Source organism: Plecotus auritus, assembly GCF_963455305.1.
Source record: "Plecotus auritus genome assembly, chromosome: 13".
NCBI classification, from domain to species: domain Eukaryota; kingdom Metazoa; phylum Chordata; class Mammalia; order Chiroptera; family Vespertilionidae; genus Plecotus; species Plecotus auritus.
In genome coordinates this window covers 6052208-6333398 of record NC_137779.1, presented here as the reverse complement: position 1 = coordinate 6333398, position 281191 = coordinate 6052208, and the positions used below count along the sequence as shown (strand labels likewise).

Sequence of the window (281191 nt, the reverse complement as noted above, 5' to 3'; positions counted from 1 at the left end):
CTGGTACTAACAAAACCCTGCTCGCACATTCTTGCAAACACTAAGGTCAGACTTGAGCACCTGGTGACCCAAGAATGGGAAAAAGCAATTGCTTTCTTATAAAAAATGGGGTTTAAAATTGCTTAGGGACTTCTAAGGTTTTTCTTCCCCAAAATACATAGCTCTAGAGTTTGTAAAAACTGGCCAGGAAATGTTCTTACACTTTTCCCTGCAATTTTAGGCGTGATATGTCAGTCACATCTTTTTTCCATCTCCTTCCCTCCTCATCCTACCAACAGCATGTGTGTGGTCCTAGCCCCATTTTCTTTACTAGGAGTTAGGGCTTCAGTCCCCTGCAGGCCTGAATGTATGCAATCTTAGTGATTCTTTGATTATTATGTATTAGATTATAATTATTAGATGTAATGATTAGATTGTTGCTTTTTTCATTTTAAAAAATTACGAGATAACTTCAAGCAGGCAGAAAACCGCAAAGAATAATATAAATTCAGCTTTGTAAAATCTAAACATTTTTCATAGTCAGATTTCTTAAGGAGATAAGGCATTACTGATACCTTTGAGGCTCTCATCTCATTTCTCTCCACTTTTCCAGACTTATAATCCTCCCTGTTCATGCTTTTATACTTATATTACCCCCCCACATATATATGTTTGTGTGTGTGTGTATATATATATATATATATGTGTGTGTGTGTGTGTGTGTGTGTGTGTATGTGAACACAGATATATCGCCATTAAATATACATGTATACCCAGTAACAATGTACAACAATTAAATTTTCCAATGTTTCAAACATTTAGTAAATGGCAGCATCATGTATACATTTTGCAACTTGTCCTTTTGGCATGTTTTTTGGGGGGGATTGACCTATGTTAATAAATGTAGTTTCAGTTTATTTATTTTAACTGTTTAGCATTTCACTGTGCAAATGTAGTACAATATAGTTACCCATTCTTTTGTTGGGAAACGCTATGCTTTTTTTTGCTTTTTAAATTGAATTTATTGGGATGACATTGGTTAATAAAATTACACAGGTTTCTATAATTTTCATTATTACGAACTTTTTTGTAATGATTATTCTTGTACCTCTTCTTCTGGTGCGCATATAATTGATTTACTCTGGGGATAAACCTAGGAGTGGAATTGCTGGGTCCAAGAATAAACTCATGTTCAACTTCATGAGCTATTGCCATATTCTTCTCCAAAATATAGTTGTACAGATTCACATTCTTAACCAGCAGTGTGTGTGAGAGCCAGTGTGTGCTTCTTCATGTCTTCACCAATGCTTGGTTATTGTCAGATTTTTAAAATTTATTGAATCCCATGGATGTGAAATGGAATTTTTATTGTTTTCATTTCCATTTCATGAATTCCTAGTGAAGCTGAGCATCTTTTGTTTTTATGCTTGTTGTGAATTGCCTGTTTATATCCTTCACCGGTTTTCTTATTGGCATGTAAGAATTTTTTACACATTTTTGATACTATAATACTTTTAGTTTGTTTATGGAGTCTTTTAGTAAACAGAAGTGTGTACTTTTCTATATTTTTTTTATTGATTTCAGAGAGGAAGGGAGAGGGAGCGAGAGATAGAAACATCAATGATGAGAATCATTGATTGGCTTCCTCCTGCACGCCCCCTACTGGGGATCGAGCCTGCAACCTGGGCATGTGTCCTTGACCGGAATCGAACCCAGGACCCTTCAGTCCACAGGCTGACGCTCTGTCCACTGAGCCAAACCAGCTAGGGCCAGACGTGTGTACTTTTAATGAAGGCAAATGTATTCATCATTTCCTTTATGTTTTGTTTTGTGTTTTGCTCAATCCTGTCCTCCATGTCATAAAGATATTTTCCCATATTCATTACAAAAATTTAAGAGTTGTATTTTACATTTAGATCTTTAACCTTCCTGGAATGTATTTTTTAGTATTGTATGACATAGGGATCCAGTTATGTTTTCTATGTGAATTACTGCCTCAGCACTGTTTGTTCTCCCATGGATTTCTAACGCTGTATGGATTTCTTAATGGAAAAAAAATCATAACGTTTACTCTTGACTGAGAGCCAAGATAACTTAAAATGAAAACTTTAGAAGATATAGAAAACTGTATTACTTTGCTAGGACTGACATAACAAAGTATCACAAACTGAGTGGCTTAAACAACAGGAAGTTCTCGTCTCAGTTCTGGAGGCTAGAGGTCCAAAATCAAAGGGTTGGTTTCTGAGGGCCATGAGGACGGATCTGTTCCAGGCCTCTCTCCTTGGCTGTTGATGTCTGTCTTCTCACTGTGTCTCTTTCCTCTTTGTATATTTTCTCTGTTATCAAATTTCCTCTCCTTGTAAGAACACAGTCATATTGCATCAGGGCCCAGCCTACTGGCCTCTTTTTAATCTGATTACCTCTGTAAAGACTCTGTATCTCCTGATGAGTCACATTCGGAGGTAGTGGGGTTTGAACGTCAACAAATGAATTTCAGCCCATAATAAGAACCACTTTTAGGTGTGTGTTTTTCAGCAGGTCCAGCTCTTGGATCTTAGTAAGTGCTGTCTATGAGAGGTGTTCATAGTGGTGCCACTGTCCTTGATTCCTTACACTCAATATAATGTATTTACATACCAAAGACACATGTGCCTACAACCAGTTGACTAAGGGTTGCCATGACCAATGGGGAGAGGTTTATAACCCTTAATTTTATTCTTTGAAAAAGTCCTAGATCTACCTCTCTCATCACTCTCCCTTAATGACTAACTGGCATTCTGTTATTTTGAGTAAAAGAGTAAAACCTTTATTATTTTTTTAGATCTTCTTTAATTGAACATTCAGCAAATATTTATTGAGCAAGGCATTGGGGATACAGTGGGTAACACAAGGCCTTTGTTGTGTGAAACCAGTAGGGAGGAAGAGCTATATAAATAACTAAACAACTAAACAAATCCACGAGAAGGGTGACGTGATGGCAAATGACCCGAGAGGAGAGCGACTTTAGGAAGGGTCAGTAGAGAAGCTCTGCCGAGGAAATAAATTTGAGGTGAGACCTGTGGGGTCCTGGAAAAGCGGAGAACAGGGTTCTTTGGTGGGTACTGTTAAATTGTAAACTCTGAGAACAGGGACCACGTCCAGCTTGTTCGTTGTTATAAACAGGTATCTAGCAGAGTGGGCATTCAATAGATGATTGTTGGTTGGCCTGACAGGAGTGGCTCAGTTGGTTGGGCATCGTCCTGTGCACAGAAACGTTACTGGTTCGATTCCCGGCCAAGGCACATGCTGGGGTTGCGGTTGGATCCCCAGTCAGGGAGCATACTGAAGGCAACCCGTCAATTGATGTTTCCTCTCTCTCCCTCCCTCTCTCTAGGCATGTCCTCAGGTGAGGATTAAAACAAAGAAGGATTGTTGGTGGTTATTTTTGTTAAGTGACTAAGGTGCAGGACATTAAAGAATTATTTGGAACTACCCTAACTTTCTGAAGGACACACTGTCCCTCCATGCACTCTGTAGAAGAGCACTCTTTGCTCTTTCAAACTCACTCGCATGCTGTATGGGTGCTGTTCGAAACGGTGGTCGGGGGGACTGTGGACGTCGGTGCTGTGACAGGCAAGCTGTAGGTAGGTAATGGGAATGCAGTTGCCTAGCGAGCTGATGTTGTCTTCATGGATGCTCCTGGAATGGATAAACACCGTTTTCCATGAATTGAGAAGAGTGACTGCAGAATTGGCAGAGCTTTTGTGTCTTGACTTAAAGCCTGCACGTACCTGCATTGTGCTGCATTTGTCCAGGGCCTGTCCGTTAATCAGTTACTGAGTGTGCTGATGGAGATGGAATGAACATTTTAGCCCCCCCTCCCCCAGGTGATCTTGCCTCATGGGAGGGTTGGCTATTATTTGGGTTTGGGTGTCATTATGGCTCCCCCCACCCCCTTACAGGGAGCATACACAAAGAAGAACTCCCTGTCTCCAACTGTCTGTCATCTTGGCTATTCTTAGAACCCCAAATGGTCTGTAGTGTGCACATGTATGTAGGCAGTCAGACATTCCCCTTGGGAAAGCTCATAATGACTGCTTTTGGACAGCCTCCCTGAGGATGTGTAGTTGCTCCATGTGTAGCCCTGGATGTAAAACTTGTATGCATTCACCTTAAAATCATTATTTTCCCCCTTATTGTTTCAGTGCTGTGCTATATTCTTTTTTATTTTAATATATCTTATTGATTTTTTACAGAGAGGAAGGGAGAGGGATAGAGAGTTAGAAACATCGATGAGAGAGAAACATCGATCAGCTGCCTCCTGCACACCTCCCACTGGGGATGTGCCCACAACCAAGGCACGTGCCCTTGACCGGAATCGAACCTGGGACCTCTCAGTTCGCAGGCCGACGCTCTATCCACTGAGCCAAACCGGTTTCAGCTGTGCTATATTCTTTTAGCTTTTCCCCCAGTGCCCTCCCTGTTAGTCGTTTTCCCCTTCATTGCAGCTCTACGTGTGTCTCTAACAAACCTTTCCCCGAATCCTCACATCCAGAAGTGTGGTCATGTGTCCAGTCACTATGACTTTGGATAATTATTATTTAATTATGCCAAAGAGAGAAGCTGTAGTTGGGGCAATATTTTTAAAAAGGCCATTTCAAAGGCTGTGTGAAGCCCCAAAAAGGGTTACAGAATCACCGATGGAGAAGGGGATACAAAGAATTCAGCAGGAAGTTAGGCTTAGGTCCAAGGCCAGGGGAAATCAAAGCTTGCATTTTAAACTAGAAGGACTTAAGCCAAGAGGTGCCTGGAGGACTAGTCTGGAGGTTGGTGATGAAGAGGCTGAAATAAAGGAACAAAGATTCCCTTGTAGTTCAGGTGAAGCCTAGCAGTTTGAAATCTGTCTGTGAAAGCTTGGCACCCAGTGGTGTGTTCTTTTGTGAAACTTGGTTTATCTGGCTGGGATAGGGGTGGCTTCTTAAGGGAAGAACTTTATTGAATGTCCCTTACTACATATTCAGGAATTCTAATTTTGCCTCTGCTTTTAGGTTTCTACTCATAGATTTTTAAATTTACATACACACACACAGTGCTTTTTCTGATGGCAGAACGAACTCATTCATGATCATTAAAAAAGGAAATTCAGACGGTACAGAAATGTTTGATGTAAACAGAGAAAATCCCCCATGATCCTCTGTCAGAGTAAAACTAAAGACGGGCCCTAACTGGTTTGGCTCAGTGCATAGAACGTCGGCCTGCGGACTCAAGGGTCCTGGGGTCGATTCCAGTCAAGGGCATTTACCTTGGTTGTGGGCACATCCCCAGTAGTGTGTGTGCAGGAGGCAGCTGACTGATGTTTCTCTCTCATCAATGTTTCTAACTCTCCCTCTTCCTTCCTCTCTGTAAAAAATCAATAAAATATATTTAAAAAACAACAACAACAAAAAAGAAAACTAAAGACGGCACACCAAGGTTACGGGTTCTATCCCCCGTGAGGGCACACACAAGAATCAACCAATGAATGCATAAATACGTGGAACAAAAATCTCTCTCTCCCTTCCTCTTTCTCTAAATCAATTTTAAAAAGTAATTCTGGTATACGAGGTGAAAATTTGAGTTAAATTTCCCATCCAAGCTCTCGCGGTACCTGAGGCTCTGCACTGGTGCCTTTGGTTAGGTGATGAGTGCCTGCCCCCTGCCTCAGGGCTGACTGCTGTCCTCTGTAGTTCCCCTTCTCCTTCTCACCCCCCCCCCAAACTCTCAGCTCCTAGAAGAGTTGTCGGCGTGAAGTGTGTAGAAGGAAGTTGATGCAAACAGGTGTTTTTGTTCCCGGCCTGTTTGGAGCTGTATTCCTTGGTTTCGCCTCTAATGTCTTATCCACACACAAAGAATAGAATGTGCATACTAGCTGGAGCTAATCTTCCCTGAAAAGACGAATTTTCCTCTGAAGTGTCAGCTGACCTTGTTCTTTACACAGCTCCTGTGGGATTAGCAGCTCTGCACCTGGTACGCTTCTGGAAGCCCCTTTTCCCCGGTTTCTTTCTCGGGGTTGCCGGCTTTAAACCCGCGGCCGTCAGTGTCCCAGTCTCTGCCTCTGGTGGGTGACAGCCATTTTTGTTTCTAGGACACTTTACAGTGAATAGCAGCTGCTCATCAAAAGTAGTTTTGGTCGCTGAATTAATTGGGTTTTGGGTTTGTTTGTTTTTCCTTTTAGGGTGGCACTGTTACTTGTTTTCTTCTGAAAGTCTGCTTCATTTGCAGGCATTGTGTTGTAGGAAAAAGACATGGCGGTTATTCGTCAGCCTATCCTTGAAAGAAGTGGGGAAAACTAGGTTATTTCCCAAACAACAATAATTTAAATTTCCCAAGGATGTTCCTATGTGAGACGACCTCTCACCTCGTTACCACTCTGTGAGGAAGTCGTGGTGATTGCTCTTTATTTGACAGAGAAGGAAACTGAAGATCAGAAATTGAGAAAGGTTGCCCAGCGGCCTTGCAGGGTTACCGGTTAACCGCTGGTTTGGAGACTGGTTTTTGTACGTTTCCAAGGGTGGGGCGTCATCAGAAACAAAAACCTCCTCACGTGTATCTCCATCCTTGGGCATATTTTTTAGGTGATCGTGGGCTGGGTGTTGTCTGGGGCCCCTAAACTTCAGAGTCACAGTGAATCCAGAGGTTGGGGATCCCCATTTAGCAGTTTCTGTTTGTTGTCTCAAGGGTGTCGAGGGGTCCCTGGAGCTGAAACAGAAGAGGGGCTTTGCCTGTGGGAGCTCTGCTCTGTGGAGACAGCACGGCCAGCTTTTTCCAGATTGGTGTTATTGCTAATTAGTAGGTTAAACACATCGGGGGGTCATTGCTTATTCTTTCTGCAGATGGGTGTTTTTATTGGCAGATTTGTGTCTTGATTATTAGAGCCTGTTCTTAATTATTTACCCAGAGAGGACCATGCCTGATTCAAGAACCTTCAGGTTGGTGTGTTAGTGACAACTGTACCTAGTTCTGATTAGCTTTTTCTTTTTTTTCTTTTTTTGTTGTTAATCCTCACTGGAGGATATTTTTCCACCGATTTTTAGGGAGTGTGGAAGGGAGGGGGAGAGAGAGTGAGAGAGAGAAACATTGATGTGAGAGAGGCATCAATTGGTTGTCTCCCGCACACATCCCAACCAGGGCTGGGGAACCGAGGTATGTGCCCTTGACTGGAATCAAACTTGGATCCTTCCGTCCACTGGCCAGTGCTCTATCCACTGAGCCAAACCTGCCAGGGCCTGATTATCTGTTTCAAAAGAAGAGAGCCTACGGTTCCAGCATATTAAATCTAAATTCGAGAGGCAACCCACGATTCATCAAAGCCAAAGATTTGGATGCATGACTATGGAAGTAGATCTTACTAATGCTGCTAGCTTTGACTTAATATGATGGCAGCCAGATTTTTATTTTTATTTTTTTACATCGAAATCTGGGTTCCTTCAGTCCCTGGAGACAGCTTAGTGCCTTGTGTTGGAGTAGTGAAAACAGTCTAACGAGCTGCCCCTGTCTGATGTGAGGTGCGGCCTCCAAATTTTGTACTTGCCAAATGGGTTGTGGGTGATAGAAAGGTTGGAATTTACTGGCTGGGGAAAAAAAAATTGGCAGCAAGCTCTGCATGCGTTTGTTACCCAGGCAGGTTAAACCCATAGTTCTGGTTTCTACATCTTGTTGCCTTGGAAAAGAAAATATCTGTATTCAGTGAGTAAACATAATCAGCAGGAAAGCAGGTCATGTTTTGCCTCTGAGCGCATCTTCATTGGAGTCCAGGAGATACTCCATCGCTGTCTTGTAATTTTCAGGCCTGAAAAAGAACGTCTAGTCCGTTGGGCGCAGAGGTTTATAAAATGTTTGCTTTTCAGAGATTCTTCAAATTTGATTGTGTTTTCTTTTAAATTACAACACGTTGAAGAACCATTACCAAAATAGAGAACATGCACTCTCGTGGGAGGGATGCCACATTTCACAGCTGAAAGGCTGTTGGGGCCTCAGCATGTGCCTGCCGCCTTCTAGGGACATGGACCTACAGCCTCTCGCCTCCCTGTGAACCAAGGGGTATTACGCTGCTGGAAGCTGAGCTGTGTAAAAGTTGATGGTATTTGTAACGACGTCACTGGGTGAATACAGTTTGTTCCAGTACTTTAAAATCAGAAGTAAATCCACAAAGACATCAATACTGAGTAAACCTGCCACTCTTACCCTTATCCTCCAACTTCAGTGGTTTTGAAAAGGCTCATTGTTCCTATTGTGTTTATAAGTTTTATACGTTGAAATTTATGAAATATTTAATAAAATATTACCTTTACCTGTATCTATGTATTGAAGCTCCTCATAAAAAGGGTTGTGCTGTCAAAAAACAACAACAATCCATAATGTGGAAACTGTTGGTTTAGATCAGTGGTTCTCGAACTATGTTCTGAGGAGCTCTAGGGCTCCCGGGGTGCCTCAGGACTGTTAGAGGGAAGAGCTGAAAGGGACAGAAAGCTGGGGGGTTTCTAGCCCTTCCCCATTTCCATTTTCCCCTGAGCATTCCTATGTTTTGTATATTGCCGTTCTGCTTAATATTTTATTTGGAAAAAAATGGGTTTTCAGCTGTATATTAAAAATGATTTGTAAATCACTAATCTACACTAATAAAAGAGAAACATGCAAATTGACCGTCACTTCACGATGCCCACCAGCCAATCAGGAGTGAGTATGCAAATTAACCCAACAAAGATGGCGGCGGCCGAGCCCCCCAGCCGCTCTGGGCCTCTGGGCAGCACGCATGCAGGTGCAGAGCGGCTGGGCGGGGCAGGATGCCTGCTATGAGGGGGAGTGCGGGGGCGTGGGGTGGAGGGAGGTACAGGAGCAGCACTCGGGCCGTGAAGATGGAAGGCGGCAGCCAGAGTGAAGGCCTGGGTCACGGATGCCGGAGGAAAACCGGTGCCGGCAGCCAGGGGAAGGAAGGCCTATTGCACAAACCTTCATGCAACAGGCCTCTAGTCCAGCCTTGGGCAAACTACGGCCCGCGGGCCGATCCGGCTGTTCTATTGGGTTCTCTTGCTCTCCCCTCCGCTCCTTTACTTTGAATTTATATTAGTTCACACAAACACTCCATCCATGCTTTTGTTCCGGCCCTCCGGTCCAGTTTAAGAACCCATTGTGGCCCTCGAGTCAAAAAGTTTGCCCACCCCTGCTCTAGTCTATTAATAAGTAGTGAAGGAAGCGGAGACCCAGAGAAGTTAAGTGACTTGCCATGCCTGCAGTCCCAGTCCCTTGCTACTTCCAGTGGGGCTCTCAGTGAGAAGCAAAGCCGTCTCTTTGGGAGTAAATAATAGAACACTGGTTAAGGGGAAAAACCAAGGAGTAGTGTGCACTATTTGTAGAGGGGTAACCTAGTTACATATTATTACAGTATTTATTAATACTGCAGTTTCTGTAGCAGTTAAATCCCCAAATCTTAGTAGCTTAACAGAGGAGTTAAAAATTGGTATTCTTGATTAGCGGGTGGCCCTCAGTTCAGGAAATGATTCCGTGATCCATCCATCTCCATCTGTGACTCTGCCACCTCCCACAGGTGGCTTCCAGGGTCGTGGCAGGAGGGAACAAGCCTGGCAGGGTCCGTGGGTCATGCTGGACGTGCTGCCCATAGCTTCCACCCACTCACTGCTCAGAGCTTGGTTACAGGGCTTCACTCCAATACAAGAGAGACTAGAGGCGTGGGCCAGTTCTGTGCTCAGAGAGAAGGGGTTGGTGACACAGCCATACCAGTGTCAAAAGAAAGAGTCCTGGACTTGCCTTTCCTGGGAATTTTCTGAAGGACTTGGAGTGGCTGATTGTTAACTTTCCACCAGTTCTAAGTACCATGGCAGACAGTTGTAACAGTATCACCTTTCGTTATACATACACACCATTCTGTCCCGAGTAGAGAAGCGGTTGGCTTTTTTGAACGCAGGTATACCTCTGTTAATCACAGATTTGGGTAAATTTCTCTAAAGCTGTAACTTGATCCAGAATCCCTCAAATTTTCAAAAAGGAGGATATGTTTTTAGATTGCCTTGCGGTAAGATATATCCATTCCTGGTTACATTAGGTAGGACAAAACTGTTATATCAGACTAGAGGCCTGGTGCACGAAATTCATGCACTCGGTGGGAGGGGGGTCCCTCAGTTCGGCCTGCGCCCTATTGTAGTCTGGGAGCCCTCGGGGGATGTCCAACTGCTGCAGAGGCGGGAAAGGCTCCCACCATGGCCACTGCGCTCGCCAACCATGAGCCCGGCTTCTGGCTGAGCATAGCTCCCCCTGTGGGAGCACACTGACCACCAGGGGGCAGCTCCTGCATTGAGCGTCTGCTCCCTGGTGGTCAGTGCGCATCATAGCGACAGGTCGTTCTGCTGTTGGGTTGATTTGCATATTAGCCTTTTATTACATAGGGTAAACCCTCTGGTTATTTCTCATTCCCATAAAGTTACGTTCTAATGGAAAGAATTGGCCTGGGAGCACTGAAGGCCTTGCTGCCACCCTGTCACTCACTTCCGTGCACTGTCACTCAGCGGACCGTTAATAAGTCCTCACTCTGGGTCTCAGTTTGTGTCAGTAAAACAAGGGGATTGAACCATCTAGGATCCATGGCTCTCACTCTCTGAATGTTCACATGAATATATGTGATGGCTGCGAAGAAGAAAATCTCATGCTGTGTGGTACCTGGTGAGCCTGGTAGCTTTGTAATGTTGCCTTCTTTATGTGCAGAACATATTGTAGCTGGGACCAGGGCAGCTTCTCTTCTCCTCTCACCAGAATCCAGTGCCTCTATATAATGGGAAATAGGGAAGACTGAGATGATCGGTGCTACCACATCCGTTTTCCACCTCCGTGGTGACACAGAAGGGACTTTCCCTGAACCTGAGCGATGAGGTGGGCAGTGAGGAGGCGTTGACCGGCTTTTCCTTTTAAGGTTATGCAGCACCGTGCTCAGGCTTATGAGGCTGCCATTCCCAACCCTCCACAGGTCATCGGCTTTTCCGCACTGCCCTAGCGTTATTCGTTGCATTCAGTGTTGCATGACTGTCCTTTGCAGAACTGGAAGAATTCCCCCTACATGCACCTCTCGTCAGCAGTCGCTAGGTTACAGCGTTTTACATTGTCCCAGTCTGGTGATGTTGCTATGGATACCAGTTATTCCTCCTCCTGTGACACTGTTCTGGTCAGGCTCAGTGCAGACAAGACGTAACTGTGAGGTCAGCTGTTTAGAATATGGCTTTCCCTCTACCTTAATGATAAGATCTAAGTAATAGCTATCAATTCCATGTTTTCTAATAAAGAAATTAAGGAAACGAGGCATTGCTGAATCCTGGATGCACCTCTCCTTCACTTGGACCCGTATCCCATTATTATTCTACGGAAGTAAAACTAACAGATTTGAACTTGGAATAAGAGACGCTCCACACAGAACAGCATCATGCCTCCTCCAGGGAGGGCTCTCCATGGGAGATAACCATTATTTTTTGACAGTGCCCTCAAAGGTTAGGGACATTTAGGGATGTTCTTTGTCAAAATTTGTCAAACTCGATTGATCTAAGTGATAAAGCCTGTTGTCGAAATTTTATTGCCAATTAATATCACACGTGGTTATGTTTGTCTTCCTGCGAGGTTTTAGACAATATGAAGGCAGGGACTGTGTCTCTAACTGGTTTTCGCCCCCATCTGTGCCTAGAATAGCAACACACACACAAACACACACAAACACACACACAGCAGGGATCCAGAAAAGGTGTGTTGATTTGTTTCGGAGACTGAAAGAATAGGCCATTACTAACTGGACTTTAGATTTCTAGCACGTTTTAAGATGGAGCGAGAACCCCTTCATAATACAGTCATTGAAGAGTGCGCTTAACCCATGTTATTAAGCTGTTACCTCGCCTGACTCTTTGATCTCACAGTTGAAGAAACAACAGAGGCCCTAAGAGGATGTGACTCACGTACGGTCACTGAGCAAGGAAAGCTGTGGTTTCTACAAACGTGTTATAAAAAGTCTGTAAGAAACAAACAAACAGTTTAAGATCTTTGCAGTAGAAATAATTCTGTGTGCTTAAACCATCGTGTTTGATTTTATGCAGTCTGTTTACTTAGAAATGGGGCAGGCAGACATATACGATTCACTTTAATAGGAGCTCTAAGAAGACCATACCAACTTTTATTTCCAGTCAGCTCAAAGCCTTGCAGTCCACTTAATATTGGACTTATCCTTCAAAATCCAGATTGAAATTGAACATAGCATAGGATCCAGGGCAGCCTTTCAAAATTAACATCCTGTTTAAAAATGGGCCAAATTTGGCCCTAGCTGGTCTGGCTCAGTGGATAGAGCGTCGGCCTGCGGACCAAAGGGTCCTGGGTTCGATTCCAGTCAAGGGCATGTACCTTGGTTACAGGCTCCTCCCCCGCCTGGGCCCTGGTCGGGGCTCATGCAGGAGGCAACCAGCCAATGTGTTTCTGTCACGTCGATGTTTCTCTGTCTTACCCTCTCTCTCTCACTCTCCCTAAAAATCAATGGAAAAATACCCTCTGATGAAGATTAACCAACAACAAAACAAAACAAAAAACCAGGCCGAATTTGAATTAAAAAGTCATCCCTTGCATGTGAGGCACTCCCCTAAAGAGGAAGGAATTTATTTACAGATAGAATCCTTTTGTTTGGGAGCCACAAAGGGAATGAGAAAGTGTCTTCTGAAACACAGACTGCCAAGGGCCAAAGGCGTCCCTTATGGACGCTGTCGGCAGGAAAGACCAGACAAATCCCACGAGAGTCCGGGAGTGATAAGGCTCAAGCCTCGAAGGATGACGCGTCCTTCCTGGGAAGCTCCCCTCCTCTGTGGACCAGAGAATCCGAGAGTCTGCCCCTCCTTTCTCCTCACGGCCACCTCCAGGGCCCTAGTTGAAGCTCTCTGAACTCAGGCAGTAACCCCCACTCATCTCTCTCTCCCTCAGGCTCTGCCCCTCCACTGCTCCCATTGTCAGATTACCTTCCTTCAAGGGAGCTCTGAACAGCTCGCTGCCTTCGGGGGGCTCCCGTTAGCCGACCATTGAGACTCCTTGGCCCGGCATTCAAACCCGGTACCACCTGGACCTAGCACACATTCCAGCCTTGTCGCCCCTACCTCTCCGTTTGTGTGACCTGTGCGTCAGACACGTTAGCATGTTTCCTGCTTTCCCGGCTCACGTAGTCCCCTCTCCTTGCCACCTGCTGGAATTTTCCCCGGTCCCACGGCCAGGCTCAGTTGCCACTTCCTTGATGAGGCCTTTGCTGTTCTTTCCCCTCCATTTTTCCTCTCTCCTTCAACTGACCACAAAGAGCACTTTGATACCTTTCTTTTGTCCAAAGAATAGAGGAAAAGTTTTAGAACAACATTCACAAGTAAGCATGTCAGACCTCAGTTCTGTGGTTCAAGTGTATAGCAAATTTGACTTTACTAAAAGGTTTGACCTTGAGAATCAATATTTTACTTCCTTCAACGTACACTCCATTTTTAGGGAATATTTATCTTTTATTAACTTTTAATATTTTTGAGATATAATTGACATATAACATCAGAAGTTTTAGGTATAAAACAATGATTCGGTATTTGTATATGGTGAAGTGATCATCAAATGCACACTCATTTTTGCTAAATTTCTTCACCATTGCTTATATCGGTGGTTCCCAGTCTCGGTATGAGAACCCTCACCCTTTAAAAATGTAATCCAATTACCTTATACAATATTTTTAGCACCCTTATTGGGGTATAATTTTCACTTTATAAAGTGCACCCATTTTAAGTACAGTTTTAAACAAATACAGATACTTGTGCAACCATCACCGTAATCTAGTTTTAAAACATGTTCATAGTGCTCCCCAGCCTCCCACAAAGCTCACCGTAGTCTAGTTTTAAAACATGTTCATAGTGCTCCCAGCCCCCCAAAAAGTTCACCGTAATCTAGTTTTAAAACATGTTCATAGCGCTCCCAGCCCCCCAAAAAGTTCACCGTAATCTAGTTTTAAAACATGTTCATAGTGCTCCCCAGCCCCCCAAAAAGCTCACTGTAATCTAGTTTTAAAACATGTTCATAGTGCTCCCAGCCCCCCAAAAAGCTCACTGTAATTTAGTTTTAAAACATGTTCATAGTGCTCCCCAGCCCCCCAAAAAGTTCACTGTAATCTAGTTTTAAAACATGTTCATAGCGCTCCCAGCCCCCCAAAAAGCTCACCGTAATCTAGTTTTAAAACATGTTCATAGTGCTCCCAGCCCCCCAAAAAGCTCACCGTAGTCTAGTTTTAAAACATGTTCATAGCGCTCCCAGCCCCCCAAAAAGCTCACCGTAATCTAGTTTTAAAACATGTTCATAGCGCTCCCAGCCCCCCAAAAAGCTCACCGTAATCTAGTTTTAAAACATGTTCATAGCGCTCCCAGCCCCCCAAAAAGCTCACCGTAATCTAGTTTTAAAACATGTTCATAGTGCTCCCAGCCCCCCAAAAAGTTCCCTTTTGCACTCAGTCCTCACTCTTCCCCCTCCCGCAGCCCCAGGAAAACACAGTCGGCTTTCCCTCTGTATTGGTTACCTTCGCTGGGTATTTCACGTGCGTAGGTGGAGTCACACAGCACAGTTTTCGTTTCTCTTCCCCTCAGCGGTGTTGGTGAGCTCCGCTCATGCTGTAGAACATGTCAGTAGTTCCTTCTGACTGCCGAATGGTGTTTTGTTGTTGGATACATGCATTTTTTTCTCCACTCACCGCTAATGGACGTTTGGATTGTGTCTGGTCTTGCCTGCTCGGGGCAGTGCTGCTGCGAACAGGAGGCTGGTCTGTGGACCTTTCCTTCTGGGACGTGTTTCATTTGAGCGGGTACCGGGGGGCAGACTTGCTGTTCGCTATCTCTCTGTGTCTCTTCTTAAGAAACTGCCAAACTGGTTTTCAGAGAAGCTGCCACCATTTTACATTCCCACCAACCAATGTATGAGGCACCAGTCTCTCCACAAAAGGGCCACCTGCTTGATATTAAAGAAAGGACTGTAGATGGTAGATGCTCACATGGTAACAGATGTCACTTTAGTATCTGCAGATTAATAAAAAGTGTACAAGTGACACCCGATCAGGGGCTCGGTAATCCTTTTAGAAGGATTTCCACAGGCACAGCTCGGGGAGATTGCAGGCCCGCTTCCAGAACACCACAATAAAGTGGGTTGTAATCTCTTTGCTGGTGGAGGGTCTTGCCTTCAATTTGTAAGAAAGGAAAAAAGAGATCTGTAAAGAGCAATAAAACGAGGTATGTCTGCATTCTGTAATCACAGCAGCACTTGGTGACACGTGGTCACTGCACAGGAAATGCTCTGGATGCACTCTCGAGAAGTCCAGCGTCCCCAAGGGTCTGTAGTTGCGACCTGCTTGTTCAGAAATAAATGTAAACTATCTTACGTCTTTTTGTGTGTCATCTGCCTACCTTGTAAAGAGGTAGAGACCTACCTCATAAAGTTCTTTGAAAGACATGTCAAGCATTTGGCCCGTAATAGGTGCTCAATTAGTGTCAACTGCTAGTCCTAGGGACCCGGAGGCTTAATAGAAGGAGCAGAGGCTTGGAGCCGCCCAGGTGAGGATTCTCGCTCATCTGAACCAGGTAAATTACTAGCGGTCTCTCCTCTACCCAAACTGCCTTGGAATGGAGACTGCGTGGATTCTTGTAAACACCTGTTTTCATACTTAATTCTTGCTAACTTCAAATTTCTGTTTGCCTCACCCATTTTCTCCAGTTTCACCTTTGTTGGATAGGAGCCTTCTTCTCCCCCTCACCCCTAGTTTATCCAAGTCACTTCAAAAATGTTCTTCTGCCAAAACCGGTTTGGCTCAGTGGATAGAGCGTCGGCCTGCGGACTGAAGGGTCCCAGGTTCAATTCCGGTCAGGGGCACGTGGCTTGGTTGCGGGCACATCCCCAGTGGGAGGTGTGCAGGAGGCAGCTGATTGATGTTTCTCTCTCATCGATGTTTCTAACTCCCTATCCCTCTTCCTTCCTCTCTGTAAAAAATCAATAAAATATATTTAAAAAAAAAACACAAAAAAACGTTCTTCTGTGTTCTCAACAGGTAACTCCTCCCTGTTGCCCATTGGGATCCACCCGGGCAGCTTTTGCGCTGAATACAAATGCCTCGGGCCCACCCCCAGAGATTCTGATTTAAGTGCTTTTGGGACGTGACCGGGGGTTGAGATTTTTAAAAGCAGGTGATTATAACGTGGGCCCAAGGATGAGCATTACTATTCCAGTGTGAGCCCCGGATTGGGGGCAGCTGTTCTCGCCTAAGGTGGTAGCAGCGGCCAACGTTACAAGTACAGGCAGACCTCGTTCAATTGCGCCTCATGGATGTTGCGTTTTTTCCCAAACGAAAGGCACAAACCACCACCCACAAAAGGGTTACAACTCGCTTTTCTGCAGGGGTCTGAACCCGAACCCGCGGGATCGAGGCATGCCTGTATCTCGATTCCTTTGTCAGTAAAGGGATGGAGCGAAATGGAGCCTCTGGGACAGCCTGTTAGAATGACACCAAGCCCCTGGGGGAGCCCTCAGGTAAGACTTTCTCCCACCTAAGTATCAGTCAGCGTCTGAAACGAGGGTGTGTGGAATGGACGCCGAAACCTCGCTGGAGGCAGGGCCCGTTTCATCCCTCCTCGCTCCTCGTAGGAGGCAGTGTGCATCGGGAAATGGATTCAGGTTTGGGCACTGGATGAACCGGATTGATTTCGGCCTTGTTGATTACTAGCTGTGTTGGTTGAGCTTCGGAGAGTTTGCAGTTGCACATGGTCGCCTCATCAGGAAGAAAAGTGGGGATTATTAAAAACAAAAACAGAATCACACGCCTTTGCAGGTTTGTTTGGATTTTAGACTACCTATAAAGCCCTCAGCATGTGTCCTGGCTTGGCAACTAGCAGCTTTGTCAGTATCACTGGCCATGCTGTGTCTCACTAATTGGACGTGAAAGCCAGGGACTACGAAGTCGGAGGTTGTAGTAGATTCATTTGTGTCTCTGGTGCCCTGTGCTCAGGTTATGAAATTTGATGTATAGAAGATAGAAAACTTGGTTTCTTTTTTAAAACATCTGACTGGTTGATCTCGGTAAATAATTAATAGAGATGTGGCAAGTAAATGTTGCTGCACATTTTAATGTCAGTATCCCTTCATTTTTGTTTAATGATATTCATGGTCAAAGTCATGCAATGTCATACAAGCCAGGAACAAAAATAGTAGTACACAGTATTCAGCAAGAAATGCTTCAGTAGTTTCAACAAGTTTGATATAAGCAAGAGAATAGGTATGAGGGACAGCTCATCTCAGGCGAGGAATGAGAGAGAGGTCAGAACAGGGTAGGATGGATACAAAATCAGAACATTGAAATTTAATTCCTTTTTTTTCCCCCCAGCTCTGTCCGTATAGGGCCAAGAAGCAGTGAAATACTAGTAGTCATGAGCACCACTAGTGCCCAGATTTTACTTTCTAAATATCGTTCCCCCTAAGAGGAACCGGGCTCCTTGGATAAATGAATAATTCCAAGTCCAGAGTAGGACACCCACTTGTGCTACAAGCAAGAAAGCTTCCAAAATCTAGTGGAATAATTATACTTCAATTGAACACAGGCTAGTGGAGTTGTGTCAAAAGGACACAGAAGCGAATTTGAAGGGACTCCGACTGGCTAACGTTGGGACAATCGGAGCATTAGGGAGAATAATGGCTGCAATTGATTTATATTCACGAACATGTAAAGATCCATGAGTGTGTATTGACAGAAGAGAGAAAGCCCAACCCCCAATTGTCAGCATTAACAATTACTCTAATATCAACGCCTTCCTCTAAATATTGGTAAAATAAAAAATATTGAGCATTTTTCCAGGAGCAACTGTGTTGTTGTTTTTTAAGGTCTAGGTCAGTGGTCGGCAAACTCCTTAGTCAACAGAGCCAAATATCAACAGTACAACGATTGAAATTTCTTTTGAGAGCCAAAATTTTTAAACTTCTTCTAACGCCACTTCTTCAAAATAGACTCGCCCAGGCCGTGGTATTTTGTGGAAGAACCACACTCAAGGGACCAAAGAGCTGCATGTGGCTCGCGAGCCGCGGTTTGCCGACCACTGGACTCTAGGTGATAGGGAAATGCTGTTCTTTACAGGAGAATAGTTTTAAGGAAGAAAGAAAAGGGGCAAAAACAGCAGAAGGTAAATGTAAAGCACCTGTAACAGGGAGCTGTGCTAACCGAGCCTGTGGGAGGAAGACTGGTCACTGCGGCTCCCAGCACGTGTCCGAGTGGGGCGCGAAGGAGGTTCTGCGTTGTCACGAGGCTTTAGCTTGCTAGTCAGCTTTTTTTTTTTTTTGCTTTTTTGCTTTCTTTTCTCGCTGTCTCTGTGGGTGTGATTATTGGTATGAGATCTCTGTGCGACGGCTTGACAGAGATTTGGAATTTGTTTTCCCCCCGTCGAGCTGCGTTGGAGTTGGTATTAAACTGCTGGAGCCCTGGCCGGTGGTGTGCTCAGTGGTTAGAGCATCGGCCTGCGCACTGAAGGGTCTTGGGTTCGAATCCTGGTCAAGGTTACATGCCTGGGTTGTGGGTTCGATCCCCAGTAGCAGGTGTGCGGGAGGCAGCCGATCGATGTGTCTCATCCAGGTTTCTCTCTCGCTCTCCCTTCCTCTCTATCTCAAAATCAGTAAAAACATACTTTTTTTAAATCAATGGAAAAAATATCTTCAGGTGAGGATTAACAAAAAATAAAAACTGGTGGAAATTCCGTGAGGAAACTGGGATTATATAAGGAATATGAATTACTGGCTGTTTCGGTGCTTGAGATGAGAAGAGAATGAGAATGATGGCATCATCTCAGATCCCCTTGTAGTGACGCTGGATCTCATCCTCCGCCCCTCGCGGTACCTCTTCACCTCGGAGTTGCCTGGGAATAACACTTCCGTGCGTTATGGTTTGATCTGTTGTCATACGTTATCTAATCTGAGACTCAGCTGTATTGTTGTTACGGATGAGGAAACAGACCCAGAGAGGCTGCGATTTGCCCAGTGCTGATCAGCTAGGTCCTTCACAAACCGTCATATTGTTGTCACTTTCTATCATGGGTGTTTTTCTCAGGCTTCTTTCAGAGCTTAAAAAATGCAATTTGCACTAGCCAGGTATTGTTGAAAATATGGCTTTTCTTGTGGAAAAATATATGTTCCAGAATTTTCTTTTTTTTAAATCCTCACCCAAGGACCTATTTTTTTTTTTTTTAAATGGGTTTGGAGAGCAGAGGAAGGGGTGGGGGGGGGAGGGGAGAGAGGAACATTGATTGGTTGCCTCCCATACACACCTGGACCAGAAATCGAACCCACAACCTAGGCATGTGCCCTGACCAGGAATGGGACCCGAAATCTTTTGGTGTACGGGACACGATCCAACCAACTGAACCCCGGCCTGGGCTAGACCCCAGAATTTTCTCTCATACGTAGTGTAGTAAGTGTCCAAAATAGATTTGGTCCCCATAGGACCAGTTTAGCTATTTCAATCCAAGACAGAGGCTAACATTACTCAACGCCGTTATTCCTAACTAACACATCTGTTTACTCTCAGCTTGCAATTGTAGTTCAAGGTAAGCGAACGCAGGAAGATTCGGAATCTGACGCGCTGAAATGCTGGTGGTCAGGTACCCACGTGGTGTTTTGAGACAGCGTGTTAATGAGGCGGTGGTGGGTGTTCATCGCACTCCTCCTCACCTTACCCCCAAAGCTGTCGATGACTCGGGCTCATTGAGGACGTTGGCTGTTTTGGGGGGCTGGCTGTGAGGTGGCTTGTCTCACTCAGAACGTCTCATCCTGGGGTCATGACTGGCAGTGCAGTCCGGGCCTGGAACTGGAATGTAGCTCTGGTTTCCTGGGCTTCAGGCCTTATTAGGAAAGCCAGTTTGGTCGTCCCTCCAAGTCTCATTTTACTGGAGTTTTAACTAATAAGAAAACATCTCTAGTTCTATTTTGCTCTCTGTCTTTCAAACTTTTCTGTTTCACTGGCTTTACCAAACATTTCAAAGGCCCATTTGTCAGTCACCTATCCGAGAACTGATCCCCCTCAAAAAAGATGAGTATTGAAAATTTAAAAATGTGTTACTGCCCTGGCCGGTGTGGCTCAGTTGGTTGGGCATGTCCCGTACACCGGCTGGTCAGGTTGTAGGCTCAGTCCCCAGTAAGGGGCATGCAGAAGGCAGCTGTTGGGTGTTCCACTCTCACATCGATATTTCTCTTTCTCTCCCTCTCCCTATCTTTCTCTAAAAATCAATTTTTAAAAATCTTAAAAAGAAAGAAAACATAGTACTTTGTGAAAAGGGCAGCAATGATATAGTAGTAGCTACAAAGCTAGCTATTCAGGCAGTCTACAGATTCCACAGTTATCGGTAATTGAGTAGTCAGGTGGGAAAGCAGCAGCTGATTTAAGAAAATATAGATCTCAGGAGGTGGTTGTGATCCAAGAAGCCAGTGAGGAGGCTCTAGCAGAGTGTGCTGAGCACAGGTAGGCCATGATTCGGGGGTGTGGGGCCTTAGAACCATGGCTGTTAGTGCTGTGGTCAGAGGCCCAACGTGGACCTGCTCTAAGTCATGAAGGGCTGGGCATGTTAATTAAGATCACAGCAAGTGCCCAGCCAGTGTAGCTCAGTGGGTGAGCGTTGACCTATGAACCAGGAGGTCATGGTTCTATTCCCGGTCAGGGCACATGCCCGGGTTGCGGACTTGATCCCCAATGGGGGGCATACAGGAGGCAGCCAATCAATGATTCTCTCTCGTCACTGATGTTTCTATCTCTCTCTCTCTCACCCTTCCTCTCTGAAATCAATAATTATGTGTGTGTGTGTGTGTGTGTGTGTGTATATGTATATATATATATATATGTGTATATATATATATAAATAAAATAGATCATGACAGGGAGGACTGTGGAGCCCCAAAGGCAGTATTCCGCCTGTGCCCTGAACTGCAGAGCTATAATTTCACCTGAAGGTTAGCACCATTTTCCCCTCAGTAGGTAGGACAGAGCTCCCTCAGCCTCATTCTATAGAACACCGTCTCTGACATTGCCATTGCTATGACTAAGTGTTCTTTTTTATTTTTAACTTGGTTGCCATCAGTGGAACCCTGAAGTGAAATGTAGATCTATTTAGAATTTTCCCGAGTGTTGACAGTAGCTTTCCCTCAAACCATCAATGCCAAGGGTTGTATATCAGAATAAAAAAGACTCCATGGTCAAGGACGTCCAGGAAACATTTGATAGTATATCTCTCTTGGAGAGCTGCAGTGTATATTCATATACTAAAGTTTTTGTAAGTCTTCTAGTAAAGAAGCCTACTTGATCCAACGTTTCCCAAACTTTTTAACTCCAGAATTTTGTTTTTTGTTTCCAACACCTACTCACTTTCTTTTGAACCAGTATTTATTTCTTAACTTGGGAAATGAAACATACCCTTGGCAATAATAACTATATGCCAGGTGGATTGAGCTTGAAACAAGTAGAGAAGATTTAGATTTTCAGCAATGTAGCCCCAGGATTTAGAGAAAATTTCAAAACCTCCTAAGGGAGTAGCTCGGGGGCTGGTCGTGACGAGATGGGTGCATTTTGGAAAGTGGGACAGGCTTGCATCACTTGGACCTATCGGGATGAGGAGAGTACCGCACATTCGTATTAAGCTTTCAGATTTACAAAACTGACATTTCCACCATCAGGACCCTGTGAGGTAAAAAAGGCAGATGCTGTCTTCATTTAACAAAAGAGAAACCGCAGGTTAAATGACTTTTCCCAAAGTCACATGACCTGGCTAATTATGTGGTAAAATGAGTCTATCTAGAACTCTGGGCTTAATCTGCAAGTCCAGGGTGTATGACCACAACACCGGAGTAGTTGCTCCCATTGATGCGAATGAGTGCTTTTTTTTATAGACATGTACACTCTTACTCGCTTTCTTCCTTTCCCCGGGTAAGGTCCTCTAGTTGCATTTCTACCCCTGAATTCTTTTCAGCCTTTGCTACTTCCCACAGCAGCAGAGTGATGAGCAGTCTAGATGTCACAAATACCTTCTCTGGGCATCTTACCTCACAGAGGATCACAAACTTTAAAATTTCTCATATAGAACGTGATTCCACATATGAGTTTAGAGCCCACTGTGTGTAGCCTTTTTTGGTTTTGTTTTCATAAATTCAGCAGACATTTACTGAGAACTGACCACCAGCTACAGGCAAGGCATCACGTTATTCTTCAGTCCATTTTATCTTCTGATGCATTTCAAAGTAAGATGGAGACATCAGTACACTTTACTCCTTAATACTTCAGGATGCATGTCATTCACCGGAGTTCAGCATTTGTTCACAGTTCCTTTTGTGTTTGTGGGTGCCAGGCACGTGATAGGTGCTCAACAAATGTCTACGGATGTGTGGAGGGCTCCATCAGATCAAAGCACAAGAGAAAGAAGAAGAGTTTGCACATGCATGGAAGGAATAGAACCCTATGTAGTCTGAAAGGGTCACGTCTGCTGTCTCGGTAATCTCAAAATAAAATTCCTTCCACATCTTCCCTTCGCCCCTTCACATGCATCCGGGGCCCCACATGTACCTGTGTTAGAACATTCCATTCTCAGAGGCCAGGGAGAGGAACTCTTTTAGGAAAATGAGGCCAGAATAGGTCAGAGCCCCATGAGCAATGACGGGAATAAGAAGCATCTGATAAAGATTAAACGGGAGGATTGTTTGTCTGTTTAGCCTGTTTCATGGCCTGATCAAGCGATCCTTCATACAGGCCTGTCACTTTCAGGCTGACTGATGGGCTAAAACAGTGGTCGGCAAACTGCGGCTCGCAAGCCACATGCGGCTCTTTGGCCCCTTGAGTGTGGCTCTTCCACAAAATACCACGGCCTGGGCGAGTCTATTTTGAAGAAGTGGCGTTAGAAGAAGTTTAAGTTTAAAAAATTTGGCTCTCAAAAGAAATTTCAATCGTGCTGTTGATATTTGGCTCTGTTGACTAATGAGTTTGCCGACCACTGCCCTGGGCTAAAAGAACCAACAGTTAGTTTCTGCTTGTCCAGATTCCACCCACTGTTCCGGGACTTGCTGGCAGTTCATCTCCTCCTCAAGGCTTCCCTCACCATTCCAGCCCAGTGGTTGCTTCACCTAGTTGGCATTTATTATTCACTGCCTTGGGAATTTTGTTTTGCTTGACTTATTTTTTTAACTAACCTTTCTTTTTTAAACCAAAAACATATCATCTGCTGCATGTACTGTTTCGTAACCTGCTTTTTAAGTTAATGATCTCCACTTTTCTACTCCAATAATTTTTCCTCTAAGTCCTCATTCAGATTTCCCTAACTGACCTTGAGAAATGTCCTTAACTCTTGGTTTGCACATCAGAATCTAATCGAAGACCATGCCTTACTGTATTGCATTACGTCTTACCCTTGTTATTTATTTTAGTACAGTTCCCCCATTTGCGTTGACATGTCTTTAAAAACTGGGCCAGTTGTTCTGTAGAAAGTTTCAGCCTCTGAATTGATCTGGTTGCTTTCTCACAGTAATATTTAGCTCATTCTTCTATGCTGTGGCATTTCCTATTAACAGGAGGTTATATATTACAGCGTGGTAGGCGCAAATCGAACATTCTTGGCTAAACGACATGCATTTATGATGCATAACATCAGATGGTACATGGCTGGTTGTCCCCCAGACTATGGAGATGATGTGAGGTCCTCTGTTGTTCAGTTGTGTTTCTCCCCTTCCGACAAGAGAAGTAACTGTGGGGTATTCAGGCATTGACTTTTGAAAGATTCTTTTTCAACGCCACCAAATACTGGAACACTATTTCTCTTCCTTCGAAGTCATTGAGCATTTTGATGGAAATAGCATATCACCAACTAATTTTCCCATGTAGATTTCCAACATGGTTTTGTGGTCTCTATAATTTACTGCTCTGAATTCTGAACGGTGAACCAGTTGGAAGACTAATAGAAATTACACTTTATCTCTAAGATTGAAATTCGGAAGACTTCAAATACAAGGGATGGGCCCTGCCATCTGTGAAAGTGACAGAGAACTATCTTTTAATGAGTACAGGTTCGGGAACATGCAAAGTACAACCAATGTGATTCAGGAAGGCAGGACTGGACTTACTTTTCACTATAATTATAATACTGAAATTACATACCATGGAGGTTAAGAGCTGCCATCTGGTATGGGTCTCCCTCCCTGGATTGGGGATGTGGGGCTCCAACAGGAGCATTGGGTCCTGGGCATTTCATACCTGGATGGAGGGGGCATGACATGTGACTTCATGACCCCGTTTGGGACATACAATCATCCAAGAATCTTCCTAACTAGAATTTGGCTTCACATGCCAATTTCTTTCAAGAGGTGCAAGGAACCCATAATATTTATATTTATTTATCACCATTGCTGGTGGTCAGGAGTTGGGCATGAATTAACTGAGCCCTCTGCTCAGGGTCTCACAAGCCCCTCCACAGCACAACCACCTTCTTCTCCCCGGAGGAACTACTCTTCCAACTTTTATGGTAATCAGTCTTTTCCTTTATAGTGAGTTTCACTTGCTAAGTGTGTATCCATAAAGAATACCTTATTTTTCCTATTTGGGAATTTTGCGTTAATAGAATCATATAGTGAGAATTATTTTGTGTCTGATTTCTTTCACTTAACAATTTGATTTTTATAGTTCATCTATGTTGCTACAAGTAGCTTCAGTAATTTTCATTTGCTTTGGCATATAATCCACTAGAGGCCCGGTGCATGAAATTTGTGCATGGGTAGGGTCCCTCGGCGTGGCCGCCGATCGGGGCCTTCTGGCTGCCAGCCGGGGCCTTTCTTAATTCTTCACTGCTCCCTGTTGGTCAGCGCATGTCATAGTGAGCGATCGGTCTCCTGGTCAAACTCCCGCAGGGACAATTTGCATATTAGGCGTTTATATATAGATTATATGAATATATCATACACCTGTTTTATTGGTGATGGTTGTTTATGGGATTTAGTTTTTTTAAAAAATATATTTTATTGATATTTTACAGAGAGGAAGGGAGAGGGATAGAGAGCTAGAAACATCGATGAGAGAGAAACATCGATCAGCTGCCTCCTGCACACCTCCCACTGGGGATGTGCCTGCAACCAAGGTACATGCCCTTGACCGGAATCGAACCTGGGACTCTTCAGTCAGCAGGCCGACGCTCTATCCACTGAGCCAAACCGGTTTCGGCTATAGGATTTAGTTATTAACAAATAGTGCTGTTATAAATGATCTTGGATGTATATTCTGGTGAACACAGCACACATCTCTGAGGGATATACACCTAGGAAATTGCTAGTACATAAATCTTTGACAGCTTCTTTTATTATTCCTGAAGCTGGATTCCTGGCAGTAAAATTAATGGCTCAGAAGATGTAACCATGGAAGTCGACTTCAGAACTGCTATGATTTTGCTCCCTAATCGTCAGTAAGCTAGCCTTTCTTCTAGTTTTATTCTTTCTGCTATGGTGCAAACCAGCCACACTTTGTTCAGCCTGTAGAAGCGGGGTATAGAATCAGTAAGCAATGTCCTTGCACTGGGAGCATTAGACTTGGTGTTCCCCCAGGTTCATCTGGAAATGTACCCCTTTCGTGCTGCCTGTAGCCTGTTCCTGTGGGTTTACACAGCACATGTGTCTGATTGGCTGGAAAGCTTTGAACTGTTGAGGAATGGCATTGCATAGAAATACCAATTCACCATGATCAGATGTGTAAATAAATACGTCAGTGCAATACGTTGTCTTTTAGGATTCACTTTTCCAGAACTTAACATCTGTCGTCTGAATGTTTGAATGTGTGTGCTTTTGCGTTGTTGCTTTTACTTTAACAAATGCAACCCCTAGCTGGTTCTTTACATGCTCATGTCCGTCCTTGAATGTGGGGCTACATCTTACTCATTGCCTAACACACCGCCTTGTCTATGGTAGGTGTTCAGTAAGTTACGTTGCAGTGGGTCACCACATTATTTGGAATTGCTGCCTTTGTTGTATTCTTGGTCTTCCTTAGTGTGTTTGGTTTACTAGTGAGTGGTCATTTTGATTTATCTAGAGCACCTTCTCCGCCACCTGGGAGCTGAGGTGACAGGTTATTTGGGTTCTCTTTGGCTTGGAATAATTATTCTGCCATTTAATTGAGCCTGTCTGAGTGTGCTCCAAATTTTCATTTCTATCTTTTCAAGTTTCCTTGCTCCCGAAAATTTTCCGGCTTATAAGACTGCAGTTAATTAATAATTTCCATCAAGACATCCAGATAGGCATGGGAGTTGACTGACAGGAAGGAAGCAAGTTTAAATAGAAAGGTGCATAGAGTGAGGTAGTACTTCATACCTGAAAGCCTTCACAGACAGTAATCAATTTTCCAACACCTTGAAGAAGAAGGAAATGGGTTTTATTATGTATTTACTATCTGAGAAAGTGAGATATGCTTTTAATCTCTTTTCTTTAATACATTTTTATTGCTTTCAGAGAGGAAGAGAGAAACAGAGACATCAATGATGAGAGAGAATCATGGATGGGCTGCCTCCTGCATGCCCCCTACTGGGGACCAAGCCCACAACCCAGTCATGTGCCTTTGACCAAGAATCCAACCAGGACCTCCTGTTTCATGGGTCGACGCTCAACCACTGAGCCACGCTGGCTGGGCTTTATCTGAGAAACTGATGTTCACTTGGGAACAGCTTACTTTTTGTGGCCTGGTTTACATAATACATTTTTTTTTTATCAGACTCATCCTTTGACCTCTCATTTTTCTCAGGAGAAAACTGAGTCAACTTCAAAACTTACTGGTTTCATGTTCACACAACCAGTCCACTAGGCAGTTTCTGGAAGTAGTAAGCTACTCTTGCTCCCTTACCATCCTCGGAGAAATAAGAAAATAGAACAGACACCAACTCACAACACTGATAAAGTCTGAGTGCCCCCGAGCATGGTCTAGCAGTGGGTAGAGTTAATTTGTCCCATATTTTTTATTTTTTACATTTTTATTTATTGATTTTGGAGGTGGGGGAGAGAATGAGAGAGAGAGAGGGGGGGGGGGTTGATTGGTTGTTCCATTTACTAGGATTCGTGCATTCATTGGTATTTGCCCTGACCGGGGGTGGAACCCATGACCTTGGTGTATCGGGACAAAGCTCCAGCCACCTGAGCTACCTGGCTACGGCTGCCCGTGTATTTTAAAGGCCTGAGGAAACGGGGCAGACTGCCCACATGAAGTGCTCACGTTCACCCAGTGAACCAGGAAGGTGAACAGGTGGTCTGTGTCCCATACTTCTTCCTTACACCAGTTTTAAGCCTTTTTTTCCTATCAAGACACATGCTCAGAATGCTTCTGTGATGTTCATTTTGCAGAGGGGACTAGCCATAACTACACCTTTTGTCTCCCACTCAAGAAAACATAATGAGTGAACCTTTTGAATTTGCTGCTATTTATACTTTTAACGAAAGTATTTACTACATTCCTCTATTAGTAATAACAAATTACTTGCAGCATATATCACAACTGATCATGACTAACACCCATATGTTCATAGTTACAGCTTTATATAAAAGTTCTAATTTTTTCAAAATAGTACATGACATTGTTAGATGTCTTTCAGTACTTTCGAATTCTTAAAAATAAAAATCACACATATGTAACACCTTAATCAATAAAGAAATTTTAAAAAAATAAAAATCAGCAGTCTCTGCCTTCTCATCCACTCACATCCTCTATCGTTCTTATTTTTTTCATTGTTGATTTTCGTTAAGTCATTTTTTGTCAACTCACTGCCTGTGGTGAGCCAAACCCTTTCTGGGTCCTGGAGAAGTTGCATGAGAAGTTGGGCCACCCTTTCCTTTAAAGAACCTACAGGTCAGCACCAGTGATAAGGCTTGTTTTTGGGGAAATAAATTGTCCTCCTGGAGAAGTCAACCTCTCCCACGTTCACTTTCCTCACTTACGTAGCGGGTTAATAGTATCTGCCCGGTAGGTATTATTATGAAGACTCGGTGAAGTAACCTGTCTGACAGCACTTAGCGCTGTGCCTGGCGGAGGGGGGCACTCAGGAACTGTCCATCCACTCAGTTTGCATTTAGGGAGCCATGCAAGACACTAATCAGAAGAGACTTAAGTTATGATACGGAGGCCATTTTTTAAAAAGGTGAATTGAGAGACAGACTCAAGACCTGCGAGCTAGAGTTTATTAGGAAAGGCTTCATGCAGAATGGAGGTTCAGAGAGGCTCAGAACTTAATGGTGGAGCTGTAGGTGTAGGGATAAGGAATGGATAGACTCTGCTTCGGAGGAAGAATTTGGACTCCCCTACCCTCCTCCACTTACAGAGAGTCTCACCAGCTTTTTATCCCCATATGATAGCTGTGTGGCTTCCCCAGGGACTCCACAGAAAATAGTTCTGCACCCCGTGGCAAAGCCCTCCGTTGTAATTGTGGTCAGCATTACTACTATTTGCAAGGCAACCATCAGATGATACATCATCTTAGTGAGGCAAAATCCAAGAAGTATTTTCGTCCCCAAATCCCCAAATTTGCTGATAGACTGGCCCACAGGGAGATGACCAGACTACTTCAACTCTGCTTTCCCATGTTTCTGTGTGTAAACATGTAATAGGAGATGATTTTTAAGAAAAAATTTTGCCATGGATTTTTTTCTATAAGGAAATAGCATCATGCTTGAATTCTCTTGGAATTGTTTTTGCAAAATGGACATAACAGATAAGGTAAATCTGAAGGGGGGCATTTAAATCTAATTTATGTAGTTTTGTGATTCCTAGTTAGTAATTAGGGGGCAGTGGTGGTAATTGGCATGATTCATCTTCTGTCAGTTTTGTTCAAATGCAAGAAAAGATTTAAAAATAAAATTATTCTTCTTGCCCTGACCGGGTTGGCTCAGTGGATAGAGTGTCGACCTGCAGACTCAAGGGTCCCAGGTTCGATTCCGGTCAAGGGCATGTACCTTGGTTGCGGGCACATCCCCAGTAGGGGGTGTGCAGGAGGCAGCTGATTGATGTTTCTCTCTCATTGATGTTTCTAACTCTCTCTCCCTCTCCCTTCCTCTCTGTAAAAAATCAATAAAATATTTAAAAAAATAAATAAAATTCTTGTGCTCGCTTCCACAGCACATACACTAAAATGGGAACGATATAGAAAAGATTAGCGTGGCCCCTGTGCAAGGATGACACACAAATTGGTGAAGCGTCCCATACTTTTAAAGAATACATTTATAATAATAATAATAATAATAAAGTCTTAATATTTAAAAATAAAAATTCCAGGTAAAAAGTGAACTCATGCCAAAACCGGTTTGGTTCAGTGGATAGAGCGTCGGCCTGCGGACTGAAGGGTCCCAGGTTCGATTCCGGTCAAGGGCATGTACCTTGGTTGCGGGCACATCCCCAGTGGGGAGTGTGCAGGAGGCAGCTGATCGATGTTTCTCTCTCATCGATATTTCTAGCTCTCTATCCCTCTCCCTTCCTCTCTGTAAAATATCAATAAAATATATTAAAAAAAAAAAAAGTGAACTCATTCTGGCCCTGGCCGGGGTGGCTCGGCTGGTTGGGCATCTTCCCGTGCACCAAAAGGCTGCCAGTTTGAGTCCCGGTCCGGGCACACACCCAAGTTGCGGGCTTGACCCAGGAACGTTCAGGAGGCAGCCAATCAGTGTGTCCCTCTCACATCAATGTTTTCCTCTCTCTCCCTCCCCTTCTCTCTCTGAAAAATCAGTTAAGAAATTAAGTTTAAAAAGTGAACTCATTCTGTACTATGGGAATTTTGTAGAATTTGTGTAGTTCCCTGTGACATTTAGGAGTATGTTATAAACAACTGTAAGTGAAAAATAAGCGAATTGATGTTTTTCCTTGGATTCCACAAGTTTGCCCGCAGTGTGCCTGGCACATTTCTGAGTCCTGGGATTATGGCGGCAAAGGCAGCGAAGGCCCTGCCCTTTGGAACTGACATCAAGGGCCGAGAGGCAGTAATTCCGACAACAAACACGTGTATATCAGGTGTGATAAGTGCTATAGAGAAAAGCTAAACGGAGGAAGGGAATGGAGATTGCCAGGTAAGGGCAGGTGAACACAGGAGGCCTCTCTGATGAGATGCCATTGAGCAGAGGCCTGAGTGAGGGAGAGAACAGACCTTGTGACTGTCCACGGGAAGAGAGCAGGCAGAGGGATGGCGGAGTGAGCTCCTGTGTGAGAATGTGCTCCGCAGTCAGCACGGAGGCCCGTAGAGGCGAACAGAGGATGCAGTGGATAAAAGAGGAGGCAGTGCCTGGCCGTGGGGCTCAGTGGTTGAGCGTTGACCTATGAACCAGGAGGTCAGGGTTCGATTTCCAGTCAGGACACATGCCGGGGTTGCAGGCTCGATCTTCAGTGGGCGGCGTGCAGGAGGCAGCCGATCAATGATTCTCTCTCATCATTGGTGTTTCTATCCCTCATCCTTCCTCTCTCTCTAAAATCAATAAAAACATATTATTTTTTAAAAGAGGAGATAGAGAGGTGGTTGGGGCAGGAGAAGGAATCTTGTAGTCTTTTAAGGCATAATAATGACTTTATTATGTGTTTTCTGAATAATACATAAAGTTTCTAGAGGATTTTGAGTAGTGACATGATGTGACTTTTTATTTTTTAAATACATTTTTATTGATTTCAGAGAGGAAGGGGGAGAGAGAGAGAAACATCAATGATGAGAGAGAATCATGGATCGGCTGCCTCCTGCACGCTCCCACTGGGGATTGAGCCCACAACCCAGGCATGTGCCCTGACGAGAATCGAACAGTGACTCCCGGTTCATAGGTTGATGCTCAACCACTGAGCTACGTCCACTGGGCGTGACAGAGGTGTTTCGGCTTGCTCTGCGCGATGGAGAGTAGGCTGCAGGACACGGCTGGGAGCAGGGAGACCAGCTCCAGTGGTTCTCAACCTTTCTAATGCCGCGACCCTTTAATACGGTTCCTCATGTTGAGGTGACCCCCCCAACCATAAAGTTATTTTCGTTGCTACTTCATAACTGTAATTTTGCTACTGTTATGAATCGTAATGTAAATATCTGTGTTTTCCGATGGCTTTGGCGACCCTGCTAGCGACCCACAGGTTGAGAACCGCTAGCAGCCTAAAACGATCGGAAAACAGATATTTACAATACAATTCATAACAGTAGCAAAATTACAGTTATGAAGTAGCAACGAAAATAATTTTATGGTTGGGGGGGTCACCTCAACATGAGGAACCGTATTAAAGGGTCGCGGCATTAGAAAGGTTGAGAACCACTGAGCTAGGCGATCCTGCAGTCCGTAGTCTGGGTGGGAGAGTGGAGGCAGGGAGAAGTGGTAGGATGGTGGCTGTTTATTTTACTCAGTAAATACTCATATACCAGGTGTACCAGTTAATAATGCGGATTTTTTTCAATAGATGGAGTGACACATATGTTGAGATATATGCAATTTGATATGTATGCTATTTTGTTGTATTGACAGCCAGCTTCAAAACTTCATATGTCAAATTTTCTGAAGGTGTTAACATCATAGATATTTGTACACTTAAAAATGTCGAATTCTGTGCCCCAAAAAAAAGAGCATTTGCGGGAAGTTTTAATTCATTATTTTGAAGAAAAGTGCTGCTGAAAGTTATCGTATACTTCATGAAGCTTATGGTGAATATGCTCCATCTCAAGACACTTGTGAACGCTGGTTTAAACGCTTTAAAAGTGATGATTTCGATGTGAAAGACAAAGAATGTCCAGGTCAACCGAAAAAGTTTGAAAACCAGCAATTACAAGCATTATTGGATGAAGATGCGTGTCAAACTGAAAAACAACTTGCAGAAAGATGAAATGTTACTCAGCAAACCATTTCTGATCGTTTACAAGCAGTGGGAAAGATTTTAAAGGAAGGAAAATGGGTGCCACATCAACTGAACGAAAGACAAATGGAAAACCGAAAAGTCATGAGTAAAATGTTGCTTCAATGGCATGAAAGAAAGTCTTTTTTGCATCAAATTGTGACTGGCGATGAAAAGTGGATTTATTTTGAGAATCCCAAATGCACAAAATCATGGGTTGATCCAGGTCAACCATCAACATTGACTGCAAGGCCGAATCGCTTCGGAAAGAAGACAATGCTCTGCGTTTGGTGGGATCAGGAAGGTGTGGTGTATTATAAGCTTCTAAAACCCGGTGAAACCATTAATACTGATTGCTACCGACAACAAATAATTTGAACCATGCTTTGATCGTGAAATGACCAGAATGTGCCAGAAGACACGGCAAATACATTTTGCTTCATGATGACGCACCATCACACACTTCAAAACCAGTTAAAGACACGTTAAAAGATCTTGCCTGTGAAGTATTAACCCACCCCCGGTATTCACCAGACCTTGCTCCTTCAGATTACCACTTGTCTCAATCGATGGCACACGCACTTTCTGAGTAGCACTTCAAAACGTACAAAGAAGTGGAAAATTGGGTCTCTGAATGGTTTGCCTCAAAACAAGAAAAGTTCTATTGGGACGGTATCCACAGATTACCTGAAAGATGGGGAAATGAGTAGCTAGCGATGGACATTACTTTGAATAAAGCACTTTTGATGTTTTTCTTGAAATGATCGTGTTTTCTTTGATTACAAAATCCGCATTATTAACCGGTACACCTGGTGGTGCTCATTATATGCCCAGGCACTGTTTAAACTGCTTCAAAATATCAGCTCCTTCGTGCTCAGATCAGTCCTCTGAGGTCATTCAAAGGACAGCCCCAGGATTTGTAGATGGATCGGATGTGGGTTAAAGGGAAGAAAGGAAGTCCAGGATAATTCCCGTGTTTGGGCCTGGAATGTCTTGGGATGGAGTTGCCGTCTCCTGAGAAAGGGAAGACTCGGCACGCTGGGGTGGAGGCCTTTCAGTCAGGAGCTGGGTGTCTCTGCACGTTGAGGTGGAAGGGAACGTTAGCTGTCCAAGTGGACGTGGTGAGTAGGCAGGTGGATGGAGCTGGAGAAGAGGTCAGGGCTGGCGATAAATGACAGAAGAGGTCTCAAAGCATTCCGGAAGAAGTGCCGACTGGAGGTCTGGTTTTTGCTGCGAAACCCAAGCAGCTGTGGTGACGGCCTTTTTCTCGGGCATGGCCATGTGTGCCGGCATTTTCATGGGCCTTGGGTTCAGATGTGCATTGTGAATACAAGCGCCATCGTTGGATAATCTGAGTGGCCTCAACTGTGCGACTTAATCTCTTCTGGCTTCTGCTGCTTCATCTACAGAGTCAGTTAACAGGACATGCCCCATGCATAGCATTACGGTAAAGTGAGGTAAGGTGTGTTACCTGGAGCAGCACGTAGACATAGCAAGTGCTTGATACACATTCATCATCTTCCTTTTCTTCAGGTTTAGTCCGTTGCATTCAACCCTAACAGAACACGAGAAATCTAAATTTGAAGCTTACTCCCACATACACTGTTTTGAGAGAGTGCCTGTTTAATAACAAGCTCCAAAAAAGGCTTTCAGATCTATCAACTATAAAAAAAAAATAACCTTTTCAAAGGCAGGAGTTTAGTGAGCTTTACAGAAGGCTCAGGGAAGGAACAGGGGTGGGTTCTAAGTAGTAAAGGTTCCACCTGAGAAGCAGAGTGAAGGTACAGGTAAAAGCAGCAAGCGGCAAATCCGAGGACCCGTCACAGGTACTTCACATCAAAGCCTGAGCCCCGGTGACCTCGTGGAGGGAATGGTGCCTTTCCTGGGGACGGGCTATTTACATCAAAGGGAATTATCTCATTAATTCCCCGGTGATCCTGCTGGTACTTTACCGAAGGGACACTCTCGGGGTTTAGCTTAATCCCACTTCTGTTTTCTACAGTCATAGCTCGACTGTCTCAGAAAGTACTCATATAAGGTTTTCAGATTTTACCTCAGACAGTAAACATTTGAGCACCTACTATGTGCCATGTACTTTTTTAGGGAAACAGAGATAAATAGGAGGTACAATTCCTGTCGTTAAGTCCTTCACCGTGTAAGAGAGAGGACATGCAAATAAACAAAACAGTGCGTGGTAAACTAACAAAATAGAGTGTTTAATACTCAAGAGCATAACAGAACTGCAAATGTAATTTTATCCTGGCAGATTATAAAAGCAATATAGTGGTCACCCATGGAAAAACTGGTCTGTTAAGGTTAAGAATTTATCAGGTGAAAATTTCCAGGGGGAGACATTCCAATAAACAAAATCCTGGAGACAGGTTCAGGGAAAAAGAAAAAGGCATAATTGGATTAATCGTTTGTTTTTACAGTGGTGGGAAGAAAGTGACCACCACTTTGGAAGCAATTTTCCCTTAATCCCTCCGAACAAGAACATTTGAACTTCTTAACCTTTCTTTCGAGGTCTAGACGAGTGCCCTGGTGAGCCATATGACCAAAACAAACAACAAAAAAAGTACTGGAATTTTCTTTCTTAATGAGGATTAGACATGGCAGGTTTTTTTTTTTTGAGGGGCTCCATTTGTCTCCCAGCGAAGAATTCCTAAGTGTTAGCCCCAGCCCATTCCCATCACTGCTCTAAATTAAAATGGACAAAGTAGAATGTCGTTCAGATTTCTCCCTTCGCCTCGCCCTCCCTGTTGATGATGAAAAGGTTATCCGTTTCTTTGCCAAGCACCTTCCCGTAGCCTCCCTTAGAAAGCATAAACATTGCGCCTTCTGGGAGTCCTACCACACGCAGTGTTCTCAACCCTGAGCGAGAGGGAGGCCGTTCGGAGAGAGACGTGTTCTTGGGGACGGTGCAGGCCTGGGGTAACTGGACAGGAGTTCTCTCCTGCCTGCGTTTGCAGGTCCACTTCCCTCTTTGCCCCTCAGGGCTGCCCTGTTCTTACCTGCCAGCATCCTGGCTGAAGGCATGTGCCTGCATTCCCTGCAGCTCTGCCGAAGGGCTGGCGTTCTGCAGCCCTTCGGCCTCCATCAGTCCCTTTGCCAAGTTTTCTTAGACTCTTCAAGCTCTGTCCTCGTTTATATGTAATCTTTTAGACATTCCTGTGCCGGTGACTTGAATGTCGGATTTTTTGTTTTTAATTGATTGGTTGCTCCTTATTTCTTGCTCTGACCTGGGACTCCTACCCAGAATCTTGGCATATTGGGACGACACTCTAAATTTTAGAGTCTAAACTTAAATCACATAATAGTGCTGGAAATTACAAAAGTAGCAACAGCTAGCACATCTAGTACTTAGTGGCACCAGACACTGTTCGAAGCTCTTTGCACGTGTTAATTTATTCCATCCTCACAACGACCTTTTGAGGTAGCTACCACTTTATCCTCCTTTTACAGGTGAGGAAGCCTGCCTGAGGTCACACAGGGAAGTAACCGTAGAGAAGAAAGACTATGTTTTTTCTGAGCTTGAGTTTGGAACAGTTTTCGCACAGGAGCTGAGTCTTAAGTATTTGTCTCTGTCCTTAGTTTCAAGCATAGAGAGCAAGTGTTCCGTCCACGTTGAAATCAGTGCACAGGGCCAGGCCATCAAGTTAACACAGAGGATTGTGTGTCATTTTGGTTAAAAAAAAAAAAAAAAGACGGTGAATCCAAAGCTCTGGTTCTGAATACAGTATATTGGGAATATCTGGGGCCTGTCTTATTGTAGGAGCCCTCGTAGAACATATAAAAATTTAAAAATATATTCTCACCCTAGCTGGTTTGGCTCAGTGGATAGAGTGTCGGCCTGCGGACTACAGAGTCCTGGGTTCAATTCCGGTCAAGGGCACATGCCCGGGTTTCAGGCTCAATCCCCAGTAGGGGGTGTGCAAGAGGCAGCCAATCAATGATTCTCTCTCATCATTGATGTTTCTCTCTCTCTCTTTCTCTCTCCCTCCCCTCCCCTCTTTCTCTCCCCCCCCCCCTCTCTCCCTGGCTTCCTTTCTGAAATCAATAAAAATATATTTAAAAAAAATAAAAATATATTCTCTCCGAATTCTTCTGAAGTTTTTATTTTTATTAAGTAGCAACAGGCCCTGGACATTGAATAATGGCCCTATTTTAGAAACAAAAGCAGCTTAACAATTAACATCTGTCCCTTTTTCCTTTCTCAGTTAAGGCTTGTGGTGCCCAAGTTGCTGGTCTTTGATGCTGAGGGATTACATTGGTGAAGGCGACTGAAAGGAAGATAATGAAACTGTTACTGTGCTCTTATGTTAAAGTTAGTCCAGTAAAACAGCATGAGCCCTGGCCCCCATCTAGTGGGTGTACACTTTCTCTGTCAAAGAGCAGCTTTTACAAACACCTGGCGTGACCAGGGCCACCAGGAATGTGTTGCTTTTATCAGGCACCCTCACCTGAGGAATAAGCACTGTTAGTGGCATCGGGTGCGTTTTTGGCATCCCTGAAAGTTGTCCAGTATGTGACTGTCTGTTTCTGTCTTTGTTTTTAAATGGTAATGAGCCTGGCTGGTAGCCCAGTGGTTAGAGGGTTGGTCTGCGCACCAAAAGGTTGCCGGTTTGATTCCCAGTCAAGGGCACATACCTGGGTTGCAGGTTCGATCCCCAGCCCCAGTTGGGGCATATACAGGAGGCAACCAATCAATGTCTCTCTCTCACATAGATGTTTCTCTTTCTCTCTCTCTCTCTCTCTCTCTCTCTCTCTCTCTCTCTCTCCCCCTCTCTCCCTCTCTCTCTGCCCCCCCCCCACTCTCTCTAAAAATCAATGAAAAAAGTATCCTCAGGTGAGGATTAACAACAACAACAAAGAAAATGGTAATGAACCCTGGCCAGGTAGCTAGCTCAGTTGGTTAGAGAGTTGCCCGATCCACAAAGGTTGCAGGTTAAATTCCCAGGCGGGCACATAAAAGAGTCAACCAATGAATGCCTAAAGAAGTGGAACAACAAATTGGTGTTTCTCTCTCTCTCAAAAAATCATTATCATTGTAGGCTCGTGAGTGTTTATCTTACTCTGTGCGCTGTGATCTAGGACTATTATTATTTGTTTCATTGATCAAAGGGTCCCAGTCTTCAGCGTTGGGAGCTCAAGGTAACTCCTGTGGGGACCATCGTTTCTGGAGCACCTTCTTTCTTTCTGGCATGACAAGATGTTCCTGCTCATTTTGTATTTTTCTTGCTTCATGAAGCTCTGGCACCAGCCATTTCTCCAAGGAGCCGTCTGTGGCTCGTTTATTCGAGATCGGTATTTAGAAACCAAGATCTGAGCACCAGATGTGCTTATTGCTGCTAGGGTGTCATTGCTGTAATTATGTCTCAATCTACCCATTCGTCTATATACAGGGCAGGGCAAAAGGAGGTCTGCAGTTGTTTGTATTTAAAATAATGCAATAATTAATAAATAATAATACAAGAATACATTGTGTTTCACATACAACTGTAAACCTGCTTTGCCCACCCCTGTATAGGAACAGTATGATCATAACTAATTGTACACACACATAGAAAGACTGGTGGGAGATCAACAAAACGCTAACAATATTTTAAAAGCATTCTGCAGTGGGGTTCTGTTTACATTTAAATTGAAAAATAGATTTAATTATTTTGAAAATAGTGTTCTAAATTAGCAAAGTTTCCAACTTCGGTACATTACAAATGATTTTAAATAGTCCCCCTCTGAAATGAGAATAAATTCAAGGTAGTGGCTCTAAAGTCACTTTCATTTTAATAAGCATCTTTGAGAGGGAGCAAGGGGGGCTGGGAAAGGGGTGCTCTGTGTGGAGGCTGAAAGTACGAGTGTAGAAGCTCAAGGTCTGGGTGGGAATCCCAGCTCAGCACTTACCAGCACAAGTATGACCTTGGGAAAATGACTCGCCCTTGACGTCCTCCTCTGCAAATAGAGAAAGTCAGACCACCTCCTTCTTCCCGTCATTGTGAAGATTAAACGAATTAACGAGCGTGAAATGCTCACACCAGGGTGGAGCACGTAATAGATGCTTGATGTGTGAAGCGTTGCTATGGTGTTGTCTCATCCTGATTGTCACTCTCACTGCCACGCCTGAGGTAGTTCAGGCAGATGCCCATTATTCATCATGCCCTGGCAAAAAAGAAAAAAAGAGGTTGATAATTTTTTTCTTTCCTTTTTTTTTTTTTTTTTTTTTCCAAATACAAGCAAAAGTTTATTTAGAAAGTTCCAGAGGTAGAAGTAAGTCAGCTGGGCTGCATGGGCTCAGGAAACAAGTTACTGAGGCAAAAGAAGGGCTCTTTTTTTTTTTTTTAAATATATTTTATTGATTTTTTACAGAGAGGAAGGGAGAGGGAGAGGGAGAGAGAGAAACATCGATGAGAGAGAAACATCGATCAGCTGCCTCCTGCACACCTCCTCCTGGGGATGTGCCCGCAACCAAGGTACATGCCCTTGACCGGAATCGAACCCGGGACCCTTCAGTCTGTAGGCCGACGCTCTATCCACTGAGCCAAACCGGTCAGGGCAAGAAGGGCTCTTGGAGCTTAGGAGAAAGACAGGCAAAGAAAACATATCTGAGGGAAGGAGGTGGGGAATGGCAGGTTTGCAAGCATGTCAAACTCGAGGCCTGCTGACCTTGAGTTTGACATGCTTGCTCTAAAGAGAGTGCTGGGGAAAGATGGGGGTGGGGAAAGGCGCAGGTGTGGTCTAGAGAGAGAGCACTGGTCATTTTTCTTTTTTAAAATATGTTTTTGTTGATTTCAGATAGAGGGAGAGGGAGAGATAGAAACAGCAGTGATGAGAGAGAATCATCAATTGGCTGCCTCCTGCACCCCCCCCTACTGGGGATCTAGCTCGCAACCCAGGCATGTGCCCTGACTAGGAATCGAACATTGACCTGGTTCATAGGATGATGCTCAACCACTGAGCCACACCAGCCTGGCTGAGAGTTTTTCTTAAAGCTCAGTAAGTCAGGCAAAGTATTAAAACAGTATATCTTTCCTACTATGATTTCTAAGTTAATTGGTTCAAGTTTTCCCCTTTTGACAAGCAAGTTAAATGGATGCTCACATGTAACTAAGGCAATTTCCTTTCCTCCTCTTAACAAGAAAGTATATAGTTAACAGTACTGCTTTGGCCAGTTTAAACAAATTTAATCTAAATGTTCCATTTGGGGGAAATGTTCGGATGTTATTAATCACGTCATGAAGGAGAGTAATCATGGAACAGCTCTGCTCAGTGGGGAGAGCATAACCTGTCCAAGATGGTCCACTGACCACATTGAGCATTTGGGGAAAAGGAACACAACATCTGTGGGGTTTTTTTATTGTTTAAAGTATTACATGTCCCTCTTTTTCCCCAATTAACCCCGCCCCCGCCACTCCGACCCCTAAGGACAAGCCCGCACCGCCCCGCCCCCGTGTCTGTGCCCATTGGCCATGCTCATGCGTGCAGACAGGTCCTTTGGTTGATCCCTAACCACCCCCCACCCCGCCGCCTTCTCCCCGAGGTTGGACTGTCTGCTCAATGCCACCTTGTCTCTGGGTCCATCTTTGTCCATCAGTTTATGGTGATCATTGTATCCCACGTATGAGTGAGATCACGTGATATTTATCTTTCTCCGACTGGCTTATTTCGCTTAGCATAATGCTCTTCAGTTCCTACCATGCTGTTGCAAATGGTAAAAATTCCTTCTTTTTTATAGCCACATAATATTCCATTGTGTAGATGTACCACAGTTTTTTAATCCACTCCTCTGCTGATGGGCACTTAGGCTAATTGTGCTGCTATGAACATAGGGGTGCATTATCCTTTCTGATGGATGTTTCTGGTTTCTTGTGAAATAGTCCTAGAAGTGGGATTACTGGGTCAAATGGGAGTTCCACTTTTAACTTTCTGAGGAAACTCCATACTGTTCTCCACAGTGGTTGCACCAGTCTGCGTTCCCACCAGCAGTGCACGAGTGTTCCTTTTTCTCCGCATCCTCGCCAACACTTGTTGTTAGTTGGTTTGTTGATGGTAGCCATTCTGACAGGTGTGAGGTGGTACCTCATTGTTGTTTTGAATTGCATCTCTCGGATGATTAGTGACTTTTGAGCATGTTTTCATATGTCTCTCAGCCTTCTGTGTGTCCTCTTTCGAAAAGTGTCTACTGAGGTCGTTTGCCGTTTGCCCAGTTTTTGATTGGGTTGTTTATCTTCCTTTTGTTAAGTTGTATGAGTTCCCTGTAAATTTTGGAAAGTAAACCCTTATCTGAAATAGCATTGGCAAATATGTTCTCCCAGGCAGTGGGCTTTCTTGTTGTTTTGTTGATGGTTTCTTTTGCTGTGCAAAAGCTTTTTATTTTGATGTAGTCCCATTTGTTTATTTTCTCCTTAGTTTCCATTGCCCTAGGAGCTGTATCTGTAAAGATATTGCTACAACTCACATCTGATATTTTGCTGCCTACACAACGTCTGTTTTGTTTTATCATTTTGAAGATTAATTAATGATAACAACCCCAGCACTCACATTATAAAAGTTCACTTCAGATAGCGCAAGGACTATTTAAGTGTTAAACTCTTCAGCATTCTTGAACAGAATTAGAGTTATTTCTCAAATGTCTTGTTTTTATAATCATCCAAGCTGTATGCAATGAAAGTAAGAGAACATTTGAGAATATTAGAAATCAATATCTAAAGACTAACATGTTTCATAATACCCACTGGTGGCAAGGTATTGAGAAGCAGGCATATTTGTATTCTGTTGGTAGGGATATAAACTAAGGCAACCTTTTTGGGGGGACAGTTTGGGAATACCTATCAAAATGAATATGCGTATCCTTTAACCTAGTGATTCCACTCACAGGAATGTATTCATTTTTAGAACAAAGATAGGTAAGCAAGGATTTTTTTTTTTTTCAGCAAAGAATTGGAACACTAAATGCTCACAGGTAGGGACTAGTTAAATAAATTACGGTATATTTGTATAACTAAATATCAGACAGTTGTTAAAAAGAATAAGGTGGATCTACATATGGACATAGAAAGATGTTAAAGTAAGCATTTTTAAAGGTAGATGTTTGGTAATGTTTTCGGTAGGTATGAATAGAAAATTTAGCGACGGAATCCCAAGAAACAACTCGTGTGGGTGATATCAGAGCTGCCGCTAGAGAATGGGGCTTTAACTTCCTTTTCATCCCTTTGGTTCTCCCCCACCCCTCCCCTCCGCCCGCTTTTTTTATTCTGAACATTGGTTACTCTCATAGAAAAAATTTTGAGTTGAAAAACCAGAGCTAAAATCATGCCATCTTTTTTGTATTATTGATTACAGATGGCATTCTTTGCCACAATTTGCCATAGCTGTTCCTGGCTCCTTAATCAGACATGGTAGCCCAAACTCATCATGTTCAGAAGTAAGCCATGGGTCCCGTTCCCGCCATGTTCCATTATCAGAATGACTTGTTCTAAGAGCATGCCGCCGCCACCTCCACGTCCAAAACCTGGAAGTAGGGAAATTCTTATTTCCAAGGGCCATGACTGCTGCCCTACACCTGGAGACTGGCTGGCTATTGACTAGCTTTGTAAGGTCACCAGGAGACAGAACCGAAAGGTATGGCTGCTAAATATTGCTGTATTTCCCCCTATTTTCTAGCTTGACCCACACCTTCGTGATGTTGGCTGTTTGCGCTGCCGACCCCGAAGTGGACTGTGTACATGCCAGCACCCTGTGACATATCCATGGTGTTCTCAGTACCTGTGTGTGTGTGTGTGTGTGTGTGTGTGTGTATTTTAAAAACATTTTTATTGATTTTTAGGGAGAGGAAGGTGGGGAGAGAGAGAAGCACCCACATGAGAGTGAAACATCTCTCGGCTCTCTTCCCTACCCGGGACTGAGCCCACCACCTGGACACGACACTGACTGGGAATCGAACTGGCAACCTTTTGGTGCACAAAACAATGCCCAACCACCTGAGCCACACCGACCAGGGCTTAGTACTTGGTTTTTAAGAAAAATGGCTAATCCTTGGGAAGTTTAGTATTTCACACACTTGCCCTAAATTTGTAGCAATGCAGTATTTCTTTCTTTATTTCCCTAAACTTCCGTGATGCACTCAATCCACCAAGTCCTGAGTAAGAAATGGGGAAATGGGTGTTCCTTTAGACCCACCCTTTTTGTGTTACTGTGTAAAGGAGAAACATGTCTGTGATTTGGGAAAGGGATTAGATTACGTAACAACTCGTCCACATACGATGGTAGGACAGGAACTGTAACCCTGACCACCTGACTCTTTCCGTCAGGCCATCTCCTCTCAGGAGCGGAGTGGGTCCCTCTAGTTGCCCTGGCTACCTGGCTCTCCTACTTGAAGAACTTCAAAGAAGCTGTGAGATGGGTTATGGAGCTAAAAGGGCTTTGTAGGTTTCCTGATACTTTGATCAGAAAGCATTTAGAACATTCGAGTTGTGTTACTTAATTTATGTGCAGAAATAGATAATACTCATTCTGATGGGTCTGAAGATCTAAGCCAGATTCCATCTCTGAGAAAAGAAGAAAATAATTTTTTTTGAAAGGTGCATTAGTTCCCTGCAAATGGTAGCTTTATCCGTCTGTCTGGTTGATCCATCCACTCCACCGTCATCACAGCATAGGCCTGGCCACCTGGTGGGAGGTGGGAGGTGGGAGCACAGAACCTGTCGGCCAGGGGCCAGGCAGTGCCACTCCCTGCCAGCCTCCACCTCCCTGTCTGCAAAATGAGGCCAGTGATTCCCGGGTTCCTGCTTCGTGGGGCTGTTGGACATTCGGATGGGAGGTGCAGAGTAAAGGCCTTTCTGAACACTGTGTCCTTGGCACACCTGAGGAGTCAGACCTGAAAGGAGACCTTATGCTTAGTGGTTAGGCACTCAGATGCTGGAGTCGGGCTTCCCGGTGGGAAGAGATGCCTTTCATTTCTAGGGGGAGCGCTTTGAGCGGAGACGCGTCTGCAGGAGCACATCTGAGGCCGCCTGGGCTAGATTTGTGGCCGTCAGCGCATCTCCGTGGCGTGGTTGTCTCATGATTCATGTCCAGGTGGTGATGCTCAGAATAAGGTCAGCTGCCTGCATTGCCCAGCACTTGCAAATCTACACATATTTGAAACCCTGGTAGTCAACTGAATTCAGTGCAGGCGGTCACACTGCAGCACTTATGAGATGGGATTTTCCTCATGGGCCCTAAATTCTATTAGAAGAGATTTGTAAGAGTCTTAAATAAAATTGCTTATTGCAAAAAAAAAAAAAAAAAGAAGAAGAAGCCTTGCTAAATTGGACTCATAAAGTTTGGTTTTGATAGTGAGTCATAGAAATGGGAAAAACTATTTCAAGATAAAAGAAGGCAGCATTGCAGTCCTAATTTGGGAGTAAGATGACCCAAAGTTTGCCGTTCTGATGTCATCACTTACTGAGATGTTGGGCAGGTTTCCTCACTTCCTGTTCCCTCAGGAGCAAGTTGAGGGCACCAGGCCTTACTTTGGTTTTGACCATTGAGATAACGCATTTAAAGCATTTAGCACGGTTCTTGGCACATAGACTCAGCAAATACTAATGTTATTTATAGGCAAGGGTGACTGACATGTTTCTAAGAGATTAAGAAGTCTGAAACAAAGCCAAAACCGGTTTGGCTCAGTGGATAGAGCGTCAGCCTGTGGACTGAAGGGTCCCAGGTTCGATTCCGGTCAGGGGCATGTACCTTGGTTGCGGGCACATCCCCAGTAGGGGGTGTGCAGGAGGCGGCTGGTCGATGTTTCTCTCTCATTGATCTTTCTAACTCTCTATCCCTCTCCCTTCCTTTCTGTAAAAAATCAATAAAATATATTAAAAAAAAAAAGTCTGAAACAAGCTGGCAGTGTCAGAAATTAAATTAGAATATGAAGGGGAAATGGTGGTTTCATTTTATTCTGTTGTGTTTTATAATTTTTTATTGATTTCAGAGAGAGAAACATGGATTTGTTGTTCCATTTATTCATGCATTCCTTGGTTGAGTCCTTGGTTGAGTCTTGTATGTGTCATGACCAGGGATTGAACCCACAACGTTGGTGTATCAGGACGTTGCTCCAACCCACTGAGCTACCTGGACAGGGCGATAATTACTGTTTTAAAGTTAGAACTATAGGTTAAGATTCTTCTTATGTGTCTCTCTAGTTGGGAATAGGGGGAGGGGCAACATTTGTTGAATCTATGGGACCCCAAAAAAGATGGACAGTTGATTATATAGCACTTGAAGATAAAAAGAATTATTGAACATGTAACCATTACCGTGAAAGCCTCATTGAACAGCTAGCTTACCGTCTCAGCGTCATGATGTCCCACCTTCTCCAGAAAGCCTTTCCTGAGCATCTCGGCACGCGGTGATCTCGCCTGGGAACCCATAAAGCTCACTGACCCCATTTGGCCTCAGAAAAGCACGGAGGCTGTTGCTTGCCGGTCCGGTGGCTCTCCTCTGCACTGGGCAGTGCTCAGGGAGCGCCTGAGTGGGGCTGGGCTGGGGCCTCCGGAGGAAGACTCGAGTCGTGTCTTACCCAGGGAGCGTTTTTTCAGAGTACTCGCCTGCATATTCGAGAAGGTGCTGATCCACCATGATACCGGGTGTTGCTGTTTTAGCATTAGAGAATAAGTGGGTTAGGGTGGGAAATGAGCACCCCAGCCAGCACTCCCGAGAGAATTAAAAGTTGCAAAATAGCCCTGGCTGGTGTGCTCAATGGTTAGCGCACCAGAGGGTCTCGGGTTCGATTCCTGGTCAAGGGTACGTACCTAGGCTGCAGGAGCACACCCCTGGCCCCAGTTGGGTGTGTGTGGGAGGCAACCAATCGATGTTTCTCTCTCCCTCCATCCTTCTACCCTCCCTAAAAATCAATGAGAAAAATATCCTCTGGTGAGGATTAACAACAAAAGAGATGTTGCAAAATAATGTCCTTAAGGAGTGAAAGGCATGACGGAGTTTTAAATAGTGCCCGTGTAGCGTGGCCGTGAGAAATGCAGACTGCGATGGCCCCTGGGCCCCGCTGTGGAAGTGGATGGGAGAAATACCGGGATTTCTTCGATTGTAGGTCTGTCTGTCTTATTCTTTCGTGTGACACACTGAGGCTTTGCTGAGCTGCTGCCGTGTGTGGAGTAACGATGATGAGGATAACCTTTCCAAGCTGACTCTTTTCTAGACCTTTTGCCTCTGACCAGCAGCGTGGTCTTGGACTCCGACAGAGCCATGATGGTGGAGGTAGGGGCAGAGGCTTGTCTCGTGTGGGTGCTAGAGGACCGTCGGACCCAGGGGAGGAAACCAGCATCTCACCTTCTACTCACAGAGGAGAGTTGCAGAGAAACGCTTGAGAAAGGAAAGGCAAACAATTGGAACAGATGCCTTGGCACAACCTCTGAAGGTCTCCTCTGCTTGCAGGCATCGGAGGTCGAGAGACAGCTCTCCCTGCAAGTCCATGCCCTCAGAGAAGACTTCCGGGAGAAGAACTCCTCCACCAACCAGCACATCATCCGCCTGGAAAGCCTGCAGGCCGAGGTGAGCCTCGGGGCCACACTGCTTGGGGCTGCAAGTGCTCTCCTATTTGCGGGCACTGCGTCGGTCTTTCCGATAAGGAGCCCTCTGACCCGGGAAACAAAACCTGCTCTCTAAGATCCCTAGAGAGACAGAGCGGCGAGAGGCTAGTGGGGCGCACGGGCCACGCGCCTCTGGGGAGCCTGTGGTCTGGAAAAGAGGCTGCTCAGAGTTAGTGCTCAGAGTTACTACTCAGCATTACTGCTCAGAGTTAGTGCTCAGAGTTAGTGCTCAGCGTTACTGCTCAGAGTTAGTGCTCAGCGTTACTGCTCAGAGTTAGTGCTCAGCGTTACTGCTCAGAGTTAGTGCTCAGAGTTAGTGCTCAGCGTTACTGCTCAGAGTTAGTGCTCAGAGTTAGTGCTCAGAGTTAGTGCTCAGAGTTAGTGCTCAGAGTTACTGCTCAGAGTTAGTGCTCAGAGTTAGTGCTCAGAGTTAGTGCTCAGAGTTACTGCTCAGCGTTACTGCTCAGAGTTAGTGCTCAGAGTTACTGCTCAGAGTTAGTGCTCAGCGTTAGTGCTCAGAGTTACTGCTCAGAGTTACTGCTCAGAGTTAGTGCTCAGCGTTAGTGCTCAGAGTTAGTGCTCAGCGTTACTGCTCAGAGTTAGTGCTCAGCGTTACTGCTCAGAGTTAGTGCTCAGCGTTAGGCTCAGAGTTAGTGCTCAGAGTTAGTGCTCAGAGTTAGTGCTCAGCGTTACTGCTCAGAGTTAGTGCTCAGCGTTAGTGCTCAGAGTTAGTGCTCAGAGTTAGTGCTCAGAGTTACTGCTCAGAGTTAGTGCTCAGAGTTAGTGCTCAGAGTTACTGCTCAGAGTTACTGCTCAGCGTTAGTGCTCAGAGTTAGTGCTCAGCGTTACTGCTCAGAGTTACTGCTCAGAGTTAGTGCTCAGAGTTAGTGCTCAGCGTTAGTGCTCAGAGTTACTGCTCAGCGTTAGTGCTCAGAGTTAGTGCTCAGAGTTACTGCTCAGAGTTACTGCTCAGGTTAGTGCTCAGCGTTAGTGCTCAGCGTTACTGCTCAGAGTTACTGCTCAGAGTTAGTGCTCAGTGTTACTGCTCAGAGTTACTGCTCAGAGTTAGTGCTCAGCGTTACTGCTCAGAGTTAGTGCTCAGAGTTACTGCTCAGAGTTACTGCTCAGAGTTAGTGCTCAGAGTTACTGCTCAGCGTTAGTGCTCAGAGTTAGTGCTCAGCGTTACTGCTCAGAGTTACTGCTCAGAGTTAGTGCTCAGCGTTAGTGCTCAGCGTTACTGCTCAGAGTTAGTGCTCAGAGTTACTGCTCAGCGTTAGTGCTCAGAGTTAGTGCTCAGCGTTAGTGCTCAGCGTTACTGCTCAGAGTTAGTGCTCAGAGTTAGTGCTCAGAGTTAGTGCTCAGCGTTAGTGCTCAGAGTTAGTGCTCAGAGTTAGTGCTCAGAGTTAGTGCTCAGAGTTACTGCTCAGCGTTAGTGCTCAGAGTTACTGCTCAGAGTTAGTGCTCAGAGTTACTGCTCAGAGTTAGTGCTCAGAGTTAGTGCTCAGAGTTACTGCTCAGCGTTAGTGCTCAGAGTTAGTGCTCAGAGTTACTGCTCAGAGTTAGTGCTCAGAGTTAGTGCTCAGAGTTACTGCTCAGAGTTAGTGCTCAGAGTTAGTGCTCAGAGTTACTGCTCAGAGTTAGTGCTCAGAGTTACTGCTCAGAGTTAGTGCTCAGAGTTACTGCTCAGAGTTAGTGCTCAGAGTTACTGCTCAGAGTTAGTGCTCAGAGTTACTGCTCAGAGTTACTGCTCAGAGTTAGTGCTCAGAGTTACTGCTCAGAGTTACTGCTCAGAGTTAGTGCTCAGAGTTACTGCTCAGAGTTAGTGCTCAGAGTTACTGCTCAGAGTTAGTGCTCAGAGTTAGTGCTCAGAGTTACTGCTCAGAGTTACTGCTCAGCGTTAGTGCTCAGAGTTAGTGCTCAGCGTTAGTGCTCAGAGTTAGTGCTCATAGTTAGTGCTCAGCGTTACTGCTCAGAGTTAGTGCTCAGCGTTAGTGCTCAGAGTTAGTGCTCAGAGTTAGTGCTCAGCGTTAGTGCTCAGAGTTAGTGCTCAGAGTTAGTGCTCAGAGTTACTGCTCAGAGTTAGTGCTCAGCGTTAGTGCTCAGAGTTAGTGCTCAGAGTTAGTGCTCAGAGTTAGTGCTCAGCGTTAGTGCTCAGAGTTAGTGCTCAGCGTTAGTGCTCAGAGTTACTGCTCAGCGTTAGTGCTCAGAGTTAGTGCTCAGCGTTACTGCTCAGAGTTAGTGCTCAGAGTTACTGCTCAGCGTTACTGCTCAGAGTTAGTGCTCAGAGTTACTGCTCAGAGTTAGTGCTCAGAGTTAGTGCTCAGAGTTAGTGCTCAGCGTTACTGCTCAGAGTTAGTGCTCAGAGTTAGTGCTCAGAGTTAGTGCTCAGAGTTAGTGCTCAGAGTTACTGCTCAGAGTTAGTGCTCAGAGTTAGTGCTCAGAGTTAGTGCTCAGAGTTACTGCTCAGCGTTACTGCTCAGAGTTAGTGCTCAGAGTTAGTGCTCAGCGTTAGTGCTCAGAGTTAGTGCTCAGAGTTAGTGCTCAGAGTTACTGCTCAGAGTTACTGCTCAGAGTTAGTGCTCAGAGTTACTGCTCAGAGTTACTGCTCAGAGTTAGTGCTCAGCGTTAGTGCTCAGAGTTACTGCTCAGAGTTACTGCTCAGAGTTAGTGCTCAGCGTTAGTGCTCAGAGTTAGTGCTCAGAGTTAGTGCTCAGAGTTACTGCTCAGAGTTAGTGCTCAGAGTTAGTGCTCAGAGTTACTGCTCAGAGTTACTGCTCAGAGTTAGTGCTCAGCGTTAGTGCTCAGAGTTACTGCTCAGAGTTACTGCTCAGAGTTAGTGCTCAGCGTTAGTGCTCAGAGTTAGTGCTCAGCGTTACTGCTCAGAGTTAGTGCTCAGCGTTACTGCTCAGAGTTAGTGCTCAGCGTTAGGCTCAGAGTTAGTGCTCAGCGTTAGTGCTCAGAGTTAGTGCTCAGCGTTACTGCTCAGAGTTAGTGCTCAGCGTTAGTGCTCAGCGTTACTGCTCAGAGTTACTGCTCAGAGTTACTGCTCAGCGTTACTGCTCAGAGTTAGTGCTCAGCGTTAGTGCTCAGAGTTAGTGCTCAGAGTTAGTGCTCAGAGTTACTGCTCAGAGTTACTGCTCAGAGTTAGTGCTCAGAGTTAGTGCTCAGAGTTACTGCTCAGAGTTACTGCTCAGCGTTAGTGCTCAGAGTTAGTGCTCAGCGTTAGTGCTCAGAGTTACTGCTCAGCGTTACTGCTCAGAGTTACTGCTCAGCGTTAGTGCTCAGAGTTAGTGCTCAGAGTTAGTGCTCAGAGTTACTGCTCAGAGTTACTGCTCAGAGTTAGTGCTCAGCGTTACTGCTCAGAGTTAGTGCTCAGAGTTACTGCTCAGAGTTACTGCTCAGAGTTAGTGTTCAGAGTTACTGCTCAGCGTTAGTGCTCAGAGTTAGTGCTCAGCGTTACTGCTCAGAGTTACTGCTCAGAGTTAGTGCTCAGCGTTAGTGCTCAGCGTTACTGCTCAGAGTTAGTGCTCAGAGTTACTGCTCAGCGTTAGTGCTCAGAGTTAGTGCTCAGCGTTAGTGCTCAGCGTTACTGCTCAGAGTTAGTGCTCAGAGTTAGTGCTCAGAGTTAGTGCTCAGCGTTAGTGCTCAGAGTTAGTGCTCAGAGTTAGTGCTCAGAGTTAGTGCTCAGCGTTAGTGCTCAGAGTTAATGCTCAGAGTTAGTGCTCAGAGTTAGTGCTCAGCGTTAGTGCTCAGCGTTAGTGCTCAGAGTTAGTGCTCAGCGTTAGTGCTCAGAGTTAGTGCTCAGAGTTACTGCTCAGAGTTAGTGCTCAGAGTTAGTGCTCAGCGTTACTGCTCAGAGTTAGTGCTCAGAGTTAGTGCTCAGCGTTACTGCTCAGAGTTAGTGCTCAGAGTTAGTGCTCAGAGTTACTGCTCAGAGTTACTGCTCAGCGTTAGTGCTCAGAGTTAGTGCTCAGAGTTAGTGCTCAGAGTTAGTGCTCAGAGTTACTGCTCAGAGTTAGTGCTCAGAGTTAGTGCTCAGAGTTAGTGCTCAGCGTTACTGCTCAGAGTTAGTGCTCAGAGTTAGTGCTCAGCGTTAGTGCTCAGAGTTAGTGCTCAGAGTTAGTGCTCAGAGTTAGTGCTCAGCGTTACTGCTCAGAGTTAGTGCTCAGAGTTAGTGCTCAGAGTTAGTGCTCAGCGTTAGTGCTCAGAGTTAGTGCTCAGAGTTAGTGCTCAGAGTTACTGCTCAGCGTTACTGCTCAGAGTTACTGCTCAGAGTTAGTGCTCAGAGTTAGTGCTCAGCGTTAGTGCTCAGCGTTACTGCTCAGAGTTACTGCTCAGAGTTAGTGCTCAGAGTTACTGCTCAGAGTTACTGCTCAGCGTTACTGCTCAGAGTTAGTGCTCAGAGTTAGTGCTCAGAGTTAGTGCTCAGAGTTACTGCTCAGCGTTAGTGCTCAGAGTTAGTGCTCAGAGTTAGTGCTCAGAGTTACTGCTCAGAGTTAGTGCTCAGAGTTACTGCTCAGCGTTAGTGCTCAGAGTTAGTGCTCAGAGTTAGTGCTCAGAGTTACTGCTCAGCGTTAGTGCTCAGAGTTAGTGCTCAGAGTTAGTGCTCAGAGTTAGTGCTCAGAGTTAGTGCTCAGAGTTACTGCTCAGCGTTAGTGCTCAGAGTTAGTGCTCAGAGTTAGTGCTCAGAGTTAGTGCTCAGAGTTACTGCTCAGAGTTACTGCTCAGCGTTAGTGCTCAGAGTTAGTGCTCAGAGTTAGTGCTCAGAGTTAGTGCTCAGAGTTAGTGCTCAGCGTTAGTGCTCAGAGTTAGTGCTCAGAGTTAGTGCTCAGAGTTACTGCTCAGAGTTAGTGCTCAGAGTTACTGCTCAGCGTTAGTGCTCAGAGTTAGTGCTCAGCGTTAGTGCTCAGAGTTAGTGCTCAGAGTTACTGCTCAGCGTTCTGAAAGTGGCCCGCTTGTATTGAATATGTTGATTCCTCCAAAGCATCGGGCCCTTCCCAGTAGAAGACGGAAAGGGAGTGTTCCTCTCTCCACTCCATTGGGTCCAGTTTACTCGCCTGAGCAGGGCCTGTTCTCACCTCTAAAGTGAGCGGAGTAGAGTAGCTACTTCCGAGGGTGGTGGTGAGGACTTGGTAAGTTCATACGTGGGAAGCGCTGGGTGTGGTGGTTGTGATGTCATTGAAAGTACGAGAGGCCGTCGGGGTCTGTGGCCCTGAGAGGGCGGGAGGGCAGAGCAGCGTAGCACTGAGGAGACAATCCTGTGAGAACGCAGGTGTGGGCGGTGAGGAGAAGGGGGGGTCCTACCGGCAGCCCAAACGGGCTTTTTCCTGGGAGGCTGCTCCCTGACCTGCTCCAAGGACCCCTCAGCCACGTGCCCGAAAGAGCCGCCCTTGGCTGAGTCACACTTTGGGGGACAGACCAGGGCCAGACACACGTGCACCCCACTGTGGCTAAGGCATCCGCCAACCTGGTCAGGCCCGGAGAGGCAGGCTGCTCCCTGCTTCATAAAGGACCCAAAGATGTTCTCCTAAAGTCTGTCCACGTCTTCTCTTTCCTCCTGCCTCTCCTTCCGTCCTCCCTCCCCCCCTGGGATGGAGCAGCAGGTCCTTGAAGTAAGTAGTCTGCTCCATGGGTTTGGCATGCCTGTCTGTGTCCGTGGGCTTCGCATGCCTGTCTGTCCGTCCGTGTGCATGACTTGCTGCTCACCTGCCGCCACCAAGACCTGACTCCTCGAGTTGCCTGTCCTCTCTCTCCTGCACCCCCTCCACACCCACTGTCCCCAGACCCTCACAGCACAGGCTCGTTCCCAGGAATGTGCATTGCCAGATTTGGTCACAAGTTCCCGGGGGATAGGGGGGGGGGGTGAGGGAGTTGGCCGCCTCCTGCCGGTTCCTTGCTTCCAGCAGCACTCTTACTGTTACAACCCAGGCTGTGAAGTTACTCGTTTCAAACAGGTGACTTCATGGAGCTGGGCTCTCTTAGAACTCACCTCATGGCTTCACGGAGTGAACTTGGGAAGCAAGGATGATGCAGGGGAAGGAAATGGGAAGGTCAGAGGGGGTTTATATGAAAATCAACTAGAGTAAGAATTCCCTTCGTCGCTTCAGGGTAGGGAAGAGTGGGCCCATTCACAAAAGGGGCCTGCTCCCTCCGTCCCTCTCCGGGGGCATGCTGGAGAGACAGTGTTTCTTTGTTTGGCCAGATACCTGATCTCTGGACAAAGGCCACATACTTGGTTTCCCCAGGACGGCCTCCTATCTGATAGGTTGGTGGCCATGGAGATCTGTGCCCTAGGAACAGAACTCTAGTGCAGAGAGTGAGGACAGCGGGAAGCAGGGGAGAGGTGGGAAGGTCCAGGCGGGTCCCCCTCAGTGAATTGTTACCCACACGAGACGAGAGAGCAGGAGAACCTCGCAGCCACGACCGGAGACTCTTGACAAGCGAGACACTGGTTGAGAAATCAGTCCAGCAGGGAACTGATGAGGAGGAGGAGCCGGGGTACCTGCGGGGGCTCCAGACGCCCCCCAAGGCCACTGGCATTTGGGGGGACTTGGGAAAGCTTCCCGTAGCCCTGAGCAGAGCGGTGTTTGGCGGGAAGCAGTGCTGGCCCGGGGGAGCCCTGGCCCGGCTTCCACCTCAGACCTTGAGGCCAAAGAAAACTTGGCTCCCTTTCCTGTTTTCCTGGAGCCGAGGCAACCAGGCAGGCCTCCTAAGACTGATGTCTCTGGAGACTGGCCAGATGCTCTGTACCAGCACCCGCCTGCCTCGGGAAAGTAGCGGGGCTCCTGTTGGCCCGTTACTTGCTCAGGCAAAACATGCCTTGAGTAAGTCATTCACCCCTGGGTCCCAGCTGCTCCTTCCCAGGGCACAGGCTGACGCAGGCACTGCTCGCGTCTGCACCTGCCAGCTCCCCGCGAACTCGGGTCTGAGCTGGGACCCCCAGAGCCAGACCTGCCAGAGTGGGAAAGACAGAGCCTCGGACGGGGAGACAGCGGCTCCAGGGCGAGCGCGGGCACCTGCTTGTGCGCGTGACGTGAGAAGGGCGCAGAGGGTTAGCTTCCACTCCCGCGTCAACTGAGGGATTGAAGTCAGGTTGTGGGACGGCAGGGTGGGGCTCTCCTGCCTTATCTGTGGAAATTCCAGAGCACTACCCGTCCCTTTCTCTGCCTGGCACCCCACATTCCAGCCTTCCCAAAACTCCACTCCCACCCCTTCCCAGGTTTCTCGACGGGAGGGGTGTTCTCTGTAGCTGAGGTGTTCACAGTTGCCATCTCAGAGATGGGGGCCCCTGGGCAGAGGGCGTGTGTGCCTGGAGGCTGGTCCCTCCCCTCTCCGACAGCCTGGGTGTAACTCCCGCCCCCCCCGCCCCCCGCCCTCTCAGATCAAGATGCTGTCGGATCGGAAACGGGAGCTGGAGCATCGTCTCAGCGCCACCTTACAGGAGAACGACCTGCTGCAGGGGACCGTGGAGGAGCTGCAGGACCGGGTGCTGATTCTGGAGAGGCAGGGCCATGACAAGGACCTGCAGGTACTGAGGGGCCACACGGAAGCAGCACTTGGCTGCCCAGCTAGGAGGAGAGGCTGGGGGGCCGGCGCCACCTCCGGGCCAGCAGTGGGTGCTGTCCCCCCGGGGGCCTGGTTGTGGTTCGGGCGCTCACCGGGTTGGCTGGCTGGCTCTGCTCAGAAGAAATGCATCGCCACCCACAGGTCATGCTTCCGTTTTGTGCTGAGCCGCTAGCCCCAGAGCCGTTTCACGGAGTTCTCTCTGGTCCGTGCACAGGGCTGGGACAGAGACCGAGCGAGCGAGTGGGGAGTGTCGTTCTGCCTCGGGGCTGGAGACCTGGGGCTTCCAGAGGGAGCCTGTGAAGGCGGGGTGCCGGCTCTGATCTGAGAGGGCGGGGTGCCGGCTCACCGTGCTCCCTGCTGCTGCTCCCCCGGGGCCGGTGGATGTTGTTGGCAGGAACCAAGAAGCTGCCCCCTGAACCCAGCAAGACCTGCATCCTGCTTCTGCCAGTTGCTAGAAAAGGCCCAGGCTGACCCCTTTGTGAGCCTGGTTAGCCTTTTTACTCTCACCGAGGGAAATGGCTTCATGGCCGTATTTGTCCTTTTTGGGGACTGCCAACCGGCCTCAGCTGAGTCCCCCCCAGGCTCACACTTAGCAAGAAACAACCCCTGAACGAGATAATCGCTCCCAGCCTCCCCAGAAACGGTGTAGGAAAGCCTTGCTGAGCAGGCCTAGGGGCACCGGGCCAGCGGCTGAGTGCGTTGCTTCCCTCGGGCATGCCCGGGGGTGGGGTGGGTTGCTGCTGCAGCGTCTGTGCAGGTGGTCAGCCAGGTATGCTGGAGCTCCAGGCGGTCCCCGCCCCAAGGCCAGGCCACGAAGGTCCCTGGGCTCGGTGGCCAGCTGTTGCGGGAAGCCTTGGGATGTGGGATAAGGATGCATTTTAGGCGAAGATCACTTGTTACCGACGCCATCAGCTGGCTGAGCTGCCCTCTGAGTGATGAACCTCTTTAGGGCAAATTAGCAATTTTTCTCCCTCCTGTTTTTTGTACATTCATTCAGCTTGGAACTTGGCCCATAGCAGGGCCTCGGTTAATGCTGAATAGGAAACCATGCTGGCAGGAGTTTGCTCATATTTTAAGGCTGAGGGTGTTAAAGCGGTGAATGCCGTGTGCTTCTTTAAAGGAACAAAGTACCTTTGCACACGTTCTAACACTGAGGGCTGGAAAAATGAAATGTTTGTCCGCAGCAGCGTGGTCAGTCCTGGTGGGACCCTCGCGCCTGCATTACCTGGTGCTCGGTGCTGGCTTCCAGCCTGGCCCTGGCCCTGGCCCTGGCCCTGCAGTCAGTGTTGCTCCAGCCTCTGTTACCCCATCGAGCACTCTGCTGAGGGCTGCGAGGTAGAGCGTGGAGAGGAGGAAAGGAGGAGCCGGAGAATGGAAAGGCTGCCCTCCCTGAGAGAAACTCTCTGTCTAGCATGAAGTCACCAGTGAAGTGTCCTCATTTCCCATCAAGAATCGGGGCCTAGGCCCTGGCCGGTTTGGCTCAGTGGAGAGAGCGTTGGCCCGCAGACTACAGGGTCCCAGATTCAGTTCCAGCAAGAGCATGTACTTCAGTTGCAGGTTCGATCCCAGCCCTGGTCAGGGCGCGTGCGGGAGGCAACCAGTTGATGTGTCTTTCTCACATCGATGTTTCTCTCTCTGTGTCTCTCCACCTCCTTTTCATTCTCTCTAAAAATCAATGGAAAAATATCCTCGGGTGAGAAGTAACAACAACAACAGAAAAAGAATTGGGGACCTAGGGCATGCCTGGCTGTGGGGATAGACCATCCCGTACCTGGCCGGCACAGTGGACTGTATATTCTCTCGAGTCCCACGTCACCCCACATTCACGCCCTCACCCTGGGTACATCACTGTCATCTGACCAGGCTTCCTTAAGAACGAGAGGGTCATTGGCCCAGGGCCCACGGCAAGCCGGTGCTTCCCACTCTGATTTGGAAAGTTGTGTTTATGGGAGGAGTCTCATTTTCCCAGCTGTTTGTAATTCCTGTTCTTTGGTTCACATGGAACTCCTCCCGCTGCTGCCAGTGACCCGTGTCCTCCAGAAAACCCTTTCTGTTGCCGAAATGGACCATCTGATAAAGAAATAAAAATTCCAGCTCGCTCTGAGGGTAGTTGAATGCTCTAAAATCGGATTTGTGAAATGTAGAGCTAGTGGCCTTGGGATGTGTATCATCCATGGCTTTAATCCCTTTACTCAGGGAAGGAGAGGGAGGCCCAGCAGGCTGGGTGACGGGCCTGCCACAGCCGGACTCAGCCTCTCCCCCGCCCCCCCCCCCGCCCCCGCCTTTGATCTGGCTCACTGTGTCATGGCGGTTCTACTGTCAAACCACTGATCAAATCCAACTCCCGATTTCTTTTTCCAGGCTGTGAATAGGGATAAAAATTATTACTTACTGAGGGTCCAATAATTTTTTTAAATGAAGCTAAACTCTTGATGTCCAGTAAAGGCTGTTGTCCCTTTAAGGGCCCTGCACCTGTCCTAGCTCACACCCAGCTGGGTGTCTTACAGATGTGTGCAGCGGGCGGACTTCACCCGCAGAGAGCACGGCCCCACTGTGGGGCGACCCAGAAAGAGGCGATTTGGCAAAGCACTTCACACCCTCTCTGTTCCTCGGTGTGAGATGAGCAGAGGGCCCCACTTCCGCCGGCGTTCGGGCATAACTGTCGAGAGTTGCACTTGTTACACTGAATGAACACAGGCATTTGGTTCTTCCTTGTTCATACATATAAATACATTTAATGTCATCTCTGTTGTAGAAAGGATGATAGTTCTCATTTTAGAGGGCTCTCATATGTAATAGACTCGTCCCTGGATGGCTCCTGAGTTTCTTTTCTGCATAAGCCTGTGGATCGGTTCCCGGCCTGAGCCGGCAGCCCCGCCCTGCGTTTTGCGCCCTAGCCGTTATAATTAATTAAGCACCTCTGCGTGTGCATGAGTAATGGAACTAATTCGTCCGTGCAGAAGCACTTGTCCTTGCCTGTGCGCACGCCTCCTGCCGAGGTGCGTGGAGCTGTCGGGAAGCGACCGCGAAGCGCTTTGCCAGTTTAGGGTGCGTTTGCAGACGTGCCAAGTGCTTCCTAGGAATGTCTCTTCACTTTGTGTGTTTTAACCCGCGTTTCTTCTCTGAGTTTCCTCAAAACGGGGGCTGGAGGAGTGCCCGCTGGACCGCGGGTATTGCTGATCCACAGGAGCCGTGCAGAGCAAGCTTGCCAATTCCTGTTCATGCTCTGCACACCCAGGTTCCAAAGTTCCTAATCAAGGCACATCCAGACCCCCGGTGCCAGCAGCCCACTGTTCCCCGGTCCCGGCCGGTAGAGGGGGGCCGGCGGGCACCTGAAGGGCTGGCTGCAGGCTCCGCGGGGCAGCTTGCTCCATCCATGAGAGCTGCAGAGTTCTGCGTTGCTGCCGGCACCCCTCCGCCTCTGCATCTCTGTTGGAGCCACAAGCCCACCTGGAAAAAAACAGTGGTGTCTGCTCTCTTTTCTTAATCCTCACCTGAAGACGTGGTCATTGATTTTTAGAGGGGGAGGGAGGAGAGAGAACACCCATCGGTTGCCTCCCATACGCGCCCCAACCAGGGATTAAACCTGCAACCTCGGTATGTGTCCTGACCAGGAATCAGACCTTCTGGTGCATAGGAGGGTGTGCGACCAACTGAGCCACCAGCCAGGAGCCGAAGTGCTGTTTTATAAGAGGGTGGATTAGTTCCATTTAAATCCCAGGAAGTTCTTCTCACACCAGTATATTGGGGGGTTCGGGGGGCAGACTACAAGTTCAAGAGCGGGGGAGAAAATAAATAATTAATTAAAAATAAAAATAAAGTGAAAAAGAGCAGGGGAGAAAGAAGAGCGGGAAACATCGTTCCTGTGCGAGTGTAACGTGTGCACATGTGCACGGCGGTCAGCAAACGGATTCGATGCTGCGATTAAGGTCTTCCGATAAAGCACGTGTAGTGACGGGTGTGCTGGTACGAGTATGGCGTCACGTGGAGTCGACCCTTACGTTCAGCAGCAGTAACGGCACCAGGGAGCAGTGGCCTGTTTGGACTCCTCAGGGAAGGGGCCGCAGAGAAACGGGGGTGGGGGGGGGGTTGTAGCAACAGCAAGAGAGAGGGACAGAGCCCTGGTCCATAAGCCGTGGCCCCTGCATTGCTGTCCCCTCTCTACCCCATCACTCTCCTTCTCTGAGCCCTGGTACGGGAAAGGCCCTCCCAGGACCAGGGCTGTGTCGGTAAACCGCGAGGTGTGACCCACAAGGCAGACGCTGCTTTCCCATGGGTTTGGGAACTCTTGGCATTACTACCCAGGTGTTAGTCCACATCCCACCCCTAGGTCTTTTGCAGACAACCTTAACTTTTTCACGAAAATACAACATACATGTAGTAAACAGCACAGCTCTTAAGCAGACAGCCCAGTGAATGTGTACAAGTATGTACACCTGTGTAACCACCACCCAGCTCTCCACAGTCTCTGATTAGCACCCACACGCCTCCCTCGCAGGCAGTAAATTCCCTGCCACTTCCTCAGAAATAACCCTGTTCCGGCTTCTTACGCCTCAGTGGAGCGTGGGCACTTTCTACAAGTGGAATCATCGTTATGAATTGTTTTGTGCCTGGCTTTTGCCCAGCATTCTGTCTATGAAACTCATCCGTGTTGTGGCATGTAGTAGTGGTGTGTGCTTCGTTTGCTGCGGGATAGTATTGCAGCACGTGACGATGGCCATGCTATTTTTCCTGGCATTTGGATGGTTTCCCACTTGTGGCTCTCAGGAATACTGCTGCTGTGAACATCCTGTCTGTAAGAGTAGAACTGCCCTGGCTGGTGGTGCTCAGTGGTTAGAGCCTCGGCCCACACACCAAAGGGTCATGGGTTCGATTCCTGTCAAGGGCATGTACCTGGGTTGCAGGTGCAGGAGGCAGCCAATGGATGTGTCTCTCTCACATTGACGTTTCTCCCCCGCTCCTTTCTCTCCTGCTCTAAAAAAATCGCTGGAAAAAAATACCGTCAGGTGAGGATTCATAAAAAAAGAGTGGAATTGCTGGTCATAGGATAGGTGTGTATTTCACTCGTTAGAAACAGCCAGACGGGTTTCCAGAGTACATCTTCCTCCCCACCCGCTGTGAGTCCCAGCTGCTCCACGTCTCCATCAGCACGGGATCCTATTTTCCTGTTGATTATTTGTCGTAGCTGTGTTTCAGTATTTTACCTTTATGTGTATGTGTATGTGTTTAATTTCTTATTGTGGAGAATTTCAGGTACACGGAGAAACAGAACAGTGTAACGATGCCCCATGTTCTACAAACCACCGACCCCTAGCCAGTCCTCCATGCATCCACTTGCTCCTCTCCTGTATTGTTTTAAAGTAAATCCCAGAATTTTTATGATTTCATCTGTAAATAACAAATACCTCTCCATGGTAAGAAGTTGGAAAATAGAACCCCAGGACTATTGTACCTAAAAAAATAGCAATATTTTCTTAATATCAAATATCCATCAGGGTTCAAATTTTTAATTGTCTTACAAAATCACAATTGCTTTTTACGTTTTTCGTTTGAATCAAGGTACAAATTAAAGTAGGCCGACCCATGGCAGTCGGTTGGTGTCTCTTAAATCTCTTTAGTCTACAGGTTCCCCCTTTATCTTTTTTTTCCCTTTTTTCTTGAAATTTATCTGTGGAAGAAACCACTCTGCTTGTCCTGTGGGATTCCCCAAATCTGAATGTCACTGGCTGTCCCCCTGGGATAGCCCAGCGTGCTTCTCCTCCGTCTGCATGTGTCTGTAAATTGGGGGTTGGAGGTAGAAGCTGGGTCCGGTCCGGTTCCAGCCGGGCTCCCGCGGCCCAGGCCTGACCAGCCCCGCCTTGCTGTCCCCCGAAGCTGCACCAGAGCCAGCTGGAGCTGCAGGAGGTGCGGCTCTCCTGCCGGCAGCTGCAGGGGAAGGTGGAGGAGCTCGCCGAGGAGAGGAGCCTGCAGGGCTCGGCCGCCACCAGCACGTCCCTCCTGTCCGAGATCGAGCAGAGCATGGAGGCCGAGGAGCTGGAGCAGGAGAGAGAGCAGGTGCTGCTCCCCCACCCCTGCCACTCGGCATGTAGGCTTCCCGGGGGACCCTGGGCGGGCCCCGCCGTCCCCCCACTGCCCGGTGCCGGCTGCCTCAGTGGAGCTTGTGCGAGTCGCTGGGCCTGCTGGCCAGAGCCTCGTAGAAATGCTTGTTCGCTAGTCGTTAGCCTCACCTCTGTCTGACAGGGTCCTGGGTCATTCCTGATCGCCCACTGGCTGCTTCTCATAACCACTCCTTCCCGATGGTGCACTGACTGCACCGGAGCCGCTGCCTAAAGGAGGAAGTGCTTTATTTGGCAAATGGGAGGGACCAGAGGGCAGGGAACATAAGAACTGGGATTCTGTATAGATGTCCTGGGCCCATATAACTATGCATACTTCTGGAACAGGTGATTTTAAAAAAAATTTCTGCTAGAACAGGACCTCAGACACTTGGGTTCATGTACCAGAAAGAGAGGAGCGGGGGGCAGAGCTCTCCCGAGCCCGTAATCAACAGTAATTCTTTCGTGGGCAGCTGAGACTGCAGCTCTGGGAGGCCTACTGCCAGGTCCGCTATCTCTGCTCACACCTTCGAGGCAACGACAGTGCCGACTCGGCCGTCTCCACGGACTCCTCGATGGACGAGTCTTCGGAAACCTCATCTGCCAAGGACGTGCCAGCCGGCAGCTTGCGCACGGCCCTCAGCGAGCTCAAGAGGCTGATTCAGAGCGTCGTGGATGGCGTGGAGCCCACGGTAAGAGGCCAGCTGAGCAGGGGGATGCCCCGCCCCCCGCAGGACCTGCTGGGGGAGCTTGACACCAAGTACCCAGACAGGCTCGCCCTGGGGCTGGAGCCTTCGAAACCCCGCCCGCGTTCCCCTGAGCCCGACCTCTGAGAGTGCCGGGCGGGTGAGTAGGGCTGGGAGCCAGGGCGCCGGAGGCTCCGGGACCCTCTCTCCGTGTGGTGGGCGCAGGCCATGGGCCCAGGTGCAGGGCTTTCCTTGGAAGCTTTGAGTACAGGACTCTGGACCCAGGTAGACACTGCAGGTTACTTCTCCGCAGCCCATTGGTCCGGGGGGTGGGTGTCAGCTCTGCACAGGCACGCGGGAAAGGTCCAGAACTTCTGCGGAGCGCGTCTGAGTGAGGCAGGGTTGAGACGATGGACAGCAGGGCCTTCTAGAATTCCAGAGGCGGCTCCTCTGGGGAGGAGGGGCAGTCCAAGGCTCCGGACCGCCTGCTGCCACCTCTCTCCACTCCCACTCTCGGGCGGGCGGCTGTTTCTGCTCGGGTTTATGGAGCAGCTGTGAAGGCAGGTGGGAGGCTGGCCGTCCTGAGCCACACGAGCCGTGTGGGTTGCAATACGGAGACTGGGTCGTGGTTGCAATACGGAGACTGGGACGTGGACTGTTGACGCCACACAACCTTCCCTGAAGCCTGAAGCCAAAAGCACATGTCTGGCTGCTGCTTGCTGACAAATGGAGCAGGAGAGCCTCTCCTCTAACCTTCCTTCCTTCCTTCGTCTCTCCTCTCTCCTTCCTGCTCTCCGTCCCACCCCTGCTTTCTTTCTCTCCCCGCACGGAACATCTTCCCGCTGGCCTCCTCGTCACTCCCCTCCACCCTCACCAACGCTGCCCTCTCTCCTCCGTCTCCCACTGACCATCGCTCCACCTCTCCATCCCCTTGGCTTGCCCTGTCTTGCCGTCAGAGCTCCCGGAGAATTGAGGACGACTCCTTAGAAGAACAGATAAGGCAGACCAGGGAGGACTCGAGAGCCCTGAGGGAACTCATGGAGGGAGAGAGGGGTAAACTGAGGCAAAGCCTAGAAGAGCTGCAGCGACTCCACAGTCAGGTGAGCCCCCGTCCGCGGTCCGGTGCAGGGAGTGCGCGCATGTCCCCGGACTCGGGGCCCCTGGTGAGCTGCCTCCCCGTGTCCCATTGAGCAGTGCTTTCCCTCTGCCGGCTCCTTGAGGACAGTGACCTGAGGTTGAGGTGAGGTGGGCATCTTCGAGAGAAGAAGCCAGTCCCCGGTTTAGCCCAGAGTCACTGTCGGGTGAGCTGACCCTGCGATCCTCAGGCCACGCTGCCTCTGCAGAGCCGGGGAACGTGGTGGCTCACAGCTCAGGCACCCGGGGGTTTCCCATAGCTTCTGAGCAGGGAGGTTTGAAAACCAAGGATCGGTCTTCACAGGCCTCCTCCGTGAGTGCATCGCCGCGGCCAGCCGCTGTCCATCTTTAGAAGCTCTTACGCTGCGCGCCCTGCCCCTTCCCCGTTGGTGGTGATTTCTTCCATGTCTCCCGAGAAGGGACACCTGTGTTCTGACCTGGAGCATTTTAAAGGGCTTAGGAGCCAGCCCCACCCGGAAAGGAGCTTCTGAAACGTGTCCTAGGAGATGAACAGACTCTTCCTTGTGACCAGGGCCGGGTGTCGAGGTTCTGTCCCACGTGTGGGGGACACCAAGCCGGCAGCCTGTACGCCCTGCCCCCACCCCGCCTGCCCCACCTTCCCTTGTCCAGGTAGTCACCCCTCCTGCCCCACGGGCTGGTGAGAGGGATTGCGGCCGGCCCGGCTTTCGCTCCAGTCAGTCTTCCTACCTTTAAAAGGCCGTCTGGAAGTAAACGCTTGTCTCTCTGTGGGCCGTGCCCCTTAGACCTCCTAGTAGTGTTCTCTTGGAAGAACTGGGGAGCCCCACCCACAGCCGTTTGTCACTGCACTCACCGGGGACCACAGGGCAGGGCAGAGGCTATTGAAATTCCAGGCCACGCGTGGGAGTGGGTCTGGGCAGCCCACGACACTCAGTCCGGGGGCCGGAAGGGGTTCAGGCGTGGGGTCAGGTCTTTGACACCGGAAGAGCAGACGGCAGGAGGATGGATCCGGAAGTTGTGCGGGTAAATACAGGCCGTGTTCACTTCAAAGCCATTTAAAGTTCTGCCTGGTGCTTATCCGCTCTTGGATCTTGGCTGTTTTTTGTTTTGTTTTGTTGCTTCTCAGAATTGTAAAACTGGAGACCCCAGAGGGCGTTACCTCCTTCAGAAGCATGAGCAGGTGTAGGCTGCTGAGAGTCCGATGTGGAACTTCTTTCTTTTTAATTTATTAATTTGAGACACAGAGAGAGAAACATCAGTTTGTTGTTCCACCCGTGTATGCGTCCGTTGGCTGATTCCGGTCTGTGCCCGGCTGGGGATCCAACACACAACCACGGCGTGTCGGACGATGCTCCACCCGCCTGCGCTCCCGGCCAGGCCCGAGTGCGGGCTGTGACGGCACAGTCCCTGCTTTCCCACATCCGGTCTTTTCTCTGGCTTCTCCGCCCGGAGGGCTCCCTGACACCTGCACATGGTCTCCCCCTCCTCAGCCACCAGGTTCCTGGTCAGGTTCGTCCTCGAGCCGCCCCGGCCCTGCTGTGTCATGCTTGCCCTCGGTCACTCTCATCTCCCCAGTCCCTAGCCCCACGCAGACTAGCTCGAGGTCTGATGTGCCTTTTATCTTCTCCTACAGCAGTGGTCGGCAAACTCATCAGTCAACAGAGCCAATATCAACAGGACAACGATTGAAATTTCTTTTGAGAGCCAAATTTTTTAAACTTCTTCTAACGCCACTTCTTCAAAATAGACTCGCCCAGGCCGTGGTATTTTGGGGAAGAGCCACACTCAAGGGGCCAAAGAGCCGCATGTGGCTCGCGAGCCGCGGTTTGCCGACCACTGTCCTAAAGCACCTAGCACGGTGCCTTGTCAAACAGAATTGTCCAGTGAAAGGGCACACAAAGCCCCGGATATATCACTTCTGGGTGTTTTCTTGGCTGCTGTTCAGTCACGAGGACAGCCACCTTGTTTGGGAAAGGTGGGCCTAGGGGTGCTGTACCCTGGCGATGTGTGAAGAACCAGACCAGTCCTCAGGACCACCATCAGCAAGTCGCCCGTGGTGGGGGGGTGGAGTGGGGGGGGGTGAAGAGAAGGGCACAGAGCTTACAGCCAGGCGTCAGGCACCATGCGGGGTGCTGATGTTACTCGTCCATTTGATCCTCACAACAGCTTGATGGTGGGACATACTTGTATTCCTGCTTTTTATGAAAAGTAGGTGTAACTCAGGGAGGGTGACCCCCTGTCACTTCTGAGGCAGAGAGCTGCTGGTCCGTCTTGACCAGGTCTTCCAGGCCAAAGCAAAAAGCTCTCGTTGAGCTCAGCCAGCATGGCCCAAGGGTTGAGCATTGACCTGTGAACGAGGAGGTCATAGTTCGATCCCCAGTCAGGGCACATGCCCGGGTTGGGGGCTCAGTCCCCAGAAGGGGGCGCACAGGAGGTAGCCGATCAGGGATTCTCATCATTGATGTTTCTGTCTTTCTCCCCCTTCCTTCCCTGAACGCAGTAAAGTTCTTGTTGAGTTTTGTCTGGAGCCTGTTAAATGCCGGCACTGCCCGCCCAGCACATGCTCACTCAGCGCGGAGCACCTGGCTGGCCCCGCTGGCCCGAGGTCACGTCAGGGCTCACGTGGTCTCCGGGTGCCTGGCTGTCTCTGCCGGGTGCTCTCTGTGTCCCGGGTCCTGGTTGCCAAGCCGCAGGACCTGCTACCAAGGAGGGCGAGGCCGGGCTTTTCGCCCGCCGCCTTGTCTGCCTCGGGACGAACCGCACATGCGTGTCCTGCCTCTTCGGGTGCCCCAGCTGCTCACCCTAAGGCTGCTCACCCTGCTCATCAGAGCTGTCCCTCCCTCAGAAGCACCAGGGCCTGATGTTCCTTACCAGGCACCCAAGAGAAAGAAACCCGTTGCCCTAGTGACAGCAAATCGTCCTGTGTCCCTCTTCCTGGTGGGTGTCCTGGGCTCCTGCCCGCGGCTGCAACTCGGCTGTCTTAGCTGGGGAGTCCGGAGTGTCTACAGGGAAACTCGGTCTTGAGCCTCAGTCCTGGGGCCTTGGCTCAGCTGCATTCTGTGGGGATGGTGGGGCCCCGGGCCGTGAAGAGCCAAGGAGTGAACAGAAGGTGACATCTACCCTAGAGGGAGGGACAGACCTGTGTGGATGGAGCCTCCCTTGAAAACACGTCAAAAGTACGAGTGATATTTAACCAGAGGGAGGAGGCATCCGGCTGCAGTCGGATCCTGTCACCTGTGAGAAGGGGCCCACCCTTCCAGTCATTCAACAAAGACGTCTTAGAGCTCCACCCGGCCGGGCTTTGGTGGCAAACGCTTCACTGAAGCAGGAAGAGAAGGCCTGGGCGTGACACCTGAGCTCTTACAGAACCCACAGGAAGGTTGGAGAACTGAGCTCCAGAACAGGAAGGAGCCGTGGGAAGTGGCAGCAACCTACTGTCCATGTAACACTTCCCGGTGGCCTGAGGCAGTCGGGGTGGGGGAGGGCGGGGGAATGACCGGCAAGACTGGGATTCACGCCCAGGTGCCCTGGAAAAGATACGTCTCTCCCCTTTGGACTCCCCAGTGCGGAGACATGCCCTGTCTCCCACCAAGACTCGCAGCCAGGAATGCCCCAGAATAGGGAGGGAGTTTGGATGATGGCTTAGCCAGAAAAGTCACAACTGTCCACTCACTGCACAGCACTGGGGGATTAAGCATCATAGAGTCCGGCTCCGAGGTGCACAGATGGCTGGGACATGCTTCCTGCCATCACAGAGCTCTGTGCCGGGGTCACCGTGGTGAGTGGGGTGCGCCGTGCCACCAAGGGGGCTCGCCAGCGGAGGACGGGCTGTGGTGTCCTCTGAGGCCCAGGGCACGGGAAGGGTGGCAGGTTTGAAGGGAAAGGCGGTAACATCCCTTAGGTGTTGGAATTGCATGTGCTGTGACCAGGGGGCAGAGTGAAGGTGGAGGCGGTAGGCCGTGCAGGGTGCTGTCGCAGGGTGGGACCAGGTCCCAGGCTCTCACCAGCCAGGTCCTGGGCTGACAGTGCTCCTTGTTGAGTTTCTACCAAAAAAAAGTGTGTTTCAGAGCCTGGTACGTGTGTAGCTTCCTCCATTAGTTCCCTGGGATTGCCTTGGAATAAAGGAGGTGGTGCCGTGTACGGAGGGGATCTGGCCCCACGGCTGCAGTCCAGGGCCACGGACCCCTGCCTAGGATGTGGCATCCTTTTTCCAAGAGAGACGGGCCTCCCTCAGGGCAGCGGGCAGCGACCAGCCTGCATGGCACCCAGGCCCCGCACCTGCCTGGAGTTTCTCGCTCCTCTCTCCCTCTTGGAGGGAGACCCCCAGCCAGCAGCAGCGGCATCGCCACGCTCACCCCTTGGGCTTCCCTGTAGGTGACTCTGCTGAGTGTGGAGATGACTGCACTCAAGGAGGAGAGAGACCGACTCAGAGTGACGTCCGAGGACAAGGAGCCGAAGGAGCAGCTTCAGAAGGCTGTCCGGGACCGGGACGAGGCCATTGCCAAGTGAGTGAGCACGGCTCCTTTCCCTCCACGGCCATCACAGGGAGCGTGCCTGTGTGTTCCGTGTTCAAAGTTACATCCCACGAGGAATAGGAAAGTGAGAGTGAGCGTTTCCCTGCTCCCCCCTCACCCCCAGTCCATCCTCTGTCCGGCAGACACGGCTGCTGGAAGCGGGTGGGCATTGTCTGCAGACCTCTCCCCTGTTGGGGGCAGCGTAGTTGCCATGGACTTTTAAAAAGCATCAGTGGATGATGCTCTACATGTGTTGTTTCCCCACTTACATCTGAGAGAGCCTTCCAGTTTCACTGTAAATGTACTGGAGGCCCGGTGCACAGATTCAGCCCGATCCCTGCAGGCCAGGCCAAGGGACCCCACGTGCACCGGGCCTCTGGTATGCATATAAGATCTTTGGTTAATCTCTTCCCGCCCTCCCTCCTCCCCCTTCCCTCCGAGATTCATCAGTCTGTTCCATGTTTCCATGCCTGTGCGTTGAGTGTCTGCCTCCTGGTGGTCAGTGTGCATCATAGCTACTGGTCAAGCAGTAGGACGGTTGCTTAGGCTTTTATATGTATAGATATCTACCTGGACATTTTTATTTTGGGGTGGGTTTTTTTTAACTTTTATTATGGACATTTTCAAGCATACACAGAAGTAGAAAACAAGCTGGATCCCTTCTTACCCTCTCTTAGCTTCAACACTCATCAGCATGTGGCTAGTGTCTGACATCCCCATCCTTGCCCACCTCCCCACTGGAGGGTGTTGAAGAAAATCACAGCACATCGTGTCTGCTCATCTATAAACACTTCAGTATGGATCTCTACCAGGAAAAGGCCCTTTCTGTAAAACACAACCCACAGTACCATTATCACACTTGAAAAAACTTACAGTAATTTCTTACGTCATCTAGTATCCAGGGTTCAGATTTTCCCAGTTGTCCCATAAATCTTTTTGTAATTGATGAGACTCAGACTCCAAAGACTCCGTTTACTTGGTAAGTCCCCAAAGGCTTCCCCTCCGTTTTTTAAATATTGCCTTTATTCATTGAAGAAACTGGGTGGTGTCAGAGTTTACATTCTGAGTGTGATTGCATCCCCAGAGTGTCATTTAACATTTTCTCTGTCTCCTGTATTTTCAGGAAACTGGGTAACTTTTTAATGTGGATTTAAAGTATAAATGCATTCTTTTACATTCAAAAAATTTGGAAGTACATAAGCAAAACACATATTGACCTATTCCCCATCGTGTGTTAAATTTTGTTGTTAATCCTCACCTGAGGATATTTTTCCATTGATTTTTTTTTTTTTTTCAGAGAGAGTGGAAGGGAGGGGGAGAGACAGAAAGAAGCATCGATGTGAGAGAAACACATCAATTGGTTGCCTCCTGCACACACCCCAACCAGGTCCAGGGATGGAACTTGCAACCCAGGTACATGCCCTTGACCTGAATAGCATCTGGGACCCTTCAGTCCAAGGACCAGCGCTCTATCCACTAAGCCAAATCAGCTAGGGCTAAATTCTTTTTCTTTTCCTTTTTGTAATATATTTTTATTGATTTCAGAAAGGAAGGGAGAGGGAGAGAGAAACATCAATGATGAGAGAGAATCATTGATTGGCTGCCTCCTGCACGCCTCCCACTAGGGATGGAGCCCGCAATCCAGGCATGTGCCCTTGACTAGAATTGAACCCATGACCCTTCAGTCTGCAGGCTGACGCTCTATCCACTGAGCCAGACCAGCTAGGGCGTAAATTATTTCTTTATCATGCACTTAGTCTATACCCTATTCACTGAGTGGCAGGAGATACAAAGTACCAAGATTTTATCTGCTTTTAAAGTGCTTTGCAACACATTAATAACATTTGTGCATCACTTTGCTGTTTACAAAACACTTTTATCCTTTAATGCTCCCAGCCACAGCAAGAGGTAAAAAATTTCAATCCCAGTTTTACAGATGAGAACACAGATTCTTTCCCCGGGATCACAGCCCAGTGGCGATCACTGGCCTCCACCTCAGGTCTCTGACTCTTGTCCCCACATCCTTTCCCCTTAGCCTGTGGCTGTTTGTCAGGAAGCTAGAAGGAGCTCATTTGAAACAGATTGTAAATATGCCTTTTAAGAAAATAACAGGATACATTTTAATTTCTGACTTTAAAATTCCCCACACCTTTCCCCTTCTCACACCCTCTCCCCACCTTTCTGTTGTCTTCATTTTCATCATCTCCATTTCTTAGTTTTACTTTGCGTCTCTTTTTTCTATCTGGTCAGTTCATTTAGGAATTTTACACTCAGTGAGGCTCACAACCTATATGTTGTCCAATGAACTCAAAGAGAGTCTGGAGATTTTGGCTGAAAATACAGGATATTTATTGAAGGGTGTTCAGGTTGTAGGTTGGGAACCCAGCTGGGCAGAAACCCACCAAGTGTTCCAGAGAAGGAGGGGAGTGAAGAGGCCTTCAAGGCCCGCATTCTCAGCCCTGGGATTGGTCCAGGGTTACCAGGCCGACGTGGGGTTGTCTGGAGGCATCCCTCCGTTCCTGGGCTGCCAGAATCCTATGGCATTCCCTAACTTTATCTCCTCGCGGGTGAAGGGCCCTCACTAAAAACAAAACTCCAGGGCTAGCAATCTAGCTTATAAAAACAAAAAGGAGTCCGTTACTAGTGTTTTTATTTAAATGAGGAGTTCTGGCCCCTTGAAATATTCCTTTTAAAATCTCTGGATGGCACATGGGTTAGTGGTTTCTGCAGTTCTGCTTTCTGGTTTGGGGTTTCTCACGAAGGACAAGCGCCAAGATGCCCTAGTGTGCAAGCAGAGGCCGGTCGGAGGTGGGCGCGGCAGGCCCTGCTCCAGGCGCTTTCCGGGAGGAAGACCCTCCTCCGAGCTCGGCCTTGGCCCCTCCGCCGCAGCGTTAGTCAGCACATTCCGGGTCTCCAGGTTGCTCCTGGCGCCACCTGCCGGAGGACGCCCGGGAACTCGAGGCAGCAGCAGGGTGGGGCGCTGGGGAGCCACTCTGACAGGCTGGGCGTCCATGGCAACCGGCACACGGAGGAGTTCCGCTGTTTGCCACTGGCCAATAGCAGCGGGCGTGACGTGGCAGCTGCGGTGTCTGAGCCGCTGGCGCTCATTGGACGGGCTCAGCTCGTCCCTGCAGCCGCATTGCGGGCGGCAACCCCTGGCGGGTTGTCCTGAGTGACTTCTCTGGGAAGGGCGGGCGGGGCGCCTGTCTGGGGCAGTGGGGTGTCAGGGGAGGTGACTCATTGCTCGGTGGCCTGGAGGCCAGTGAGGAAGTGCCGGTCATGGTGGTGTCCTGAATGCTTTACCCCAGCTGCCCGCCTTCCAGCCATGCTCAGCCTGGTGCGGTCCTGAGGCCAGAGCTGGGCGGCCTCTGCAGGCGGCTCCTCCGGCTGTCGTCCTTGGGTCGCTGGCCCTGTACAAGGAGGACACTTGCTAGTCTTTGTAGTGTCGAATGCAAAAGGGATGAAGACAAGGCCTAAGTAATGCGCGTTTTGGCAGCGAGGCGGCCCCTTGAGTCTCCTGCATTTTTATTTCCATTCCCCACCCGCTCCCCATTAATACTGTTTTGCATTGAGCTAGAATTTAGCGGTGTTGGGCAGGGTTTACGAAGTAACGAGTGTAAACATTTCAGAATGTGAAAATGCAAAAGAGTGCGTGAGCATATACCCATCAAGGATCATCATCCAGAGATAACTAAGGAGACATTTTTGCCTGCGACCTTATATACACACAGGCACTTTTTCTTTTCCGAAGCAAGTATATCCGACCTTGTTTTCTGGTGCTTTCCGCCCCCAGGTCCAAATACATGGTGAGTAATTTACCACCAGGCCCCTGGTTGTTGGCTTCTATGATTAGCTGAGCTGTGATCATCACCACTTTGTGGCCACCTTTGCACATGTATCTCTTAGATCCCTTAAGGGGGGTGTTGCTAGTGAAAAGGGGGGACCAGGAGGACAAGGTCCCCACCTCTCACAGAGACTGGCCTTTTGGGGGAAGGATTAGCAGCTCTCTAGTGCCATGCGAGGCCTTTGCTTCTTGTCTGTGCGATGGGGTGACAGATAATGCCCCCCTCCCGGATGATTAGGGAAATTGAGAACAGTCTGTGAAAGCATGCTGCGAACTGCCCAGCCTTCCAAAGTCACATCATAGTTACTGTTTCTGTTCGTTACGAGTTTAGGGTCAGCGCCCGTTGCCTCATCGGGTGGTAAAGAACCAGCCCCTCTGGCACCAGATGGCCCTGCTCACGGCTTGTCTGTTTCCAGGAAGAACGCTGTGGAGCTAGAGCTCGCCAAGTGCAAGATGGACATGATGTCTCTGAACAGCCAGCTGCTGGATGCCATTCAGCAGAAACTAAACCTCTCCCAGCAGCTTGAGGCTTGGCAGGTAAGGGAGGGGAAGGCGAGGCTCCGGGAAGTCTGTGAATGCAGGCAGCATGTAAGGAGTTTGGTACTGGAGGGTCCGATGTGCATGGTGAGCGGCAACCCTGTCTCACCTGTGAAATTCAGAGTCCTGCTCCCCCATCCTGGAAGGATGCCTGAGGATGCTCTCAGGAGCACCGGGGCCCAGGCTGTGCTGCGTGGGGCTGCGGCGACCTCCAGGCCCGGCACAGGGGCCGCCTCCGCAGCTTGGTTTCAGTTGGCTGGAAAGAGACAGCTGTGAGGCGGAGGGCCCGGGAAGCCCTGTGTAACAGAGTCGGGTGTAGCTCAGCAGCCCTGAGGCCGCTGCAGCTGCTGCCCTTCCCTTTCTCCAAGGCCAGCTTCCTTTTGTGGAAGAGCCCTGTCCTGGTGCGAGCCGGGACGGTGAGCCAGCACGTCCCTCTGGGGCCGCGGCTTTCAGAGCCAGCAGCCCCCCCTCGGCCCCACAGGGCTGTCCTCTGGGCCCGGGCTGCACTCGCCCTGGTTAACACGGCCAGCGTGGTACAGGTCAGGACGTGGGGTGACCATTGTTACACCCTGTGGCCTCACCAGGGGAGCCCGAGTCCCGCTGTGGAGGGCCCTAAGCTTTGACCCTCCCTCCACGCCCAGAGCTGGTCCCTGGCTTACGTCCTGTTCTTTTCTCTTCTCTCCTGGCTACAGTTTGCTTCCTCAGGGCTTTTTACTATCTGGCTCCTTTGGTTTCTGATCTAGTGGCCTTTCTCAGTTCCCGTATCAACAGCTTTAGTTGTACACCCCTCCTGCCTTTGAGGTGAGATTGCACTCTCATCCCACCCACCCTTCTCCCTCTACCATGAACGTCCGTCCCTGTCGCACCTCGTGGCCCACCGCGTCTGTGTGCTGGAGTCCGGCATCATCTCTGTATTGTGCGCCATGCCATCGAGCCCCGGCCTCTCCTCCCGTCGTCATCACGTCCGTGACTTGGGCAGCACGTGGCCCGGCACTGACAGGCTGACCCTGGTTTCTTGGTAGCACCTCCTCATACATGGGTTGCTTTGCTCACAGAAATAACGGCAGGTGTGGGATTATGAGCAGCTTATTGAGGCGTGTGTGTGTGTGTGTGTGTGCGCGTGTGCACGCGATGTTCTAAAGTGATATAAGCATAAAAATGCGGTGTGCAATGTGCCAGCATAAACACTGGCAGCCTTGAAAGGGCTCCTTCCACAGGATGCTCTGCCGTTCCTGATGCTGCATTTAACCACGTAGATTGTTGAGCACGGCCTAAGTGCAGGGCCCCGTGCTGTGGATTAGACACGGGACGGGGCTGCAAGTAGGGAGCGTGTCTCCTGTTTCTGAGAGGAGGAGGGTGCCGGAAGGATGAGTATGACGCAAGTCGGGATGGAAGGCGAGAGAACAGGATGTGGCCAGAGGGAACAAGCTCCTCACCAGCGGGCGGCTGCCTGGTGACGGCTTTGCTTCACACTGACACCTGCAGACACTGGCGTGACTCCACTGGGAGAGCTCGGGTGAGAGGGTAGGAGGTGATGGGCTAGTGCTCAGGGAGGGGCCAGCAGCCCCACCTCTGCGCTCAAGTGAGTGGTTGCCCTGACCTTGGGGAGCAGGGGGTCACTCCAGGGGGTAGCCAAGGCTCAGGCTTTTCCCAGGGCCCACAGGGTTTTGTTTCCTGCTGCTGTGACCTAGCCAGGGCTGCCCAGATTTCTAAGCCAACAGTGTTCACGCTGTGCTGGCGGCAGGATGCCTTGTCAGAAGGAGTCTTGCACAGAATCGGAGTTTGGCAATTAGAATAGAATGGAGCTGTGTCCAGAGGCTCCTCTGAGGTCAAAGCTGCTGTTCTGTGAGGTGGGAGTCGGGTGAGGGGCATTTTCTAGGCCAGTGGTCGACAAACTCATTAGTCAACAGAGCCAAATACCAACAGTACAACGATGGAAATTTCTTTTGAGAGCCAAATTTTTTAAACTACTTCTAACGCCACTTCTTCAAAATAGACTCGCCCAGGCCGTGGTATTTTGTGGAAGAGCCACACTCAAGGGGCCAAAGAGCCGCATGTGGCTCGCGAGCCGCAGTTTGCCGACCACGGTTCTAGGCAACTGGACCCAATTGGAAGGGGAAAGGTGCCCCCGGGGAGGAGGCTGAGGACATGGGCCTGTTGAGCAAGACTAGCCCTGAGCGGTGATGGGAGCCTCGTAAGGAGGGCTGTGCATGTGGTTGCTGGTAGGCAAGGGAGGCGCCCCGGGAGCCTGTGTCCCTGTCACGTGCACCTGCCGGTGTGTAGCTCAGGCTGATGATAATTAGGAGGGAAAGGGGGCAGAAGCCAGCACTGGGCGGGAGAGCTGGCAAGCTGAGGTTGCCAGCAGGATCAGACCCACCCAGCCTCAAAGGTCATAGGAGGCAGGGCAGAGGGCCGGGACAACGTGGAGACAGACAGGAAGGTGCCAGCTGCAGGCACTCGGGGCCGTCGGTGGAGTCAGCCGAGGGTAGCACTGTGGAGGAGGCATCTGGCTCGTGTGTCCTGGCATCTACACTTGCTTTCTTGGTTGGGGCAGCCCCTCACTCATCTCCTCCCTCATCCTCATCTCACCTCATCTCCTGTCCTTCGACCCTTCAGACGTGTCACCTCCCTGCCCACCCCCAGCGTCAGGATTCTACCCTGCTCAGCCCCTCCGCTCTGCTCTCTGCAGGATGACATGCACAGGGTCATTGACCGGCAGCTGATGGATACGCACCTGAAGGAACGGAGCCGGCCAGCTGTTGCCCTCTCCAGGGCCCGTGGCGCAGGGCGTGGGGTCGAGCCCAGCACCGCTGAAGGCAAACGGCTATTCTCATTCTTCAGGAAAATTTAAGTTGGGAGGAGTCAGGCCAGCGAGGATGGGTGGACTGGAGGCGATGAAAGGGTGCGGGTGAGGCCCAGTACACTGTGTTCACATGCAGGGGCTCCCCTGCTGGGCTCGATGGTGCACTGCCTGCCCGCACCGGGGCCACGTCCTCCAGGAGGGCCTGCCTGGCCGCAGAAGGTTGCCCTTGGCAGAGGGACAGGCAGGAGCCTGTCCCCACGGCCCGGCCCAGCCCAGCCTGGGTTTCCCAGGATCCGCTGCTGTTGAGCAGGGCTCAGGCCGCCCAGAGCAGCCCACCCCTCAGTGGCTCCCACGCCCAACCCCAGGCGGCTGCCCTCCCTGTGGATCTGGGGAACAGGAGAAACAGGCCCTCTGCATCCTCAGGAGGCTGCCGCTGCCTGCCCACCCGTGGGGGCCGAGCCTGCAGGGCACCACGCCCAGGCCGGAGCCTCCTTCCTCCCCAAGCCCTGGCCCAGGGAGTAAGGGGAAGCGGCCCCTCACCCATGTGCATGCACCTCTGCCAGGAGCACCTCGGCAGGAGACCCAGCCTACGGGGCCTGGTGGCTGTGCTTGTGCGCTCGGCCACAGCGGGCTCTGCAGAGGCTTGGCTGAGGCCATCCCGAGCCCGGAGGAAGAAGGGCCTGCCCCCTGGCGCCACTGCTGTCCCTCCCGGCCTGCGCCAGTGCAGGCCTTCCCCCTCAGCCAGTCTTCCCACGGGTCCTCTGCAGGCTTTAGCCATCCAGCCCTTACCCCTTCACGGGTCCCCACCTCCCAGCCTCCCACTCCCCTATACAAGTTCTTGGTTCAGCCAAGCAAGTCTAGGACACAGAATGGCCCCAGAAGGCTCTGCAGCCACCTCCACCTCAAGGGCAGCACTGTCACCACGGGGTGACGCCTCCCGATACTGCCCACCAGGCCTGCGGAAGGATGAGTCCTGCCACCTGCTGCTCCCTCAGCAGCCACGCACCTTCTCTGCGGAGGCCCGCCCTCAGAGGCCCCCGGCTGAGCCAGCGCGAGCTGCCTCACCTGGGAGCAGCCCAGCAGGGATGAGCGGAAAGAATGTATCTATAGATATGTACATACCACAGTGCTGTACTTTTGTATGTAGCAATCATGTAAATACATGTATGGATTTTATAATATACATATTATATATAAATCTATAAAGGCATATTTTTAGAAAAACAGCACACCACTGCTTCTTTTGAAAATAGTCTAAGAATAAATTGAATTTCTACAGAGCTTCCTGCCTCTGTCATTGGTGCCCGGAGGGGGTTAGTCAGAACGCAACTTACCTTTCAGGACTGCCACTGGCTGGCATGAAGAGGCAGAAATAGCCCCCAGCGCACCTGGGAGGTCACCTCACACCCAGGGACTCGGCCAGGAAGGGGCACCTCCCCGGGAGGGTGGAGGCACCGTCGGTGACAGCTGTTTTGGGAGCAGTGGCCGAAGGCGCTGCCTCCACGCCCACCCCGGCTGGGCACCGTGCCAGTGAAGGCTGCCGTTGCCCAGCCACGGGCAGGCCCTCCAGCTTGGCAGAAACTTCAAGCCCGAGCGAAGTCACGCAGGCGAAGCTCCCACTGCACCCTTCCGGGCGTGAGGAAGCAAACGGGCGCTTCCCCTGGCATCTCACCACTGCGCTCGGCCAGCGCATCGAGCCGGAGCCTCGGCGTGGACCGGGCCTCCGAGGAGAAAGTGAACTTGGCTTCTCGGTGTCCCTGGGCCTCAAGAGGCCCGAGTTCAGCACTCAGACAAGAAGTCCAGAGCTGGACACAATGGCGGGAGAAGCCAGGCCCACCCAGAGCACAGCCAGAGGAGGAAACAGGCCCCCGAGAAAGTTTGGCAGCTTGAACCTTTATTTTTAGTACTTTTTTAAAAAAGCATAATTAGAAACTTTCAATACAGAAATAATCCTAGCAAACCATTTAAAAGTTTTGTTGTTCGACAGGATTTCGCATCAGGTCCACCAAGACATCGGCCCAGCCCTGTGAGCGCCCCACCCCCACCCCCCATTCATGCGAACAACACTCAGCGGGACAGGCACAGTTGTCACCAAGATCACCCCGCCACCTGGGCCTGGACATCCAGCTGCCAGAGCCATGAGTGTTTCTAGCTGGGGCTGGCAACTCCCAGGACCCCCTCCTCTTATTGCTTGAGTTTGCAAGCACTGCCACATGGCACCACCTTCATGCTCAGAGTGGAGTGTGCTGCCCACCGGGCCCCATGATCGGCCACCCTCCACAGCACCGCCTCCCAGGCCCAGAGAACTCCCCCAACTCACCCTGCGGCTCCAAAGTGAAGGCCTGTCACGTGGAACCACAGTGTTTTGGCAGTTTGGGGAAGTGGGGAGGCAGGTCAAAGGAAACCCCACGTTTTGATTAAAAACCCCTCAACAGTGTTAACGAGGAAAATCTGCAGTGTGATCTGTGATGTGATTGTCCAGTCAGGGCTTCACCTGGAAATCGCCAGGAAAGGAAATCTAGTAACACACCCCACGGTGTTGAAATAAATTATTCCCAGGTTACGTGATCCTTTTAAGGGAAAGGTGAATGAAGTGTCCCAAGGAGGAGGAAAGGGGACAGTAATCAAGTGTAGATAACCCTGGTTTTTCCTCCGAGGGACCAGGGTAGTCAAAGCTGGCTGGCTCCCAGCCGCAGCTGCCATTCCTTCCCACCTGCTAAGGAATCCTCGTGCTACCTTTGCACCAAGACCGGTGTCAGTGACCTGAGGCTGCCTGCCACCCAGCTTGGAGGCAAGAGGCATCATCCCCAGTCCAGCAGCACCCACGCCCCACATCGAAGACCCAGGAACTCAGTGGGAGGCCGTGGACCCACACAGACAAGGGTGAGAGGCCCTTCTCCTTTCCCACCAAGAAACATCCAGGGATGCTCTGCCAAGAGCCCGGCCCCACACAGACAGGTAGCCGTTCACTTTTTCTACCAACACCGGACCCAAAGGGGAGGCCACCACTCCTGCTGCTGTGCCAGCCAAACCTCAGGAAGAGGGAAGAAGTGTGAGGAACTTAATTCATCTGATGTGGCCTCATTTTCTCAGCTGTTAAAACAATGCTCCTAAGCCCCGTTCCTGCGTGAACACACCCTGTCTTCCTGCTGGAACTGAAACAGCTTGGTATAAACAGAAGCACAGTTCCCCTGGGTTTGTAGCTTAGAGGCGTCTAGAAGGCAGGACAAGAAATCTGTTGGCCAAAGGGCAGGAGTGACTCCTGTGGAACCCACAGGCTGGGTCAGCTGAGGGCAGGGCCTCTAATGGGAACCCTAGGCCTACATCAAGGCCAGGCCCCCCAACTACCAGATAGTTAGGGGTAGGGGATGGGGAGGGCAGGGAGCTGGGCGAGGCCCTACCTGCCAGGTACAGAAGTCAACGATGGCCTGCAGGAGAGGAGAGGAACGTGGAGCCCACTCCACCAGCCCAGGTTGGCAAAAGACATGGCTAGAACTCGATCCCATCTCCTCAGGAAGCTGCTGGCGGTAAGATGGGATGGGGAGGGAGGGTCTGCTGCAGCAGGCTGGCATTAGGGAGGCAAAGTCAGAGCAGGACGAGGGTGAAACGGCCGGTTAAAGCAATATACATTATGTACAAATGGGTTAATCAGTTCGCTCGCTGGCAGCGTCCTCGCTGGGCCCAGGCGCCTTGGCCAGGGGGCAGGGGCACCAGAAGGGAAGGGCAGGTTGTCCAACACCTTCTTGGTACTCGAGGGGGAGGGGAGGAAGTGCCGATGGCGCCTCCAGATACAAAAACGTGGAGAGAATTCTTAAATAACGGCACGAAACTGAGACTGTCCCCCGAGGATCCCGGCGGGCCTCGGGCCAGGGAGTGGCCGCAGTGCAGTCTCTGCAGGGGGCTGCGAGGCATTAGCAGCAGCGTTTCTTTCGTTTACTGTTCCTCGTGAGCTTCACCACGTCGTTCTGTTGCTGCTGCTGCTGTTTCGCTAAGTTGTCTTTCTTTGCTCGGAGGACCAGCTCTGTGATGCAGTTGAACATCTGTGAGGATGAAGGAGGCAGGGCGGGCCTCAGACCTCGTGTGGAGGCCCGTCTCGGCTGCGCTGCCGCTGCTGGCCAGAAAGGCCACCTCCCCATCTCCCAGGGCCCAGCTTTCTATTTCTACTCGTGAATTTTTTGGTCTGAGTGTCTTCGCACCCTTTTGGAAGGAGGTGGTGACGTGTAGAGGTCAGAGAGAAACATCAAAGCCCAATGAGCTGTGTCCTGGAGAAGTCACTCTCAGGATCTTCCAGGCTTTCTTTTAAAGAGAAAGAACCCCTTTCCTTCTGCTGGACTCTCTGGACAAGACAAAGGTGCCCTACTAGTGACTGGTTAGAGGGCCCCAGAGCCTGCCCACTCCCTGCCACCTCTCAGCACATCCAGCCTAGAACCTTCCTCAGACCCCGAGGCATCCTTGCGCTGCCAGGATCCACTTAGCAGCCCACAGTCCTGTCCCCCACTCCACCAAGAACGGTGTCATCAAACCCTTGACAATTTGCTTCACTTTTTCCTCACAACCCAAGGGACTCTCCCCAGATCTACAGAGGAACACGGAGCCTAGAGCCCTAAGCTCCGCCCAAGGTCACACGGGCCCACACCACAGGCTCCAAGTGGAAAGGCCCGGCCTGCGATCCCAGCCTGACGGGCCCGAGGTGTCCGGGAGGCAGTGGGGATCCCGTTTCCCTGGGCCTCTGGACTCCACACACCATGGGCAGGACTCGCCCAAAGCCTGAGTGCGGCCGGCCTGGGCTCAAGGTAAGGGCCCGGCTTTCTCCCACAGACGCGCTGCTTTCTAGCAGGCCCCACGGAAGTGACGGGAGGCTCTGTGAGGGATGTGTCCACAGCAGGGGCCACCGGAGCTCTGGAGGCCAAGGCTGCAGAAAAGCCCGAAAGCAGGAGAGGGACAGCTGCGGGCCGGGACAGGGTCAGTGAGGCAGAGGACTGAGTGGACCCTGCATGGCTGGGTGCGGACCGGTCTAAGCTTGACTTAGCCTCTAACGAGCTGGGCACTATTCCTTAAGTTGGAACCTCCGTTCCCCATCTGAAACGGAATAGTTTACCTGAAGGACTGTTCAGATGTGAGCTCGGACTTTAAAGGCCTGGCAGCTACTATGACTTGTTCTGTCAGCCACAGCAGGCTAGCAGGGGGAGGAGCAGGGCCGGGCCCACTCCCTCCCTGTCCCTGCTCTGGCCCAGGTCTCACCTCTTCCACGTTGACATTCTCCTTGGCACTGGTCTCAAACAACTGGATCCCCATCTGCCCGGCGAATTTGTAGGCATCTTCTGTTTCCACCACCTTCCGCTCAGGGTCATCGTTCTTATTCCCCACTTTAGGGCAAAGCAAAGTCAGCTGGCCCTGCAAGAGCGCCCCTGGCCCCCTCCACCCCACTGTCCCGCTCCAGTGACCCCAATCTCACCTAAGATTCGGCACACATCATCACAGTTCTGGTTAATTTCATGAAGCCACCGTTTGACGTTGACGAAGGACTCGGCACTGGTGACGTCATAAACCACGATGACCCCGTGGGTCCCCCGATAATACCTGTAGGGCCAGGGTCTGTGTCAAAGCTTCAGCCCACATGAGACCTGCCTGCCCACTTCGAGATTGGCCGGGACCTGGGAGGAGGCAAACCCTCTCCAGCAGGACACCCAGAGGCCCCTCACCGCCTGGCCTGCCGACCCGCTCACACCGTGCTCAGCCAGCAGCACTGAGCTCACGCTGTCCCCAAGGCGGCCAACCAGGTTGCTCGGCGTCGGCTACTAGCTTGAAACGTCTTTGAGGTTCTCGTTTTATTTTTAAAATTCAGGCAAGTTTTGCATTTGACATAATATCACTATCCTTGGTGTGTTTTTTTGGTTAATCCTTACCCGAGGATATTTTTCCCATTGATTTTTAAAGAGAGTGGAAGGGAGAGGGGGAGAGACACACATTGATTGGTTGCCTCCCACATGCACCCTGACCAGGGCCGGGAGATCAAACCTGCAACCCAGATACATGCCCTTGCCTGGGCATCGATGCCACAACCCTTTGGTGTGCAGGCCAATGCTCTATCCACCAGCCAGGGCTCACTACCCTTGTGTTAACATTCAAAAAATTTTCTCTCTCCTCAAATTTTAGTAAAATGCCATTCCAAGAAGATGTGCCATTTGTGAAATCTGCCAAGGTCTGCACTCCCTCCCCAGGAGACTGGGGGGCACCTCGCATCCTGCCCCTCATCCATGCCAGGGCAGGGTGAGCACGGGAACACAGTATGGCACGCAGGAAGTGTTGGGAAGAGGGTTTCCCACCTATGCCACCACCAAACGTACAGACCCCACAGCCTGAGGTCAGCTAGAACAGCTGTCGCCAACTGGTGGTCCGTGGGGTCCAAAAGGTTGGCGACGGCTGAGCTAGAAGGTCTGGATGGCAGGAGGGTATAAGCATTCGCCTCCAGACACCATGTCTCCATTCATCCCCATGGTTCAGTAGGCCAGATGGAGGACATCAACCTGGGAGGAAGAGGAGGACAAGGCCTCACACATGCACTTCCCTGGAGAGCCTTCCCAGACCCACCAGCCGGGGACTCCCCCGCCCGAGGCTGTGTAACCACTCAGAGCGGCCGAGACTCACTAATCAGGGGCTTCTGGGAACGAGGCAAGAAGCAGTGCCCACAGCTCTGCCATCCACTGCCTTGGGGAGCCCCAACAATCGAGCCATTTAGTACTGTGCCCTCAGAACCAGCCCTGTCCTCTACCCCCAGCAGTTGCTGCTGAGACTGCCAGGTTATTACCAATTCGGCTCCGTGGACACCCCTCTGAGCAGCTACAAGTGCAGGAGGAGAACACTGTCCCCGGCCAGTGAAGTGTGCAGAGTGGAATGTATTTCCAAACTCTCCTTTGCTAAGACTATTGAAGGGGCCAAGAAAGAGCCACGGCCCAGCCCAGTCCCACCACAAAGCCCCTGCTGCTCCCTGGGAGACTCCGCCTCTCCGGGGTCCAGGTGAGGGCCTTTCTCAGAAACTGAGACTCGGAGCTCTGGCCAGGAGGGTGCCCATGCCTTGGGTACCTGTTACCACCGCCATCAGTAATCACTTCACTCACCACCACTTAGCTCTGTGCCAGGCCCACCGCCCAGCGCTTTATATCCACTTCCTAATGAATCTTTGCAACAACTTGTGTGGACAGGGCGGCTGCCGTTTTACCAGTGAGGACATGAGGCTGAGTGACCTGCCTGAAGTCACACCGCCAAAGCCAGGGCACCTGGATCTCCCTCCAGGGCCAGCTATGGTCACCTCCCTCTCCCTCTCATCTCAGCACCCACACCTCACTACTCCTCCCCAAACCCACACCCCACAGCCACACCTCTTGGTCAGCAAAACCCAGCTAGCAAGAGACAAGAAACGGTGACAGGGTGACAACAGGACTCCTTTGGCAGGCTAACAGGATGCGATTTCAGTTTCTCTTTTAATGCCCTGAATCAGAAAAGGCCACCCTACTGTACCCTGACCTGATCCCTGAGGAGAGAACGAACTCCCAACCTCTCCCAAGGATCCTTCCTTCTTCAGCAGCTGCCATCACAGTGGCCCCTCGGCATGGCCTGCAGAGCCTCCTGCCTCATGAGAGGCAGAGTCGGGGACCCCAAGATGGAGCTACCCTCAGCCTCCCCAGGCAAACAGGACGGCCAGCAGGGGCCAGGCTGGTGTCACAGTACCAGGGTGCAGTGCTGCCCCTTCTCGAGCACCCTGAAACACATTGCCCTCAGGCAGCTGAGGAACTCCAGTCTCCCCAACAGAATGAGCTGTGCACCCCTCCCACCTGCCCTGAAAGAATCTGGGAGTCAGGGGGGGGGGGGGGGCAGTGGCTCCTCTGCTAAAGAGCCTGGGCACCCCAGGCCCACTGCCCTGCCCGAAGCATTTCTCATGGCTGCAGGCCCAACCATCTCGGCTGCCCTGAACTCCCTGACTGGCTTTAACCCACAGGAAGCACTAGAGCATCTGCCACAGTCCCAGTCCCTTGGGGTGAGGGGTCAGCAGAGAGCAGGACTATGGACTGGTTAAAGGCAGGAGCTTTGGTATCAGACCTCAGTTCAACTCCTAACCAACCAAGCTGGGCCTCACTTTTTGTTAGTAAAACGGAGGTAATCACAGGACTCTCTTTATCAGGATTAAGTGAAATGAAGTAGGTAATGCCCTCTGTGACAGTCCCAGCCCCAGGTGGTCAGGACAGCTGGGGTCAGTGCCTTGGTCTGACCATGAGGTCTTGGTCTTGTTTGAGCCTGGACACACCGGCCACCTGAAGGCGCCCATCCTCCCTCCCCAAGGAGCCTCTGACCCCAGTGCCCTCCTTAGGGCCTCACAAATAGGCACGGAGACACCAGAGGCTCAGGTAACTCATCGGCAAGTAGCAAGAAAGCAGCCCTGGGCAGACGCCAGGCCAGGACCCCTGGGGCTGGGGGCTTCTCGGACCACAGTACACAAATGCTCTCTACAGAGCTAGCCCAGCGACAGAAACCCCCCACACTGCTCAGGATCCAATCTCTTGACCAGGCTACCCAGCCAGCATCCTTTGCTCCCAGCCACCACTGTAGAGGCTTTTTACCCCTTCCACTTCCCACCCTCAGGAGATCCTGCAGCCAGCCTGGGGTCCACCCGTCTGCATGCTGAAGGGAGGAGAAGCATCTCTGGCCGGAGAACTTCCTCACCCACCTTCCCAAAAGCCCCCACTCAGGGATCACTGCGGGGAGACAAAGGAGAGGCCTACCAAAGAAGCAACTACTGCGGCCAGACACCGGCTCCTACTCTGGCACATACACCACCGTGGGCAGCCCAGGCTCTGCCACCCCTGGGAACAGGACCCCTCTTGGAAGTCCCGCATCTGTCCAATGGGGATAGCAACAGCGCTGCCTGCAGAAGGCTCAAGGACACGCTCAGGAAGCCCCAGCACAGACTACCTGGCACACAGGCCTCCGCACCGAAGCAAAGCCTAACGGTAAATAAACCCTGTGAGAAACCGAAGCACAGAACCTCAGGCAGCTTGCCCACGGTCACACCGAACAAAAATGTAAATTCTGAACCATTGACCTAGCTGGTTTGGCTCAGTGGATAGAGTGTCGGCCTGGGGACTGAAGGGTCCCAGGTTCGATTCTGAGCACATGCCCAGGTTGCGGGCTCGATCCCCAGTAGGGGGCATGCAGGAGACAGCCAATCAATGAGTCCGTCTCATCATTGATGTTTTTATCTCTCTCCCTCTCCCTTTCTCTCTGAAATAAATAAAAATATTAAAAACAAACAAACTTGGTTCTTAATTTTTTTTTTTTTTTAAGTATCATCTGCCTTCGAAGTCCTGCTCTTTCCTGGAACCTGTTCCATTAACAGCCAAAGAACCAAGAGCCCCTCCACAGGCTTCCACTGTCGCGTTCCAGCTGGGTCTCCTCCTGTTTGCAGCTAAGAGTCACCAAGGTGCTGTGGCAGCCCACTGGGTGAGCTGGGTTCCCAGTAACCAGCTTTGGGGAGGCCGAGTAATGGCCTCTCAACAGCCTCCTATGCACCAGCGCCCCTTCCAACCCTCCCAACAGAGAGAAGCCAGCTCCAGAGGCAGGGTGTGTGGTGGGAAGCTGCACAGCTGACAACCCAACGAGAGGAGTGTCTGACCACCAGGTGAAGCCAGTAGCAGTCATCCCATTTTACAGACAAAGGGACCAAAGGCCAGAGGGTATGCTGACTGACATGTACTGTCCTGCCAACCCCAGAGCCTGGGTACTCAGCCACTGCCCACCCACAGCAACAGCCATATCTCATCCCCTCCTCCTCTCACATCCTTAGGAAGAGGAGGGCTCAGCTTAACACCACTGACTGTGGCCAGCAAAGGGCTTACCTCCTGACAGTCCGGGACCCACCCGTGACATTTCCACCATGACCTGGGCTAGTTACTCAACTGTGTCCACTGTCGGTGGCGAGGGGTCAGAATGGGGGCAAGTGCAGACTCACGTGGAGGTGATGGTGCGGAAGCGCTCCTGCCCAGCTGTGTCCCAGATCTGCAGCTTCACTTTCTCCCCATTGATCTCCACGGTCCGAATCTTGAAATCCACTCCGATCGTGGTGATGTAGCTGCCTGCAAGCACACACATTAGCAAGGTCCACAGGTGCCCCAGTCCGACTACAGCGCACTCACTCTGGGCCCAGCACGATCGAGGTCCCGGGACAGAGTTCTGAATAAGAAAAGACAAGGGCCCTGGAGTGATGGAGCTCCATGGAACCCATAGTCAAGGTGAGGGCAGCAGACAGGATACAATGAAACAGATAAAAAAGACAATTTCAAAGTGATGAGTGCCACAAAGGAGTAAAACCAGAGCTGTGACTGGGGGGGACAGGCTCCTTTAGTGAGAGTGGCTGGACTGTTAGCTATGGCCTAAGAATAGTGGGAGGCCTATCACGCACTTTTTTTTTCTATTCTATTCTATTCCAAACGTTTTTAAAGACCCACAAATTAACTTCCTAACACACAAGTCATGACCTGCAATTTGAAAAACAATGTTTGAGGCAGAGGAGACAGTAGCAAAAATAGCAGTGGAGGGAGGGGGGTCAAGTAAGGTCAAGCACAGAGTCGGAATCAGGTAGGGAGGGGGTGCCAAGGCCTGATCTCGGGGCATCTGCACCATTAGGAGAGCTTGGGCTTTCTGTGGTGTGTGACGGGAAGGCACTGAAGGTTTTAATCAGAGTATGAGCTGCATTATAAACAGCTCTCCTGTGGCCTCTGTGAGAGATGGAGTGGAAGAGAATGTCTGGCCAATGTAACAGTTCTGTCCAGGCTTACAAAGGCCCGAATCTAAGACATGTTTTCACGCCAATTGGAGATTACAGTGTGACACAGTGCTGCAGACAGGACACACACACAACTGACTCTATAAAGTATCCAAACTCTGGAGGAAAGGTCAAAGTTCAAAGTGGGGTGGAGATCAAGGAAGGCTTTGGGGAAGAAGTCACATTCCAGCCTAGCTTGAAAGAATCGGTAAAATGTCAAAGGCTGAGATTAGGTGGGGGAAGACATCCCACCCAGAGGCAAAACACTGAGAGAAAACATTCAGAAACAAGCCAGCCGGCATCCCGGGCACTGGGCCCTGTGCAGCTCGGGATGAGCCCAGGAGTGTGACCCAGCACCTACTGCTGCAGGCACTCAACCAGCAGCTGGCGGCTGAATGAATGAGTAAGCGAGAGAGCTTGGGAAACGGCAAAAGAATGAACAAACAGTAGGAGCCAGAAAGCTGGAAAGGTGAGCTGAAAACAGATTATGAAGTCCGGTGGTTTTCAGCGGGGAGGACTGTGTCTCCGCAGAGGACACTGAGCAATGTCTGGAGACATTTCTGGTCGTCACAATTGGGGGAGAGGGACCAATGCTACCGGTAAGTGGAGCCCAGGGATTCTGCTCCATATCCTTTACGGAACAGCCCCCACAACACAGAATCACAGGCCCAGAGTGTGAACAGTTCTGAGGTGGAAAAACCTTGCCATAAACTCTGCTCACTTAAGAGAGGGCCGCTGAGGTTTGAAGCAGAGGCAAGCCCCTGGCAGAGCCACGTACTAGCTAGATAAATTCAGCAGTTTGACAGGGGAGGGGGAGGAGCTGCTGAAATGCTTCAGGCTAGAACCAACGAAGATACTGGCAGTAGAAATGGGAAGAGGAGTGAGAGAGCAAAGGAGAGCCCTCCAGGAGTGGAAGCCATGAGGATGGGGAGTCACAAGGTCATGAGGAAAATGAGTATTTTTCAGCCTAATGATAAGCTGCTCCTTAAGTGACCATTCTTGAACAGAAGCAATAACAAACCACTGGAAGGTACTGCAAGATTCCTGAGTCCCAGGCACTATGACCTGCAATATCACAGGTGACCCTCACAATAACCCTCTGTGGGAAGGACGATGATCAGTCCCACTTGACGATGAGCTGAGACTTAGTCAGGCTCATGGTCACACAGACAGCTCTTTCCACATCACACCACCAGTAGTGCTGCAGGACGACTGCTGGGAGAAACCCACTTCTCCACCAAGAGAGGCGGTAGCCATGTAATCACTTCCTAGTTTTAGCTCATCCCTTAACCACATCATAGGGAATTCCCTACAAGACAGTCACACTTCATCCTTGATCAGAGAGCCCAAGCTAGCCCGAAGTCTCTGCAATGAACCTGATGTATTCAACAAACACATCCACTTCACCAATATCTGGGAAATACAAACTTAAACGAGATAGCACTTTGTGCTGATTGGTTTAGCAAAAATGAAGACTATCCAAGATCTAGCATTGAGGGACCCTTTATACCCCTTCATGCCCAACTGGTGCAGTTCAGTGGTTGAGTGTTGACCTATGAACCAGGAGATCATAGTTCGATTCCCAATCAGGGCACATGCGGCTCAATCCCCAGTGTGGGGCATGCAGGAGGCAGCCAATCCATGATTCTCAGTCATCATTGATGTTTCTATCTATCCCTCTCCCTTCCTCTCTGAAATCAATAAATATATATTTTTAAGTAAAATAAATAAAATAAACCCCTTCAGTGGTAGTGTCAGTTCACGTAGTACAGCTTGGAAAGCTCAGTTCAGAGCACTGTGAAAAAGTTAAATGCACATACCCCGACCTCATGACTCCTCTTCTATGCAAGAAGAAGCATCAAGTGTAGCCCAAGACATGCAGATCGCTGAAACTACAAGCTACCAGAAAGCACGCACATATCAAGAGCACTGTTAGTGAACCATGTGCATCCATCCACAGCCAGGGGAACTTCAGAGCCATCCTAAGAACCAGAGGTCTCATGTGCCGTGGAAGGGTGATCCTTGACACAGGAGGGGAAGGCGAGCCGCTGACCACCGCACGTGGAGTGGAGAAGAAAAGTCGGAAAGACAGACCATGCTGGGCAGAGGCTCCCAGGGCACCGGACGGGATAGGTAAAGGGACAGCTTTCATTTTCCACTACTGAGTCTTCCCGTTTGAAAGTTTACACAGGCATGTACTAACTTGCAATATTTTTTTAACTTTCTTTTTTCTTTTTTAAATATTGGGGCACAAATAGACCCAGGGTGGCCAAAGTATGGGCCTGTAAAGGATTTTTTTTTTTTTTTTGAACCAGACAAATGAAGACGGACGCAGAGGCTGCTAGCCTGTGCCTCCCTCTGCTTCTCTGTCCCTCAGCCTGCAATCGCACTGACAAGGTTTGCGACATGAGGCAGAGGCGGGTGTTCTGGCGCCAGGCAAAGGGATTTCAAAACTGAAACACCTCAGCAGCACCTCAGGGGCACACTCACCTGAGAAAGTGTTGTCGGCGAAACGTAAGAGTAAACTGCTCTTTCCCACACCTGCAAGAGAGAGAGCAGGAGATGAGAGGCAGCATGGGTCCCTCCCCTCAACCAGTCCTTCCTGCTGCAGGGAGATGACACCCAGGTCCTCAGTTTTAAACTCAGTGGGACTGAGCTCCCTCCTCAATACTGCTTTTGATGTGAAGCAGCCACACACCACGAGCATCTCCCCCACTCAATTTCTAATCTTTTCCTCGGTCCTAGTGTAAGACAAGCTGCCCCCAAAGCCCAGGGGAGAAATGAGGAGGGGACTCGTGCCCAGGTCCTGTGCTGAGGGCTGGCCCCAGCAACTCAGAGGAAGGTACCAGATGACAGAAACAAAGCAGGGGAAAGTCACCAAATGAAACTGGCCCCAAAGTGCATCTGAAATGTGGTCCCTAGAAAACTGCACATCATGTGTGGAGCTTCAGTTCATGTGCAGTGTGAGACGAGAACCTGCAGAGCTGCAAAGAACCCCTGAGATCATTGGGGCTGTTCTGCAGGTGAGGAAACTGAGGCCCAGACAACTCTAACCGACTGTGGGCCATCTCACCCCAGTTATGTCGGCCAGCTGGACCAATGGGGAGGGGTGTCTGCCACCCCTACAGCCCAACAGCTCCCATGTGCACAAAGCATTTCACTGGCCGCAGCATCTGCTGGCACACTTGTTCCCAGAACAGGTGGAACCCTCGTAAGCCTGGCTTCCCTTTACTTCAGCACACAGCAGCTTTAGCCTTCCAGGTACAACCTGTCCTGTGTCCCTCCCCTACCTGTCCTGTACCCCCGCCACCCCCCAAGGCCAGCTGGGTCAACTGACCACAGAAGGAAAGAATTAGCATGCATAGAGAGCTGTGTGTGGTGGGCACTTTGATGCTCCTATAACTCCAGCTGCATCTATTAAGATCAGGATGTGGCAACTGAGGCTCCAACAAGCTAAGCAGCTGGCCTAGGGCCTCAGCAGGAAGTGTGAGCTGAGATCTGAATCCAGAGCTGTCTACTCGGGAGCTCTAAAGCTCTTTCCAATACATTCTGCTTGGGGAGTCTTTCTGCATCTGTTTCAGGAAGTTCAAAACAAAGACCCCACAGAGGCTCCTGCATCTCACTTCTGGTTGACGTTTAGCAGCAGTGCTATCAAAACTAGATCGGAAGAGAACTTAGCCTAGGGTCTCAGAAACCCCCACAACTAAGTGCAAATTTTGAGTATATGTGCATATTTGGAGGGAGGAGTCCATAGCATTCATCAGCTCCTCAGCTACCTCCGCCCCCAGCCCCAGCTGTGCCTAACACTAACTAATCCAGAAATCCTCTCGGAGCAGTCCTCTTGGATGACATGTCTGGAGGCTTCTCCAGGTGAGTACACTGTCCAGGGAGGCCCAGGAGAGCGTTTCATGGTAAACCTGGGTCTGACCTTCCCAAAGGCAGGCCGGGGGTGCTGTGCCCCATGGCACCTGCTGCTCAGCCCATGCCTGCAGCACTCTTGCTCAGAGCCACTTCCTCATTGCTGCTTCTATGAGGCTTCCTGCTGAGCCAAGGAGAGCCCCAGTCCTGGGCTGGGTCCCTCCCAGCGCTCTGTCCAATGCCAACACCCCATCGGTCCTGCCTGCTCCTCTGCTTCCTCCTGGAGACTTCTGGGTCCACTTACTCAGCTAAAAGCTGTGTCTGGGCAACTAGGCTGTGAATTCCTCCAGGAAGGCAATCTCGCCTCACCTCCCCTGGACATTTAATGTGCTGGAAGCCAGGCCCAGCACTTAGTAGGTGCCAACAAAACACTGTGTAATGAATTATGACTAAATGGATGCCACTCACACTGACAGCTATGCTATCTAATGCTGACTGCAGCGTTAACAGGAGCCAAAGCAGTGCTTTTCAAACTTTGGGGGGTGGCGGAATCCTTAGATCTAAAACAGATAAGGGGAGGTGCTCTCTGCATGAAGCGGTGAAGCAGCGGCACTCCCTCCAGCATGGCCTCTCTGGGTCCCCTTCGCTGCCCCAGCTCCTCTGCAGAGCTTCTGAAAGCCACCAGTCTGCAGAAAGACGGCCACAGCCACCACACCAACAGCTCCTCTGAGCCACAGGGTTGGGCCTGACACCACCTCCAGCATAGCTCTTCCCTTCAAATGGAACAGACACCCACCCTCAGAAATGCCACCCCCAAATATCCCTCGAGAGGCTTTCTTAGGAAAACATGCACTGGCCTGTGGAAGGAAGTGACGAGTCCCAATCCACCTTCACCACAGCTGAAGTCAACAGCTTCCCAAGGGCCGTATCTAGTAGGAAACCCCACAAGTCCAGCCCCATCATCCTTTACCCAGCAAGGAGCCGAGGCCGGCACTCGATGCCTCTTGGTAGCCAGGACGCATAGTTATTCTGCAGAAACTTCACACTCTCTCTGTCATCCCCGTGCTCCCTGCATCACACCCCCTCTCTCCCTTGCTTTCTGCCTTCTGAGCTACACAGATGCTCCGACCCTCAAAAAGCCTCCACAGGAGTCCCCACCCTCAGCCCTGCTCCTCCCTTGGGCTAAGGTTCCCTCACTTCCCTCACTCCTCTCTGCTTCGGTTCTAGACTGTTGAAGACCTTTAGACTTTCAAGTAAAGTGTTCTCAATTTCAAACCTGGCTCAGTAACTAATTCACTGGATAACCTCCGACAAGTCACTTCAGCACACAGCAGCTTTAAGCCTCAGCTCACACATGTGTAAAGTGAAAGGCTTTAGCTCTCTGACAACCACCCCAGCCTCCAGCTGGTCTCATGGATCGGATGAAATGCTCACACATTAGAGCCAGTGTTGGAACATAAGAGAGAGGAAGAACCTTAGGCATATAGAAGAGCTGCAGAAGCTGACGGAATGAGTTCTAGAAGCATGTGCAATCTGGCAGAGTGGGAAGAAGAACTCCAGATTTATAAAGAAAGAAACTAACATTCACCGAGGGCCTCCTGTTTGCCAGGCCTGGGACCAGCTGCTCACACGTGAATCCATGTGTGTTAACGCCCGGCTTTGCCTCTGATGAGCTGTTGGCTCTGGGCAAGTCAGTCAACTCCTCTGAGCCATAGTTTGTTTTTCTGACAAACTACACAGGCACAGGGGAGAAGCCGATGGGCAAGCGTCTGTGAAGTTTTTTGGTAAGCCCTAAGGAAGCACCCACACAGGAGCCCGGGTCAGGCGAGCACATGATGCTCGTCTCCTTGCTCAGCTGCCAAAGATTAGTTTGAACTTCCATGGCGACCATCTCCAGTCTCCTAAGTGTTGGGCTTTGAGTATCAGCTCACTGTCAGGAGAAATTAAGCTGCAAAGCATCTGTCTTCTCTACACCACATAGTCCTCTACACACTGAGCTAGGAGCCAGAGAGTCTTCTCCCACAGCTGACTTCTGAGTGAAAAATCAACACGCCACGCAAAATGTACTATGAAAAGGGGGCCAAAACCATCCCTGGGTTTGACAAAGAGGAAAAGTGAACAAGCCACATCTTGCTGAGCTTATGCTTTTCGTTTTCGGGTATCAACACAGGCTCTAGATGTCTTGTAGAGGGAGAAGGACCCCTGACCAAGGTGAGCTGACTTTAACTCCAAAAGAGAGAACTCACGCTGGGGCCAGCCCCTCTGAACCAAGACCAGGGCTGAATGAAATCCTGTAACGGCATAACCCTCCGGACCCAGAGGAATGCCGGCGGCCTTCTCCAAGAGCACGTCTACACAGCTCGTCTGGTTTTCTTTTATTCAAACCACAGCCTCCTCCTTTCTAACTCCTTCCCAACCACAGCCACTCTTCATCTCTGCAGTTAACCCCTAATTTTTCCTCTTACCTCTCCCTTCCACCAGTAACCACGGAAACCTCAGCCATCTTTCACCTGATCCAAACCACCAACCACATCCCAATCCAGCTCCACAGGAGACCAAAACCCACCCACTTCCCTGGCCCAGCTATGACCCAACACTCCTACATCAGGTCTTACATCCCTTTGATTTGGTCCCCTCTTTCCTTAACAATCCATAGGCTCCACCACCTCTAGTCACATTCAACTCAGGTCTGGTCTGGTCTATAAAATCGGGTGCTCCCCAGTCTCCTTCCCTATCATATAATCCCAGCGCCTCAGTTATACTCCTATAAACCTCCTGAGGCCTGCCTCCCTGACCTCTTGGTCACCCCATAGACCTGCGCACCTGCCACACTCCAAACACCTCTAAACCCTCCACCCTTTCCCAGACACCAGCCTAATGCTTATCAGGACACTGAATATTCATTCAACAACTATGCATTAGGCACCTACTGGGTGCCAGGCAGGCACTGGGCACGGAGAGGCTGCAGTGCGCTGAGCTAGATCTCTCCAGGAGCGTGGAGATGCTCAGAGCGCTCTGTAATACTGGCTGCACCTCCAGTGCCCGGCCATATACATACAGCACAGAAAAGCAAACAAATATTGAACACTCACCTTGCGCGTTACCTCACGGAACACTCAACAGCCCAGTGACACCAACCCTATCATTCCATTTTACAGATGAGGAACCGGAACCATAGGGAGATAGAGCAACAGCAACTCGGCAGGAATGGGCCCGGCCCTGTGCGAAGTGCTTTACCTGCCTTACCTTAAAAACCTCGCAAGAACCCCAGGAGGCAGGTGCTGGGAACATGCCCACTTTGCAAAGGAAGAAACTGACAATCATATCCATAGAACACATCTGCGCCAGGTCGGGACTAAGCACTTTTCAAGCTTTTTCTCATCGCATACTCACACCACCCAGCAAGGCAAGTCCCCAGTTCTCAGATGAGGACACTGAGGCTCAGAAACGCGAAACAACTTGCCCAAGGTCACAGACTGAGGAAGCTGGTAGTCCCAGCACTCGAACCCAGGTCTCTCCAACTCCAGAGATCGCGCGACTTGACCAAGGTCACACGTGAGGCAGCGGCAGGCACGGTGAGTGGACCGGGCGCCCCAGCCCGACCCCTGCTCGCCCGGCTCCTCCGCTCCGCAGCCTGGCGCCCCAACCTCTCCTTGGCGAGGCCCCGAGCCCCTCGGCGCACCCCTGGGGCCGGCGACTGCCGGGCAGCCCCGCCCGCCCGCCCCGCGCGGGCCGGCAGCTCTCCGCCCGTCTGCCCGCCCCGAGGCCCCCGCGGGCCGCGCCCGGCAGGGCCCACGCCGCCTCCGGCCTCCTCGGCCCTCACCGCTGTCGCCGATGATGAGCAGCTTGAAGAGGTGGTCGTAGTCCCGGGCCATGGCGGGCGGGGGAGGCGCGGGCAGGCAGGCGGGGTCGGTGCTGGCCTCGCGAACCGCAGCTCCCTCCGGGCTGCTCCGGCAGCGGCGGATCCACTTCCCGAACAAACAGCCGGAACTGACAGAAACACCTCCCTCCGCTCCCCCTCCTCCTCCTCTTCAGCAGCCGCCGCCGCCGCTGCCGCCGCCTCTCTCCTTCCCGCCCCACCCCGCCACTGCGCAGGCGCAGCGTCCGGCACCGCCTGTGCGCAGCCGCAGCGTCGGCCAGCCGCGCCCTCGCCGCGCTCGCGCACCGCGCGTGCGCTCTGGCAGTCCCGCCGGTGCGGGCCTGCTTGTCCACTTCTTGGTGAACATCGCTGTGGCGGCTCGCGGCCCTTAGGGCTCGAAAAGATGAGCTGCTGTCGAGCCCAAACGGAAAGAAGCCGAGAATGCCGGAGAAGCCCGGCCGTGGCCCGGACGGACCGGCTCCTTCAGCTTCCAGCCCTGCAGTCTGCGGAGAGGAAAAGACAGGCTCGCAGTGACCGTGCGAGCGGGGCTTACACCGGGGACTCGGACACTCCGCCCCCTTTCTGCATGGACGCCGCCCCCGGGGTGCTGGCTCCGGCCACCGAGTCCCGAGCCTGTGGAATGGACGCCGAGCCTGTGGAATGGACGCCGAAGCGGTTGGTGGCTGCCGAGTTTTACAGGAGAGGAGTCACCTGCCGGAGCTGAGCGGGTTAGGAGGGGGGCCTCTTAGGTCAGCTCTGGGTCGAAATCACGTCCTAGCCCGTAATACACTCCGGGAGCTTGAGTTGCCTTCTTGGTAAAAAGGGGAGAATAGTTGGATTCAGAGTCCCGTCCTACGTGACGCTGAGCCCGATAGATTAATGACCCCGTGTGTTTTCTGAGGGGAGAGAGAAAAGGGCTGAGGATGGGAGGAGCTTTGCTTTACGTTTCATTTATTCCTGTGCTGCTTAAATTTACAATGGGTACTTCCCATAAAAGAAGCAACAAAAATCCAAAATAAAGTAACTAAAATCATCATCTATGCCAATATGGAAAGAATGTAAATATTCAAAAAATATAAATAAAATATTAGGTAGGATTACAAAAGACAAACATATCCTTAAACCAAAAAGTAAGATAAAACAAAAAATCTTGACTATAAAAAGTAATGCTTATGGATGGGTGGAGCAACAAATTGATGTTTTTCTCGCTCAAATCAATTTTTTTTTAATTTTAAAGTAATGCTCATGGTTTGTTTTTTTTTTAAAAAAAATGTACATTTTACCAGAAAGTACAAGTTGCTACTTTTCCTTCAGACCCACTCCTCATAGGTAATCTCTTAATGATGTTTCTTGGATAAATTGAAATGCTTAATAAATATATATTGAATGAATGAATAAATCTCCTTCAGTGAGTATTCTGTGCCTATGCAAACACATATATGTGCGCTGCCTTTTGCTGCATTATGGTACTCCACATGGTTGAACTATAATTTAACCACTCTGCTGTTGATAGGCATTTATGTTGGTTACAATTTTGTTATACAATGTTGCAGGGAAGATCCTGGAACAGCACTGGAGTGTCTGAATAAAGCTTTGAGTTTTTCCAGGAGCTGAGAATCAGTGTGGTGATGTCAAAAGAACCTGGGCTTGGAATCTGAAGGTACGGAGAGAAGAGCTGCTCCTATGACCTTTGAGAAATGGCCCTTCTTGGTCCGGGAAAGGTTAATGGGGTCCCTTTGATCCAGCCATTTTAGTTAGGAAATATCAGGGAAGAAAGAAACATCTGTGTAGCCACCAGGCAAGCACACTCAACCCTGACCAACCATTGAGGCTATCACTCCAGGCTCTCTGCTCAGCCTGTTCCGGAGGTGAAGAGACTGTTCGAAGGCCAGCTCTGAAATCCTGGCTCCGTCCCTGAAAAGCTTTGAGCTTTTGGATAAGTCACAACACAGTGTCCCAGAACCCCAGGTTCCACACAGGGTAGTTGGGAGGATTAGAGCTGTGTTTGTAAATCACCGGCACATAGAGGCATACTTAGTTTTACTGTGCTTCACAGGTTCTTGTTTTTTACAAAAACGGCAAGATCCTCCACCAGCACAAAGATTACAACTCATGAACGCTCAGATAGCATTTTTTTTTAGTAATAATGTATTCCATTTTCTAGACATAATGCTATTATACTCTTAAACTACAGTAATAGTGCAAACGTGACTTTTACATGAAACTGACAAACCAAAAAATTGGTGCAACTGGCTTTATTGCGGTACTCGCCTAAAGCGGTACTCGCCCACAGCCACCAGGCATGCCTGTGTGCACATGATAACAGTTAACCAAGGCCTTTGTACACGGGCCCGTCATACTTTCAGCCATCTCTTACTGTAGACTCTAGCACCATGCCCAAGGCAGCCTCCCACATCAGGGCTGCAAGGTACCTGTGAGTAGAGCGGAACTGGCCATTGTGAAGAACAGGTGCCGGCCTTGCCTGTCTATGACATTAATTCCTTCATTTATTTAGTAACTAATTGTTTAATGAGTGCTATTTGTTTATTATGTGCCACGGATGGTAGAATAGAGCCTTTCCCTCCAGGAGCTTACAGGCTCACCAGAATAAGATATACTCATGAGGAATTAAAAATACAAGACAATAGATAAAACAGCTGTCAAATGAGGCAGTCTAGACTTCAGAAGATGAATGCTATCACTTCCAGCTAGAATGAGGGGAAAGAGATTTCATCATAAAAGATTTCCTGATGGAACTGGAATTGAAAGAGCTTTGAATGACAGGTGTATTTAAACAGCCACTGTCACAGTCTGTGAGAAGCATCAATTTTGTCTTTGAGGGGGAATTCCCTGTAGGTCAGGAGATGTGCCTGACGTCCCAAAAATGAAGCTCTTGAGGACATTTCCTGTAGAAATACTATTTTATATTATTTAAACTATAATGATTGGAGCTATGTTTTGGTAGGTAGGAAGATTCGGATAGATACTTTATATGTGGATACAGATATAAACTTCCTGACCTGAGGTAAGGTTCAGTGTGTAACACTGACCGTAAACTTTGTTCACTGTTCTGAACAGACAGCTTACAGCTGCGCTTTTGCAGCACCACCTGTTTGCACATTAGAAACTACACGGGGAAGCAGTGAAAGTTGGTGAGCAGAGTAGCAACAGCAAAATGCTATTTTAGGAAAGTAATCTGCAGCATACAACGTGGATTTCAGCTGCAGCACTTTAAAGGAGGTTATTGCTGAAGCCCAAGTGTGAGGTAGCAACAGGAAGGGACAGATGCAGAAGGCTATAAAAACATAAACCAAAGCAACATTTTTTTAAAATCGCGTATCTGGCAATTCATTCACTAAGTCAGCAAATACTGTGTGCCTACTAGGAGCCAGGCACTGTGCTGGGCACTGAGGATATAACATGGGCAAAACAAAACCCCATCCTCAGGGAGCTTACCGTTCCTTCAACAAGCATCTGAGGGCTCACTGTGTGCCAGGCTCTAGGCGGGAGATTCAGCATAAACAAAACTAGAACCCCTGCTTTCATGAGCTTACATTCTGGTAGAGAATGCAAATAAATATGTGTCTCAAGAGGAAAATAAGGGGAACAGGAGCTTGCAGAGGTTTAAGGGACAGTGACACTATGGCGGTGTAAGTATATACTGTTCATTCAAGAAGTTTGGCAGTGAATGAAAGAGCAAAAGAATGGGTGGTGAGAATAGTGGTGTTGAATGAAGTGTTTTTCAGGATAGCAGAGGTGGAGGATTAGCCGCTGGCGAATGGTAAGGATTGAGTAGTGAGGATGAAGATGGGTGAAGGGCACTTTAAAGAGCTTTGCTGACAGCCGAAACCGGTTTGGCTCAGTGGATAGAGCGTCGGCCTGCGGACTGGAGGGTCCCAGGTTCGATTCCGGTCAAGGGCATGTACCTTGGTTGCGGGCACATCCCCAGTGGGAGGTGTGCAGGAGGCAGCTGATCGATGTTTCTCTCTCATCGATGTTTCTAGCTCTCTATCCCTCTCCCTTCCTCTCTGTAAAATATCAATAAAATATATTAAAAAAAAAAAAAAAAGAGCTTTGCTGACAAAGAGGAAGGTCGGAAAGTGCACTCGCCAGTGGGGAGGCTGCGGGTGAAGGAGACGCAGCCTCACGTCTGAGGCAGCCTTGGAGAGAGCCAGCAGTGCCTGGAAGCAGCAGGAGAGAGGAGGGTTAGCACAGTGGAGCCCTGGAGGGCTGTGAAATCCAGCTCTGAGACTGGTCAGCAGTGGGTTCTAAAGTTGCTGAGATTCTAAGTAGCAAGGGTGGAAGCACATGTTGCAGTCATGTGAGAAGGTAAAAGGAGGGGTAAGTAGGATTTAGAGAGGGCAGGTAAAGGGAATGTCAGGGACTTGAAATGAGGGACCAAGATAGGGTGCCAGCCAACATGCAGGCCCAAGAGGGAAGGGAAGGAATAGAGGAAATTGTGTCTGGTTTCTCTTTGGTGGAACTGGAAATTGGCCCTTTATCCATACCTGCATGCCTGATGCCATACCAAGAGACCTGGCAATGGCCTTGCCCTGCCCTTAGGTAGCCTCAAAATCAAGTGGACGTTAAGTACCTCGATTGCAGGGACCATCCTGGTATCCTCTGGGGCCTAACAGGTGCTAAGTACTTGGGTGGTCTGTTGAATTAAAGAGAAGGAATATCAGAAATAATATAGTTTAACACTCAAGTTTGCTTTATGAGGGGTATGGGCCAAATTGGAGGTCTCTCACTATAACTCAGAGTCAGTCTCCTCCCCACCATTTCCACCAAACCCTTCAGTAGGATCTTAGTTTCCTCATCTTTTAGATTAGATCAGTGGTTCTCAAAGTGCAGTCTGGGGACCCTGGGGCTCCCTTATCAGTGAAGTCAAAACGTTTCTTAATATAAGATGGCACTTGCGTTTTCTACTCATTCATACAGTGGTTTTCCAGAGCCTACACCACGTGTGATGTCGCAACAGACTGACTGCAGCGGACTGAGAAGCCAGACATGAAACACGCAAAAATGCAAACCACACAGCTCTCCTCACTAAATGACCTCCGTTTTGAAAAACGTAGTTATACGTTTATCATAGATGGTTATTTGTAATGTAATGGGTTTATTTTTTTTAATAAATTTTTATTGATTTCAGAGAGGAATTGAGAGGGGGAGAGAAACATCACTGATGAGAGAGAATCAGTGATCAACTGCCTCCTGCATGCTCCACACTGGGGATCGAGCCCGCAACCTGGGCATGTGCCCTGACCAGGAATTGAACCATGACCTCCTGGTTCATAGGTCGATGCTCAACCACTGAGCCACACCAACTGGGCTGGGTTTATTATTTTTAAATGAATTAATAAAACTTTAAAGTTGACCAGTTTTGATATCTAAGATGGTAAATATCAATAGGTAAGTATAAGCAACAGCTCTTTGGGGTCCTCAATACTTTTTCAAAGTGTACCGGCGTCCTGAGGCCACAATGTATGAGCCATGCTAGATTAGATACTGTTGCACCCGTTTCCCACCTCGCTTTTTCATGGGAATCTACATGGTAGGAAGGACCTACAGGCTGCAGTCTCAACCGGAGGAAGCATCAGAAAGTGACTGGTGTGTTCCATATGGGCACACTCAGGAACCTCACCCAGGAATCCCACTGAGGCAATAATCCTTGGACCCGTTTTTCTAGTTTCCTACGTGTCATCACCATCACCACTACCCTCCCACCCCAGCAGGCTGCAGGGGACCTTAGAATCCAGGGGCAGCTCGGAACCACCCAGGAAGTAACTGGGCTCTCTACCTCGTCTGAAAAGTAAAACCCAGCCACTCCACAGAGCCACAGGCCAGGAGCTTGGTTAGTTCATTAGATTCACCATCCAAAATCATTTCTGTAGAAAGGCCCTGGGGCTTGGTGACCAGAGCATCAAGAAATAGGGTTTTTTTCCAGTTCTGCAGCCAACTAACTGGCTGTGTGACCTTAGAGATTCTCCTTTCCATCTGTACCTCACCTTTTTTAAAAAATATATTTTTATTGATTTCAGAGAGAAGAGAGAGAGGGACAGAAACATCATTGATGAGGCTGAGTGATCGATCGGCTGCCTCCTGCACACCCCCCCACTGGGGATCGAGCCTGCAACCCAGGCATGTGCCCTGACCAGGAATCAAAACATGACCTCCTGGTTCATAGGTCGATGCTCACTTACTGAACCACACCAGCCAGGCTGTACCTCAACCTTACCCCTCGGAAAGAAAGGACCAGCCCGCCTGGTCTCTCCCTCCCGTGTGCTGGAAGCACCTCTTAAACAGGGATAGTAAAGGCTCTCCTGCGCAGGCACAGCGAGGACCCAGCTGTGTGCTATCACTCGGTGTTTCACGTGGTCAAACAGTAACTGTCATTCCTCAAATGTTCCTGTTAGCTTTTCAAACTTCAGGTTCGGAAAGTTACCGCTACAGATGCAAATCGTGGGCCCAGCAATTACCTCCTGAATGTGAGAGGCCTGTCCTTGTGACATCGTGGGTGGTACCTAGCTAGTGTCGTTTCTCTTCAGGGACGCCACATCTGAGCACCTCCTGTGCACCCGGCCTGTGCAGAGCACTGTCTCACTCCAGACAAGCCCGTGAGGGTACAGATGTGGACATGTGGGCTCAGAGAGGCTAGGGAGCATGCGGGTCACCTAGCTCACTTCTAAGCGATGTGTTCAGGTTCAGGCCTGACTTCAGAGTCCATACTACGCTGTACTAGAACTTGAAAGTGCTATCTGCATTTCCTTAAAAACATTCAGAATCCAGGTCTTTAAGTTGGGCTGCTTCCTGTTTCTATTGTTCTAATTTAGAAAGGCTTGAAGGCAATTTCAGGCACGTCCACACAGAACCATACTTAGAAGAAACACATTCCTGCCAGTCTTGTTTCAAAATCTGCCTCAAGAAAATGTTTCCAAGTCCCTGCGACTCCTGAGCCCTCTGCACTGCAGCAGTGTATGTGTGTGTACGTGTGTGTATGGGGGTGGGGGTGGGGGGTGAGCGCACGGATTTACCTGGAGGTTTGGTTCCAGAAGGAACGTGATGTCACACTCTCCCATGTTTTAAAATAATCTTGATGCTCAGGATTCAGAGGTTTCAAGAGTCAGCTGAAGGACTGAGAATGCTGTTTCGTTTCCCCTGCATTAGCTAAGGGCATATCCTATCATTGCCTTTCAGGCATGGGGCAGAAAGATGGGAGTCCCCTCTCTAGAGGAATGCTGGGAGTCTGAGAGAATGTCTTTCCGAAAGACTTTCCCGAGAGCAAGTGCCCTGTGAAGAGGGTGAGGTATTGATCGGGCCTGGACTTGCATCGCCTGTGTGCCAGGACCTGAAAGGTCTGGAGGCACTGTTCGAAAGAATGAAATGCTGTGCCTGACTAGCCAGCACAGAAGTCAGGGAAAGGCTAAGAGTCAGCTCTGGGGGACGGACTGCCATTTATTAGCCATGTGACCCTGGGCAAGTGACTTCTCTGTGCTTCAATTTCCTCTGGAAAACAGTAACGAGAACCCACCTCATAGGCTGAAAGGATTAGAAGAAAAAAATGTCATCTGTTAACCCCTAAAGCATAACTTTGAAAACAAGAGCTCTTCAGAGCTTCCGTTCCGAATCCCTCTTTCACAGAGGAGCAAACTGGCCCAGAGGTTGGATGACTTGCCCAGGCTACACAGCTCCACCACCCACCAGCGCAACAGCTGTGCTTCCTGCAGCCAGGCACCGTTCCTCCGGGGTGTTCGGTCTGGGCTGCTGTTTTCAGGAGTGCTCTGACCTGGGCTGACAGCTCCTTTAGGTCCGCTCCATTGTCCTGTGTGGGACAGCCCTTCACAGCTCACTTCCTGGGAGCTCACGCCCTCCCTCCGGACGCAGGGAAGGTAACTCAGCATGCTCTGGAGCCTTGAGTCGCCCATCTATGCTGAACACAGAGACCTCATCCTCCTCCAGTTTCTGGAACTGGAAGCTGGCCTTTTCCTTTAGATTTTGCTGAGTATCTTCCACCTCTCAGTTCAGACTGTGGACTGAACACGAGGTGGACATAAGCATCAACTCCAAGGTCCTGGAGGCAACACTGAAAACCATCTCAGGTGCTTACCCAAGGTTTCCACCTATGCCCCTCCCCCAGGAACTTCGTCAGCCTCCCCACGGCTAACTGGCAGAGGGGACCATATATGCACACAGCGTGCTGGACATCGGCGATGACCATCTGAATCCCAGAAGCAGGGACAGCTACAGTTACCATGGCTACCAAAAGCTGAGACAACTGGCTGCTTTGGCTGTGGAGACAGCTGACCTCTCAAGGTCCCTTCCAGCCCTGGGACTCTACAATTACATGGAGCCAGCTGAGACCATGTTTGCTACAAGAAAATAGGAAGTCCTGCGACATATAAGCCTCTGGCACCGACAGCAAGGATGTCGTCAGAAGTATCTTAGAAGTCACCTTAGCATTCACCCGAAGTGCTGAGTCACAAGGCTGCCTCTGACACATTATTAAGCAAAGCTTTGCTTTTTTTGGTAGAGCACTTGAGATCTTTTACAAAGGGCGCTTGCTACCACCACGTCTGTTTCTTCTTCCTCTTACAGCTCTGACCAGTCATTTGGATAGATGTTTATTCCGTATTGTGGCCAGAAAAACAGCCCAGAAAAACTTGCGTCACTGGGCGCAGAAGGGCGTGCTCCATCAGACAGGACGCATGGATCACGAGCCTTCTAAGAACAGGAGGAAGGAAGTCACTCATAAAGGAGGCAGACGCTAAACCGCCACTCTGTCTTCCTCTGGGGAGTCCTCTGCCTGCAGAACGTGGTTCTCACTCCACAGAGGGGATGGAGAGCTCGTTAAAACTTGACTACAGCAGCTCCCTACCTTCCTGAGACAGGACAGAGCAGGGAAGTGGCTCAGCCAGCCCCGGCATCCTCCACCCCGGGTGCAGTCACAGGCCTGGCTGCACCCCTTTCCAGACCCGACCTCAGGACAGAGAAGCCTGCGGGTGTCTATGAGACTTCCGAGAGCAGGAGAGACGCCCAGCAATCAGTGTGGCCAATGCTCAATGAAAACAGCAGCCAGTCTTGCCTTATTTCTGATGGAGGAAGCTGCGTGTTTATTGCATGTTTGGGGATTTTTAAAAATTGGCTTACGTAAAGATTAAATCAAAGCCTTTATTACACATTCCTCCTTCAAACAACCTGCCTTTAAACCTCCTCCCTCCCTCACCCCCAACCTGTGAACTGCAAGGCTTCATGAGTATCACTTTCACTGGACAGGGGTCAGATCTAATCAGGTCACACAAGACTGAAAAGCTACACCAAGACACGCCACACGAGGCAAACCTCTACAGTCCGGCGCCCCACTCAGGATCTAGGCAAAAGGCTGGCAGCACTGGCTCTGGAACCAGAGCTCAGGCACAGAAGACCCGAAAGTCTGAGCAGCCGTGCTAAGCTGGGGCCCAGCTACTGCTCCCATCTGGTGAGGCTCACACATGTGCTTCCTCTTCTCTTCTCCAAAGGAAGGGGGAGGCCATCTCCAGGTGTGTGTGGGTTTGACTTAAGGCTTTGGCTGTGGTCTGTTGGTAGAGGAAAATACTTCCTGGGAATGCCGTCTCCTAAGCTCCCCATCGGAACCAGAGTATTTTCAAAAATGAAAACATTGAACGAAGAGGTGGAGCCGAAATGCTGGTGCACAGCCCATCATGTCAGAATGGTGTCATCGACCTGCTCCGTGGAATCGGCCTGGCTGGCCAGCTTCTTCAGCGACCTTCGGTTGCACTCGTTCAGCACCTCTAAACTGGCCACGTCCAGGATCTTAGAGAGGGACTGTGGGGAAGATGGAACGAGGAGACAGAGTCAGAAATGGGGCTTCAGGTTTCTCCCACCAAAGACAAAAATGAGTGGTAACCTCAGAACTAGAACCACTGAGGGCGTCGAGGAAAACCAAGGAAACCACTCCACACTTTTCACGTGGCGAGGAAGGGTGAGTTTTCAGTGCTTTGACAGTTGCCCGGCGGAAGGGACTGAGTGAACAGGGATCTGGGCGCCCAGCTGGCATGTTTCATAGATTTGGGTGCCACGTGAGATTTTATTGGAAGGAAGGGCTCTGTTGCTAAGAGAAGTCTGAACACTACAGGAAGAGAGGATGGTTTCCGGCATTAGACCAGTCCCTGGTCCCAATCTGTCCCTCCACACTCATGCACACAGGTGGGCAGGGAAGGGTGTGATGTTTAAGACGGTCACGCAGATCTGCAGGACGAATGCCCACAGCCTGCCCTGGGAGCAGCCCGGGCTCCTACCTGAAACACCTCTTCACCCTGTCTCATCTTGAGGAGGTTGACAATCGCCTGGTCACTGTAGGCCCTGACGACAGTGTTTTTATCCTTGGTGTTGTCAAGAAGAGCCTTCAGGATGGGTTTGATGGCTTGGGGGTCCAGGGGAGGCAGCGGGTCCTTGTTTGCCCACCAGATCATCTTCTCTGCCACCAGCCTGATGTCACTGGATGGGTTCTGCAGACACTGTGAAGAGGAACATAGATGGGCTTTTTAGGCAGGCGCATCCCATCTGTTTCTCCGAGAGCCCAACGTCCGCCCTGACACTCACTTCATCATGGAAACTGACCCCACTGCTCCCTTTCAACGCCTTCCCTCCCATGGGAAGGTGGCAGGGAGCGATTCCCTCTTCATCTCATGCCACTCTCCCCTCTGCTCACTACTCTTGGCTCACACCGAGCCCTCACTTCCTCAAACATACCTCTTGCCTTCCTGCCTCAGACCTTTTCACTGGCTGGTCCCACTGCCTGGGACGTGCTTGCCCCAGATCCTCACTGGTGGGTTCCTTTGCACCCATCCTTCCCATCCTTCAGGTCTCAGCTGAAATGTCAGCTTTCAGAGGTTTTTCCTGACAGCCCCATCTAAGTTAGGACCCTCCCCCAGGCTTTCTGTGCATCTCCAACTCCAGGGATCTGGTCTGCTCGTTTATCTCCACACCTCCAGGTCCAACCCAGCAGGGTGCACAGCGGGTCCTCAGTAAACAAATGCTGATGAACAGCTGCAAACAGGGCGATGTCCGCACACGGGCTCTATCTAATCGCCCCCCCACCCCCCGCTACCCCGGCAAACTCAGCAGGGTTCTGGGGGTCTGCAGGGTGGGGACCATCGCCCTTTGGAACCTCACTACTCAAAGCGAGGTCCGTGCACCTACAGTACTGTCAACGCCTGGGAGCTGGTCACAAAGGCAGAGTCTCAGGCTTGGCCACATCTCTTAAAAGGCAGTTCTGGTTTTTTTTTTAATTGACTGACTGATTTGAGAAAGAGAGAGAAACAGATTTGTTGTTCCATTTACTTAATGCATTCACTGGTTGACTCTTGTATGTGCCCTGACTGAGGATCAAACCTGCATCCTTAGTATATCAGGATGATGCTCTAACCAACTGCACTACCTGGCCAGGGCCAGGTTTGGTTCTGACTTGTGTAGACATTCATGTTGGTGAAGCATGCCTTATTACACAGGCCGTGAGGTGCCCCACTATCTGACTTCCCGACTTATACACCCCACAGCAGCCACCTCCTAAGTGCCATGCCAGCTAATGGGAGACAAGGGAAGAGATTTATTAAAATTTGACCCCAGATCTGTCCCTAGTTTTATAAAGTCAGGATGCCTAGAAAAAAATGCCTAAAATACTAGTTCTTAACTTTATTTGGGGTCACAGGTCTATTTGAGAATCTGACAGAAAGCTGGGCACTCTCCCAGAGAAAAATGCACCCAGAACCACTCCCAGAGCTCTCCACTGACGACTGGAGCGCAGCTGGCCTGGGCGCGGGCCCAGCGTTCTCGGGCCGTGGGCCTTCTCACAGCCAGGCAGCCCCTCACCTTAATGAACAGGCTGGAGAGTTTTGCAGGCAGCTGTCCTCCTGTCTCGATGTGATGCTTCATCAGGAAGCCCATGCCCCGGACGCCGCTCACCGCGATGGGGATCTGTGGAGGGAGGAGAGAGCTAGACAGGACAGCATCCGGCTCCCTCCTTGGGGAAACGGGGCCAGGCACAACCCCATCCCCAGGAATGGCCGGGATCCTGGCCTTGCACCACCAGCCTCCTCAGCCCTCTATCCAAGGCTGCCCTGGCTGTGAGGCAGAGGAACAAAATGTGCATCACTGGTTCCAGGAACAGGGATCAGAGACTTTCTCCTTAGAAGGGACCTCTAGATGCTTCAACCCAAACTCCTCACTGTTTAGATGATGAAACTGGGGCCCAGAGAGAGCAAGTACTGGTCCAAGGGCACGGCAAGTTACCAGAAACGGTAAAACTTGAACCAGGCCTCTGACTACCCGCTACCCAGTCTGGGTCCCTCCCCACCCCACGCTGTGTCAGCGAGGCTCTGGCAGAGGAATTTTGCTAGGGGAGGGGAGGCCATCTGCTGCCCCAAAGCCTTACCCTGTCTGCCACGGCATTGCTGAGGATCATGTCCTGAACTTCCCCACTGTATTTGCCTGCGCAGAGTCTGCTGGGAGCCACATTCACAGCCACGGCGAGTGCCAGGCTCCGCCCGTGCCGAACCATCCAGTCAATGCCAGACACGTCCGCTGGTGGAAGGACACATGGGGTCGCCCTGCACTTTACAGCATGCCCTCCCCAAACCCTCGGGCCTGCCCCACCTCTGAGACTAGAGTGCCAACTCATCCTGGCAGAAACCCCAGCGCACACTGCACATGGGCCTCCCTGCCCAAAGTGGCATGTTAAGGAGAGGGTCTCACCAACCCCTTCAGCCTTGCAGCTGTGTCCTTTGAGCAGACACTCAGGGCCACAGGAGCACTGGAAACTCCAGTTTGTTTTAGCAGCTGGAATCCCAAGGAGAGGCTAGTGCAGCTGCCAAGACCCTCTGAGGGAAAGGGGAGGCATACCCACAGCTCCCAGGGCTGAAAGCCCCCAGGAGAAGTCCCCCACGTGCGAAGGAGACCTACCCAGCAAGCACTGCTGGAGGACTGTGCCGAGCTCCTCCTCCGTCAGGAAGGCACACAGCTCCCCGAGGCATCCGGCCGAGGAGATGCGAGTGTTGTCCTGATAGAGCAGAGAAGGGACTGAAAGGTGGTGCGAGCCATCCCACCAGCTCCATCGTCACCAGAGCAGCAGTGCCAGGACAAAGGGCAGGGAAGGAGGAGGACAAAGCAGCTCAGGCACTCGAACTGCAGCCCTTCCTCAGGCTGGGGCTGCCATTCACTACAACTGCCACTTGATGCGGAGTGAAAAAGTACACCCCAGCACTCCACTTAATTACAGAACTCCAGTGTGGGCAGATGGAAATCTCCATCATAACAGCAATAATGACTGCATTTCCATAGCACCGTTCTCAGGAAGTCTGAACGCCTTCCACTATTCTCTCCATTACTATCGACAGCCCTGGGAGGCCGGGAGGCGCAGAGAGGCGGCTCCTGCCCACCCAGCAGAGAACCCCTCAGCTCCTTTCCCCCCACAATCGCGTGTGTCCCTAGTGAATTCCTGCTCTCTCTCTACTGTGTTGGTGTGCCACTGCCACCTACATCGCATTAGGGTTTTCACAGGAAGTCACACTGGAGCCACTAATCAATCCAAGGAAGATAAGTAAAGGTCAAGCATTTTCTGTTGAAATCCAAGCCAGACACACAAACGGCTCCTCCCTGTCAGCTAGTGATGGGACACTGAGCGAGTGGATTTGAGGTTCTGTGCTATCAGTAAGGGCCAACCTGCTGTGCCTCCCCCAGAACACCAACCAACCAACCAGGGACTCAGTGCCCACAGGGAGGCTAATGCCAGGCCGGCAGCGTAGATTGCCACCTTCGATCCCGAGGAAGCTCTGAGGGGGAGGAGGTGGACTGCAGGCACTCGGGGCCTCTGAGCTCCCAGCAGAAGGCAGGTGCCCGGCAAGGCTAACGGCTTTCTGACGCCCACTCGCTCCAACAGGATCTATTTGAAGCTCCATTGCGGTGAAATGCAAATTGATTTCAATGCTCACTTTTGCTTGCACTGTTTCTGGTACCGTAAAAACCTTGACAGACTATGACCAAAAGAAAGCAGTCTCCCATCTGAACCCCAGAGGCGGGCTTTACTCAGACAGCAGGCGGCTGGGGATTAGACCAGATGGGAGGAGATGTGATAGGTACAACAATGGCTGGCCGGTGTGGGGGCACACACAGTGGACGTGTGAACCCAAAGGTCTCTCTCCAGAGATTAGCCCCACAGATGTGAGTCAAAGGGCACAACAGAGGGCTGTTTGTTGACGGGGAAGGAAAATTCTTACCCACAGACTCAGCCCCTACTGGGCCTGTCACGGTTAACAAACGCCTCCAGACTGGGTGAGGAAGGACCACATTAAGGGAATTGTGACAGAACCAGGAGTCACAGGGCTCCGACTCTGCTCTGACTCCACCACTGGCTAGGTGTGGACCAGGCAAGTCTCACTCTCCAACTGTGCTAAGACCTCCCACTGGGACAGACACCAGACAGTTCCCTGAGGGCTGTGACCACACTTTAGTTACCTCTAGGCTCACCCTTCAGCTCAGCAAGTGTTTCCAGAACCAATAACGAAGCTTTATTTTACAAATGGGGAAAGGGGCAGAGAGGGAGAGTGACCTGTTTAAAATTAAGAGAGCAAATTCATGAGCTATCTGGGACTTTAAAAACCTTACTTTTCTTATCTATAACAGAGTCTTGCCGGGCCAGTGTCGCTCAGTGGTTGAGCCTCGACCTAGGAACCAGGAGGTCCCTGGTCTGATTCCAGGTCAGGGCACATGCCCAGGTTGCCGGCTCGATCCCCAGTAGGGGGTGTGCAGAGTCAGCCAATCGATGATGTTTCTCATCAATGTTTCTATCTCTCTATTCCTCTCCCTCTCTCTTGAAAATCAATAAAAACATATTTAAAAAACAGAGCCGTAGCCAGTTTGGCTCAGTGGATAGAGCGTCAGCCTGGGGATTGAAGGGTCCCAGGTTTGATTCTGGTTAAGGGTACATGCCCGGGTTGTAGGCTCGATCCCCAGTAGGGGTTATGCAGGAGGGAGCCAATCAATGACTCTCTCATCATTGATGTTTCTATCTCCGTCCCTCTCCCTTCCTCTCTGAAATCCATCAAAAATATATATATAGCCCTAGCCGGTTTGGCTCAGTGGATAGAGCATCGGTCTGCGGACTGAAAGGTCCCGGGTTCGATTCTGGTCAAGGGCACACATACCCAGGTTGCGGGCTCAATCCCCAGTAGGGGGCGTGCAGGAGGCAGCCGATCAATGATTCTCTCATCATTGATGTTTCTATCTCTCTCTCCCTCTCCCTTCCTCTCTATAATCAATAAAAAATGTATTAAAAATATTTAAAAATATATATATATATGTATAGATATATATTTTAAAAAACCAACGGAGTCTCAATATCAATACCACCTGCCTTGTCACGCTCACAACCAAACGTTGGTAAACCATAAAGAATGATACCAATGTCAGGAATGACTATACCTGCTGACCAGTCAGCAAGTGTACCAAGTTCTTCTAATGCAAAGCGGAGATGCCAACCACAGAAGAGCCCACCAGCCCCGCCCACCTGCAGCCGTACCTCGTCATGTCCCAGCATGCTCAGCAGGAGCGAGACGATGTTTTTCCGGATGACTGCATCCACTTTGGCCCCTGCTCCCTGGATCACAAACCTCAGGGCCTGCAGCATGGTGTCCCTGCAGAACCAATGGCTCTCCTTCACTGCTGCTCCCTCCACCGGCGTGGCCCGGCCCAGGGCTGCTTCAGCAGCTGCCTGGCCTCCTCAACATCGGCCACAGCACTCCCCTGTTGGCACCTCACCTGACACCCGGGTCCTCCATGACACGGATCCCGTTCAGCAGCTCTGTAAAGAGGGGGTCCACCTTGATGTGGATGGAAATGAGCTTCCCCAGTGCATCAGCAGCCTTCAGGCGCACCCCCCGGTTGGAGTCCTGCAGGGCTTTGGTGAAAGTGGTCTGCAGCTGGGGCAGGAAGGGCTTCAGGGCTATCCCAACCTGTGAGAAAAACCCACACCCCAAGCACAGTGAGGTGGAGGCCAAGCGTGCCACAGGCATGAAGCAGAGCAGACCACCATGAACTGGCCCAGCTCTCACACAGGCTAGGAACAGGAATTCCGTGAGAGAGGACAGCCAAGCACAGACAGGGCATGCACAGCCTCCTCCTCTGTCTATGGCCGCCTTTGCTGCACAGGAAAGAGGGGAGGGCTGGGGGGAAGAGCACCCCACTGAGGGAGCCTTCAGCTTGGCTTAGTGGAGGCCTGTCCACGTGGGCAATGACTTGGAACCTCGGACTCCGAATACACTGAGGAGCAGGCAGGCGGCCGTCAGCACCCCTGAAGAACCATTCTAGTGCCAAGACAGGGAGATGAGCTAGGTGCATAAGGGCATTACCACCTGCCGAGCACGTGGCATTTACCTCCCAGAACAACCCTATGAAACAAGTGACCTCCGAAAGTCACCCCTGTATACATGGTCAACCCTCCCATTAAAAATCCAGTTTAGCCCAGATGGTGTGGCTCGGTGGTTGAGCATCAACCTATGAACCAGGAGGTCACGGTTCGATTCCCAGGCAGGGCACATGCCTGGGTTGCGGGCTCGATCCCCGGTGGGGGACATGGAGGAGGCAGCCAATCAATGATTCTCTTTCATCATTGATGTTTCTGTTTCTCTCTTCCTCTCCCTTCCTCTCTGAAATCAATAAAAACATAAATTTTTTTTAAAATCCAGTTTAATCCCTGACCATCTACAGAAAAACAGGTGCACTCGTGATAAAATACAGACGGGTCCAAGACTAAGGGTTTACTTTTACTAAAAGGGAAAATCAGAGTAGCTGCCTGGAAACCTGGGGTCAGGAGTTGGCAGCCTGCTGGGAGGCTCACTGGAACGAGGCTGGTAAATCTGTGAGGTGGCATCTGACCCGTGGCCTAAGGGACAAATTCCCTGAGGAGGGCTCCATTTGTATGCAGAGTTGCAAAATCACCACAGAAAAGAATAGCACAGAAAGCAATGTAATTTTTTTAAAAAGAGACTCAATTTTCTACAGAATAAGGCTGGTGCTCACAATCCCATTTTTAACTGGGAACTTATTCCCCACACCTTTCTCAAAAAGGAAGAGCTAAAAATTGTAAGCTTGCCTTTGTTTCCAAACTTCAAGTAAGAATTCTTTTTTTTTTTTCACAACAAATCTTGTCTATCCTTTTTTAAGTCTAAAGGGCTTATTTATTTCCCCTAAAAACATTAGGAATGGCTAATAGATGTTATTTCATCCAAGTCCCCCATTTCACAGCCCTAAGGCAGCATCAGTAATCTCCAACTACAGGTGAGGAAACAGGCTCAGAGGTTACATGACTTTCCCAAGGTCATTGCGGCCACATAGCTATTAAGCGGTGGACCTGTAACTGAGCAGTGTGTGGTGTGAGTCGACAGTCCAAGGTCTCAGCACCTCTGCTCTGCTGTTTCTCCATAATAAGCTGTCACTCTCTGCCCATGACACCCTGGACCAGCTCCTGCACACAGATCTGTTCTCTAACATCCCCATGGACGAAGAGGATGCACCCATCAGTCGCTTACCTTGGCCAGCAAGAGGCTGAGTGTCTCGAGCAGAGCCGCCTTCACGTTCCAGCTGAACCGGTCGCCCAGGATGCGAATCAGAGGGCCAGTGATGCTGACCACGGAGGGCCTCAGGGCGTCAGCTGAGGTCAGGCGGATCACCAAGCCTAAAGCTTTGGCTGCTTCCTCTTTCTGTTCTGGGCTGCCAGTCAGGACTCCCTCCCGCAACACTGGAAGGATGGATGTTACTCCCTGGCAAGAGAATCACATGCAAGAGTCAAATCTCCAAGGCACTGGGCCCAGGTGTCCGCCCACCGAAAGCAGGATGCTGTCAGCCGCCCTCTCCATAATTCCATGGGGAGACTGATCGGCTGCCAGGATCACAGCCTCAGAGGGTGCTGGCTGGGGAATAGTCTTGAATTGCTGTGGCCAGAAGATAAGAGCCCCGATTGGCCTATCACACAGGCACACACACTGCTGTCACCTTTGTGACTCACCCCCCAGCTTAAACCCTGTCCCCATGTGGCCACCACGGGAAGAAACCTGCTGTCTGTGAAGGTGCAGAACAGCACCTGGAGCACGGTCAGATTGACACACAGCTGCTCCCGGCGCCCACGCAGACCTGGGCCTGAAGGGGGAGGCCGAGGAAGGCCGCGTGCCCATGGCACCCTGCACGTGAGCCCTGACTTACCTTCTTGGGGAGGCAGAACCCTGGCACGTGCTCGCCTTTGCTCTCGTTCCCTATGAACCGGATTTCTTTGTGGAGCTCTTCAATTAGTGCCAGCTGGTTGCCAGCATCCAGCTTCTGTGGGAAGCCAGGAAAAAGCAGAGAGGCCATCAGAGGTAAAACAGAGCCCTCTCAAGACTGCTTGGAAACATTACAGCAAGAGGGAGGTCTGGGGGGAGTATAAAGGAGACTGGCCATGAACGGGGATGTTGAAGCTAGGTGACAGGTACGCAGGGCTTATGTTAAGCGTCTAGTCTTATAAGCATCTGGAACTGTCTACAGTCAGAAGCTGGCTGAGGGGTCAGCGGGCCTGACCTTGGTGATGGCATTCAGAGCATCCCAGCTCTCCTCAAGAACCACAGGGTTGGAGTCGTTGAAGAGGCGGATCAGGCCCGAGACCAGGCTCCGCAGGTGGCTGGTGTAGTCTGCCTTCGAGCGGGAGCAGTAGATGCTGAGGATGATGGCGGCGGCCTGCCTCATGCCCACCTCAGGGCTGCGGGTGGCTTCCAACAGGTCCTCGATAATGATCCGGTGCCCGACGTCGTCCTCTACCGAGAGGATCACAGCCTGACAGTTGGCCATCTCCTGAAACCACAGGGGACACCTGGGCTGAGCACGGCTCCTCCGAGGCAGGACGGACAGCTGTTAGAAAGCCGGCGAGAGTGATCATGACACTCACCAGCTGCTCACCGGGAGTCCCAAGCTTCTCCTTCAGGGCCACCATGACCGCCGGGAGGATCACGCCAAGATGACGGGTCAGGGCATCGCCTGCCACCGATGAGAGGAAGGCCAGCACCCGGGTATTGACGGGCGGAGCTGTCAGCTGTAGAATGATGAACACCGTCAACGCAAGGAATGCTGCCTGCTCCAGGCTCCAGAGCCCAGGCCACTCTGCAGGGCTTAGTGTCCACTCCAGGGCGTCCTGCACCCCCCGCCCGCCTCCCCCAGCATCCGAGTGAAGAACCGGTCTTCGCAGCAGGCCCAAGAATGCGGCTGTGTCTGTGGTTTCTGGGTCAGAGGGAGTTGCCACTGGTGGGATTTACCTTGGGCACGAGGTAGGGCAGCACCACACGACTCTTGATGGCCATGACTTGCTTCAGACCGTCCAAGGCGAACTCGGACACCTCGTCATCATCCTGCAGAGGGCCATGGGGGCCGCACTGAGGTGCTGGCTCCTGTCCCCACCTCTGCTGTCTGGACCAGCCACCGCCTACTTTCTTCTCCACTCTGCTCCCTCCTCCCACTGCACCCACATTCACTGACTGTCCAAGGAGAAGCCAGAGCTCAGTCTGCTACCACTGCACCCAGCTTCCTGTGCCCACACTGCAGCTGCCTTAGCATAAGAAGGCCCCCGAGTTTCGCTTTCTACAGAGATAGTAAAGCCGACCTGGTAGGTGTGCGGCAGAGCCACTCACCAGCTGCTTCAGTAAGAACGGGAGGATGTCCTCCAGCGCCTGGTGGCCGATGGTGGAGTGCAGCTGCTCAAAGGTCTTGGCTGCCGCCTCTCTGACCTCCTCCAGTGGGTCACACAAAGCCTTCCTGGCCGTGGGTACCAGGGACTCGGAGAAATACAGCACCTGCAACAGCACGGGCATGTGCCTGATACGGCCTGAGCAGAGGCAAGGAGGGAGCGGAGGCAAGCGAGGGAGGGCGGCGAGGACCTCTGGCCCAGCCAGGCCACCACCTCTCCCGTGGCTTTTAACTTAGCTGCTTTCTGTGAAAAAGCGCATGTCTACAAAAGCAGAGGGGATGTGTACTTTACTTGCGAGGGGTCTAAACCCATGGACCCACTAGCCCCTGATTTTTAAGGTGAGCCTTTCCCGATACTCTCCATCTCTTACAGGATCCAAATTCCTTCCCACAGTGAGGCCTACCGACGTGGCCTCCCTCTCCCAACTCATCCCTTTGCCTACCCTCTTGAAAAACCGCAAGCTCTTCTTCAAGTTGAACTCAAAAGCTTGCTCCTCTGTGAAGTCCTAGGGCTACAATGGGGCCAAGGACGCTCTGCTCCCTTTAACTGATTCCACCATAGCAAAGCTCACTATGAACCTAAGGGCTGGTTACACGTCGGCCTTGCCACCTGCAAGGCCTCCACCTTCAGGGGATGCGGGAGCTACTCAATGAATCACAGCTCTATCTGGCGACAGAATTGGTTTGTATTCTTTGCCAAATGCAAATACAAACCCCAAATGTAATACTTACACTGATACACACGGGAGAAAGAGCCAGTCAATCGGTGAGGGTACCCTGGCTAAGTAATTGGCCACGTGCTTACATGTCTGACTGGCCACCCACCTCATTGCTGTGCTGCTTTCCTCCCAGTCGACAGCCTGTGTACACATCCGACCTATCCCCAGGTATGTTTCAGGGTCAATGATATTAGAAAGTAAGGTCAGTGGAAGGGACTCCAAACCTCTTGATTGATCTCACTACTATGGAAACAGTACCACTGCTGGAGACAATATGTTCCCACCCACCAGGCACTTACTCCCATCTGCTCCGCTCCCTCTAAGGGTCCAGTCTTATAAGCACGTGGAACTATCTACAGTCAGAAGCTGGCTGTGGGGTCAGCAGGCCTGACCTTGGTGATGGCATTGAGAGCATCTAAGAATGAGTGCAAGGCCCTCCTGCTCCCACCGCTCCCACCACTCACACACGTGCACGCCCTCCTTCTCCCCGCTCCTCCCCACCCCTGCTCAGGGCACCACACATTGTAACTGAACTGATACAGAGACACAAAAGGGATTAATCTAGAGCAACCTCAAGAATGGTGAGAAAAGGATCATCTCCAATTTCCAAAGGCCACTCAAGGCCTCAAAATTGCTTAGTTTTTAGCCAAAAAATCTGATAGGAAAGCTGAGGAGGGAACTCCAGTCCCCACGGGACCCGCCAGCAGCACCCTCTGGAGTGAGGGTCGGGTGTCCTCACTTGGGAGGCGCCGCTTCTCCTGCAACCTCCCCAGCAGCTCTGAGTCAGTCACCTGCGGGTGCAAGGCCTACAGGGTGCTCGGAAGATACTCACGGCGTCCCGGCTGGTGGACTTCATGATCTCGCTCAGCCCAATGCACACGCCCTGCCTCTCGTCGCTCTTCTGAGACCTCAGGCCTTCCTCAAGGATGGGAATGATCTCGGGTAGGATTTTCTCCCCTAACTTCCGGACGAGATCTCCTAATGTCCGTGCTGCGATCTGTCAGTAGAGATCAGGCCAAGATATCAACTCCCTGCAAACTCCAGAATGAGGCCCTGGAACCTCCTAGACTTTATCTGAGTCACTGGCTTCACTTCCCCACATGTTCTTGCCCCCACAGAGCCCCCCAGGGTGCTTGCAACACTGCATAACAAAATTATCACTGTGTGTCATAGGCACCCACACAACCTACAGCAAGAGCTGGCACCTCACATGTGAAGAGGAAATGCAGCAAATGCTGCCTGGTCAAAGGCCAATTTCCCTGGATTGAAAACGGAGCCTAGAAGTCACTTAAACTTGTGCATCTGCCAAGGGGACAAATTGAATTAGGAACAAATGCTTTAGGAAAAACCCCATCTGCTCTGAGGCCTCATGCAAACCCTTTACAGCCAAATACTTGGTTTGTTTGCTAGGAATAAGGGGTGTCGGCAGTGGGCCAAAGGAGACGGGCAGAAGTGACCATCAGCTCGGGCTGGGCCCCTCCTCCCACCAGGAACACGGCCCCCCAGCCCGGCACATCAGCCATGCCACACCAGACCCACTGCCCTTTGCTCATTCCCTGCTGCGGGCCATGTTCTTGCCCATCACAGGGCCTTTGCACATCCTGTCCTTGTACCCAAAGCTCGATTCCCTCTGTTTGACATAGTCCTTTGTCACCTCCTTACCTGGCCAGTGCTCACTCATCTTTCATCTTTAAGCACCATTTCTTCTGAGAAGCCTTTCCTGGCCCCCCGCTGCGTGAAATGGCCCTGTTACAAGCACTCGCAGTGCCATGTACCCTTGCAGGAGTTGCATCTACATCTGTTCGTGTGATTATTTGATTCACATCCATCTCCTCTACCAGACTGTAGCTGCATGAGGACCAGGAATGAGGCTGCCTTTCTTCTCCATTACGTCCCAGGTCTTACACCAGCAGATGCTTCATAAGTACTGGCTGAATGACTACTCTCCCAGGCTCTGCAGACCTGACTCTCTGGCCTCTAATAGTAGGCATCAGGGCCGCTGGGTCAGAAGCAAGGCCGAGAAGCTTACCGTTCTCTTGTCTGCACAGGTACTTGCCAGGAAACCCAGGAGCAGCCCGAAGAGAGTAGGCAGGATCTCACGCAGGGTGCGGGGGGTATTGGAGACCACGATCTTCCAGACATGCAGGGATGCTTGCCGCACAACCAGCTGCGTGTCCGAGCGGCCCATGTACAGCCCTGCCAGCACCCGGTTCCGCCGGTCCACCCCCAGGGCAGTGATGATAGCCTGCAGCCAGCGCAGAGAAACAGAGAACACGGGAGGTGAGGCCCCCACAGCATGAGTGCCCTCCGCAGAGCAAGGAAACCGACGCAAGGCACACACCTTGTTGGACTGAGCAGTCCCAAAGTTATCATCTTCAGAAGCAGTTTCCGTGGTCATCTTTCCAGTGACACCTGAGATGTGGAACAGGAGGTCCCCCAGGAGCTGAACAGAGCTGAACCTGAGAGGGATGCCAAGCACAGAGTCACACAGCTGCAAGGGGCAGTCCTGGGGCTCGACCAAGCACCGGGCAGGAAGGAGACTGAGGAAACGCATCAGAAATATTCAAGGTGGTTATTCTGGAATGGGAGGGGAGTTACAGGCGATTTTCACGTCTTCACACTTCCCCACTTTATTTTCTTGCCAATGAACTTTGATAATGAAAAAGAATAAATACTTTTGAAAAGACTGCGTGAAAAATTCTATAATAAAAAATGTTTTAAAAAGAGAGCACAAATGGAAGCATTAACAGGAAATCAGGAATGCGGATCATCAGAACTGGAGGCATCAGAAGAGGCCTAGAAGGATAAACTTCTCTTCAAATTAAGTGAGGTTTGTTGTTCTTAATGGTCATAAAACAGTCACCATAAAATTCCAAAAATACAGAATAATATGAAGAATGTGAGTATAAACAATCATTCAAACCCCCACTTCTCAGGCAACCGTCCTGACATCTGGTGACACCCTTGTATAGGGCGCCGGCTACAAAGACACGCATTCCCCTGCGCAGTGTGGGAGCTGAGTCCATACCACATGCGCTGGGCCACAGGCCACCTGTGATGTCAGCTAGAGACTGAGGAGCTTCCTGGGTCGGTTGATAAAGGTTCTTTACCATTCTTTGTAATGACTGATAAGTTCACAGTGTGGATGTGTTGTGACTTTTTTAAACCAACATCCAATTTTTCAAATGATAAAAACAATACTGCAACAGAGAGCCTTCTACCTACATCTTTAAGCACCCGACCAAATCTGTCCTTGGAATAAAACCCTAGAAGTAACATTTCCAGATTAAAAAGTATTCAAGCTTAAATTGTAATAGAACTGAAGGACTGACTAAAGAGAACTTTTTTAAAAAGAGAATCAGAATGAAGACGTTGCTACAGGAAACTGGAGGACTACAAAATGGTTAAAAGTGAGGATCTGGGGAAAGTTGAGAGTTCTTGGCAACATTTTGCTCTTTATTTCTTCGAGTTCCCAAAATGCAACGCTGGGTCTTTCCGCTCGAGTTCTCACCTTATTCTCCAGAGGTCGTCAAAGAGGCCTTGCTCCAGCTGGGGCAGCAGCAGGGCAATGGCCGTCTCGGCGTACATGGAGATGACCCGCTGGCCCGCACGCAGCGCGGTATCGCGCACAAACTCGTTCTCATCAGCAAGAGCCTGTGCACACAGAGGGGGGGTCAGCCAAGGCTGCCTCCCCACCCTTCCCAAGGCACCCAGACCCAAAAGGAGATAGGACTCCCTGGACAGCAGGAGGAGGACTCCTCCCACCCAGCCCCGTCAGCCAGCAGCCCTCGCTCTCCTCCAGGGCACATGCACCCCACCCTCCTCAGTAGCGCTCTCCTCGGCCTGGTCAGCGGTGCCTACTTTGAGGATACAGGGGATGATGGGCCCCACATAAGGAGTGAACTTGTCCCCAAAGGTGATGGGCAGGTAGTTGAACATCATGATGTAGCCATCTCGGACGTGGGGTGCAATGTCTACTTTGCTGGCGGTAGCCACAATTTCTGGCATCAGCTTCTCCAACTTCTCCACCCCTAAGCCAGCCATGACCTCAGCCAACCCTGCAACAAAAGACAGAATGAACCCACTGGATCTGAGGGCCCCTAAGGGCATTTCTGGGCGGGCCCTTGGGCCTGCGCTGGCCTCACCTTGTGCAGCGCCTGAGCGATCCACAGAGCTCTGCTCATAGGTCAGCGTCTCCATCAGCCACGGCAGCAAGTCCTCAAAGCATGACTCCCCCATGCCCTTCACCATGGCCCCAAGAGCCTTTGCGGACACGGTCCGCACCTGTCAAGCAACCAACAGCAAGGATAGGGAGGAGCTGAGGGCTCAAAACTAGGTGACCAGTCGGGAGCAATGAGGGGTCCCTTGGTCTCCTTTCCTTCACCAGACAAACACAAAATTCTCAGGGACAAATTTCCTGGGGACTGGGCTAAAAGAAGAAGCTCTTGCTTCCTCCCCTCCCAGACTCACCTCCGGCACGGGGTCCAAAAGAGAGGCTTTCAGGCCAGGTGTCACGCTTGGCAGGTACGGAGCCAAGTCCTGCAACAACATAAGCAGTGACTCGGGTGACGCCCGCTTCTCTGGGGTCCGTTCTCCTGTGGACCTGACCTCGCCATTCTGCTGACAAGGAGCACTTGGAGGGGTGCTCCCAGAACAAGGAGGAGAAAGGGAAACCTAAAGGGACCCGAGGCCCCCTTCAGGAGGTCGAGAGAGCCACCAGCTAGTGCAGTGCTCTTCCCTCCTGGGACCGAGCCCGGCCCAGCCTCCGGGATCTTTAGGAAGTTATTTCTGCCGTTTCCTTTCAGAACTGCAACATCATCTTCCCGTTCCTCACCTTAAAAGGTTTATGTCCTTAATATAGCATTCAGCCTTAGGCAACAGTTTTAAATATAGAAAAAGCCTTATGTTCACAGCAGCAACATTTAAAATGGCAAAAACCTCTAGTTACTATATGACCAACGATAGGATTACATAAGTTATAGTACGTAAACTTATTGGACTATTACACAATTATGAAAATCAGCTTCATGAATAACTCATTATAACTCGGAAATAAGTTGATGTTCAGGAATATAATGTTTAAAATGTAATAAAGAACATTAAGAGAAATTGTTTTAGTGCGGGAGGACTATGGGTAACATTTTTTATTTTTTCAGTTTTTCAATCTCCCGGATTTCCTAGGATTGATATAACCTTCCCACTCTCTCGATTGTGCCCACAGCTCAGTGAACCAGGCAGAAGTGAGGCAGGTGTGAGATCCCACATGCAAGGCTTCGGGAACGAGGAAACAAACAAACAAGATCCATCTCCCCTAACTTCCTGAGAGACTTACAGAAGCAAATGCGACACAAGAAAACACTGCCAGCAGTCAAAGCCTCAGCCACTTCCCCCACACTCCTCAAAGGTCAAAGGTGAGGTTGGACCTTTCCTGTACCTCAGTCTGTAAAGGGGGCCCACTGGGAGAGGCCTCACTGAGAACTGGGCTAAATAGGACTCAAATGCTACTCTGCAGGAAGCCCAGAGAACCGACATGTCCACCCTCCACGCCACAATGGCCCACATCTGCCCCCAGACACCATCAGGGGCCCTAAGAATGTGTGCTCCCTCCCGTGTCTCCCGTGCGAGGACTGTGTGCCCTAAAGCAGCAGCTGCTGGTCCTCCTGTGCCAGCCCCAACTAGGCTGCTACCTTCTGGTCGGTCAGGGAGTACATGTTGCCAATAATCTGGGCTGCCATCTTGCGCGTGTCCGTGGACCGGTCCTGGAAGGCTCTCTGGACGATGGGCATGATGAGGGCCAAGGATGGGGCATCAATGAAGTGGACAAACTTGGTGTCCAGCAGGGTCTGCAAGCACTTCTGGGTCTTCCTGGAAGGGTCCGTCAGGGCATCCAGCAGGACGGGGGCAATGGCTGCATACCCAAACAGAGAGAGGGACCAGAGAGAGGGGAGTCAAGGCAACTGTTCCCTGGAGTCCCAGTCACCAGCTCGGGAAGCCAGTCTGTCTGCAGAGAGCAATCCTTGCTCCAACAGGAGGAACTGGTTGGAGGCGGTAGCTGCCACTTCTTTGTACTGCAGAGCCTCTGCTCTGGCGGAGTCCCTGTGGGCAGGCTTCGATGGGTACCGAGCTGCTGGGCCTCCAGAGAGAGCTGCTCAGGCACCATAATCCCTATTCTGGAAGCAGCAACCCAAAGTGGTTTGGGGAAAAACTGGGAAAACCAAGGCCCCTAAGCCAAGGGTGATGGGAGTGAAGCACCCCATGCTCAAAGCAGCCAAACCCAGATAAAATGAGCTCTCAAATTCAGCACCAACAGCCCCGCAGAAGGAATTCCAGGAGGAAAACCTGTTTTACCTTTTCCATAAGCCCAGGGAATTCAACCACTATAAAGCCCCAGGCTGGTGGCCAACAATTTAAAAAAACTAATAATCCAACTTAAAAATAGGCAGGGACAGTTCTCCAAAGAAGTTATGCAAATAGCCAATAAGCACAAGATGTTCAACATCACTAGTCATGAGGAAAATGCAAATCAAAGCCAATGAGATGCCACTTCACACCCACTAGGATGGCTGTAACCAGTGCTGGTTTTGCAGACAATAGGAGTGCTGGCAGCTGGAATGCTCATACATTGCTGCTGGGAATGTCAAATGGTACAGCTGCTTTGGAAAACAGTCTAGCAGTTACTCAAAAAGTTAAAGTTACTCTAGGGCCCAGCAATCCCATCCCTGGTATCTAACCAAGAGAACTAAAACATGGCTATAAAAACCACGCACCCAAAGGGTCACAGCAGCACTGTTCATAATAGCCAAAAAGAGGAAACAACCCAAATATCCACCAACAAATAAAGAGATAAACAAAATGTGGTCCACATATACAACAGAATATCACTGAGCCATAAAAAGGAATGAAGTACTGATACAGGCTGCAACATGGGTGAACCTTGAAAACATTATGCTAAGGAGCCAGACACAAAAGGCCACATATTGTACGATTTACATGAAATGTCCAGAATAGGCAAACCCACAGAGACAAAAAATCGATCTGTCTGGGGCTGGGGGTAGGGGAGAAAATGAAGAATGAATGCTAATGTGTATGCGGTTTCTTTTGGAGGTGATGAAAAATGCCCTGGAACTAAAAAGTGTGATGCTTACATGTAAAAACCACTGAACTGTACATTCTTAAAAAGTGAACTTTATATTACGCAAATGATACCTCAATTAAAAAAAAGAAACCCAGACTGGATTCTCAGAATAAAGGAACTTCTAGCCCTAGCCGGTTTGGTTCAGTGGATAGAGCATAGACCTGAGGGCTGAAGGGTCCCAGTTTCGATTCCGGTCAAGGGCACATGCCCAGGTTGTGGGCTCGATCCCCAGTAAGGGGCGTGCAGGAGGCAGCCGATCTATGATTCTCTCTCATCATTGATGTTTCTCTCTCTCACTCTCCCATCCTCTCTGAAATCAATAAAAACATATTAAAAAAAAAAAAAAAAAGAATAAAGGACCTTCTACCCATTCAATAGAGATGAGACTATTCCGGGCCTTATCTGTCCCCAAGGCTGTTAGACATTGTAAAAACCAACAAAATCCAAGTACACCTATTAATCCTAAAAAACAAAAATTCCCATAATTTTCTGAAAAAAAAGAAAAATCTAGTAATACCTGGGCTGAACTACACTGAATGGGCACTGAGGCGCCAATGCTGAAGCTTAAAATTTAACAAGGTGGCTGGCTAGGTTTTATTTCTAGAAACCAACCTCTTCCCATCACTCAAGAACGAACCATACTAGGAGCACAGTTAAGGGGAATAACCTGTCCCTAACCTTCCCCTCTATCTCATGTCTCCTGGAATGAGATTAGAAAGTTCCCAAAGATCCTAACACATCGGATGATACCGAGATGGTCCAGAGCCGAGATGGTTCAATTCTGCTGACCTTGGACTCAGCTTAGCCCACAGAGCTCTCTGTCAAGGTGCTTCTGAGCGGCTGACTCAGTTTCCCTACCTGTGCAGTCAATGACAACTGCTCCAGACAAGCAGGAAAACCCACCACTTCCTAACTACCGTTCAGTCTAGGAAAAGAGCTTCCCAGAATTTAGAGTTTGTTTCACTGTGAACTTATCCTCAGCATGTTCACTGCAGTGTCCAGGGACAGGAGGAGGAGCCAGGGCCACTGCCCATGTGGAGAGGCCTACCCAGGATCTCCGGGTTCCTGATGACGGAGCCAATCTGCCTGAGCGCCTGCTGTCCAGCCTTCTGCACTTTGACGTGGGAGTCGGTCAGCACCTCCGTGAGCTTGGGCACGATGTTGGGCAGACAGGAGGACAGCTGCTTGGGAGCACAGTAAGCCATTGCCCCAAGCAGCTCCACCGACCCTGCGGATGCAGACACACGTCCCGGGTAGAATCACTCAGCACGGGCCAACAGTCACCGGGCTGGCTGCCCAGGCAAGCGACAACCAGCCTGGTCCTCTGCAGGCTGTGCTCAAGCAGTCCCCAGGCAGAGGGCAGAGGATGGGACCCAGGGAGACCTGGCTTAGTCCTGGCTGTGATCCAAGGCCAATTTACTGCATTTCTCTGGCCTCAGTCTCCTCATGCACCAATGAGGGAACTAATTGTGATGTGCGATTTTTCAAACTACAGGGCAAAGCCTGAAGGACCCAGGGGAAAGAAGCCAAGTGCAAGGACCCCAGACCTTGACCTTCCGCAACCCAGAGTAGCTCTGCTTAAATCTCTTGCATGTTAGGGTTCCAGATAAGATTACATTTTTAAAAGGGTTTAAGGCGGGGTAGGGTGAGGCTTTAAAAATCACAAAACTGGCCACAGACAAGCTTTAAAGCTCTGGGATTTCCTGATTTAGGGCTGCATCTTCTGTCAGAGGCCTGCTCTTTGCAGGTAAGCAAAGCATACCAGCTACGGAGGGGCTGGGCTGCCTAACAGCAGCCTTGGCCTTATCATCTCTGGGCTGGGAAGCACACACAGGACAAGAGCTGTGGCTATCTGGGACCCCTTGAGGGCAGTGTTTGGGACCGGAAGTTAGGACAAAGGCACGGAAGACAGTGGCCTCACCGGCTTTGGTCCTCCAGGATTCCTCCTCCAGGGCAGCCAATAAGGAAGGGAGCACTAGCTTCACCCCGTGGGCACTCAGGTTGCTCATCACAGCTTTGGCACAATCATCTGCAGCCTCAAGGAGGAGAAAAAACATTCAGGGACTCCTCACCCAAGCAAGGATCAAGGCCTGACTCTAGACCAAGTCCTCCTTCCGGTAACCGGGAGTCTACCATGTCAGACCGTGCCTCCTGGTCACTCCTGGGGAGTCCACTGTGTCAGACCGTGCCTCCTGGTCACTCCTGGGGAGTCTACCGTGTCAGACCGTGCCTCCTGGTCACTCCTGGGGAGTCTACCGTGTCAGACCGTGCCTCCTGGTCACTCCTGGGGAGTCTACCGTGTCAGACCGTGCCTCCTGGTCACTCCTGGGGAGTCTACCGTGTCAGACCGTGCCTCCTGGTCACTCCTGGGGAGACTACTGTGTCAGACCGTGCCTCCTGGTCACTCCTGGAGAGTCTACCGTGTCAGACCGTGCCTCCTGGTCACTCCTGGGGAGTCTACTGTGTCAGACCGTGCCTCCTGGTCACTCCTGGGGAGTCTACCGTGTCAGACCGTGCCTCCTGGTCACTCCTGGGGAGTCTACTGTGTCAGACCGTGCCTCCTGGTCACTCCTGGGGAGACTACTGTGTCAGACCGTGCCTCCTGGTCACTCCTGGGGAGACTACTGTGTCAGACCGTGCCTCCTGGTCACTCCTGGGGAGTCTACCGTGTCAGACCGTGCCTCCTGGTCACTCCTGGGGAGTCTACCGTGTCAGACCGTGCCTCCTGGTCACTCCTGGGGAGTCTACCGTGTCAGACCGTGCCTCCTGGTCACTCCTGGGGAGACTACTGTGTCAGACCGTGCCTCCTGGTCACTCCTGGAGAGTCTACCGTGTCAGACCGTGCCTCCTGGTCACTCCTGGGGAGTCTACCGTGTCAGACCGTGCCTCCTGGTCACTCCTGGGGAGTCTACCGTGTCAGACCGTGCCTCCTGGTCACTCCTGGGGAGTCTACTGTGTCAGACCGTGCCTCCTGGTCACTCCTGGGGAGACTACTGTGTCAGACCGTGCCTCCTGGTCACTCCTGGGGAGACTACTGTGTCAGACCGTGCCTCCTGGTCACTCCTGGGGAGTCCACTGTGTCAGACCGTGCCTCCTGGTCACTCCTGGGGAGACTACTGTGTCAGACCGTGCCTCCTGGTCACTCCTGGGGAGTCCACTGTGTCAGACCGTGCCTCCTGGTCACTCCTGGGGAGTCTACCGTGTCAGACCGTGCCTCCTGGTCACTCCTGGGGAGACTACCGTGTCAGACCGTGCCTCCTGGTCACTCCTGGGGAGTCTACCGTGTCAGACCGTGCCTCCTGGTCACTCCTGGGGAGTCTACTGTGTCAGACCGTGCCTCCTGGTCACTCCTGGGGAGACTACTGTGTCAGACCGTGTGCGACATGGTTTCTCATCTCATAAAGCTTCAGTAATTTACAGGGAATCAGGGGAGTCCCGACCAGTAACTGGGGCCCAAGGTCTGGGCATGGGTTCTGGCGGTGGGGGCTTTACACCACCTCAGCCTCCCTGCTGAGTCTCACAGCAGCAGCCAGCAGGTCTCATGTGCAGCCTCAGGACTTACCTCACGTACATACTGGTTCCCATCCCCGAAGCACAGCAGCAGATGGGGCAGCACGTGAACCACGTACGGCTCGAAGAGCTTCCCCAGCATGGTGCAGAGCATCTCGAAGGCAAAGAGGGCCCCTGGGAAAGAAGGCGGACAGCTGGGACAACGTCCCTGCGACCTCCTCACCTTCTGGAAACACTCAGAGCAGCTGTGGGACTGACGTGGCTGCCCCACGAAGCGGCAGCACCCTCTGCGTCCCCCACCAGCACAGACATGGCTGAGCAGAAAGGGAAGGAGATCCATCCACCACTTCTTGGCACTAACAGTCAGGAAGGCAGAATATGCCTCAGCTAAGGATACTGCCGACTTAAGAGGCCAGGCCACAGCAACAAGGCCGGTAAAATGAGTCACACACAGCTGTCCCTCTGCAGTGCACAAACACAGCCCCTCGGAGGGGAAGGAAAGGCCAGAGTCCTCCCTCCGGCAGCCTGGGGGCCCAAGCTCCGAGACACTCACCCTCTCGCCGGCGGAAATTCTTCTTATCCTGGATGGCATCAGTCAGCGCTGCCATCATTTCCTGCTGCTTTAGCGACAGAATGCCCAGGCCCTTCACCAGGCCCGCCAGCCCGTACGCGGCCCCCCTACGCTCAGCGTACTTGTCCGACTCCAGCAGCTGCTGCATAAGCCTCTGGACCATTGCTCCCGCGTCCTCTCTGACAGCGGGCACGAGGGGCGGCAAGCAGCTGGCCACGGACTCCTGGACCTAAGGGAGGGGCCTGCCACGTCAGGAACCACAGCCTTTCCTGGGGGCTGGCACAGTCCTACACAGCACCGCCCCACTAGCGGTCCCCAAGCCCCATCTCAGCCATGGTCTATCAGACAACACAGGGTGTCAGAAAAGCAAACAGTGTTACGCATTCACTTGTGACGTGGACCCCATCAGGGTGCACGCTGTATCTGTTAGTGACGACAGCATCAGCCATTACGGCGCTCTTTTTGGTCTAAAGGGAGAACCTAGGTCAGGGTGGGTGGGAAGACTAAACCCACTCACAGAATAAGATCCAGAAAAAAGCACGCTACTGTGCCTCCATAAAAACGGCCCATGTCTCCCAGCTCTCACTTAGCAAGGTACCGTGCCACCAGGGCCAGAGCGGGACCTTTGCACGTGTGAGCCTGCACTAGATGAGGACATGCTAGGCAGTCCAAAGTGTAAGCTGCAAAATTTATAAATGTGTTTTTAAAAAGAAAAAAAAAATTCTTGCACTGTGGGTTGGAGGCTGCATTCAAGGGCCCCTGAAACATGTAACAAACATGTAATAAACATGTAGAGAAGGTCAGAAAAAAGCTTGACACAAGAAGCAACCGCTTTGTGTTTTGTTTAAATCTCGGTATCCCCAGTGCCAAGTTTATACTAAATGAAAACATAAAAACACCAAAAAACTGTTAGCAAATGAGTAGGAAAAAATGCATATATCTAGGAGGTCTACCAGAACAAAGTAACACAATAATTCCCTGTTTGGAGATGCTCTTAACTATAAACCAGGCTGCCCCCCAATCGAGGGGACAAATTCTTGCAGAGAACTGGGCCTTTGGGACCCTGATACCCAACTCCCTAGGATCCCACTGCTTCCCCCCCATCATGTCTCAGTTGGAAGTTACCTGCTGGGAGGGGGTGGAAAGGGCAGCAATGAGCTTGGCAACGATGGGCTTCACTTTAGGGTCACTCTTGTCCAGGTGCTTGGCGAGGGAGCCCATGAGGACCACCACACTCTGCCGCACGGCGTCATAGCTGGCATCGTTGGGCGCATTCTTCAGGAACTCCTCGAACACTGGCAGCAGCGAGTTGACGTTTTCCTGGAGAGCACCCAGGACTCACATCAACCCCATAGGCTATGTCTGGGGGTGACGGTGTGCCCGAGGACCATCCTGAATCTGCTGGAACAGCTGTCCCGACAAGCCCACCAAGCATGTTAGCAGCCTCCCAGTTTTCTGGCAAGACTGCAGCAGACCTGTAAGAACTTAATTCCCTTTTGGGGTCGTTTCTGGTTCAAAATTAATACAAATGGAATTTTCCATGGGGCAAGTGCTGTGCAGGGTTTCCGGCACTCAGCCTCCCTGTGTCACCATCGCTCAGCTCAGCCTTCTTCCCAGCCCCTCAGTGGCGGAAATCTTTACCTTCCCGTGGGCGTTGAGTGTGGCAAGGGCTGCATCTAACATACACTTCCGGACATCAGGGTTTCGGTCGTTGAGGGCATCAGGGACAAAAAACTGAAAGAGCGGCTTCACCTGAGAGCTGTCCAAACACTGGGAGAGCTTGTTCAGGGCCAAAGCCAGGCCACACCTGGGAAAGCAATGGGAGCGTGTCAGGGAGATGAGGGCTGGCCGGGGGGACCACCTCTGCAGCTGGGATCTGTCCTGTGAGTCACGAGGAGGGAGATGCCAACAGCAAGTACCACTTTGCAAGGCAGAGCACAGCTCAGTCGCACTGCCCAGTGCTTGCCCAGTGATCTACACAATGATCTGGAGCAGCCCACTTGTCAAATAGAAACCTGCCATCTGCTTAGAGTTTCCTCCCACAGGGTGACCAACTCTGCCTCTGTTTCCCCCCATGGGTGCAATGCCTATGCCATTACCTCCAGGGCAGGTTATGAGAGGAGAGAGAGGTCAAGGAATTGGCTATGAAGTCCCTCGGAAATGGACATAGTCTACAAAGGCAAAGTGCTACTATTCTTTTTTGTTACAGAGCAGTAAGAAGGTCCCCAAGGACCTCTGAGGACCTGGAGGCCTGGAGGGAAGGAGAGCCACGCCCCCAGCCAATGGCCAGCATGGAAGAAGCCAGCACTTGAATTCTGGTCTGACTCCTTTCCTCCGCTGTTCAGTTAATCTGTGCTGCCTCCTCACACCACCCAGCCCAGCCAACTTGCTACCTCTCAGGCAGCTCTGAGCAGAACAAGACTGAACAGCTGTTATACCTGGCTTCCCACTGATCTGGAGGAGATTCTGAGATAACTCGTCCCAAAGCATCCAGCACTGGGGGTGGCCGCTGCAACAGACAGGTGACAGATGAGCTGCAGTGCTCTCCCAACAAGCCGGGCCAGCCAGTGACCCAAGTGTGAGGCTGTGACCAGTCACTGCCACCCTGAGCCACAGTGAGCTCCAGACTCCTGTCTGGAGCAAGACAGAGGCTAAGCAGAGTCCGACCTATCCTCACACCACCCAGCCCACCCAGGATACATAGGCGACTCACATAGAGCTTCTCCTGGTAAATCTCCATGAGCCTGCCCATCACCTCGGCCGCCTGCCGCTGGTATCGCGCCACGGCCTGGGAAAGGGCTTCAGCCCCGGCCTGCCTCACAGCTGCCTCATGATAGATGACATCGTCAATCAGCAAGGAGCAGAGGTCCGGCTGCAAATCTAGGCCCATCGTTGACCAGAGCCTATGCAGGCCAGAGGGTGGGGCTGGTCAGACACGGATTTGTAGCACCTGCCCTGCCAAACCCAACCAGTCCTTCTCTCACTGCAGGCTGAGCACACTGGGTTCAGTCATTCCCTAAGAGGGCTCTCACCTCTCAGCCAGCTTCCGGATCTCCTCCTCCTTGTCAAACTTGACCACCCAGAGCCTCCGCAGAAGATTCAGGCCATTCTTCTCATCGGTATCAGGCGCTGGCAATACCATGTGGAGTTCCATCAGCCCCTGCAAGGGTGTAAGATCGAACCCTGTGAGGCGCAGCCTTTCAGAGGAGCCCTGACTTGCCTCCTTGCCTCCCTCTAGGACTGTAACCACATGAGGGTCTTCAAAGTCAAATCAATTAAAATGAACTACAATTCCTTATTGTACCAGCCACATTTCAAGTGCTCGATAGCTACACATTGGCTAGCGGCTACAGCACTGGCCAGCACAGACCCATTTCCATCACCGCAGGACGTCCCCCTGGACATCACTGGTCTAGGGAGTGCTGTGAATCAGCTCAGCTCACTAGCTTCTGTCTCTTTAAATGGCTTTTCTTTTGTGAAATGATGGTATGTGGTAACAGACTCTTAATGTAAAATTTAAAAATTTAACTCTAAATATGCCAAACAGATTAAACCTCAAAAAAAGGACATTCTCTTTGTTTTGTCTTTAAGGACAATTTACCATACTGCCATTGTTTGCCAGATTCTACCAAGGACCAGTGAGAACTCTGTCACCGGTCAATAGCAGGGAGCTACAGACTGGCATTTGGGAACCACTGTCTCATGCTCCTGAGGGATCTTTTAGTTTTTGGTCCAAAAATACCAAAAAGCCACGTACAAGCTGGTGGGATGATGAAATGAACTAATCCTATGAGTTATAGCTGTCCTATAAAAGTACCAAGATCCACATTCCAGTTTACTAATCAGGTGAAGAAAAAATAAGACAGCCATACAACAGAACTGTCTAGTCGTTCCAGCTCCTAGAACGAGCCGACCCACACCCTGTGACCTCTTCTCTGGGCCTCCAAACACACTGGTACAAATGTGAGCATCGCCTCCACTTAAACCCTTGCACTAGGGATGCCCCGTGGCCCCGAGGGGAAGTGAGCCCGCACTCGGAGCGCAGTGTCCCGCACGCTGTCACACGGGGACTGCAGGGCGCAGAGCAGCACGTCCACCGCCTCCTGCTCTGCGAAGGCACAGCCGTCCTTGCCGCTGCTGCTGGCACACAGGCTGGTCAGGGCATCGGAAGCCAGAACCTACGGGAAACAGGGACACACGGGGCTCAGTTCAGCAAACTGTTCACTCCTACAGAGTCGGGCAGAGGCCAGGGACCCAGAGAGAGGTTTGAATTGAGAATGCCCACCCAACACTGGTCAAAACCAGGGGCCGGACCTAAGCAAAACCCTTCATGAACTGAGCACAGCTCTCAAAAGCAGCCCTTCTTCCTGCCCAAGTCCAAAGGCGAGGGCTGAGAAGGAAGTAGGACTTAACCCCAAACACCGGGACCTGTGGTCAGGGTCACAGACTGAGTCCCAGCGACAGCCAATTGAACCCCAGATCACCTGCAGGCGGGGCGAGCCCGTCCCGATCACCCAAGTCAGAAGGCGCAGCATGGCCACGCGAGGCAGCAGCTCCGGGCCGTTCTAGGAGAGAAGAGCGGGTGAGGCAGGTGAGGCTGAGGGGAAAGGCTGTCACCAGGCCTGGTGGCACGTGCAGCCACAGCAGAGCATTCTAGGTCTTTTGGCCAACTCCCCTGCAGGAACCCCATCAGGCTTACAACTGAACCCACACTAGCCAACCCCAGTGAAGCATGATCCTCAGGGTCTCAAAAACAAATTCATTCTGAAACTTGCTTGAAACTCACAGGATATGACATACAGGTGGCCCACAGACACATGGATACTTAACTTTACAAGTCAAGAAACGCCAAAAAAAAAAAAAAAGGAGGTCCCGTTCTTTCACTCATTGTTGGCAAGATGAACAGTAACTGAGGCTGCATGCGCTTTGGAGAAAAGGGAACTAACTCCTAGTGATGGAGCTCAGAACATACCACATCACCGAGCAATTCTACGCCCAACAATCTCTCCCTATGGAAATGCTCACATGGGTGTGCAAGAGGCATATACGTAAAGGGGTCATGCAACTGTGCAGTTCAAAATAAGGCAAAGTTGGAAACAACCTTAAAATATCCATCACAGGTAGTCACTAAAACATAGTGCACCCCAGCACTAAATCCCATGCAGCCTGCAAAACCAATAAAGCAGATCCACAGGCACTGACATGGAAGGAGACCCAGAGTCTCTGCTTCATTGCGTGTGGGGGTGCGAGTTCTGCGTGTGCATAAAGAAAGGCCCACAAGGGTATACACCCACCCAGCTGTTAGTAACCATTACCTCTGGAAAGTGGCAATTTTTTTTTTTTTTTTTTTTGCTTCTGTATTGGAATTTTTAAAAATATGCATGATTGGCCCTAACCAGTTTGGCTCAGTGGATAGAGTGTCAGCCTGCGGACTGAAAGGTCCCAGATTCGATTCCAGTCAAGGGCACACGCCTGGGTTGCGGGCTCGATCCCTAGTGGGTAGCATGCAGGAGGCAGCCGATCAATGATTTTCTCTCATCATTGATGTTTCTCTCTCTCTCCCTCTCCTTTCCTCTCAGAAATCGATAAAAATATATTTTTAAAAATACATATGCATGATTTTGGCAAACTTTTAGAACATAATCTATTAAAAAGATCCAATCTCATAATTGTAAGTCAAAGAGAAAGTGGCCAGTGTTATCTTCTGAGTTAAAAATAAAACAAACACAATAAATTAATTCAAAATCCTTCAACTTCTTGGGTTAGAAACTCCAAACAGGAGTTTGGAGACCTGTAAAGAACATTTGGGTTCTCCTACCAAAAGCTGCTACTGTATAAGCACACACTCCGAGCCCCACCAGAACTACTGATGGGCCAGGAAGTGTCGAAAGCCCCTGCCTCCCAACCCCCCTCCAGCCAAAGGGACAGCTAAGGTGCCCTGCCAACCTCGTCCACGCGCCCAGGCGGGTTGCTGGGTGAGGCCCTCAGTTGGGCGTGGACAGTGAGGATCTGAAGAATCTGAGCCATGCGCTCCTCCTCCTCCTCACTGTGGTGGGGCATCTCGGTCAGCACCATCTTCAGAAACGGGAAGACTAAGGAAAAGGCTGGCGCGGACAGGGGCGCGGCATCTGTGAGCAACAAGCAGACACGATCCTGCAGGCGGGGAGGGGCACTGGGCGCCGCTGCCTCAGTTTCCATCCTCAGGGCAAATGGGCAGGGGGAGAGCTGGAGGCCCTTTCTGACACCCAGAAGCACACAGTACGACAGCAGGGAGGAAAGCCAAGCCTGCTCCCACCCCAAACACTGCCCAGTTCCAGAATGTGAGTTAAAGCAGACAAGTGTATCCCAGTGACAAGAAGTAAACCCTCAATGGGGGTGCAGCAACTCACAGAATACCAGGACTGGACTCAGAAATCCCCCATCAGTCCGACTGCCCCCAACCCCATTTTCAGATGCGGAAACCAAGGCCAAGGAGGGCAGAGACTGGCCAGTGGCCTCAACCACAGGAAGCCCAGGGGACGAGGCAGCTCATCCACCCCTGCACCAGCTCATGCCGCCGAGTGTCCTTCGTGCCATCCTTACCGGGCTCGCCCTTGCGCACCGTGCTGGTGATGGTGTGGCTGTGCAGCAGGGTCACCGCCCTCTTCACAGCCACCGACAGCTCTTCCTGGCACCATGGCTTATCCAGGGCGCACTCTGGCTTCAGCAGGCGCAGAGTCACGTGGCTCACCAGGGTGCCTGTACCCACGAGAAGAGACCCAGCAGGGGTGACCCACACAGACACGAAGAATCTGGCCCAGCACAGAGGTGCCATGTCCCTCTGACTTAATAGTAATCAAATCTGCTGTGCTCTAAAGTCCTCAACTTAAATTTTCATTTCCTCTTCATGACAGCACCGAAGGGTAGGCAGGCAGGGAGGTGTCCTGACACTAAGAAATGAAAAGCACGCTGAGAGGAGGCATGAGCCACCCAAGCGGTATTCAGCCAAGAGCAAAGCTCTATTCGCACGGTGCTCCCACCTTCCAAGCAGCAGGCCCAGCAGCCAGGTGACAGTTCTGGCAGGCGCCATATGCACTGACTCAGAACCTTTTTCCAGGCTCTTTTTTTTTTATTTTATACCGGAGGCCTGGTGCACAGATTCGTGTACATTAAAAGGAAATTAATTAGGTGGATGGTGGGGCGGGACTGGGAGAGACGGGCTGGACACATCCTGGAGCCAACCTACCACGGTTCCTCCCCAGCTGGCCACACCTGGGGTGTCGCCAGGGCTCAGAGGGCGTCTGTGGAGTGGGGCCCTCCAGCAGATGGGGTCCCTTGGCCTGGCCTGCGGGGATCGGGCCGAAACCAGCAGTCCGACATCCCCTGAGGGGTCCTGGAGTGTGAGACAGCACTCTGCAAAGTTGCTGTCGCTCAGCAGCTCCTGCGTTGAGCGTCTGACCCCTGGTGGTCAGTGTGTGTCATACCTACCGTCCGGTCGGCCGGTCGCTTAGCCTCTTATACATATAGCTATATTTCAATTACAGTTTACATTCAGTATTATTTTGTCTTAATTTCGGGTGTATGGCATGGTCATTAGACATGCATATACTTTACAGTGTTCCCCCTGATATTCCCAGTCCCCGCCTGGCACCATACATAGTTATTACACTATTACTGACTACATCCCCATGGCTATGTTGTAATTACCAATTTGTACTTCTTAATCTCACCTTTTCCCCCAGTTCCCCAATCCCCCTCCCCTCTGGCAAACATCAGCCTATTCCCTTTCAGATTCATTTTTCCAGAACTCATTTTCACTCAGAAGGTTCTTATTCTAGCCTCACCCAGGGAGGGGAACGTTCCCTTTAGGCTAGGAAGGAAGTCTGCTCAATTCCCAGCCACCCTACCTAATCTTTGTTTCACCACAGCAAACAGAAAGCTAAAAATTAGAGACCTCTCATCACTGACACATGGCTGCTCAGGAGCTCTAGGGCCCACTAACCAGCCACATGGCACCAAACCACCCCCACTGCCTCTGACTGTGACTTCCTACGTTTAAAACTGCTACAGAAAGATCACACCGACTGCCCAGCCGGCATGGCTCAGTGGTTGAGCATTAACCCATGAACCAGGAGGTAACAGTTCGATTCCCGGTCAGGACACATGCCCGGGTTGCGGGCTTGATCCCCATTGGGGGGCATGCAGAAGGCAGCTGATCAATGATTCTCTCTCATTATTGATGTTTCTGTCTCTCTCCCTTCCTCTATGAAATCAATAGAAATATATATTAAAAAATAATTCTCATTAACAAAATGTTTTTTTAAAAAAAGATCACACTGACTAACATCTAAACCCTGGGCCTCAGAGTGAAGGCACAGCAGACATAGAACAGCAGAGAGGAGAGGCACCATGTTGCTCCTGATATGCAGCTGGAGGTCCCTCAGGCTACTTCCGTATGGAAACAGAAGTCAGTAGCCTAAGTCACCACATGGCTCCCCACCGGTGTTCAGGGGCATCCCCACCCACCTCCCAACCTGCCTGGGGCCATGCTCACAGCCAGCAAACAAGGACTGACCCAAAGCCTTGAGTCGAGGGGGCATGACACAGGCAGCCAAGGACAGGAAAGGGTTCTTGATCCGGGGAGCGGCCAGAGGAGATTTCAGCAAGGGCAGGAAAGAGTCGACCAAAACAGGGATGTACTGGGTCAGGCCAGATGGGTTCTTGGCCAGGATGGTGTCCAGCAGTCCTAGTGCTGCCTCCAGCTCACCGTCCAGCTGCAAGCAGAGCCGCCCCAGGAGGCAGGTCAGCGGGGCCTTGCTCTGGGGCAGCCAGGGGCAGGCCTGGGCTGTCCAGCACACTCACAGACGGACGTGCGGTGGCAGCAGCCACTCACCTCCTGCAGCCGCCTCCGGATCTGCGCCTCCTTGTCCAGCTGGGCCTGCAGCATCTCCTTCTGCTTGCTGGTGAGCTGCACCTCCTCTTTTATGCCTTTCTTCTTCTTTATCTCCTGAAGGCAATGCGCAAAGCAATTCCATCTCCAGGGAACAGACCTCCCTCCCCACCAGAGGACGAGCTTGGCTCTATAGTCAGTACTGAGTCAGCTCTCAGTCTGTGACTGGGGCCCCAACCCAGCATGTAGTCTCACCACCTCCCACCAAGTCCGCAGCCACCTGGTTCCTACAGAACCGAGACGGCAGGTAGAGAAGTGATTTCTTACTGGATTCTCTACTGACAAACCAAGGAAGGCCTTGCCCTCATGGGGCACACAATGTAGTGGGTGAAGAAAGATAATGAACATGTAACCAAATACGTAAACATGACTTCAGATCCTGGCAAATGCTATAAAAGGAATAAATACGATGCACAGTAACCAAGAAGGGCAAGGTCCACTTTGGATAGGTGGGCAGGGCGGTCTGCTTCTCAGACGTGGACACGAGGGCTGAGAAAGACAAGAAGAAGCCAGACTCATAAAGACGGCGGAAGAGCAAAGGCTCCGAGACAGGCAAGGGCACCACACGTTGTGTAACAAGCTAAATGCAGCCTTGACCCATGATTCCCACAGGCTGCACCGGGCCAGGCCCTGGGCCGCTGCTCAGAGTAAAGACAGGTCCCAGCCGTCAAGGAGCTGGGTGGACAGGCATGAATTCAAGCAGCATCACTTAGTGAAGGAAGTGTATGAACTGCTGCCAGTACCCCGCAGAGAGAAATTTATTTTCCTTGAGTTTGGGGTGGAGAAAGCTACTGAGAAAGGGTAAATAAAGGGTAAGGCAGGAGGACCCAGCATGGGTAGGCGGCATCAAAGGACTGTGCCGTGGGCCTTGGGATGACGGAAGGGAAGTGTATATGTGCTTCAGGAAATGCCACCAGCCTGAGGGCTCCAAGCTCGGCCAGCACCCCGCACACTGCGTCCATGCACTCACCTCCTTCAGCTCCAGCTCGATGATCTGCTCCTTAAAGGAATAAGCTTTGTTCTCTCGCTTCATGTTGGCCTTTTTAATGCTGTCCTGCTGGGCACTGAAACAGCAGAGCGAGTGATCAGCCAGCTTCAAAACGGCCGCCAGTCCCCTTAGCCTCCTGCCAGCCATGGCATCCCCGCTAGCTTTTAAGTAGCGTGCACCAGCAAAGGGCTGAATGCCAACATGCTCCTGCTTAAGCACGTGCCTGGGACAGAGCAGGCACCTGTCCAAGAAATGGAGGGATGGTTTCATTCATTCTTCACAACAACCCCACAGAGGAGGTGTTGTCTCCATCTTCTAGGCAAGAAAAAGGCTGGTGTCTGATGGTGTCTCACCTCTGGATGATGGATTTGTCGTACAGCTCCCCGGCAGGGGTCTGCATGATGGCAAACTCCTCCCGTGTCACCTGGTGCAGTGCAGGGTTCTGCACAGAGGCAGTGATGGTGCTGATGAGCTGTGGGAGGACCCGGTCCGGGGACAGGAGGGAGAGGGAGCCCATGGCATTCATGGAAGACTGACAGACAAACACAGACAGTCGGTATGTGCCAAGGCTGGCACTGGAAAGGTGTGCCACCTGGCCTAAGTGCCCCTGGCAACTGACTCTGCTTCTTCTTGTCCCTGCCGGTTCTTTCTGAGCGATTCCCACGGGAGAGGAGAGCTGCAGCAGGTGCCTGCCTTCTCAGCAAGCATTACTGCTTTCCAGGGCTGAGCAGGTAAGCCCGACCAAAAGGACCCGCCCAGGGATGAACACAGCACCCAAGGCAGGTTGCCCAGGGCAGTGAGACCCCATGCCAGTTGAAATGACTGGAAAGGCTCCTTCCACTGGAGCTAACGGAGGACGAGCTATAAGCCTGGGACTCGAGCAGCTGTCCTACCACCAAAAGGGGGAGACTGCTGGAGAATGGAGCCCACATCATGGGAAGCAGATACAATACTCAAATGAAGACACAGACAGAGAGGAACAGAGGCACCACCTACAATGTCCTGAGGATGACATCTGAGCTCCTGTCCAGTCAGATCCTGGGAGTTAGCAGTTAAATGAGGCAGTAAATTCCCTTTTGTGCTCAAACTAGTTGGCATTTTCTATCACTGGCAACCCAAGGCTCCAAACCCACATTTCATCACACCTCCACCCGTTTCTTTGCATTCCCCTTCCTGAATTGTGGCCTGAGGCCACAACCAACTCACGCGCCAATCACCTGGTTCAGGGGACTCTGTGTGGTGATCCTGGGAATGATCTGATCCAGGTGCCTGGTGATAAAAGCTTCGGGATCAATCTTCATTCTGGCTAGAAGTGCTGGCCAGAGTCCAGACTGCACTGCCACTGAAGGGGAGGGGAGCAATTTGAGGCCTTCTGCTCAGCCCGCTGGTACCCTGCCCAATATAGCCCCGCCCCTCCCATACCTGGGACAGCCACAGACCTAAAGATGGGTGATGGGAGATGATCAGCATCTCCTGGGCCAGCTGTTCGGTGTTGCTGGTGTCACCCTCCAGCCCTGGCACCCTGGAGATGATGCACAGAGCCTCCTGCAGGACTCGTGGAGGCACATAGGCCTTGCCGGCCTCAGTCACCTCCCCAGCATCAGTCACCAGAGCCTCTAAGGGCAGCACCTGCATGACGACAACACATGAGCCCCCACTGCTCAGAGCCCTGTGCAGGCCTTGCACCCAGGGACCCAGCTGCCTCTCGCTCATGCTGTCCTCAGGGGTCCGTGCTAAAGTGGAGACATGCCCAGCTCCTCCAGGGGGACCTGCAGGCTATGAGATGTGCCTGGAAGGAGGAAGCACCTGGGACTTTGCACATAAAAAGCTCAGCGGTTGGGGAAGAAGGCACCAGAAATTGGTCCAGGAGACCCAGCCCACGACCACAAGTCTGTCACGGCACCACATCCTCAAGCAGGCTCAGAAGGGAGGGAAGCAGGGCACAACATGCACTGAAGTGGGAGTCAGGTCTGCCAGCCACCAACTGTGACCCTATGCCAGTCACTTCAGCTCCTGGAACCCTGCGCAACTCACATAAAAAAAGGCAGTAAGCCTGTCTGCCTTATAAAGCCATTGTGAAAAATCAGAGGGGAGAATGAACAGAAAATGCTTTAAAAATTATAAAGTACCTTAAAAACATAGTGTTATCCAATTACTCAAGAATAAAAAGGTTGAGCTACATATAAAAAGGCATGGGAAGAGAGTCTGAAAAGGAAAAGGAATTGCAGTGGCCCCTTGAGGGACATGGGTTTGAACTGCATGGGTCAACTCACATGCAATTGGACTCAGGCAGTTCGACTACCCACACAGTTCAAACCATGCTGTTCGGTTGTTCAAGGGCCAACTCCACATATGGGAACCACACACGCAGAGGACTGACTGCAGTTATACTCCAATTTTCAGCTGTGAGGGAGGTCAGTGCCCCTAACCCCCACCCTGTTGAAGAGTCAACTGTGTGTGAACCAGGTGTTACTGGAGCTTAAGGGCAGGAGAGAAGATTCTGGCATCACAGAGTCTGAGGGAGGGAGGGAGGGAGGGAGGGAAGGAGGGAGGGAGGGAGGGAGAGAGGGAGGGAGGACAGCCCAGGAGCAGCCCATCCAAAATCCATGGCAGGAGCAGGGTTGGTGAGGCAGGTCTGAGCGCCTCACCTTGTGAGAACTGAGGACAGCCTTCAGCTCCTCCAGGAGTCCATACGCCAGCTTGAAGCCCCCGGGAGAAGACAGCAGCTTCCGAACCGTCTGCTGGGCCTGCCTGCGCACGTGCCAGGTGCGGCTCAGGAGCACCGCCACCAGAGCCCGGTGGTACTGCCTGCAAGGACAGGGACAGACCGTCCTGGTTTTGGGCCGGGCGGAGGTTCTCCACAGCCAGCCCTGCTACACCCCTCGGCCCCATTTCTCAGGCTCCTGCCAGGTTCACCTCCGTTGGCCCAAGGGGAAAGGTGCCCAAGGGGAAAGGTAGGCGAGCTCACGTACTGGACTTTGCTGCCGGTGAGTCTGTGCGGGTGGTCAAGGAAAAGTCTCTCGGTCAGATGCAGCACGGTACACAGGGCTAGAAGGGGAGAGAAATAGCAAGTGTGTTTTTAAAACAGAGAACACATCCAGAAAGAACTGGACCATGAACACCTAAATGTAAGTGCAGTTACCACGGGCTGTGGGATGACAGCTCATTAGGGTTTCCTCTTTTTGCTTACTGTGAACATGTGTGTGGAGTAAAGAAAAATATACACTTTCTTTTAATTAATTAAAATTGACTATGCAGCCCTAGCCAGTTTGGCTGAGTGGATAGAGCATCAGCCTGCAGATGGAAGGGTCCCAGGTTCAATTCCGGTCAAGGGAACATAACCGGTTGTGGGCTCAATCCCTAGTAGGGGGTATGCAGGAGGCAGATGATCAATGATTTTCTCTCATTGATGTTTCTATCTCTCTCTCCCTCTCCCTTCCTCTCTGAAATCAATAAAAATATACTAAAATAAATAAATAAAAATAAAAATGACTATGCACCTCTAAAAAGGAATGAGGACACTCACTCTATGCTGACGTGGAGTGATTTCCAAGTCTAGACAGCACATTGTTTATAGTAGGCAAGCTACCACTTGTGCAAAAAAGGTAGAGAACTAACATATAAAAGATATTTACTGGTATAGAAATAAAATATCAAGGATGCACAGAAGCTAATAAAATTGGTTCTTTCTATGGCCAGGAAACTGGGCAGCCAGAGAGCAAAGTAGGGAATATAAATTTCAGCGTAGATCCTCTTGGATCTTTTGTTTTGAATTATGTGAATGTATTTCCTACATAAAACCTTTTTAAATCAAGAAGTGACTAACAATTGTAGCTCAATAATAGGATGTTGTGATCTATGAGTCAAAAGACTTTTCAAATCACCAATTAGCGGCAGACCCCGCAAGACAACCCAGAATTTTAAACATACATTTAAAGATCAACTGTTCCCTCTCTTCCAGGAGAGAAACCAGTAGTTTCTGTGTCTCCTGGAGGGGCATGGAGCCAACCACACTCTACCAGAGCTTCACGCTGCTTCTGAATGCAGGAAAACCTCTGAGACAGCACCAATTACCCAATCAGCTATAATTACACCTAATATCTCAGCTCCACAGCCACAGTGCTGTCTCCACAAATCTCCCACTTCTCCCCATTTCCCTAACCTTCCCCACCCCACAGGAATGCATTCATTCCCAGGTCAGCCAAGGCCTTGGCCAGATCACTTTGGTCCACGTTTCTGCAAAGCTGACTGGTCACAACAGGCAGTCAGGGAGGAGCCTTCGCTGAGGACCCTCCAGTGAGAGAGAGATGCAGTCCCAGCCTTGAGTCCACGAAGGGGTAGTAACGCACCATCCTCTGAAGCCAGGAGCAGGAACTTCTCAGAAGTGAAAATCTGCTTCTTCTCATCCACGATCAGCTGCCAGAAACTGCTCAGCTTGGCCTCTGCCAGAAACAAAAGGTCACCCGATGGCACCACTCATCACGCCCACCAGGGCTGGGCCCTCCATCCTGAAACTGCCGGGGCTGGCTTTACTGACAGACGCTCCAATGCAGGGACAGGTCACTGCTAGGCTCTCTGCCCTCCCTGGCCTGAAAGCAGACCAGTCCTTCTGGTATCATCGCCCACAGGAAAGCCTTCCGTGGCTACCTGCTGCCCACAGGAGCCCAGACGAGCTGCCTCCCATCTGGAATTCCCACCTCGTCTGCGCCAGGCTGAAAGGCTTGAGGTTCACACATGGGCCTTCCCTTGCCCTTCCCTGACTGGGGCTGGTCTGAACCGACATTGGACTATTCCCGTCCAGCTGGTGAAATCCCTCCTGGCCTTCCAGGTCCTAGTTCAAATGCTCCCTCCTTTATGAAGCCTTTTCTGATGCCCAGTCCTAAACTAAAAGCAATCCCTCCTTCAAAACATCATTAGTGCCACATTTTGCTTTAAATGACAGACATCTATTTGCATCTCCTCTCTCCCACTACAGTGAAACAGCCTGAAATTTGCTGAAGCGAGGTCCTCCCCGCAGTGCCTTGGCATGTACACAGACGGCACACAATACTGTATGAAAAAAGCTGAGCTCCGTTCCTAACCACAGGAGTAAGTTCAGGCACGTCTGCATGCAGAGTAGAAGGTAAACTGAAGAAAGCATGGGATACCATGTAGCCCAAAAAAGAATGAGAAGGCTCTTTTTGTTGTACTCATTTGGAAACTTTTCCAAGTTATGTTTAGTACATAACATGGCATATACAGTATGTTACCCGGCATGTCTGATCAATGACAAATTGACGAGATGAAACTGGTAATACTGCCCAGCGAGGGGAACTTAGTGGCTGGGAGACGGGCTGGCTAAGGGGAAGCGTTCCATGGAACACCGTATGAATGTACAACCAATTAAAAAGAAGTCCCACTACTAAACCCAGGTGAGCCTGGGCATTACCCACAGAGCCCGTCCCAGAGCACTGGGCCACAGGCTGGAGGACGGTGACGGAGGCCCTGGCTGAATTCCCATCACCCAGTCTGACTCCTAGGCTCATCCCAGCAGATGACAAGCTGCCGTGTGGCTGACCCAATTCAGTAAGTGGCCAAGCTGATCCTATAAAAGCCTAAACATCAAAACACTCCTCCCCAGGACTCAGAAAACGGCCATTGTCTGCGACCTTCCTGGACAGCTCTTGACCCTTACCAGCCTGGGAGTCGGCCACCGAAAGCTTCGAGAGCAGCAAGGCCGCGGCAACGCCTTCGGTGACGGTGGGAACCTGAGTGCTTTGGGAAGCTGCCTTCTCCACTGTCTGGGTGAGCAAGGGTAGTAAGTCCAGGGCCTGCAACAGCGTGTCACCTGTGGAGAGAGCACCAGCACCTTACAGAACACCCTAACTCTTGGGAGTGACAAGCTACTCAAGGAAGGAGTTACCCACCCAGGTCTGAAGTGGCTAACTAAAACCCTCAGCTACCTTGTGAAATACCAGGAAGAACTGGAATCAGAACCTGGGCTTAAATCAAACTCCACAAACATCGAGTTAGAGCTAGGAGGATCCTTACTAACCCAGTAGTGCAGCTATTTATTTGATGGATAAGGAAACAGAGTGAGAGAGGTTAAGTGAGTTGCCCAAAGCCACACAGCTGGTCTGAGAGAGAGCCAGGGCCAACCTCAAGCCTACCAATTTGTTTCCGGCGCTCTTCCCCCAACCAGACGACCTCTGGACCCAAATTCCAAAACTAGCACCAATCTACTGACCAGTGAACTAAGCCCACTTAAAAAAAAAAAAAGAAGCAGAAACCTGTTCCACCGATAGTTAAACCCACGTAACTATTCAAATGGTATGTCTGGACATTTCATAATGAAACAAGTATTTCATCCAGATGATGTCATGGACTTGAATCCAAGAAGTGTTTATTTCAAAGGTTCATTGTGTTTTTTTTTTTTTTTTTTAATATTTTTTTTATATTTTATTGATTTTTTACAGAGAGGAAGGGAGAGGGATAGAGAGTTAGAAACATCGATGAGAGAGAAACATCGATCAGCTGCCTCCTGCACACCCCCTACTGGGGATGTGCCCGCAACCCAGGTACATGCCCTTGACCGGAATCGAACCCGGGACCCTTCAGTCCGCAGGCTGACGCTCTATCCACTGAGCCAAACCGGTTTCGGCCATTGTGTTTATTTTTAAAGCACAGAGCAGAACTAGCTCAAGCTGAAGAGACTACGCTAAACAAGTCTCTGCTCAATCTCAAATCAAGGCTGATCAATGCAGCAAAATTGCAACTGACAAGTGAGCATCCCCTCTCTAGCGGTGGCTCTGGAATCTCCCAGATGTTTCTTTTTTTTAACATATTTTTATAGATTTCAAGAGAGGAAGGGAGAGGGAGAGAGAGATAGAACATCAATGATGAGACAGAATCATTGATTGACTGCCTCCTGCACACACACTACTGGGGATCAAGCCCACAACCCGGACATGTGCCCTTGACTGGAATCGAACCAGGGACCCTTCAGTCTGCAGGCCAATGCTCTATCCACTGAGCAAAACCGGTTAGGGCTCCCAGACGTTTCTTTAAACACAGTTCATCCCTGTTTAAACTTTCAAAAAAAGAAAGATAAGCCTATCTCAGAGGTGGAAACCAATATTAGAGCTTTCTACCTGGAGATCAAGCTCCCACACAGAGGTGAAAGTTTCCCCTAGCTGTCTGGGAAGGAGGTGGATGCCCGTGCCCAATGACAGGTTTGTCAGCACTGAAGCAAGGGCAGGGGTTGTGGGTCCAGAGTCAAGTTTCTATAAACTGGGCCTTTTAAAGCAGTCTTATCAAAATTATTCCTCCATGATTTCAGAAATATAGTGTCAGGTTCTGGTCTGGGTCCTCTCGGAATAAAACTTTCTCCTTAAAGGTCTAATAGGAGGGAGAGGCCAGAATTTGTTATGCAGATTGAGCTGGTGCTCCCAGAGGCTCAGGAAGAAATAACACAAACCTCAGCTGGACAACAGGGAAAGCCTGAGACAGTAATGATGCCCTAAAAACTAGGTCACCTGCCGTGGGGACGGGGGAAGAATCTCACCTCGGAAGCAGGCCAGCATACACTGCAGGTAGGCGTGCCTCACTGCGGAGGTGGAGGTTTTAAGGCTGAAGGCTTTCTTGAACCATTCGGTGAGCTTCTTGGGCACCTCCGTGGTGAAGCGATTACACCAGAGAGCCAGGACAGAGACGGCGTGCACCAAGGTGCCTTCATGAACTAGGGCAAGCAGAAGTCCCATCAGCCCGACACCTCAGACCTGCATCACATCATGGCTGGCAGCACAGAAAGCAAGCAAGAGTACAAGGGAGTGGGAGCAGACACTCCAGGCAGGAGTGCCTTCAGGAGGGGCTCATGGCAGGCTCTGATGGTGAGTACTGGGTCCAGCCTGGCTCCCCACCGATGCTCACCAACTGCACAGAATTACCTTCTTGCTGGAGGAACGGGATGAACAGCTCAGCCACGGTCCCATTCAGGACTTGACTGGAAGGCCCAGACACCACGTGATGACTGACACTCCCGATTCCTAGAAGGCAGGAGACCCCTGCTCAACTCCTCGCCACCACAAAACCACCAACGCGGGAGCCTTCCTGTCGCTGCCCTCCTCCCCAGCAGCCAAGCCTCTCCTCTGGCCATCACTGCTCCTCCTCCCATCCCCCCTGCAGAAGCCAGGCCTCCCGCTGGACTTCAACAGGGCCCGCATGCCAGGCAGGCAGGCAGCAGTCCTGGGAGGCAGGCTGGGATGTCCCAGGATGTCAGAGGAGTCAAGAGCCAAAGAAGGACTCGCCTTCCTAACAGTTACTTACACCTCATCTACCACCACCCCCACCAAGGACCTGCGGAGAAATTCTGTACCTGAGAGGACACTGGTCTTCTGAGCCACAACAGTTAGTTTTCCCTCCGAGCCTGAGAGGAGAGATGGAAAACATTCAAAATTCACATCTGCCACCTTTCCCGAGGGGACCATGTGTGTGATATCAAGATGCAGCTTCTGATTCCAGAAGTAGCCTATTATGAAGCTGGGTTTAAAATAATACTTGCTTTTTCCCCCTAAAAAAGATTCTTAATCTGAGAAACAGAAAAAATGTCAATAAAAACATTTAAAAATCACCCCATGGCCACAAAGGCTTGCTCACCTCCAAGGATAGCAAACAGGTGCCTGGTCACGGCCTCCATCGCGGAGGAGTCACTGCACTGGCGGGCCAAGTTCCGCAGCGCCAGCACCGCCTCGTCCATCAGACGGGGACTGTTGGACCTCAGCTGACCTGGACACACAGACAGCCGCTGCTCAGAAGCTGCTGAGAGCTGAGGAGCCAGGCTCTTATCTTTGCCTTTCCCATGTTCCCGGCTCTTCAATCCTAGCTCTAGTTCTCACAAAGGATCTCTGGGAAGAAACTATGCAGGTGCCGTTTAGGGTAAAGCCCCATTTCTAACCTGAGCTGTCCCCTTACCTGTTTCTATAATAACTGGGACAAGGACAACCAAAACCCAAGGTGCCATTCTAAGGGCTGGGGAAGGGTCGGGACACTCACCAGCCAGTCCTTTCACAATGTCCAGGGCGTACTGGCTGAGGTCGAGAGTCACTGATGCCAGCAGACTGGAGATAGCTGAGGGGGACAGAAAGTACTGACCATGTCAGTCACAGATGTAACACCCACTTTTGGCCTGCTCCCCACAAATACCACCCGGCCTGCTGTCTAGACACACAGAACTGTGACTACTCTTCATCTCTTTATGGCCACCTGAGTGCTCACACCTTTGCCCCAAAGCTCTGCTGCAGAGCTGTACACTGCCCCAACCCAATCAGCAAACAAGTGTCCCTCTAGCATCCTACCTACACCTTTTAGCAAGATAAACACAGACAGAGACTCAACCCTCGTATCCTATGGTTTCAAGTGCCAACTCCACACCAAATTCAAACTATCGAGAGCAGAGGCTCTTAACTTGAATGGTCTCCAGAAGGTTCTTGGACCTCTAAAATTGTATGCAGTATTCGAAGCCGATACACTTCTGTGCTTTCTCCTAGAAGAGGGCCGTGACTTTCAACATATTCTGAAAGGGTCCCTGATCTCTCTCCCAAAGTCCCAATGAGGAAGAGGACAATGAACACATCCCTCACCCCAGTCCAACGCTTCCTGTTGCCAAGTGTCAGGGGTGCTGCTTATCAGGCACTGTCTCCCTCCCACTGCCCCCGTTTGGCAACAACCTACTCTCAATAACATTCTCTGGACTCCTCAGTAGGGACTTCTGGATGGTGGGCAGTATCAGATCCTTAAATTCCGAGTGGGACATGTATCGGAGCAGAGGGGCACAGTTATCCTAGAAGGAGAAAGGAGTCAGGCGTCAAGCCCTCACGTGAACAGACCAAGAATCCAGGACAGCTCGGAACCACAGAACTGAAAGTGGGGTTGAGCTTGTCCGGGTGAGTAAGCCCCACCTCTCACTCACCAATAGATACTTCTGAGGCTTCACTTTGCTCATCAGGATGTTCTTCACATAAAAATCCAGCAGGGCACTCTAGAGAATACAAAGACCTGGTGACATTCTGAATATCTCATCCCTGGCCTGCGACGTCCCTCTAGTGGGAGTGTCTCCAAAAAAAATACAGATCAGTGCCCAAATTTCACAGTGTCGAGCAAAGAGGTACCACAAGTCCCAAGTCCTTGGCATGGCTCGCAAGGCCTGCCTGCTACCTGGCTGATCGGCTGCATCTCACACCTCCCTACCCCACTCAAGACTCTCCAACCCCACTGGCCTCCTCCCACAGACTGCTTTCTCTACCCAAAATGCTCTTTCTCACCTCTCGACCTTGCTAAGGCTTATTCACTTGTTTAGGTCCCTTCATTAGAGATGTGTTCCCTGACCCATAACCTAAGTAAGGTCCCCAGTTACAGAGTATCATGGCTTCCTGCATTTTCCCTCTGTAGTGTGTATCACAGATATAACCAGGGCAGGGATCGCAGCTCCATGCTCATCACTGCATCCCAACACCTAGCACAGTGTTTGGCACATGGCAGCTGCTCAGCTGTGCAAGAATGAATGACTGCATGAACAGGCTATCCCTCTCAAAACTATGCCAGGATTCTCCCCAAACCAGACATGGAGCAAAACTTTCCAACTTCTCCAAGTTCATGGAGAAAGGCCAGGGTCCTGAGTGAGAAAGCCAACAAGCTCCAGACAAGGCCAGCAGCTGGGCCGACAGGACAAATCCAGTCCCTCTCCTCCTTCCAGTGAGTCCACTTGCCTTGTGCTGGCTGACCACGTCCACCTCCTTGTGGCTCGTGCAGAACTGCCCCAGCAGCCCCAGCATGCCTGCATAGTTCTGGTTGGGTTCTAGGCTGAGAATGGCTGAGAAGTACTGTTCCACCAGGCTGGGGTTCTGAGGAGGAAAAGTGTAAAGCAGATAATGATGATGATGAGCACCTGGGGGTGGCACAGAAGAAGCAATGCCCACCAACCCCCGCTGCCTCCTGTCACCTCTTTCCACAGCTTGGTGAGCTTTTTCACAGCACCATCCACGGCGTGCTTGTGGGAGCCACCCAGCACCTCCAGCAGGAGCAGGCACTGCACCTCCACCTGCCAGGAAGGAGGGGCTCGGGTCAGGATGTGACACGGGAGTGGAGGTCTCATGGCCTCCCAGCTTGGCCAAGACCTTCGTCAGGCCTGCAAATCCTGGGCTCATCTCCACTAGGCCTCTCGCACTGGACTCCAGCCCTCCACCCCTCTGCAATGACCTCTGTTCACTCAAGCACTTCCTTAATAAATATTTGTTGAGCACCCACTATGAGTCAAACAATGAAAATACATGGAGACCAACACAGGCATGGTCCCTGCTTCCATGTACCTTATAGTCAAGAGAAAGGAAAGGGTATTAAACAAATAAACACACAATGAATATAAAATTCCAGAGAAGTTAAGTGCCATGCAGGAAAAGAACAAGCATCCTCTTTTATATATTTATTTGCCTCAACTTTTACTTTATTTATTCCACAAATACTTACTGAACATTGACTAAATGGCAGGCACTATGCTAGGCACTGTGGATACAGAAGAGGAAGACCCACTAGTAAGATGATCCAGCCAGTGTGGAGCTCACTGTCCAATCCAGAATGAAGCACAGAATCCGTACTCAACTAAAAACACCTCAAAGAGACTTCACGTGCCTCAAATGCCAAGGACACGGGTGAGTAGTGTGACCTGCCACCCTGAGAAAAAGGGCAGCTGAAGAAGTGTGCCAAGCCCTAACCGGTTTGGCTCAGTGGATAGAGCATCAGCCTGCGGACTCAAAGGTCCCAGGTTCAATTCCGGTCAAGGGCATGTACCTTGGTTGCGGGCACATCCCCAGTAGGAGGTGTGCAGAAGGCAGCTGATCGATGTTTCTCTCTCATCAATGTTTCTAACTTTCTCTCCCTATCCCTTCCTCTCTGTAAAAAATCAATAAATTAAAAAAAAAAAAAAGGAAGTGTGCCAAATTCCACATGCATGTGTACAAATGGCATCTGTACAAGGTTATTCACTGCAACGTGTTTTTATAACAGCAAACGATTGTAAACAACATAAATGCCCATCAAGAAAGCATTTGTAGATCTAGTTATATAAATCTAGTTATATAAAGGATTAATAAACAGTCATACAGAACGAAGAACTCTTGATGTAAAAACTATGTACTACTCTGGATTGACTAAAGAGAAGAAACAAGCCCTGACCGGTTTGGCTCAGTGGATGGAGCGTCGGCCTGGGGATTCAAGGGTCCCGGGTTCGATTCCGGTCAAGGGCATGTACCTTGGTTGCGGGCACATACCCGGTGGGGAGTGTGCAGGAGGCAGCTGATCGATGTTTCTCTCTCATCGATGTTTCTAACTCTCTGTCCCTCTCCCCTCCTCTCTGTAAAATATCAATAAAATATATTTTAAAAAAAATAAATAAAGAGAAGAAACAAGGTGGTCCACATTACCAGTGGTATATAATCTATTTGGTCATATATACAAAGAATATATCTACACGCCCCAGCCGGTTTGGCTCAGTGGATAGAGCGTCGGCCTGCAGACCGAAGGGTCCCAGGTTCAATTCCAGTCAAGGGCACGTATCTAGGTTGCAGGCTCCTCCCCGGCCCAGGCCCTGGTTGGGGTACGTGCAGGAGGCAACCAATCGATGTGTTCTCTCACATTGATATTTCTTTCACTCTCTCTGAAAATCAATGGAAAAATATCCTCGGGTGAGGATTTAAAGAGAAGAATATAGCTACACACATAACTTTGACTTTGGAACATAAGAAACTCTTAATAGAGGGGTCCCAGATTGCAGGGAAAAAAACTGGGAATGAAACCAGTATATCCTTCTATGCTTGTTGAACTTTGAACCATTTATTGCTTTAATTTAAAAAAATTTTAAATTTTAATTAAAATAATAAGCTTGCTGATATTGCAATCAGAACTATATTGCTGGTCCCTCTCCCTGGAATGCTCTAACCTCGACCTGGGCTTGGTTTGTCTCTCACAGCTTTAGGGTCTCTGCTCAAATGACACCTCTTCTGAGAGGCCTTCCTCCCATCACCCCCCACCACACTGTCTCCTCCTACCTAATTTTCTGCTGCATGACTTTACACCTTGTCGTCAGCTTTCTCCACAAGAGCACAATTCTGAGAGAGCAACGTCCTCTGTCACATCGCCTGCTGCAGCCCAAGTGCCCAGCCCCGAGGACAGTGGTCGCCAACCGATGGTCTGCGGACCACTGGTGGTCCGTGAGGTCTGAAAGGTTGGCAACCGCTGTCCTAGGAGGCCCTCAAGTAGCTGAGCAACTGAATGAACTACACTTTGTCAACATCGGCAATGAGCAAAGGTTTCAAGACACCGAAAAATTAAACATGGTCTCAAGCTCCTGACATTCTGCCCCATAAACACAACAGTCCGGGTTAACCTCTCCCACTGACTAACCCATGGGCATACTTACCTTGGATAATGGTTATAAGCGTTCACTGCAGATGAGCCAAGGAGGGAGCCCATGATGAACCATCTTGTAAAGAGGCCTTTTGTTAACAATGAAATGCACATTCTGAAGGGAGTTCAAGTCCAGCATACCCACCACCTGAGAGGCTTCAGTGTTCCTATCCTTTAATCCTTACCGACAGCCATTCATGGTCATCCCCAGAAGTGTGCTGCATAACCTCGCAAGGACAAGGCCATCAATATGTCCTACCTCAGAGGCCACTTCACATTTATCTGCACGGCCTAAGTTTCTACACACCTGGTCTGAGCCCATCTTCATGCCATTCTTTGAGATGGATGGGGTGGGTGGTACTTTTTCCCATTTTGCAGGTAAGGAAACAAGCTTAGAAATTAAGTACTTGGCCAAATCTCATGGCCAATAATGAGATCCGCACCACACTTCTCAGACTCCTTTTCACTAAACTGTAAGTCCATTCCTCTTGCCTTCTTCTAAGCATAGACAGACATTCAAAAGAACCGCCCAGCCTGGCTGGTGTGGCTCAGTGATTGAGTGTTGACCTATGCACCAGGAGGTTGCCAGTTTGATTCCCAGTCAGGGCACATGCCCAGGTTGTGGGCTCGATCCCCAACAGTGGGGTGGGGGTAGGGGTGGTTCTGGGAGGTGCAGGAGGCAGCCAATCAATGCTGATGTTTCTCTTTCATCGATTCTCTCTCTCTCTCTCTCTCCCCCCCTTACCCCCCTTTCCACTCTCTCTAAAAAAATCAATAGGGAAAAAATCCTTGGGTGAAGATTAACAAAAGAAAAAAAAAGAAAGAAAGGAGAGAATTCAAGGACCAAAACATTTGGCAAGAATTCCATTCTATTAGCCAGTTCAACACTTAAATCCAAACACAAGGGAAGGAATGCTTAGCCAGAAAGAAACAAAATGATTCAAATAGATGAATGTTATTATGTTGCTCTCATGCCCATCCACCAAAGTCACACACCTCAGGACAGTTCCACGTGCCTGCTCACCAGCACCAAGAGAGCAAGTTGCATAGAGAAGGTGCCTGAACATGCCCCAGCTCTGACCACGGCTCCAAAGACCGGAGGAACCTACCAGCTTGTTCCAGATGTCCCCCTGCCGCTTGGCTCTCGAGGGAAAGACGATGCGCACCAGAAGGCAGGTCCAGGACAGGGCCAGCAGGGCGGCCGAGCCGCTACTCTTACTACAGAGGGGAGGAGAGGGCAGGCAAGAGGTGAGTGCGGAGCAGCCTCCATCTTAAGGACAAATGGTCAGCACAAGGCCCTGCTTGGTATGTAGGACCCTCCCTTGATCTACAATTGGGCAGAACTTGAAACCAGCTCCCCGGAAACCATCTGTGACAATCCAGGACAAAGAGTGCAGGCCTTCTCAGCCAAACTACCATCTTTTTGCACGCACAACTATAAAAACAAAAAGAAAAAGATGGTTTCTCCCACTCCCTGCCTGGTGGGCACCTGGTTTCCCCTCCTGCCATCCTGGCTCCTCCCTCCATTCAGAGGCAGACTGCTGGCACCATTCAGAGCTGCAAAGGGGAAAGGGACAGGCATGCTGACACCTGCTCAGTGCAGCTCCCCTGCACCAAATTCTCCCGGGTAGGACGCCATCAACCCCCTGTGGGCACCACCTTTAAAACTTACCTGGGGACACCTGCCTTGGAGCCAATGCCTGAAGACTGCAGAGAGTGCAGAAGGTTCTTAGCAGTGGCTTCCGGCTGGGCCTCAGCCAACTGCTGGATGGCTGCCTGCAGGGCCCTGCGGGAGGCTGCATCTCTAGGAGAAGGAATGAAGGTGACGAGTGAGCATGTGGACGTGGGGAGGGGCAAGGCAGCTTAGGCCAAGCGCTGGTCTTTCTCAGGAAAACCGGGCTGCACTGTATTCCAGAGGATCACAGACGATGGGGTTAGGAAATAACCAGATAAATCCACCTCCAGGGATTCTGGAAGCAGCTAATAAGGGCAAGTAAGCCATTAAAGCTGTAAGGGCAACACCTACATTTAAGAAACACTATGGGCCTCAAACAAGGCCAAGGCTTTTGTGTGCGTGACTGATGCACTCATAGCATGGCGGGCACTTCACACTTTCTAACCACCCCCTATGAGGTAGGTAATAGCATCTTCCCATCTGCATATGAGGAAACTGAGGCATAGAGAGGTTAGGTAACTTGCCTGGGATCTAACAGCTAGGATGTGACATAGCCCAGACTGGACCCAGACAATTAGGCTCTACAGCCTGGGCTCTAACCACTATCCTCCACCACCACCTCTCTGCACAAAGTGCTCCGGACACTGGGCCTTTGGCTGGGACGCACCTGTATCGATGCAGAGTCAAGCAGAATAACTTGCAGAGCCCTTTCACTGCTCCCTCTGGCAGATCTGAAACCAAAGATTACACAGACCAGTCCATGAAAACTACTTCGTGAACATCTGCTTGAGCCAAGCATTGTCAGACATGCTTTCTGCCCACTGGGCACTCCCTGTTCATTTAAAAGAGAATTCCCAGGAGGAAAAAACAATGACAAATAGCATGTTAGGAAACTACGTGGTACAGAAAAGCTTGCAGGTGGACATTTGTTAAATGAATAAAACTAAGGCAATACAGTAGCCTCAAAATTTACCATGCTATTGAGTGGAGGTGCTAGCGTGCTGGGACTATTCTGCTTCTCCATCGGGATACTGGTTACACGGGTATGTTTCGTTTGAGATCAATCAGTGAGCTGTTTGCTTATGCTATGGGCACTTTTCTGTAGGTATATCCTAACAAACAGTTTTATAACCTGGGACAAAAATTAAAGTACTATGAGGGGTAGAAAAGGGAAGAACATCTGTACCTGGAGTGGTTTCTGAAGGTTTTAAGGACGCAGACGCTTGGCCTAATAGATTAGGAGGCTATGGGGAAAACGGAAAGGGACGTCCGTGCTGAGTGGAGTTAAGCATGGGGTAAGAATGCACAATGCCTGTTCAGGACACAGAAGGAGAAATAATAACACCCAACACTTCAAAGTGCCAGGTCCTGCTCTAAGCACTTCCCACACATTAACCTATTTAACCCCATGAGATGGGCACTGTGATTTTAAGACGAAGAAACCAAGACACAGGAAACCAAGCAGGCCAGCTGAGTGAAAGAGAGACTCTGACTGAACACTAGTGCTCACTAACGGAAAGCCGACCTGGGACAGGCTCTGCATGCCAGACTGGAGCACGCAGACGAAAAGGAAAAGGGGGTGTAGAGGAGGGGATGTGAGCTGCAGTGTAAGACAGGCTAAGGTGGGAGGCACCGAGAGCAGGAGGCCCACAAGGGCTGGCGCAGCGCCCCACACTTCAGGGACATGCATGATGAAGGGGAAATGAAGAAGGGACAGAGACGCATTCCCCCCAGGCCCAGAACACTGCATTGTTCCACTGGATTTGGGGCTATTTCAGTAACCGAGGAAAAGAGTAACAGGGGTTAGAGACAGGTTGCAGCTAAGAGAACAGTAATAACAGCTAATATACACCGGGAGCTTACCAAAGCTGGCCACACACTGTGTTAAGTACCATCCATACATGTTCTGCTCACTCACGCCTCACACCAACCCTGTGAGGGAGGCACTACTGCTATTGCCAGGCTCAAAGCAAGGAGTCAGGCTCAGACGGGTTAAGTAGCTTGAACCAAGCCACACGACCTGTAAGTGGATGAGCCCTGGCTAGAACACGAGCCCGTCTGACCCGAGCCGAGCCTTCATCACTGACTGCTGCACTCGAGACCCGTGACTGGAAAGATCAGGCACAGGAGATGCTGCATCAGCGAGTATCAGGGTTCAAGTATAAGAAGGCAGGACTGAGGTGAGCATCAGAGAGGCCTCGGGGCAGGCTGAGCTGAGCCATGCTGACCAACGACGTCTAGAATCAGACCGCTCTGAGAAAGTCTTCAACCCCTCCGCCTGGCTGGAAATATCCTCACCTACCTTTAGTTAACTCACTTGGTCACCTGCTATCCTAACACAAGGAGAGGCCAGAATAATGACCACTATGCAATGGCTCCTGTTTATACTCAGAAAAGTAGAAAATTGAGAACTAACGATTTTGTGTGGGAGTAATTAGCTTCCCACAATCAGCTTGCATATTAAAGACTAGAAAACATTTTACAAATATAATTCACCCTGAACAATAGAATTTCAGGGTGAATGAAGAGTAAAATCTCCCTAAAAGATCTTAGAAGTTCATGAACTTCACCCATACACATCGAACTCCTTACTCCATAAAATGGGGAAGGTGTAGTATCCAGCAGTCAGCCAGCAGTGGGCGCAGCCATGACAGGTCAGAAGATGTGTACAGACAGCAACTTGTCACACGACAGCCTTTTCTAACTACAACCTTGTTGAGAAAAGTGATTGGGAAGACTTTTGAAGGTGCCATAAAAGTCACACACTGAAGCATTAAGACATGGGAGACTCTCTTAGATGCTCACAAATAGCAATTTACTTCACTTACACACCATTTTAACAAGCTTGGGTATGTTACCAGGAGACAGCAGAAGCAGCCAAGAGAACTTGGGTGAAAGAGTGGAAAAAAGTGGTCTCTTGACTAATCCTATCCTATATAACAGAGGTAATATGCAAACTGACTATCACACCCTCATAAGATGGCTGCCTACAACCAGGCCGGCAGGGGTGTTAGTGAGGGATGACCAAACGACTGACCAGCAGGCTGCATGGGGTGACCAGGCAGGCGGGGGCAGTGGTGGGGGCATGAGGGGCAACCAGGCCAGCGGTGTGAGGGGGCAGTTGGGGGTGACCAGGCCAGCGGGGGGGGGGGGGGGGCAGTAGGGGCAACCAAGCTGGCAGAGGAGGGCAGTTGGTGACCAGGTCAGAAGGGGGGGCAGTAAGAGGCGACCAGGCCAGCAGGGGGGAGCAGTTGGGGCAACCAGGCCAGCGGTGGGGAGGGCAGTTAGGGGCGACCATGCTGGCAGGGGATCGGGCCTAAACCAGCAGTTGGACATCCCTTGAAGGGTCCCAGATTGGAGAGGGTGCAGGCTGAGGGGAACGCGCCCCCCCCCCTGCCATGCATGAATTTCGTGCACCGGGCCTCTAGTCCTATATAATCCTATATAATAAAAGGCTAAGATGCAAATCAACTGAATGGCAGAAAGACCAGTCACTATGACGTGCACTGACCACCAAGGGGCAGATGCTCAATGCAGGAGCTGCCCAGCTGCCCCCTGGTGGTCAGTGTGCTCCCACAGGGGAAGTGCCCCTCAGCCAGAAGCCCTGAGCCGGGCTCATGGCTGGCAAGCGCAGCGGCGGTGGCAGGAGCCTCTCTCACCTCTGCAGCAGCGCTAAGGATGTCCGACTGACGGCTTAGGCTTGCTTCCCAGAGGGAGCGGGCCTAAGCCGTCAGTCAGACACCCCCCGAGGATTCCCGGACTACAAGAGGGCACAGGACAGACTGAGGGACCCCCCACCCCACACCCACCCCGAGTGCATGAATTTTGTGCACCAGGCCTCTAGTAAGAAGTAAAAGCTGACACAAAGGGAGATTCAACATTGTACCAACCACAGTTCTCAAACTTCAGCAAACACAAGAATCATCGTGTGGGCTTGTTAAAACACAGATGCTGGGATTCCCCTGCTCCCCTACCCACTCCCAATCTAGTTTCTGAATTGGTGTTGCTGGGGTGGAGCTGAGAATTTGTATCTCAAACAAGTTCTGAGGTGATGCTGCTGCTGCTGGCCTGGGGACCACACTCTGAAAACCACTGCTGTATTGCAAAAACACCAAAGGAAACTCAAAACTAATTAGGATTGATTGGAGGAAAGCAAACTAGTCTTACATACCCCAATAGGTTGCAGGGACAGCCCTCCATTATGGTACAAAATAGGGATGACTGTATGTGCTTAGCATTTCCTAAAATGTGGTCCCCAGACCCTGAACAGGTTTTGAAAAAAAAAGACGGGGAGGGGAATGTTCAAGGAAAATATGGGATTAAAGAAAGATTAATAAAATTAAAGCACCTCCCTGGAATATGTTGTGAATCTCCCAGTGGACATTAGAAAATGTGACATGTCCCACACGTAATGGGTTTTGGGATCCTTTACTGGCCAACCACCTGCTACCATCTTGCTGAGTTCCACAGAACACCGACTGGGAAAATGTTTTTGCATCTGGTAAATTACTTAAGAAAGATTGTTGGTATCTTTTAGAACTATTTCTAATCAAAAACGCTTAAAACTGTAAAAAGCTTTGGTATCTAAATGGATAAACTCTCCACTAACCCTACTGTTTCAATGCAGATTATAACAAGCAAATACAGAAAGTCAAAGCAGAACTTATTACAAGGAGGGGGAAAGAAGGCCTTGGTTCTAAACAGAAAACACAATTTATTTTGAAATGGAATCATCTCTAGGCCAAATGGATGGAAAATAAATACCTTTTCCAGCAACACATTTCCCCAGTTCACTGAGGATTTCTCTCCGTTCCTTCACACTGGCTGTTGTCACCTTCCCTGCAAAACGCTTTAGTGTCTCAGAAACCTGTGAAGACCAAGCCCACAGAGAAAGTTTCACCAGTCAGACTACAAAACAGTGAATGTGTTCCTGCAGAATTCAGGGAAGAGCTCTCTAACCCTGGGCTTCTCAGCCTCCATTACTGACACTTTGGGCAGGATAACTCTTTGTAGTGGGCGGCTTTCTTTATCAGCACTCCTGGCCTCCACCCACTAGCAGTCCTCGCCTTCCACCCCAGGTGTAACAATCCAAATTGCCTCCAGATGTTGTCAAATGTTTCAAATCATCCCTAGTTGAGATGTAGTGCTTTGGCCCAGTGGTCGGCAAACTGCGGCTCGGGAGCCACATGCGGCTCTTTGGCCCCTTGAGTGTGGCTGTTCCACAAAATACCACGGCCTGGGCAAGTCTATTTTGAAGAAGTGGCGTTAGAAGAAGTTTAAGTTTAAAAAATTTGGCTCTCAAAAGAAATTTCAATTGTTGTACTGTTGATATTTGGCTCTGTTGACTAATGAGTTTGCCGACCACTGCGAACCCAACCAGCCAACTGGTCAATGTAACTTACACCTGAACCAAAAGAGGTAAGACAAAAGTCAAAAACCTCAGGAAAGAATTTGCAAATTCTAGTTCAGAATCATGCAAATTCTAGTGAGGACCTACTATGTGCCATGTATGTCCCCTTTATATTATCTCACTTAAAACTCCCACAAGGGACACATCAGTACCTTGGCAAGTCAGTAGCAGGGCATAGCACAGTAGCTAAGGGGTGAAGAAAGGTTAAAAGAGTGAATCCCAGCTCTGCCTCGTACTAGCTGTGGACACTTAAGTCAAATTATGTCATCTCCTTGGTCTTCAGTGTCTCCATCTATGCAACACAGATAATAGCACCTACCTCATGACTGTTATGGCTCATCACTACATCCATGTGTGAGAGCATTTATCTCATCCCAAGCCCAGAGCTGGCTACTACTACCAACCCGCCTTTGAGGCAGACAGCAGCACCCCCATTTTACAGGTGGCAAAGGAACTAACTCCGAGAAGGAAATCATTGCCCAACTGGAGTTGAGAACCACAGCACCTGCATTTTTAAAACTAAACCTGAAACCAATAGGTCTATAAACTGATGCTAACAAGTCCTTAGCTTTCAACCCCCATCCTAGTCACCACAGCTGCATCAGCTGCACAGGGACACGGGCCTAAGACTCAGAGAGGAGGGTGGTATGCAAACATTCCTCAGTGTGCTCCTGAGAAATGTTCTACAAAGCGGGCAGGTTGTGGAGCGGGGCATAATACCCAAGTAACTAACACACTGGTGCCATCATCTTTCCAAGAGTATTTCACAGACAGGCCTTACCAGTAAAGTAAGATTCAAGGGTGCAAAGAAATAAAATCCTATTTTCCTTATACTTCTCTCCCTGCTATAATTCTATTGGCAATGAGTAAACTCATGTCCAAAACTGTCTTCTGCATAAATGATTTGTTTTAATATTGCCTTTTGTCTTTATAGTCATATATGCATATAATTAAAGAGTCTAAGTAGAAGAATTCTGGGAGGTTTGCTATAAAGACCAGTCCTCTGCTCTCACCAATTCTGGCTGGTTATTTTGGTAGTTATCTCCATATCGTTTAATAACTTGCTTGTGCCCTAGCCATTTCTGCTCAGTGGTTAGAGTGTCGACCCGCTGACAGGATCACGGGTTTGATTTCAGTTAAGGGCAGGTAACTCAGTTGCAGGCTCGATCCCCAGCCCTGGTCGATCCCTGGCCCTGGTCGGGATGTGTGTAGAGAAGCAACCAATCAATATGTCTCTCTCACATTGATGTTTCTCTCTCTCCGTCTTTCACCCTCCCTTCCACTCTCTGAAAATCAATGGGAAAAATATCCTTGGGTGAGAATTAACAAAAATAAAAAATAAAAATTTTTAAATAACTTGCTTGTGCTGTTACTTATTTTTTCAGTTTTGTCTTTCTACCATAGCTCACCACACACATGTTCCCCATATAATTCCTCAGTTTCATAATATGGGCTAGCTCAGTAGTCAATGTTAACATTATATGTAAACAGTATTAACTTGCGTTTAATAAACTTTTTACTATCCTGCACAGCTTTTTAAATTAACCCTTGCCGAAACCGGTTTGGCTCAGTGGATAGAGCGTCGGCCTGTGGACTGAAGGATCCCAGGTTCGATTCCGGTCAAGGGCATGTACCTTGGTTGCCAGCACATCCCCAGTAGGGGGTGTGCAGGAGGCAGCTGATCGATGTTTCTCTCTCATCAATGTTTCTAACTCTCTATCCTTCTCTCTTCCTCTCTGTAAAAAATCAATAAAATATATTTTTAAAAAAATAAATTAACCCTCAAGTTCATAATTGCGCTTTCTCACCTCACCTCAGTTTGCCTTGTTACCCACTTGAGACCCTGTCAGAACAAAACTGGGGCAGGCACACTTCAAAAAGATCCTTCAAAAAGTCACTGGCTGGTGAGATCAGAGGCAAACAGCTATAACGTTCACAGCTTCTCTCAGAGAACTGTCCACTAGAACCTGCTGTGATGATGGCCATGTTCTTTTGCACTGTCCAATGCAGTAGCCACTAGCCACACGTGGCTACCCATGCACTGAAATGTGCCTAGTACAACTAAAGATCTTATTTTTAATTTTAACTAACCCAAGTAACTACTTGGCTATTAATTAGCCATGTGAACAATATAGCTCTAGTGGGGTTTTTTGCACTTTAGAGAATGTTAAACATTCAACACGTGTTCCTCTAAATAACCCCTTTAAAAATACCCAACAGACTAAGAAGCTTCCAAAATATTTCAACTTGAAACAAATTACCTGCCCCTTGCACAGGAGACTCCCAAGTATCTTTTGAATGTTTCGATTAAGTGGTCACCGTCTGGCACCAGAGCCACCATATCATAATCGATTAATGTCCTCACCATGGAGACCCGAGTGAGCCAAGCTATCTCTTAGATACCTGCTTCTTTCCCCCTTAATATTGTCTTTTTACTTTAAAACACAACTACAAACGAGGCTGGGGTGGGATGAAAGCGTTGTCCAAAGTCCTTCCCTGAACTACAAGGCAGCCACAGTTGACAACACTCAAGGGTGACAAGACTCTTCCTCGGTAATTTTTTTCAATCTAACCCTCAACCTAATAATAACCAACACTTAAGGAGCTCTACTTCATCTCACCGAGTCCTCACAACAACCCTATACTATCGGTATTATTTTTAACCCCATTTGATAGATAAAAAGACAGACTTGGTGGGGTTGTCACTTGCTGAGCGTCTCAGAGAAATCGACGAGCGGGGGCTCAAAATTTACTCCGGTCTGAATGCAGAGACTATGCTGTAAGTCCTTGCACCCAGTAGGTGCCCCAGAAACATTCGCTGAGTGTTAAGCTTAAGGAACAGTTGGCACTGGCCAGGCTCACTGAGGGGGCTTCGGAGAAATGGAGTAGAGTCTCCCAAAGGTGAACTTCTGCTACTTCAGGGTGGGGAGAGGCCCCGCCGAGGTCCAGCTGCCGAAACCGAGGCCGGAGCCCCTGACTCCTCAAGTCCGAGTTCAGTCTACGCCGCCAGGGCCGGGGGCCGGGCTGGACCCGGAGCCGAGAGAAGCCGGACCGAGGAGACCCTTGGGCCGCACCCTCCGCTGCCGACGCCCCCGGGACCCCTGGACTGGCGACACGAGCGGTCCCGCCCGGGGGCCGCCGTCCACGCCCAGTCGCTGGCCGCGTTGGCCCCGCAGACACCCGCCTCACCTGCGTGTCCGCCGCCATCCTACCGGCGCTGACTCCGGAACTGCTTCCGGAGCACTTCCGGGTCACGGCGCTGGCCCACGCGGCAGAGCGAGGCTGCGAGTTCGTCGCCGCTGCACCGCCCGGGGTTGAAAATCAGGCGGGCGGATCCGATGGCTGTGCCCACCACCGATGACCGAGGCCTCCTCCCGCCCTTCTCAGCCTGGCCTCGTGGGAGACAGAAGGATTTGTAACAGTGAAACCTCCCTGCAGCCTCCGACCCACTTGATCCGCAGCTTATTTTTTAGAGAAACGTGTTTCCTGGATGGCAGGAACTGAACTAGGTAAAAGGGAGACCGGAAACTAGTGTCTTGTCCGCTGTAGCCCAGTGGTGGACATATCAGGGTTAGAAAACAAAGGTGGATATGGCGGTCAGGGAAGGATTCCGGAGCTGAGCAGCCTGCCCAAGGGGAAATAAATGCCCCAGGCTGGGCACTTGAGCAAAGGCTACAGGCGGGAGGCCCTACCTCAAGGTTCTGATAGTTGCCTTAATTTTACTCAGCCTGCCCATCTGCCAACTATATAATGGGGTCTGCACAGCTGTTATTGGCCCTCTATTAAGCAACGCTTTCCAACTTTTGACCAGAGATCAAGTCACAATACATCCTTGTCAGATTCACACCTATCCTTTCAACAAGCAGCACGTTTTTCTGTTTCATCACCACACAATTTGAAAAACCCTGGCACTCATTGAGTGCTTAACTGACATTAAACCTACTCAAAGAATCTTAGAGGAGCCCGGCTGGTGTGGCCCAGTGGTTGAGGGTCAACCTATGAACCAGGAGGCCCCGGTCAGGGCACATGCCTGGGCTCAATCCTGTGTGGGGCGTGCAGGAGGCAGCCGATCAATGATTCTATCATTATTTCACTTCCTCTCTGAAATGAATAAAGTATTAAAGAAAAAAATCTTAGACGCAGCCGTGGGCAAACTACGGCCCGCGGGCCGGATCCAGCTGTTCTATCCGGTTCTCTTGCTCTCCCCTCTGCTCCTTTACTTTGAATTTATATTAGTTCACACAAACACTCCATCCATGCTTTTGTTCCGGCCCTCTGGTCTAGTTTAAGAACCCATTGTGGCCCTCAAGTCACAAAGTTTGCCCACCCCTGACTGGAACCCAGACTAGTAGACCATGGCCATGGTAATAATTCCAATAAAATGTCCCAATAAATTTATTAAGAAAAACAAAGCTGGCTGGGCCTGACAAAGTATGTTAGACCAGCATTTCACTTATAAAGAGGATTCCCAAATGTCAACTCCAAATACAGCCCGAGGGTTACGTCGGACTGGACTTACATTTCGTGGTTACATCGCCATCTCCCATTTATTAAAAAAAGTTCCATCATTTCAACGTATGTACATATATGTATTTTATTATTACTTATTTACCACAAGTAAAGGTTAGGAATTATCTTTAAATTTTTTTTACTGTTTCATTACTGCTGTGTATGTGCTCCATGTGAGTGATGTAGGTGCTTGTATAGGTGGGTTCTGACTTACGGGCATTACGTTGCACCATAGGAACGGACCTCCAACGTAACGTAAGGACCTACTGTAAAGCTGTATGGTTTTAGTTTCTAGTATACAATACTATAAACCTCAGGACACACAAAATGAGGAGTCCAGAGACTTTTAAGAGAAGTAAGCCTTTATTTCCTTGTTTCTCAAATAGAGTTGGCTGAGCTGGTTGCTTTTTGGTAATTAATCAAAGAGACCAAATCCCATATCCTCGTCCGACTCCTCCGACTCTTCCTTTGCTTCAACCTTGGCTGGGGCTGCAGCAGCAGCAGGAGCAGCAGTGGTGGCAGCGGCCACAGGGGCAGCAGCCACAAAAGCAGATGGATCAGCCAAGAAGGCCTTGACCTGAAGCAAGGGGAAAAGTTCAGTCAAAATGGCGATCCACAACCTATCAGCCTTTGTAGAGCTCTAGATTAAGGAACAACAAATTTCCAAGCCTTCCCTGAAAGTGACCAGGTAGGATGACAGCTTGGGCATGACCTTGTAAGCTTAAGGCCAGCTCTTACCCATTAACTAACCCTCTTAGGGTCCAGGGTCTCTCTTCATTTCTAAAGTCAAGGACACACATCCCATGCCCCCAGCCTCTCAAGTATACGTTCAAAAAATGTTATCTGCACCCTAGCCGGTTTGGCTCAGTGGATAGAGCATCCACTGCGGACTGAAGGGTCCTGGGTTCAATTCCAGTCAAGGGCACATGCTCAGTTTGCAGGCTCAATCCCCAGTTGGGGACATGCAGGAGGCAGCCGATCAATGATTTTCATCATTGATGTTTCTCTCTCTCCATCTCTGAAATCAATAAAAATATATTTTAAAAAAAACATTATTTGCTAATAAAATATGATCATAAAAGCGATCACTCAGCAGGCTGCCATTTATCACCCTGCTGTCAGACCCACCATGGTCCCAGTAGGTTCTTTTTACCTTTTCAGCAAGTGGGAAGGTGTATTCAGTCTCCACAGACAAAGCCAGAACTCGCTTGTACCCATTGATGATTGAATGGGGTACTGACGCAACAGTTGGATAACCAATCTGAAGGCATACGCTGGCAACATTGCGGACACCCTGTGGAGGGAGGAGAAAATTATATTTTAGGTGAGATATCTTAGCGAAAAGAGAAGATAGTGAAGTCCAAGCAAAGCTCAATGGCAGATAAGACTTGCTGGACTAGCATCTTAGTCTCACACAGGGATTTCACTTCACACCAAATGCTTCTGGCAGGGCAATTCAAATCCAGTAGTTCATAAATGCTCTTTATCCTTATTCCCATCATGGGTATTACTATACCATGATGACGATTGCTACAAAAGCCACTATTTTGTAAAAAATATAAACTATTAACATAACCATTGAGTTTCATGAGAGGAAAATGTTTAAATAATGCCAGATGAGAACTTTCCATCCATTAGTGAGACTTACAAAAAATAGCTAGAGTGAACCATGTTATTCCAAGCCCTAGAATAGCCCTAACTATGTACCCAGCACTGTTCTCAGGCTCTATACTCATTTATTCATTCATCCTCAACAATCTTGTATCATTAATGCCATTTCACAGATGAGGAAACTAAGGGCAGACATTAAACTGTCCTTGGTTACACACTTGGTTTCAAAGGAGTGGCCAGGATTCAGTCTGAAGGGAGGCATACTCTCAACAGTTAATGTAAGAGCCTGGAATGGGCAACATGTACCTCCAGGAAGCGGGAATGCAGAGTTTCCTCTGTGATGTCAAGCACTTCCGGGTTGTAGATGCTGCCATTGTCAAACACCTGCTGGATGATCAGCCCAAAGGAGAAGGGGGAGATGTTCAGCATGTTCAGCAGTGTGGCTTCGCTGGCTCCCACTTTGTCTCCAGTCTTAATCAGCTGTACATCACTCTGTAGGACAAGGTAACAAGTTAACACCTGAACATGCAGCAGGTTGACAGCCACCAAGGGGGCCCCCCCACTACTGGCAAGCCAGGTCCACTCACCAGGATTTCAATGGTGCCCCTGGAGATTTTAGTGGTGATGCCTAAAGCCTGGAAGAAGGAGGTCTTCTCTGGCCCCAGACCAGTGTTCTGGGCTGGCACAGTGACTTCACACGGAGCAATGGCACCAGCACGGGCAGCAGCTGGCACCTGAACAAAAACAAGAAATGTGAGTTCTCCCTCCACAGATACACCCTGAGAATTTAGCTTTTAAGGAACCAAAATTGATAAGGTCTCTTTAGCCAACCTGATTCTCCTCTTACCTTATTGGCCAGCAGCATGTCCCTGATCTCAGTGAGGTCCTCCTTGGTGAACACAAAGCCCACATTCCCCCGGATATGAGGCAGCAGTCTACAAAGAGAAGGTTACGGAGAGGTGGTCACCTTTCAGCACCATTCTTCTCCAGGAAAGGGGAGAAGGGCACAGAGGAGGAAATACAAAGATGCCCAGAGAACTGACTGACTTCTCCAGAGCTGGGTTGTTTTCCAGATGTCCTCGGATGGCCTTGCGCATCATGGTGTTCTTGCCCATCAGCACCACAGCCTTCCCGCGGAGGGACATGCGGATCTGCTGCATCTGCTTGGAGCCCACATTGTCTGCTCCCACAATGAAGCATTTTGGATAATCATCCAGAAGTTGCTACAAAAACCAGGCAGAAACAAGCCAAGTTTAACAGAAGGAAAGAAGGGGGGAAAAAACATCAGGAGATAGATCATCATCCCGACACGCCAGGGTTGTGAGTTCAATTCCCAGTCAGGGCACATACAAGAATCAACCAATGAAGGCATAAGTGGAACAACAAATTGATGCTTCTCTCTCTAAAAACCAACCAATAAAAAATCAATCAATAAACAAAAACTTTTAAAAATCAGGAGAAACAAACCCTACAATGGTTGGTTTCCATCTCACTCCTTCTATGCTTTTGAAGTGACTCATATTGGGCCAACTCCTCCCACTAGGAGCCACCTGGGTTGTAACACTGACAGATTTGTCAAAGATTTGCTGCTGAGTATGGATAGTAAAAATTGTGTTGGTACATTCAATCAGAAAAATTTTAATTTTAGCTCTCATTTTTTAACATTTCCCAATTATGAGATATGTTTCTGACTCACTAAAATGACTTTAACAGAAAAAAAACATTCCACATAAGGCTGGATTTACAGCACTCAAAACAGGACATAAAGCAAATACAACAAAACCTTACTTGTAAAATCTAGGTTGTGGGCATCGGATTATTGTACTATCCTGTTAAGAAGGGAGGACCCACTTCAAGGCCTTCGTAAAGATAACCTTCATTTAGACATTGGGTTTCTTGACTGGCAGGACCTAAATATGCACCAACTTGACTTTTTATGAGTCACTCACTGCCTCACGCCTTCCCAAAGTTGGAAGCAGAGAAGTACAAGTATGATGAGCCCTATTTGAATGCCAGACAGACCTGGGAATTAATGCCACTTAGCTCTCTTAGGAGCAAAGAACTGCCCAAGCCTGTTTATCTGCAACAGGTGGGGTTGGCACGCAGATCTTTGGAAATCCTGAAAGGGTAAATGAGATTTGCCTAAAATGGCCCAATTCAGCAGCTCAGCATAGGGGAGCTGATTGTCCCTCTTAGCCTGTGGCTGAGGCAGCATGATGGCGGCCGCGATCCACCCCGCACTTACGATGATCTTAAGGAAGTAGTTGGACTTCCAGGTCGCCCTGTCTTCCCTGGGCATCACGGCGGTGCGTCAGGGATTGCCACGCAGGGTTTAAAGACGATGTCACTGAGAAGAGAGAGGGAGCTCAAACATTCCGTCCCCACCGCCCCGCCGGACTCAAACCAGAGGCCTATATATGGAGCAGGCCACGCGTGAGCGCCCGCCGGTCCGGCCTAGCTGCCGCTAGGAGAGCGCGAGCCTCTGCCGCAGCCCCAGGCCGCATAAGCCTGGACCCCGCGGCCTCCAGTTTCCCCACAAAGACGCCCATCCTTCCCGCCGCCAGTCCCCGGCGCCACTGAGCAACCACACGAACCTCCCACGAGGACGCCTGGCGAGAGGAAGGCCGTGCGCCGGCGCGCATCTTTTATAAGTAAACGAAGCAGCCAATCAGAAGCCTTAGACAGCACCCCCACCTATTGGCTGGCGCCGACGCCTGTCTGGGGAAGCAGAACTAACACAGGCAGCCATTGGATGATATAGCTGCCACTCCAGCCTACGGGAAGTCGCCTTTAAATAAGGAAGTTAAGGAAGCGCTGCCTTGGATTGGAGGAGCTTTCTCAGAGCTGCTTCCCTCTGCTGGGCTGGAGCTGCTCTGGTGAAGGCGCTAGAATTTGTAGACTCGGTCCACGTTTCCCCTGCCACCTGGCCGCGTCGCAAACGAAAGTATGACGGGGAGCTGAGAAATAGTTGCATATGCCTTAATACAGAATGCGCTCTGTCCCCTCTATACTTTGTCCTTCCCCCTACCAAAACAGAAGGATCATTTAAAACAGTCGGATCAAAAAATAAATAAAACAGTCGGATCACTTCCTCATCTGTTCAAAATGCTTCAAAGGCTTCCCATATTCCACAAAGTAAAAAGACTAAAACTTAACTGGCCTATAAGACCCTAGCATGTCAAACTCGCGGCCCGCAGGCCACATGTGGCCCACAATGAATATTTTTGTGGCCCAGCCAATATAACAGTATATAAGAAGCGTTTTAATAAAAATTTCACAACTTAATTTTTACAATATCCTATTATACATAATCTACACTAATAAAAGAGAAACATGCAAATTAACCATCACTCCGCTACACCCACCAGCCAATCAGAGCGAGTATGCAAATTAACCCACCAAAGATGGCGGCTAATTTGCATACGCAGATGGAGTGAAGACTGAAGACAGCATAGAAGGAAGAGGGAGGGAAAGTGGAAAGTGAGGCTGCGATGGCGGCAGGAGGGAAAGCACAGGGCAGCAGCAACGAAGGGAGGGAAACCGCGGGGTGGGGGGCAGAGGCGGCGGGAGGGTAAGGGAAAGCACCAGGCGACGGTAGGAGGGAAAGAGGGGGGGGGGGGCGGGAGGGGTGGCGGTGGCGGTGGCGGGAGGGAAGCCCGCCGGAAGCCCTGTTCTTGCAGGAATCTTCCTGCAACGGGCCTCTAGTTATTAATAACAAACTACAACATTCGCTAATGACTGATTACTATAATCGTGTTGCATTCATTTCCCTTATGCACCTTACACGCAGGCGCACCATTTCTCTCCACTAATACTCGCAGTGAATATTTTAGCAGCCGATGGCCAAGGTGTTAGTCTTAGACTGACCTGTTTGATGTGCATAACAGGAAATATTTCACTTTAGGAGAACAAGAAAAATAGGTTTATTTGCGTTATGCTTATTCATTTGTGCAGTTATTCAGTGTCTGGTAAGTTAATGTTCAAGAAAAAAATATTAATTTTTATTAAAATGTTCTATTATGTTATGTTAATGGTTACTCATTTATTTCAGCCCTTTGTATTCAGTATGTCTCTAGCAAAATAAACCTACTTTTCTATGAAAATTGAAGTTTTGGGGGTTTTTTTGTTGTTTTTTTTTAATATATTTTATTGATTTTTTACAGAGAGGAAGGGAGAGGTATAGAGTTAGAAACATCAGATGAGAGAGAAACATAGATCAGCTGCCTCCTTCACACCCCCTACTGGGGATGTGCCCACAATCAAGGTACATGCCCTTGACTGCAATAGAACCTGGGACCCTGCAGTCCGCAGGCTGATGCTCTATCCACTGAGCCAAACCGGTTAGGGCGAAGCTTTTGTTTTTTTGCAGCCCACAGAAACTTGAACCTTGTTTATTTGGCCCGTGTTAGCCTTTGAGTTTGACATGCTTGCCCTACATCATCCACTCTCCACCTCTACTCCTATAATCGCATCTCTTATTTTTCTACTGACTCATTCCCTTCCAGCCAGGCGATGTGCCCCTTGAGGGCTCTTACACCAACTGTTCCCTCTTCCTGGAAGGCTCCTTGCCTATATCCACATGTGTGACACCTCCATCACAGTTTGGCTCAAATATCACCTGCTAAATCAGGCCTACTCTGATTTGTTTTATTTAAAATTACTACCAGAAAAATTTTTTTTAATAATCACTCCCACTTCCCCCTTACTCTGTTTTATTATTGTTGTTTTTTTCGTTAGCACTTACACTTTGTAACACACTATGTAGTTTACTTATTATACTAGAGGCCCGGTGAATGAAATTCGTGCACAGATAGGGTCTCTAGGCCTAGGCCAGCAATCAGAGCGCACCTTCCAGCTGCTGGCCAGGGCCTTCCTTCCCCAGCTGCCAGCTGCCGGCCAGGCCTTCGTTCCACGCCACCCCCTGGTGGTCAACGCACGTCATAGCAAGTGCTGGAACTCCCAGTCTCCCGGTCAAACTCCCGAGGGGACACTTTGCATATTAGCCTTTCATGTATATAGTTATTTGTCTGTCTCTCCCTGCAAGAATGCAAGCTCCACAAGGCAGAAACTTTTGCTTTGTGCCTAGCACATAGTAGGCATATCATAAATATTTGTTTGTTTTTTAATGTTTTTATTGATTTTAGGGAGAAAGGAACTGCCAGGGTAATAGAAACATCGATGAAAGAGAAACATCTGTCAGCTGCCTCCTGCACACTCCCTACCAGAAATGGAGCGGCAACCCGGGCATGTGCCCTGACCAGAAATCTAACCAGTGGCCTCAGTGCACAGGACAGCACCCAACCAACTGAGCTGCACCAGCCGGGCTCACAAATAGTACTTGTTGAACGTATGAGTGCAGGGTTTGCAGTCAGATGACCTGATCTTCTTGTTCTTGGAAGTGATTTCACCTTGCTGACACTGTTTCTCATTCCTTACCTGTAAAATGGGGTAAGAGTATCCACATTCTAGATTTGTTATAGGTTACCTGAGCTATTTGTGAAGACTTAACACAGTTCCTGGAATGCAGGAGGAATTTACTACAAATGCTAGTTTCCTTTATTATACACTCATTCAACACTTATTTGAACGATTGTACTACCTTGTGTGTGTGTTTTTAAAATATATATTTTATTGCTTTTTTACAGAGAGGAAGGGAGAAGGATAGAGAGTTAGAAACATTGATGAGAGAGAAACATCGATCAGCTGCCTCCTGCACACCTACTACTGGGGATGTGCCCGCAACCAAGGTACATGCCCTTGACTGGAATCGAACCTGGGACCTTTCAATCCGCAGGCCGACGCTCTATCCACTGAGCTAAACTGGTTAGGGCTTGTGTGTTTCTTAATGAGTGAGCTTAGATCCTACAGCAGAAGAGGTGTTTCTCCCTATCTTTACCTTTACACTTGACCAAGTTAGAAATCTCTATATTTTGTTTGAAAGCCTCCGAGGGCCTCTGATGTTGAGCCAGTTTAGAGAAATGCTGGAGTTGATTACTGCTGAGGTCGCTTTGTCATGATAAGGTATTACTGCTGCATGCCTAGCATTGTGCTGAGTACTTTGCGCACATTAGCGCTGTTGATATTTGCAACAATATCAACACCATTTTAGTATTTCCGTTTTATCGATGAGAAAATTCAGAGAGGTTAAATATTTTGCCCAAGTCCCTCAGCCAGTTAATGATGGCATCAGAACTGAAATCTAGAAAAAGTTCATAGTCCATTGGCCTCACTATGCTTCCTTCCGAACCCTGAGTGTCTCCCCCTAAACACACTTCTCCAAGGATGTACGTACAGTTACCTTCCCAAGGACATCCTGGCTCTGATGATATGAGTATTTCTAATTGTAGTACATCAATATAATGGAATACCATGAAACCATTAAAAAATGATGCAGATCTGTATTTATTGACATGGGGAAATATCTATAAATAAAATAAATCCAGCATGAGCGGGAAGGATAAACCAAGTAATTATCTTTGGGCGAGGGTTGAAGGTAATTTTCACTTCTGAGCTCACTGTGAAATGGGCAGGGTTCAGACTAGAATTCAACATGTCCAAAAGAGGTAAGGGCTTTTGGCGGGCCATTCCAAACCACAGGGAAACTGAGGCCGGAAGAGGGTGTAGGGCGTGGGGAGGGGATCTGGGGTCGGGAACAGGACTGAAGTTCCGGCTGACAAAAGTGAGGAAGCCTGCAAATAAGGAACATGACCACCAGGGGGAAGTAGAGACCAATCGCCAACTATCAGTCCACCCTCTTCAGTTGAGAGGGTCCCAGGCCCACGGTGTTGTGCCAGTACATGAGGGGAGGGGGGGCGGGGGCGGGGTTCAGTCAGTGCAGGAACACTGGCAGAGGCAAGCCTTGAGTTCATACATCCTGTCTGCATGTCGGTTCTCCTCTCTGAACCTCTTTCCCCATCTGAAATGGGTGTGAGACCACCCACAGGTCCACGTGAGGATGCCTGTGGGGAATCCAGGACAAAACTTAGTGCAGGCCCAGACCTAGGCAGGGCCCAATAAGGCTGCTCCCCGGCCTTCCCTGGCCAGCAGAGCTCTCATGGGAGGCCAGGAGGACCTGGGCTCACAGACCGGGTCCCACCCCCAGGGCTTTTTACCTCGAGTAAGCGAACACGGATGGTTTGTCCTCAGACTGTGGTCCTTCTGAGTCTAGGAGGGTTTGGTCTCTTTTCTGGGACTAAGTTGTCATCTCAGACCAGAAAGAAAACGCACTAGCACAGGTCAAAATAATGGCAAACTTTATTGGCATAAATCACAGGAATTGAAATGAGGAAAAGCCAGGTTAAAAGTTTACAGAGAAAAAAATTAAAATCAATTCATCAAATAACCATTGACCCAGAAGGTGGACCCCAGAAACCCTTCCCTCTAGGAGTGGGGTCTGGGGCGGGTCACTGTAAACAGAGCAATAAGGCCTATGGGTGCAAGTGGAGACATCAGACCTTTGAGGGTTCCGGCTGACCTGCCCAGACCTGGCTGCTCCCAGCCCTGCCTCGGAGGAGGGACCCTCATCTGCAACCCCAGCGCACTGAGCCTCTGCTAGGAGGCTAGCAGAGTGGTCTGGATCTTACCCACTGTAGACCCCACTGGGGCCCCCCGCTGCTGGCCAGGAACCCCAGGCCTGCCTGCTCCTGTTTCACCCTTGGGGGAGAAAGCAAAGCTCTGGGGCCTTTCCGTGGCTTCAGCGGATCCTGTCCCTCTGCCCAGAATCCTATCAGGCTGCCTGGCAACAACCTGGGCCCTTTCCCCAGACCTCCAGTTTCCGAGGAGGGCAGGGAACTGGGAAAGTGATGCGCCCAGTGGAAATCAACAAGACCAATGGTCAAAACCAGATCCCAGCTTTCCTGAGGAGGCAGAAGGAGCCCCAGAGAAGCAGTGAGGAGGCGAGAATGTTCCGTGGGTTCTTTTGGATGCCAAAGAGTTCACAGGGGAGCGGAAGCTCCTAATGGCTTAGACAGGAAACAGCACCCCCAAAGCATTCTTTCCCCTTCTCCTCACCAAGAAACAGGATGGATGAGGTTCAGAATCCTAGGCCCAAAGGGGCAAGACACCCTTAGGCCATTTCAGTTAAGAGCTTGCTGGCCTGGGTAGTAAGGAAGGGATTTCAAAATACAGCAGTTTATAAAACAGTCCTGGGAGCCGTGAAGACGGGAGTCTCAGAGCCGCTCCCACTTCACCTGCTTCTGCTAAGAAAAAGTAAAATACAAATGGCTTCCCCACCCCAAGCCCTCAGTACAAGGCAAACCCTGTCCCACAGCTACTGCCCCACAGGACCAGTGGCGGTGGACAAGGAGGAGAGTACAAAAGGGGATGTCTTTAAAATCTCTTCAAAGTCATTTTGTATAGAGAAGTAAAAGCAATTCAGATGATATGAATTCAAACCTCAGTGTAGAAATCTATCAAAGTCGGCACAGTGTCCAGGCTCGAGGTGAAACGCCCCCCTCCCGCCGTCCCGAGACGGAGGAAGTGACTATAAAACATTATTGCTGGAGAGTCTGTCTCAGTAGAATCAGAGCAGTGATGGGGCAGGGCAGTCGTCCCGGCCTGGGGAGACTGGAAGGGCAGGAGGAGCACCAGGAACCTTCCGGGGCCCCTGGGCACTTGGCCTTGGATGGATGGATTTATGCTGGCATTATCTGGAGCGAGCGGGTGTCCCCCAGGATTCTCAGAACAAGGATAATTGGGTCGGACGGAAATAAAGATAAAAGAGACCCCATCTGATCCTGCCTGCCCGCCCCCCGCTCCACTGCGGAAATGAGTAAGAGATGGCTCCAGTGTGGGGTGCTGGCCTGGCCAGGCGGGTTTGTGGGGTGGGGCCCCCAGTCCCCCTCTGGGGAGGACGAGGAGCTGGCAGCCTGGGGACAGCTGCAGGCGGAGGGGGAGGCCCAGAGGCCCTGGCAGAGGAAGAAAAGCAGGGGGCACCCTTCGAGCCCTCTTGCCACCCTGCATAGCCAGGACACGGGTTCCAGTTTCAGTCGGGCTTGGCCCTTCAGCCCTGGGCGAGGCCTCTGGGTCACAGTAGCAGTTGGGGAGGCTGGGCCAGGGGACAGGGCAGATGGAGCGACGAGGGCGCCTAGCAGAAGAGCTTGAGGAAGCAGTTCTGACAGTAAGGCTTGTCGTTCTGCTCCTTGAAGGTGCCCTTGTTGAGCTGCTTGAGGCAGAAGGCACAGACGAAGTGCTCCGGGTGGAACTTCTTGGCCATGGCGGTGATGCAGCGGCCCGTGATGGGCTTCTGGCAGCCGGAGCACAGCGAGCCGCGCCGCTCGTGGTAGTGCACCTCGCAGTAGGGCTGCCCGTCGTGCTCGAAGAAGCTGCCGTTGACGAACGGCGTGAAGCATTCCTGCCGGGCGGAAGAGGGGGTGAGGCGAAGGAAAGGGGGCTCAGCTGGGGCAGGGGCTCAGGCAGCTCCAGGTACGATGGGCAGGGGACAGTCAGGGTCACCACACTCCCACTTGCTGAGCATTTCCTCCGTGCCAAGTGCTGTGTGAAATGCAACTGAGTTCCCAACAGAGACGGGATGAGGCGTGCGAGTGCAGTGACTTGCCCCAGGTCATGCCGCTAGGAAGTGGCACAGCCTGGATTGAAACACAGGTCTGACTCCTGGGCACTTAACAGGAGGCTGTACTGGTGTGCCCCGAAACCCTGGTGCTGAAACGAACAATGTTTCCCAAACTTATCTGCTCGGAGGGCCCTTGCTGGATCCCCAGTAACAGCTGTGGACTCCCCCCGAGACTGCAGTTTGAAAACCAACGGCCAGTTCCTTAGAGGCTGCGAAAAGCTTGCATTCTCATTGACTCCCAATGCCCTTCTCCTGAACGTGATGGGCCGCCACACAGGACGAGACCGGAGACACAGGTGCTTGCTCCTGGTTTCTCCCACCTTAGCACAAGCCCAGGCCCCGGACCCACTGGACTTGAGGAAGTGTTCCCCCTGCCTGCTCCCCTATTAATAACCCCCCTGCCTGCTCACCCATTAATAACCCCCCTGCCTGCTCACCTATTAATAACCCCCCTGCCTGCTCACCCATTAATAACCCCCCTGCCTGCTCACCCATTAATAACCCCCCTGCCTGCTCACCCATTAATAACCCCCCTGCCTGCTCCCCTATTAATAACCCCCCTGCCTGCTCACCCATTAATAACCCCCCTGCCTACTCACCTATTAATAACCCCCCTGCCTGCTCACCCATTAATAACCCCCCTGCCTGCTCACCCATTAATAACCCCCCTGCCTGCTCACCTATTAATAACCCCCCTGCCTGCTCACCTATTAATAACAGCAAACAAAGCCTCCAAGTTGGATCCAGAGAGCACAGGGAGGGAGGCCCTTCTCTCCTGGCTGCCCAGTGGGCCCCCCCCCCCATTTTTTAAATATATTTTTATTGATTTCACAGAGGAAGGGAGAGGGAGAGAGAGAGATAGAAACATCAATGATGAGAGAGAATCACTGATCGCTGCTTCCTGCACGCCCCCTACTGGGGACTGAGCCCACAACCTGAGCATGTGCCCTGACCAGGAATTGAACCGTGACCTCCTGGTTCACAGGTCAATACTCAAGCACTGAGCCACGCCGGCCGGGCCGATGCCTCTCAGATGCAGGGGCAGGGGGCTCCTTACCCGGCACACGAAGCACTCGGGATGCCAGAGGGTGTTGAGGGCCGAGATGTAGTTCTCCAGGATGGCCCGGGCGCAGCCGCCACACTTGGGCGCGAACATGTCGAAGTAATCCTTCCGGCAATAGGCTTTGCCATCTTTCTCGTGGAACCCTGAGGAGCAGGTTTTGTGGGGCAGAGTGAGGGCCTCCAGAGTGGAGCCGTGACTCCAACATCAGCAAAGCCCCCTCCCCGATGCTCCTGGGCAGCCCGTGAGTCTGCTGGTCGTACCTTCAGGACCGAAGAAGGCGCCGCACTGGGCACAGAAGAAGTGCTCGGGGTGCCACGTCCGGTCGAGGGCCGTCACCACTTTCTGTGAAAGCGAGTGCGGGGTCAGAGCCGAGCTGCGCCCACTGGACAGGTCCCACCGCTGAGCACTGTCCTTCCCACCACCCGCCCCCCCCCCCCCCCCCCCGCCCCGGCCCGGCCCCAGCCAAGGGCAGCGCAGAGGCTGCCAGGATGGGGTCTCCCCTCACGGTGCTCTGAACACCACTGAGAATTCTGATGCCCTAAAGGAGGTGACGTGCCCGACACTCTCCTTTAACCCTCAGTGCGGTTGAGGTCACAGGTTCTATTGTGACTTGTGACTCCCATTTCATAAGGAAGAGACTTGGGCTCAGGGAGGCCAGGCGTTTCCCTAACGTCCGTCACGTGGTGGGAGAGGGGGCCGGCACCTCGCGCCTCACCTCTGAGTCTCCGCAGAGGGAATCTGGGCTGGGAGGTGGGAGGCTGCCGGGCATTAGGACGGTGCACAGTGCATCAGTCCTGGGTTTGCATCCCAGCTGTGAGCTCGGGCCTGTGACAGAACCTTCTGAGCCTCAGATGGCACGTCCTGCCCCTCGGAGGGTGGCATGGAGCTGAATGAGCCAGCGCTGTGCCCCCCCCCCCCCACCTCCCGGAACTCACATCCAGGATGGGGCCGTTGCAGTAGTGGCAGCGCGGGGAGAAGAGGGTGTGGTAGTCCTTTTCGCAGTAGGGCTGCCCGTCCCGCTCGAAGAAGTTCCGGGACCCGATCTCCTCCTGGCAGTGGGTGCAGACGAAGTGCTCGGGGTGCCACGTCCTCCCCATGGCCGTCACCACCTGAGGAGGGATGCAGGCTGTGGCTCAAGGCCCTGGCCTCCCACAGAGCCCCCTTCCAAGGAGCCAAGTCCCTGTGCCCACCTGCCACTCCCTCCCCACCCCTCCCCCCCGCCCTCATCACCTGCCCGGCGATGGGCTTCTTGCAGGCCCCGCAGACTCCCTTGGCGACTGTGGCAACCCCCAGTTTGTTCAGGTCGGACTGCAGGCTCCCCAGCATGCTGTCTAGCTGGCTCCCGGGCTTTGGGGGCTCCCTGGGGGGAGAGCTGCTCCCTGTCTTCCCCTGGGCCATGAACTGTGGAGAGAGAGGGGCAGGTCAGGGTTGGGGCTTTTCTCCCTCCTGAACGTGGGCCGACGGAGCAAGAAGTGCAGCCTCAGGAGCCTCAGGAGCCCTTCAGGTGGGAGTGACATCGCAAGGCTTCCTGGTGTCAGAGGGGCTCCTGGCCCCGCACTGGCCTGACCCGGGAAACATGGGACACACAGCATGCGGGACACTGAGCCCAGCCTTGGCACTGACCCCTCCCTCGTCCTGCCCTTCGGGGCTGCTCTGCCTGCCACCCAGAGGCCAGCCAGCCGCCCAGCACAGCTCTCCATCTGCTCTTTGTTCCAGGCCCTGGATCTTAAATAGGGGAGAAAACGAGGATAAGAAATTTTTTTAATTAAGGAAGAAACAAAAAGAGACCCTGTTGTTGGACCATTTCACAGAGGGAATTTAGGATGAGAGGGTTTTTCTCCCCCACTGGCAGTACCAAAATCAGGAGGAAAAGTTTACAGAAAGTCTAGAGCGTCCCAGGTGAGCAGAGAGAAGGGAAGGTGAGCCAACCACAGGCAGGGGTCCCGGGAGGGAGGGGCCTGAGGCCCGAGCGGGCTGCAGGGAAGGGCAGGCTGGGGTCTCTTCTGGGCCTGGCTTTCTCAGGTGGAGCTGGGGCAGGACGGAGGGGCAGGAGGAGGGACAGGCAGAAGGGAGCCCACAGGCAGGCAAGAGGACAGCTGACATGCTGGGGCTGGAGTGTGGACGTCAGGTTAAATGAAGTCCAGGGTCAAGGCCAGGTCTAGGAAGGACGCGGTCCTGCTGGGCTTGTGGATGAGAGACCAGGTGTGTGTGTGTGTAGAGGGGGACAGGTAGGGCTCATGCTGGGGCCCAGGGCCTGCCTGCATCGGGGGGAACATCGGGTCCTCGTCGGTCTGGCAGCCCACGGACCTCACAGTGGGGGGTGCAGGAAGGGGAGAGGTGGACCCCTGCACATCTTCCTGCAGCCCTGCCCCAGCACTCTGGGCCCCAGGGGACCCACAGGGAAGAACTGAGGGCCCCAGGGTGGAGGGAGCAGGCAGGCCGGGCGGGGGAGAAGGGCTGCTGGCCGCGGCATCTCTGTGATGCTGGAGTAAAGGGACAGGAGGAGAAGGCAGAACAGAGAAGGTTCTTCTCAAGGGAACAGGAGAGCCGGGAGGGAAAACCACCTGGGGAGAAGAAAGGAGGAAAGCGATGAGGAAGACGGAGGAAGCACCAGCTCAGCAAGCAAGGGCACAGAGAAGCCATGGCCCCAGCTCCCCAGGCCTTCCCACTCTGACCAGTCTCTCCAGGGCCACAGGATGCAGGACCCCACACAGCCAGCTCCCCTCTGGCCAGGATGCCTGCAGCCGGGGCCTGGCCCAGCCCTGGGCATCTCCCTGCTACCTTCTCCACCAGCTGCCCCTCGGCCCGCCTGCCGCGAGGCTGCACAGTGATGACCACGCCCTCCGTCATCCAGGCCTCGGTGCAGGCCCCCGCCGCCCCCGCCGCCTGCTCTGCCTCCGGCTGGATGCCCAGCCGTCCCTGCAGCTCTGCGATGAGCCGCTCCTGGGATGGCGTCCTGCTCAAGGTGGCGGGGTCCAGCCGGCGGCGAGGGGAGGGCTCCCGGGACATGGGGTGCGCGTGGCCTGTCTCCCGGCTCCTCCTGATCACGGAGCGGATCTGAGGGGGGAGGGGGAAGCTGTCACAGCCCCACTCTGGGCTCTGCCAACGCTGCTCAGTCCACACTCAGGTGCCCGGGCAAGGGAGGGCTCAACAGAACGGCCAAAGAGCTAAGGTGGGGCGGAGGCAGGGGCACAGCAGACTCCCAACGCTCAACTCCTTTCAGCTCTGACCTTGGGCAAGACACTTCACTTCCAGGGGCCTCGGCTCCTCCATCCTTGAAATGGGTTCGTATTTTCTTGGCTGCCTTAGAGGTTACTATGAGGATTATTTATTTGAGAGCATGTAAGTGGGCACTCTTAAAAGAACACGAGGCTTTTTCTTTCTTTTTAATTTGTAACAAAAAAATGTGGTCATTCCTTCCAAATCTTCTAACCAATTTTTTCCCCTTGTTTATATTATAACCTACTGGTTTGTAGTGGTTTGGGCTTTTTGTTTTGTTTTGTTTCTATAAAGCAAGAAGCAAGTAACATCAGCCATGCTCCCTGAGGGCATGTGCCGTACTCTGAGCGCGTCCAGGCGTTAGTTCCTGGAATCCTCTGGACAACCTGCGGGGAAAGGTCTACTTTTACCCCCATTTTAAAGATGAGAAACTGAGGCTGGTGGGAGGTTGCCCAAGGTCACAGAAGTAGCAAGTGTTGGAGCAGGATTTGTATTCAGTTCTATCTGGTCCCAAAGCTCATGCTTTCAACCATTTCGTGAACATCATCTCCGGATGTCAGGGGAGTTCATCTAAAGGAAAAAGCCTTAAACAAGCAAGAAGCGGGTTGTCACTCAAAGCGATTCCCAGGCCGGGAGCTGCACTGGCCCCACAGTGCCCAGGCAAGAGCTGGTCGTCGGGTCACAGGCCACGCTAGCTCAGGACTCACTGCCCAAGCAGACATGCGCAGTGGGAGGCAGCATGCAGTTAGCCAGAGCGGCCCACTCAGGCCGCCGAGGCCCAGGCCCAGGCGCCGTGCCAGCTCGCGCCTGCCTGGCCAGAGGTGGAAATCCTCTCGGGGGTGGGCGTGCCCGTGACCATGGCATGTGGCTGCTCCGGCTGTGCCCTCTGGGCCTCGGCAGCAGCTTCAGCGGTGCCCTCTGGCCTCCGGGCTGTCTCAGGTCCCTGGGTTGGCGGGATCGGGCTTCGCCTCACGGGCATCTCTCCACCTAACTGCTCCTGGTCCACAGGAGCCGGGCGGCTGCCCTCCGGCCCCGCGGGCTCTGGCCTGGCCCCCTCCTGCAGCTGTCCACGTTCCTTCGTGAGACTCCAGGTATCTGGGAAGATGACCCGACGGTCTACGGCCACGACAGCTGGCTCCGTTACTTCCTGGAAGCTGGGCGTCACTCTGTGGGGAGTCTCTGGCCTGAGCGCCTCCAAAGCCCACGGCTGCTCCCACGTGGCAGCCAAGGCCTCCTCTGGGTACGCAGGGCTGGCTGACAGCCCTTGGGGGTCTCCAGGCTCCTGGGGACCTGTACACCCAGGTCGGGGTCGAGTGTGGCCTGGGGGAGCCCTGGAGAGCTCACTCTTGAGGTTCAGTGCGTCCCTCCAGCCTCGAGCCTGGCTCTCTGCACCAAATGGCCCCAGAGAGCCCTCCACAGAGGGAGACCTTGAGTTGGGGGTGTCAGGTGTCACCCCGAGGCCAGCCAAATCAAGCCAGCTGGGGGCCACAGGAGGTAAGAAGCCCTGGCCGTCCTCATCATCCTCACGGCAGAGGGCCTCTGCAGTGTGACCTTGGCCTCCAGGGGAGGGTTTAGTAGTGGGTGGCAAGAGTACAGAGGGCCCGGGGGGAGGAGGAGGAGGAGGAGGAGAAGGAGAAGGACGTATGTGGTGTGAGGATGGAGCTGAGCTGGGCGGCAGCCCCAAGGAGTTCAAGGCCACAGAAGAGGAGCTGGTCTGGAGGAGGAGAAAGACAAAAGGCAGAGGGAAGAAGAGAGAGAAACAGGAGCGGTGAGGAAAGACGCTCCCTGCAAGGAGTGGGCTCGACCTCAGGGCCCTGAGAGCCACCGTCTCTACTGGCGGGGTGACCGCAAAGCTGACGGATGAGGCCTGGGCCTCACAGACACCCAACAAAGTGTTTCTGGGCAATGTGTTCTTGGCCCCCATCAAACCCAGGCAGTTGGGTAGCGAAGCCTGGGGAGCCACCCCAATCAGAGTAGGCAAGAGGGAGAAAGGCTCAGTGAGGTGGCCGGTGGAGAGAGTGACCGGGGAGGTCAGCCCAGCACCATCAAGGGACAGTCAGCCGCAGGCAGCTGCTCTGGTGCCTCCAACCCAGAGACCAGCTAGATTCTCAGCTTGGTCTCCCCCAGATAGACCCATCTTCCCTGCATCCCTGAGACCTTGCTTAGGCACGCAACTAGAGCCGCTCAGCTTCCCACTGGCATTACAATGCTGGCTCTCAGAAAGCCACGTTCGAAAGGGCGCTAGAGCAGGGCTTCCTTAGGCCAATGCCTGCTCCAACAGACTTGCGCCTGGTCTTGGCTGCTCAGAACGGCCAGTAGCTCGCCCCCTCCCCCCCAAGCCCCACCTGCATCTCCCACCAAAAACCCCAGCTGAAGGGAGGTTTGGAGGCACCGTCAGGGCCAAGAGCGCATGGACCACCTGCTCCCCTTCTCAGATTCCCCAAGTCATACACCACAGGTCGACCCACGTGGAAAAGTGCAGTCAGCAACTGCAGGAGCGTTCGGCCAATATCAGCCCCCACGGAGGCACCGCATCTTTCGATAAAATCTGGCCTGGCACCAGGCCAGACACCCGGAGGGAGGAAGGGGCGCCACGTGTGGACTGGCCCAGTAGCCTGCCGTTAGGTTTCCCACAGACAGAACTTGAGGGATTCAGAGGCCCGTGGAGAAAGAGGGGCAGGACGGGAGGCTGGCAAAGGAGGCCATGGATTCAGAAGCCAGAGGCAGAAAGAAAGAGGACGTGTTGAGGACAGCCAGCGTGGGAGATGGAGCTCCAGGGCAAACGACCGCTCAGGCACAAGATCCCACGGCCCCCGTGGCCAGCAGAGAATGCCCTCCCCCACCAAGAGCACCATCGACACAGGGCCCTTTGTTTCACCTCCTGGTCCCGGGCCTGGAGCTGGGAGCACCAGGGAGGGAGGAATGTCTCAGCCTTCACAGGCTGCAAGGCAGGTCAGTGCCCACCGCCTGGCTGAGCCCTCCCTCCCCCACATCCTGGCAAGGCCAGGGCACTGCGGGGTCCCTGGCTCAGGGCAAGGCACCCAAACAGAGGGGCCGAGTTCCAGCTACTCACACTGAGGTATGGAAGGAGAAGGATTGGGAGACATGGGCAGGAAGAAGGGGCTTCGGGGCACCTTAAAATCCGACAGGGAGGCCATCAGCTCGTCCAGCTCCCTGGTGGCAGAGGAGGCCGAGATCCGCGTCTGCTGCTGGCTGGAGGTGACGCGCTGGGGGCTGCTCATCTCGCCATGGCTCACAGTGATGGCGGGGCTGCAGGCAGGCACGTGTCAGAGGGAGCCCCAAGTCCAACCCCATGCTCCTCCCGTGTAGCCCTCCCCTCCTCAAGGAGATCAACATGTCAGCTCTGACATTGGGGTCCCACCCCCCAAACCCCGGGGAAGCCCACCAGCTCCCGATCTCTTCTGGGGGAGGAGGCTGCTGTCGGCCAGGGGGACAGAGCTGAGGTGAGCTGACATGAGAGAAGGGAGGGCCACTCAAACAGCAACTTTCCCAGGAAGACGCCTCTAGTCCTCCAGCCCAAGTTCAAGCTTGCCCGTGACATAAGCCCGAGCCATGTAGCCTCCACAGCACTGCATGTACATGTGCGAGTTCCAGAGACACGGTCAGCCCCAGAAGCGCTAACACTTAGAAAGCACTCACCATGTACATCACCTGCTATGAGCCAGAAACCACTCCACGTGCTTTACATGGATGATTGGGTCGACCCCATGGAGGCAGGCGGCCCTATCCCCATTATCCACACCCCCTGATCCCATTTTACAGATGGAAACACTAATGCTTGAGACACTTCATAAGGGCAGAGCCAAGGTCTGAACCCCACTGTGTGGCTCCAAAACCTGTGCTGACGGCCACTAAGCTACAGGGGCCCTCAGCATGCGTGATGTCTATCTTTTCAAATGGATATCGAGGAAGGCAGGAATGGTGCCTGTGTGACTCGTCACTGTCCCCCCAGAGCCTGGTGCAGGGCCTGGCAGACCACAGGCTCTTATGGAGGGGACAGGTGACATGGGGCTAAGTGGGCAGACATGAAGTACGGGCACTGATGAGCGAGCCTCCCTGGCAAGCCCGGGGACACTCACACGGGGCTGGGCACAGAGCTCTCCAGCTCGTCCAGGAGACTCTCCACGCTGGGCCGCACGTCCTCCAGGCCCCGGGCCCCGTTCCGCTTGGGCTTCTCCTTCATCAGGGGCCCGGCGTTGCCCGCCAGCAGGCTATTATTCTCTGGGGTGCCATAGTGAGGGCTCAGAGCCCTAGGCAGCGGGGGGCTCGAGTTGGCCTCATCTTGGGAGAAGGAGAGAGAAAGACTGCTCAGCCCGGAGCCCTCGGGACGAGGCCGGCCCTGCCCAGGGAGCAGCCCACCTGCGGGGAAGCCTGCGGGGCCGTGCTGCACGGCATTCAGCTCCAGCAGCAGGCGGTCCAGCTCCGAAAGGTTGCTGCCCAGGGAGGAGCTCATCACGGTGGGCGAAGGCTCAGCCGACTTCTGCTTGTTGGGGAAGCTTGGAGACAAAGGGAAGGTCACACTGAGAGGCACTCCCCAGCTGTGGCCACCCCGGTTCTCCAGGAGAATAGGGAGCGGCGGCACGAGGTCTCCCACAGCAAGGGGACTGAGAGTGGGGGCAGGGGGATGTGGTAAGAGGGGAGGGAGGAAGTCCTGCCTCTCCGTTCCTCGATGACACGGTGACGTGACGGGACAGCTGGTTTAGCATGGAGAATGGAGATGGCAGTGAGCAGCCCACCAGGCCATCAGGAGGCACCGGGAGCTGGCTGGGAGCCTCGGGCCTTCTGTGATTTGGTCCAATGACCCAAGGCAGAACCCTCACGGGCCCTGGCCTCCTCCTCCCTGGCCTCGCTGCCTCCAGCCGGCCGGGCCCGGTTCCCAAGCAGGAGGAGAGGCGAGCGGCAGGCTGGGCCGTACCTGTAGACGTGCTCTTCCTCACCGGCCCGAGCGCAGGGCGGGCCCAGGCCGTCCTGGGGCGTGGACGCGCTGCACGGTTTGGCACTGGAGCCACTGGAGCCGTATGCGGGCGGCAGGGACTGGGGCTGCGGGAAGGAGAACGCTCAGAGCCTCCGGGGAGGAAAAGGAACAGTCCGAGTCACCCCCAGGAGGCTGCTGCTCACAGCCAGTCTCACCAGGGAATTTCCACACTCCGCCTGCATCAGGTGAGTAACACTTGGTCACCGCCCCTCACGTGGCGTCTGCTGGGGAGAGCCCCTCTCCCCTTCCCCGGAGCCCATTCCTCCCTTGGCTCCAAGGCCGCTGCCAGATACGCTCCTTTAGCCCCAAAGCCTCTGGGAGCTTCGGCCCTGGCCCCCTCACCTGCTGGTGGATGAATCGGGGGGCGCTGGTCTGCCACTGGTCTAAGGGGTCAAGGAGTGCGCCATTGAGGGCCTCGCTGGACGGGGGCGGAGGGACCGGGGGTGGCACGGCGATCTCCTGGTACGTGTGGTTTCCAGTTGGGTAGGAGTAGGGAGTCTCCTCCGACAAGAACACGGGCCGCTTGGAGATGTGGGAGGTGGTGGACTCCAAGTCCTCCAGCAGGGCGTCTGCGGGAGAAGGCGGGGAGAGGGTGAGCAGCAGGGGTCCTGGGACTCTTCCCAATGGCAGTGCCCGCCCTGCCTGCACCTGGAGTTAGTGAGATGGGCACCTGCCCCGCCTCAGGTCAGGAAGACACCAGCTCAGCCAGCCTGCCTAAGAACCAGCTCCCAAAGCTGACCTCCTCAGCCCAGCCCCAGACTGGGGGTGCTTGGGAGGCCCCCAGGGCTGCCCCTGAGGCTCTCCTACCTCTGGGTCGGCACCTTTGTTCCCTCTGGACAGGCTGTGCAGCTAGCTGGCTGGGAATCAGCAATGCCTGCCTAGAACTCGGTGCTCTGACTCCGCAGGGCAAGGCGGAGAGAATGGTGGGAGGGGCCCCACGTCACGGGGAGGGGCTGAGCAGGGTCAGGTCCCACTTAATTTTCAAGAGCTTAAGCGTTCTCAGCCCCCACACTGGAGGGACCCCTGGGGTGAAACCTGTCTTCCTGACCAGCTAGAAGCAGAACCCCAGGCTCCAAGAGCTCCTTTCAGGCTACAGGGTGAGGTGTGTGGGGAGGTGGGGGCTGGGACCAGGCTGGTGCAGTGTTTCCTACCTCCTGGGCCAAGCCTGGTGCGGGGGGCGGGGGGGGGGGGTTGGAGCAGAGGGGGTGGCAGGACTCCTCCGAAGGCTGTTTCTGCAGAAGCCTGGCAAGCAGCCTGGCCCGAGGCTCCAGGGCCCCACTATTCGGCTTTTACCAGCAGCCAGGGAGCCGAGTCAGCCCTCGAGTGCAAGCTTCCATCACCCGCACCAGGCAGACAACAGGGCCCTGGATCACGTCTCCAGACAAGAGGAGGACAGCAGGGGGGTAGGAGTAGGAAGTGCTGATCTCCCCCTCGTCCCTCCCCTCCCGGACCTTCACCAGCCCCATAACCCAGAGAGCCGGGCCCACAGGCCACACCTCATTCCTGCCACCCTCAGGGACCTGCTCACTCACACCTCTGGCGACCTGACCTGCTCGGGACAGTCCCCGGCCCTTGGGACAAACTCCTGAGAAAGCAGTGGCTGCACCATTGGCATTTCCTAGTGGCAGGCGCAGTGTGGGACACTTCGCACTCCCGGTCTCAGTAACCCTCCTATTACCCCACACAGTGGGACTCTGATGCTTCCTTTACAGACAGGAAACCAGCTTCAGGAGGTGGTGGGACTCGTCCCCAATCACCAAGCCAGTAAGTGACAGGAGGTCTGACTCCTCAGAAGCCCCAAAACCTGGCCTGCAAGAGGCGCTGTGATCACTAGATGATGCCATATTTAAACGGTACAACTTCCTGAAGGACGGGCCCAGCTCTCAGGGCTGCCAGTCGGATCCCTCCGTGTGACCCTGTCCTCAACCCCACCCCAGCTCAGAGAAAGAAAGAGGGAAGCAAGGCCCTCCCGGGGCCCTGCTCTGTGGGCCCACACCTTCTCCCCGCTGCCTGCCCGGTCTCCTTCCCCCAAGGCCAGCCACACCTACCCTGGCTCCTACCCAGTGGTTCAGAGGGGAAGCTTGTTCCAAGGCCCAGGATCCCAGGCCCCGCAGCCCAGGACGGGTCTCCTGACTTCCGAGGAAGGTCAGTTCCTGCACTCCTCCCACTCCAGGTCCTTTGGAAGGGACCTGGCTTCCTGTCCCTAGCAAACCGGAACTAGAACAAGTCAGTGTGTGTCTAGGTAACAGCAGAAAAGGAACCAGTGTCCAGGCCAATCCCAGTGGCCTTTGCACAGCCCCACCTGCTGCGCTGGCTTCATGCAGAGTCCCCACTCCCTCTGGGCCCGTCCAGCAAGGGTGGGTTCCTCCTTCACCATGGCAGAGCCAGCGGGGAAAGGCCAGCGGGCTCCCCAGAGCAGGCAACAAGTGCAACCCCCAGGGTAACAGGAGCAGCCGCTGTGCTTGAACACCCACCACGTGCCAGGAGCTTCACCTGGGCCACCTCCCGCACATGACACTAGCTCAGATGGTAAGCTGAGGCTCAGAGGCAGAGGCACAACCTCACGCTGCCAGAGCCAGCTGAAGTGACCCAGCTGGGGTATGAACTTGGGTTTCTTGGGCCCCAAACACTCAATAGAAGACAGATGATGAACCTTCCCTGTCAAACCGCCGCCCTCTGCATCAAACACCCCTCCTCGTCTAAGTCTGGCTTACTGGTTTATGGACTGGATTCTGGTTTACCATTTCAATGGGCTCTTTCAACAGATACATCAGTTGATCGGAAGGCGCAGTCCCGGAGTACAGAGACAAAAGATCTTAGGTTCTGGAGTCGAGCCAGAGCTGAGTTCAAGCCCCAGCTGCCCTCTCCCTTGTCCATGGCCACACAGCAAAACCTCTTAGCTCCCTGAGCCTCAGTTTGCTCAGTCAGCTGGGGGGCTTACACAGGATAGATAGATGCCATAGTACACATGGGAAGCTGCAAACATCGGATCTTATTTGCTTTGTGAAATTCAGAAAAAGATCTCCCTCGAAGGCGATCAGGGTGGGATGCAAAGAACTGACTTCTCCTGTCTTCTATGGGCAGAATCTGGGCAAGACATGAAAGGAAGCCCTTGAAGAGAAAAGCAAAGTAATAAAGTAACATTCCAAGTGAAACACTGGGTGTCAGGGAGAAAGAAGACACATCGTTTTCCAAACTCCTGCTGAGAGGAACCCCGGCGGGGACACACAGTCACAGGCTCTGTGGTGTACTTCCCCCCTCTCCACCCTCAGTCTCTGCTCAGTGATTAGACAGGGCTTGGTGTCACCGTCCCCCAAAACCTCCAAGACACCTCAAGGAAGAGAGCCAGGAATATGGGCAGCCATGAAGGACATGCTGACCCCTGCAGTGGGTTCCTATGGGTCAGGGCCTGCTATCTCCCACGGCGGCACAGCGGTCACAGGCCCAAGTTTCCTTGCAAGTTCAGCAGACTCCTCCCCTGCTGAGTCAACAGAGTGGCCGGCGAGGACTGCACAGAGGAGTTCACCTGCAGGCAGTGCCCACAGGGAAGGGTCCCCAGTTTTCAGCACCCAGCTCTATGCACCCTAGGGGCAGGCTCAGAGATCCCTCCTACTCATACCCCAAAGAAGGTGTCAGAGAAAATGGGGCTGACTGGGCAAAGAAGCAGGAACGGAAGCAGTCAGGGCTCGCTCACTCAGGACAAGGAAGGCCTCAGACTTCCTCGGCGCCTCCCCAGGCCTGAGCCCTCCCAACAAGTCAGCCACAGGGACTGCCCCGGGCATGCTACACCGGGAAGCTCTCCTGGGCTTCCCAGCCCCTTTCTGGACGAAACCACCCTAGATCCTGAAAGCTTCTCGCGGCCAGCTGAGCACTCTCTTCCAACGCGTGTGTGGAAGGAGAGGTTCTCTCCAAACCTGGGGCCCCGAGGGGAGGGCGCTGAGAGCCAAGTCTCCCGCCCAGCGAAGGCCACTCGGCTAGGCTCTGGCGACGAAGGGGTGCAGATCTTCGCCACTCCCCGCCAGAGGGCGCTACTGGCCCACCGGCTCCCTGCTGCCGGGAGTAACCACGGGTAACCTCGCGCGATCACGGATTCGGGCCGGGAAGACCCGGGAGCCCCGCCACCGATGCACAAGGTAAATTTCAATGCCGGGAAGCTCGGCTGAGGTGCAGGAACAGAGCAGGCTCTGAGGAGGCGCACGAGGCGGCCTGCGTGCCCAGCCTCCGGCCGTGCCTGGGGCACACTGTCATTTGAAGGTGCGACCCCAGAGTGACGCTGGCCCTGAGGCCCACTCCCGGGACGCCACACCCCTCCGCAGACAGACCACGGGCAGGTGCCGGACCCCATCCCGAGGCCGTGCCTGGGCCCAAGCAATGCTCAGAGCATCAGCGGCTTCGGCTAAGAGGCCGCCTGGGGAAGGCGTCTGGGTGCAGGGAGCACCTGAACCAGGCCTCACCCCAGCCCCAGCCACGAGCAACGGAGAGTAATCTGACCTGAGGCCCTGCTGGGAGCGGCCGGATCTGCAGCCCCGGCGGGGAGGGGGGGGAGGTTTAAGTAACACTCAAGCGCCTCAAGCTGCTGCCCCTGGAGGGAGGGGACCCAAGGGCCGGTCTGCCCGCATTCCAGGGCTAACCAGCCTAGGGGTGCAGAGCAGAGGAGGGAGCCCCAGAACCCCTCATTCTTCCAAGGTAGGGGGCGCCCCCAGACTGGCTCTGGAGACTCGGGCTGACCTACTGACACATGGCACCCAATAAGTCAGAGAGTTAATGAACCCTTGCCACCTTTAACCCCAACTAGTGCATAAAAACAAGTCAGGGCTCTTTCGCAAGACTGGCTTCTTCCTCCTACCCAGGCCCCAGCCACTTCTCCGTATGCGATAAAGACTATAGAGCTGAACAGACACCAAGAGGGTGAGATAAATGTGGGGAGTGGTGGGGTGGGGGAGGACGCTGAGCCATTCCCTCCTCCCAGGCTCTAAGCCGCTAGCTGCTGGAGCTTGCACAGGGAGGGGGTTCTGAGTCACACTGACTCTGCTTAGTGGCTGAGCTTCCCAGCCAGGCTGCTTAGCAGTTCTTGGGCCTTGGTTTTCTTGTCTGTCAGATGGGAATTCCACCCCTAACTCAGAGGAATAAGGGTTACAAGAGAGCATGGGGATACAGTGCTTGCTGAGCACCGTCCTGGAATAGAGCACACGCTCAGTACTTGGGAGTTGCAAAGCAGCCCGGAGCTCCCTGCCAGGGAGGTGGTTAACCCTGGAGGGGAAAGAGGAGGCCTTCCAACCCATCCACTTCTGGGGCAAAGGATGCTGTGATCCTGAGCCAGTAGTTAGGGGCACCATTCTGGGGAAACCAAAGTCACTCTGGGGAAACCTCCCCAACAGGTCTCCACGGGTGGAACAGGTAAATGTGGGGCGTCATCGGGTACCAGAGCCCACACTGCCATACCGGCCCCAGTGCTGGGCCCCTCGACACTTCTCTGCTTGGCAGCCCCAGGCAGAACTAGAAGAGACAGGGGCCATCAGGAAGACACCACCTCGACAGGCCTAGGAGAGGCCCACAGTGAGAACAAGACATATCAAGACTCGGTTACGGGCCAGTGTAACTCAGCTCTCAGCGCCCCAGGCCGGGGCGGGCAGTGTCCTAGGAGCTGACAGCGGAGAGAAGGAGCAGCAACAGCGCCTGAGAGCTGCCGCACGGGCAGGAGGGGCTGCCAGCGCACAGGGGCTTTCCCCGCGGCCGGCTGTGCGTCCCTGCCATTTAATACGAGACCGAGACCGAACTCAGAGGCGGCATCAGCTCAGCAAGTCCCTTCCCCACAGGTCCCGGAGAGGCCCAGCCTTATGGCCTACCTTGCTGGGCCCCAGGAGGTTTGGGGTCCCCCTGCTGAGCACCTGCTGGCCCTGGGTGGTCTCAAGCAGCACAGCCTCCTGTGGCTGCCTGAGCTCGGGGACAGCAGCAGTGAGCAGGGCTGGGCCTTCCTGAGGAAGGAGCTATGTAAACAGCAGGCCCAGCGCCTGCGGATGGGTCTCCTCTCGGCCCCTTTCCTGAAACTCTTCCAGATTAGGAAGGAGAGCAGAACAAAAGGCAGGTGTCCCCTCCCCCAGCCCTGAGCACACCGCGGTGAGAGCAGAGGTAATCTAATCCGCAGCGGTGGGGTACTTTTGCTCAGTGAGTAAGTCCCCAGGAATGGGGAGCTGGTATATTTATCCTGATAACTGTCCTGGGAGGGAAAGGCAGATCTGTGACCAGTAAGGGCCAATCCACAATCAGGCCAGATCTGCTCTCCCCCGCCCAGCCCAGGGACCCAGGACCTGCACACTGACTAGGAACGCCATCTCCTGGAGGGGCCTGCCCTGCCAATTTGGGTTCTTGTCAGCTGTCTCCTCTCCAAGAATTCAGCTCTAGAGAGCAGGGGCCTTGTCTTGCTCCATGCCACATCCCCAGCAGCTAGAATGAATGGTGGACTGACAGGGACTGTGAGGAGAAGACAGGAAGGAGCAATGAGCTGGCAAACAGTCAGTGCGAGCCACAGCCAGGAGGTCCAGCCTGCTGGGTGCCTGTCAACAGGTCGCACCACCTCTCTGGGTCCTTTTCTTCTTCTGTAAAATGGGCAGAACCCAGTTGCCTCCACGGCTGGTAGCAAGTTCTGTGGAGGAGATAATATAATTTTGGGTGACATTTACAGGGGTGGGCAACAGTAGGTTTACAGCTGTAATACAATAATTAATAAATAATAATACAAGAATAAACTCTGTGTTTCCTATACTCAACTATAAACTTACTTTTACCAACCCCTGCAGACAGCACCTTTGAGCTCTTCAGAGTTTGTCTGTATCCAAGACATTGCTATCCCAGACAGAAACTGCTCTCCCTCGGGGCTGGGTAAGAACCGATCAATACTGTAGTATCATCTACATATTTAATAACCGTGCCTGGAGGTTATGAAGACTCAGCCACCATTCTTCTTGGCTGACTCATGCCTCACTCACCAGGAACTGCCATTCTACTCTCACAGCCCCGAAGGAAGTGTGGAAGTGTGGGCTGGGGTGACACACCGGAAACGGGGGGGCGGGGGGGGGCAAGGTTGTCTTCCAGTCTGCTGCCAGGAGAGGTGGGCGTGGCCATGGAAGGTGCTGCCATTGCCGAGGAGGCTGGCATGAGGCGGGTGTGCCAGCAAGTAGGTTTCTTTATTGGGTGCCTGGCTTGTACCCAAGGTCACAGAGCACAAGTAACCAGAGACTCCGAGAATAAAGGCAGAAAGGCAACTCCAGAGGTCACCCTGAGCGCCAGGCAGAAGCCCGACCAAGCCAGGCCCCATGTGCACCAGGCACCCACCAGGGCCCCCCACTGATCAGGCTTCCCAATCTAATGGGGTCCCAGGAGGGTAAGCAGCAGCAGGTGGGAGGAGCCGCCCAGGTTTACCCTGCGCACCTCCACCCTCACCCCACAGGCACAGGAGCAGGTCCAGGCTGGCAGGAGAGCCGTCTCTTCTGTTGTAAATAACTCATCTCTGGTCCAAGATCAGCGGGCCCTCCCCACCCCCGGAGGTCCCAGAACAACCGTGAACACATTTCATTGGTCAGATTTCATCCACCTCTTCAGGTCATCCACAGGCGCATCTCCCGGCCCATCCCACAGCTCCTTCAGTGGGTAAAACGCGGATTTACACACAAAAAGATGGCAGCCTAGAACCCAGAAGGCTCAAGCGCTGAACATTTTCTCAGCCCTGGCACACCCACCCAGCCCAGTCCTGCGATCTGGGTCCCTCGGGCAAGTCCGTCTGCTGCCGAGCAAGCAGGGGGCTCCTTGGCCTCTCACCCGGCTCATCACCAGCAGAGGTGGGAGGGGCTCAGAAGTGAGTCATCCTCCCTCAGAGACTGGAAAAGAAAGTTCAAAAGTTTGCCTGTTCCAGGAACGAGCTGAAGCCTTTCACGATGTTTATCGACTTCATAGCTCTAGTTACCCCTCTGCATTCAGGCTCTGACCAATGAGCTCAGCCCAAGGTGCTTCCCGGTCTCAGGCAGCCACCACGTCCCTGTCTTGGCTCTCTTGCCTGCCTCTCCCGGTTCTCCTATAGAAGCCCGAACAGCCGCCACATTTCACTGGTCACCAAGTCGCATCAATTCCTCCTCCACTGGGCCTCTCCCCATTACTTTCCTCCCTTCCTTTTCATAACAGGCAGGCGACAGCTTGGACCTGCATCAGAACCCACAGGCCGCCTCCAGCCCGCCTGCGGCGCCTGCTCTGGGCTCTCCCACTCGGATCCTGTAAACAGACACCAGCAGTTTGATGTCTTGGAAGCCCACCTGTTTTGGTGGGTCCATACATCACTCTCACCTCTCCCTCTAGACTTCAGGCCCTCTTTGGACAGGGACCTGGCCCCCTCGCTGGATCCCCAGCACAAACCCCCTCGGAGACCTCGTTACTCAGACACCTCACAGAGCACAAAATGAGTAATGGATGAAAAAGTGTTCATAAGCCACCGTGAAGGCTGGGAGACCTCCTATGCCTTCCCACTGTGACACAGAGGAGACTCTGGGTAAATAAATCCTGGCGCTGATGTTCATCTCCCGTAAGGACAGGAGCAGGAGGAAGTGGAGCCAGGGACTGAGGCCAAAAATCTTGGGAGCTGTGACAGGCCCGTCACTCACTTGGGCCTCCTTGCTGAGCACACTCCTGACCTCGCCCCTCCTGCCTCGGGTTCATGCCAAGTCCTTCTCAGAGAACATCAACTGAGTCCAGAGGCCTCCAACTGCAGCAAGGACAGAGGCAAGAGAGAGAATGTCAGGCTCCAGTGCCCCCACCCCTCACCCCAGCTCTCCTGCCTGTCACAACTGCCTGAGAGCCTGTGGCTTTGAACCTGGAATCGGAACAATAGAAGGAGCTGCCCAAGCTCCAGGAAAGCTCTCAGCCTCGGCCTCAGAGGAGCAATCCCAGGAGGAAGCAGCCTCTGCTCCTCCCACAGAGGCTCTGCCGGCCAGCAGAGTGCTACAAAGGGAGCCAGAGCCAGGGGATGGGGAAGAGGGAAGTCATCCTTACCGAGCAGGTACAGGACAGCACCCTGGGGGCGCCCCGCCCCCATTTTACAGAGAAGAACAAGGCTCACGGATGCCCAATGAGTGTGCTCTGCAGGCAGGTGGAGTCCGCACGAGGACAGCTCGGCCTGGCTGAGCCCATCCACACCTTCCACGACACCCCACGGGGAGGCTGTCAGCTGTCCTCCTTCTGCCGCCACCACTCTCCAGCTTTCAAAGCACCAGCCCCCGGAGTCCCTAGAGCAACCCAAAAAGCCTGGCCCCTGGGTGCCTTTCCACCACTGCGTGGAGCCCTTGGTCTCATCTCCCTCCTCTTCACCCTCGGCCTGAGGCAGGGTCCTGACCCGCTCGGAGCCCTGATGGTGGCCCCGGAGCTCCCTGTTCTGGGCTAACTCGCTGCTTACAGGTCGGCTTGCAGGAGTGTTTCCTCCCTGTGTCCTACGGCCAGCGGCCTCATCAAACAGCATGATGCAAGATGGGGCTGCCCAGACACTGACCTTCACCCCCTCTTGCTGCCAGGCAGCTTTCCGATGTGGACGGGGGAGGGGCCTGGGCACAGAGAGAGCAGTGGCTCCTTGGCCCTCAGAAACCGGCAGAGGCGACAGGTGGTCAGGGCTCCTCTGAAAGCACTAAGCAGCCACCTGGGGGGACAGAGAACCTCGAGTCTGAGGAGCAGTCAGCTGTGAGGCTGCCCCTGCCCTCCTTGGCTAACAGTCATAAGGTACTGACAGCTGCAGCTCCTTTGCTTTCAGTTTTAGAAAATGGACTGAAGCAGGTTCAAGAGTAGCCAGGACCATTGGCCCCAGCCACGAGGGTTCCCCTGTGCTTCTCGCGTGAGAGAAAGAGCTCGAGCGCACAGAACCCAGGTGTGCCTCGGGAAGAAGGATGGCAGCATGCGAGCCTTATCCGCCGTGAGTGTCATCGGAAGGGTATGTCACTGTGGGTCACAAGTTGGATAGTCAGGAGCTCTGAGAAGGAAGGACAGGCGGGAGAGGGCAAGAGCCACAGCCAGCTGCCCTCTCATCCCACCGCTGACCCTCAGTGACACTTTCGCTTCCCTAGACACATCTGTGCCACCCAGCCCCGGTCTTCCCGGCCCTACAAGTTTTGGAAGCCATCTGCTCAGCTCTGGGTAAGATGAAGTTCTCCTGGGGCCACAACTGACTCTTGGCACCTCCTGAGAAAGGGGGTGGTCCAGGAAGGGCTGGTCATATGCACGGGAGCCCCAAGTCTTCTCCCAGGCCCTCCCAAGCTTCCCTCATTCCCCAGGCTGCAGGCTCGTCCCCACACTGCAGGCTCGTCCCCACACTGGAGGCTCATCCCCACACTGCAGGCTCATCCCCACACTGCAGGCTCATCCCCACACTGGAGGCTCGTCCCCACGCTGCGGGCTCGTCCCCACGCTGCAGGCTCGTCCCCACACTGCGGGCTCGTCCCCACACTGGAGGCTCGTCCCCACACTGCGGGCTCGTCCCCACACTGCGGGCTCGTCCCCACACTGCGGGCTCGTCCCACACTGCAGGCTCGTCCCCACACTGCAGGCTCGTCCCCACGCTGCAGGCTCGTCCCCACGCTGCAGGCTCGTCCCCACGCTGCAGGCTCATCCCCACACTGCGGGCTCGTCCCCACACTGCGGGCTCGTCCCCACACTGCGGGCTCGTCCCCACACTGCAGGCTCGTCCCCACACTGCAGTCCGATCCCCAGGCTGCAGGCTCGTCCCCACATTGTGGGCTCGTCCCCACACTGCGGGCTGACTGACGGAGGCCCTGGTAGGATGGCATCACTGCTCTACAAAGGAGGATGCCTATAGCCACTGTCCTGAGGACACAGATTTCTCTCGAAGCCCAGACCTTGCCAACTCTCCACATGGGGAACGGCCTCTTGCTGGCAGGGAGGGAGCCGATGGAGGCCACAGTCCTCAAAGCCTTGGCTAACCAGAGTCACACTAGGAAACCACAAGAGAAAAAAAGGAGGAAAGACAGACTTTCCTGAAACAAAAAGCATCCAGAGAGACCTGGGCTGTCAGTCGGTCTTGCCAGCAGGGCTCACATGGAGGGCTTCAGAGTGCAGAGGAGGACACGGTGGGAACAGAACCAAAAGAAGACCCTGTAGCCTCCCTACAAGAAGCCCACCAACCCCAGAGCGGAGGCACAGAGCCAAGCAGGTGGCCAGCCTCACGGGAGAACCTCGCCGGCGCCCTGTGCCCTGGGCTCCCGCGGCAGAGGGTCCCCAGGCTCCGGCGTGGTGCGCTGGCCTCCCTCCACCATGGCCAGCTGGTTACACCAGGAGACTGAGGGGGCGGGGGAGGTGTCCACCTCAGTCCTGATTTGGATTTTATTGGAGGAGACACTGGAGCTCTGGGCATTCACCCCAGCAGAGCCAGGACAGATGGCAAAGCAGTGCCTAGCCATAATGCCAAAAACGTCACAGAGGAAGCCCCCAATGCACACACACAAAACACTCCCAAAATCGGTTAGGAAGTTAGATTTTGAATAGTGGGGACTCCCTTCTAATAGAAGCAATGCTCAGAGGGGGGTCTGGGTGATTTCCCCTGGACCCTAGGTTCTGCAGCGTCTGTATGGAATGCTTTCTCACTCTGAGGGGCCGAGGAGGGCCACGGGGGCAGGCAGCAAGCCAGCAAAAGTCGGGAGCATTGCCCTAGCTGGTTTGGCTTAGTGCAGTGGTCGGCAAACTGCAGCTCACGAGCCACATGCGGCTCTTTGGCCCCTTGAGTGTGGCTCTTCCACAAAATACCACGGCCTGGGCGAGTCTATTTTGAAGAAGTGGCGTTAGAAGAAGTTTAAGTTTAAAAAATTTGGCTCTCAAAAGAAATTTCAATCGTTGTACTGTTGATATTTGGCTCTGTTGACTAATGAGTTTGCCGACCACTGGCTTAGTGGATAGAGCGCCAGCCTGCTGACTAAAGGGTCCCAAGTTCGATTCCAGCCAAGGGCACATGCCTGGGTTGTGGGCTCAATCCCCCATTAGGGGGCGTGCAGGAGGCAGCCAATCAATGATTCTCTCTCATCATGAATGTTTCTATCTCTCTATCCCTCTCCCTTCCTCTCTGAAATCAATAAAAATAAAAAAAGTCAGGAGCATTGACCCCATCCCTCTGCCTCAGTGCCTGCTCTGTGCCCGGCAACAGACAGGACCAGAAATCCTGTGCTTCGTCCCCAACAGCTATCCGGAAATCAGGGAGCCTGTGGGCACCTCGGCAACCTCTGATCTGAACAAAACTGCCCGTTGGGGCTGCTGCCTCTCCTCCTGCCTATCTCTACACCCAGACAGGAAGTGGTCACCAAAGAAGTCAGCAGGGGCCACCGGCTGCTGCCCTCTCTGGTACCACTTTTCTCCTTTTTAAAAGTGGAAGTCTCTGTTCATGTCCACCCCTCCCTGCTGTGCCTCAAACTCCAATGTCTTCTTCTGGGGGCACCGTCCCTTGAAAGAGGTTGCCTGCAAGCAAAGGGGGTACCTAGCCCCTCCACTGTTTTACCTCACACCTAGGTGAGGTGGGAGCTGGGATAAGAGGAGTCAAATCTCACTGACTGTGAACCGGGGCTCCTAGGGACAAATTTCAAAACGCAGGCACAAAGCTGTCCCTGCACTCTCCCAGTGTCCAGTCCTCGGAGGGAAGATGGATGCAGGGGCCGCGTGCCACCCTCAGAGCCAGGGCAGCTCAGTGTGGAGTGGCAGACAGCAGGAGGTGCCGGCGGCCTCGAGAGGTGCCCCGGGGACCTGGTGGCAGAGCCCAGAGGGCTCAGAACCGGAAGCAGCGATGCCAGTGCCCGTTTTACCCTCCCTTCTGCCTTAACGCCCCACCCTGTCTTTTTGGTGAAACAGGAATTGTAAATGGCTATGGGTTAGCCCAGATAAATCTTCCGAGACCTCTTTCAGCAGTGAACTCTGATTCTCCCCGAGGGAATTCCATAGGCAGCAGAACCAGGGGCAGGGTGAGGGAGGGGCAGAGAATGTGAAAGAGGTCGCCAGGCAGAGGTCACCAGCCTCGCCCTGCAGACTGAACCCCACTGGACGTATTTGGGTTAGTCTTAAGAAATCAAGGGATTTCCCAGGACAGCCAGGCCCAGGAGCAGTCAGAAGAGCTAGCAATACTGACCTACATCCCTGCAGGGCAACCACTGGCTGGAGCATGAAATCTAGGTCCCTTTCCTTCCTGGCCCATTTCATCCATTCCCAGCAGCTGCCTGGCCTCAGCAGGTCTGTGAGTTCGCAACATCGCGCTGCGTGGAAGTGGTAGTTGAACTTGCTAACACAGCGCCTCTTTGAGCTCAGTTCCCTCATCCACAGAACAGCGTAACAACAGCCCCGTAACCACAGGGACAGTGGGACTCCCAAGCCTCGCTCACGCCATCTGGAGGAACAAGTAAGAACGGACATGAGGCAGCCTGGCATATGCCAGGCACACGTCATTCGTGCCTACCTCACCAGGTGCCATCCCTGACTGCCCCCTCGCCAAGCAGGTGTAAAAGAGCACCCAGCACAAACCCCGAGCTACTGCAGAGAAAGTGCTCTGAAAGGTGCCGGGTGGGCAGCCCAACTCTGCCACTCTGTACCAGGACGACCACTGGTCTCTCTCCCCTGCTTCAAAGCCATCCAACGTTCAAAGACTTGCCACGCGGAAGCATCCAGAGGCCCCTATGCTCGGGGCGTGGGGAGCTCAGTACACAAAGCCAGTGGGAGGAAGGGCACTGCTGATCCTCCCGGGAGTCCGGTCCAAAGGCCAACCTCCCAGCCCCTCAGCGCTATCGGCTCTGACAATCCAAGCTCCGAGGAAGGAGTCCAGCGAGCGGCCAGGGGAGTCCTTGTGGCACCTGCCCGCCTGAGGTCTCTAGCTCCTAACCCTCCAGAGGGTCCACCCTTTGGGGCCGCACTGACCTGGGCCGCCCTGGACTTACTCCAGAGGCCCTGACTCTCAGGCATGACAAGCGCCTGCTTGCCTCTGGTACGCAGTCCCCCTCCATCTGCGGACTCTGCTGAGCTCCCAGGGGCAAAAGGATTCTTCACCCCCCTCTCCAGAGCAAGAGGCGGAGACAAAGGAACCTCACCTGGCATCCAGGGGTGGCCCTCCAGGACTGTGTGGGCCGCCTGAAAGGTCACACAAAGCGGTGCACTCATGTCCCCACAAACACTGCTGAGGAGACGGCCCATGCCGTTCATGGTCCAGGACCCTGGGAGTCTGCAAAGGTGAAGCCACTGCCGGGACCCAGCTCACGTGGCTGCCCGGCACCTCACAACTCACTGTTGGGTCCACTGGAGACAAGTCTGATCACGGTGGGGGGGAGGGGGGTGTGGGGAGGACGGAGGGGGCGGGGGAGAAGCAGCCTCATCTCCCCTCCATCCCAGGTGACTGAAGTTTCTGAAATGGGCCCTGCTGGGCACTGACCCAGGCAGCACCCACGGCTCTCCAGCAAAGCCGCTGCTGTGCAGACAGCACAAAGCAGGCGGGCACTGACTGACTCGCCTTGAAAAACAGCGCCAGTGCCGCATACCTGCCTACCTGCCTCCGATCCTTCCGACCCTCTCTCTCTGGGGCTGCATCGTCTTTGCCAGTGGCGGCCCCAATAGAGCTGGGCACAGGCACCGTGTTGGGCATGGGGGAGACAAAGACACACTGTCTCCCCAGGAAGCACTAACTAGCCAGACCGCGGTAAACTAGGCAGGGGGCAGCAAGGCGGGGCTTTCTGGGCAGAGGACTCGGGAAGGAGCAGAGGCAGGGGGGATGGAGGTCAGGGTACAAGTCCCAGCTTGGTGGAGAGGAGTTAAGGACCCAGGGCCTGCTGTGGAGTCTGGACTTACAAGGGCAAGCCCCAGAGGGCGGCCGGCGGCAGGACCAGGCTTGTGGGTTAGGTCACTCAGGCAGTTTGCTGGAGAGCCGGAGGCGGGCGGGGCTTGGCCGGAGGAAGACCCAGAGTCACTGCTCTAAATAAAAGCAGGTAAAATCACAAAGGCCTGGTAACTGAGTGGCTGGGAGAAGGAGGGCGGAGTGCAGGATGCCTCCCACATTTGTTTCCTGTGAGAGGATGGAACCGGGAGGACAGGAGGGCAAGCAGGAAAGAAGTGCATGGAGGGTCAGGTGACAAGGGCAGCCATCGAGGTCAGGCAGAGCCACAGGGCTGCACCAGACGGAGCCTGCTCCTCTCCCCCACCCCCACCCCGTGGCCCACATCACCTATGAATCTCCCAGGGGCCCAGAAAGCAGCAGTTGGGGAAACGATAACAGGGTTGCCACTCCAGTCTGCTCTTCCTCTAAAAACAAGTACTAGTCGTTCTTCCAGAGGCCTTGAGGGAGCTGTAAACTGCATGCTGTTGGCTCTAGGAATTCAGTGTCCGGGACTACCACGGGTTCCCTTCCTCTGCCCTCTGCCCCCTCCAGCGAGGTGCTAAAGTCCCCATCACCCACAGCCCTCCTCCAGAAGGGGTTAAGCCAGGTTCTTCCCTGGGGGCTCACCACCAGGTGGCAGGCTCAGGATACAATCTCAGGCCCCAACTCTCGTGGAAACGCCCTTCAGAACTGGCCTGGGGTCCTGGACCTGCTGGGCCCAGGAAGTTTGCACAGACAGAGCTCAACATCTGACCGGAGGGTAACAGAAGCCCCAGAAGCTGGCTCCACCTCAGCTGTCACACCAAAGCCACCCCAAAACGTCATTCCACTGAGGAAGCCAAGGCTGCGACTGTCCTTGGCCCTGGGGCTCAGGCTGAGTTTGATTGTAAATCCAGTTGGGAGGAGGACACGGGTACAAATCTTAGCCAATGAACATAGCGCACACACACACAAGCCTCCTCCCTCCGGGCCTTTGCACATGCCGTTCCCTCTGCCTAGACCACCCTCCTGTCTTCTTATCCCTTGAGACTTATCACAGCTCAGTTTCCTCTTCTGCAACAGAAGGATGAAAGATCCGCCATGCAAAATTTAGGGCTTTTTCTAAATGTCAAGGTTCCAAGTAAGACCCAACAGTTTAGGGTACCATTTCCTCCAGGAAGCCCTCCCTGACCATATTCCCTACACAGGGTTCAAGACCCCTCTCCTTTGAGTTCCCAAAGCATGTGCACTTCCTCTGAGAGCACGTATCAAACTGGTAGGAAGTGTCTGCCTAACTGCCTCCATCCCCCAGCCGGTGACAGCTCAGCAAGGGTGGGGATGCGGCTTTATCATCTATCTTCACCTCCTCGCACAGGGCAGTGCCCAGCACATAACAGGTGCTCCGTGGACAACTACTGAACGAATGGCTCCCCAAGCCCATGCGCTACAGAGGTCTGCCCACCACTTCAGCCTGTGCCCCCGCTGTCTCCGCGGTGCTCACAGCAAAGCACAGCACAGTGGGGGACAGCAACACATGTGCAGGCCCAGGCCCAAGCCCTCCCTACTCTTCCAGCCCAGGAAATCCCCCTCTGCTGTGATCCACTTACCACCACGCCTCCCCAGCCGGCAGCAGTCCTAACCTTAAAAAAAACCAAAGGCACTCTCCCCAAGGTGTTGTGGCCACAGCACCGCAGCCCCTTGTGGGTACTTAAGGTTGAAACTCACTGTGTGGCCTGCCTGGCTTCCTCTGTGGGTGGGGGAGGGCGAGTCAGCGAGGTGGGCTAGGCTCCCAGGGGTGAGGCAGCTGGGAGGGAGTGGGGTCCCAGGCAGAGTCAGGCCCTGAGACTGGGTGGCACTTGCACTTGGTGCTGGAGGAGGAGCCCAGTGTCCTGCCATCTCATCCTGTCACACCTCTCCCCATGGGGCAGAGGAGGCAGGAGAGGGAGCTGGAATTGTGTCACTGGAATGTGTTACCAACACCAGCCTCGGCTCTGTAGCTGGAAGTGGCTGATGGCATCATTGATTACCATGACTAAGCCAATGATAAACATCAGCGCTCTGAAGATTAGCGGTGCGGAGGGAAGCTCCATGGCAGGGAAAGAAAGAGGAAGACAAGATTTTGGAAGCGACAGGAAGGGGGAAAAATAAAGGTCCTTTATACAAAGGAACAGAGAATGCCAGAAAGAGTAAATTTACGGGTGAATATAAAAGACTGAAAACGCAGTGTGGCTTACAATACATGTAGACATAGATGTCTGACCACATGACAAAGGACCGGAGGGTGCAAGTACAGTAGAACCTCAATTCTAGAACTTAATTCATTCCGGAAGGCTGTTCAAGAAGTGACCTGTTTAAAAACCGCATCAGTTTTTCTCACTGGAAATCCTATAAGGTGAGTTCATCTGTCCCAGACCCCAATGAGTCCCTGTGTTAACCTGCCTTGATCACTGTTTCACGAGCACTTTCATCCCTTAGCAACATTAGAGCTCTTCATGCTTTTTTTTTTTAAAAATATATTTTATTGATATTTTACAGAGAGGAAGGGAGAGGGACAGAGAGCTAGAAACATCGATGAGAGAGAAACATCGATCAGCTGCCTCCTGCACACCTCCCACTGGGGATGTGCCTGCAACCAAGGTACATGCCCTTGACTGGAATCGAACCCGGGACCCTTCAGTCCGCAGGCCGACGCTCTATCCACTGAGCCAAACCGGTTTCGGCGCTCTTCATGCTTTAAAAGTGTGCTAATCGTCCATGTGGCCAGGCCACGCTCAGTGGCCAGCTCAGACGTGCAAACACCTCTATCACACTTTGCGAGTATTTTTTTTTTCATCTCTATTGTTGCTCTCACAACTTTCTTTTCCCTTTGCTAACCTTCATAGGACCCATGGTGACTTACTGTACGTATTTAATAATAAGCAACAACAAAAGCAAAAAAAAATATTCACAGCACAACTTCCTGAGATGTTAACAATGCGAGGTTTAGCTGCGAATTGACTCAGGCTTCGCACTCTCTCCTCTGTTTGTGCCTGAGACACGTGACTGCTCATACAGGTATTGGCATGAAAGGGCTGTCGGGTCGAGAACCAAAGTTTTTTCAACAACCGAGACATTTTTTCGGTGAACTGAATTGTAGAGAACTGAATTGTTCGAGACGGAGATGTTTGAGAAACCAAGGTTGACTGTATACTGTTGTAAGGTTCTTACATTATACATGAAGTAGTATGATATAATTTGAACATAGGCTATGATAAGTTAAACCCGTCAAACATATAGCAACGACTTGGGGGTGGTGAACACAATACAAAATACAGAAGATGTATTATAGAATTGTACACTGAAATCTATATAATTTTATTAACCAAGTCACCACAATAAATTCAATTAAAAAATTTTAAAACCCCATATAGCCACCACTAAAAAAGGTAAACCAATGAAATATAGCTAAATAAGTAAATGGTGGAGATAAAATGGAATCCTAAAAATTTTTTAATGAATCCAAAAGAAGGCAGAAAAATAAAAAAGAATAAAGACAGATGGTACAATTAGAAAACAAATTTTAAGACGTTAGCTACACCCAATCATACTGATAATGACTAAATGTTAGAAGGTGTATATACTCCAATTAAAAGGAAGAGTCTGTTCAGACTGGATAAAAATGCAAGATTCAATATATGCTGTCTATAAGAAATGCTTTAAATATAAAGACACAGAGAGACAGTACCTACTGGTGTGATATGTGTAAAACGATGGAGAAAACAGACCACGCTAACACTAATATCAAAGAAGGTGGAGTGGTTCTGTTAATATTAGACAAGGCAGACTTCCAGACAGGAATATTAGTAGGGATAAAGAGGGAAATGTCATAATAATAAAAAGGTCTAGATGGCCCTGGGCAGGTAGCTAAGTCGGTTACAGCATCGTCCCAATACACCAAGGTTATGGGTTCGATTCCCAGTCATTGGTTGATAAAAGAATCAACCAATGAATGCATTCATAGGTGAAATGTCAAATTAATGTTTCTCTCTCTCCCCCCTTTCCTCTATCTCTAAAATCATTTTGCTTAAAAAAGGATACCTACTTCATAGGGGTGTTGTGAGGAAAACACAAGGTAATGAGCCAGCGGAGTGGCTCAGTTGGTTAAGCATCGTCCCATGCACCGAAAGGTTGCCAGTCAGGGCACATCCCTGGGTTGCAGGTTTGATCTCCAGTTGGGGAGCGTAAGGAAGGCAACCAATCGATGTTTCTCTCGCTCATCTCTCCCTAAGCATGTAAATAAATAATTATTTTTAAAAAACAATGCAAGTGAGGCACCTAAAACAGTGCTGCACAGAGCAAATTATATAATGCAGCAATTATTATTCCAACCCTGTAACTATATATGCACTGAAAAGACTTTACAGAAATACATTAAAATGACAATTGTAGTTATAAATGATTATCTCTAAGGGTTTTTTATTTCCTTTTTGTACACCTCTGCAGTGTTCGAATTTTCTACAATGAACATGTATAACATTGTTATCAGTTTAAGAAAAGTTAACTATTAAAAGGAACTTGAAGGTATTTAGTCCTTTTAACAGACATTTATAATATAGAAAAATAAAGTTTAAAAGCAATGAAGATACAAACCCAAAAGAACTGAAAACAGGTGTTCAAATAAATGAACATAAAGGTTCACAGCAACACTGGTTCCAATAGTCAAAAGGTAGAAACAACCCAAATGTCCATCAACAGATGAATGGATAAACAAAATGCAGCCTGTCCCTACAATGGAATATTATGCGACTATAAAAAGGAATGAGGTACTGACATGCTACAACATGTATGAACCTTGAAAATGCTAACTGAAAGAAGCCAGTCACAGAAGTCCACGTATGGCATGATTCCATTTATATAAAATGTACAAAACAGACAAATCCATAGAGACAGAAAGCTGACTAGTGGTAGCCAGGGGCTGGGGGAAGGATAAGGGGAAAAGACTGCTCACTGGGTACAGGGTCTCCTTTGGTGGTGATAAAAATGGTCTGCAACTAGATGGAGGAAAACGATTCCTTGTAGTTATGTGAATTTCATCTTAGTTAAAAAATTAAGGATATGGCCCTAACCGGTTTGGCTCAGTGGATGGAGCATCAGCCTGTGGACTGAAGGGTCCCAGGTTCAATTCCAGTCAAGGGCATGTACCTTGGTTGCAGGCACATCCCCAATAGGGGGTGTGTAGGAGGCAGCTGATCGCTGTTTCTCTCTCATCGATGTTTCTAACTCTCTATCCCTCTCCCTTCCTCTCTGTAAAAAATCAATAAAATATATTTTAAAAAAATTTAAGGATATGGCCCTCGCTGGTTTGGCTCAGTGGATGGAGCGTCAGCCTGAGGACTGAAGGGTCCCAGGTTCAATTCCAATCAAGGGCACATGCCTGGGTTGCAGGCTTTATCCCCAGTAGGAGATGTGCAGGAGGCAGCCAATCAATGATTCTCTCTCATCATTGATGTTTCTATCTCTCTTTCCCTCTCCCTTGCTCTCTGAAATCAATCTATATATATAAAAGCCTAAGTGACCATTTGACCAGTAGCTATGACACACACTGACCACCAGCGGGCAGATGCTCAGCACACAGGCATGGAAACATAGAACAGACTGATGAATTTCAGAGGGAAAGATTAAGCAAAGATCTTATATGCATACTAGAGGCCCGGTGCACGGATTCATGCACCGCTGGGGTCCCTCAGCCTGGCCTGTGGGGATCGGGCCGAAACTGGCAGTCCGACATTCCCTGAGGGGTCCCAGATTGCGAGAGGGTGCAGGCCAGGCTGAGGGACCCCACCAGTGCACAAATCCATGCACTGGGCCTCTAGTAAAGATATATTTAAAAAAAAAAAAAATAAAGGATATGTAGATCATATGCATGTTCTATGTTTATAAATAGAAAAGGTACACACCAAACAATTAACAATAGTTACCCCTGGTGAGGAAGGAAGAAAGGACTTTCATTTCTGTGCATTTGTCTTTCCTTCTTAAACTGAGCATGTATCTTCGTTGACTTAAAGACTTTAACAAAAGTAAATAATATCAGATACAAAATGACATGTAAAGGTCTCTAGGAAAGCCCTAGCTGGTTTTGCTCAGTGGATAGAGCATTGGCCTCAGGAATGAAGGCTCCTGGGTTCAATTCCAGTCCAGGGCACATGCCCAGGTTGCAGGCTCAATCCCCATTGGAGGGCGTGCAGGAGGCAGCCGATCAGTGATTCTCTCTCATCATTGATGTGTGTCTATCTCTCTTTCCCTCTCCCTTCTTCTCTGAAATCAATAAAAATATATATATTTTTTTAAAAAGTCTCTAGGAAAGAAAAACAAGGCTTGAGGCTACACTGTGGCAGATGTGTAGTCCTAGAAATGAGGAAAACTAGGACCCCAGCTATTCACCAAAAAGGGCAAAAACAAGCATGTCAAACTCACGGCCCGCATGCGGCCTACAACGAATATTTTTGTGGCCCAGCCAATATAATGGTATGTAAGAAACGTCTCAATAAAAATTTCCTAACTTAATTTTTACAATTTCCTGTTATACATAATTACTAGTATTAATAACAAACTACAATGTTCACTAATGACTGATTACTATAATCGTGTTGCATTCATTTCCCTTACGCGCCTTACATTTCTCTCCACTAATACCAGCAGCGAATATTTTAGCAGTCAATGACGACGTCATTAGTCTTGGACTGACTTGTTTGGTGTGTGCAACAGGAAATATTTTGCTTTTAGAGAACAAGAAAAATAAGTTTATTTGCGTTACACTTATTAATCTGTGCAGTTATTCAGTGTCTGGTATGTTAACGTTCAAGAAAAAATATTAATTTTTATTAAAATGTTCTATTATTTTATATTAACAATGACTCATTTATTTCAGCCCTTTGTATTTAGCATGTCTCTAGTGAAATAAACCTACGTTTCTATGGAAATGGAAGCTTTTGTTTTTCTGCGGCCACATACACTTACACCTTGTTTATCTGGCCCGGTAGCCTTTGAGACATACCTGGGCTAGAAAGAAAAGCACAGGCCTGCTCTGCTACTGAGTGTCCCGGGCAAGTGCTTTCTCCTCAGAGGGCTTTAGTTTGTCCATCTGTAAAATGGGTGAGTAGAAACTCCTGAGTGATTTACAAATGTTTTTACATTTTTTATTTTCAAATTTTTGTTGTTGTTATTAATCCTCACCTGAGGATATTTTTGCCATTGATTTTTAGAGAGAGTGGAAGAGAGGAGGGAGGAAGAGAAGGAGCAAGAGCGAGAGAAACATCAATGTGAGAGACACACTTTGATTGGTTGCCTCCTGCATACGCCGCAACTTGGGTCAAACCTGCAACCCAGGGACGTGCCCTTGGCCAGGAATCGAACCCACGACCATTTGGTGCATGGGCCAACGCTCTGACCACTGAGCAATGTGGGCCAGGACTATTTTCAGATTTTTAAAAGCCCACAAAACCCCTTCTGCAATTGTAATCTTCAGTGGAAACCCAATATATAAACAGATAAAGAGTGAGCAGCGCTGATGAAGGTGATGATTGGAGACACCCCACACCTGAACCACGGGAGTAGGTGACATCCTAAAGCTCCTCCAAGCTCTAGAAGCAGAGGGGTCTAAGAAAGCCCGAATCAGCCCTGACCGGTTTGGCTCAGTGGATAGAGCGTCAGCCTGCGGACTCAAGGGTCCCGGGTTCGATTCCGGTCAAGGGCATGTACCTTGGTTGCGGACACATACCCGGTAGGCAGCTGATCGATGTATCTCCCTCATCGATGTTTCTAGCTCTCTGTCCCTCTCCCTTCCTCTCTGTAAAAAATCAATAAAATATATTTAAAAAGAAAGAAAGCCCGAATCAGACCAGAACCACAGAAGGGAGTGTTGACTGCTCACACCCGACAGAATATTCGGAGGAAAAACTCCCCGACAGTAGGAGCAGGGAGAAGAGGAAGGGCAGAGCTGGGTGAAGCCCAAGCCAGCGACACCACAAGGAGCTGCTACCAGCAAGGCCATCGACAGCCAGTGGCCAGGCAGCCAAGGGTCCCGGGCAGGTGGCTGTGACAGGCCGGCCCACAGCTCTGTGGAGGTCAGCAGGTAACAGCTGTCCCCGGTCAGCGTCCCTGCTGTTCTGGGAGCACAAACAGGATGTTTGGGAGCAGATTACCAGAAGTGACCACAGGAAGCCATGACACCACCTCCAGGCAGCGCTCCCCCCCGCCCCCTTGTTCCAGTGTGGCTCTCAGCAGACCAGGCACAAAGACCTCAAGTGCCCACTTCCAAAGAGAGGGACGGGCAGGAATTCACGGGAAGTTCAGGACACAGAAGAGGCCAGTGGAGGCAATGAGGCCACCAGCCATCCCGGCAGCTACCTCGCCCGAAGACGCAGCCAGGCGACTGCACAGCCACTCGTGAGCCCAGGCGCCGCGCGTGAGCCCAGGTGGTCCCCAGGCCGGCTCGCCGAGGCACAGTGCAGTCTCCAGGCGCCACAGCCACTCCCTCACATCCGCCTCAAGGAGCCACCCGACTCACGGTCCTGGAGCTCACAGTGATGAGAAAGCGCCCCAGAGGGCCAGCTGAGCCCGAGTCCACGGGGAAATGGCAGATACAGAGGAAACCAAGGGCAGGCCATGGGACACACCCATTTCCACCCAAGGAAGAGGAACGGTCCTGGAAACAGAGCAAGAAAAAGCCTGGCCAGGACTCTCAAAGCCACTTCAAACCCCCAACGGGGCCAGGGCTGGCCCAACAGATGGACTGCTGCCTGGCCAGTATGGCTCAGTGGTTGAGCACCGACCTATGAACCACGAGGTCACAGCCCCATTCCCGGTCGGAGCATGTGCCAAGGTTGCAGGCTTGGTCCCTGGTGGGGGGCATGCAGGAGGCAGCCGATCAGTGGTTCTCTCTCATCATTGATGTTTCTCTCTCTCTCCCTCTCCCTTCCTCTCTGGAATCAATAAAAATATATTTAAAAAACGAAGACAGATTGACTGCCCCTAGAAGGGTACAGAGGTGGCAGAGCAGCAGGCCATCTCTGGATGGGCTTCTAGCTAATGGCTGTGCCCACTCAACTGAAAAAAACCACAGTTCATGGTCTAGAAAACCATCCCTCCCTTTTTCTGCTGCTGCTCGGAGCCTTGCTGGCCCAGGCCCACCTGTGAGCTTCACAGATGTCACGGAGCAGCCTTCACAGCCTCCTGGAGCCCAGAAGGCCTGAGGGTTCTGGGAGGAGCCGATGCTGTACTGGAAGCAGGTCCTGGAGTGGCTTCTGCGGCAGCTCTACTGTTAGTATTAGGTGAGCGACTACTATAAACCAAGCCACCAAACCACCTCCTCCCCCAGCCACTTCCTCCTCAAAGCCACCGAAGAGGCTCAGGGGAAATGACCAGCTAATCCAGCCGGCCCTGGGGCACCACCACATCACCTGCAGATCAGAGACCCCGCACCACCCCACCGGGCCACCAAGGGTCCCAAATCACATCCGGAAGAGAACCAAGGTCAGATTCCTTCCCTGGGCCCAGCTGAGCGGCCAACCATGTTCATTTGCATTAAATGCCCACCACCGAGGCCACAGCAAACATAAGCAGCGGGTTCGGGAAGTGGAGAGGTGACAGAGAAAGCCAAACCCCCACAGCAATTCCTAGATTACTCCGAGGATGAACAATGATAACCGTTACCCTGCCTTGACTGAGCACTTTAAAGCATTTCAGGAAATGCACCTGTTTCACAGATCCGGGGACTGAGTCTCAGGTGTAAGGTGATCCGCCGGGGTCACAGCCAGCAAGGGACAGCATCGATCCAGGCCCAGGAGTGGCCGACAAGGGAGCCTGTATTCTGTCCGGGGCACCAAGCTGCCTCCCCACCCACCTGGAAGCAGAGGGTTTCCCGCTCAGACTGCCCGGTGGAGGAAGTGGTTGGCTGGAGGTTAGGCATCACAGTTCATACCCGTTTCATCATCGACCACCATCAAACACTCATTAAGCAACTGCAGAGAGAATCGGCCATACTTGGTGGTCAGAGACCCTTGAAAGGCAGACAAAAGCCCTGTCTTCAAGGGGCTTACAGGGCTGGGGAGAGACAAAAGGAAAGAAGCCTGATTATAAAATCTGGGAAGTTTTACCAAAGTGGGAGGGCCAAGAGGTTGCGGGTTTTAACCGGAAAAAGTCTTCTGCAGAAGGAGGCTGCAGCTGAGATCCCAAAGGTGGAGGGTGGGGGGAGATGGACCGGGCGGAGGCTATTGTCTGCAACGTGGACAAAAATCCAGACTCCAGGCAGAGGGAAGCGTCTGGAGCAGTCAGAATTCAAATCTAACAGAGGATACAGCGCAAGAAATCCCCAGACTCGGCAACTGTACGTTTGCTGTAAATATAGGGCGGAAAGAGAGCATTCTTAGAACCTCCCAAATCAGGGCCAGGTGGGAATATGCTCCAGGGAGCTGGGCCCTCTGCAGGCGACAGAGAGCCAATGCGAGGGCTGGGACCCTCAGGTCCTCCAAGTGGTGCCACGGAAGACAGGCGACTGGTGGAGCCAACTCTGACTTTTCAAAAGAAACGACATGTGGATTGGGTAGGTGTGAGCTCCTGATGCTTTACATGTTGATGAGTAACTTGGAATATTTTTAAAATATATTTTTATTGATTTCAGAGGGGAAGGGAGAGGGGGAGAGAGAGAGAGAGAGAGAGAGAGAGAGAGAAACATCAATGATGAGAAAGAATCATTGATTGGCTGCCTCCTGCACACCCCACACTGTGAATCAAGCATGCATGTGCCCTGACTGGGCATCGAACCCTGACTTCCTGGTTCATAGGAGCCTCTCCGGTCTGACAACTTGGAATATTTTTAAATACCATGAAGGCAAGCAACATGGGTCTGCAGGCCAAACCCAACCTGTGATTTTCCGTCTCTGCCTACAGGTGTCAGTATGAAGAACCAAAAGGAGAATGGGCTGCTGCTACAAGACCTAAGATCAAGTTCTCGAAACGTTATCTGTTGCGACAGTGGGTGTGTCCATTCCTCTCAGTCCCCGGGGTTTCAGTTTTCCTTCCTCATCTGTAAAACGGGGAAAACTATGATCTGCCCCAAAGGATTGTTGTCACAATCATATAAAAAATGACAAAGCAGCCCTAGCTGATTTGGCTCAGTGGTTAGGGGCATCGGCCCACAGACAGAAGGGTCTGGGGTTCAATTCCCAGTGAAGGGCACATATCTCGGTTGCAGGCTAGATCCCTGGCAGGGGTCAGGGTTAGGGCACATGTGGGAGGCAACCAATGGATGTAATATCGATGTTTCTCTCTCTGCCCCCACCTCCCTTCCACTCTCTTTAAAAATCAATGGAGCCCTGGCTGGTTTGGCTCAGTGGATAGAGCATTGGCCTGCGGACTGAAGAGTCCTGGGTTCGATTCCAGTCAAGGGCACATGCCCCCGTTGCGGGCTCCATCCCCAGTGGGGGCGTGCAGAAGGCAGCCAATCAATGGTTCTCTCTCATCATTGATGTTTCTATCTCTCCCGCTCCCTTCCTCTCTGAAATCAATAAAAATATATTAAAAAGAAAAAATAAAATAAAAATCAATGGAAAAATATCCTCGGGTGAGCATTTAAAATAATAATAATAATTAATAAAAGTCACCAGGCATTTGAAAAAAAAGACAAAGCATGTGAAAACATTGCCTGACCTAGAAGAGCCCATGATTTCACACAGGCCAAGGAAGAGCGGGGACAGCAACAGAGGGAGCAGACAATAACGAGGCCACGCGGAGAGAGTGAGAAGGAAATGAGTTGGGTCTTTGCCGGCGTGCAGGCAGGAAGAATCTGGACAATGGTATCCACGTCAAGGGTGGAAATATAAATTTAGGAGTCGCCAACACACAGTGAGAGAAGAGGTCACAGAGTAGATAAACTGACCTGGGTATCTGGGAGAGAAACAGGGAGGCCAGCGGAAGCTTTGGGAAAACACAGAAGCGGATCTTAAGGAAGAGAAGGGGAATATGGCCACTAAAGCGTGGGAGGGGTGCCTGGCAAAAGAAAAGAATGGCCCAGGCTGAGTTAAAAACAGAAAAGGCTGGTTTGGCTCAGTGGATAGAGCTTTGGCCTGGGGACTGAAGGATCCCGGGTTCGATTCTGGTCAAGGGCACATGCCTGGGTTTGGGGCTCGATCCCCAGTAGGGGGCGTTCAGGAGGCAGCCGGTCAATGATTCTCTCTCATCATTGATGTTTCTATCTCTCTCCCTCTCCTTTCCCTCTGAAATCAATAAAAATATATTCTTTTTAAAATTAAAAAAACAAACAAACACACAGCCCTGACCCGTTTGGCTCAGTGGATAGAGCAGGGGTGGGCAAACTTTTTGACTCGAGGGCCACAATGGGTTCTTAAACTGGACCGGAGGGCCGGAACAAAAGCATGGATGGAGTGTTTGTGTGAACTAATATAAATTCAAAGTAAAGGAGCGGAGGGGAGAGCAAGAGAACCAGATAGAACAGCCGGATCCGGCCCGCGGGCCGTAGTTTGCCCAAGGCTGGGATAGAGCGTCGGCCTGCGAACTGAAGGATCCCAGGTTCGATTCCGTTCAAGGGCAAATGCCCAGATTGTGGGCTCGATCCCCAGCGGGGGACTTGCAGGAGGCAGCTGATGAATGATTCTCTTTCATCATGGATATTTCTATCTCTCTCTACCTCTCCCTTCCTCTCTGAAATCAATAAAAAAATATTTAAAACACACACACACACAAAAAGGAGTCCTGACTGGTTGCTCAGTGGTTAGAGTGTTGGCCCTTGGACCAAAGGGTCATGGGCTCGATTCCCAGTCAAGGGCACATACCTGGGTTGTGGGTTCACTCCTCTTGCCCCCTGTCCAGGTGAATGCCAGAGGCAACTAGTTGATGTGTCTCTCACACACTGATGTTTTTCTCTCTCTCCTCTCTCTTCCTCCCTCCCTTTTCACTCTCTAAAAGTCAATGGCAAAAATATCCTTGGATGAAGATTACAACAACAACCCAACAGAAAAGAAGCAAACAAAAGAAGTTAGGAAGAACAGAAAGGTAAAAACAGCAGAAGAAAAGGGATGAAGATAAACCTGCACTGGCCCTGCCGCTGTGAGTCAGTGGTTGAGCGCCGATCTATGAACCAAGAGGTCATCGTTCAATTCCCGGTCAGGGCATATGCCTACGTTGTGGGCTCGATCCCCGAGTGTGGGGTGTGCAGGAGGCAGCCAACTGATGATTCTTTCTCATCATTGATGTTTCAATCTCTCTAGCCCTCTCCCTTCCTCTCTGGAATCAATAAAAAAATATTTTTTTAAAAAACTGCACTGATGGGAGATACGGGGTGGGAGGGCACTGGGAATTGTAACAGGTGCTGAGGTGGAAGAAGACATGTAGGGAGGAGTAAAGAGTGGATGAAGAAAGAGGGCCTCGAGGAAGGTCTGTCTGCTGTGTGTAAACACCTCCAGGGCCCTCATCTCGTGGGGCCTCCCAATCAAGAAAGGCAGGATTTGGGCCCATTTTACAGCCTGCTTTCAACAGGTGTTTGGGTTTTTTTTTAATTGTTGTAAGAGGCAGCCCTAGCCAGTTTGGCTCAGTGGATAGAGCATCAGCCTGCGGACCAAAGGGTCCCAGGTTCGATTCTGGTCAAGGGCACGTACCTTGATTGCAGGCCCCTCCGGGGCTCGTGGAGGTAACCAATCGATGTGTCGCATCGATGTTTCTCTCTGTCTCTCCCCCTCCCACTTTCCCTAAAAATCAATGGAAAAATATCCTTGGGTGGAGATTAACAACAACGAAAAAAGACACACTGACTTGGGGCCAGAGGAGAATGGCGATAGACGCCTGAGGGTCCCGGAGACACTGAAAGGGGCTCCCGGAGGCTCCCTCCCACCTTGCTCTCGCTCGCCCGAAACAGCTAGAAATGTGTGACCCGCTCCCCCCACTAGAAAACAAAACAGAACATGGCTGCTTCTGCCAAGTGAGTTCTGAATAAGCTGCATTCCATTTCATTAAAACAATTACCTGAGTCCCAGCCAAGAATTACATAAAGCTTCCTCCCGGCACCACCCCTCCCCCATGAAACCCACATCACGCTCTTCCAACAGGCAGAGGAAGGCCTGACACACCACTCCGAGATCACACAGGACGATCCCATGATCCCTACAGTGGCCAGCCTCTGCATCCTGGCACGATGACCGACAGATGTGTGGCTCGGAGACCTCGCATGAGGCCCTCTCCTGACAAGGGCCTGCTGGAGCCGCTGGGAACCCCGTGGCCAAGGGGCCACTGGTGGTGGAATCCAGCTACTTCTCTCGGATGGGAAACCAGGCGGCCAGGCTTTAGTCAGCACAAAACAGGACAAGAGGGACCTACGAGTGGGGAGTCCAGGAGAGGGAGCCTCAAGTGGGAGAACTGGAGGCCGATTTCATCTGTAAGCAAGAGCCCAAGAGCCTGGGGCCACTCCGGCCCCTGCTGCCCGCAGGCCCTGGTGCTCCCTGGGCCACAGATAAGAGGCTCATGACGTAGACTGAATGGCATCTCATCCCCTCCCCCGGCTCCAGCTGCCCAGAGACTCTGCCTTTGTAAAGCTTCCTTCTGCAACCCACCCGGCCACCCCTTCCCAGCCCAGCATCTCCCTTCCCGGACCCTGCTCACCACACCCACGTAAGCCCGGAGTCTGCCTCCAAACCCTGGAAGCTCTTTGGCTAGGGCTGGCCCTGACTTTTTTGCACAGGTCATAGTGGCTGTGGGCGCCTGTCTCCAGCCAGGCCCACCCACTCTTTACACCACCTGTGCAGTCAAAGGAGGCCGAGGGTCACTCAAGTCAATCACAGGTAGACACTTAGGGGCACCCCTGGCCGAATGACTCTGAACCCACTATGCCTTTTTCCAACCTTTTATCATGGAAATATCTAAACATATAGAGAAGTTAAAAGACATTACAATGAGTATACATATACCTTCTACCTATATTCAATTATTAACATTTTGCCATTTTGTATTAAAAAATGTGTGCATCCCCCATATACATAACACACACACACCTACTTTTTGTTATTACATTCTTTAAAACTAAGTTGCAGACATCATGACATTTTACTCCCAAATAGTTCAGTATGCACCTAACAATAACAATGTTCTCCCATAAAACCACAATACCACAATCACACAAGAAATGAGCATTAAGAGGCCGTCTTTAAGGGAAAAATTGGCCACCAGGGCTCTGCCGAGTCTGGCCAACCACACATTCTGCCTGCCAGTGGCCCATCCAAGGCCTCCCTGGAGAGGCCGGCCCTGAGCCCACGGGTTAGGCAATCAGTCCGGGAGCTGGAAGACTCATCCGGACGCAGATGCATGCTTGAGGCCAGCGAGACTCCCAACAAGACCACAACTGAAAAGGCAAAGTGGGCTGGAGGCTGTGGAGCTTCGGGCCCATCCCAGGTGAGGAGATGATCTTGGCTGCCCCTTTCCATCAGCTGTTTGTCAAGATTTCCGGGAAAACTCAGCTTCCTAATTCTTTCTCTCTCTTCCTCCCACAAGACATCTTCAGTTCTCCACCTGAAGATGGCTCCAAAGGCAGCCATGAGCAAGGACAGGAGAGTGTCTGCAGGAGGCAGGGCACAGAGGCCTCCGAGTCCACCAGAAGGGCTAGAGAGGGACCTCGGAGGACAGCCCTAGGTTCTCCGCACATCTGTGCAATAAGCTCCCAGTCTGCCTTGAGGGTAACAGGTGATGGGATTGCAGACAGGTCGAGAAGTGGAGCCCCCACAGAGGCGGAGCCATTGCTACAGGTGCCCCGCATCCCATCCTGAGTCCCTAAGAAAGAACAGAGGAGGAGGAAGGAGCCACAGAGAAGAGGAAAAGGACGGATGTGGGAGACGGAACAGAGAATGGAAAGCAAGCAAACCAACAGGCAATCAGGATCAGATCCAGGATCATGAACTGAAGTGTAAAGACTGGTTACCAGCTCACTCTGCGTTAAAACGCCAGCCCTGCCACTCGCTGTTAAAGAACGGGGCGTCGGCTCACCCTCCATGTGCCTGTATGGTCATCTATAAAATGGGTAATAGCAATAACAGCACCTGCACCTCGTGTGGCCCACATGAGTCAACAAAGCAAGTTATGTCAGGCGCCAGCACAGCGCCCGCACATAGTACGTGCTCAGTAACTGTTACGGGTAGGAGTCCTGCAGACACTGTAAAAAGAAAAGTGTCCTGCAGAGGTTTGTTATCATTAACGAAGGCAAGGAGACCACAGCCCAGGGAAGGGCTGGGATGAGAGTGAAGCTGGGAGGAAGTTCTTTCAACATCCTCCAGCTGGAGGGTCACACACCTCATGCAGAAATGGAGGCAGAGGGCTCCTCAGTGCATCAGCGGTGACTCTGGCCTTCCATTGGCCCCTCAGCGAAGGGCCCACCCCGCCTCACCAGTTGCATGGGCATCACTGGGAAGCTGGAAGGAAGGAAGACCTCAAACCCATAGTGGTGGGGCTACGGCTGCCAGAAGCTCCAGCCTCTCCACACTAAGCCATGGCTGCCCAGGCAACAGACCCCTTAGCACAGTAGCAAGGGCACCTGCTCAGAATCAGACACCCAGGGTTTGAAGCCCAGCTCTGCCCCTCACCAGCGCACAGCCCGAGGGAAGCCCTGGCACTGACTCAGAGCCCCCTGGGCGGGCATATGGCTCCAGGAGTGCCTCTGCACAGGCCCAGCAGCTGGGTGCCCTGACCCCGGCCTAACACAGAGGCACCACAGACAGGCAAGCCCCAAGTCCAGACTTCCCATGGAAACAGGGAGGCTCCACAGCCCCAAATGCCCCAGGCAACTCCTCCCCACCCCCCACCCCCGCCCCAGTACCCCTCCAAGGACAATGAGGCACTGTTTTCCAGAGGGTCAAGACTGCTGAGAAGCTGAACAAAGACATGTCCAGATTCCAGCAGCAAGTGGGCATTGCCAACAGCTGGCTGCTCCCCGGGAGAGGGACAGGCAAAGCCTGCACTGGACCGCCCTCTGCCACAGAGGCATGTCCTGGGGGTGGCCTCCAGGCAGAACTTTTAAAGGTAACTAGCAACCACTCAGCAGGCCCCCTGCTCAGTCACAGATCACACCTATTGCCTTATTATGATTAAAATGACCAGATCGGCCAGCCCTCAATGGTTGAGGGTCGGGAGGTCATGGTTTGATTCCCGGTAAGGTTCAATCCCCAGTGGGGGGGTATACAGGAGGCAGCCGATCCATGATTCTCTCTCATCATTGATGTTTCTATCTCTCTCTTCCTCTCCCTTCCTCTCTGAGAAAATAAATAAAATAAAATAAAATGACCAGATCCAGAACTGGATCAGTCTAGGCTCCAATCCCGGCTCCCCCAGTGGACTTCTCCAGAGCTCGGGTTTCCACGTCTGCACGCAGAGATAACACACCTCCCTCCCGGAAAGGCCGTGATGAAACTCACAGAGTGCCCATCCCGTGCCTGTCTCCATCAAGCAGGAGTGATCCTTAGTGACCTCAACTGTGGTCACAGCCCCCCTTCCCGCCCCCCGCACTAGGAAGGGAAACGGGGAAAGCAAGGGGTCAGGTCAGAAAACGTAATCAGAGCGCTCCTCCGTGCTCTCCGTGCTGGGGGAACTCTGTCCAGGAAACTCCGGCCAGAGAACAGGGCAACTCCCAGCCAAACCAGCGTCTAAACAGTAATGAGAAAAGCCACCAGCAGCCACCGCACAGCACAACGCCGAGAGCACACACAGGGAAAGGCTGTGTTTACGATTTCCTGCCCAAAGAGCGATAAATTGGTAACTTATTAAATAGCACATGGCCAGTCCGTCACTAGCAGCTATTGGGAGGGGAGAGTTCCCCAATTTCTTTAAGACCAAAAACAAAGTCCCAGCCCAGACCCCTGCCCCCTCTAGGCTCGCCACAGGACAGCCCGTAAGCTCTCCCCTGTTCCGGGGGCCAGGAGCTCACAGCTGAGGGCACGCTCAGGAGAAAAATAAAAACGAGGCCTGGCCTCTGTGTCTGCCCTAACTAAGGAAAACAGCTGACGGGCAGGGTGCTGAGCACTCAGCCAGACAGCTGACGGGCCTGAGCACAGAGGCAAATTCCTCTCCCCTCCTGCACGCCCCACTCCTCCTGCCCAGGCTCTGGTCAGCCAGGCGCGGCTGGCCCCTGGGAGCTTAGGCCAAGGAAGCTGGGCAGCCAGGATCCAAACAACTGGGAGCCTGGGGTGGAAGGCAGCAGAAGCTACAGGTGGCAGCCATCACCCTGCCACGACCTCCCTTCCCCCACAGCTCACCCTCCTCAGGAGGAAAGGCCTGGGGTACAAGAGCTGCAGGTCTGGGAGCTGGGGCTGGGCTGTGCAGCCTTGGGCAAGTGACTCAACCTCTCTTAGTTTTCTCAATTTGAAAAAGGCAGGTAGTGATGACAGCAGTGGCCCTGAGGGGCTCTTTATAAAGGGCTGCTGGGAGGACAGGACAGCTGAAGTCTGGGGAAGAACTCCACGCTCAGCACATTTCAAGGCCTACAGTTTGCCAGTGCGCGCAGTCTCCTTTCTGAGACTAACTTCGTGTCCTGGCCCTAATGGAAGACCATCAGGAGACAGGAACCCAGGACTTTGACTGCAAACTCTACGAAGACCTTCTCAGTCCTTGGAACAGCTCGGGGAATGAGCAGAAGCAACACAGCCACATCAGCATGTTAGGAGCTGTAACTGCTCCCACGGGGAAAGCCTGGTTAGAAAAATATCCCCCAGCCTCCTTTAAAGCTTCCCTATCTTTATGTGAAAAAAAATACCTGCCTGGAGACCATGCCAACCTTGAGTGTGTGGGGAAAATGGGTGCCAAGTCTGACCCAAGGGCAGAACTATGCTTGGCAGCCATCGCCCGCTGCACAACAGGCAGGACTGTACACCATCCCCAGCTCCAGGATGGGGGGGATGGGGGATGGGGGAAATGATCCCAAAAGAAGGTGCCAGGAAGCAGTAAGGTCCCAGTCCTCCTCCCTGTGCCCTTGAAGTCCAGTGCCTGCAAACAGCCAGTCTTAGTGCCCTGTGCACTCGGGGCAGTCACTTCAGGGGTGGATGAATCCGCTCCTCACAGCCTGGGACAGAGAAAGCAGCAATGGCCATACAAGGCACCCACAGTCCAGAGCGGGAAGACAAGGCCCCTACAGAGAGAAACTCTCCCCTCCGCACCTCCCGGGCTCAGAGGCCCTCCAGCCTCAGGCGCTGCCTCCCACTCCAGGGTGCACGCCACTCAAGGCATTCCTAGAGCCCTGGCACCAACCCCCTTGGGTTGAGTGTCTGGTTCCAGGAGACACTTTCTCCTGCCTTAACAGCAAATCAAGACTGGCGTGAAAAGAGGAGTTTGGAGCTCCAATAACATGAAAACAGTGAAACTCTGTTCTGGGCATCCTGTCCTCCTTTCCTGTGTGGCTTCCAGCAAGGTCTGAGGCGAGGCGGCCGGCCGGACTCTGCCAGCCAGGACAGTTCAAAGATGGCCATACCTGGAGGCCCACTTCCCTCCTCTTTCCCTGGCATTTCACCAGCGTCTGGGAGTGGGGTGCCGATTCCGTCTCCCCAGTTTACTCCTTTAAGATTAGGCTGGTGTATGATACGCTAGCAAAGGGGACGGCTGGGACCCGGAGGGGAGACGGCAATCAGTGAAATGGAGTGACCGGTCCATGACACAGGGTGGCCAGACCTGAAGTGGGGGGTCAGTGGGACGCATGGGAAACTTGTCTTTGTAGGGGGAGGCTCATCTCTAACTTGTGGATCTGACATGAAAGGCTGGGCTCGGAGAGGCTATCCCTGAAGTGGGCGCGGTCCTCCGGGGGTGGGGAGCATGCCCTGGAATGGAGGGACCAGCTAGTGAGAGCAGGCAGCTGCTCCCCGAGTTGGGCGGTGGATCTGTGCGGTGGGGGTGGGGAGCGGTCTGTGAAGCGAGGGTCCCCTCGCTGGGGAGGTGGTCTGCTCCAGGCAGTGAGGGTCCTGCCCCAGTAGCAGTCGGGGCGGGTCCCTGAGGTGCAAGCTGTTCCCTGGGGCTGGTCTGGGAGATGGGGGTGGGTCCCCGAGGGCCGGGTCCGAGGTGGGGTCGTCCCCGAGGCGGGGGTGGCGGCTGTGAGGCCGGTGCAGGGCCGGCCTGGTCGGGGCTCAGGCCCGGCACGAGATCCCCGCCCGGCAGAGCGCCGGCCGGCAGGGACCCAGCGGGGATCCGGCCACCAGGGGTGGGATCCCAGGGCCCGCCGTTCGCTCGCGCCCGCCCGCCCCGGGGCCGCGCGCCCTCCGCTGCCTCCGCCCTGGCCCCGCTCACTCACCCAGGTCGTCCATGGCGGGGCCGCGAGCGCCGGGAACCGGCTAGACGTCCCGCTCGCTGCCCGTCCTGGGGCCGCCGCTCTCCGCCCGCAACTTTTCCGCCACGAGCCTCGGCCCGGAATGGAACGCGCCGCCGCCGCGCGCCCCCGCGCCCGGCCGTCTTCGCGGACACGCGCGCCCCGCCCCCGCGCGTTCCCGCGAGCACCTTGGTCCCGCCCCATGCGCGCCAGCCCCGCCCCCTCCGCGGCCCGCGAGCGCGCGCCTAGCCGGGACGGTGGGCGACGCTGGGCGGGGCGGCGGCGCCCCCTCGCGGCACAGGCGACAGGTGGGTGACTCCCAGGCCTTCAGGCCCTCCTGTCAGTCTTTCTGTCCGTCTCAAAGTCACATGCCCATCGCCTGTCTTGATATCTCAGTCTGATCTGTGTCTGTCCATCCACCAGACACTCATCACATGTCTGTCCGCCGGAGAGTCGGATTGGTCTGCCTGTCTTTCTCCCAGTAGGTCCCCTCCCAGGAGAGCCTAAATCCACACCAGGCAAGGAAGCGGGGACCTGTGGAGGACCTTTCCTGGGGTCGCCCTCTGGGCCCATGACAGTGTAACTCGCAGCCCAGCCTTTGGGGCAGATTCAGTATTTCCAGGTTCTGTATCTCCATCTTCCACATGTCCACTCTCCCAGAGGGAGACTTCTGAACTCTGCATGGAGCAGAAGGGACCCCCTTAGACATTAAAAGAAAAACAACGAAGAGGTTACACCCAGTGCCAGGCACAGTGTCTGGAACACCCCACTGCCACCCAGAGGGCTCTCTCCCACAGACTCAGAAATCGAGTAATAATAACAACTACCATTTACTAAGTGACAGATACTATATGGCTATTATCTAAATTAATTCTCATAAAGGTAGTTATTACTATCAGCCCTTCCCCACATTTTTTCAATTTTATATAAAAACTAGGGGCCCAGTGCACAAATTCGTACACCTTGAAAGGAACTGTGGGCTGCAAGGCAGCGGTGGGCACAGGGGTGGATCGCGGCCCATCCTCCATGCCCCTCCTCCGTGGCCCAGTCCCCTGTCTACCGGCAGCCCCGCTCCCGCCACAGCAGCTCCCACATGCTGACGGCACCAGCCCCGCTCACACCTGCTGATGTCACTGAGCGATTGGGACCGGCGCTGTCAGTGGGTGCGAGCAGCAGCTGCCGGCCCCTCAGGAGCAGGGGGAGGTGGAGAAGCCCTCAGGGGCGATGGGGGCCGGCAGCCGCCGCTTGCACCCGCTGATGGCACCAGATGGGACCGCAGTGCACAGCAGCAAAGAATTTTCAGTAACCACCAGAGGCTCACCCCGATCACAGTGACTGGCACCCTGCCTTGGTCTGGCACCCCTGCTCACCTGCTCTACCATCCCACTGTGGCCAATGCCTGCCATGTTCAGCGCGCACCCCCTGGTGGTCAGCACACGTCATAGCGACCAGTTGTTCGGTTGTTCAGTTGTTCCATTTGATCTATTTGCATATTAGGGTTTTATATATATAGATACTCTGCAGCCCTAGCCGGTTTGGCTCAGTGGATAGAGCATCTGCCTTGCAGATCGAGAGGCCCGGGGTTCCATTCCGGTCAAGGGCACATACCTCGGTTGCAGGCTCCTCCCCGGCCCAAGCCCTAGTCAGGGTTCATGCAGGAGGCAACCAATCAATGTGTTTCACATTGATAGTTCTCTCTGTCTTTCCCTTTCCCTTCCACTCTCTCTAAAAATCACTGAAAAAATATCCTCGGGTGAGGATTTAAAAAAAAATACTCTGCAAACACAGCTTCCAACTCCCCTTCCCCCAAGAATCCAGCCCCCAAGACACTCTGTGTCAGGCCAGACCCTCCAGGAAGCAGATGTTGAGAGAGTTGCCTTGCTGCCTGTGAACGAGAAAGGGGAAGAAGCAGGACTGGGTAAAGAGAGACTCAGATCTGACAAAGGCCGACGCAACTGGTGGGAGGAGTCCCCTCTGAGCAGTGCCCAGGCCCCAGTTCCCCACCATGTCCAGCCACTGGCTGGGGATGCATCCCAGAGCAGTGTGGTCTTGTGTCTGGAAACTGTCATTCGTCCAGCTGGATAACCAGCTCTTTTCTGAAGGCAGAACCAAGAGGTTCACCTCTGTAGCTGCCACATCCTCTTATACTAAAATTCAAGAGCCAAACCCTAGCCACTTTAGCTCAGTAGATAGAGGGTCGGCCTGCAGACTGAAGGGTTCCGGGTTCGATTCCGGTCAAGGGCGTATGTCTGGGTTGCAGGCTTGATTCCCAGTAGGGAGCGTGCAGGAAGCAACTGATCAATGAGTCGCTCTCATCAGTGATGTTTCTATCTCTCTCTCCCTCTCCCTTCCTCTCTGAAATCAATAAAAAAATATATTTTTTAAAAAGTGTGGGGTACAGCCGAAACCGGTTTGGCTCAGTGGACAGAGCGTCAGCCTGCGGACTGAAAGGTCCCAGGTTCGATTCCGGTCAAGGGCATGTACCTTGGTTGCGGTCACATTCCCAGTAGGGGTTGTGCAGGAGGCAGCTGATCGATGTTTCTCTCTCATCAATGTTTCTAACTCTCTATCCCTCACCCTTCCTCTCTGTAAAAAAATCAATAAAATATATATAACCTTTAACCAAGGTACATGCCCTTGACTGGAATCGAACCTGGGACCCTTGAGTCCGCAGACCGACGCTCTATCCACTGAGCCAAACCAGTTTCGGCTATTTTTTATTTTTTTAAATATATTTTTATTGATTTCAGAGAGGATGGGATAGGGAGAGAGAGATAGAAACATCAATGATGAGAGAGAATCATCGATCAGCTGCCTCCTGCATGCCCCACACTGGGGATCGGGCCCAAATCACTTCCTAACCAGCTAGGCTATGTCAGGGCTCCTGTTATTAAGATCTTTACTTAGCAACCTGAAGCACTTGTCATAATTACAATTAAATAGTTCTTATGCACTTGTTGTTTGCCTCTATTCATCTTCTACTAGACTTTATTATATATATATATATATATATATATATATATATATATATATTTTTTTTTATTTTTTATTTTTTTTTTTTTCAGAGAGGAAGGGAGAGGGAGAGATAGAAACATCAATGATGAGAGAGAATCATTGATTGGCTGCCTCCTACAGGCCTCCTACTGGGGATCGAGCCCAAAACCTGGGCATGTGCCCTTGACTGGAATTGAACACCGGGACCCTTCAGTCCGCAGGCCAACGCTCTATCCACTGAGCCAAACCAGCTAGGGTATTCTTCTACTAGACTTTAGACTTCAGAAAGGCAAAGACCATATCTGTCTTGTTCACTGTTCTACCCCAGTGCCTGGCATAGGGCATAGCACATAGTAGGTGCTCAATAAAAATATGCTATGTGAATAACATTTATTAAGTACTACCTAATGAATTAAGGTTAGGGCTGCACTAATTGATGCTGGAAAGAAAGAGGGGATTAAGAAAAGAAAAAAAATGATTTAGAGTAATAAATCCCAGAGCTTAGAATATAGATGTAGAAATGTTCTTTACAAAAGCAACAATTGGTCCTTGTAGAAAGATAATTAGAAAGGAAAAAAAAAAGAAGATAAACTAAGAGATAAAAATCCACAATCCATAAAACTGAATGCCCAGTTGTACATTCTTCTAGACCATTGTGTTACACACATATACGTATCTATATCACATATACAAAATGTTTAAATGTGCATTTTTATATTCATGTACACTGCTTTGAAAACTGTTATTTTTCTCTTTTTTTATTGTCTAAAGTTTTACATATGTCTCCTTTTTCCCCAATTGACCTCCCCGCCCCGGCCATTCCCACCCGGGGCAAGCCCCCACCGCCCCAGTGTCTGTGTCCATGGTTATGCTAACATGCATGCACACAAGTCCTTTGGTTGATCTCTAACCCCTGCCCGCCCCTGCCATTTGTCTCTGGATCTATTTGAAAACTGTTATTTTTCACTTAACACTATCTTGTAAGCTACTTTTCATGGCATTCAATATTTTTCTAAAACATGATTTTGGGGGGCAAAATAGGGTTCCATCGTATTACTGTTCCAGTATTTACCAGTTCCCTGGTTAAATTTAGTTATTTCCAAGATTTCACAGTAACCAGCAATGCTGATAAGAACATCGTGGTAGCCCTGGCTGGTTTGGCTCAGTGGATAGAGCATCGGCCTTCGGACTGAAGGGTTCCAGGTTCGATTCCAGTCAGGGGCATGTACCTTGGTTGCAGGCACATCCCCAGTAGGGGGTGTGCAGGAGGCAGCTGATCAATGTTTCTCTCTCATCAATGTTTCTGGCTCTCTGTCCCTCTCCCTTCCTCTCTGTAAAAAAATCAATAAAACATATTAAAAAAAAAAAAAAAGAACATCGTGGTAGTTAAATCTTGGGGCACATCCTTAATTATTTCCTGAAGATCAATTCTTAGAAGCAGAAGTGCTGTGTCAGAGGTTAAGTGCGCTGCCGTCAGTCCTTTTGCTGGGTGCCAATACAGCACTGTCCATAACAACTGTGTCTACATAAATATATACTGACATTTCACGCACACTGACTCCCACATAATACGTTAGGGTGACCCCATGAAGAATTGCCACAAAGCCTATCCGGCGTGGCTCAGTGGTTGACATAAAACAGTTCTAAGAAACAAAAAACAAAAAACGGAACAGTGTGTGTAACGAGTATCTTTGTGGAGAAAAATGGGAAACAATTTATTTGTTTGAAATGCTTACACATGGTGGAGCATCTCTGGAAGAATAAATAAACTCTAGTGTCATCTGGCAAGGGGTGGGGTGGGGTGGGGTGGGGTGGGAGAATGGGGTAGCTGGGGATCAGGAATGGGAAGGAGATTTCCCTAAATACCCTTTGGGATCTTCTGAATTTTGAACCACATACACAACCTTATCTATCCCTAGAATGAGTTAATATTTCAAAATAAAACACAACTGTATTGTAAAAATGACACCTCAGACATTAACATTAATCAGCTGCAAAGAGTGATTCAAATCAGGCCTGGAAAGGTTTCCTGGAAAAGAGGGAACTCTGAGCCGATTTTTGGAGAGTAAGAGGCCATGGGATGGCATCCAGAAGGAGGGGTGAGTTAGTGATCAGAAATGTATGCTGAGCCTGGCTGATGTGGTTCTGGTGGTCGAGTGTCAACCCATGAATCAGGAGGTCATGGTTCGACTCCCGGTCAGGGCACATGCCCCAGTTGCAGGCTCGATCCCCAGTGTGGGGTGTGCAGGAGGCAGCCAATCCATGATTCTCTCTCATCATTGGTGTTTTTATCTCCCTCTCCCTCTCCCTTCTTCTCTGAAATAAATAAAAATATATTTTAAAAATAAATGAGCCCTAACTGGTTTGGCTCAGTGGATAGAGCGTCGGCCTGCGGACTGAAGGGTCCCAGGTTTGATTCCGGTCAAGGGCATGTACCTGGGTTGCCAGCACATCCCCAGTGGAGGGTGTGCTGGAGGCGGCTGATCGATGTTTCTCTCTCATCGATGTTTCTAACTCTCTGTCCCTCTCCCTTCCTCTCTGTAAAAAATCAATAAAATATATTTATAAATAAATAAATAAATAAATAAATAAATAAATAAATGAAATGAAATGAAATGAAATGAAATGAAATGAAAGAGGTGCCCACTGTAGCAATCAATGTATTTGCCCAGAAAGCCACATAGGAGGGCGTCTGGAGAATGTCTGCAGTTTTCACACGATTCTCCCGGGTTAGGGAGGGGAGGGGGAACGCATATCCAGTTCTAACACTTGTTTGTTCTGTAATCCTGACCCGCTCCCCTTCCTCCATGTAAGGAAATATCCTTGGAAACATCAGCCCCTGATGGAACAGACCCCCACCTAACCCTCCCACAGTTCCCGAGCCAGCCTGGACCCATTGGCTCTAGGGGATGGAAAAGGGGGACCCCAAGGACTATGTCAGCAGGGAAAGGGTCCACCAGCCCCCAATCAAGCCTCTCAGTGTTCAAATGACAGCAGGATGTCTGCAAGCTCACCAGCTTCTCTAGATGAAACATATCCCATGCCCGAGGGGCCCTCAGTATCCATCTCAGAAGAGAGCTGGCTCACAGCTCTCAATCGCTGGGAAAATTTACTGAGGCCCTGGCTGGTGTGCATTGTCCCATGCACTGAAAGGTCATCGGTTCGATTCCCGGTCAGGGCACAAACCCAGGTTTCCAGTCCAATCCTTGGTTGGGAGGCAGCTGATCGATGTTACTCTTGCATCAATGTTTCTTTCTCCCTCTCCCTTCCTCTCTCTCTCAAATCAATAAACACATTTTTTAAAAATTAACTATGGCCAATTTATTTTTTTCCAAAAAACTTTGAAGCCAGGCTTTCTGGGTTCAAATCCTCTCCACTAACCACTTGCTGTGTGACCCTAGGCCACTTACTTAACTTCTCTGTGCCTTAGTGTCCCTGCTGTAAAAGGATGTCAGGATCACATCTATCTCAGAGGCCATGGGTCTCCATCCTGGCTGTGCATGAGAATCACCTGGGAAGCTTTTAAAAATTCTGATGCCCAGGCTGCATTCCAGGCCAATTAAATCAGAATTTATAAAGATTAGTCTTGTCCTAACAGGTTTGGCTCAGTGGATAGAGCATCGGCCTGTGGACTCTAAGGGTCCCAGGTTTGATTCCGGGCAGGGGCGTGTGCGTTGGTCGCAGGCACATGCCCAGTGGGGAGTGTGCAGGAGGCAGCTGATAGATGTTTCTCTCTCATCGATGTTTCTGGCTCTCTGTCCCTCTCCCTTCCTCTCTGTAAAAAATCAATAAATTTTCTAAAAAAAAATAAAATAAAATTAGTCTTGGGCAAAAATATATTTTTTAAAGCTTCCTAGGTGATTTCATGTCTCACCAAGGAAGTCTCCTTGCCATAGAAAGTGTGTGGGTGCTAAATGAGATAATATAGGGAAAGTGCTCCCAATGGTACTTGACACAAAGTTAAATGCTTTGGTGGGGGATGTAGGACCAAGAATCCGAGATTGGGAGGTGGTCAGGGAAGGCTTCCTGGAGGAGGGGGTGGCTGAACTGTGAACTGAAGGAGGAAAGAGGACAGGATGCATTTCAGCAGTAGCAACAGCACCTGCTGGGGTCTGAAGCCAGGAGGATGTGGCCCTTTGCAGGAACTGAAAGTCACTCCCTGTGGCTGGAGCTGAGAAAGGAAAAAGGAAGGGCTGGGGAGAAGGCATTGTACTGGGTCCTCTATGAGGTCAGAGGTCATGGAAAATCACTGGGCTTTATTCTGGCATGAAAGTTTTAAGCAGGGCAATGAGTGACCTAGAGGAGAGCCTTCACTACCACCACCGCCACCACCAAATCAGAAGCAGCAAAGCCTTTTAGCCTTTTCTTACTTTTTCTTTAAAAAGATGTTTTTATTGACTTCAGAAAGGGAGAGGGAGAGACAGCTGATCCCTGGTTGGGAGGCAGCTGATCGATGTTACTCTCACATCAATGTTTCTTTCTCCCTCTCCCTTCCTCTCTCTCTCTCTCTCAAATCAATAAACACATTTTTTTAAATGATGAGAGAGAATCACCAATTGTCTGCCTCTTGCACACCCCTTCCTGGGGATCGAGCCCACAAGCTGGGTATGGGCCCTGATTGGGAATCGAACTGGCGCAACGTTTTTGTGCACGGGAGGAAGCTCAACCAGCTAACTTATTTTTTTTTAAATATATTTTTATTGATTTCAGAGGGGAAGGGAGAGGGAGAGAGAGATAGAAACATCAATGATGAGAGAGAATCATTGAATGGCTACCTCCTGCATGCCCCACACTGGAGATGGAGCCCCATAACCCCAGCCATCTGCCCTGAGAATCGAACCGTGACCTCCTGGTTCCTAGGTCAACGTTCAACCACTGAGCCACACCGGCCGGGCACAACTAACTTTTTGATCCATACAAAAGTTGCCATGGGAAGAAGGACCCATCTTCTATTTTATCAGGCCTGTTTTGACACCCAGATTAGCAGCTAGAGTGGAAAGAAAAGGTTGGTGTGCATTATCAGAGCATGCTGTCAATGATATTTATAGCTCCTTGAAACGTCAGACTCTGGATGGCATATACTGGCAACTCTTGCAGGTCCCATAATCAATGTGGAGTCTCCAGGATGCCCCTTTGAGCAGTTATCACGGACCCCCTCTGTCCATCACATTTGTTCGGTTCTGACACACTGGCTTGTCGGGGGACACTGGTTCTGAACACAGGCCCTGATCCCAGGAAACCTACCCTGGGTTCCACAGAAGAAGCGATGTTAATTTATCTTACTCAGCCATGACATCTTGGCGCCTGATCAGGAAGTGGTGCAGGGCTGTGGGTGTGAAAAGAAAAGGGCTTTTAGTATCAAATGGTTTCTGTATTAAGCGTCGTTCATCCACAGATAACTGACTACATAAGGCAAAATGCACTTTAAAGAACGTGTGTGTGTGTGTGTGTGTGTGTGTGAGAGAGAGAGAGAGAGAGAGAGAGAGAGAGAGAGAGAGCAGTTACTGCCTTAACCAGGTGCTTACACTCAGCATCACTAATAGTGGAAGATACAGTACAAAGTTCACAAAGCCGCCTCTGTGGTGCTCTTGAATCTAGCTTTGAGGTCTACCTTCCACTTGACAGGATGTACAGCGGGCAGAGGGACATGTTAACGCCACAGGGGACACAATCAGGTGAAGCCAGAATGTGGGACATTCTGCAAAGTAACTGCTTTGGACTCTTCAAAATCTCAATGTCCTTAAGGAAAGAAAAAAGGCAAGGGGACTTGTTTAGATGATAAAACACCAATTTTCGGCTGGTATGCCATGGCACAGGTATGCCTCAAGAACTTTTTAAAATGCAATACCTGACTATATAGTCAGGGGCACTGACCTCTTTTCCCTGAGATTGTCAAATTTTAAAAATGACAGTAGCCATCTGGTGTGAATGAATCAAAATGATATACCTTTTTTGTTGTTGCTTATCCTCGCGGGAGGATATTTTTCCCATTGATTTTTAGAATGGAATGGAGTGGGAGAGACAGAAAGAAACATGGATGTGAGAGGGACACAACAACTGGTTGCCTCCTGCAAGCGCCCCAACCGGGCCGGGAAACGAGCCTGCAACCGAGGTACGCGCCCGGAATCGAACCCACCACCCTTCAGTCTAGGGGCCGACGCTCTAACCACTGAACAACCCAGCTAGGGCAACCTTTTTTTCTTAGATCGGCAACACTTTTGGATGCGATACTTTCAGTTTCCCTTCCAAGTCTGCGAATCTGTGACCCTTCTGAAAGGGGTTGCCTACTACACAGTAGGGCTGGAAGGGAGGTGGACGCTGCCATTGGCTGAATTTTGGTGTGTAGGTGAGGTTGCCACAACCAACCGCACACGCCCTGCAGTGCAAGGTCTCCGGGATGCAATGCCAGGTTCCTGGAGACCACACCTCCCATAGACTCCTCACACAAAAAAGACAAGACAGGAAAACAAGACAGTAAGTCAGAACAAGGTTAAGTTGCAAATGGCTGGTAAACAAGCGGAAACTTCACATACTCTCTTTAAAACAGCTCAGATCCAGTCTCCGTAGAGACTGTCAAAAATTGCCAGTGCCGACTGTATTTCAAGTCGTCACGGCGGGGTATTGGGAAAAGTTTTCAATTAGCAATAATCGCGCCTCGGATACACCTCATTGGCTACGATACTGCCACTGCGCAAAGCTGACGCCATGAGTGCCAGCCACACTCCCTGGCGGATGGGAACGGCCTTTACACTGAGGGTGACCATCTGCCGGCGAGTTCGTGTATTTGACCCGTTCCCCTTGGAGCAGTTGTATTTCAGGCCCATCTGCACGAGAGATTTCTTGTTGTTGGACCATCTCGCATAGAACGTCCAGATTTTGGGGAATGAGCGTACATTCGCTGGGGATGCTGGGGGATTTTATGCAAATCAGCATAACGTCACAGAGATGACTGTAATGACTTGAATTTGGAGAAAAAGGGAGCGGCGGGAAGGCAGCGAAAGCGAGGGTGAGCCGAAGAGCAACAAGTAGCTGGGTGCGCGGGCGCAGATGCCGGGCGCAGGGGCCAGAGGGAGCATTTCCGGAGCAGCTACATCTCGGGTGTTAGCAGCGCGATAAAGACGAAAAGATGCAACGTGGACGGGAGAAAACAGGCCCAAGCCACTTTCCACAAGTAAAGACTTGAACAGCGAAGGCAACTTTCGCACCTAACTCCTCGTAACTGCACAAAAAGTGAATCTTTTTTTCCAACTGAAAAATTCAGTCTCCGTAGAGACCGTCAAAAATTGCCAGTGCCGACTATATTTCAAGTCGTCACGGCGGGGTATTGGGAAAAGTTTTCAATTAGCAATAATCGCGCCTCGGATAAACCTCATTGGCTACGATACTGCCACTGCGCAAAGCTGGCGAACGCTTCGCCTGCTCATCGTCCCCAATAAGCAAGGTTCCTAATTCAAAAAGGCGAGTTTGAAGCTCATGGAAAAACTTTCAATTATTGTTTGGTTGAAAATTATACGGCCATATTAGGATCTCTCGAAAATGCATAAGCTGTTTTTGAAGATTTTCTTGCTTTATTTCACTTCACTAGATTTTGGTGGAGAATGAAGCAAAGCATTATGGGAGGGAACATGCTAGTAACCTAATGCAGACTAGGAATTGGGGCGGATGAGAAACGGGCTCAGTGTCAGGGTACTGTTCACTTGATTCCCAATTAACAGGGTAGCTGTTCTCTCCAAAATAAAATGTTTTTATTATGGTAAAATATACGTAACAAAGCTTGCCACGTTAACCATTTTCAAGTGTACAGTAGCATCAAATACATTTTACATGGCTTGCAACCATCGCTGCTCTACATCTCCAGAACTTTTCCATCATCCCAAACTGAAACTCTGTACCCATTAAACACTAACTTTCCATCGTTCCTCCCCCCACCCCCTGGCAACCTCTATTCTACTTCCTGTCTCGATGAATTTGATTATTCTAAGTACCTCACATTAGCAGGATCATCCAATATTTGACCTTTTGTGTCTGGCTTGTTTCATGTTTTTAATGTCCATCCATGCTGTAGTATATTTCAGTTTCATTCTATGACTGATATTCCGTTATATGGAATTTTGTTATCTATTCATTCTACAATGGGCATGCATTGCTTCTATCTTTTCTTAAATGTAATTCTTTTTAAAAAAATTTTTTTTTTATTGATTTCAGAGAGGAAGGGAGAGGGAGATAGAAACATCAATGAGAGAGAATCATTGATCAGCTGCCTCCTGCACGCCCCCTCCTGGGGATTAAGTCCGCAAGCCGGGCATGTGCTGTTGACTGGAATCAAACCTGGGACCCTGCAGTCCGCAGGCGGATGCTTTATACACTGAGCAAGCCAGCTAAGGCTGCTTTTACCGTTTTAAAAAATATGTTTTTATCTCTGGGAAGGCGGGGGTGGTGGGTGGGTGGGAAGAGATCAACCAAAGAATTTGTATGCATATATGCATATCCCCTGGACACAGATGATAGGGTGGTGAAGGCCTGGGGTGGCGGGTAGGGGCGGGCTAGAAGGGGTCAATGGGAGGGAAATGGGGGACTTACGTAATACTTTCAACAATAAAGACTTAAAAAATAAAAAAATAAAAACTTTTTATTGATTTTAGAGAGAACGGGACGGGGAGAGAGAGAATGAAAAATTGATATGTAAGAGAGTCAACCGGCTGCCTCCTACATGCCCCCCACTGGAGATTGAGCCCACAACCCGGGCATGTGTCCTGACCGGGAATCGATCCGGAGACCTTTCAGTGCGTGGGAGGATGCTCAACCAACTGAGCATCTACCCTTTGGCTCTCGTAAATAGTGCTCCTAGGAACACGGGCATAGAAGTATCAGTTTGAGTCCTTGTTTTCAATTTTTGTGTATATACTTAGAAGTGGAATTTCTGGATCATATACTACTTATATGTTTAATATAAAAGAGTTTTCTGTGGACATCTTAATTTAGAAGAGAGAGGCTGAAAGAAAGAAGCTATTTCCACAGCTGTGTTCACAGCTCATGAAGTTTGAAGTGACGTTCACTCTCATTGCCTGTGTTCCCTCTGCAAGTGGAAAGCTGGGAGAAACTGCTACCTGCACTTGAGCTATATTCTCCAAAATACTTCCGGTTTTTGCTACTCGTTAAGATGCAAATAGTAGTCTCTGAGAAAGAAACCTTCTCCTCAATATTTTATTATAAAAATATTTCAAACACGAAACATTTAAACTATTGTTCAGTGAATATTCATGTAGTTGTCATCTGGATGCAAAAGTGACCATCTTTGAAAGGCCTGTATGATGCTGATGTATAGTTAATTTTCCTCCCAGCTATAAATGCCAGGGTAGGAAAACAGCAGGAATAGCAGCACTAACAATCTGATGAATTTAGATTAATTTGCTTTGATATAATCCATGACTTAGTCATTCATTTCTGGTGTGGTGGAGTTGTGAGAAATAAAAAGCCCTGGCAGGTGTGGCTCAGTAGGTTGAGCGTTGTCTCCTGCACTGAAAGGTTGCCGGTTTGATTCCTGATTGGGGCACATGCCCAGGTTGCGGGTTCAATCAGGTGCATGCAGGAGGCAGCTGATCTGTTTCTCTCTCTCTCTCTCTCTCTCTGCCCTCCCTTCCTCTCTCTAAAATAAATAATAAAAAATAAAATTAATCTTTAAAAAAGAGAGAGAAATAAAAAGGACTTAGCCCTTGAGAATGTCTTGATTGGGTGGCTCATTACCTCCTGTCAGTAGCTCTCAAGGGAAATGGTGTGTTTCACCAGCTGTCTTGGATGACTTCATCCTCCACAGATAACTTTCCAGCACTAGGAGAAAATGGAAAATTCAGTTAACTTCTCCCCAGAACATTAGATTCTTTGGGGTCTGAAAGCACAGTAGTTGTATATTCCTAGCCAGTCTCTATTAATAATGCTCATCCTGCTTGGAGAACTGAAAAAATAACATGGGTTTGAAATACCCATGTTAAAATAATAAAATTTGGCTGGGGTGGGAGGAATGTCACTTTTGGGGCATTTCCACGGTTTTGATCAAATACTCATGTGTGCGGAAAATGTTCTGGATTACCATCGTTTTGACTTGGTAAAGGTTTCCAGTCTGCATTTTGGTCCTTTCTGTTGGCCAGCGGACAGATTAAGGAAGGCACAAAGGGCTGCCTATGGCAGGTGATTCTCCAGCTTAGTGACCTAGCCGAGCAGTTGCTGGAGGCACTGCTCCCAAACTACTGCCCCCATTACTTTCCCAGTATTTACCTCCGCACGTTCGGTGGAGGACCAGGAGTCATACTCTCACTCCAGCTTCCATACTCTTCCTCGGGGCTTCAGTTTATCTTAAACCGGGGGAAGTGGTTCCACAGGTGGTCTTCAAGGTCCCTGCTAACTGCCTAAAACACTTACAAATTGATTGATAGCTTATTTAGGTGATGCTATAGAGCAGAGGTTCTCATAGGCCACACATTTGAAACAAGTGGGAAGTTTGAAAACCGACTTAATGCCCCAGGTGTTTCCCCAGAGTGAAAGCCAGGCTTTGTGTTGGTTAACTTAGTAACGCACAAGATGGAAGATAAAATTGGAGAAGCCAAGTGGGTAAACACATTAGTCCCTGTATATTAGAGTTGGCTTTATTGTTCATGAATATGTAAAAACATCAAATTTTCAGGTACTTGTGAATGTACTTGACAACCCACAGCAAGGTGGGAACTTGACCCTGTCACAGTGAGTGGAAGGGTCCCGGGTTTGATTCCAGTCAAGGGCACATGCCCGGGTTGCGGGCTCAATCCCCCGTGGAGGGCGTGCAGGAGGCAGCCTATCAATGATTCTCTCTCATCATTGATATTTCTCTCTCCCTCTCCCTTCTTCCCTGAAATCAATAAAAATATATTTCAAAATAAATAAAAATAAAGGTCAATGGAAAAAATATCCTCGGGTGAGGATAAACAAAAAGAGAAAGAGAGAATGAATTCCTAAGGGCTGTTTGGATGTATGATTTTGCTCTTTAAAGACGTTGGTGTGACGCTCAGGGAGGACCATGTATGGTATTGGCTTAGGTGAGAGCAGCACATCCACGAGGAGCCTTCAGGGGGCGCAACTGGACAACCTAGTTATAGCAACTGTGAAACCTAGAGAATTGTGGGACTTGTAGTGTTTGCATTATTTAAGGTTCGTAAACTACATTACCCAAAATGCAAATGTAGCCAGTCAGTCCCACTGTCGGACTTGAAGTGTCCCTTAAGCTGTGAAAGGTAAGTGTGCTCCTTGCGGGCTGCGAGGTTTCTAGAGGTCGTGGGTTTCTTATAAGGGATTGCATTTCTCCTCTTTGCCCTTTGGCGGGACCTGGGAGAGAGCAGCCGTTCTAATAGGGCGTGTTTTCAGCGGGACTTCCTGGGTCTCAGGAATCAGGACTCTGTATTTGTTTAGCTGTTCACGTGGAATGTCAAGGAGAAATCGGGGTCCTGAATCCAATCTGGAAGTCCAAACATAAAATAATGTTTACATATGGGGCTCACGTCACTAGGGAATTTCTGTATTCTATCAAATAATGCCAACGACTTGTGTTTACAGCTAGGAAAGCGGACACACGGGTATAATGACTTGCCAGGTTTCACTACTGTTGCTGTATGCAAGTAGCTGTTTGCAATTGAGAGTAACTAAAATAATATGGGGGAAAACGAAAAACAAGAGGTGTGCGTGTGCTTAATTATATTAGTAAAATAAAAAGTCTGAGCAAACAACTTTATTAACACCTGGCATACAGGAACTCAAATGTGCTTCCTTAGCATATGAAGAAATAAGATAGTTCTGGTTGCAGGTTCAATTCTCAGCCAGGGCACACACCTCAGCTGCGGGTTTGATCCCCCGTCAGGGCTGTATGGAGGCCGCCAATCATTGTTCTTTCTCACATCGATGTTGCTCTCTCTCCCTCTCCCTTGCTCGAAAAATTGATGGGGAAAAAACATATCCTCAGGTGAGGATTAAAACATAATAATAATAAATAAGATAATTCTAATTTAGAAAATGGGATGTAGGGTTATGGAATACAAAGTTCCCCAAGGGATGGTATTAACTAAAATATAAATATATTCCTCTGATGGAGACATCTTCAGGTGCAGTCATAGATGGAATAACAATGCGGTATTAGGGGATTTAAAGGATATTGAGGTAAGCCATTAACCTCTTGAAGTTTACAAGGAATTCATGTCTGACCAGCTGGTGTTACTGGGAGATTCACAATAGGGCCTTAGATTATACTGCTTTACCAATTTTTACTTTATCCTCCCTCCTTTTTAAAATAGGCTATGTTTTGACAGCCCCTCTTTAAAAAAAATACCAAAATATACAGTTCCCTTAAATGCAGAAAGCCTTTTTAAGTTAATTTTCATCTGATGGCTACAGCACAGTAGGTTCTTAAGAGGTCAGGAAGATAAGATTGGCTCGGGCTGTGATGAAATGGACCAGAGGCTCTACAGCAGTGGTTCTCAACCTGTGGGTCACGACCCACAGGTTGAGAACCGCTAGCAGGGTCGCCTAAGACCATCAGAAAACACAGATATTTACATTACGATTCATAACAGTAGCAAAATTACAGTTGTGAAGTAGCAACGAAAATAATTTTATGGTTGGGGTCACCACAACATGAGGAACTGTATTAAAGGGTCGCGGCATTAGAAAGGTTGAGAACCAACTGCTTTAAGGTAAAGCATTCCACATTTTAGCTTCTCTTCAGACTTCTCCATTCTTTTTTTCTTTGCCTAACTTTTCTGATCATATCTCTCTTTTTTTTTTTTTTAAATATATTTTATTGATTTTCACAGAGAGGAAGGGAGAGGGATAGAGAGCCAGAAACATCGATGAGAGAGAAACATCGATCAGCTGCCTCCTGCACACCTCCTACTGGGGATGTGCCCGCAACCAAGGTACATGCCCTTGTCCGGAATCGAACCTGGGACCTTTCAGTCCGCAGGCCGACGCTCTATCCACTGAGCCAAACCGGTTTCGGCTGATCATATCTCTTAAGCTTTAAAAATATTCAAAAGATATAATCATTTTCCTTCATCTCACGGCTTTTGGCATTTCTGCACTACTACTGTCCTGAGCCTACTTGGACATCTGCAAGCAGACATTCCTCTGAGGAATTACTTTAAAAAAATTTATTGTGGTGATAGAATAATATAATGACCCCCAATCCATGGGCCTATCACCCAGCTTTAATGATTAACAATTCTTGGTTAATCTTGTTTTATTTCTATACTCCTATCTACTCCACAACCTTCCCCATATTATTTTGAAGCAAATCCTCCTAAATATATAATTTTATCCAAATATTTCAATATATTACTCAGTAGGATGAGAACTTTTTAAAATATTATCTGTCATATGTTAAATAATTAATAGTAATTTCTTTTTTAAAAAAATATATTTTATTGATTTTTTACAGAGAGGAAGGGAGAGGGATAGAGAGCTAGAAACATCGATGAGAGAGAAACATCGATCAGCTGCCTCCTGCACGCCCCCTACTGGGGATGTGCCCGCAACCAAGGTACATGCCCTTGACTGGAATCGAACCCAGGACCCTTCAGTCCCCAGGCCGACGCTCTATCCACTGAGCCAAACCGGCTAGGGCAATAGTAATTTCTTAATATCAAACATCCAGTTAATGTTTAATTTTCCAGTCTATACTAATAAAAGGGTAATATGCTAATTAGACTGGGAGACCTTCTGGGAGACCTTCGCAGTCCTGGACAAAGCCATGGTGGCGGGGCTGAGGCAGAGGCAGTTAGGGGCGATCAGGACAGGAGGGGAAGGCAGTTGGGGGCAAGCAGGCCAGCAGTGTGGGGGGCAGTTGGGGGCGATCAGGCCGGCAGGGGGGGCAGTTGGGGGCGAGCAGGCTGGCAGGCAGAGTGGTTAGGGGTGATCAAGCAGGCAGGCAGGTGAGCGGTTAGGAGCCACGGTCCCGGATTGTGAGAGGGATGTCCGACTGCCGGTTTAGGCCCGGGGTCCCAGATTGGAGAGGGTGCAGGCTGGTCTGAGGGACACCCCACTCCGTGCATGAATTTTGTGCACCTGGCCACCAGTTATTTTATAAATGTCATATTTTAAAAGCTTGTTTGGATCAGGATTCAAATAAGGCCCACATACTTTAATCTATATAATCCCCTCTTCGTATATCTATGTCTATATCTCTATCTCTTGCAGTTTATTTGTTGGGAGAAATTTGTCTGTCTGTCCTGTAGTTTCCCATGGTCTGGACTTTACTGATTGACAAATGGGTCATCTAACATGCTGCTTTGGGCTCTGTATTTCCTATAAACAAACATTAATTAGCTCTAGAGACTTGATTAGAGTCAAGTTCAATTTTTTTTTTTGGCCAACATCACATCTTCCGAGAGTCTCAGAAATCTGGTCCTCTCTTTTGTAATGTTGATGATGCTCAGCGCCTAGATCCTTTGTTTCTCAGCTAGAAAAATGAAGATGCCCTGGCTGGTGTGGCTCAGTTGGTTGAGTGTTGTCCCTTGCACCAAGAGGATCGCTGGTTCAATCCTGGTCAGGGCACATGCTGGGGTATGGATTGACCCCCAGTAGCAGGTGTGCAGGAGGCAGCCAATGGATGTTTCTCTCTCTCCCTCTAAAATCAATTTTAAAAACATATTAAAAATGCTGCTACTTAAGAAACAATGTGAATGAAGTTCTGATACATTCTCCCTTCCTCCAGCTCCTGGCAACTCTTGACCTACTGTCACTATGGATTTGCCAGTTCTGGACATTTCATATAAGTGGAGTCATGATTTTTGACCTTTTGTGATTGGCTTTTTATACCTAACATAATGTTTTCAATGTTTATCCATATTGTACCATATATCAGAACGTCATTCATTTTTTAAAAAATAGATGTTTGTTGATTTTAGAGAGGAAGGGAGAGGGAGAGAGATAGAAACATCAATGAGAGAATCGTTGATTGGCTGCCTCCTGCACGCCCCACACTAGGGATCAAGCCTGCAACCTGGGCATGTGCCTTGACCAGGAATTGAACCATGACCTCCTGGATCATAGGTTGGGGGTCAACCACTGAGCCATGCCGGCCCGGCTTTGTTCTTCTTCTTCTTCTTCTTTTTTTTTTTGGTGAGCTGGTGGGTGTTTTTATTTCCTTCTTGCTGTTTTTCTGAATTTTCCAAATTTTCTACAATGATCACTTTCATTTATATATAACATCAATCTACTCAATAAAAATATATCATGTGTTAGGGAAAATAAAATAATAGTAATAATGAATAGGCACATCTTTGAGCACTTACCACGTGCCCAGCAAGATTCTAAGTGTTTTATATTGAGTATCCCAGTTAATCTTCCTTTTTCAGATGAGGAAAAGGGGGACTGGGGCGTTAAGTCACTTGCACAGGTCACACAGCTTGCAAGGATAGGAGCCCGAGGTGAATGAATTACCGCAGCGGGAGAGAAGCTCCGAGTTTCTCAGAAGCACAGGCACATGTGCATGACTGGCTTGAGGACTCCGAGAGAACTGTTTAATCTCCGAGTCCTCATTTCCCTTGCCCCGAGCTGACCTAGATGACCACAGCAATGCCTGCTACTATCTGTTCAGTGTGCGGCCGTCTGTAACGTAACCAGCTAGTCCCAGACTCTGGAGCCCCATACGTTCTGCCAGTAAGTGTTAAAAACAACACAGAAAGCCAAGCTCAAATGCTTTCTTCCCCCCAAGGCTTTCTTGATTCTCTTTCCTTTCTCCCTCCCCCTCTCTAGTGCATTTGGGGTCCAGCTGCCTCCACCCCAAACTGGGAGCCCTCAGAAAGCAGCAGAGTCTGTTTCGCCCTGTTCTGGAAGTCACCCCAAGGCCTGATCCCTGAGAACCAGGGAATGCTTCTCCTTACGTGGATGTGAGCCTTCTGAACTCTTGGAGCCTCAGTTTTCTCTGTGCACAGCCCATTTCAGGGACTGGTGCCACCACTCACTCAGCCGCTCAGGCTTAGTACCCTAACTCATACTCTCCTCCCTCTCCTTAAGCCAGGGGTGGGCAAACTTTTTGACTCGAGGGCCACAATGGGTTCTTAAACTGGACCGGAGGGCCGGAACAAAAGCATGGATGGAGTGTTTGTGTGAACTAATATAAATTAAAAGTAAAGGAGCGGAGGGGAGAGCAAGAGAACCCTCCGCTCTTTTCGGCTCCGCGGGCCGAATAGAACAGCCGAACGGGCCGGATCCGGCCCGCGGGCCGTAGTTTGCCCACGGCTGCAAGCCCACATCCAACCAACCACGAGACACTGGGTTCCTTTCCTAAGTATCTCCGGGACCCTTCTCCTCCTCTCCATTGTCACTGTGGCCTCCTAAGTCAGCTACCACCGCGCACCCCTCTCTGCCAGGCTTAGCTCTCATCTCCCTTTTCCCAGGCCCACTCCTGCCGGCTTCATTCATTGTTATAGCTGAATAATATTCCACTGTGTGGACAGACCACATTTTGTTTATCTGCTCATCAACTGATGGTTACCTTTGTTTTTTAAAAACATTTAAAAAAACTGAAAAACATAAACAACAACAAAAAGAATTTATAAAAAACAAACAAGCCATCCCCTCCCCCTGAAGTTCACAGATACAGAGAACAGATTGGTGGCGGCCAAAGGCTGGGGTGGGGGTGGGAGGAGAAATGGCTAAAGGTGGTCAAAAGGTATAAAACTCCAGTTATGAAATAAATAAGTCATGGGGATATAATGTACTGCATGGTGAATACTGTAGTGCACATTTGAAAGTTGCTAAGAGAGTAGATCTTAAAATTCCTCGTCACAAGAATAAAATTTTTATAACTCTGTGGTGACAGATGTAACTAAACTTATTGTGGTGATCATTTCACAATATATCAAATACTGAGTCATTGTTGTACACCTGAAGCTAATATGTTATATATATATATATCAATTATACCTAAACCAATCAATCAATCGTTTTTTTACATGAGGTTTCTCTCTCTCTAGAATGAAGATGAACTTTGGGTTGACTTTCAGGGCAGTGAGAGGCTGCTGGATGGTGAACCTCAGCCAACAGTGCTCACATGGATCCATTGGATTATTTGTGCCACCAAGTCCTCCTGTGGACCCTGAGAAGGTCAAAGAGCTACAGCGCTTCGTCACTCTTTCCAAGAGACTCCTAGTGATGACTGGGGCCGGAGTCTCCACTGAGTCAGGGATCCCGGACTACAGGTCTGAAAAGGTGGGACTCTATGCCCGCACTGACCGGAGGCCCATCCAGCATCGGGATTTTGTACAGAGTGCTCCAGTCCGTCAGCGGTACTGGGCGAGAAACTTTGTGGGCTGGCCTCAGTTCTCCTCTCATCAGCCTAACCCTGCACACTGGGCTCTGAGCAGCTGGGAGAGACTCGGAAAGCTGTACTGGTTGGTGACCCAGAATGTGGACGCCTTGCACACCAAGGCGGGGAGTCAGCGCCTAACAGAGCTGCACGGATGCATGCACAGGTGCAGACACGTCTGAAAGGTTTGAATGCAGAAATGTGTAAGAGCAGAGACCTTGGCTGACCTATCACTGTTGTCTTCATTAGATTTGAGAAAAGGATTTGGGAGCAAGTTTAATTTGGAGTTGATCCCACCAAACTCATTGAGGGAGTGGGGAAGTGAAATGGGGAAGGGAGGAAAGCCAAAAAGGGTACGTTAGCGAACGGGTTGCTGCTCTGGGCTGCGGGGGCCCTCTGCCTGTCTAGAGAGCATGCTTCAGAATTCTCCCTGAAAGTCAGGGCAGCTGGGTGTTTAGCCAGCATCTCCCATCCCTCACTGGTCAAAGGTCACTCTTGGGGGATTAACTCCCTAACACTGACTCTGCTCCTCCAGAGGAAGCTTGCTCGGCCACAGGAAGCTGTGCGCACTGGCTGTCCTAGGGGCCTGTGAGCAGAGCACCGACAGCATGTGCTGCAAACTGCTGCGTCTGGCGCCTGGACACACAGAACACTGTGGCCGGCACGTGGGAGTCAGACCCAGTAGGTACTGCCGGAATGGATACCTGCAGCCTGGCAATAACTTGTAGCTAATTGGAGACCATTGCCTTATCTTCAGCCCAGAGACCCGCCCGCTGATCATAAAATACTTACTGGGTGCCTACAACGTGTGGTGTGTACTGTGTGTTACTTGGTGTGGAGGGATCAAAACCAACATATAAAACTTGCTCTGCTTTACATGTGAGAACTATGTAATCTGCTTGGGGGAGACCCAAAAACAACCCGTTTAATGACCAACGACTCCACGTGAGTGTTAAATGGTGTGGTCCTCAACGGACAAGCTTTATGAGTTCAGAGACACAGACTTAGTAAAGATTGGAGAAATCGGGGAATCTTGTGGGTAAGGAGGGGCTTGAGACTGGCTCAGACTTGATTAGGCAAAGGAGGGGAAAGAGCTTTCTAAACGAAAGGAATGTGAGAGCCCAGGAGAGACCAGTCTGGCCTCTGGGGAGACTGGTATGAGGTCAGGTGTCTGGGAAGGCTAAACCCAACTCACAAAAAGTTATGCAGGGCCGTTTGGGACTGTTGTGAGACCAATGGGCTATTACTGCTTTCTGAGCAAGAAAGCAACCTGATAAAATACCATTTGAGGAAGGCCCGACAGGAACAGAAAAGGCGCAGGGTCAGCCTGCAGGACCTGGACTCAGGTGATGGCAGGGGAATGAGAGAACCAATGATGTATGGGTCCTGGGGTGTTTAGCCATCATCTCCCATCCCTCACGGGTCAAAGATCACTCTTGGGGGATTTTTGTCCCCTCTCCCCCGCAAATGTCAAACATCTACAAAAGTAAAGAGAATAGTATAATGAACTCCCATATATATACCATTATCCAGATTCAAAGATTTTTATCATACCTACTTTATCCCTTCTTTCCCTGTGTCTTTGAAACATTTTAAAACAAATCCAAGATTTCTTATCATTGCAGGCGGGGCCTTTTAAATAAAAAATACACATCATAATCTGATGGTTGACTAGATCGAGTGAAAGGAGTTTTTCCCCAGGGTTTCAGTAACTAGAGAAATGATGGTGATGGAGAAGTTGGTGGAGGCATGTGGTTGAAGACAGAAGGTGAACCTGACAGGTCAGTCAAGGAGACTTGGAGTTGGACTCCAGTTTCGGGGAGAGAGCAGGAGTGGAGTCCTATGCAGAGGAAACCATTAGCACAGAGGCACTGAGGCTGTGTAATCAGAGTCCCCAACTGGGGGACGTAGACCGAAGACAAGCTGGGGGGTTGAGCAGAGGAAGACCCAGTTAAACCAGCTCTTGTTCTTCCTTTCACAGCTATTTAGTAGGCAGTGTCCTAGGCCAGCGGTCGCCCATCGGGGGTCTGCGGACCACTGGTGGTCCGTGAGGTCTGAAAGGTTGGCGTGTGCTGGTTTAAGGCAAGAGAGGCAAGACTCAGAGTTCTAGACCTCACAGAGCTCAGGTTCTGGTTATTAGAGAGGTGACAAGAGAACCGGAAGATACCATGTCATAGACATCAAGGGAGAAAGTGTTTTAAAGAAAGGATGGTGATGGCCCAGCCGGTGTGGCTCAGTGGTTGAGTGTCGACCCATGAACCAAGAGGTCACAGGATCAATTCCTGGTCAGGGCACATGCCCGGGTTGCAGGCTCGATCCCCAGTAGGGGGCGTGCAGGATGCAGCCGATCGATGCTTCTAACTCTCTATGCCTCTCTAACATCAACAAAAACATTAAAAAACAAAATTTTTTTAAAAATGAAAGGATGGTGATGGATAGCAATAATTACAGTAGATGAGGACAACAGGGAATGGAGGGGGAAACTGGTTTTGGTACTAAGGAGATCATTTATGTGGTAGAGAATTTGCAGTCGTGCTAAGGATAAAAATAAGCTGGCTGGAGGGTAAGCAGGGAGTGTTTAGTAAGGAAACAGAGGTACATTACTTGTTCTAGAAGGTCGACAGTGGGAGGAAGGTGAGAAACGGAGGTAGCTGAGGCGGTCATGAGAAGCTATTCCTAAAACTGGGTGATGGGAAAAGGAAGTGATGATGGAGGGACTAAAAAGCGTTGGGGGTACCCCGTCTTTGGCAGCATGTGCCCCCCCAGGACAGCCGTTCATCGGCCTCCTCTTTGGTTTCAGGGTCCTCTGCCTGGATTGTGGAGAGCAGACTCCGCGTGGGGTGCTGCAGGAGCGCTTCGAGGCCCTGAACCCCACCTGGAGTGCGGAGGCCCATGGCCTGGCCCCTGATGGCGACGTCTTTCTCACAGAGGAGCAGGTGCAGAGCTTTCGGGTTCCCGCCTGCGCTCGCTGTGGAGGCCCGCTGAAACCAGATGTCGTTTTCTTCGGGGACACAGTGAACCCCGACAAGGTCGACTTTGTGCACAGGCGCGTCAAAGAAGCCGACTCTCTCTTGGTGGTGGGATCGTCCTTACAGGTAATGGACTGTCACTGTCCGTTTGGGGCCCCCTACCAGCAATCTCTTCCTGCGTCTAGCGATCTCTTACCTGTGCCGCCTCCTCCTCCTCCAGGTGTACTCCGGTTACAGGTTTATCCTCACTGCCCGGGAGAAGAAGTTACCGATTGCCATACTGAACATCGGGCCCACGCGGTCGGATCACCTGGCATGCCTGAAGCTGGATTCGCCATGTGGGGAGCTGCTGCCTTTAATAGACCCACAATGACCACGGCCTGATGTTCCTGAGCCAGAAGCTGGGACTTTTGCGTGTATCTTGCTGCTAAAGGTAAATGCCTTCTCAGCTATTCGATTCCAGTTCCCATTCATCTGAGAGCACTGACAAAATATAGAAGGTTCTAGGCTTTTTTTCTTTTTTGGTCTTTTTAAAAAATATATTATTATTAATTTCAGAGAGGAAGGGAGAGAGAGATAGAAACATCAGTGATGAGAAAGAATCATTGATGGGCTGCCTCCCGTACACCCCCTACGGGGATCGAGCCCGCAACCCGGGCATGTGTCCTTGACCGGAACCCTTCAGTCCACAGGCTGACGCTCTATCCAATGAGACAAACCGGCTAGGGCGGTTCTAGGCTTCTTAATGTGTGGCCATTCTGAATTTATTTTTTAATGTACATTAAGCTATACTGTTTGAAAGACTATGATTTTCAAATTGTAGGCACATAGCTATTTAAATATTCCAAAATCTACCATAACCTTTTCTGTTTTTTAAAAATAACAGCTTTATTGAGATATAATTCACATACCTTTAAAAGTATACAATTAAGCCCTAACCGGTTTGGCTCAGTGGACAGAGCGTTGGTCTGCAGACTGAAAGGTCCCAGGTTCGATTCTGGTCAAGGGCATGTACCTTGGTTGCGGGCACATCCCCAGTAGGAGGTGTGCAGGAGGCAGCTGATCGATGTTTCTAACTCTCTACCCCTCTCCCTTCATCTCTGTAAAGAATCAATAAAATATATTTTTAAAAAGTATACAATTAAGTTGTTTTTATTACATTCACAAAGTTGTACATTAATGACCACTCTCTAATTTAAGAATATTTTCATCATCCCAGGAAGAAATCTTGTACCCATTAGCAGTCATTCCCCATCCTCCAGCCGCCCCCCCCCCCACACCACCAGTCCTGGCAACAACTAATCTTTCTGTTTCAGCTTAGTCTAGACATTTCATATATATGTAGCCTTTTGTGTCTGGCTTTTTCACTTAATGTTTTCAGCGTTTATCCATATGGTAGCATGTGTGAGTATATCTAATTTAATCTGTGAGTACAACCACCTTTTTTTCAATAGGCTTTATTTTTTAGAGCAGTTTTAGGTTCACAGGATTGAGCAGAAAGTGAAGAGTTCCCATATACTACTTGAATCGAATGATAAAAGTATGTTTCATTCTGTAAGAAACTGCCCAACTGTCTTCCAAGGTGGCTGTTCCATTTGAACTGCCACCAGCAATGGATGAGAGTTCCACTTCAACAACCATTTTTAAAAACTGTTCTCATTGAACTGTACACGCAGAGAAGTGCACGCACCCTAAGTGGGCCTCTTAATGACGACCTACAGCATCTAGGTCAAGGAACAGAACACCACCAGCACCCAGAAGTCCCCGTGGCACTTTGCAAAGTTTTTATTGATTTCAGAGAGAGGAAGGGAGAGGGAGAGAGGGATAGAAACATCAATGATGAGAGAGAATCACTGATCCGCTGCCTCCTATATACCCCACACAGGGGATTAAACCCGAAAGCCAGGCATGTACCCCAACCAGGAATCAAACCATGACCTCCTGGTTCATAGGTCAACACTCAACCACTAAGCCACACGGGCTGGGCCCTGTGACACATTTTACTAGTTTCTTATTACTAGAATAACACCTATTTATTGTAGAAGTTTAGATGATGCAGGTAAGTAAAAATAATATAATACAAATTACCCATAATCCTACCACCGAGATAACCAAAGTTTAACATTCTGGTATAACTAAATCTGTTTTTACAAATATTGAATCATAGTGTTTCATTATATCCTATTCTGTAATGGCCATATTTATATGTCCTAAGTGCTATACAGTAGGACCTCGGGTTACGTCGGATCCATTCCTATGGCGCGATGTAAGGCGATTTTCGCCCTAAGTCGCAACCCACTTACATAAGCACCTACGTCACTCACATGGAGCACAGACACAGCAGTAATGAAGTGAAACAGTAAAAAATAAATAAAAGAAAGATAACAATTCCTGACCTTTACTTGTGGTAAATACGGTAAATAATAAAAATATAAAGCACATATGTACATACACTGAAATGATGGAACTTTTTTATAAATAAATGGGAGATGGCGATGTAACCACGAAACGACGTACGTCGAGTCCGACGTAACCCGAGGACTGCCTGTAATTTTTTTAATGCTATAAGTTTTTCAATGGTAGGCTGGTTCCCCATCATTTCCCCCACTCCACTCTTGCCTTATTTTGGCATCAATTTGTTTCATTTCTTTTCAGATCCCTAAGGATTCATCCCTTCTCCCTTTGTCGAAGCTCACCGAGCACCGCTCTGCAGCCTCTCCGAAGTGGGCACGTTTCCGAGCCGAGGAGTTCAGTCTTTCCATTGATGAGATTTGCCCCTGAAGACAGACTTTTTCAAAGCAGCAGCTTCTCCTGATAGGAAAATGCTTTCAGTCCCCTTTTATCTCCTCAGGCAGAAGAAATGGCCCAAGAATATGTAGGTCAGGATGGTCTCTGGAGGACTAGCCCAGGGCTCACTAATGTGTGTGTGTTGGGGAGAGTAATGGGAGAAGGGAATGACTTAATTTATTATTCTAAATGGTCAAATGTCTTTCACTGAACTATTTTGATTTATTTTTTGAAAAGATGAACTATGCTATGAATTAATTGTTTATGAACCAAGGAATAAAGGAATCATTTTGAATAGCACACCAGGTATGCGGCTGTACGTTTCTATTTTTTAATCAGCTAAAAGCAAAGGGGACTTGATTGACATGGTTCTCTAAGAATTTCTGCTTCATTTCAGCCCAAATGAGACACCTGCCTTGAACCTGGTCTGCAGGGAGGAAATAGTGATTCCCAAATGGAATCTTAAATTGATTTGTTTCTGCCAGGGGATGCAGCAAGACTTGTTTGGTTACTGCATTAGCCAGAAAGAATCCTTGTGCCAGGGCAAAGCTTTCTGCACAATCTCATTAGGAAGTGAAGTGGACGGAAGAATCGCAGTCTTTTGTCTACAATTGGGGCGAGCAATGCACGCTCACCCTGCACCTGCCTGGGAAGCAGGTTTCAGTTAACCGGGGTGGCCAGGATCCGAACACACAGAGTGCTTCTCACCCGCGCAACTGTTGGTTTGCCGCGGCCATGAATGAACTCTGAACAGGTGTAAGGTTTTCTACTCTCATTCCAGCTTTTTTGCACATGGAGATCCTGAAGTATTTTGAACCAGATTTGCTCAGTTATCCAAAGTCAGTACCAATAATTTATTCAATCTGGGCCTTTTCAAAAAATATGTATTTTATTGATTTTTTACAGAGGAAGGGATAGGGATAGAGAGTTAGAAACATCGATCAGCCGCCTCCTGCACACCCCCTACTGGGGATGTGCCCGCAACCAAGGTACATGCCCGGAATCGAACCGGGGACCTTTCAGTCCGCAGGCTGACGCTCTATCCACTGAGACTGGGTCTTTTGAATCTCAAGCCATTTTCACCCACAAATCTCATAATGTGACTGACAGACACTGTATTAAGGTACTGAGGCTATAAAGATACAACCTCTCGCCGAAACCGGTTTGGCTCAGTGGATAGAGCGTCGGCCTGCGGACTCAAGGGTCCCGGGTTCGATTCCGGTCAAGGGCATGTACCTTGGTTGCGGGCACATCCCCAGTAGGGGGGTGTGCAGGAGGCAGCTGATCGGGGTTTCTCTCTCATCGATGTTTCTAGCTCTCTATCCCTCTCTCTTCCTCTCCGTAAAAAAGCAATAAAATATACTTAAAAAAAAAAAAAAAAAAGATACAACCTCTTGCCCTCAACTGGCTCACAGGGTGTGCTATCTCCCCCACCCTTACTCTACACCTGAAATGATACAGTCATGCATGGATGACAGAATGAGACAATTTAGTCCACCCCCATTCCTTTCTGAGGAAATTAAGATCCAGACTTACCTAAGGCCATAGTACGTAGTTTCAGAGCCAGGACTAGAATCCAAGGAGATTTTCCTTGCAATTCTTTTTTTTTTTCTTTTTTTAACCGACTTCTAGAGAGAGAGGAGAGGGAGAGAAACATCAATGTGAGAGCCAAACATCCATCAGCTGCCTCCTGCACGGAGGGGGATCGAGCCTGCAACCCAGCATGTGCCCTGACCCGGAATCGAATGGGCGGCAACCTGTGGGTGCATGAAGCCTAACCAAGTAAGCCGCACCAGCCGGGGCCCTCCCAGTTCTTTTCCTTTTAAACAACAAGACCCATTTGAAGATGGTGGTTAGAAAGAAGTCAGCCTGGAGTAGCAGCAGAAGCCAGCCGTGTACCTGGCCAGGGGATCAGGAATGGTTCAATGTGGGGAGTGGAGAGCAGGTGAGGCTGCCAGGGAGAGAAGGCAGGCTCTTTCACACCCAATGTTGGCATGGCACGCTTCACCAGACCAAGTGAGGGCCTTAGGAATGCTCCACATTTCCTCCCGAGATGGAATTCTTTCCAAAGCATTTGTCTCAAGAGGAACTTGATATTTCCTGAAGCTGGTGCTTCTCAGGTCTCCTCACTTTACATCTTTAGCCTCCCACCAGCGTGGCAGTCCCTAGTCCACTCTAAGTGCCCTCGGTTGGAATAACAAACATCTCCTGGTGACACTCAGTTTGTCGCCGCCCTGGTTACATGGTCCTCAGTGCATTAAGCCCCGCTTTGGACGGACTTTGGGCCAGGCTCTCCCTCAGCTGCTTCCACGTTTCTGCTCTGCTGTCACAGCTTTAGTAAGTAGGAGTCACAAAGGCAAAGAGGGACATAACACTGGACACTTCCCACTAACTCGTTTTCTTTTTCATGTTGTCATAAACTGCAGATCCTCTCTCGCCTCTCCCTTACACAATAGCCTTACTGAGCACACTACATCCCAGGCGCCGTGTGAAGCATTTTACATGAGCTCCGTAGGCTTTTACTTCACAGGAGATGTTGGGGTGTCCATAAAAGTCAGTCTTCAGTGAACACAACTTTTCCTGAGACGGTCAAAGGAAGGACTGATAAGAAATTCAACATTCCTAGGTCAGGTGACCTACTGTCCCCGACTGCCCCCTACTGGGGGGTTCCCTGAGGTGCAGGACTTTCAGTGCTCAAACCTGGATGAGCTGGTCGCCCTGTTGCTGGGACTGGCAGAGGTTGCCACCAGAGATTAGTTAATTCCAGACATACTATCCTTGCCGAGATTCAAGATGGTGCTCTAAAATCCAGACGTTTTCATTTCATTTTCCCCCACGAAACAGATTTCTACTTCACGAGGAAAAATTAAACTCATCCAAGAATGGAGAGCAGTTTTTCCCCTCTCAGTTTATTAGGAAAGGAGTATAGCATGGATTGACAGACTTGGATTTCCATCTATCTCTTGCTACGTACTGGTTAGGTGAATGTGGGCAAGTTGCTTTATCTAGCCTTCGGTCTTTTTGTAAGTGGGGATAATAGGAGATCCCTCCTTGGGTTGTTATGAAGCTTAAGCAGGGCAATGATGCTCACAGCAGTGCCTGGTGCACAGCAGATGTCAGCCACTGTCATCAGAATATGGAGGAGGGTGGAAAGAAAAGCCGTCATACCTGCCAAACCTTTGTGCCCCATTTACTCCTCTAACTAGAATCACAGGACTCTCTCCCAGAACCACATTTCCCTTTTGTATACCTGTTTGTTTTTTAAAGTACAAAAGTTTTATTTTACTTTATTTTTATTTTTTTTATTGATTTCAGAGAGGAAGGAAGAGGGAGAGATAGAAACATCAATGATGAGAATCATTGATCGGCTGCCTCCTGCACACCCCCACTGGGGATTGAGCTGCAACCAGGACATGTGCCCTTGACTTGAATCAAACCCAGGACCCTTCAGTCCTGGCTGCCGCCCTATCCACTGATCCAAACCAGCTATGGCTAACGTACAAAAGTCTTGATGTAATAAAGCCTTTCTAAGGAAAGTAAGTGAATATGCTTCCTTCTCCATTCCTTTGGGAAAATCATATTGATTAAACATTTACTACACAACAAACACTGTAGGAAGCATTTTACAATGCATTGATTCACCGAGTTTTTACAACCAACCCTCTCTATCTATGATCTTACGCCCTATTATTTCTTTTGAAAGATGATGATCCTGAAGCTTATGTAACTTGCCCAAATGTCACCTGGGGCGACTAGTCAGGTCCGTCCAGTTCCGAGCTCACTCTCCCTCTTTAATGCTGCGGAAACGCGGACTTTGGGAGGGAAGATGGGCAAGGCACAAGAAACTTCCAGAAGTCCCCAAGCTAGGTCCCCTAAGATGAATAAGCATTCACCAGGAGGGGGGCAGGGGGAACATCCCAAACCGAGAGAACAACAAATGCAAAAGCATGGAGGTCAAACATGCAAATACCTTCACCTTTAAAAAAACACGCTTGAAGGTGGGGGTGGGCATGCAAGTGTGGACTTGGGACGCCCCAGAGGCCCTTGGCTCCGCCCCAAATTCCCTCGCCCCTCGCCATTCTTCCCTCGCGCCCCTTAGATTCCCAGCCCCCCACTTTCCCAGCCCCCTTTTGCCTTCCCCGGGTGAAAGCAATGAAGGCGTTACCAACTGGAGGGACCTGGGGGAGCGGGGCGAACGCGCGGTGGGTGAGAGACCCAGTGCAGGCCAGACTCGGCCGGGAAGTTGGACCTCATGTGCCACGTGTGTTCGCCGCTTCTCGCACTCAACCCGCCCACTCGGTCCTCCTGGGGCCCCTCCTTCCTGGGACGCCACCTAGAGGAAGCAGCCAACCACTGCGCCTGCGCTGGCGCGGGTCCGCCATCCGAGAGGGGCGGGGCCTGGGCCTGGGAGGTGCACAGGTAGGCCGGAAGCGGGACCTGTTACTGCAGATTACTCTCAGTGCAGTATATTTATTTATTCATTTCAGTCATCCCAGCCACTGTTGTAATGTTTCCCATATTCCGTTTCCAGTAATGAACTGGAATGAGCACTTGTTTCTCTCTCCCTCTCTCTCTCTCTCCTAGTCCTTGAGATAATGAAAAAATGAAGGTTTTTACATCAGAGGATATTTTTAGAGTCCAGCTTGAGTACTCAGGTGGCTCTGTTCTCTCTGTTGTTTGTTTTATAATTGTAAAGAAAAAAGTGGGAATAAGTAGTCTCCTAATGATCTTACCTTTCTTCCTGCCTAAGAGGGGGGGAGGGCTTGCAGTTGTTTCCCATTGAATGGATGAATGAAATGAGGGAGAAATTGGGCCAAAAGACAAACCCACACACACTCCCTTCTTGAAAAGACAAATACACACACTTCTTTGCTGCCCACCATACACCCAGCAGTGGCTGCTGTTCTGTCAGCCTCCAGTGGTTTAAAATTCCTCAGTGGTGGCTTCTCATAGTCTTTATTGTCCTTTCTCATTTTTGCTTTTCTAATTCAGTTTTCTTCTTTCCCCTCCCCACTCTACCTGGTGAATTTCTTTTTAAAAAAAAAAACATATTTTACTGATTTTTTTACAGAGAGGAAGGGAGAGGGATAGAGAGTTACAAACATCAATGAGAGAGAAACATCAATCAGCTGCCTCCTGCACACTCCCCACTGGGGATGTGCCTGCCACCAAGGTACATGCCCTTGACCGGAATCAAACCTGGGACCCTTCAGTCCACAGGCCAACGCTCTATCCACTGAGCCAAACCAGCCAGGGCTGTTTATTATGTTTGATGACCGCAATGTGAAAATCAGCTTGTAGAGTGTGGTAAAGTCTTTGTAGGGCTTAGAAAAGAAAAAAAGTTGTAGGAAAAATGGTTGAAAATGGAGGCAGAAAAATGAGAGGAGAGACCGGGCTGGACTGAAACAAGAGCTCACTGCTTCAGGCAGGGTAGGGGGTGGTGAAGGGTGTGTGTTCTCATGGGCTCCCCGGGTTCAGATCCCATCTTTGCTACTTACTTTGCATAGCTCTGGGCAAGGGGCCTCTCCTACGGAGCGGCAGCTTAGAAAAGGAGGACTTACTAACTGTCAAAACCTCTTAGGCTTAGGGCATCCAGGGAATTTGAGACACACAGTCCTGGCACAGGGTAAACCATCAGGGGTTGTTCGTCATTACTCAGGTCTCAGGGTGCTCACTTCCTGGAAATATGCGAGTGATTCAACTTCCAAGGCTGGAAGAATGATGCTCACGAAGGACTGGGAAGAGGCCCAGATAGAGAGAGAATAAAACAATCTCCAAACGCGAGCCTTTCAACAAGGTGCTTTACTGTAAGGCGGAAGCCACCGGGGTAACGCGTTACAGAGGCGGCACTCAGTCCTGACAGTACTTGGTGTCCAGGTTCTTGTGCTCCTTGTAGTAAGGGGCCTTGGAGAAGCAGATGGCAGCATTGCGGTCGCATTCGCAGATGAAGGCCTGGCAGGGTTTGTTTTTGCCTGGAAAAGAGCAAGAGGAGAGGCCTGAGCCAAGGTGGAGCCTGCTGTCTACAACCCAGGGGCAGGAAAAAATAACTGGAATAATTCAGTGGCCATTCCACTGGTGCAAATTTAGGGCTGACAAATTAAGCAATTAAAATGCCAGAATTTCAGATAAACAATGTATGCAAGGTTTGGGATGTAGACTAAAAAATTGTTGGTTGTCTATGTCAAAGTCAAATTTAACTGGGCAAGCTGCGTTCATCTGGTGATCCTAGGTGTGAGCGCTGCCTTTTGGAAAGTCTTGTCTATTTTGCACCCACATAGCTACAGACCTCTGATAACATAGGTAAGCCATTATAAACCATATGGAAAACACTAAAGCTTACACTTAAGGCAGCAAAGTATTTTAAATTTCAACTTAGTGAAGTTTAGTAAGCCAGTTTCTCTACGTTAAAGCTCATATTTAAAAAAATAATAGAATATTATACAGACATTTAAAATAATTATGTCTATATGTGGAAATACTTCCAATATATTTTATTTTTAAATATATTTTAGAGAGGGGGAGAGAGATAGAAACATCAATGATGAGAGAGAATCATTGACCAGTTGCCTCCTGCTCAACCCACACTGGGGATCAAGCCTGCAACCCGGGCATGTGCCCTAACCGGGAATCGAACTGTGACCTCCTGGCTCAACCACTGAGCCACGCTGGCAGGGCCTAATATATTTTCTTGAAGGAAAAAATAATTAGTAAAGCCTAAAAATTTGAATATATATATATTATATCTAACGGGTTATCTCTGGGCAGTAGGATTATAGGTGCCTTCCACTTTCCATGACATATATTTCTGAGATTTTATTACTTTGGCCTTGTTTACTTTTATAACCAAAAGAAACAGCACAGTTAGCATTTAAAATGCATTTGAACTTTATCTATAAACTAACTGTGTATCTCTGCTTACCTTCAATCATTTTATTAAAGTTTTGTTTCTTTCTGCTCCTTTCCTTTAAAAACCACAAATGAATTGTGGGTAGGCTTCTACTCCTAACCCTTATCCTAAGTCCTTTGAAACACTTCCCACCAGTGGGTCACTCCCTCATTCCAGGTCATTCTGCAGATGTCTTTTTCTCAGTGAGGGCTTCCCTCACCACATTCTTTTAACTCACACACACGTTCCCTCCATCTCTCCACCGTTCTCTATCTCCTCTCTCTGCTTTATTTTCTCTACAATACTTATCAACATCGAAAGTGTTTACGTTTCCTCTTTATTTTCTATCTCTGCCATAGAAAGTGGAACCCAGTTCAGTTGGTTACCACGTTGTCCCCATACGCCACGGTTGTGGGTTTGATCCCACAATTCAGAGAGATGAACTGGAGGCATGATACGTTACTTCTGACGGTGGCGGGGTTCTGGGTAACGTTTTCCATGGCACCTTTGGACTGGAATTGTGGTTATTTTGATGTTTGTACAGTAGCAACAACACCTTTCAGCTGTCTGCTCCTCAGAACTGCCTTATGGAGGGACACATTTCATCCGAGGCTGCATCACTTACTGGTTAAAACCAGAGACTTCGAGGAAAGAAGCAACTGGGTTCAGATGTTAGCCTGCCACTGAGAAGCTGTGTGGGTTTGGGATAGTAGGTTATCCAAAAGTGGCTATTTTTGAGCTTCAGCTTCCTGACCTGTAAAATGGGGCTAATAAAACCTACCTCACACACACGCCTCACCTAGCACCTGGCGTGTAATAAGAACCTAATAAATGCTAGTTGTGGGCTCTTTTTATGAAATAATAAAACAGTATAACATGGCAGTTAAGAGCAGAGGCTTTTGAGTCATACAGACCTGTGTTCAATAACCAAACGCTCTTTACGAGCCTTAGTTTCCTCATCTGTAAAATGGGGATCACAATGGTATAGTTCCTGGCACCAAGTAATTGATCAACAAATGGTAGCCATTACCACTATTACGTCCCCTCCTGCCCACTGAGGGCCTACAAGCCAACGAGGGGTGAACATACTGCTGCAGGTGATCTCTGAGCCAGAGCATTTGTATGAGTAGCTTTTGGTGTAGGGGTTGTCCAGGAGGAACTTGCAGGTGTCCAGCTTCTTGGCTTGGTCGTAGCAGTGGTCGTGTATCTGGCAGCACCTGGGGGTGGAGGATCGGGGAAGAGTGAGGCAGGAGCAGGTGCGGGGGCAGCAGGTCCGCCCGCATCTGCTCTCTCCGGAACAGGTGGGGATGTTTTAGCCGACAGGCTCCGGGAGATTTTGGTTTTGTGGCTTGAAGAAGTGTAAGGCCTTTTCTCATGTTTATTGAAGGCGACTTAAAAAGTGGTTGCAGGAAGACTGTCGGATCATGTATTCTGAAGATGCCCATTGAGTCGTTGCTGTGATGGCTTGTGTGGCAATGTCCTGCCACTAGAGGGCAGCCGCACCCACTACCTCACATCCCCGCATTCTGCGTCCCATCCCCAATAGTGAGCGTTGCGTTTAGAATCCTCCTGAACATTTGCTGACATGACAGGAGGTGAAAATAGGTTATCCTTAGCAAGTCTGCAATCCCCTTCCTGTGCTTCCTAGTGAGGGTCCTTGGCTCGTGCTCCCCCCGCCCCCCCCCCCCGGCCCCCCAACCCCCTGCAGATCAAGTGCTCACTTGTCCAGTTCATCCACAGGGGTTCCGGATCCGCCCAGGCCACAGTAGCAGCCGTAGTTGTTGTAATCTTTCAAGGGGTCGCTCTCAGGCATCGTGCACTTGATCATGTTGCGGAACTGCCACACCGCCCGCGTGCTGATGCCGCCCTCGGCGGCGCACACTGCAAGAAGACAGCCGGCGTTCAAGTTCGTCCCTGGGGGCCCTGCAGCGCCCTGGGGCTCATGGCCGGCCAGCCTGCGCTCTCAGGCCCCCCGCTGCCCGCTCTGACCGCTGGCAGCTGCCTCCTCGGAACACAGCTGGACACAGAAACCTGGCAAAGCGACTATGACTCCTTAATGAAAACTTTAAAAAAACATATATAGTTGTAAATTGAGATAAAGTCACATAACCGGCCCTGGCCGGGTAGTTCAATTGGTTAGAGCAGTGGTTCTCAACCTTTCTAATGCCGCGACCCTTTAATACAGTTCCTCATGTTGTGGTGACCCCCAACCATAAAATTATTTTCGTTGCTACTTCACAACTGTAATTTTGCTACTGTTATGAATCGTAATGTAAATATCTGTGTTTTCCGATGGTCTTAGGCGACCCTGCTAGCGACCCACAGGTTGAGAACCGCAAGCAGGGTCACCTAAGACCATCGGAAAACACAGATATTTACATTACGATTCATAACAGTAGCAAAATTACAGTTGTGAAGTAGCAACGAAAATAATTTTATGGTTGGGGGTCACCACAACATGAGGAACTGTATTAAAGGGTCGCGGCATTAGAAAGGTTGAGAACCACTGCGCTGGAGTGTGAAAATTTGGAACAGGTTAAGAAGAATCTAAAATAGGGGGTTAAGTGGGGGACTGTGGGGCTGAGGTGGGGCAGGAGTGTGAGGAATAGTGAGGAGGCCTCTGTGGCCTCCCATCCTCAACAGGACAGCCTCTGGTTCTGCCTCAAGGCCCACACACCCGCTGCTCCCTCTGCCTGCACACTCGTCGTCTCACTTTAAAAGGCTGGAAGGTCCTGGTTTAAAAGCCACCTCCTCAAAGGCCCGTCCTGACCGTCCAGCTGTGTGGCTCCCCTGCTATCCCGTTTCTTCATGTTCTTTGTTCATAGGACCGCCCACAGTCTGTGCTCTACTTATTTAATGCCTCCCTCTCACAGGACTGTGCACTCGAGGACAGGCCTCAGGGCTTTTATTCCGCAGGACCTGACATTGGGCCTGACACATAGTAGACACTCAATAAACATATGATGAGTTAAATGGATGAAATCATCAATACATGAATTAAAGTTCTTGGCACATAGTAGGTGCTCAGTAAATATCGATTTAAGAAGTTAAAAAGTCTACCTCTGGCTGAGTGTTTGTCTAAGCTTGGCCCCCCAGACACAGGGAAGCAGGATCCCTTCTCCCCATTGCAGAGCCTGACCCTGTGAGATTTGGTGCCCTAAAGAGAAGATGGCATGAAATGATTTTGGGGTCCTGTTTCAATCAGCCACCACTGTTGTCTCTTTGCCCCCTGCCTTGCCCCTCCTTTCCTTGGTCTGTGACACTGGACCCACTCCATGTGCTTAGACCCAGGGCAGCGGAAGGGCGGCCGCTGGTCACCCTGCCCGACAGCAGCCTCCAGGCGGCAGCCCAGCCGGAGAGGCCGTGTCCTGGAGCAGGAGCTGGGAGCCTGCTCAGACCAGAGGAGCCTGGCTATGAGGGCCCATCTCCAGACCCTCCTCCTGCCTCCCTGTTCTCTCTCTCTGATCCCACCAGCTCTGTCTTTGCGGAGGCCGGTCCGCAGAAAGCTGCTATGTGTGTGTTCCTCCGACAGGGAGCATGGCTCATTCATCTCAGTCTGATACCATTAATGTTGAATGAATGAATGAATGAATGATGGATGAATGAGCTGGGAATGTGTCAGAGTCCATTTATTCATTCAATCAACGGTGCAAACAGCACTGTCTCTGCTCTCATAGAGCCCATGTAGATGGGGGTGGGGATGGGGTAAAAAACAAACAAACCAACAAGATACCAATCGCAAGCAAAGATAGGTGCTGGGAAGATGGGACCTTGTGCCAAGGCGACATGGTAGAAAGAAAGAAGAGGGGTCTTTGTTCGCCTGGATGCACAGGGTGGGCCTTTTTGAGAGGGGTTACCTGAGTTCACACCTGAAGGTTGAAGGGTGCCAGCTTGAGGGGGGAGTTGAGGGAATCCCAACATGGGAGCTTTTAAGCCCCACAGGGAGCTCTGAATAAAGACTCCAAGTCTGGCCCAGCTGGCATGGCTCAGTGGTTGAGCATCGACCTATGAACTAGGAGGTCACAGTTCAATTCCCGATCAGGGCACATGCGCAGGTTGTGGGCTCGATCCCCATTGAGGGGTGTGCAAGAGGCAGCCGATCAATGATTCTCTCTCATCATTGATGTTCCTGTTTCTCTCTTCCTCTCTGAAATCAATAAAAATATTTTAAATTAATAAAATAAAATAAAACTAATAAAAGATTCCAGGTCTGGACAGCCCTGTGACCTGTGACTCCCGTTCCAAAAGAGTGAGATCTTAGCCCAAGAAGTGGGTGGAGCTGGAAAGACGTGCCTACCTGTGAGCAGAGCAGCCAGCACAAGGAGTTTCATCCTGTCGTGAAACTGATGAGCGAGAAAGGACTGACTCCATCTGAGAACTGCCTTCTTATAGTCACCCCGAGGCCCCAAGATAAGGCTGTAGTGTTTGCTTTGCTCCCTGCTGACTTGGGGTTGTCCTTGAGTCTGTCTGCTTTGGGTGACCGCACGCACGTAAGCCCTGCCAGTAAGAGGTGTATGTATTCGTCATCAGCACTTTGTAAGGAAAGGGGTTATTTCTGGAATCACATATCTTGGAATCTTGACCCTCTTACCCTCCTCCCCTTGGCACTCAGCCCAGCTTCATCGCTGGGGGTGGTGGTGGTGGCAAAGCCATCAGCGCCATACACTTGGCGTTGCCTCCATGTGCCTGGGTCTGAGTTGTGGGTCCCGTTGAATGGTGCCATCAATCATGCACTTGGCAGGTGAGGAAGCCGATTCAGAGAGGTAAAGTAATTTGCTCCAGGTCACACAGCCAGCAAATGGCAGGGTAGGGACTCAAACTGGTATGTCTGATTCTAAGGCACACGTTTTATTTTATTTTCCCCACTGTACCAATACCAGCTCCCTCCCCATTCCCCACTGTGGGTTTGTAAGAAAACCCCCAAAGAAAAAACACAAAAGACTTACAGAATAAAAAAGTTTTCAGAACTATTGTATCAAATGTCTACATAACCCAACTGGCGTGGCTCAGTGGTTGAGCATCAACCTATTAATCAAGAGGTCACGGTTCAATTCCTGGTCAGGGTATATGCCTGGGTTACAGGCCCAATCCCCAGTGTGGAGTGTGCAAGAGACAGCCGATCAATGATTCTCTCTCATCATTGATGTTTCTCTCTCTCTCCCTGCCTCTCCGAAATCAATAAAAAATATATATTAAAAAATGTCTAACATAACACTTTGGGGGTGAATTTCACATAGCATGAATTAACCATTTTATTTTTAAAGTGAGTGATTCAGTGGCATTTAGTACGTGCACACACAGTGTGGGACAACCATCACCTCGACCGAGTTCCCGAGCCCTTTCACCCTCCCCAGCAGAACCCTGTCCCCACAAGCACTCGCTCTCCCTCAGCCCCAGGCAGTCACAAGCTGCTGTCTCTCTAGATCTACCTTTTCGGGATATTTCACACCATATACGCATAATCTTTTGTAATTGGTTTACTTTGTGTTTTCCCATTGAGCTCCCATGTGATCTCTGCAGCAAACCCTGTTTTAATTTTATGAGCATTTTATCTCAGTATAGTACATTTGTTATGATTAATGAACCAATATTGATATGTTATTACTATCCAAGGTAGTGTTCATAAACTCAAACCCACAGCTTACTTACAGTTCCTCAGTTTTTAAGTTTTTACCAAATGTTTTTTCTTTTTTTAAAAAACATATTTCATTATTTTTTTACAGAGAGGAAGGGAGAGTTAGAAACATCCATGAGAGAAAAACATGGATCCGCTGCCTCCTGCACACCCCCTACTGGGGATGTGCCCACAACCAAGGTACATGCCCTTGACCGGAATGGAACCTGGGACCCTGCAGTCCGCAGGCCTACGCTCTGTCCACTGAGCCAGACGGTCAGGGCTCAAATGTTCTTTTTCTGTTCCAGAACCCAATCCCAGAGAGCACCTCATTTCAGTTGTCCTGTCTCCTTAGGCCCCGCTTGGCTGGGGCGGTTTCTCAGAGCCCCTTGTCCCTGCTGACCTTGACCGTCTGGGACAGCCAGGTGTCTCTGGGAGGCCCCTCTATCGGAATGCGTCTGATGTTTGACTCCTGATTCCGCTGGGCGGGGGGGCGGGGGGGTTGAGGGAGAAAGATCACAGAGGAAAAGAGCCGTTTTCATCACCGGCCATCTTCTGTCGTATCCTCTCTTATCCTGGATGCACCTTGGCCACTGTCCAGAGGGGGACCCCGGGGCTCGGCTGCGGGAGAGCCAGGCATGGCCGTGCGGGGCTGGAACCCGCGCCCTTCCCGGAGCCGGTTCCCTGCACCTGCGCAGGGAGGGGGCGGGTGGGGCAGCGCGGAGTCAATGGGCCTCTCGCACCCGCGGCCGGGCGCCCCGGGGTTCCGTGCTCTCCCTCGAACAGGCACAGGCGCGAGGAAGAAGTCCTCCACCTGCAAGGGCTTCCCTGTTTCATCTCAAGCCCCGGAAAGGCCCTCCGGCTGGTGAGAGAACGCACGCAGCTCTGAGTAGCAGATGGGGAAACTGAGGCCCGGGAGGGGCAGTGGCTGGTTTGCTTAGGCCTGATTCTGCCCCCCGTGGCCTCGCGTTTTCCTCCTGCCACCTGCCCCTTATCCGTTTCTACATCTGTCCACTATGTAGCCATCAGCCAGCCACAGGGGCTATTTCAATTCATTACAATCAAATAACATTAAAAATCAGTTTCTCAGTTACACTAGCCGCATTGCAAGTGTTCGGCAGCTACATGTATGTGGCTGGCGGCTGTCAGTGGGCGGCGCAGAGACTATTTCCGTCATCACAGAAGGTTCGATGGGACAGCTGGGCAGGATGTCGCAGAGGCGGGGGGCGGGGGGGCTGCCCAAGGAAAGGGAAGGCGTGGCCAGCAGAATGCTAAGTCCCCCATGTGGGTCCTTTGGGGTCAGAATGAAAGAGGACCAGGCGCTGCTGCTGTGGGGGTGTCTGAGAAAGGAGGCTTAGCTGGTGCTACCAAACCCTCTAGGCTAAGAGTATTCACTACCATTTAACCGGGCGCTAACTCTATGCCAGGTCCCATGCTAAGAACCTGGCACCGACCTCTGAGGTGGGTCCAATTACAAACTCCATTTCACAGAGAAGACGATGGAGGCTCAGAGAGGTTAAGGAACTGCTCCAGTGTCACACAGCAGGACCAAGAGGTGAGTTGGCTCTGGTGCTTACACCACAGGATCATCTCATGACAGGGAACTGTAGTCGTGGGTGGGAGTGTGGAAAGCCTCTGGAGGCCAGAGGCGGGTTAGTCCTGCCCACTTCCCCCCTTCTCCCCCTCCCCCAGCCAGCTGGAGGCTTTCCACAAAGGCAGGCTGCACAAATTCCCACATGCAATTGAACATTCTGTTCCTGGAAAGAGACCTGCTAATGTGACAGTCCAAATCTCTGCAGGGGACACAGAGGTGGAGAGCTTTGCTCAAGCCCCTGCACTCTGTACCATGACCTTCTGCTGCCCCAGGTTCCATGCACAGGTGTGTACCACACGGCTTCTCCCAGCCTGGGAAAAGCACACGCTCCAGTGGAAAAAACAGCTAAGGATAGCTTCTTGGCTCCTTCAGGTGACGGCATACCCACACCCAGCAAGGTCACACTGGCCCAGCCCCTGGAAGACAAGGTTCCTGCTTCCAGGAAATGCTTAAAAGCAGCTACCGTCTGGTGAGTGCTTCTGTGTGCCTGGCACTGAGCTATGGGCTCTATATACATTGTTTTTCAGCCTTAATCTTCTGGCACAGCTATTATTGTTTCATCATCTTCCCCTAGTTAAACATATGGTAAAACAGGTCCAAAGAGCTTAAAGTTACACAGCTTGAGAGGGGTGGAGATAGGAATTGAACCTGTGTGTACCTGCCTCTTTGTCCAGGGCTCTCTTTAATAATAATGACAATAATAATAATAATAGCAACAAGAGCAGCAGCAAACATCCTTTGAGTACTGAGAGCTTTACACAGGTTAGCCTGCTATCAAGTGCTATTACAGATGAGCAAATTGAGGCAGCATACCGAAGTACCTACACCTTTTCCACCCCCAAAGTCACCATCCTCAGCATCTGGATTTTTATGAATCCCTAACGTTTCTAGCGGCATCCATTCTCTCCCTCTCTTGTCCAGCCACAGAAAGATATTCTGGATATTAACCTCTCCTCGCACAGATGATTTGCAAATATTTTCTCCCATTCCTCAGACTGCCTTTCACTTGTTGTGTCCTTGAATGCACAAAAGTTTTCACTACTACGTTTGAAGTAGTCCCATATGTCTATTTTGTGTTAGTTGCCTGTGCTTAAAAAAAATTATATATATCCCAAAAATTAAACACACAGACACACACACACACACACACACACACACACACACACATATTATTAATTTCAGAGAGGAAGGGATAGGGAGAGATAGAAACATCAATGATGAGAGAGAATCATTGATCAGCTGCCTCCTGAACGCCCCCTACTGGGGATTGAGCCCACAACCCAGGCATGTGCCCTGACCAGGAATCAAACAGTGACTTCCTGTCCCTAGGTTGATGCTTAACCACTGAGCCACGCCAGCCAGCTGTTGCCTGTACTTTTTTTTTTTTAAATATATTTTATTGATTTTTTTTTACAGAGAGGAAGGGAGAGGGATAGAGAGTTAGAAACATCGATGAGAGAGAAACATCGATCAGCTGCCTCCTTCACACCTCCCACTGGGGATGTGCCCGCAACCAGGGTACATGCCCTTGACCGGAATCAAACCTGGGACCCTTGAGTCCGCAGGCTGACGCTCTATCCATTGAGCCACACCGGTTAGGGCGTTGCCTGTACTTTTTAATGTTGGTTCCAAGAAATTATTGCCAACTCCAACGCCACGAAGCTTTCCCCTATGTTTTCTTCCAGGATTTTTATAGTTTCAGATCTTAAATCTAGGTCTTTAATTCATTTTGAGCTCATTTTTGTAGATGGTGTCAGTAAGGGTCCAGCTTCATTCTTCTGCATGTAGATGTCAGGTTTTCCTAATACCATTTGTTGGAGACTACCCTTTCCACATTGGTGCCCTTGGCACCCTGGGCGAAGATCGTTTGCCCATATCAGTGAGCGTTTATTTCTGGGTTCTCTGTTCTATCCCCTTGGCTCGTCTGTCTCTGTGTCTCTGTGCCAGTCCCTCCTTGTTTTGATAATTATAGCTTTTGTAACATATTTTGGTTTTTTATTTTTTATTTTTATTTTTATTGATTTCAGCGAGGGAGGGAGAGGGAGAGAGTTAGAAACATCAATGATGAGAGAGAAGCATTGACCGGCTGCCTCCTGCACATCCCAAACTAGGCATCGAGCCTGCAACCCGGGCATGTGCCCTTGACCAGAATCGAACCTGGGACCTTTCAGTCCGCAGGCTGATGCTCAGCCACTGAGCCACACCGGCTCGGGCTGTAACATATTTTGAAATCAGAAAGTGTGAACCACCAACTTTTTCAAAACCGTTTGGACTGTTTGGGGCCCCTTGAGATTCTGTATGAATTTTAGGATAAATTTTTATATTTCTGCTAAAAATGCCACTGGGGGTTTGATAGGTATTGCAATGTCTTTGTAGGTCGCTTGGGTAGTATGGACATCTTAACAGTATTGTCTTCCAATCCACGAACATAGGATCTTTCCACTTATTTGTGTCTTAATTTCTTTCAGCATTATCTTGTAGTTTTCACTGTACAAGTCCTTCACCTCCTTGCTTAAGTTCATTGTTTTTAAATTTACTTTTCTGATTGTTCATTGTTAATGTGTAAAGACACAATTGATTTTTGTGTGATTTTTGTATCCAACAACTTTGATGAATTCTTTTATTAGTTGTTTGTGTTTGTGTGTAATCTTTAGAGTTGTGTGTTTTTTTTACATATAAGATCATGTTATCTACAAACATAATTTTACTTCTTCCTTTCCAATATGGTTTTATTTCTTTTTCTTGCCTAATTGCTCTGGGTAGGACTTCCAGTGCTATGTTGAAGAGAAGTGGCCAGGCCCAGCTGGCATAGCTCAGTGGTTGAGCTTCGACCTATGAACCAGGAGGTCATGGTTCAATTCCTGGTCAGGGCACATGGTTGTGGGCTTGATCCCCAGTGTGGAGTGTGCAGGAGGCAGCCAATCAATGATTCTCTCTCATCACTGATGTTTCTATCTCTCAGAGAGGAAGGGAGATCAATATATATATTGATTTCAGATTTATATATATATGGCCAGACTAGGCATCCCTACTTTGCCTCTGATCTGAGAGAAAAAGCTTTCAAGGAGAAATTTGTAAAAAATATAACTACAATGTCATGGTCACGCCTAACAAAAATAAGACCATTTTCAGAGGTTTTTCTCTCAAAATGTCTTTTTGATAGTTTTTCCAAATTATATCCAAATAAGCTACATGTTTTCTTTTTTAAAAAATCCTCACCCAAGTATATATTTTTTAAAAAAAATATATATATATATATTGATTTCAGAGAGGAGAGGGAGAGAGATAGAAACATCAATGATGAGAGAGAATCAATAATCAATCGGCTGCCTCCTGCACACCCCACACTGGGAATCGAGCCATGACCTCCTGGTTCATAGGTTGACACTCAACCACTGCACCACTCTGAGATATGTTTTTACTGCTTTTTAGAGAGAGATGAAGGGAGAGAAACATCCATGTGAGAGAAACACTGGTCGGCTGGTCGGTTCCTAGGGGTCACCAGCAGCCTGGATATGTGCCCTGACTGGGAATTGAACTTGAAACCTTTGGTGTGGGACGACGCTCTAACCAGCTGAGCCACCCAGCAGGGCACGTTTCCGTAGGTGTGAATCCTATGTTGTTTTGGGAGGAAAACAAGAGGAAGTAAGTGAAAATGGTCATGGGCGAACTAGACCTCACTGCACAGAGACACAAAACACTCCCAAGCCTAGCACCGTTTTCAAATAATTTATTAGGAATTTAAAACTGGAAATAAATCCTGGAAAAAGAAGTTACAGATGTGGAGAGAAGAGACACCGGAGGGTGGTAACTTGCTGGCTTCAAAACACCATGTAACATCTTTTAAAAAAAATTCCCAAACAAATCAGAAAACGGAATTCCAGGGCCCTGAGCCCACGGATGGGCCGAGAGGGGTGGGGTGGGGGCCTCACAGGAAGGGAGGAGGGGAGAACTAAGTCTCTCATGACTCAGCTCCAATGTGTAGAAAATTAAAAATAAAAAACAATAAATTGCAGCTTCTCTTTTATTAGGAAACATTAAAAAAAAAACCACGAACAGCCGCGCATCTCAGTAACAAAGATTATTGCTTTGTGTTCTCAGGGCGAATAGGTTAAGCACCTCACACAGACAATTAACTCTCCAAAGGGGTCTAAGGTGGGGCTGCCTGGGCATCAAACCCTCAGGCCTGGGGAAGGACACAGGGGCGAGGGGCCTCGGCCTGGCCGCACCAGCCTGTTCTCCAAGTCAGGCCCTGAGCTTCCTTCCTCTGAAGGGGCTCTGGGTGAGGGCTGACCAGGGGCTCTGGCCATGGGACCATCCTGGTGAGATACTTCAGTGAGAATGTGGGGGTTCCCTGAGAAGCCCTTTGCTTTCCCCTGGGTCCGCCCCTTCCCAAGTGCCCCCGATGCCCACTCATGGGGCTCAGGGCAGAAACCTTGAGGTCCAACCCAGGCAGGGCAGGGGAGGCCTTTGGAGAGCTAATTCCTTTCCAGCAGTGACTCCGGGCGGGCCCTTCTCTTCTCTCGCCCCTTGCCCCCACACTGGGTTTTTGGGGTGAGCAGGCCCAAGGCCTTGACCCCTAGGGCCTGAGAGAACGGGCCTGCCTCGGCAACAGAGGAGGCCTGCAAGCTTACAGTAACGGTGTCTGAGGAGGGGACAGAGACGGGCGGGAGACCTTGGCTGGGTGGGCAGGCGCCGCCCTCACCCCGGGGTCTGAGGGTGGGGGCGTCACCTCACAGTATTTACATATGATACAGGACAGGGGGTCCAGGGGCTCGGCCTGGCCTAGTCCTCTCCAGGCTGGGGAGGTGGCCAGGGGCCCACACCCACGTAGACATTGTTCTCAGCTGGTGGGGGCACCTGGCCCTTTGCCCCCTGCGGCCTGGGGCTTCACATTCACAAACCTAGAAATAGTTTAAAAAACAGTTTCTTTAAAAAAAAAAAAAAGGGCAGAGAAAAGGAGGGCACATGAGAACAGAACCCGGTGGGCTGCGGCCCGCAGGCCTCGCCCTGCTCTAGCTATGCACATACAAAAGCTCTGGTGGGTCCTGGGGCGCCGCAGAGGGAGGGGCGCAGGCCCCACAGGGGAGAACCGGGGCGGCGGGGGCAACCGGCTAATCCAAAATAAATAAAAGCGGGCAGGTGGGGAGGGGCCAGGGCGGGATGGGGGAGGTTAGTAGGGGGGCCAGGCTGTCCAGGGGCAGCAGGGCAGGGAGTGGGGGGCAGGCAGTAGCGTCCGAGTCGCGGGGGGAGGGGGCGGCGGCTGCGGCTGAGGTGTCCCGCCCCCTCGCTGGCTCGCTCCTGGTCCTCAGTCAGCTGCAGGGGGCGCTGTAACACAAAGGGAGGCCATGGGTGCCCCGGAGGCGTCCACCCTCCATAACCCTTTACGCCCAGTCTTTGGGGCCCCCAGAACACAGGTATCTCCCCCCCACCCCCCCTCCCCCTCTCCGTGCGCAGGCCTCTGTCCCTAATTCCCTCCCAGGTGAGCTTTGTTCACATGCTTTGCACTTTCGTTTCCCAGTTTTGACCGCTCTTTCCCTAGATTTTAATCGGCTGGATTTATTCAAATGTCACCTTCTCAGAGATGCCTTCTCTGAGCCCCTAAAGTGGCCCCTCACACAATTTAGAATTATCTCACTTGATTTAAAAAAGGATGAACTTATTTTAGGGTTTCAAGCCACTTTTTTAAAACCCTCACCCCAGGGTATGTTTATTGATTTGAGAGAGAAAGAAACAAGGATGCGAGAGAAACATTGACCAGCTGGTCCCGGATCCAACCGACTGGGACTGGACCTGAAACCTGGACATGTGCCCTGACGGAATCAAACCCGCGGCCTTCTGTTGTGCAGGACGAAACTCCAGCCGACTGAGCCACGGGCCAGGGCTCACTTGTTTTTTGTCTGTTACATGTCCCTCTTTCCTAAAATACTGCTCAACAAATAGTTGTTTGAGTGAATGAATAAAAAAACGAAAGGTCACTGGTTCACGTCTCCCCCCGCCCTCCCGGTCTGGCTGCACACGGCATGCTGGCTGTGTGCAGGGTTCTCTCTGCATGCGTGCAGCTGCCAACAGTCAGTCCTGCTTCAGCTGCTGCGGAATGCCCCGTTGCATGCACACCCACAAAGTTAACCACTGGCCTTTGGATAGGCAATTCAGTTATTGGCAGTTTTAAAAATAAATGCCTAGAAGTGGAATCGGTGGGATAAGGGGATGAATGTTTCAAGTCTGCCTAGAGCCCTAGCCGGTTTGGCTCAGTGGATAGAATGTTGGCCTGCGGATTCAAGGGTCCCAGGTTCGATCCCAGTCGAGGGCACTTGCCGGGGTTGTGGGCTCCATCCCCAGTAGAGGGTGTGCAGGAGGCAGCCGATCAGTTATTCTCTCTCATCATTGATGTTTCTCTCTCTCTCTCCCTCTCCCCTCCTCTCTGAACTCAGTAAGAATACATTTTAAGATAATAATAAAGTCTGGGTAGGCACTGCCAGACTGCCTTTTGGAAGCCCTGAGCCTATCTGCAGTTTCGCGTACACCCCCATCAGTGCCGGGCATTAGCAATCTTGAACCAATCTTCGCCCGATACTGTTCTCGTTTAGATTTATGCAGCAGGTGGAGCAGCTTTTCATGTTCCTTGACCATTGCTGGTTGAAGGTCTGACCCCCGCTGGGCGACGGGCTCCAGGAAGGCAGGGACAGGCTCCATGTCCCAGGCTGGGCTCCCGGTACCAGGCTCCCTGTACCAGGCCCCCCATCCAAGGCCCCTGCCCCCTCCTCACCTCTGGCCACCTGTCTCCTGCTTCAGTGGTACCCATTGGTGAAAGCTGTGGCAATCAAGGGGCCCTGGAAAGACAAGAATTTGACTCCTAGATTCCGGGGGGAGCAGAGAAAGCCAGGCCCCGTTTCTCCCGCAGGACACCGGAGGGGAGGCCCAGATCCCTCCCGGGCCCTGCCCGTGTTACTCCCACTGTACACCCACTGGAAGGTTCTCCAGGCTGGGCCGGGGACCTGCGTATCGCCGTATAAGTGGTACCCTTGTTAAAATGAGCCCCCGCCCTCCCCTCTGCCAGAGTCAGCCTCCGTTGGGGCAGAGATGGTGAGTCTTATTTGCACAGTATCCCCAGTGCCCGGCACACAGCGGGCACTCACTAAACGCCCACTGAATGAATGAGGACTCCTGTCCTCCCTCTTGGCGACACTCTCCTTCATTGCCCCTCGCCTCCCTCTGCCCCGCAGACAGACAAGGCCTTTCCCTCCTCCAGCTTTGGGGGTCCTCCAGGACCAGCCACTCACCCCAAGACTGTGGCCAAAGCCGGTGCTGGGGGCGGGGCTGGCAGCACTGATGTAACTGCTGACCCCCGAGTCCTGGTTGGCTGCCCCATATAGCTCAGCCATGGGGCCGGGGCTGGTGGTCCCCAGGAAGCCCCCTGTGCGGCTGGGAGTCGAACCTGGAGGGGGAGCCATCGTCCAGGGGTGAGAGCCTGGCAACCCAGAAAGAAGACAGTGATAGCCCTGGAGCCTTCAAACCCGTTGCACCCACCCTGACCTCGACCCCTCCCTCTGCCTCATCCCATCGGGGCCTATGGGTCCCCCTCCTGGAGGTCCCCCCAGGTCCATCCACTGCACCAGTCCCAGCGCAGGCCCCATCATCTGTCTGACCACTCAGCGGCCTCCTCACTGATCTCTAGGCCTCCTTCCCGAGCCCCTTCAAGCCATTCCCTGTGCAGCTTGTGCGTTTTCTAAAGTCACGTCCCTCCACTACTGAAAGTGCTCAGTGTCTTCCCAGGACCCGGCTCCTCCTCCCTCTTTCTCCCGCACCCATTCCTGCACTCCACACACGCTAACTGACCGCCAAGCCTTTGCACATGCTGTTCCCTCTGCGGGAACTCTGTTCCTGCTCTGCCTTCAAATTGAAAGTGAAGTCCTTCCTCCCAGATGCCTTCCTGGGGCCTGGGAGCTCCTCTGTACCCGCGTCCCCGAGCGGAGCAGTGCCACCCTCCAGACCACTGCCTTCCGAATGCCTGATGCCCCAGCCGCCAGGCTCCGGGACAGAGAGCTGCCGGCCTTCTTCCTGGCTGGCCCGCCAGGTGCCCAGCTAACCCTGGATGAATAAATACGTAAACCCCTCTAAAAAAGGGGGGGTGGTGGTGGCTGCTTCCCTCCCCTCTAGACTTCTCTGCCCCCTGCATCCCCTCCCTTGCTTCCTGTACCCCAGAAGGCCTTACCTGTTCCTCGAACCACAGCTGCTGCTGCCGCCGCCGCCGCCATTGGTCCGTAAGCGGTGAGAGGAATGGCTGAAAGGAAAGGTGCGGGCACTTCAGAGTGGCAGGTGAGGGGACAGACCTCACCCCACCGCAGAGGGGCAGTGCAGCCCCGGGTCAAGGCAGAAAGGGCTCCCTGAGGCCGCACCCGTGCCCTGACCCAGGGAGTGGATGGACAGTAGGAGAGAGGATGGCTACCCAGCCCTCGGCTCCGCCTCTGCTCCCCTGGACTCAAGGGACATGCTCACGGAGGGGGGACGGGCACCTCAGCCTGAGCTGCTCTGAGTGTTGCCCACAGCTGCCCCTGCTCCAGAGTGCCCTCGACCCAAAAGGAGTCCCAGCCCAAAGGAAATGGGAGGTTTTGTCCCTCTTCCCAACCCAGTCAACTGGAGCCAGTGACTGACTGACACGGGGCCCTTTGCCGCAAGTGCAAGCGACTGAGGTGCAGGCCCAGGGCTCCCTGCGTGATTGACTGGCCGAAGCCCCAGTGCAGTCGAGGCCACACTTCTGCTTTGCTCCTTCTGCCACCGGGCCTGCTTCCCTCTCCCCTCTCCTGAGAGCATGTCCTCCATAAACTGTGTGCATCCAGTGTCCTGCCTCAGGGCCCCCCTGACCACAGCCAGCCCAAATCCTCAGCCCCTCCTCGGGTTCCCTCTTCAGACACAGGGATCTTGCTATTCCCTTTGTTTGCTTTCTACCTCCATCCGGACCCTCCCCAGTGCCTAGCACCCTGCCTGGTACACAGTAGGAGTTTAGTAAATGTCCACTGAAGGAGTAGAAGGGACCACTGCTTCAAGAACAGGTTGGCTTGAGCCTGGAGTTCCCTGGGACTGGGGTGAGCGCCCCCTGCTGTTTGGCTTTGTCACTGCAGCCCCAGAGAGGCTGCAACTCTGCCCAGAGCCAGGGTCTGCAGCGTTGGCATTGCCTCAGGAACATCAGTCTCCCATCCTAAGATGCGCCCCTTGGGGCTGTTTGAGTCACCCTCACCCTGAACTAGAACTGGATCTGGGGCTAGGGATCCCTGAAAAGGCCCCTGAAAATCCTGGCGTGGCCATTGGGCTGGGAATTGAAGTCTGGGACAGAGCCGCTCCCACATGTAGAGGAGGCTTGCTGAAGACCTTCACATACTAGTAGTCGGCTTCCTCTCACTCAGATGTCACCTCCTCCGAGAAGCCTTCCCTGACCACTCTCACTGGAATGTCTCACCCTCTGAAAGTATCTCATTTACTTGTTTGCTTGCTTATTGCTTCTCCCGCCACAGCTCCAGGAGGGAGGACCTTCTCTAACTCACTCACTGCTGTATCTGCACAGCTTGGAACAGCATCTGATGTGATGAATGTCTATTAAATGCATAACCGAAATGCCCACGTCTCCTGAAGGCAAGAGAAAAGTTCAGACCCCAGACTTCTAGGAGGGACCCCTCCCCTGCCAAGACACCCGAGGGGGCGTTTCTCCACTCTGTTCTTCAGGGGCAGGGGCTGGGCTCTGAGGTCTGTTCTTAGGCACCTTCAGGCATTCCCACAAGGCAACGCGTGTGGCCAGTCCGAGCTCGTGCTTCTCACCACTGAGAAGGGTTGCTCACTTGCCTACTAAGCATTTGCTTCCTCTCTAGGCTGCAAGTTCTGTGGCCGCGGGGCCCGGCAGTGTCCCACACAGTGGGTCCTCAACACAGCGTTCTCCAATGAGTAGAAAAGATCCCTTTCTTCTCCCCCATTGCTGGTCAAACCCCCACTCTACTCAGGGAAGAGCCTCTATCACCCCCACCTTCAGGACTCTCTACTCCCTCCCCTTTCTACACCCCATGTTTCCCTTCCCCCTTCTCCACCTGGGGGGACCCCTGAGCACCCCTTGGAAGGAAGGTCTCATCGAAAGCAGCATCCATCCTCCACACATGGCAGGTTGGGGGGAGTCCGGGGTGTGGGGGAGGGGGAAGCAGGTTGAGCAGAGAAACCCCTTGCAGCCCACCTCACCTGTGAGCGCCCTCCCTTCCCCTCGGCCTGGCCCCCAGCTCAGCGCTAAGCTGATGGGTCCACATGAGAGCTCCGGTTGGAGAAATGGCCAGTGACCAAGCACCTTCATTCCACTTGCCTAGAAGTCCCAAATGGGCAGCCCGAGGCCTGGGTTTGCCCATGGATAGGTCTCATTTGGCCCGCAGTGGTTCAAAAATTTGGAATTTGTTGCCAACACCTGAAAATACAGTGGAACCTTGTTTCTCGAACATCTCACTTCTTAACCTGACAACCCTTTCGTGCAAATACCTGTATGATCAGTCACATCTCTCACGTGACAAACAGAGGAGAGAATGTTCGAACGAGTCAGTTTACCACTGTTAAAGTCTCAGGACATTGCGCTGTAAATATTTTCGTGGTTTTTTTTGCTTTTGTTGCTGCTTATAATTATTGTGAAATTTTCACTTTTTACTATATATTTCCTTTACTTTTTGTGAAATTTTCATCTAAATTTCACGTTCTTTTTGTTTTTAAAGTGTTCATTTGTAGATGAGATATTCTAACAGACATGTACTGTATAAAAGAAAGGTTAAAAGAGGGAATCATTTGGGGGTCTGGAACGGATTAATTAAATTTACATTGTTTCTAAAAATGATTTGGTTTTCAACAGCCTTCCGGAACGAATGAAGTTCGAGAAACGAGGTTCCACTGTAATTGGAAAATTCATTCGAAAGCCAAAGCCGGGTTTCTGGCTTCTTTTGGAAAATGAGATCCAAATGGACTGGGTGTGCATCCCCGCCCCGCAGGGGTCAGCTGGGGCGTGGCGTGCAGGCGTGCCCACCTGTTTGCCCAAGTCCCCACCTGGCCCATTCTGCTCTGAGTCCGAGACCCTGGCTTCTTCACCACTGGGTCTCGGAGCCTACATGGTGCATGACATGGGGAGGCGCTAAGAAATATTTGCCAAATGGATGAATGAGTGACTTTGGCTCCATCTGCTGGGCTTGGCCCTATGCTCCACCCTAAGGGCCATGTAGCTACACAGACTGGCCGGTGCCCAGGCAGAGTCTGCTGCATCCCCACAGCGGGAGGGCTGGCGGGCAGGAGAGAAGAGTCCCACTACCCCTCCCCAGGGGAGGTTCCTGAGTCCTTCTCTTCCGCCCCATGTGGCCTGCGAGGTGTACGAAATCCGAGCAACTGACCTGTAAGCTCGGGGAGGACTGGGGCGCTCGGGAGAGGGGTCCGCTCTACACGGAATTCTAAAATGAAACGTAAAACAGCTTAGGAAGATGCAGGGGGGCCTCTCAGGCATGGGCCGGGGGACAAATGCACCCACAGGGACACTGGGTCGGGGACAGGCCATGCACAGGACCCAAGAGCTGGGGATGGGGAGAGCATGGTCCCCAGCAGGCCAGGGTGGGGGAGGAGACACAGACACAGAGAGGAGAGACAGACGCAGAAAGAGTGAGTAGAGTTGCCACCTATACCCTGGGCACGGGCAAAGCTGGGCTGCCATTCCTGATATATGTATATATTATTGACTTCAGAGAGGAAGGAAGAGGGAGAGACAGAAACATCAATGATGAGAGAGAATCATTGATTGGCTGCCTCCTGCACACCCCCTACTGGGGATGGAGCTGGCAACTCAGGCATGTGTCCTAACCAGGAATTGAACCATAACCTCCTGGTTCATGAGTCAAGGCTCAACCACTGAGCCACGCCTGCCAGGCTGATGTTTCTTAAAAGGTTTGAGACTGCACCTCAGCGTCCCCCAGAATCCTCCTTGACTCCTATTTTTACGGGGGAAGGAGGAGCTGGAGAAGCAGCATTGGTAAAAGCGATGACCTAGAGCAAGCAGGTCAGGCTCAGGTGGGCTCCCAGCTCCAGAACTTTCTAGTCGAGTCATCTTAGCAAGTCACCTCTCCCCTCGGAGCCCGTTTCCTCACCTGCACAGCGGGGGCCACCAGCCCCGCCATGAGATTGCTGCCAGGGTCAGCCAGCAGAATGTGTACACAGGCAGCCCGAGAGGCCAGCGAGGCACGTGCTTAGGGACCCTCTAACAATAAGACCAAAAAACACAAGAGCCTTGCAAAAATTTGGTATTTCCAAGAAAACAACACTGAATAGTCATCATGGGAGAGTTCAAAACTTTGTGGGGCGTCCTGCCCCACACTGGGAGGCAGAGGGCTGCTGTTACTCTGAATTACAAACGAGGGTGCTGAGCATCGTGCTTTTAGTTGCTTTAGCATCTGGGGGTCTCAGGGGTCCTGCTGGCCTTGGAAGGCTCAGCGCAGCACGTGGCACTGCCCGTGTGCCCTCTGACCCAAGCCCAGTGCCCTCTGTGGTGGAAGTGGCAACCCTGCGTGGGGTGGGGAGGAGAGACAGGAGGCCGGCCTGGGAGGGAAGTGCCATGCGGGGCCACGCTGCGCTCCCACCCCCAGCTCCTGGGGAGGGGGAGGAGGGGGTGGGTGGGGAGAGGTGCTCCTTCCTCAGACATGCCCTTCCTTCCAAACTCCCAGCAGGCAGCCCCCCAGCCCAGCCATGCACCCCCAAACACCACCCTGAGGAGTCAGACTGCCTGGGAACTGGGGACGTGCTGGCAGCAGACACCGAACCGGACTTACCGGGGAACTGGTAGGTGTAGCCGGGAGCGAGGCCCGTGTAACTCCTGCTGGCGTAGGTCGTGGCTTGGAAACCGGGGTAACCTGATGGGGCAAGGGGACTAGCGTCAGATGCCTCACCTACAGCTCGGACCCTCATCAGCGGGAGCTCCGAGCCACTCATTTCTCTCCCACCTCACCTCCCAAGTAACAGCATGTACCGGCACCTTCCACATGCCAAGCCCTGTGCCAAGCCCACCACACAATTTTCTGCTTAACCCTCATCAGAACCCTAAGCAGTCGTTACCCCTGGGAACCCCATTTCATAGATCAGAAAGCGGAGGCTCAAGAGAGGTGACACTTACTGGCTAAGAATAATTCAAACCCTCGCCAAGGCCCTTCATGCTCTGGCTCCTACCTCCTTCCCATCCTCATCTAACTCTGTCCCTGGTCACTCTGCTCCAGCCACACTGACCTCCCTACTGTTTCCCAAGCTCCTTCCCACCTCAGGGCCTTTGCATATGCTGTTCCCTCTGCCTGGAACACACTCGCCCCCCCCCCAGGTTTTCACATGACTGGGTCCCTTTCACTGTGCAAACCTTAGCTCAATGTCACCTCCTCAGAGAGGTCACCCCACAAGAGTTACAACATGTACCGTATCTCCCTGGCTTTTCCCTTCACACCCCTGGAGGTCATTATCTGAATCTATTTCAGAATTTAAGTGCTGACTTTCTGTTTCCCCATCTTCTCCTCTGCATCTCCAGCACCAGCACCAACAAGTACTCGGAGCTGTGAACCAAGTCATGTAGGAATAACAACGGTGTAAACGGGATTCAGATCCAGATCGGACAGGCTCCAAGTCACTCAGCCGCCGTTCTCACTACCTTTAGAGGACTCCTTTTTCTTCTTTTTTAAATATATTTTATTGATGTTTTACAGAGAGGAAGGCAGAGGGATAGAGAGCTAGAAACATCGATGAGAGAGAAACATCGATCAGCTGCCTCCTGCACACTCCCTACTGGGGATGTGCCCACAACCAAGGTACATGCCCTTGACCGGAATCGAACCTGGGGCCCTTCAGTCCGCAGGCCGACGCTCTATCCACTGAGCCAAACCAGTTAGGGCGAGGACTCCTTTTTCTGTTTTCAATCTTTAAATAGGATAAAAAATGAATCGCCTTGAAAAGAAAACTTTCTCCATGTTCCAGATCAAAGGAGGCTAAAGAGACAGGACAACTAAATGCAAGGCGAGCCTCTAGCCCGGGGCTCGTTCGTGGAGGCAAAAATATGCTCTAGAGAACATTACTGAGCCAACTAATAAAGTCAGAAATAGGTTAGGTTAAAATGCCCTATCAATATAAATGTATAAAGCTGACAATTATTATGTAGTCTCATGAAAGAATACCCTAAACCTTAGGGAATACACAGTGAAGTATTTAAGGGTAAAGGGCCACAATGCATGTAATTTACTCAAATGATTCGGGGGAAAATCACAAGTGTATTTATTATGTGTGTGTGTGTGTGTGTGTTAGACATATGTATGGAGAAAGAGGGGGAGAGAGGGAGAGGGAGAGGGAGAGGGAGAAGGGGAGGGAGAGGGGGAGGGGGAAGGAGAGGGAATGACAAAGTGGGTATAATATTAATAATAGATGACTCTGGTAAAGGGTATATGGATATTCTGTGTGCTACTTCATGTTTTCAACTCTTCTGAAAGTTTGCAACTACTTCCACATAAAAAGTAAAAAGAAAAAAACACCCAAAACTTCAAGAGAAGACCATGTGCCATTTGGAGGGTGCTGTCCTCACCCGCCCCATCTGTGACCCCAAACCTGGTCCTCTAGCCACATTATATCCCCCTCCGAGTTCCCAGCACACCCCTCCCCCGTCCCCAGCATAAAGCCCCCTTGTACTAGTCTCTTTCTGTGTGTGCACATCTTGTCTCTCCAGGGAAACTGTGAACTTCCTGGGGCCCAGCTCAGATTTTCCACCCTCAATCGTGGCCCCCAAGTGGTGCTGATCCTGCTCAACTTCTGAGGCTCACGGCAGCCTTCACCTCCTCCAGGGCCCTCCCCGACACCCAGGTGGGTTTAGGTTTCTCTTTGGGCTCCCACTGCTCCGTTCCCTCTGTGGTGACATTGCCAATTCTCCCTCTTGATGGGAAACCCCATGAGGGCAGGTGCCGCCTCTCAGAAGCTGCTCAATCAATATTAGTTGAATGAAGAAGAAGCAGCCTTTTCTCCCTTCCCAAAGGCCTTTGGCTGTTGTAAGTGCTGTTCCCGCTGCCTGGAACACTTTTCCCTTCCCCTTCCCCTAGCGCCTACTTAATCTGCACACTCAGCTTAAATGTATCTTCTTTTCTGGCTTCTTCAAGTCTCGGTTAAGTGCCCTATGACCCATGCTCCCTTGGCACCCTACACTCTCCATCCTCAACCCATGTGTTTGTTATTACTGGTTTGTTTTCCAGGCCAAACCATGAAGGTCCCAGGATAGTCACTGCTGTGCTTCTTGGCACAGTGCCTGGCACGTACAGTTGCTCAATACCTATTTACTGGATGGATGAATGGATGGATGGACGAGACCAAGTAAAGAGCAACTGGACCATTCTTTTGGCCACCACCAGAGGGCAGTACCCCACAACAAACTACCCACCTTTGGCAGGCCTGGCAGGCCTGAGGTCCTCGGTCCCCACTCCCACCCAATGACTCAAGAGCGAAGGGCAGACCACAGAGGCGATACCACACTCAAGCAGGCCTGGGAGCAGCTCTGGGCAGGAAGAAGCTGCAGGTGCAGGCCTGGCACATACCCAGCATGCCGATGCCCAGCATGAAGGCATCCATTCCATAGGGCATGACTCGAGACCTCCCCCGGGCCGAGCCCGTCGGCGACATCACCTCTTTTGGCTGAGCTTTCTTACATTCCACCTGCAATGAGACCTGGCGGTCAGTTCCTCCTACATCCTAGGGTCACCGGCCCTCCTGTTCCCTGGCAGCCTCTTTATTGTTCATTTCAGTTACCATGTATAGAGCGCTCACTATGTGCTAGACACTATGCAAACAGCATTGCAGGCAATAGTTCATGAATGCTCACACCAACCCAGTCATGAAGGTACTATTGTCACTCCCATTTTACAGATGAGGAAATTGAGGCTCAGAGAGCGAAAATCATCTGCCCAATGACTAGACTAGCAAGTGGTGGAGTGAGGATTTCAATCCATGCTTTTTTATTATTTGCTCCCCGCCCCCCCAACCCAGGCTTTTTAACCACCATAGGACACTGCCTTGCTATCCAGACTTTCAGGGTGTGGGGAACTGATTCTACCCCACTGAGTGAGCCCCTCTGCCTGCCCCCAGAGCCTCTGAGCGCCCCTGGCTGGCTCAGCCAGGAGCCAAAGTCTCTCTCTGCACCTTCACCCTGTCCAACCCCAGCTCACCATTTTGTTGTTGATTTCATGGAAATGAATTTCACACACTTTCTCCACGATGTCTTCACTCTCAAATGTGACAAATCCGAACCCTAGAGGGCAAACACAGGGTCAGAACCGGGCTCATGGTCCAAACCCAGTCCCAAGTCATACCAACACCACCACTCCTCTCTTGCAGGGGCGTGTCTGAGAGTTCACAGAGGCTCTGCCCTCAGCCCAGGAACCTCTCAACACCTGCTGGGACGGTTTCTAGTTCCAAATTACAGATGTGAGAACCAAGGCTCGGGAAGGTGAAGTGATTTGCTCAAGATCACAGAGCGAGAAAGTGGCAGAGCTCTGATGAAATTTCACTCCGCGTGCCCTTTCTCTTCCTCAGATGCTTTCCAAAGAGGAAGGCAAGAACACACACAGACAGACCCTTATGTAAACTCACACAAAGGTGTACACCCCCAAACATGCTTGTACAGTCACACTCATACAGGTAGACACACACACGTACTCCCAGACACATGAAGACCCCTGTGTACATGTACACAGTCGCCCTGATACAACAGACATACACAGACGTTCAGACGCTGACACCTCCACATGCAGATATCCACACACAGCGGCACACAGCCCACTCCCAGAACAGGTTAAAGGCCCAAAGTCCTGAAGCAACTGGAGAGAGAGCCCTGCCTCCGCCCGGTGCCCCAGGGACTGGAGTGGGAGTCTGAGAAGGCAAGGCCTTTGGGAGAAAACAGCCAGGCTGTGCAAACACGGTGGCCTAGATGCTCCCAGGTTCAGGGGCAAGGGGACTGGGGGTGGGCTCCGCCTAAGGGGTGGGGGGTGGAGGGCAGTGGTAGGAGCAGACTGCCTGGGGCTTTGCGTCAGCAAGTCAGCCTGACCCCGGGGCAGCCTGCCTGCGCTCTAGTTACCAGGGACAAGGTAAGCCCCAGTATAGACACTGGCTGGGCAGACAGCAGGCCGAGTGGGGGGGAGGGCTCAGCTGGGGGAGAGTCTGCTCCTCTCGGGTGTCTGCAATTCTGCAAGTTTCTAGCACAGGAAACGGCGGGACAAAAGCCTTCTGTAAGGCCAGGCCCTAGAGAGGATGCAGATCCTCAGGGATAGGATGTCAGGAGGAGAGATGAAAGGGCAGCTGTGACCTGCAGCCCCCTGGCTGACCACAGGCCCCCCGCCTGGCCTGGAAAGGGGGAGGGGCCACACTCACCTCGGTGCCGGTTGGTGGTTTTGTCAAACATCAGCATAGCATCATCCACCTGAAACAGAGCCATTCTGTTGTTGGAGGACCCACCAGATACCAGGGGGCCCACCATAACCCAGGAGCGGGGCCTCCCACACCTGTTCCGTTCTCCTGCTCCCCAGCCCAGGCTTCATCTTAAACCTGCTCCCCGCGCTGGGGGCAACTTTCTACCCGCAACCTCAACTGGATGCCACAGCAACCCCTTTCAACCACCAGATTCCCAAAGGACCAGCCAGCAAATATTAAGCATCAAGTATGTGCCTGGCACTTTGTCCCATAATCCTCTCCACATTCCCTGCACGTTAAGATCCTCATTTTGTACATAAGGAGATGGGATCAGAGAGGTGAAATCACCTGCCTAAGGTCACACAGCAAATTTAGATCAAGTCTGGGAGGAAGAGGCACTGAGTGGGCACTGGAGGAGGAAATACAAGATCAAGACCTGAGATGGGGAAGCAAAAGCCTCTTCCCTTTTTGCAAAAGGCCAGGGGGACAGCAGTCTCTACAGCCGGTCTCCACTCCCCGCTCGCTCCTGGTACAGAGCTTTTCCTCTAATTGAGGTTTCCTTCTGCCAGAGGCTGTAATTACACCAAGTGGAGTTCAGTGCCTGGGCTGCTTGCCTCCCACTGACTGGGGGAGGGGCCGGGGCTGAGGAAAGGGGAGGGTCTACCCTATCCTCCCTCCCTGGGACCCCAGGCTTCTCTTCTTGCTACTCCCTCAAGGCATCCCCTTGGATCCTTGGTCAGCCAAAGGTCTTAGCTTCCCTCCCACGGTCCCATCTCCTTCCCTTTGCCTACATCTGGTGCATCCTCCTGGCCCCTTAATTCTTCAACCAATGTCAGCTAACTCAGGGGTTAAGCTAAGGTCTGATTCATCCTTGGTGGAAATCAAGGGTTGCCTCTGTTACCCCTCCATTGCATTCCAGCCGCTGACCACCCCCCCCCACACACAAATGGTCACACACCCAAGGGATGAAGGAAAAGTTCCTGAAGCCGTGGGGCACAGCTTCCCCCCCACTCTCCTTCGCTTTCTTTTCAGGCCTGTCATGCGCCTCCTTGAAGGAAAGGGCAATCCCTGAACAGGGTGGCCCTCCAGCTCTCACAGGCGCCAAGTGGGACAGGGCCTCTGCCTCCCCGCTGAGGGAGCCAGGACCCCACTGAGCCAGGAGGTAGCTGGGTCCTTGAGACGCTGAGAAGGAAATGACATCTTCCGGCCCTGGTGGCCTTCTGGGGAGTGTCACCCTCACTCTCATCCTTAAAGACCCGCTCCGAGTCCCGATCCCAAATCTGCTCAACTATGCAAACTAGACAGACACTGCAGCTCAGCACGTCTTCCCCACCCCTCAGCCACGGAAGAGAGGCCCTCAGGGAGGGCTGTATAAAAGCACAGGCTTTGAATTCAAATCCTAGGCCCTGCACTTGCTGGTGGGTCATCTTGGGCAAGTGGCTCTGTGTCTCCATGACTCAGGTTACTCATCTGTAAAATTGGTGTAAGAGTGTCTTATAGGGAGGAGTTAAACGAGATAGTGCATGTAACACTCAACTCATAGTACCTGGGATACAGTAAGTGCTTAATAAATAATGACTATTCTTATTACCTTATCAGGGAGGGGCTTGCCCACAGCCAGAGGGGAGGGGACAAAGCTGGAGAGAGCAGCCCAACACCACTGCCTTCGAAGGTTCGTGCGAACACCGCCTGTGTCAGCTATTACCATAACCAACGGACTGAGCGTGTTGACTTGGGCTCAATAATTACTTTCTGAATGAATCAATGGAGAACCAGCCCTCTAATACTATAGCTTTGAGTTCCTGCCTGATTCACAAATTGATTTCAGCCCAAATCCACAGCGCTTTTTGCCTTCCTCTACCCAATCTTCCAACCCACCATCCCTGACCCCCCAGACCCTTCAACCTGAGTTCTGGCTGGACAGACCCTAGTGGGGCATTGGGGTCGAGGCCAGGGCAGGGAGCAAGGAAAGTGGCTGGGGGGCCAGAGGACCCCCACCAGTGTCCCCTCCTGGGGCCAGCTCAGGGGAGAGAGGCTCCCAGCCCGGTGTCCTTAATAGGCTTTGGTCTCCATGGGAACCCGAGGGCAGGGGGGCTTGGGCAGGGGGAGGGGAGGCGGCCGGGGCCTGCTGACCAGTGGGAGCCGCCAAGTTCGGCAGCCTCTAAGCCTGAGTGGCAGCCATGGCGGCTGACCATTGTTCCCCCCTCGGCGGCGGCCCCTCGATCCGGGCGGGGGCCCCCCGCCGCAGGGCCCTTGGCATTCCCGGCTGTCCCCCTCGCTCCCTGGCAGCCTATTCTCCGGCTCCCCCTGGCCTCCCCGGGCCGGTTTCACATGCCAACGCCGATTTAGGCCCGAACAAAAGACGCGGCCGCTGACGGCTTCTCCTGGGGCCCGGTTGCCATGGCGACGCCGGCCCCGGGGGCAGGCGGCCTCCAATCACAGCTGCTGGATCAGATTAGTGCGAGCTCTAATGCTCGGCGCTCAGACACAAAGACACCCCGCCGGAGCGAGCGGGCCTGCCGCTTCCCAGGAGCGTCCTTCCCTCTGGGGCCCAGGCCGCCGACCTGCCCTCCGTCCTGGACCCAGGTCCCCACGGAGGCGCCTGAGCCTCGGCCTCTGGCCCCCACGCCGCCAGCATCCGCTGGCCCGGGGACCTCCCACCTTCTCACCTTCTCCCCTAGAGACAGGGAGCTGGAAACTCACCCAGTCGCCAACTCACATCCTATTTCCCAAGCCACCTTCTTTGCCCTTTGCCTAAAGGGAACTGCAGGTGCCTTGATAGGAAAGGAGAGACCCAGCCTGTAGCCTGTCTGGCACAGGAGTAGATCAGGGACCCCAGTACTAAGCACACAGTCCTACTTCATCCTCAGATTAAAACTTGGGTTCCCTCTTTGCCATCTCTCCATGGAACCTTGACTCTGACATTGCTCACCTTTCTGGGGACATCCTATGGTCTGATGTCACTACATCTCATACTTCACAAACAGCCCAGAAATTAAAGCCGGATGCATCTCAGAGCAGAGAGCCAAACCTCTGGGCCTGATCTTCAGCACCGCCCCCCCGCCCCCCCCCCCAATAGGTAGAGGATCAGCCTCCCTCCCCAGCTCCTGTCCCAAACTCCCACCTGTGCCAGCGGAGTGCTGAGTGCAATTGGGAGTCCTATTTATTGCCTCCTTATCATCCTCACCAGGAAGGAGTGGGGGAAGGTGCAACCGCCCATGGCCTGGACAGGTGCAAGCTCCCAGGAGGCCCAGGGGGTGACTGGATTGAACTGGCTACAGGAGAGCAGCCTCCCTTGGGAGAATGGAGATAAGTAAGAGAAAAACACGGGAAGGGCAACAACAGAGAGAGCTACTGTGTGGCTTCTGTCCCTGGGGATGTGTCCAGAGTGTGAGGCCCACAGATAGGCCAGGAGCCTGAACAGTGGGTTGGCCTTGCCTCACCCACAGAAGGACCCACCCCTCTTTCACCTTTTGTAACAACTGGAGTGACCTGGCTGGACTCTGCTCACTGCTGACCAATTCCAGGCTTTTCACACCCCCAGCAAGCCCCCAAATTTGACCCACCTTCCCGAACTGCTCAAAATATTGCTTCACATCCTCCACCGTGGTGTTCACTGACAGCCCCCCTACGAAGATCTTCTTCGTTCGAGTCACCATCTGTTAGGGGGAGAGAATGAGAAAGTGGGCTTCTGAGTCCTGTGGCCTACTGCCACCAGCAGGGGCTCGAGCCCTCCTGCCAGGGCGCCAGCTGACAAGCTCTCTGTGGCCCCAGCTACTCGGAAGGTCCCCGCTGAGCTCCCCCTTGGACCCCCGCCTCTAGGCCTGTCACAGGCAGCTGTGCACCCCACACACTGGCTGGCTCCAGTGTGCCTCCCTCCTGCCTCCCTCCCTGGGGTCTTATGGGGAAAATGCCTTCCCTAAAGACCACCACAGAGAAGGGGGTGGTTTAGTGACCCAGACCTACATACAGCCTAACTTAAAGACCCCACCAGCTCCCCCTGGGAGAGGCCAAGGCCCATCACAGGGTCCCCCTAAACTCCATGCCAACATTTTTCTCATCAACCTCCTCCCAATCCAACCTCTGGCAGCCCTGTGGCCCCAGTCCTGTGTTAGGAAGAACACATGGTCCTAATTACCCCAGGAGTGCATGGCTAATCCACAGCAATTCCCAGCCCCATCCTAACACTAAAGCACCTTCTGTCACCAAACTGCTTAATGGAATTAACCCAGTTCCGACCATGTGCTCCCCGGCGTGGCTGCCTTCGAATACCTGCTCGGTAATTGCTTTCAGGCCCTCTGCTGGGCCCTGCCAGAGATGCCCCTTTCCTGCCTCTTACAAGGCGCCCCTCTCCCTTCGCTGCGGCAGGAGCTGGGCACCATGGCTCGGAATCCTAAAGCATCTTAGTTCCCACCACCCCTCCTGCAAAGGAGAAACTAAGATCTCCCGGAGAGGGACCTAGTCCTGGGACACTTGATAGGTCAGCAGACACAGGGTCCCTGTTCTGTAACCAGCCTTCCTGTCTGTCTCCTCTATTCAACTGCTTAAAAATTAAGATCCGGCTAGTTGCCCTGGGGCCTGGAATAGAATCTTAGGCCTCTGCCCTGGACCAAAAGTTTTGAGTGCTCTACAGCTCAACTGCTGAGAAATCTGTTTTCCTTCCGCACACCCAGAAAAATGTGCCACAGCACCAGGGAGAGAGAGCACTTGGGAGGGCAGCCACGGTCACCCAAGTTGAAAGACAGCAGGTGATGGACTCCATGGTCCCTTCCCCCTCCTCAAGCCCAACACATCCAGAGGTAGCAGGGTGACAAGGGTCAGAAGCAGCTCCGGGCCCTACTCTAGCTCAGCCTCAGGGGGTAGGTCTGTCCTGGATTTGACCCCCAGAGGCACTGGGAACAGAGGCTGTGACCTCTGAGGTCAGAATTCCACTCAGGGTCCAAACCAAACTGGCTTCAAATATAGGACAATGAGTCCCCTGAGAGGTTCCCCTTATTCCAACACATGCAGCCCCTTCCCCAGTCTACCCCAGAGCACAGATGGAAAGATGATACATGGTGTCTTCAATCTACAGAGTAAGGATATCGAGAATCCTCCCTCCCCCCATCCCAGTCCATACAGAGGTTCCGAAGCATCTTTCATAGAAAGGAATGCTGGGAATATCTCTGCCCTCCGTAATAGAGCTTCTCCCAGACAGACACACACCTACCTTAGGCTGTGCTCTCCGGGGAAAGGCCACCTTAGGATCAATCTGAAAGAGAAGGGGCTTTGGTTATCACACATTGATGGGTGACCACACAACTTTCAGCCCTGAAGACCTTTCTCATCCCAGGACACAGAGGTGACAGAAACCACCAGCCTCTAGTCTAGCAGGAAAGTGGAGTGATTAAGCATTTAGGCCCTAGAGCCAGGCTACTGGGTTCAAATCCCACTTAAGTTGCTTCCCAGCTGTAAAGACCTTAAGCAAATTACTTAAACTCTCTGAGCCTCAGGGTCAAGCTCACCTGCAAAATGGACAAAGAGTAACATCCACCTCCTAGGGACATCTGCAGGTTATATGAGATAATGCTTGCAAAGCACTTGGCATGGTGTCTAGCTTACAGCAAGAACCCCCCAAAGTAAGCAAAGTCTTACTCCTTTAAGCGCCAGGTATTTTGAGGACCTTCCCAGTTTAACTGACTTCACACAGACACCTGTCTAGGTGAGGCACGCAATTCAGACTTTTGAAGGCTTGCAAATGGAAAGCCTTTGCTTCAAGATAAGAGTTCATAAACCACCAGGAATAGACTCAGTTCTGTTTCCCCGATATTATCGACACCTAACAGCTCTCCTTGAGGGTGCACACAAACAGCTTCCTGAGAACATTGCTAGGCCTGGGGTGAAGCAGAACCCAGGCTTTGGTGATGTGCAAGGCCATGGGACTTGGATTCAGAAGTCCTGGGCCCCTGGCCAAGCCTGTGATCTTGGGAACTTGCCTGGCCCCTCTGAGCCTCAGTTCCCTCATCTGCAAAGTGGGGACAATCACATTCACTTTTCCCAGGGGCAGCTGGGGGAAATCAAAGGAGATAACGTGAGTGAAAGCGGTCCTTTGTGAACTGCCCTTCATTGCACAAACAAAGGTGCTATTACACGTGGGCCACCTTTGCCCTTGGCTGTGAACAACAACCAGAAGGGAAAAGCAACATGCATCTGGTTGTGCCGGGGTACTCTACCTGGACTTAGAAACAGCAAAAGGCAGGGCATGAGACACTGTGATCAATGCAGGACCTATGAGGCTCTGTCATTGCAGCTGCTTGGCACCCACATGGGTGGACACCGTTCAGAAGTTCACCAGCCAATCGCAGGCAACAGCTATCTTTTCCCAAAGTTCCTTCTGTTCAAAACTCAGCCTTGTTCTAGGCGACCGGCTCTCTGCCGGAATGGCACAAACCAAGGACCAGCTTCCTCTAGGCTCCCCCACTGGAATTCGCCCACAGAGAAGGAACCTTCAAAATCCATGCTAGGGCAGTGCCTCCTCTCCCAGAGTCCCACTCGGCTCCAGGGAAAATCACAGCTGACCATTTTCCCCGTCTGAAGGTGTGATTTTGTACATATTTTCCTCCTCCAATTTCTCCCCAGCCACTGGAGCACACCTCAGTTAGTCCCCGCCCCGCCCCCCACGCAGACCCCACCCCATGGGGAGATGAGATGGTACCCAAGCTCCTGTCCAGCAGACCCACATACACCCTATCCCGGATACGCCCCACCTCCACTCTGACTCACAGCTGGCAACATAAATAAAACCCAACAAGTAAATAAAAGGTGAAAGTCAGAACCCAAAATAGACTCTCCACAATAAACCTCCCTCCCACCACCCCTAACTCAGGCCAGAGAATGCCAAACACAAGGCCTTTGCCCCTGAGTTCTAAATCTCAGAAGGAGGCCACCTCACCCTCCTTCCTCCCCTCTCTTCTTGCCCTTAACAACCTTCCATTCCCCCAGCCCCAGCCCAGCATCTCAGGACACAGAGGCACAGACGCCACCGTGCATTCTGAGGACAGGGGATGGTAGGAGAACAGGCAGCTTGATGGCAGATAATCACCAAAAACAATAGGCCACTGTCTCTCCATTCCCAGCTTGGGTCACTCAGGCTGAGCCAAGAAGATCCTTTCAGAGCTGCAAAGTGGAGGCCTGGCCTCATCTGCTCATCACCGGAGCAGGAGTGGGAGCCCTGGCGGAGATAACAGGAGTGGGGACGGGCGGTAACTTAACAAATTCTTGGGCACAACCAGCTATTGTTGCAGGTAAACAGGAGCCAGTGACTGCCCCAAGCAGGGAGGCCCAGGCCTGGAGGAGAGTGGGGGAGTGTGGAGAGAGAGCACACTGTCCCGGCCCCTTGGCAGATGGTCTCCCCAATCACAGGTCACCCCATCACAGAGTAACCCCTCCTATCACTTTCTCCTTTTCCCTCTCCCCTTGAGCCAGGGCCTGGGCCAGCGCCCCCTGCAGGGCCCAAGACACCGGGGAGCAGTGGGACAACAGCAAAAATGTTCCAGCAGTTTGAATACCAAACAGGCCGCTAAGACCCAGCCTCAGAAGGGTTTCTCCAGGCAAGCGGCTCCCTTCTCGTGAACCCTTCCTGGGTAAAGCAGGTCTGGGTCTTCCTCACAAAGTAAGGAGTCCATTGACCAAAAGTCAGGGGAGGGGGAGCGGGGTGGTTTAGGGATGCGTTGCCATTGGTCTGGAATGAGGGGGTGTCAGAGCCAAATACTAGTTGCAGTTCACAGAAGCCACGGGGTGGGTCCCTGCAGCCCTGACTCACCCAGTTTGGGCTAGGGGAGGGCCCTAGCCCCACCCCAGCCTCCTCCCGGAGGCATGAAGATGAGCACTTATGGGGTGGGGGGGCAGCTGAGCCTTCCCTCACCTACACTGGAGGGGTTGGGAGCTGTAGCATCTCCGAGCAGGCCTGGGTTTCTTCTCTCCTCTCTGCCTTCAACTCTAGTGACAAAGTTTCAGAGCCAGGCAGCCCTTCCACTCAGAAAACTCCCTCCTTCCTTCAGGACCCCGTCCAACCGTCCCCTGGGGAGTCCTGACCCTCTCCCCCGGCAGCCGCCCTCTCCCAAAGGACCCCCGAAGCCGCGAGGGCCACTCACTGTTTTGGAGTCGAGCTCGTGCCGCGATTGCGCCAGCACTTTATCCACCCCCGCCTGGTCCATGAAAGTGACGAAGCCGAAACCCCTGCGCGCAGTGGTGAGGGAGAGGCAGATGGTTACAAGGCAGCGAGTGGCGGTGGGGGGGCAGCGGGGGCAGGAGGAGCGGGCGAGGGGCTCACCTGGATCTCTTGGTCAGGGGGTCCCGCATCACCAGACACTCCTTCACCTCCCCGAACTGGCCGAAGTATTCGCGCAGCCCTTCTGTAACCACACACCCGCCTTCGGACCAGCTCGGCCCCGCGCCCTCCCCCGCCCCCTCCCCCGTCCTTTGCCCCCGGTGACCCTGGCGCGGCCCCGCCGCCCCCGCGCCCGGCGGCCTGAGCGCTCATGCTGCCCCCCCACCCGCCCTCACCGGACTCCCGTGCAGGCTCCGAGCGCCCACAGGGGCCCCAGGAAGCCGAGGGCCGCGCAGGGCTGGAGGGGGGACGACTCCGGCCGGTTCCCGCCGCTCCGGGAGCCGCCTCACAAAAGTTTGAGCCGCAGGTGCGAGCGGAGTTGGCGCTGCCGCCGGCGGGTCCCGGGGGCCCAGCCCACCCTCCGGTGCCCCCCGAGCCCCTCGTCTCCTCCCCTCCACCCGCTGGGCCGTGCGCGCTCGCCGATCGCCCCGCGCTCTCGGGGTCCCGGGCGGGGCGCGGAGGAGAGCGCAGGGCGCCGGGGTCAGCGGGGCGCGGGCCGAGCTGGGGGTCCGCTCGGGCGCCGGGTCCGGGTGCCCTGCGGCCGGCGGCGCTCCGGCTCGCTCACCCTGCGTCGTCTGCCAGCTGAGTCCCCCGATGAACATCTTGCTGCGGGAGGAGGAGAGACACAAAGGGCCCGCGTGAGCGCCGGGAGCCGGGGCGCGGGGGGCGCGGGCCCGGGCGCCGGGGAGGCCGGGCCCGACCCGGATCGGCCATGTTGGCGGGGCCGGGGCGGGCGCGGGCCGGGCAGGCCGGGCGGGCCGGGCCGGGCCGTACCAGGGGTCGTGCGGCGAGTCCGGGGAGGCGAGGCCGGGCTGGGGCGCGTCAGTCTCCATCGGGAGCCGCGGGCGGCGCGGGCAGCGGAGCGGCGGCGGCGGCGGCAGCGATCGGCGCGGGGCAGATGAGGTGCGCGGCGAAGGGGGCCGGACGGACAGGCCATGCTGCCCCCTCCCCCGACCCCGCTCCGGCGGGCGGGCGGGGACGGCCGAGGGGAGGGCCCGCCGGGGGCCGACCTGCCGGCTCCTCCCCCCGCCGCCCGGCGCGCATAAAGCCCCGCGCTCGCCCGCGCGTCCCGGCGCCCGCGGAGGCGGCGGCGCCCGGACCCCGCTCCGCTGGGTCCCCGGGTCCCCGAGGGTGAGAGAGACCCCGAATCCCGATGCGGGCCGGGGCCGGGGCCGGGGCGCGGTCGCACCCCACCCTCCCCTGCGCGGGGCCTGGCCGCGGGAACGCCCTCCCGGAACGAAGCGCTTCCCGGTGCCTCAAGGTAGCTCGGTTCCGGACCGGGGACCCCCCCGCTACCGGAATCTAGGAGATCCCCAATCTCCCTGGGTCGGGGGGAGATAGCCCCAGGCCCCCCAGTCCCGCCACGGTTCCAACGGGTGAGGATCCCTCCGTTCCCCCCGTCGGAGCGAGAGCCGCCCTCCGAGCCCCCAGTGGCCTCTGAACCTAATTTAGGGATCGCCCTCGGTGGCCCGCAGCCCTCTCCGTGTCCCATACCCCCATGTCTAATTTGGGGAGCCCTCCCAGGGCCTCGCGTCCGAGTGGGGAGCTCCATCAGCACCCCAGTGGAAACAGTATCCGTTTCCCCAGTCTCTCCTCAGCGCTTGCTTCCGAATGAGAACCCCTCAGCTCCCCCAAACCCCTCCGTCCACAGAGCCCCCCAGCCCCAGCCCGGGTCCCCAGTTTGCCAATACCCCACCCCCAGGTGAGCAGTTCCTCTGTTCCCCTCATCCCTGGCTCCTGTCAGCCCCCCTTAGACTTTTGTCTGGATTCG

At 51.1% G+C, this 281191-nt stretch overlaps 8 protein-coding genes across 21 annotated transcripts in view; 2 read left to right on the top strand and 6 right to left on the bottom strand.

Annotated features, from left to right (window-relative positions):
* The window catches only part of BICDL1 (BICD family like cargo adaptor 1), an 87588-nt gene extending 13739 nt beyond the window's left edge, over positions 1–73849 (top strand). Inside the window, exons 3-11 of one of the 7 annotated variants that reach the window (XR_013959525.1) lie at positions 45311–45439; positions 52847–52993; positions 58906–59085; positions 59600–59818; positions 60769–60912; positions 65300–65430; positions 69700–69820; positions 70513–70621; positions 72510–73849. Coding sequence is in view for 6 of the 7 variants with exons in the window: in XM_080649744.1 (XP_080505870.1) it covers positions 45311–45427; positions 51066–51077; positions 52847–52993; positions 58906–59085; positions 59600–59818; positions 60769–60912; positions 65300–65430; positions 69700–69820; positions 72510–72671 (1233 nt within the window). In the remaining variant the exon portion in view is untranslated. Of the gene's footprint in view, positions 1–45310; positions 45440–51065; positions 51078–52846; positions 52994–58905; positions 59086–59599; positions 59819–60768; positions 60913–62558; positions 62974–65299; positions 65431–69699; positions 69821–70512; positions 70622–72509 lie in introns of those variants that run through there. The other 6 variants (XM_080649746.1, XM_080649744.1, XM_080649745.1 and 3 more) reach the window with 6 other exon arrangements.
* A 648-nt stretch (positions 73850–74497) lies between these two features.
* RAB35 (RAB35, member RAS oncogene family) lies at positions 74498–91742 on the bottom strand. Its single transcript, XM_080649928.1, has 6 exons — positions 91121–91742; positions 85930–85980; positions 82627–82750; positions 78079–78203; positions 77865–77989; positions 74498–76663 (listed from the first exon to the last, which is right to left on the bottom strand). Exons 1-6 carry the CDS (start codon positions 91170–91172, stop codon positions 76535–76537), a joined length of 606 nt encoding a protein of 201 aa, XP_080506054.1. The 5' UTR covers positions 91173–91742; the 3' UTR covers positions 74498–76534.
* Positions 91743–100235: 8493 nt separating this feature from the next.
* GCN1 (GCN1 activator of EIF2AK4) lies at positions 100236–156501 on the bottom strand. The gene is made up of 58 exons (XM_080650561.1): positions 156472–156501; positions 152637–152739; positions 148540–148603; positions 147870–148001; positions 147307–147415; positions 143739–143837; positions 143506–143640; positions 142710–142778; positions 142472–142580; positions 141794–141868; positions 141398–141526; positions 141117–141167; positions 140689–140787; positions 140307–140480; positions 138438–138590; positions 137113–137205; positions 135736–135811; positions 135412–135571; positions 134203–134392; positions 133981–134105; positions 133117–133295; positions 132746–132839; positions 131719–131832; positions 131401–131599; positions 129429–129584; positions 128793–128974; positions 127331–127411; positions 126881–127024; positions 125879–126006; positions 125560–125749; positions 125285–125355; positions 124488–124653; positions 123972–124166; positions 122829–123075; positions 122328–122449; positions 120687–120801; positions 119814–119993; positions 117318–117538; positions 116101–116169; positions 115776–115914; positions 115492–115688; positions 115142–115284; positions 113972–114089; positions 113660–113875; positions 112463–112627; positions 110857–111018; positions 110485–110577; positions 110121–110264; positions 109757–110026; positions 109406–109519; positions 108736–108966; positions 106967–107160; positions 106728–106842; positions 104114–104210; positions 103587–103735; positions 103025–103129; positions 101452–101670; positions 100236–100978 (listed from the first exon to the last, which is right to left on the bottom strand). The coding sequence occupies exons 1-58, from the start codon at positions 156487–156489 to the stop codon at positions 100853–100855; spliced, it is 8013 nt and encodes a 2670-aa protein (XP_080506687.1). The 5' UTR covers positions 156490–156501; the 3' UTR covers positions 100236–100852.
* A 1631-nt stretch (positions 156502–158132) lies between these two features.
* On the bottom strand, positions 158133–162055 carry RPLP0 (ribosomal protein lateral stalk subunit P0). The gene is made up of 8 exons (XM_080649960.1): positions 161997–162055; positions 161648–161749; positions 160450–160625; positions 160250–160337; positions 159990–160136; positions 159709–159894; positions 158945–159085; positions 158133–158368 (listed from the first exon to the last, which is right to left on the bottom strand). Exons 2-8 carry the CDS (start codon positions 161699–161701, stop codon positions 158207–158209), a joined length of 954 nt encoding a protein of 317 aa, XP_080506086.1. The 5' UTR covers positions 161702–161749; positions 161997–162055; the 3' UTR covers positions 158133–158206.
* Positions 162056–166638: 4583 nt separating this feature from the next.
* On the bottom strand, positions 166639–213542 carry PXN (paxillin). 4 transcript variants are annotated; one of them, XM_080649511.1, is made up of 15 exons: positions 213402–213542; positions 178594–178820; positions 178192–178316; positions 177636–177772; positions 177356–177557; positions 176390–176525; positions 174067–174969; positions 172818–173093; positions 172295–172600; positions 171660–171761; positions 171267–171437; positions 170972–171145; positions 170297–170378; positions 170031–170179; positions 166639–168754 (listed from the first exon to the last, which is right to left on the bottom strand). In XM_080649511.1, the coding sequence occupies exons 1-15, from the start codon at positions 213412–213414 to the stop codon at positions 168488–168490; spliced, it is 3270 nt and encodes a 1089-aa protein (XP_080505637.1). In that variant the 5' UTR covers positions 213415–213542; the 3' UTR covers positions 166639–168487. The 4 variants fall into 4 exon arrangements, with proteins under 4 accessions (XP_080505637.1, XP_080505639.1, XP_080505638.1 ...); XM_080649513.1 differs by lacking the exon at positions 213402–213542 and adding an exon at positions 179059–179087; XM_080649512.1 differs by lacking the exon at positions 172295–172600.
* Positions 213543–227591: 14049 nt separating this feature from the next.
* On the top strand, positions 227592–239792 carry SIRT4 (sirtuin 4). 2 transcript variants are annotated; one of them, XM_080650310.1, is made up of 5 exons: positions 227592–227671; positions 233405–233902; positions 236665–236831; positions 236926–237138; positions 239361–239792. In XM_080650310.1, the coding sequence occupies exons 2-4, from the start codon at positions 233406–233408 to the stop codon at positions 237087–237089; spliced, it is 828 nt and encodes a 275-aa protein (XP_080506436.1). In that variant the 5' UTR covers positions 227592–227671; position 233405; the 3' UTR covers positions 237090–237138; positions 239361–239792. The 2 variants fall into 2 exon arrangements, with proteins under 2 accessions (XP_080506436.1, XP_080506435.1); XM_080650309.1 differs by having other exon boundaries at positions 227620–227671; positions 236537–236831.
* A 5483-nt stretch (positions 239793–245275) lies between these two features.
* On the bottom strand, positions 245276–250837 carry PLA2G1B (phospholipase A2 group IB). Its single transcript, XM_080649998.1, has 4 exons — positions 250676–250837; positions 248100–248259; positions 247468–247595; positions 245276–245464 (listed from the first exon to the last, which is right to left on the bottom strand). Exons 1-4 carry the CDS (start codon positions 250707–250709, stop codon positions 245343–245345), a joined length of 444 nt encoding a protein of 147 aa, XP_080506124.1. The 5' UTR covers positions 250710–250837; the 3' UTR covers positions 245276–245342.
* A 6463-nt stretch (positions 250838–257300) lies between these two features.
* MSI1 (musashi RNA binding protein 1) lies at positions 257301–280890 on the bottom strand. Of its 4 annotated transcripts, none has more exons than XM_080650028.1 (15): positions 280195–280889; positions 279986–280026; positions 279364–279445; positions 279185–279269; positions 276262–276303; positions 274619–274711; positions 271014–271062; positions 269813–269895; positions 269186–269303; positions 266408–266488; positions 264986–265042; positions 261802–261870; positions 260870–261024; positions 260356–260419; positions 257301–258914 (listed from the first exon to the last, which is right to left on the bottom strand). In XM_080650028.1, exons 1-14 carry the CDS (start codon positions 280251–280253, stop codon positions 260378–260380), a joined length of 1056 nt encoding a protein of 351 aa, XP_080506154.1. In that variant the 5' UTR covers positions 280254–280889; the 3' UTR covers positions 257301–258914; positions 260356–260377. The 4 variants fall into 4 exon arrangements, with proteins under 4 accessions (XP_080506154.1, XP_080506153.1, XP_080506156.1 ...); XM_080650027.1 differs by having other exon boundaries at positions 260870–261057; positions 280195–280887; XM_080650030.1 differs by lacking the exon at positions 264986–265042 and having other exon boundaries at positions 280195–280890.
* Positions 280891–281191: the final 301 nt, after the last annotated feature.

Coding starts and splice junctions, on each gene's coding strand:
- RAB35 (XM_080649928.1), bottom strand. CDS start 91,172: ATGGCCCGGGACTACGACCACCTCTTCAAGCTGCTCATCATCGGCGAC. Junction 85,981..91,120: donor GCTCATCATCGGCGACAGCG/GTGAGGGCCGAG, acceptor TCTCTCTTGCAG/GTGTGGGAAAGAGCAGTTTA. Junction 77,990..78,078: donor TGATGTGTGCCGAATCTTAG/GTGAGATTGGGG, acceptor TTTGCCCTAAAG/TGGGGAATAAGAACGATGAC.
- GCN1 (XM_080650561.1), bottom strand. Junction 148,604..152,636: donor GAAATGTGTTGCTGGAAAAG/GTATTTATTTTC, acceptor CTTTGGTTTCAG/ATCTGCCAGAGGGAGCAGTG. Junction 134,393..135,411: donor CTGTCCTCAGTTCTCACAAG/GTGAGGCGCTCA, acceptor GTCGTCATGCAG/GTGCTGCCCTTAGAGGCTCT.
- RPLP0 (XM_080649960.1), bottom strand. CDS start 161,701: ATGCCCAGGGAAGACAGGGCGACCTGGAAGTCCAACTACTTCCTTAAG. Junction 159,895..159,989: donor GGGGCACCATTGAAATCCTG/GTGAGTGGACCT, acceptor CTTGTCCTACAG/AGTGATGTACAGCTGATTAA. Junction 159,086..159,708: donor TGCATTCCCGCTTCCTGGAG/GTACATGTTGCC, acceptor CTCCCTCCACAG/GGTGTCCGCAATGTTGCCAG.
- PXN (XM_080649511.1), bottom strand. Junction 171,762..172,294: donor CGATGTTCCCCCCGATGCAG/GCAGGCCCTGGG, acceptor CCCCTATTTAAG/ATCCAGGGCCTGGAACAAAG. Junction 168,755..170,030: donor CCGAGTGCTTCGTGTGCCGG/GTAAGGAGCCCC, acceptor TCCGCCCGGCAG/GAATGCTTCACGCCGTTCGT.
- SIRT4 (XM_080650309.1), top strand. CDS start 233,406: ATGAAGATGAACTTTGGGTTGACTTTCAGGGCAGTGAGAGGCTGCTGG. Junction 233,903..236,536: donor CTGCACGGATGCATGCACAG/GTGCAGACACGT, acceptor CTTTGGTTTCAG/GGTCCTCTGCCTGGATTGTG. Junction 236,832..236,925: donor TGGTGGGATCGTCCTTACAG/GTAATGGACTGT, acceptor CTCCTCCTCCAG/GTGTACTCCGGTTACAGGTT.
- PLA2G1B (XM_080649998.1), bottom strand. CDS start 250,709: ATGAAACTCCTTGTGCTGGCTGCTCTGCTCACAG. Junction 247,596..248,099: donor CCTGTGGATGAACTGGACAA/GTGAGCACTTGA, acceptor CTCCACCCCCAG/GTGCTGCCAGATACACGACC. Junction 245,465..247,467: donor CTCAGAGATCACCTGCAGCA/GTATGTTCACCC, acceptor GCTCTTTTCCAG/GCAAAAACAAACCCTGCCAG.
- MSI1 (XM_080650027.1), bottom strand. CDS start 280,253: ATGGAGACTGACGCGCCCCAGCCCGGCCTCGCCTCCCCGGACTCGCCG. Junction 280,027..280,194: donor GACTCGCCGCACGACCCCTG/GTACGGCCCGGC, acceptor CTCCTCCCGCAG/CAAGATGTTCATCGGGGGAC. Junction 279,446..279,985: donor CAGCTGGCAGACGACGCAGG/GTGAGCGAGCCG, acceptor GTGTGGTTACAG/AAGGGCTGCGCGAATACTTC.